Genomic DNA, 288,358 nt, shown 5'->3' with positions numbered 1-288,358 from the left:
CTGTAGTGGGTTTACGTGGCAAGGTTTTGGTAGCAGGGAGCCATAGGGGTGGTTTCTGTGAGAAAGATCTAGAAGCTGCCCCATGTTTGGGAAGGGCCCCATTGTTTTCCAGAACTGAGCCAATAAGTGATGTTGTTTTGCGCCTCTGTGAGAGCATATTTAAGACAGGGAAAAAAAAAACGCTGCACCACACAGCAGCTGGGAGGGAGAGAGCAGTGAGAAATGGCCTTGCAGGCACCAAGGTCAGTGTAGAAGGAGGGGGAGAGGTGCTCCAGGCGCCGGAGCAGAAGTCCCCTGCGGCCTGTGGTGAGGACCATGGTGAAGCAGGATGTCCCCCTGCAGCCCATGGAGTACCACGGTGGAGCAGGGTTCCACGCTGCAGCCCGTGGAGGAGACCATGGTGGAGCAGGTGGCCCTGCACCGACGGAGGCTGCCGCCTGTGGAAGACCCCTGCTGGAGCAGATTCTGGGCCGGACCTGTAGCCCGTGGAGAGGAGCCCACGCAGGAGCAGGTGACCTGGCAGGAGCTGCTGCCCGTAGGTGGTCCACCAAGTGAGAACACTTGTATTTTACTAATTGGCTCTATGAATTTGTACATTTATGCAAATAACATAAAACTTCCCTTGAACTATACACAATCAGTGGCAAAAACTTCAGCATTATTAAAAAAAAAAAAAAAAAAGAAAGAAAGAGAGAAAAAAAAAAAGAAAAAAAAAGTGATATTAAGTGGAAATGAATGACAGGTAGCTTTAATGAAACATTCTGTCATGGTTTTGGCTGGGATAGAGTCAGTTTTCTTTGTAGAGGCCCACACAATACCATATTTTGGATTTTTTTTTTTTTTTTGTGAAAATAGTGGTGATAACACACCAGTGCTTTTGGTTTTTGCACAACGTTTACATAGAGCCAAGGACTTTTTTGCTTCTTATTCAACCCTGCCATTGAGGAGGCTGGCAGTGCACAAGCTGGGAGAGGACACAGGCAGGACAGCTGAAGTAAATTGACCAAAGGGATATATCATACCATATGGTGCCAAGCTCACTACTAAAAGCTGGGATAAAGAAGGAGGAAGTGTGTGTGTGTAGGGGGGGACATTTGGAGTGATAGCATTTGTCTTCCCAAGAAACCGATAACACGTGATGCGCCCTGCTCTCCTGGAAGTGGCTGAACACCTGCCTGCTGATGGGAAGTATGAATTCCTATTTTTGTTTTGCTTGCACACATTATGTTTTCTTTACCTATTAAAGTACCTTAATTTCAGCCCATGAGTTCTCACATTTTTACATTTCCGATCCTCTTCCCTATCCCACCTGAGGAGAGTGAGCATATGGCTGCGTGGTGCTTACCTGCCTACCAGGTCTAAACCACAACACGTTCTCTTCTTTGTAACATATAACAAGAACCCTGTTCATTACTTCACTAATGTGGTCTTCTGGTTATCAGTAAAGCTATGACTATAGTGCTAGAAGATAAATGCTTTGTACAAATAACAACAGTGACAATGACTGATTAGTACAGTCAAAATGGATAATTTTCACTGTTATATGTGGCACACAGCGCATATATCCTATTTTTCCATTAAGTTTTAGGTGGAAATATGCCCCAAAATTCTGTTGCATGCTGAAGATTTTTACATTTATTTCTTCACTGTATATTATTTGCCTCTTGAGAATTGTTCTTCAGCTTATTATACCTGTGTATGGTCCAAAATTCTGATATTCTCAGTTCTGGATCTGCTTCAGAATTGAACTGTATCTTTTCCATGGAAGAGTTTAAGGATACAGGCCTTCTCCTGACAAGTGCAAGGACATTGCCAGAATCTACATCATGGCAGACATATAATACAAAATTAATTCTGACTTTGGAAAAATCTGTTTTGTTTGACACAAGCTACCACTTTTTCCAGCATCAGGCAAATCCTGTATAGAGGATTGTAAATAGTATATTTACAGATGAATTACTCACTGTAATAAGCTTCTACATGCTCTATTCTTCTTGCATCAAAACTAGGCAGTGTTTTATCTGTAAAACAATGCCAGGCCTTTCTTTATCTGCCTGATATTTAGTGTGTAAGAAATTGCTGTAGTAGTCAAGAGAAGCTAAGTGGTGAACAAAGATGGGGCACTAGTTGATAAACTTGGTGAAATTTTTGATTTGGCTGAGATGTCAAAAGACCAATCTGATGAAAAACTGTGAATAACCTTGGGTTAGCCACATAGTTCTGACTTGTTATATGTAATAATAACCTTATGGCTTGAATCTGTCACCATTACTTAGGAAAAAAAATTAATCAAAGAAGCAAATAGACAAATGCAAAGAAGAAAAATTCGTAAAAGGTTAATAAATACTCTAGTCTGATGCAACTTTTGATTTCCTCCAAGGCACTGATTGATGGATCTGGGAGGAGTTTATTCAAGCATAGTTTACATTTACCTTATTTCTTCTACTTTCCTTATGTCTTTATGATTTCTGTGAGGCATAAGCAGATGGTCCTTTGGCTGGATCAGCAGCATTTATCTTGAGTAATCCTCATGTACAGGTATTAACTTCAAGAGTAATAAAGTCCTATCCCATCCCCTAGATAAACAACTTTTTGTATGCGTATGGTAGGGACACATAGGCCATTGGTGGCCTAGATATTGGCTTGAAATTCAGCCTTTTGAAATATGATATGTGGTAGTAGAGTGCAGACAGTAGGGCATGGGGTTGGAGTCTTCGGGAAGTCTGGTGATGTAACACAAAGGTTGACTACCAAAGCTGGGCTTCTGGTTTGAGAAATTCAAAAGTTCAAGAGGAAACAGATGTTGCAGCCACTCTTACCAGTGGTATTACCAGAACAAAGTATGGTATGGTGTTCATCAGCAAGAACATTTAAAACATTTAAAAAGAAACATTTAAAAGAATTTGAATACAAAAGTTCTTTGCAAGAAGAATTTTTCTGAAGTCTTCCACTCACAATAATCCTGATATATTTTTGACAATTTCTAGATAGAAGGGATTTTAGCATATGACATGGCTGACTGCTGTGAATTGGTGTTCTCAGAGACTCCTCTTATGGCAAAAGATTTCTCTGAATCTGTCAAGACAACTGTACAGCAATTTTGGAAAAGATCAGTCCCATATTTGGATTTTGTTTTATTAAATGATTTACAAATATATTATTTGGTATGTCCAGTGGATATCATGCTAATAAAAAAATACTGCATTTCTTCCAAAGACCAGTAAGAAAACATTCCTGTAAAGGAATGGCTGTTTGTTGAATTAGTGTATGAATTTTCATGTGTGTGAGAGAAAAAGATAGGAATGAAGAGAAAAAGCAATGCAATCTTCTTTATTTTTTCAGTTGCTTTTTTTCATAAAAACCTCTTGCTGCACCACTGAAATCACTTCACACTGAGACATTTACTTCCCATCTGCAAACTATAATTTCCTATGGGATTTGTAATGGAAAAGCTGGATCCACATGTAATTTGACTGTTTCACTGTTCTCAGGGAGGTTATAGTATCTTTGGTTTGGAACCCATTCACTTTTGGAAAATGCTACAAAACAGCTGTCTTCTTTCTCAATTCATAGTTGAGCGGAAGTAGATGTAAAGCTAAGCTTTAAATCCTGTACTCAGACTGAGTTTGGGGATGGCAAAACTGCAGCATAGATCAGCTGTAATTCTGTCACAACATCTGCGAAGAACACATGCCTTATAAATATTACATTCTGGAAAGTTTTGTAGTGGCTGCTGATTATATGGATCCAAGCACAATGTATTGTTTTGAATTTTGTTCATTTTACATGGAACCGAAGAGCCCAAATAGACTCATAGCTTTTAGCAGCTACACAGGGAGAGGAAACATTGCATTTGATTTAAAAATCTCATCCTGAGTTTCCAGAAACAGGAAAAAATATCTTTACTCATAAAACTTGGTTAATTTTATTTTCAAATTTACTGTCAAAGGCTGTATGCAGGAATCAGAGTATTAGTTCAGGATAAGATCTGTCTTAAAATTAATTCTGTGAAGTGATGAGTTATCTCACTTTCATCTGGCTTCAGAATAACATTCTATTGTTTGGCATTTATTAAAATTATGAATAAAGTTTGCTAGGGAAATTTTGCTAGGGAAATAGCAACCTATAAGGAATTGGGAATGTTTGGTGGCATTCCAGGTGGATGGTTATAAGAGACAACCTTATTATAGTAATACATATGCAAAGAACACTGTCGGAAGTCCAGATCAAACTCATTACACTGTGGAGGTAATAAAGAACATGATACATGGGATATGAAAACACATGGCAACAAAATAAAAGCAATGGAAAAAGATACTAAAGAAGAAAGGGGAAATATTGCAATATATAGAAAATTACAATACAAGTGAAGTAACAGCTTGGCTCAGGGGTTTACAGGAAGACTATACAAAAATCTCACAATGACAGTGGACTCTATAATGAGACAATTTCTGCTTTATTTGTTCATTTATTTTTAGATTCCCCTAACCTAATGGACAAAAATATTCTTAAATTACCAAAGAGCTTTCTTGTAACAAAATATTTAGTCTTTACTGCATATACATTTATGGTTCTAAAGATGTAGAAGAAAAGGGGTTATCTCTGATCCCTCGGGACTTGAGTATATTTGAGTTGTTTATTTTTGTTCCAAGAAGGAAACACATTCATGTATTTGTCCTTTTTGGACCTTCCAGACTTTCCGAATACACTTAACTCCAGCACATGCACAGACAGTACTCTATGGTTATTCATTTTCTTTAGGGAATGTGGGGATTGCATAACAAATGTTTAAAGATGACTTATAAATCCCAGGAGGTTTAGAACAAAAGCACTGAACAGTTCTTAAGTATACAACAGAGATTTGCCACAATAAAATTTCCAATGAGTTTCATTAAAACAGAAAGGGTAGTTCTGTGGCTTTAAACAAACATGTAAAAATGAAAAGAAAATCAGTAAGGAACAACAAACTCATCTGTTTTCTTCAGCACAAAGTTAGAAATGAAATTCAGCCCCTATCTCAGTATAAAAAGTAAATCCAAAGGGATTAAACCTCCAGTAAACTGAATAATTTTGTCTTTACTTGGTCTTAATAGTAGTTCTACTTCAGATAAGGAAAACAACATTCCATTTGATGGAATCCTTATTTGAAATACTCAGTTTATCCATATATCTGATAATGTGGTCTCCACAAAAAGCCAGACCTGCAGTTGACGTTAGGCTACCCACATGTACCTATCTTAGTTTATCACAAGTTTGATAGATAGTGCATTACCTCCAAGACCACTTTTCTCCTGAACAAATACAAATACAAAGATAAGTAGTTCCCATGCTGTTCTTTAGTTTCATACATGCAAATGAGATCAAAGTCTTCTGAACTAAAACCACATTTAAATCATAGACTGGGTAAAATCATTCTTAATCAAGAATTACCTATATGGAATATTGAATATGTTCCTTTTGTAATGTGTAATGGTGAATTACGATTATTGTTTTTACTTCTGGAAGCAAAACAATGTCATGCAAATGTATTTTGCAGGTATGTCTCTTAAAATCAAGCAATCAAACAAAACAACAACAACAAACAACAACAACAAAACAACAACAACAACAACAAACAGAGGTTGTTGCAAGACAACGTGAAATTGTATTGGGGGAGACAGTGAAAGAAAGCACTAATTGAATACAAGAGGGCTTTTACTTTGTGTTGATTTTATTTTATAGGAGATGATCAGCAAAGAACACTATGCAAAAGACCAAATAAAATTCTGATAATTTGGCCAAGATCCTCAGAATAAACTGACTTTCCCTGAGTTGTGTGAGGAGCAGGCTGTAGAAGAAAACAATACATTCACTTTCTTACAGTAGAAAAGAATAAACTTGCTGCTGCATTTCTAGAGGTTTCAATTAAATCGTTTCTTCTCTGCTGGCCTGATTTTATGTAACTGTACTTAAAGCCCTTGTCCACTTTTCATTTTCCAAGTAGAATCATGATACCATAAAGTCACTTATGATTACTGTAGGTGAGAACTAAATTTACAAGAAATGTGGATGTTCCAGGTTATTGTTAAAAGTGTCTAGCAGCTTGAACCTAATGTAACTTGTGCTGTGGTGGAAATCTGATTTGCCTTCTTCTAGCAGTATATGAAGTCAGTTGGCTGTCTGAGATCATAAAACACATTCAAAACAAGATTATTCTGAGACCTTCTAATCTGAACTCTGTCTATATTGCTCTTTGAAGAGATTGAGAGATTATCTGCATATAATCATCATACTTAGTAATCATTAGTACTTAAGATTAACACAGAAGTGGCATTGGCATGTGAGGGATCCTTTTTATTGACTAGCACCTTCTATTTGATTCCATGTATTATGTCCTTTGTAAATTACTCTTCCTCCCCTATTCAGAGATTGGGCCAAATGTGTTGCATTTATTGCTTATAGCTCTGAATTTTCTGACTTTAAAATTAGATATAGTGTCCTCCTGATCCTCCATAGGGAACACACACCTGTGTTGAACTACTGTAATTATGTTTGCATGGTGAATTCTCATAGGTAGCTCTGTTTACAAGTAAAGAACTGATTTTCTTCTGCTATTGGCATAGCATGGCCATGTTAGAAGCTGATTTTAACATGATAGCCTAATTAAATTAAAATGGAAGGAATCTTGACCAATTAATTTGTGCTTCCTAATTACTAATGTTCTTGAACATTAATTATATGTATTTTGTTTAAGAACTATAAGGAAATATTCAAACTAAAATAAATTCCCATTTTCTGTACCTGTGTTTTAACCTCAGAAAAAACTTTTTAGAAAAGTACAAGATTTTTTTTTTTTTTTTTTTTTCTGTACATTCTGATGTGGTGTCAACCAGGACTTTCAAATAACTACATCTTAAACAGTTAAGTTTTCTAGCAATTGGATTACGTACTTGGTTCTGGGCAACCTGCTCTAGTTTATCCAGTTTTGAGCAAGAGGACTAGACCAGATGATATCTAGAGGTACCTTTCAGCCTCAGTGATTCTGTTTCTGTGATTATACTCCTCATTTCAAGTGTGAGCTTTCATTTTATTTCACAAAAGCATCACAAATGGTGAAGGTACTCCCAGATTAGATTTGTTTAGGAAACATCTTGGCAGAAATTGGTTAGTTAATTTATTTATCTTTTTTCAGGCTTGGTTTCTGGACTTCCACAGAAGAGGTCTTCAACTACACAGGAAGGAAGGGTTATATAAAAAAAAGAAAACAAATGTTGTCATTTGAAATTTGGTATTGATATTTTAGTATACCAAATGAAACTGTTTCATAGAATCATTGAATGGTTTGGGTTGGAAGAGACCTTAAAGACCATCTAGTTCCAACCCCCTTGCCATGGGCAGGGATACCTTTCACTAGAGCAGGTTGCTCAAAGCCCCACCGAACCTGGCCTCGAACACTTTCAGGGGTGGGGCATCCACAGTTTCTCTGGGCAGCCTGGTCCAGTGCTTCACCACCCTCTGAGTAAAGAATTTCTCCCAAATATCTAATCTAAATTTACTACTTTTTAGCTTAAAGCCATTACTCCTTGTCCTATCACTACACTCCCTGACAGAGTCTCTCCCCAGCTTTCCCGTAGGCCCCCTCTGGGTACTGGAAGGCTACAGTAAGGTTTCCCCAGAGCCTTCTCTTCTCCAGGCCAAACAACCCCAGTTCTTTCAGCCTGTCTTCATAAGAGTGATGCTCCAGCCTTTTAATCATCTTCGTGGCCCTCCTCTGGACTCATTCTAATACATCCATGTTCATTTCAGTTATAGTGTGTTCACATTATTCCTTAACATACCTCTTAATTAGTGATGTTTCAGAATTTTTTTAGTTCCAGCTTCATTCCTTTGTATTTTTCCTATAAATTAACTCATGGACTCTGGAAAGTGGACTTTTAATTTAATACATACCTCTCGTGTCACATCTATGTATGGTGCTCAAGGCACAATTTAATACATTTTGAAAATTCCCTGATTTTCTACGAGCAAAAATGACAGGATTAATTTAGGAAGTATTAGAGATGAGTGAAACATGCTCTGCAATAGCACACAAGCTAGAATTCAAATAATTAACAGAGAACATGTGCTTTTAAAATGTTTGAGAATTAGAACATTTACATCTGCACCACATATTTTTTATTTGAAATCCATATTTAACTTCATCTTTATGGTTTTTATCCATTAAATGTTTTTCCCTCAAAACTTGGATCCAAAGGTAACATTGTAGTTCTTTTCCCTGGAGTGTATTTGTCATCTGGCTTGGTTCAAATGCTTAAACTGCCCAAAGCTAAAATTTCAAAACAAAATATAAAAGGGAAGCACTGTTTCCATTTTGATACTTTAAGAAGATATTCACAGCAGACAGATTTTTCATAAAATCATTTTTCCTCCATTGATAATAAGTCTTCCTCAGGGATGGAGGGAACCTATATCAAAGGCTGCAGAACCTGGAAGTCTATTATGCCTGCATACATGTACTAGCATAAAAAGCATGTACTGCACCTACAGAAGTGGACATATTACAGAAAAAATGGAAGAAAGCTAGTAAGTTGAAATGCTGCTCAAAATTTCTCTGCAGTGCAAGAAAAAAAATATATATTTTTTTTTTTTCCTGAGTCAAGGATGTTAGACTACAGAGCAGCTCTGGCATGGTTGCCCTGGTTACACGAAGTGGTAACCACTGCTATTGAAGTAACAAGCACCAAAACCATAAGTACCTGTCCTTGCGTTTTTCCTGAATTTTGGAACTGGCTGAACTGGCAGAAGAGCCATGGTGTGATTTGTCCTACCATGTATAGAAGTTAGTTCTCAGTCTAGCTGTGTTTAAGAGCAATTCAGCTGAAGATAGACTGACCCTGTGTTGAATCCAGATCATTCTCATCAGATGAAATTTGTTCTTTAGAATTACAGATTAATGTAAAAAAAAATCCTCTCCCAAAAAGTCAAGGTTTCTGTAACCTTCATAGAAGCTATTCTGGGTTTTACATCAGCTGAAAAATTATCCATGCATATATTTTAAACAGAAACTGCTTGAAGAATTCATCTTAGTATTGTATAATGTATAGCATATATAACAAGGTAGAAGTCAGGGACACAATTTGCTAAGCAATGAACCTAAAGAGTCATAACTAGTGGTTCCTGTCCGGAAGATGTTACAGTCTTAAAACAAAGACAGTAAAGACACACAATTAAAGGACGAAAAGCGCCAGAGAAAGGAAATGAGAGAAAAGCTCTAAGTTAACAGTGTGACTGTTTCACACTGAAGGCTAGCTAAGCTTGTCCACAATGCTCTCTCAATCCCCTCCTCAGAACAGCAGGGGGAGAAAATATGATGAAAAAAAGCTCATGATCTGAAAAGATCAGATTAAGACAGGGAGATCACTCGCCAGTTACCATCACATGCAAAACAGGCTCAGCATAAAAGAGATTAATGAAATTTATTGCCTAATAATAACAGACTAGAGCAGTGAAAACAGCTGTGAGCAGCAAGCTAAACACATACATGTATTTCACCCATCCACCCTCCTCTACCTCCTCCCCTAAGGAGCACAGGAGTGGGGCCTGTGCTAAGTTCGTAATGATCCATCTCTGCTGCACTCTCTTACCCCGCATGGGGCCTGTCCAATGGGATGAAGTCCTTCCCAAACTGATCCTACGTAGGATTCCCAGAGACAGAAGCTCTTCAAGAAGTGCTCCAAGTGGAGCAGTCCACTGGAGTGCAGTCCTTCAGGAATGGACTGCTCCAGCATGGTACCCTATGGGTGGCAGCTCCCACCAGACCTCCTGCTCCATCCACCATGGACTCCTCTACATGGGTTGAAATTCTGGCCCTGAGTCTAGTCATGAGAGGGCTCTCCAAGGGCCACAGCCTTCTTCAGGCCACATGCACCTGCTCCAACATGGGCTGAAGCATGGAGAACTGCTCTGCTGTGGTACTCCATGGTCTGCAGCCTGCTCCACCAGGGGCTTCTCCACAGGCTACAGGGGGACTTCTGCTCTGGTGCTTGGAGCACCTCCTCCCTTGGTGTCTGCAGGGATGTTTCTTTCAACATTTTCTTACTCCTCTCTCCCAGTTACTGCACAGGATTTTTTTCCATTCTTAAATGTGCTATCAGAGAGGCACAACCAACACTGTTCTTTGGCTCAGCTTTGTCCAGCAGTGGGTTCCTTTGAAATTGGCTGGAACTGGCTCTTGTCTAATATGAAGCAGCTTTTGAAGTGCTCTTATAGAGATCAGCACTGAAGCACCTTCTGCTACCAAAACCTTGTCATGTAAGCCCATTACAAATATCAGTAGTGAAAACAGACTTTGACAATTTATTCAGTCTTGACATAAGACTTTACAGACAGTAAATTGCTTTACAGACAGAAAGCAGTTTGACACCAAGATGAAGTGGATCTTTTTTCAACCATTATCCAACCATTCAACCTTCTCCTGGTGAAACCTTCAATATGCACCTTGTTTGCAAATTCTATTTTCTGTTCATAAACTGGGTATCATTTACCACTATGAGTCCTGAGTATATCCAAACTGTGATTGACAAGTAAGGACTGAGCTTTGCATGAACATGTCTTGAGCTGTATTTCTGGATGGAAGCCAGTACGAGTCATTGATATCAGAGGCTTATAATGTGAAGAACAGTGTACTTTGCCACTTACAGTTTGTGCTTTGCTTTATAACATAAAGGCAAATAGAAAGGGTCTAAACACAAACTGGTCAATACTTCCAACCAGTGTCTAAGCTTATGGCAATAATTAACAAATGATGACCTGTACTAGCTCATGATGCTGAGCTTCAGACAGGTCATTTTGACTAGTGCTATGTTTGAGTGTGCTCAGCTGTCTAGAGCAGGCATTAGGACTGATGGTTTTCTCTGCTACTGCTAATGGTCTGTCTTGTTTTTTTTTTTTTTTTTTTTTTTTTTTTTTTTTTTTTTTTTCCTACATTCATGACATGGAAAACTGAAAAATACTTTGAAGACCAATTTTATCAAGAAGGGGTATAAGAAATTGAAGACCTAACAAGAGAGAGACAAAACAGATCATCCTTGTAATCTTCAGGTTACACTGAAATTCTGTAATTACATTTATAATTTTACGTAATTTGAAACATATGCAGTTCTGCCTAGAGGAATATACCTTTCAGTGATTCATAGAATAAAAATGAAAACTCAAAGACATGAAGCCTAGCAAATCCCAAAGCAAAACAAGAAGTTTAACCTCATACCTACTCTATTTTAATAAAGATTTCACTTTCATAATGGCCTTGGAGCACACTCAGAATATAACATCATATATCTCTATTAAGAAGTAAGAGGTCCCCTCAACAAGTACTGAGTTCCTTTCCAAAATACTATCAATGTTATATTAGTTATTCTTATTACAAAAAGAATAACAATTGTGCATGAGACATGATATACTTGTGAAGAGAATAATATCATTGCCTGGCTGAAGAGTATGAAATACAGTCCAAATTGGCAATGTTTCTGTAAGCAGATTCATAAATGTTAGATCTCATGGACATAAAACAGGTAAAAAGTAACATGCCTAGTAAGTACATTATTGATTTACACAGGAAGATTTCCAACCCTTCCAAAGTGTTTATAAGTTGCTTCCTGAAAAATTGAAGTCAAGAGACAAATATTATATGAAATTTCAAACAGATGAGTAGCCATTTCAAGCCTGATCCAAAATGTTTTCAGTTCAGTTCACTGATTCCTTTGGACTTCAGTCAGCTTTGACAATTAGTTTTACTATTTTATTTTATTTTATTTTACTTTATTTTATTTTATTTTATTTTATTTTATTTTATTTTATTTTATTTTATTTTATTTTATTATTTTATTTTATTTTATTTTATTTTATTTTATTTTATTTTATTTTATTTATTTTATTTTATTTTATTTTATTTTATTTTATTTATTTTATTATTTTATTTTTAACCTTATTTCAAGCCTGGAAAGATGCTGTAGCTCTGCTGGCCTTCTCCTCTAAAGCATGTCCTGCCAGGAGTTTTGTATAGGATTTCTGGAGATCTACCCTGTGCTCTCAGTGTTTTGAGGTGGGCAGATCTCAGGAAAATGCTCCCACCAATATTGATGCATTTTAATTCAACTACATCTTTGCCTGAAATGGCTAGCTTGCACAGTGAACACAATGCAGAACTCTATGCATTGGGTAAGTGGATATAATATGAATACACTAAGTAAATAAATTGTATCACACAACAGTATCACTGCTGTGCCATTAACAAATGAGTAACCTGAGATGTGTATACTGCCTGTTGATTGCATATATTATTGCATATATTTATTGGGTTTCTTTTTTTTTTCTCTCTCTCTCTCTTTTTTTTTTTTTTTTTTTTTTTTTTTTTTCGTTAATATAATGAGAAAATATTTGTAAGGAGTAATTTGCAAGTGATTAGGTCACAAGGGTCTCATTGGGTCTCTAATGCTAGGACCATTCAAATACTGTAGCTCTCCTGTTTCATCTGTTTCAATTGGTAAGCTGTTTGGGGAACAAAGGATTTGTTTGATTCATCTGACTGTGTTTAAATCATAATACTGAATCACTCTTATACATAAGGAAAACTGGCTTTTAAATGGAGAAAGAGGAAAATTAGTTATATATATTTTTTCCCTTTCCTGCTAATGGACTAAACAGAATGAGAAAATTAGATCTTATGGTACAGTCTTGTAAGATGATGAGACTTTCAATATCATGTTAAATTAAGTTATGAGTGGCTTACAGTTCCACAGCTGTTGACTTACCTAGTGTTGTAGTAGTGTGTGCCATTGCCTATGCAAAATTCCATTGCCTATGCAAAATTCATCTGCACGTTAACAAGGAGTTATAATTTAAACGTCTTCTTGCATCAGTATGCAGCAGGTACTACTGAAGAGGAGTGATGAGGTGGAAAAAGAGAGACAAAATATATCCTTTGCAATCTTTATGTAATTCTTTAAACCAGAACAGTTTGTACTTTGTGCTGCTGTATGATTCACTGAGCTGCTAGACTACCTCTGACATTTTGTGTTTTCAGAAAAGAAAGGATGGAACTGGTGAAAAATCTATGAGCTTCTTTATGCAGACTTTGTTCAGATTTTTCCAGCCCACAAGCTCTACACCATCCTAAGAGTGGAAACATGTGCTTCATTCCCATGTATTCAAAATGAGTTCCATGTGAGACTCATATAAGTGATCCTCTAAAATGGGCCAAAACTCCTATAAGCAAAATAATTTGTGCATGATGCAGTTTATGTAACAATTCTCTTAAAGCTTTTCCTTTCTATTTGTTTGGAAGTTTGGAACTTCTAAGGAAGTTTCCCTTCCTTCACAAAATTTAGTCAAATTTGCATTGTGACTGGCAACAACTGCATATACTCCTTGTACATATTCTTCGCTGCAATTAAGCTTTTTCCGTCTATTTACACATGGAGTCATTCATTGGTGGTATACTGCTCTGGGCAGTCTATGTTTTGTAACATCAATATTTCATACAGTTCTCATAGTTTGCGTTTTTACTGCCCTCTGTTATGCAATTTTTCTATTTGTGCTATCTTCTTAGTGGATGGGGAGAATTGGCCTTTGGCAAGAACAAGTAGCGAAATGAATATACATGCATTTGTAATCAATTGATTTTTATTTATTTGTTTCTTTTATGTAAACAAACAAAGATATCTGTAATTTGGGCTAAACAGTAACCAGGGTTAAGTGCTAAAGAAAGTTCAGTGTGGGTTTAGTTTATTTTAAATTTCACTAGGCTATAAAGTCTGGTATCTACTTTTTTATTAACTACCAATGATAAAAATATTACAGCTCTAATGGCTGAATTAAGCCATCATAAATCTTGAAAAATTATAGTTATGCCACTTACATAAGTAGCTGATGATTTCAAAAGAGTTACATGTGTTTTTTTGGAGAGAATAGTAGATGGCAACCTACTGCTGCCAAGAGATAAAATTGCTTTTTTTTTTTTTTTTTTTTTGACTACAACTGAGCAGTTTTGTATCAGTTATTCTTCTTCACAACTTCTCTTTGGTACAAAATCTGCAATTTAAGTTGGTATGGTCCATTGCTTTCTTTACCTCCTATGCTTACATCCAATGCACTGTGCAGCCCTCCACACATCTTTGTCTCTTGAACATCTGTTAAAATATCAAAGGATTAAAGTGGTAGTGTCAGCAACTCAACATGAAATAGATGTTAGCTTAGTGTGCCGTGACAACTCTAGTACTTGGTTTTTGGGAAGTATTAAATGTAGCTCCATATTTATCAGCTACTTTTATTAACCATGATGTTCTCTCTGTTTAGGATGTCACATACTTGGTTTTCCGCATTACTTGCTCTCAAATTATAAATACTCTATACAGATATTCAGGATCATAGAATCATACAACTATTTAGGTTGGAAAAATCAAGTCCAACCATCAACCTAATCTAACAAGTCCCATAACTGAACCATGTCCATTAGTGCCACATCTATAATATTCTCTTAAATACCTCCAGGAATGGGGACAATTTTGATTTTAGTTCAGATTTCCAGCTAAGAATTAGTGATAAACATACTCCATATTAGTCTTGCTTGAATTTGAATCATAAAGGGTAGAAATTAACCTTCATCCCCAAGTAAATAAAGCTGTGGCATTAAAAAATATAAATCTGTTTTCATTAAAAGACATATTTGATGTTGCACTTGTTCTTATTTATATCCTATGAAAACTGTGCAGTGTCTGCACCTTTAGTCTCTCCTTATATGGTGTCATTCTTGCTCTCTAATGATTTTTCTTGCCTGCCTCTGACTTCTCTTTTTCCACTATAAAATGTGTATTTATCATTGCAAAGCTGTTACCAGGTACCTACTGTACAACATGATACCAACTTGCACTATTCACTTATATATGAAATCAAGTGGTTTTTGTATTTACAAATTTAGCTATTCTCTTTAATCTGTTTTGTTATACATGATTTAAACTCTCATCTTCATGGTGTAATGAGAACTATGGAGCACTAGAAAACAACAGGAATCTTTGACTATAATTTGACATACATGTTCTCCTTCATCAGATAGTTAAACACTGCTACAGTGTGCCTCTCCATAGACTTTGCTTTAACTCTATACTGCATTCTGAGTGTCTCCCTGTGGTGGTTTTACTCAGCTGGGCAGCTGAGCTCCACCACAACCACTCTCTCTCCCCCTCCTCAAAGGGAAAAGGGGAGAAAATACAATGAAAACGGCTAAAGGGTTGAGATAAGGACAGGGCGATCACACAGCAATTATCATTATGGACAAAACAGACTCAGCATAGGGAGATTAATGAAATTTATTACCTCCTCCCCCCAAGCAGTGCAGGAGAAAAGGGAATGGGGGTTGTGGTCAGTCTCTAACACTTCCATCTCTGCCACTCCTTCACGGTCACTCTCTGCCCCTGCTCCACGTGGGGTCCCTCCCACAGGATGCCATCCTTCCCAAACTGAGCCTGCGTGGGCTGCCCACAGGCTGCAGCTCTTCAAGAACTGCTCCCACATGGCTCTGTACCATGGGGTCTATCCGTCAGGAGCAAACTGCTCCGGCACTGGTCCTCCACAGGCGGCAGCTCCCCCCAGGTTCCCTGCTCCTGTGTGGGCTCCTCTCCATGGGCTGCAGCTCTGGCCCAGGGCCCGCTCCTGTGGGAGACTGCTCCTGTGGCCTCCTCCAGGCCACATCCACCTGCTCCACTGGGGGCTCCTCCACAGATGGTGGCATGGAGATCTGCTACACCATGGTACACCACAGGCTGCAGGGGAACAGCCTGCTATGCTATGGTCCTCTCCATGAGCTGCAGGGGAACTTATGCTCTGGCACCTGGAGCACCTCCTACCCTCCTTCACAGACCTGGGGGCCTACAGGGCTGGTTTCACTCCTTGCTCTCCCAGATGCTGTTGCATAGAAGTTTTTTCCCTTTCTTAAATCTGCTTTCTGAGAGGCCCAGCTGACATCGCTCATCAGCTTGGCTCTGGCCAGTGGCAGGTCCCTTTTGGAGCTGGCTGGAGCCGGCTCTTATCTAATGTGAGGAAGTTGCTGGGCTCTTCTTACAGAGGCCACCCCTGCAGCCCCCGTGCTACCAAGCCCTTGCCATGTAAACCCAAGACACCTAGTCCTTACTCCTGGGAGATACCATTAGCTACAGGCCTCCAACTGGACTGCACTACTGAGCACAACCCTCTGTGCTCTGCCATCCAGCCAGGTCTCAGTTCACCTCAACTATCCCACCCTTCCTGAGCTTGCCTATGAGAATGTTATGGGAGACAGTGTCAAAAGCTTTGCTGAAGTCAAGGTAGAAAACATCCACTGCTCTCCCCTTATCTACCCAGACAGTCATCACATCATAGAAGGCTATTAGATTGGTTACAAAGGCCTGTACAAGACTGAAGGCGGTTTTGCAGGAGACACTGCCAACAATAAACTGCCCTGGTGCAGCCGAAAAGGTTACTGTGTTCTACAAAGATAAAAGAAGGGGTATTAGTGTGATACTTAGATTACTTGTTGCAGGCCACTACAATGCTTTTGTCAGATACTGACCACAAAATAATCAGTCCTTGCTGATAATGTTTTTAGGCTTGCTTTCTTTAACTGATAGAGAGTTATAGAGAATAGTTTTGTTTTGATTTAATTTCATGTATTCAACAAGTGTAAATTCTAATTCAAGATTCTGTAACACATATCAAAGGAAAAGCAAAATATCTTTTTTTTTTTTTTTTTTTTTTTTTTTTTATAAACAGACTAAAAAGTCAAGTAGATTAGTATTCTGTAATGTAGGTAGAATATCAAGAAGAGGATTCCTCCTGATCTTTCATAGGAAGATGCTGCAAAGCATGTAGTTCACATGGTTTTGATAAGAAATTTGTAAACACTGACTATGCTTCAAAGTTAGGCACATGAGCTATTCTTTTGTCTCTGGTTTCTCAGAATGCAGGGATAAGAATGACAAAGCTGCAAGGCTGAGAATAATGAGTTACATTTTGAGGTGGTGGAAGACCATGGCAGATTATATTACATTCCTCATAACAGGGGATGGTACTCAACACTGACAGAAAAGGCTTCACCTTTTATTACTGCAGTAGCAAAGAGAAAAATACTGAAAAAGCAGAAAAGATCCTTTTCCAGTAGATGTCATAATGCAGACAAACTTTTGGAAAAAATCAGGGGAAAAAAAAAAAAAAAGCTGCAATTTCTTTGCTGTACCATGTTCCCCTGGACTAGGGGAATTTGTTCCCTGGAGATTCATACTCCAGTAAGAATACTAACACATAACAATGGTAATGTGGCTCTCTCATTGTGTTTGGGAACTGGAGCTGTGGGGGTTCCCATGAAATTAAGGAAACAAAGCCTCTTTTTCCTCCAATAGTTTTTACTTTGTATGGGAGAGACTTTGTATGGAAGTTGACTTTGTTTGTCACAAAGTCAACTGAACTGTATAAAACAAAACACTAGAACATATTGACCTGAACAAAGAGATCTAAAACTAGTGTAAGCAACAGATAAGCTGTTATAAACTGATTTATAGTTCACAAGTTCCCTAGGGAAATCAGTTCCTTGACTTATACTAGGGCAAGATTTTGTCAATAAGCTGCAGAGCCTCAGTAATGATTGAGTATGAATGGAAAACAGTGTCCTAGCACATGTGAGACTTATTGGACCTTGATGTCCCAGATGAGGTGTGCACACCTCTGTACACCTGGGTGGCAATGGTTGGGGAACACTAGGTAGTGGGTCAGGTTGGCAAGTGAAAACATTCCAAACCTAAGTCTATTATAGAGGTCTTTTGGAAGAAAAGCAAAAGATGATGGAAAGACATGTTGAAACTTCTCCTGAGCAAAGGCGTTTTCTGACAAACTTTCTCAGGAATATCAATACCTGTTACACATAAAAAGCATGCTAGAATTCAAGGTTTCCCTTTGCTGAGGGATGTTAGTCAATGCCCCTTAGAGTTAATCATTAAACTTGTTATTTCTCAAAGCCTGAAAAAAAAATTCCTTCTCTCTAAGAAGTTGCCATAGGAAAGTTTAGGTGGAGTAGATACAAGAACAGAGCCAACACTGAGTAACAGATAATTCATGGTTTGTTTGTTAAGTGGATGGACAATGCAGGCAAACAGTGATTTCTATATTATAACACTTTTCTCGACCTCTCTGCTCCAGTTCAGCCTAACATCATGGACTCTGGGGAACAGGATGTTCACTTTAACCACCTGATGTGTTCTGTCTGGCAGGTTTGTGAGTAGCAATTCTACTTGGGATTCAGCCAACATTCAGCCAACGTGATGTTAGGTGCCTGTGCATGTGTTTCCCCTCTTTCCTCCTAACAGTAGCCAAGAGGCTGTTTAATTTATTTATAAATAAATATATACTTTTTATATATTTATTATTTATAATCTACATTAAATTGCTGTCAAAAACTGCCAGTTGCCTCAGTAACCACATAGTCCCAGGCCAATGTTTTTGACTTTCTCCATATCCAAAGCCAATTAGCAGATGTTACTAGTGTTTCTATCACATCCAGGTTTCCCACTCCAAATGTATCATGGAATTGTTATAGCTGTTGCTAACTTCACAAAGTTCACCTACAGTTTCCATTGTCTAGCTGCTAGAAAACTAAACTCATCTAGTTATAGAAGGCAGATGCAGTTAAATTCTCACTTATATGTGAAGTTCTTTCAGTTTGACTTCACACCAGGACAGAAGTAAATTAAATGCATATATTTCCCTGTCACTTCTCAGCTCTGGTATGTGCAGCTTAAACACTGCCTTATCAGACACTTTCTATCTGCAGCTCCAAACAACTTCTTTATGCCTTCTGCTCTTCCTGTTTGTTCTGGTTTAACCTGGAAGGCAGCGAAACATCATACAGCTGTTTGCTCACTGCCCCCTAAGTGGAATGGGGAGAGAATCAAAAAAGGTGAAAGTGTGAGAACTCATCAGTGGAGATAAGGACAATTTAATAAGAAAGAGGAAGAAAAACAAAGCAGATAATAAATTAAAGCAAAGAAACAAGCAACAAAAAGTGATGCATAATGCAATTGCTTGCGAAAAGCCAACCAATGCCCAGCCAGTCCCTGAGCAATGGTAGCCCTCCTGGCCAGCTCCCTCCAGTTTTGATGGTCAGCATGACACCATATGGTATAGGATATCCCTTTAATCAGTTTGGGTCAGCTGTCCTGGCTGTGTCCCCTCCCAGCCTCTTGTGAATCCCCAGCCTCCTCAATGGCAGGGCAGCATGAGAAGCTGAAAAGTCCTCAGCTCTGTGCAAGCACTACTTTAAAATGACTAAAACATTGGTGTATTATCACTACTACTTTCATCCAAAATTGAAAACACAGCACCATGTCAATTACTATGTAGAAAATTTAACTCTGTCCTAGGAAAAACCAGGATACCTGCTCTACCAAGTACGTGGTCTGGCTCCAAGTTCAGGATTAAAGCACCAGTTTGGTGATCAGAGCTGTGGTTAGATGATTTGTTGGTGGACTGTATTACACTGCATATGAAAAAAAAAACAACTAAGACATATCACTTCGGGCTGGTCTGAGTTTTTGTTACATTGAGATCTAAAAGAAAAGGTTTTTAAACTTCTGAAAGCTAAATTTATTAAATAAGATCTGTAATACTCCATGCACACTCTTTTATTGTAAGGAAGTGTTTGCTTCCTGCCAATTCAGTGTCTTTCTTAGACTTTTCCTAGTCGCCTTCAGTCTCAAGAAGGTACTCTTTGGTCTTTTCCAAGGATTGGCTGGGAATTTCCTGATCCTTTCAGCAGACTCTTGCTTTTTCTGCATGAATTGCAGCTTCCAACTCAGTGCTAGAGTCCCCTGGCCCTGTCACTTCTTTGACCTCACCAGCATATAGAGAACTGCCCAGAGGAAGGAGCATCTCTTCTCCTTTCTCTACTAATCTTTGTTTCAACCAAATTCCAGAATGAAATTTAAGAGTAGTGCACAAAACTAAATGGAACAAAATCAATACCAAGTACTTTCTGTCACATTTCTTCCATCTTCTTTCAAGCAATGTGTTTCTATCGAGGATATCAGTTTATTATCTGATTCCGTAGTGAAAATCACTACACATTCTGATAATCTAATCACATAGGATGAGAGGGATGAGAGCAAAACACTTGTGTGGCTCATCTCATTAGTAAGGTTATTTTCTTGCTGTTCTGCTTTGTTGGTCAGGTATCCTTGGCAGATCAGGAGGTAGACATGAAGTAGTTACTGTCTCTTGGTAACATCCTTATTGCTCTTCCAGATTCTGTAAGCCATTTTAGGTATCAAAATTTTTTTCCTTCACACTTTCAAAAATGAAGTCTTAAAGTACCAGAATGCCCAGTGTCTTAGTAATAAAATACTTGGTGTTGTTGCCAGATGACGTGGTTTATAAAAGTAATTTTGTTCTTGTCACAAAAGTGTAGGTGATAAAAGAACAATCCAGTGGGGGCTAATTTGTAATATTGCTTTTCTGGCAGAGATAAATGCTGCTTCAAATAGGTGTAGGCAGTTGTGTGTAGTTGGACATGTGGGAGCCCATTTAAGATTTCATCTGAGACTTCTTATGCCCTCTGGGCTTAGACCAGTAATTCATTGTAGGGGTAATAGTGCTGGAGACTAGAGTTTGGGGACAGTAAAGACACCATAATCAAAGCATCTAAGGACTTTTCTAACTTTTTAACAAAAATCTTATTGAAAAGATACACCAGCAGCTGAACATTAGAGTTGGTATTTAGCAGACTAGAAGATTGGATCCGGTAAGTCCTCTGATTTTTGTACTTGCTTGTATTAAGAAAATGGTTTAAATGTTAGATACCTACATTGAAGAAATAGTGTCCTGTGTGTTGGTGAGACACATATAGATGAGATGGCTAAAGTAATACCTGATGCTTTAGAGAAAAGAATGGAATCCGTTCAGGGATCACTTCTGAATCATTTCAAAACTACACAAAAAATAATATATATATATATTTAAGCATTTTCAGAAGTTCAAGGATGTCCAGAAAAAGCATAAGAAAAGTTTATTCTGTCATGAGCATAATGCTTGTGAATGAAACCAAGAAATGCAGAAGACTCTTGTGGGAAGACTCGGGCTTTCCTGTTATTACCAAGCCATTTCTGGAGCCAGAGGTTAGCTGGCTGATTTTAGACTTTCAACAAAGTGTGTGAACCTTTCAACTCCTCACACTTCTCATACTCACTTGAGTTCTATTTGCAGTATGTATTTAGGCCAAGTTTTTGAAAAGAACCCAAAGACATAAATAAGATTTGAACTAAAAAGTCCCTTGAGTTCACTAAAAATCACAAACTCAGGCTACAGTCCTCTAAGCAATTAAGTAATTAATTAAATGCGTTTGAATGATTTCCTTAAAACTCTGCATGCCAATGTAAAATTAAGGACACACAGTACATATTTGGAAGATTGGGGTGTAAGTTGCTAAGAATTTTTGCAGTCCAAATGAACATCTCCTTGTGAGTAACAAATATTTTCACATTTGTTCTTCGAGTCAGTTCTTCCCTGTAGGATTTCATCCTTAATTATGCTGCCATAGCATTAGCATCTTTCTTATATTCAATTATTTCTTTCCTGTTTGATTTTCTTTGAGACAAGATGTCAGTTCTGTGTAGTCAGTTTCTCTCAGGAGAAATGTATTGCTTTTCTGCTCAATACTAGTGTTTAACTGTTAGTGAAAGCATGGGTGATTCCATCCTGTGTTCCAACATAGCCAGACAATACAGTACTGAACCAGCAGTTCCCACCGACTCTCAAAAGGGTTAAGCCGGTTTGGTGGGGCTCTGCAGGGATCAAAATATTTCTGATGAACATTTTTTTCTGCTCAGAAGTATTCTGCCATTCCCCAGAAATAAATTTTCCATTTCAGTGTAAAAATATAGCATTTACCCAAAAAACAACAAAAATAAACAAACAAACAAACAAAAAACCATCAGCTTTCAGCTGTATGAAAAGGTTTTTATTTTTCTTTTGTATACTGAAAATACTTTTGCTCTCTATTTTTTCCTACTTACAAAAAAAAAAAAAAAAAAAAAAAAAAGGAAAAAACATCTTCCATAAAGCAGCAAATAAAACACCTTATCAAGTAGTTGACAACTTATTAGATACTCTTATTAGCCATCCAAACATTTCTGCAGATTACTTGAACTACCTACTGTGCTCTTCGCTTGGTCCCTTATACTTTAGGCTCTTGTGTAAGGTGGCTGTGCATAGACTGGATGTCTGGTAACCAAGCCCAGTTCTCTGTGTTGCATGGTTTCTCACACTTTAGTTAGTTATGCTCTGCCAAGGTCAAACATCTGTTTGACTATACATTAATATAGGAAGACTTCTATGTAATATATGTAGAAGTCATAAACTTAAGCAGTCTACCTATCAGTTTCTGGTAGGGTTTTCTGTTAGAGCTGCAAATCCCATGCTTATTACTGTAATCTATGCTATTAAATTCAAATTACTGTGTGTAGGTCTGCTTGGACAATAATCATATTGCAGAGTTTTGTATTTTTTGTTTGTTTGTTCATTTTTGTTTGTTTTCCAGAGTGATGTCATCTTAGGTATCAGGGGATATGTACCTCAGAGATCTTTCTTACCTGAGGTCTTTCATCCTTCTCCCTGTGTGCTCCAGGTATCTCTTTTCTCTTTCTCTCTTACTTAATTCCTGTTTCTTTCTTTCTGCCAACTCGTGAAGATGATGCTTTCATCCAAATGTTGCTGTCCTGTCTTTCAAGGGCTGGATTCCAGGATATTTAGGTATACTTGATCTTCTTCATGTTTGATTATTATATGTTATTTGCTGGTTTTGATTATCTGGTGGCCTATAGTCAATTTTGCAATTTAAAATTAATCAATTATATTTCTATTGCCTTTTAAACAGCATTGCATTTTGCCAGGCCTCAAGAAGAACATTTGAATCGTGATTAATTTCTGTTGACCTGGTTAGATAAAATATACAATATGCATATTTTTATTGTATTCACATTGTACATCTGCAAAGACCATCTTGAGTTCAGCTGAAAACAGTGCCTCTGGTCCATGTTGACATCTGAGTATTCACGCAAAGATGTTACAGCTCATTTCAGAGGCATTAAATGGATGGAAAATGTTGTACAACACACAATATTTGCTATTCTTCCTTGTGGTATAAACACAAAAGGATAATATGATACAGTGAAATATGTTCTAATTTTCCCAGGTAAACTCAGATATCCTAGCCAATATAATGCAATGCTATGCACAAATCGTAGCCGAGGTCATAAAAATTAAAGCACTCCTTAATTCAGCTGCAATGGTTTGAAAATACAACTATAGATCTTCTTGTTTTGATAAAATTTTCTTTACTGTTCCTGGGAGACATCAGCACCACAACAGATTGTGAGACATAGATGTATCTTAAGTAAGTTGCCATGAATAAGTTTCCATGAACAAGTGAGTTGACAGGAAGCTTCAGAGAAGCGTGGGTTTAATTCCAGTCTTCTAACTGAAATCTGCTTTCTCAGAGTGTTTATTGTCAGCCAAATATTGGCAGGCCATTTCTGCCTTAACACTCTAGCCTTGATGTTAAAAGTTGTTTTAGCATAGAATAAGCATCAGCAAATGTCAGGTATAACCATAATTTTGCCAAAATAGCTAGGAAACATTGTTCTTCCTAGATATGTAAGACAGGGACAGAATATTGCTGATTCATGAAATGGCCCATATGAGCCTCAGCAGCAAACTGAACGTGATAGTTTTGACATTTATCTCTCTAGTGGAAGATGGGGCTGTCATTTTTACAAAAGTAGGCCTTCTGTCAGGATTTGATTTGCAGCAGCAAGGTCTGGATTCAAATCTAAAAGTGTTTTTAGGGAAAACAGGTATCACACAGAAACCTGGGAAAGTGTAATAATCTTTCTGGAGCTCCACATGGTAATTTTTACCATATATGAATCAAAATGCTAACAAGTAATGTTTTTACAAAAGGTAGGAAAGAAAACTCTAAAGTAGATAAACCACTCATGCCAGGAAAAGTTTTTGGGCTTAACTTCATTCTCCACAGTGCTATTCAGTTCTAATAAATACACATACAAAACAACTGTTTCATTTAGTGTTTGATCATGAATTAATAGAGTTCTTGATTTTTGGAAAAGTAAGGAGGAGGTGTAGCAGAGCTGCCACCCTGGACTTCCAGAGGGCAGACTGTGGCCTGTTTAGGAGGGTGGTTGGCTGAGTCCCTTGGGAGGCAGCTGTGAAGGGTAAAGGAGTTTAGGAAGGTTGGACACTCTTCAAGAAGGAAAAATTATAGGTGCAGGAGCCGGCTGTCCTCACATGCTGAAAGACAATGTGGTGAGGAAGAAGACCAGCCTGGCTGAACTGGCGTAGCCTAGCTGTGGCTAGAGCTCAGGAAGAAAAAGAAAATCTATTACCTTTGGAAGAAAAAGCAGGACACTCAGGAGGACTACGAAGATGATGTGAGGCTATGCAGGAAGAAAACTAAAAGTGCCCAAAGCCCATCTGGAAGTTAATTTGGCTACTGCCATTAAAGACAATAAAAAATGTTTTTATAAATACATTATGAACAAAAGAAGGATGAAGGACAGTCTCCATTCTTTATTGGATGTGGGCAGAAACATAGTGACAAAGGAGGAGGAAAAGGCTGAGGTACTTAATGCCTTCTTTGCCTTAGTTTTTAGTAGTAAGACCAGTTTTCTGGGTACCTAGCACCCTGAGCTGGAAGATAGGGGCAGGGAGCAGAATGAAGCCCCAGTAATCCATGACGAAATGGCTACTGACCTGGCAAACTACCTGGATGCAAATATATGGGGCCAGATATGATCCACCCAAGGGCACTGAGGGAGCTGGCGGAAGGGCTTACCATGCTGCTTTCCATCATGTATCAGCAGTCCTGGCTATCTGGGGAGGTCCCAGTTGACTAGAGGCTAGCAAATGTGATGCCCATCTACAAGAAGGGCCGGAAAGGAGGACCAAGGCAACTACAGGCCTGTAAGTCTGACTTCAGTGCTGGGGAAGCTCATGGAGCAGATTATCTTGAGTGCCATCAAGCAGCACATACAAGACAACCAGGTGATTAGTCCCAGTCAGCATGGGTTTATGAAAGGCAGATCCTGCTTGACTAACCTGATCTCCTTCTATGACAAGCTGAAGGGCTCAGTGAATAAGGGAAAAGCTGTGGATGTTTTCTACCTAGACTTTAGTAAAGCTCTTGACACTGTTTCCCACAGCCTTCTCCTGAAGAAACTGGCTGCTTACAGCTTAGATGGGCATGCAGTTTGCTTGGTAATAAACTAATTGGGTGGCCAGGCCCAAAGAGTCGTGGTGAACAGAGTCAAATCTAGTTGGAGGCCAGTCACTAGTGGTATCCTCAGGGCTCATTACTGGGGCCAGTTCTCTTCAATATCTTTATCAATGATGTGGACAAGGGGATCAAGCGCACCCTCAGTAAATTTGCAGACAACACCAAGTTAGGAGTGAGTGTTGATCTGCTTTAGGGTAGGAGGGCTCTGCAGAGGGATCTGGATAAGCTGGACTGATGGGGTGAGGCCAACTGTATAAAGTTCAACAAGGCTAAGTGTCAGGTCCTACACCTGGGGCACAGCAACCCCATGCAATGCTACAAGTTGGGGGGAGAGCAGCTGGAAATCTGCCCAGCAGAAAGGAACCAGGTGGTATTGGTTGACACATTTGAATGTGAGCCAGCCATGTGCTCAGGTGACCAAGAAGGCCAACAGCATCCTGCCGTGTATCAGAAATAGTGTGGTCAGCAGGACTATAGAAGCACTTGTCCCCCTGTACTCGTTTCTGGTGAGGCTGTACCTGGAATATTGTGTTCAGTTTTGGGCCTCTCACTACAAGAAAAACATTGAGGTGCTGGAGGTTGTCCAAAGAAGGGCTGTGAAGATGGTGACGAGTCTGGAGAACAAGTTTTATGAGGATTGGCTGAAGCATTGTAAAAGGCTGTTCAGGAAAGTAGTTGAGTCACCATCTGTTGTGGTTTAACCCGGTCAGCAGCTAAACACCACACAGCCATTCACTCACCCTCCCCCCTCCCTCTCTGGGATGGGGGAAAGAAACAGGAAAGTGAAGCCTGTGGGCTGAGATAGAGACAGTTTATTAGGATAGGAAAAATATAATAATAATAATAATAATAATAATAATAATAATAATAATAATAATAATAATGTGTACGAAACAAGTGATGCACAATGCAATTGCTCACTGCCTGTTGACCGATGCTGATCCTATCGCTGAGCTGCCAGCCCTCCACTCCTGCTAGCCACCCCTATATATTGCTTAGCATGACCTCAGATGGTATGGAATACCCCTTTAGCCAATTTGGGTCAGCTGTCCTGGGTCTGTCCCCTCCCAGCTCCTGCTGCACCCCTAGCCTGCCCACTGGCAGAACAGAACAAGAAGCTGATAAGTCCTTGGTTTAGTGTAAGCACTGCTCTGCAACAATGAAAACATCAGGGTGTTATCAACACTCTTCTCATCCTAAATCCAAAACATAGCACCCTACCAGATACTAGGAGGAAAATTAACTCTATACTAACTGAAACCAGGGCACCATCCCTGGAGGTATTTAAAAGACATGTCAATGTGATGTTTAAGGATATGGTTTAGTGGTAGACTTGGTTGTGCTGTGCTAATGGTTGGATTTGATGATGTTAGAGGCCTTTTCCAACCATGATTCTATTTTTTTCCAAAATGATTCTATGATTCTATTTGTCCTTTCTGTTTCTTTCTCCTTTTCTCCATGACATTCTGAACTGTTTCACTTTCCTTGGGATCAGGTCAGAGTTTCACCGCATGGAAAGAAAATCAGTCCTTCAAATATGAGCAATTTGTCCTTCAAGAGATATATGCTTTCCACCGACCTGAGAGTAAAGACTGATCAGGTCTTGTTCTGCATCTGTCTAGTTTCATTAATATGGAGAGATTAGTGAAGGACAAGAACAAATTTAATCAAATGGCTGAGATGTCGGCAGATATCAGCAGTACATGGAAAGACATGAAAAGCCTGTTTGAAAAGTTGAGTCTCTAGTAAGCCACAACAACCTCCTTCAGAAAATACTACCTTTCCTTCTATGCACAGTGAATGTCTATGTGCCCTGTGTGGAAGCACAATAATTGTGGTTCTGGGAAGGTTAAAAAGGTAACTCAAGTACTGCAGAGCAGACAGGAAGAAAGGAATTGAAAGGTATTGAAAATCAGCTTGGAAAAATCAACTTCTTAGATATGAGAAGTTCACCTTTTATAATTTCAAGGAAACTGTAAGATTTCTTTGTCTGAGGAAAAAAGAACACTATAACACTGCAGCTGGGGGGGGGGGGGGGGGGGGGAGAGAGGGAGGGAGCAGGATGGGATTGCTCATGCATTCGAGTTGGCTAAATATAACTAAGATTAATGTTTTCCCTAGCATGATAAAAGTCACCTTTTGGTTTATTGGCTAGTTCACATACAAGTAGAAGAGAGGAAAAACGTGTACAGTAACAGGAAAGGGCAGAGTTCCAAATTCTTATTATTTTTCATACAGCTAAGTTAGTGATCTACTGATCTTATGGAAATGAATAAGAATCTAATAGTCCCTAGAAATAAACTTTCTGCTGCTTCATAGAAAACGCTTAGCTGTTTGGGATTATACTAGTTTATGAGCTCAGAAGCAGGCAAATGAGGACAGTTTGGAAAAAGGAGAGATTAACTGTATTTTTATATCTTACCTTCTAAGATTTTGCATGTGATGGTTTAAAAAAATGAAGTCAGCAATAGTTCAAGTGCCTATATAAAACACAGAATGGCTGTTATCATATAGGAATCTTTCCTTAAAGGAAACAAAACAAAAGCAAAAACAAAATCAATCAAAAAAAAACCAACACAACAACAACAACAAAACCACAAACCAGCCAAACAAACAAACAAAAAAACCCCACAACACTCAACAGCCTATTTTTAAAGTAATAATATTCATTGTACAGTACTAAATGAACAATCAAGCAGCCAGACTTTGCATACACTGCAAATGTTTTATGGTGGTGACAGAAACCTCAGTGAAAAAGGAAGTAGTGTAATAGTTACAAGACTCAAGATTACACTTACATTGCATGGTAAGCCTGTTTGAAGCCTTTGTCCATCTCATTTCTGTACTATAAAGACCTTAAACTAGACCACAAAAACCTAGGGCCCTGAAGCCACTGTCTCCCTACTTCTTGGGTCAGTATTGTGGGACTAGCCTCACTGAGGTTTGTGTAATAAGAACTGATCAGCATCTGAACTAAGATGAGTGCTTGTGTCCTGCTTTTCAGCTGGAATTTACAATTAGGCATTGATTCATTCATGAGTCAAAGGTCTTAACACATTATATCGTGTTAATATGACAATAAAAAACTAAGTGAGGAAGGAATTGTGGAAACAGAAATCATAAATTAAGAAATGCTTCCCAGATGAACCTGTGAGGATGACCTGGGAGAGATAAGGCAGAAAAGCAGTCAGTCACTGCACAAGGCTAATGCAGAGTTGCTCTCACCTGCAGGCAGTCTGCTCTGGAGAGTGTAAGATCACCCAATACCATTCTCACAGCCATGGAATTTTGCAGGGATAGTGGGAAATCTGCAGGGACAAGTGTCTGTGGGAAGCAAATGAAATGGAGTAAGTTGGGTAAGCAATGGCAAATGGGGCTATAATTGAAAGATACATGGAAAATACAGGGAAACAAGCTGGAAGGAGAAATAGAAATAAGGGAAGGGAGAAAGAACACTGTGTATACTAAGCAAAACTGTGTGCTTTGGAAAGGGGACATATGAGGAAAATGGAGCATGGCTTTGAGATTGCTTTTACAGAATGTCGGATCACTTTCCCTCCTTTCCCAGAATGTCAGATCACTTCCCTTAAACAGACATCAGTTCCTCCCTTCCTATTCCCCCACATCCCTAGTTTGGCCTTCAGTTGATGGGCTTGCTTGGTAACCTACCTCCCAGGCTGTGTTATAAGAATTGAGTTTTCCTATTCTCCTGTGTGCTCCAGGAATATTCCAGTCACCATCTTTACTGAACATGATTTTCTTTCCACATGCACAGACAGAAGGCATGATATTTAGAAAGGCATGTTCCTTATCCATAGACAAGGCAAAGGACAAAGTCCCAACACAATTATCAGTCCTTGTACTGAAAAGAAAGAAAGGTATCATTGCCTGTTTGAAGATGTCTCATCTGACTTTGTACAAAAGAGTGTAAAATCTGACTCACATGGCATTGCCAACTAAAATTTAATTTCCTTCCTTGAGTAGCAAGTATGAGCTGTTGATAACAGTCACAGGCTTTGGAAGAAAGTGACTCTGTATCAAACTCTGGGGGATTTAAAAACTGAATGTTGCTCATAACTGGCCAATTCACAGGATTAAACATGTCAGAACATGTATATTTGTAAAATGTTTTGTTCCTTTTGAATTAAAGGTGCTGTAAAGGGCTTTTGCAGTATGCTGTTTGATCCCAAACACCTCAGGGAAATGTGTAGTACTCCTGAAATAAATGTATGCTACATTATTTATTTAATTTTTCCAAAATGGAGGCTGAGAACTGCTTCTGTGGGAAACTAAGTACAGCAACATTAGGTTCTTCAGATAAGAATACAGAACAAAAGTTTGTATTCTTCCATACACAGACATAACAGAGCAACAGGCAAAACGCAGTGAACTGGAAAGGACATTGTTTTGGAGAGTGCTTCTTGAGATGCTTCTGACAAATGGAGTGTTAAACAGCAAACAAAAGGCTCTGTTCCCTTTAGCTGCATTTCCCTTTCCATTGCTTGGCTTCCTCAAAACTTCTGGGAATAAAAGCACTGCACTTGTGGTTGCTTTCTTTAAATCAAAATGAGGAAGGACCAAAGACAGGGTGAACTCTGCTGGTTTCGATTTGATAGCATTTCCTGAACAGAATTTTTTTCCTAGCTGTGCATTTCCATTAGGATTGCATGAACCTAGTTATGTTACAAGAGCTGTCTTGAGCAGAGAAAACCTTTGTTTCCCAGAAGGGATCCTTAAAAAGGGTGTGGTGTAGTTTTCTTACTGTTTTCTTACATCTCCACCAGGCTGGCTTATTAGGTGGGTTAGAAATAAAATAACAATCTACATAAATCACCTAAAAGTGGACCTCTTAAAGCAGGTCCAGAGGAGGGCCATGAAAATTATCAGAAAACTAGAACCCATCTCCTACAAAGAAAGGCTAAGAGAGCTGTTTTTTTTTTTTAGCCTAGAGATGAGAAGGCTCTGGGAAGACCTTGTAACAGCCTTTCAATACTTAAAGGGGGCTTATAAGAAAGATGATCAGAAGCTTTTTACAGGCCTGTAGTGATAGGACAGGGGATGATGGTTTTAACCTCAAAGAGGGTAAATTCAGGTTAGATATAAGGAAGAAACTCTTCAATATGACAGCAGTGATGCACTGGAACGTATTGCCCAGCGAAGTTGTGGTTCCCTGCAAGTGTTCAAGGCTAGGCTTGATGGTGCTTTGGAGAGACTGGTCTAGTGGAAGACATCCCTGGCCATGGCAGGGGTTTGAAACTAGATGATCTTTAAGGTCCCTTCTAACCGAAACCATTATGTGATTCTACAGTTCTATGTCACAGCAGTGAGCATGTGATCCAGCCTTCTATGTACCCAAAAGCTGTAGCTCAACCATACAGAACCTAATAACTTCACAAAAACTGTAGGCTGGATCACATTTCATCAGAATGGTATAACATGTCCAGAGCAATTGTAAAGCGAAAAAAAAAAAGTGGGGGGGGAGGGGGATTGTGAAGAGACACTGGGAAGTATAAATAGGATCACTAGTTGAATTATTGATTTCAGAGAAACCTACAGTTTCCTAATGATTGGTATGCAAAAAAGGCCCAGTGATAGGCTTCTTGTTAGTATATATGTATAATGCAGCTTTGTGAAATGATGTTGGAGCCTGCAATTTATCTGAAAGTTGCTTCTTTTCCAGTCACTTACTAAAAAATTCAGAGGGGATTAAAAAATAAAATAAAAATACAGCTATTCAGAATGCCTTTGGAGCATTAATGCTATTACTATTTCAGTTATGAGTAACTGTTCTTTATATTATAATTGAGAAGCATTTTAGCTGTTGGTAGGTATGTTTGGATGCCACTTTCATCATTCAGAAAGGCTCAGCAGGATTTTGTCATGCAATTTCTAGCTGAGAAAGCATCCAGGAATAAAGTAAATGCTCAACTGTCAGATAAATGGTCTGAGCAGGAATGGAGGAGGAAAATTTCAGTAGCTATAACACTAACCTATGATGTTAGAAACATGACTGCTGTACCCCAGATTTATGTGCAATTTGAAATGAATTTTTTAGACCTTAGTTTCTATGCAAACGGTATTTCAGTAACTTACATGACTATTGTTTATCTGGGAACACTTGGATGGTAAGGCACCCAAGCACTGCCGGTAGCAGCACTATAATGTTAATAGACAAGTATTTAAATCTCAGAGACTTCTGTTCTGTAACAGCAAATCAGCATACATGTCAGTGGCAACTTTTAATTAATGCTCTATAAAAGTTAGTGTGACTGCCCACTTGAGTATATCAGATTATAGCCAGAGGAGACCTCACCTATTCCTTGTTCTTGGAAAGCAAAGGGTTTCACTTCCAAATTGGAGCACAAAGTATGCAAGCCCTTGCAACATGTACAGCTGCAACTATGGTACTTATAATGCAACATACTTAACTACATTCACCAATTTTAGTAATAACTAAATCTGTATTTTTTCAAAAAAATTTATTTTAACCAAGTAAATTCAGATGCAGACGAAGGCTGTAAGATTATATTAGCAAATATGTGACAAAGTTAAGTGATGCTTTTAGATAGCATTATTATTATCATTATTAAGTTGCATTAAAGTTAGATGTAATTCTATCATTTAGAATAGATGTACCTGGATTACCTCCCAATATTTTGGCTACTTTTCTTTCACAGTGACAATGAAAATAAGCAACCACATACTTTACATGTCTCTTTTTTCAGCCACTTCTGTGGAAGCTCATTTTTCTCCAAACTACCTCCATGACTAACAGTCAGACCCAGCTATGAAACATACAATTAAAAAAAAAAAAATGCCCCCGATGTTCTGATGAGATGCAACTGTGCAGACATACCTTGATTATATTGTTCCATTACCCATTGTTACTGGGTAGCTCTGATTATTGAAATTAATCACCCAGCTTCAGTGAAGTGGTTCATGGTCCTGATGTCTGAGAGCCAGCATCTGCTTTGTAGCTGTCTCCATCTTTGCCAAGATTTATCATTGCCTCTAAGATACCCTGTACATGGATGGCAGCAAGAACAGAGAGCATCTGAACTCTAGCTTCTTGCTTCCAGGGCAGTCACATGCCTGTAAAGTCCCAGTGAGAGTGACCGTGAAGGAGCAGCAGAAATGAATCACTATGGACTTACCACTACTCACATTCTTGTGCTGTTTGTGGGGAAGAGGTAGAAAAGGATGGATGGGGGGAAAGGTGTTACTAGTTTGCCTTTAATATCTCATTGCTCTATTTTGTCATTAGTAGGCAATCAATTTCATTAGTCTCCACATGCTAAGTCTGTTCTGTTTGTGATGGTAACAGATAAGTGATCTCCCTGTCCTTATCTCAATCCTTTAGTCCTTTTTCATGGTATTTTCTCCTCCTGTTCTTTTGAGGAGAGAGAGTGAGAGAGTGATGTGGTGGAGTTTAGCTAACCATCAGTGTGAAACCATCACAGAAGGTTTGAGCCTGACGGGATTTTCTACAAAGGAAAAAAGGCTTTTTCTAGTACTCATATTTTTTGTATTTTTCTTTTATTTTTAATTTGCAATTTTTCCCCCACTGATCTTCCTTAGGTTATAGAATTTAGAGAGTTAATCTCTCCCCACTCCCCCATTTTCTTTTCAAGCCATAAAGCCTTTATTTAAAACAAACAACTAAACCAACCAACCAAACAAAACCAAACATTATTTTTAACATGCTCAGTGATGGACAACACAGAAGAGACCCTAGTAGACTGCTGTTTTTGTTAATTATACTCTTGGCAAAAATAAAAATACTGAACCTCTCAAGATTCCAACAACAGGGCTTTTGTCGGTGCTGCAGAGTTTTATACTATCAGACGTATGCTCTCTTTGCGTGGATATAGGTTGATTATACCATTTCTCAATATGTGTGGCTCATTAAGGAAAAGTGTTTTTAAGTCTCTGTCTAAGAGGCAAGTTTCCTTAACCTGTAAAGGTTCTCATCTCTCTTCAGAGCCACTTCCAGTAAATAAACATATTTTTCCAGTACGAATTATTTTTTTCTAGAGGTAATAAAGGGATCAAGAGCTCTTTGTCCTTACACAGTATTTTGCTGATGTGTATTCAAATATCACATTTTGCATGTTTGGCAACAATATAAAACTGGGAACTCATACTTAGATCATCAATAGCCGTCAAACATATTTTCTGATTCATGCTGCTAACGTAGAGTGCTTTTTTAAGCATACATTTCCTTTATTATTCATATGCATATATAACTTTTCATGTAGGTTTTTTAAAAACAAAACAAAACAAACTTTTACCTGCCAGCATCCAGTGTCCCAACTTACTGTAATTCTTTTGTACATGAAATCAGTCCTCCTTAAATTTTCTCTCCTTCTATTTGTATGTTAGTAGCAAACAACTTATATAATGATTTTATATATTCTTCTCACTTATGAATAATGATATTAAATCACAGAGTGTTAAAATTCACAATACAGAATCTTCTGGGAAGAGGTAATTGTGCATCACATCCCATAGCCAGATTGTTCACATTGTTTAGCCAAATAAGCTTTTCTGGCTTTTTAACCTCCTTTAGAACTACTTTACCTCCTAAAGTACTACTTCCCTCCATACCTCTCAAGCTTCCCTTATAACCAAATTATACTGAAAATCAGCAATGGCAATTCAGAGATTTTTTTAACATTTTAAAGTTCTTAGATACAAGGTATTTAATATTTAAAGAAGAATTACTTTAAATAGTCATGTAAAATTAGGGACTGTCGCAATAGAAATATTTCATTGTCATTGTACACTATGCTATGACTACATCCCTAACTCCATGTACATTTCTATCCTTTCATTAATATGATTGCTAATTCTGACACTTCCATCTAGTAGTGCACCAAGAATGCCTATTTTTCTGAACATACACAGACAAACCTAAATTTATTAAGTAGCATGACCTACTTCTCATTCACAGGATATTTGTGTAGCTAGAGAAATGATTGTAAATAATTTTCTATCATTATTCACATTTTTCCTTTAGAACTCTCTCTGCTGATTGTTATGGATCCTAGCTGCTCACCACTTTGTGCAGCTAGCCGTTTTAAGACATGAAGCATATTTATATACACATTCACATATACAGCTCATATGTACTGCTTTATTCTGTTTGCAACAATAAGAGTAAATTGCTAAAATCTTGCAATGTATGATCTGTGGAGCAGATTAAACCAGTATGTCATATTAGATAATCCTATGCATCAGAATGAATTTCAAAGCAAAGCTAACCACTATGTCCTATATGAATCACATATGCATACACTCATCTGGGTACTGACACAGCTCTAAAATTTCTCTAAATTCTTCTACAGCTCTAAATGTAAGTAAAACAAATGGGACAGTTGACATTCTGAAATGTACTTTAAACATCTCACTAAACAATGGGTCAGGCCAGCTGTGCAGTGACATGCAAGGAAGCAGACTTCTCAACCAACACTGAAACAGGATTTGCCAAAACTGGGGGAAAACAAAACAAAACAGGGAAGTTGTAACACAGTGTGTCAGATAGGAAAAAGGGCAGCTGTGGTGATTTCACCCTGATGGACAGCTAAACTACACCACAACCACTCTCTCACTCCCTCTACTCAGAGGGAGAGGGGGGGAAGAAAATACAGTGGGAAAGAAAAATATTCACTGGTTGAGATAAGGTTAATTTAATTAAAGAGAAAAGAAAGAGAAAAACAAACAAAAAAAATAAACAAATAAACAAGCAAAGAGCATGGGGAAGCAAAGAGAGAGAAGAACAATTATTCTTCACTTCCCATCAACAAGCAATGTTTGGCCATGTCTTGGGAAGCAGGACCTCAGTATGCATAGCAGTTGTTTGGGAAGACAGATTTTTCATAAGAAGAGCCCCCACATCCATCCCAGCCTCTTATTGCTGAGCGTGACATCATATTGTATGGAATATCCCTTTGGTTGCTTTAGGTCAGCTGTCCTTGTGGTGCCCCCTCCCCCCATCTTACCCACCCCCAGCCTGCTGGTTAGGTGGAGGGGTGTGGGTGTTGGACAGAGTCTTGATGCAGTGTCAGTATTGCTCAGCAAAAGACAAAACACTGGTGTGACACCAATGCTGTTCTGGTTACAAGTGCAGAGCACATTATATGGGCTGCCACAGGGAAAGTTAACTGCATCCCAACCAGACACAGTATAGCTATTCTCACATGGAAGTGGAGGAGGATGAAAAGGGATCAAATTTACTGGCAACATACAGAGCATCATTGGATGAAGATGGTGTATGATGGTCTATCAATACACAAGGTGATAACAGGCATTTTATTTTTAATATCCTTCACCATAACAGATCATTCTACAATTGCACAGGAAGATGCAGAGAGGAAATGTTAAACTCATGTCTGTTCACGGATGGCAGAACTTCTTGCAACATTTCCAGGAATCAGAAGCTGAGTTTTCTCCAGACTTTTAAACACATTTCAACATCAGTGTTTGAATCCTATGGTTACTTTCTACAGCTTTTGTATTTAGAGGGGTGATAATTTTTGAGGTTTGTTTTCATTAGCTGTGTGAGTGGAAGTTGTACTGGACATCTATGAGAAAAGTTACATCATTTATTTCGTGACAAATCCTATTTGAATTAATTCTGACTGCATTTCACTTATCTGCTAAAACTATCAGCTCAGATTTCACAGTCCGTGCAATACTAGTGGAAGCCATGTTGATAGCTTCCTGATGTTTTTTCATTACTGCTTTACTACATCATTGTTACACATATAACTGTTTTAAGAAATGAGGTTTCATTGTGACAGTTTCATTGTGAGGTTTCATTGTTGACCTTAGATAGACCTGGTAGAGATTTTTTTCATTGGCAACTACTGATTTCTTAAACTCAGTTTCCTGTACGAAACAGCTGGTTTCAAAAACTATTTGTTTAATGCTCAAACACAGGAAAAGACCATGCAGATAACTTTGAAATAAAGTTTTAGTTTAAATATTCTAATCTACTTATGCTGTTTATCTTTGCATAATAGAAACATGTCAAAACAATTAAGAAGCATATCACCATTCATATTTCTGCTGAGATTTTGATTTCCCTTTCCAAATTAGGTTGGGAAGATTTTCACATTCCTGGGGGATAGAAGAACAGTTTCTCTTCCCCCATTCTAGTTCCATGCAATAACTGAAGGTTGGAGAGATTGATAAAGCAAGGAAAGAGTCTATACTACTGACATAGTAATGACTAAGAGGAAATATAAAATCTATATGAAGGACGAGGGATAATTGCTGGAGGTGACTTATTGAGACTAAAGGTATGTCCACATCTTAAGAGAAGGTATAGTGTTGAGGAAACTTCCAGGGTGAAGCATGGCAGATATGCAAGGAATCTGTTCCATTATAGTCCTCTTGACAAGATAACCTGTAACCTGAGATATTGGCAACACCAAGGAAGCTTGATGTGGTGACTCTAAATAATACAGTCAGGCTCTGTAATATCACTACAGGGATGGGGAACTGGATGGTACTACAGAACCGATAGACTTGGCCTTCCCGGGGCCAAACTGATAACAAAATTATGTCTTCTGGGTTAAATTTGCTTTGGAGATTCAAACCCTCAGTTATACTGAGTGCTTCCTTGAGAAACCTAACATTCTCTATAGATTTGTTTCATTTGTTAACTCATTTGCAGTTGGTTGTGTTGGTATATACTTGATATCTGCAAGCGCTTTGTAGACAGTGTATTTACCACAGGCAATCCAAAAGAATCTGTACTCCTGTTGCTTCAGTAAACTGCACCAGTTATTAAACTACCAGACTGAAGGTTCATCATGCTATTTCTACATCCATGATCATGGTAATTCAATATATTGAATGTGACTGGATTTATTGTGCTGAATTGGGCATCACTCAGAATCTAAGTTCCCAGCCCCTCTGATATCTGAGGACAAAACTGGAACACAAGGGGGATTAATTCCTTACAAAATTATTTACCCTTTAACACAACAGAAGGATAAAAGCACAAATAAATGACTGAGGATACTTGGAGAATCTGTCACTTATAGCAGTGGTATGACATTAATAAATTAAAAATTAGTTTATCATAACACTAACATTCCTTATTGTGACACTTATTAATTTTAAAAATATTTTCACATGAATTATCTCACCTTTAACTGATTGTGAGCAGCCAAAGAGAGTGACTTAGTGGGGCTTTCACATTTCTGAATCTGTCACCTACAGGTTTCCTAGCTCTCATTCTGCTGCTTTCAACATTTAGGGTGTTCTTGAAATACAACTGCCCTTTCATCACTGCTAGGATTTTTCTTTCAAACTTAATATGTTTCATTTCATATTTATGGATTGGTATAGGATACATTTCTTGCTGGCATTGCTGTAGCCCGAAGTACTTTGAAAGTCTTTTTATAGACTTCATAATGAACTGCTGATTGTGATATATCAGTTGTCTAGTTAAGAGACTCTAGTAAGGAAATAAACAGAGATGATAGTTGGCACTTCCAACTGAAACTGCATTCTTTTGAAAATACATGTAATTAGCCTGATTAGTTGTTAACAGAAATGTGCAAACTAGTTCATTTGAGAAGACCTGTTCAGATGGAATAGACAAATAGTTGGCTGCTAAGCAAGTAAATAGAAAACAGAGGTTCTTTGCTCTTTGAATCAGGTAGAGGAAGACTGAGTCAAAGGCTGTTACAGCCATAGGGAATGATCTGGCCTCCTGAATGATGCTTATTCTTCTAATATTTCTGAAAAAGAGGGAATATATATATATATGTGTGTTTATATAATAAAAAATATAGCCCACCAACTCTGTTCATAGGTGACTCAGAGGACACAGTGCTCAGCACAGAGATGAAACCAAAACTGTGAGTGAAATATCAGCTGAAGGCATCATTTTCAACAGCACTGCCTGAGAGTACCAAGATATCTGATGTTATGGCCAATGCAACACAAAAATATGTGAAGATGAATCTGCAAAATAAGCTGCTAGCCTCTGAAGGGTGAAGGAAAGGTCTGATAATACTAAAAAAGTAAACCTGTCAAAACTACAGAAAAAAATCAAAAGCAATAAAAGCTACTCTTGTAGGAAGCTGTTTGGGAAACCCTCAGTATTTCTGCTGTTGGCCCTATGCAGCTCAGTCTCCAGAAAGCAATTATTGTCACTACAGAATAGTTTATATGACAGACATTTCTTGGGAGAAGCTTTCTTGGGAAAGGAGAGAACTTTGATTCTTATCTGAGCCTTTGGAAGATATTCATTAGTTAGCTGTTACATAAACAGAAAACAACAACAAACACATGAATAGGGCCTCAAATAACTTCACACAATGTTGAAGGCAAGAGATTGCACTGCTAGCTTCACATCAGTCAAGAAAACTAATGTCTTTGGAGGTTACCTTGGGATAATAGTGCCAGCAGGTAATAATGACTACCTAGTACTTCAGTATCCTTCTGTCTCCCATTGGGGATGGAGCACTCTGTTACACTTCTCTCAGCTTCCCAATGTGGTTCATTTTATGTATGCAGTTATGGAACATTGATGGGAAGCAGAAGCAGGGTTTCCAATCCCCTCATGCCACCGTTGGGATTTACAGCTTTACCTAAAAAGCAAAGACTTCATTTTAAGTCCACCCTGTAGGTACTCTTCATCTGGAGTAACATGGCTGCTTCCTACATCTCCCTCAGTCTATTTTAGAGTGGTTGGGTGGCTTTTCTTTTAATTCTTACTTTTAGTAGACCAGTAGACCTGTAGAGTGAAACAAAGAAAAATAAAAAAACACTCATTAAGATAAAGTCTACATAGCATAGTACAGTGATCATTGTGCATATCACACCAGATAGAGCAGTTCTCGACTAACATTGTTTCTTGTTGGTCCATTGAAAAAAATTCCAGCAGATTTTTTGCAGACTCTTTCTTCTGTCTGATCCATAAAAATATAGCCTTCACGTACTGAATCAGACCGGTAATAATTTTGCATAGTGCCTCTTGTCCAACAACCAGACCACTTCAGCAGATGGCAGAAATAGGCTGTAGTTTCTGCCTAATCTCAGACAGAGGTTTCTTTTTAAGAAATACCTTTCAGAGTTAAGTTTTCAAAGGGTGTTATGAGTCAGATGCATTTAAATGCTTCTGAAAATCTGATTAGACACTTGCTGTGCATCCCTAATCATTTAAATACTTTCAAAAATAACTTAAAAGCTTACAAAAGCTTTGAAAATAGCATTGGTGCAGTAGTTAAACTTTGTGATAGAATTTAGGTGATTAGCCAGATTTCAAAAGCATATGCTTACCTAATTAGGCTCTGAAGAGGTAAATCCATATTGATAAATTATATATGCTAATAGGGTAATAGTCTTTAGTCTACTGTTTTTTGCTTTAAATTCTTCCCCAATTTATGGAAAAATTCAGGCTGTTGTAACTCCAGATGTTCTCATCCATGTGAATCTCCAGGTTTTAATTTTCAATCAAGGATAACCAACTTTGTGTAGTGTTTCTACAGAAAGAGTCACTTAAAAGCTTTATGCATGTATTGTATTAAAACCCCGTTGTGGTTTAACCTCTCAGGCAGCTAAGCAACACACAGACATTTGCTCAGTCTCCCATAATAGGATGGATAAGAGAAAAGGGCAGGGCATGGAAGGGCAGGGCATGGAAGGGCAGGGCAGGGCAGGGCAGGGCAGGGCAGGGAAGGGCAGGGAAGGGAAGGGCAGGGAAGGGCAGGGAAGGGCAGGGAAGGGCAGGGAAGGGCAGGGCAGGGAAGGGCAGGGAAGGGCAGGGAAGGGAAGGGAAGGGAAGGGAAGGGAAGGGAAGGGAAGGGAAGGGAAGGGAAGGGAAGGGAAGGGAAGGGAAGGGAAGGGAAGGGAAGGGAAGGGAAGGGAAGGGAAGGGAAGGGAAGGGAAGGGAAGGGAAGATGGTGAGTGAGACCATGCTCAGCAAGTCCCCAGGCAACAGCAGCCCCCCTCCCCAGCCAACTGCCCCCAGTTTTATTGTTCAGTATGATGTTATACGGTATTGAATATCCTTTTGGTCTGTTAGGGTCTGCTATCCTGGCTGTGTCACCTCCCAGCTTCTTGTGCATCCCCAACTTCCTCACTGGTAGGGCAGTATGAAAAGCTGAAGTTCTTGATTCAGCAGAAGCACTGTTCAGCAGTAACTAAAACATCGGTGTGTTATCAACATTAACTCCTAAATCCATAATATGGCATCACGCCAACCACTATGAAGAAAATTATCTGAGTTGAAACTAGGAAAAAGTATATAATCAATATATTTTATAACACTACAATACATTTACAAATATTATATATAATAGCATTCAAAATATAACTGTAACTGAATTAATGAATAAAGCTAGGTACAATGGTATAAAAAAGTATGGGGATTAGATAAATACAAATGCAAACACAAATGCAAATTAAACGTAAACATAAATATAAACATACACACAAGCAGTTTGGTACACGGTTTTGATCAAATTGGTCAGAAGATCAAATAAACCTTATCATGACATGAACAGACAACATTGTACTTGGAATTGTTCTTGAAAACACAAATGATTACATTCCATTGTCTATATTTGTCTTTTCTTCATATTTTCAGTTTTGAGCCTACTGGGCTGTTTACATGATTTAATCATCTTTACAGTATGTAGTTTGAAATCCGTGATTACAAAACAAGTAAAATACAAACAACTCACTATTTTATTTGGAAAGGAATGAGACTCTTTCATACATAGAAAAAGCACACTCAAGACAGCTGTGCTAATGCAAGTTCTGGTTCTGAACTTTCCTTTCTTCCAAAATAGCTCCCTAGAACTTACCAGAGGTGCTTTTAGAACATACACTCAAAAAATGGGCTTTCCTTCCTTCCTTCCTTCCTTCCTTCCTTCCTTCCTTCCTTCCTTCCTTCCTTCCTTCCTTCCTTCCTTCCTTCCTTCCTTCCTTCCTTCCTTCCTTCCTTCCTTCCATTCCTCCCTCCCTCCCTCCCTCCCTCGCTTGCTTTCTTTCTTTCTTTCTTTCTTTCTTTCTTTCCTGCCTATCTAATAATTTATTAAGAACAGGGCACTGGTATCAATTTCCAGATGTTTTCTCCAAGTGATCATGTCAAATTAGCAAATTTGATCATCTCAAATTAGCTAAAGATTTGGATATTTGGATAGGGTTTTGAATGCTCCCAGTGTCCCTTTCATCTCTCCCACATGCTGGATGTTAAATATACAGAGATGCATGGGTATGCATCTCTATAGGAGATGCATACCCATCGGGATGCATGGGTATGCCTATGTCCTCCCAGAAGGTCTGTAAATTCCCTGCAAAATGGCATTGATTTACCTCTCTATTGCTGGGCAGTTTGAATGGGTCTGAATAAGCCTGAATGCAGACAGTGCTTATCACTGACAAATCTTGGAGGACACCACGCAGCTCTGTTGTCATCTCATGTATCTGAACAGTGAAATTTTATCTTTGTTTCTGGTGTTTCTCTAAAGTTTTGATTGATAGAGCGTCTGCAAGAGAAATTTTGGCATTCTGTACCTTTCTGTATCTCAGAAGCTTGACTGGAGGTGGAGTTCAGCCGGTAAATATTCTGCTTTCCAGAAGATCCTTCTGCTTGCCATTGGTCTTTCTCTTAAGAGTATCTTCCATCTCTGCCTGTCCCTGTGGACAGACCAGAGGGTGGATCGATGAATTCAGATCGTAAGTCCTTCCCTTGGGATGGACTAACCCCTACTAACCCAAACTAACCCCTTTCAATGCCACAGGCTCGAGACTGTTGGAGACTGCTTTTGTGGGGCGTAACTCTATGGAAAAAACCCTGATGTGTCTCAAGGATGTTCAGACCTGAAGCACTTGCCCTGTGAGAAGAAACTGAGGAACCAAGACTGGTTCAGTCTTGGAAAGACACTGCTTTGGGGGATCTGGCAGCAGCCCTCAAGGGGGTGTGTTCCCCATGTGAAGTTGTGAAGTAGATGGGACCAGGCTCTTCACAGTAGTGCAGGGCAGAAGAATGAGAGACAACAAGCATAAATGTAAAGAAGGGAACTTCAGGATGGATGTAAGGAAAAGCTTTTTCACCATGAGAAGAGCCAGGCAGTGGAGCAAATTTGCCAGAGAGACTCTGCTATTTCCATCATCAAAAGTTTTCCAGATGTGACTGGACAGAGTCTGGAGCAACACAGTATGATCTCAAAAGACTAGTCTGCTGTTAGCAGGAGGATAGACATGAGACCTTTCTGACCTGAAATACTCTGTGATCATATGATCAACTATTGCTGAATGTTTTGAGGCATCTGACACCTATAATCAGTGTTAATGGGAGAGAGAGAGGATAGTCATGACTCCAAAGGTTAAAAACCTGGAAAATTATGACAACTTTAGAAAGGAATTTGGATATTGAGAGATGGTTATGGGATTGGGGAATAAACAAACAAATAGATAATGAAGAGGGAAATGGACGCATAGGCAAGGAGAAAGTAATTAGAGATTAATAAAGGTGGGATGTGAAAATGACTGAAGGGGAACAACTCAGGAAGCAAATCAGTTCAGGCAGACAAACTTACAGTTAATGGGAACAGGCCAATGCTAGGTATTATGAACCAGTTCATATTTCAGAGGTGGGAGCTCAATTATATTTTGTTTTGGAGCTTTTTTTTCCCCCAACATGTCAGGTAAAACTACCCTGCCTGTGACAAAATACACACTGGCTTTGTATAACTTTTAAACATTATTCTATAAAAAGGAAAAAGTGCTGTATATGTTAAATATCACTGTTTATATGAATATATTTGCATTAAATCAGTGGGACTGGATAATGCTTTGTGAAAGTATCTGGCATTAATAATAGCTTGGGTTAATTTGTGTGACTGGATAACAGAACCTGGCCTACTAACCTTGTGGGAAGCAACCTGTTCAAGGACCAGTTTCAGGTTCTGTTACTCCTTTCTGGTGGTGCTTACTCACCTAATGAGTGAGGCTTAGTGTTGGAGTAAGGTACCATGCAGATTGGAATAACTGTGAGAAAAATCTGTTTTTTACTCAAATTATATTGACTTCTATTATAAATAACCCCAATTCAAAATCTAGCCTGAAACAAAAAATAGTTGGATTTAAAATTCTCGAGCTACTTATCTTTTGTTTCTCAAGAATGGTATCGCATTACTGTTTTCAATGGTCTTGGCATCTGCCATTCATATTATTTCATCATGATATACTGTTATTGTTAAGGAAATGAAACACTGAAAAAGAACAAGAGATAATCACAGAACCACACAAAATAGTTTGCACTGGAAAGGACCTTAAAGAGCACCTAATTCCAGGCCCCCATTGCCATGGGCAGGGACACCTTCCACTAGACCAGGTTGCCCAAAACCCCATCCAACCTGGCCCTGAACACATCCAGGGATGGGGCATCCACAACTTTCCTAGGCAACCTCTTCCAGTGCCTCGCTGGAAATCTACCCTCTTTCAGTTTGAAACCATTACCCCTAGTCCTATCTCTACACTCTTTGATGAAGAGTCCCTCCCCAGCTTTACTGTAGGCCCCCTTTAGGTATTGGAAAGCCACTATAACATCTCCCCAGAGCCTTCTCTTCTCCAGGCTGAACAACCCCAACTCCTTCAGCCTGTCTTTATAGGAAAGGTACTTCATCCCTCTGATCATTTTTGAGACTTTCCTCTGGACCCACTGTAATAGGTCTGTATCTCTCTTGTGACGGGGGCCCCAGAGCTAGATGAACATACTCGTGGCCCTCCTCTGGACTCATTCTAATAGGTTAATGTCCTTCTTATATTAGGGGCCCCAGAGCTGAACACAGTACTCGAGGTATAGCCTCACCAGGGCAGAGTACAGAGGGACAACAACTTTCTTAGTCCTGCTGACCACACTGTTTCTGACACAAGCCAGGATGCTGCTGGCCTTCTCAGTCACCTGAGCACATTGCCGGCTCATATTCAGCTCTTAACCAATATCCCCAGGTCACTTTCCTCTGAGCAGCTTACCAGCCACTCTTTCCCCAGCCTGTAGCTTTGTATGGGGTTGTTGCATCCTAAGTGCAGGATCTGGCACTTAGCCTTGTTGAATGTCATACAGTTGGCTTCAACCCTTCAGTCCAGACTTCTTGTATGAGAACTGTTAGCAACAGCTCCTGAAGCATACGGAAGAAGACACTTAAGGGTGTGACAATGTTTCTTTCAAAATTTAAAAAAAATACTCAACAAGTTGATAGCTGATACAAGAGATATCTTTCAGATATTTGAAAATAAGTTATATCATGGTAATTTGATTGGTTTTTATTCTGTTCTATGGGGAGAACAGAACTAGTTTGTTCTACTCATGACCTTTACTCCATTAATTAAACGGTAGCAGACAATGGCATTTTACTTTATTGAGTAGATCTGTGTGGCCTACTTTAATCTTGTTTAAAGTGCTGAAAATTCTATTTGTAGGAGAGCTAAGGCATCAACAACACATTATGATGATCTCCAGAAGTCCCTCCCAGCCTCAACCATTCTGGGATTCTTAAACACATTCTTAACCATGAGAATTTAAAAAGGAAGTTAAAACATTCTTTTTTTTTTTTAAATTTTGTACATTATAAATCTCCTAATATTAAGAATAATTATAAAGACACAAGGTGAATATTATAAGTTAAAGCAGTTTATTGTGTATAATTTTCCTAATTACATTTCTATGAAAATACGCTCTTGTACCTCCTCCTACACAACTGAGCAGGTGCCAGTATTTCTGTGACACAACACTAGACCTCTACACCATACTTTTCCCAACAACTTGGTATATGCTCCCCTTTTAACTTTTTATCCTCCACCACAAAAGAGCTGCACTCCCACACTCATTTCATAGGGGGATCTTGATGGATGTCTACATTTGAACAGCAAAGTTAGAGACCCAAATGATGAATTCTTCTGAAAATGATACTAATTCAGGAGTTAAAAAGAGAATAGGCATTTGAGGTGAAAAAAACAAAAACAAAAACAAACAACAAACAAACAAACACAAAAACAAACAAAAAAACTTGATTCAGCTTAATTCTTAATAGCATTATTATTATGATATCTAATCTATTTAATAAATCTGATCATTATTAAGAAAAAAATATTTACTTATTTATATTTATTTATTTTAATATTGATGCAGAATGACATATATAGATGCATATTGATTCTGCATATTGATGCAGAATGACATATATAGAAGTTACTTCATGTGCCTTAGACCTACATGTATAAACTAACAAATGTTGAATTCCTGATACAGCTTGACAGAAATATATTCCTGTTTCCTGTTAGTCTGTAGTTAAGATATTGAAATCTAAAGTTGAAATCCTCTTCTCCAGGCTAATCATAAGCAATTATGCCCTACCACATAACTGTTGTTTCTGGACGTTCTGTTACATAAACAATTCAATGTGGCCTATGGGAGAACATTTAAATTGTAACATACTAGTTTTGCTATGATCTGTTGAAGTCTCTGCACTCAGTTGGCCACTTCTTTGATGATGCTTGTAGGTTATGTGTCACTCTGTCCACATGATGGCATAGGCTCGTCTTGAACTTGAGATAAATGATTTAAAACAGTTACACATAATCACTCCCTTAAAATTTCAACCTTTGTGTGAGTTAAGGCTTTTAGAGCTTGTTAAAAACAGCACATAGTGTTTGAAGATACAAAGAGTAGCCACGACTTCAGTCCTGAGTATGAGAATCTCCAGTTCATCCTCATTTTATGTGAGATCAGTCAGGAAAATAGCTGCTGTCACTCTTTTTTGTAGGCATTAGAGTAAGCTTGTGAATGCCCTCTCCTCTCCCATATCCTGCATTCCTTCCCCGTCCACCAAGCCCAGGCATAGGATTCACATAGCCAGTGAAGACTTAAAAATAGTGTTTGCTCTTTGTTCATTGTTTGCTACTATCCATTACTATTTTCCCCTCTACAGTTATTGAATTGCTTACAAAAAAAGCACAATTTATATCCAACTGAACCCTTACTCTACAGCAACACTAAAAGCTCTACAATTTACCATAGACTTGATATACATGTAGTAAAATATTTGTATATAGCTTGAATGCTGGAGCCATAATCTTCTCTGATGTTGAGCTGTATAAGTTTCTTGCATGTCTCTAAGACTACATATGTAGAGCTTTTCCACCACTACCATTGTGTTAAATGAGTCTGCAGATTCCATCAGGTGTGTTCTGTCAAGCCAAGGAATTCTCAATGGTTTATTTAATAACTACAATAAAAATACTGCTTAACTTGAAACAGGTATACCTGAAGACATCAAAAGTCACTCCAAAACATTGAAACTCATTTGGAACAAATAAATAAAACAAGAAGTTTCTAATTCAAGTCATTTTTAAAGATCTGACTCTGTCCAGTGGAACAAGCACGTGGGTTTTCGGGGGGAGCTGGTGAGCAGAGTTGCTTGAATTACAATAGTGCTTTTTGAGCTGTGATTAACATGTCATCTTTTGGCTTTGATGAACCATGTCATTAACTCCTGTTAAAACAAAATTCAGTATTCACTTGTCAGTAATAATTGCTTAACAGAAACAAAATTACTTTTGCACTTTGAACAAGTAGTTGCAACTGTAATGTATCATGTCCTTTCATTTGTTTATCAACAAGTAAGGATTAAAGTTATATTTTGTTTTAACTTTTGACGTGGCTTTGTGCATGAATGATAATCAGACAAACTGTGAAATTAGTGTTGGTAACTTGAGTAGAAAAGTTAATGTGAGTCAAAGCTGGGGAGAAAAACAACAGAAGGATCCAGAGAAGTATTTTATTATGATAAAGACAAGGAAAATATGCAGTTAGATTTTTTTTTTTTTGAAAAATCAAAGAATATATACATGTATATGTATTTCTATGTATGTGTGTACATTTATGAAGAGCATTCAGGTTTCAAAGTTCAATATCTGACAGCTGTTGAGATGGGTTCATTCCATAGAAAGTATGCAGCTTGTTTTTATGGGCTAAATGCAATAAGATTTTTTGTGAAGCGGAAAATACTCTTAACAAGCCTAGGTAGATAGCAAGAACATACAAATATAATAAAATGACCTATTAATAAATCTGTTGTTAATAAATCTATTTATTATTATATATAATAATATATAATATTATACTAACGTTATATTAATTATATTATTAATACAATATATTAATATATAATTAATATATAAAATAATATATTATTAATAATTATCAATATATTATATTATATTATATTATATTATATTATATTATATTATATTATATTATATTATATTATATTATATTATATTATGATAATAAATTCCTTGGTTTTGATTAGCAAAAGAAACTCATAACTAGAGAATGCCTATTCCTTGCCTGTAGGACTGCAGGCTTTTAATAATGTTGTTAAGATCTTCCTCTCCCTCTCACAGAAACTTTCGCAGGGTCCTGCAGGGCATCTCCTGCTTTTCCCAATATATCAGGAGCTGTCCTGGCGCTTTCTTAAATATAGAAGAATCAGCTCAAGAATACACTGAAGAATTATGTGAAGAATTAGCTGGACTGTGGAGGAAGGGGATAAATGGAGGCATAAAATGAATATATATTCATAGGCTCTCTGGTTTGAAAGGATGACTTTATGACAGATGTGTGGGAGGGAAAGAGAAAAGCAGATAGAGCAAGGAAAGTGATGCCAGACTACAAAGAGTTGAGGGATAAGAGGAAATAAAAAAAAATACGAGCATAGAGGATCACATCAAATACTTCCTTACGGGTCACAGAATCTCCAAGGGCACTGCTTTGATTCCTTGACCTCTACAAAACCTACATGTGTTATATTCCCACAACAGAAGTTTTGATGAGGCCCTTCCCTGTTTCTTCTGTTTTGACATTGTAACACATTGGATTTCAAGTGCAATCACCATGTTTGCATACTTTTTTTTTGGAAGTGGCTTGCTATGGTTTATTCATTTTTAATGTAAATTAATAAGAATAAACTGGAGTTTTGCTCAGGTTATTTCCCCTTTTTACCCAATGTTTTTCCAGTTTTTAGGAATGGAGAACAGTGTTAACAGTTTGTAATAATTAAAGAAATGCACACCTCAGCCAGTATGCAATATCAATTCAGCAAATATTTGAAGTTACAACCTCCTCATCAGATTGATAGCCAGAAAACCCTACAGCACTCTTTCCAGAACATCCCTTGTCTATACAGTGTAGTAGGCTTTGCAGTGAGCTCTGATCATCAGAGAATATGGAATGACAAGCACCAAAGGTGAAGTCTAACAAGCAGAGGTGCAGGCAATATTGGGCTACTTGCTCTCTCTTTCACTGGCATTGATTTTCCATGCAAGTATTATAATGAATCATTTTTACAGTGGCTCAAGATCTTGTCACTTACCTTCATGGACTTAACTAGAACACCTACACTAAGAGCATAATTTTTTGATTCAAGTGCTTAGTTTGGGACTTAGATAACAAACCTCTGTGCAAAACCTCAAACAGATGAGTTTAATTTTGCTGCAGTTTGTGAGTGCCCTGTTACTGTGGTAGGGCTGAAGGCTCTGAGATGGTGTAAGACCTCAGGGTAATGAAAGGACTCCAGACATTCATATATGCATAACATAAAGAATGGGAAACATTCAGTCTGTAATTATGATACGAACACTAATTCTTAATGTGATTACCTGGATAATTTGAGCTCAAATACATTAGTGCTCAGAATAATCCAAGCAATAATTTATTACCTTTCCTGGTTTGTGTTTCTGTATAAATGTATTCTTCCTCCTTGTCACATTGGAGGGTGCTTACCAGAATCAAATATTTGCCTTTTTCAGAGCTCTGCCAAGGATTTTCACTAAGACATTTTAAGAACCTCCATCCACAAAGTTTGTATAAGATAGAAGAAGAAGTAACTGCTCTACTCCCCTCTTGTCCAGGAGCAGTGCTTATCAGCGCTTATCAGACTAATAAATCTGACTGTTCTCCACACTCCCCTCTTTGGTGTCATCCACCTGGGGACTCTCTTTGCCTGCAGCCATCCCTAACTGATGAAGGAGTACTAAGCAAAAATAACTGAAGAAAGAATCAATGTCTGTAGGGCACTAATATGTGTATAAGAGTATTCACGTGCTAAAAGGGCAAAGCTTCATTCAATCTACTCTATTTTATGTAGACAGATGAAAGCATTTTCTTGAATCCCGTGCTTCAGCATCACTTTTAAAAGTCACAGTCAATTTTAAACCACTATTTTAATATTACAGATATGTACCTCTATGATTTCATAGCATTGCATAGAGTAGTTTCAGAAAGTTTCATTATAAAAAGAATAATCAAGTTGATAGTGTGAAATATTTCTGTAAAATTGTATTAAAAGTCTGCATCACTTTATTCTACAGAAAATTTTAGAAGTAATTCTCTCAGTTAGCATGTTTGTTCCAGAATGTTATTAAACTGGGGCATGTAGTCATCAGATTTTACAGTGAATTTCACTTACTGAATGTCTGTCTCCCCTTCCTCAAGATTAAAGATATCTTAAGGTAGATAATTTAATTTAAAAGAAGATACAGTTTCAGTTTGTTTTCGTATAACATTATTTTGCTGTGTATCAGGCAGATATTAACATTTCTACATTGTTCCCCAAAACCACTAAAACCTTAAAAAAATAGCACTGCCACAGACCTAATGATACCTACTTCCACACTGTGATAGCCTAATTCCCCTGCCATGTTCTCTACCACAAATTTTTTTTCTCCCTCAGCCTAACAGTATTTTTATTTCCAACTTTATCTTCAGACTTTTATCTACCATTCCCTATATGCCCTATATAGTAATTGGACAGCAGCTTGCCTGGCCAGAGAAACGGGATTACTTTAATGTCATCTTTCAGGCACTGTTCTCTGTTTTTGTCCTAGACCTAACTACTAGATCTTCATCACATGATCTTCAACAACTCTTAGAGTTGTTACCTGTCTGTTAAATTGTTTGAAAATGGCCTACGTTTTCAAATGCTTTCAGTGAGGCTGACGGGAATTCAGAAGACTTGAAATATAATTTTCTTACATAATCAGAATGACAGAAGTATTTATGCATTTCAGAGATAAGAACAGTCCAGCACTGAGTTGTAATTTAGTAATTTTTTAACAACATATAGAGACACAAATGCCACATCTAATCACTATTGAATAGCAATGCTTCAATTGAGCTTTTTCTTGAAATAACCATTTGAGTATTGGAAAGGAAAATACATTTCATTAAAAATAAAGAAATAAATAAACTTTTAGCGATAAGTCCAAGACCTCATTATTATCAACAACAAAACTGAACAAAAGTTCACAGTGAATATAAAGGAAAATGCTAATGTTGATGGAAAATCTATCTTTTGTGCATGAACATCTGTCTTTCATATGGTTCCAGTTATCTCTTATGCGTCATTTTTATGCTACAGTGTGCTCACTATTTTACAGCTTTCTCAGAAGCCAGTTACCAGCATCCTGAAAAATTCTCAAAGTTTGATGCAAGAAAACACATTGACAAATTATTTTTCTTAAATTACTCCTGCCAGTGTTTGAGTATGAATCCCCAACATGTGTCTTGCATATGCGAAAGTACATTTTGGTAGCATAACAGATACCTGTGTATTTTGAACAACTGGATCTGATAGCAACCTTTAAATTTCAATCTTGGAGTAGTACCTAAACAAGACTGGGAAATTTTCCCAGATTCAATAACAAGAATAAATGTGGGAAAACAAATTAATGAAGACTAACCTGTAAGAACTGCCAGCTGTCTTCATTTTATGATAACGAAACTTCCCTAAATGTCTAAAATGCTAACAGTTTGGGGATTGTCTAGAAATCTCAAAAGATAAGACTTCTTTTTGAGATTTCCAGGAAGAAACACCACACGTTGTGTTGAAACTGAGGAGAAAAAAGCATGTGGTGGAAAATCAAAGAGCAGAATTTATAATAAAGATTTGACGTCAAGTTTCATTTTGTCTGGAAATGCAGGGAAATTCTGAGGAGTACAGGAGAATTCCACTCCACAGCTAAACCCTGATGTTTTGTGCCTTTGGCTGTCACTGCTGATATGTAAACCATGATCAGGTGCTAACGGAGCCAACTAGGAAAGGTGCCCTCCTAGACCTGTTGCTAGAAAACAGAGAGGGTCTGGTGGGAGATGTGGTGATTGGTGGCCGCCTCGGTCATAGCAACCATGAAGTGGTTGAGTTCAAAATTTATGGTGACAGAAGGAAAAGTGCCACCAAAACCTCATCCCTAGATATGGGGAAAGCAGACTTCAGGCTGCTCAGGGAACTAGTCAGTAAGGTCCCCTGGGAAACTGCTCTTGAAGGCCTCGATGTCCACCAGTGCTGGTCACTCTTTAAGCGATGCCTCCTAGAAGCACAAGATAAGGCAATTCCAAAATATCGCAAGTCAGGCAGGCGGGGCAGGAGGCTGGCGTGGCTGACCAGGAATGTTCTAATGGAGATTAGGCGGAAACAGAGAGTGTTTCACTACTGGAAGGAGGGCCAGGCGTCATGGAAAGAATACAGGGATGCTGTTCGTGTTTGTAGGGAGAAAGTTCGAGTGGCCAAAGCACACCTAGAGTTGAAGCTGGCTGTGTCTGTGAGAGAAAATAAAAAGGGTTTTTTTAGATATGTGAATGGAAAAAGGAGAACTAAAGAATACATAGGGCCGCTCCTTGATAGGGAAGGTCTCCTCACAGACGATGACATAGGCAAAGCAGAGACGCTTAACGCCTTCTTTGCCTCTGTCTTCAATGCCGATGATGGGCTTCGAGACCCAGGGTGCCCTGAGCTGGAGGACCGGGACGGTGGGGATGACAAACTCCCAACCGACCCTGAACGTGTGCGGGATTTGCTACTCCACCTGGATCCCTACAAGTCCATGGGTCCGGATGGGATTCATCCCCGGGTGCTGAAAGAGCTGGCGGATGTCATCGCGGAACCTCTCTCAATTATTTTTCAATGATCCTGGGAATTTGGAGAGGTCCCGGTAGACTGGAAGCTGGCAAATGTTGTGCCGATTTTCAAGAAGGGTCAGAAAGAAGACCCTAGCAATTACAGGCCTGTCAGTCTCACGTCAGTGCCTGGTAAAATCATGGAGAAGTTGGTTCTCGGACTTATTGAGGCGCACCTGGGGGACAAAGCAGTCATTGGTCCCAGCCAGCATGGGTTTGTGAAGGGTAGGTCCTGCCTAACTAACCTGATTTCCTTTTATGATAAAATCACCCGTATGGTGGACCAAGGGAAACCAGCTGATGTGATTTTTTTGGACTTCAGCAAGGCTTTTGACACGGTTTCCCATAGGATCCTACTGGACAAAATGTCCACCATACAGCTAAATAAAAACATCATACGATGGGTGAGCAATTGGCTAACGGGCAGGGCCCAAAGGGTTATGGTAAATGGGGCTGCGTCAGGCTGGCGGGCGGTCACCAGTGGTGTCCCTCAAGGCTCCATTTTAGGGCCGGTACTTTTCAATATTTTTATAAACGATCTGGATGTAGGAATAGAGGGTATTTTGAGCAAGTTTGCTGATGACACCAAACTTGGAGGAGTTGTGGACTCAAATGAAGGCGTAAAGGCCTTACAGAGGGATCTGGATAGGTTGGAGAGCTGGGCGATCACCAACCGCATGAAGTTCAATAAGAGCAAGTGCCGGGTCCTGCACCTGGGACAGGGAAACCCTGGCTGCATGTATAGACTGGGCGATGAGACGCTGGAGAGCAGCCTAGAAGAGAGGGATCTGGGGGTCGTGGTAGACAGCAAGTTGAATATGAGCCAGCAATGTGCCCTGGCAGCCAGGAGGGCCAATCATGTCCTGGGGTGCATCAAGCACGGCATCGCTAGTAGGTCAAGGGAGGTGATTGTCCCGCTCTACTCTGCGCTGGTGCGGCCTCACCTCGAGTACTGTGTGCAGTTCTGGGCACCACAGTATAAAAAGGACATGAAACTGTTGGAAAGTGTCCAGAGGAGGGCTACGAAGATGGTGAAAGGCCTTGAGGGGAAGACGTACGAGGAACAGCTGAGGTCACTGGGCCTGTTCAGCCTGGAGAAGAGGAGGCTGAGGGGAGACCTCATCACAGTCTACAACTTCCTCATAAGGGGTTGTCAAGAGGCAGGAGACCTTTTCTCCATTAACACCAGTGACAGGACCCGCGGGAACGGGGTTAAGCTGAGGCAGGGGAAATTTAGGCTGGACGTCAGGAGGGGGTTCTTCACAGAGAGGGTGGTTGCACACTGGAACAGGCTCCCCAGGGAAGTGGTCACTGCACCGAGCCTGTCTGAATTTAAGAAGAGATTGAACTGTGAACTTAGGCACATGGTCTGAACTTTTGTGTAGACCTGTGCGGTGTCAAGAGTTGGACTTGATGATCCTTAAGGGTCCCTTCCAACTCAGGATATTCTATGATTCTATGATCTAATATTTGAAATTGGGCCAAACTTTCACTAACAAGTCATGTTAAACTTTTCTGCATTTGGTTTTCTTGACAAATTTAACCATGAGTGTTAAAAGGAACATTTGGGTTCCCAAATGTTTTGAATAAACTTGGGCCTGATTTGCTGAAAATTTTGTGAAAGCTGTTATTTAAAAATTTTTGGTTGCAAAGCAAAAAATAAATAAAAAAGGATAAAAAAATTGAGCTTTGTATTTCTAGGCTGACTTTGCCCTGATTTTTTATTCGCTGGAGCGTGAATACATATGTGGAGACTGATATTGGTCCCAATCACAGACATAGCTCAAGAAAATCTGTGGAGTGAAAAAGCTAAAGTTACAACAGCTTTGGGTCTATGTACGATGTGTGTATGTCCACCATTGAAGAACTGGACAATAAAACGACCTATCTGAGTGTCTGTAGGGTTTAGGATTCAAGGAGGCATGGGTAAAATAAATTGAAGTTCAAGACAAATGCTTATTAGTTGTTAATTAAGCCCAGCTGATTTATATACTAAAAATTAAATAAGTGAAGGAGCAAATAACCCTTTTAAAGAAGATAAGTATCACAGAATCACAGAATCACAGAATTTCTAGGTTGGAAGAGACCTCTAGATCATCGAGTCCAACCTCTGACCTAACACTAACAAGTCCTCCACTAAATAAGTAGACTGAGTTGAATTTAAAAGTATTTTTCCAGAGCTATATTTCATTATGAAGAAGAAACTCTATTTTTAGAATTGTTTGCTTTGCTGAATTACTTCATAGAATCATAGAATATCCTCAGTTGGAAGGGTAATGACCCTATATGACCCCATAAGGATCATATGACCCCATAGTGACCATATAATGACCCCATAAGGATCATTGAATCCAACTCGTGGCACCACACAGGTCTACCCAAAAATTCAGACCATGTGACTAAGAGCACAGTCCAAACCCTTCTTAAACTCCAACAGGCTTGGTGCAGTGACTACTTCCCTGGGGAGCCTGTTCCAGTGCGCGATCACCCTCTCAGTGAAGACCCTCTTCCTGAGGTTCCTTCCTTACTTGAGAAACATTAAGCGTGTTATTCCAGTGATGTCATGGGTTGTTAACACAGGACAGGATGGTTGTCTGATAAAAAGACTGGGTGCCAATGCAGTCTTATTTTCTTTCCATCCCCTTTTCTATACTTTTTTCTAAGTTTAGAATCTGTTGCAACTTCTTGCACAATAAATAAATAAATAAATAAATTAGCAATTATTACCAACTGCAGTTCTTCATTTTCAGAAAGTGAAGTTGCCATTTCAGTGATATATTTATTTATTTTAGCTCAAAGGCAGTTAAAATGTTGGGAAAAAAAAAAAAAAAAAGAAAAGAAAGAAAAAGAAAAAAGAAAGGAGTAGCTGTACGTGCTGAGTAGCCCTCTCTTCTGGAAACCCACAATAATTTTCATAATGTTAGTCAGAGAAGAAGTTTCTTTGAAGGATGGGATGGTTAATATGCCAGCATCTGTAGGATGATGTATCATGGTTAGGATCGTAATTCTTTGACAGGATATGGAAATTACTGACTGTTGAATAAATGTTATAATTAAGATATGCTGCTTTTAATGATTTCTTTGAATCTTGTTAACATTTCTTGAGTTTATTGAGGAATATAAATTATCTAACAGTGATTTGAGATATTTTAACAAGCCTCAATCTGCCTATTAAACTCCTAATTATGCAGCACTCTATTTGTTGGTGAATATTTGTTTGTTTGTTTTAAATAGCTTATTTAGGAAAAAAATTGTTCAGACACTTGTTTTTAATATTTAAACTACTTTTATGTAAGTGTACTTTATTTTTTGACAGAATGTTGTAACTAAAAAAAGGTCTGATCATTTAGAGTTTAAAGAATCATAAGACATTTCCCCTTCCAGTCATGGGCTAGGTTTTTCTCAATTTTTCCCATTACTGTGACAAATGTAAAACATATTCAGTCGTGTTGTGGTGGAATATATTTCCATTTCCTTACTTTAAAACCTTTGTAGGGCAGTCAGGACTTTCAACTGTTCAAATAAAAATTTGAAGTATCCTTCTCTCTGTCATACACTCTAAAATCTGTCCTCCACCAAAAGAAACTGATAACACATGAGAAAATGATAGTATGACCCTAATAGATAAACCGATTTATTGTTTCCATCAGATTTTTCTTTTTGAGAATAAAGCTTTTTTCAAAATATTTACGTCAACTGAAGAGACTTTGGGACAGTAGAATAGAACAATTCTAAAGCAGATTGAGGCTACTCTCTTTATAAAGAATACAAAAGCTGTAAATATTTGGAAAACAAAACAAAATAAAACAAACAACCAAACAAAAAACTACATTTTAAATAAAGTTCCCTTTGCTAACTATACTTTTGGTGTTACCTTATAAGGTTGTACATATTTTCTCTTGCGCTTGCTCACTTCTATTTTCTCTCATCTATTTAGTAAAAATACATGTACTTGATTTTAACTAGTATTTAGTCTCTTGAGGCAGATCTGGATCTGCCACTCTGTTCAGATCAGAAGTAGAAGTTTTTCGTATTTGGAAAAGAACAGTCAAAGGAGAAACTATTGACTGTCAGATGAGATTTGTTTCAGTTCCAGAACTGTCACTTGTTCTCATCTTCAGAATAGGCATCTCTTTATTTACCATTTCCTTTCTAAAGGACAGCAATAACTATTATATAGTTTTTCTCTGTTTTTGTTTTTGTTTTTTGCAAGGACTGTATACTTCTTTAAGGCCACAGTATAAATTATATATTTGTCCACTGTTTTCCTTTAGCAATAAATTTTTGTTTCTGTGGAGTGAGCTAACATCACAGGTTTGAATTCCAAATTTCTCAGTTTGGACTTGTGAAAGCTTTGAAAGACACTGCAATGTTCTCTTCTGTCCTCTGTCCTGTGTTAAAGAGCTCATGACAAGTATGAGGGTTACTCAATCTCTGTGTCCAATGACTCCTTGCCTTTGGGATGAGGTTACCAAAGAGATGGAGGATTGATAGCTACTGTAGCTGTGGTCACAGATCAAGACCAGAACTATTTGCATGGTTGCCACAGGTGTTGGTCTTTGCACAGGAAGTAGAAGTTCCTGAATGGAATTCATATGCAGGTTGTGGTAACAGTTACGAAATGAGGTAGTCTCTGTGGGGGAAACTGTGAAAGCCTGTACTAATATCATATGAATAAAAATTTACAAACAAGCAAACAAACAAAAAGTATTATATTAATTGTGTAAAAACAAAACAGATGTGCTCCAGAAAGGCATCACCAGGTTGCTAAGACCAAGTTGCAGTGAGAATGGAGCTGAAAGTACCAACATGCTATGAGATTTAAAATCAATGCTGCCCTGGATTACACTGAGTCAACACTACTGATTTATAGAATCACAGAATTTCTAGGTTGGAAGAGACCTCAAGATCATCGAGTCCAACCTCTGACCTAATACTAACAGTCCCCACTAAACCATATCCCTAAGCTCTATATCTAAACGTCTTTTAAAGACCTCCAGGGATGGTGACTCCACCACTTCCCTGGGCAGCCCATTCCAATGTCTAACAACCCTTTCGGTAAAGAAGTTCTTCCTAACATCCAACCTAAAACTCCCCTGGCGCAACTTAAGCCCATTCCCCCTCATCCTGTCACCAGGCACGTGGGAGAACAGACCAACCCCCACCTCGCTACAGCCTCCCTTGAGGTACCTATAGAGAGCGATAAGGTCGCCCCTGAGCCTCCTCTTCTCCAGGCTGAACAAGCCCAGCTCCCTCAGCCGCTCCTCGTAGGACTTGTTCTCCAGGCCCCTCACCAGCTTCGTCGCCCTTCTCTGGACCCGCTCAAGCACCTCCATGTCCTTCTTGTAGCGAGGGGCCCAAAACTGAACACAGTACTCGAGGTGCGGCCTCACCAGAGCCGAGTACAGGGGGACGATCACCTGCCTAGCCCTGCTGGCCACACTGCTTCTTACACAAGCCAGGATGCTGTTGGCCTTCTTGGCCACCTGAGCACACTGCTGGCTCATATTCAGCCGACTATCCACCATCACTCCCAGGTCCTTCTCCACCAGGCAGCTTTCCAACCATTCCTCTCCCAGTCTGTAGCTCTGCTTGGGGTTATTGCGCCCCAGGTGCAGGACCCGGCACTTGGCCTTGTTGAACTTCATGCAGTTGACCTCAGCCCATCGGTGCAGCCTATCCAGATCTTCCTGCAGAGCCTTCCTACCCTCAAGCAGATCGACACATGCACCTAACTTGGTGTCATCTGCAAACTTACTGAGGGTGCACTCAATGCCCTCATCCAGATCATCGATGAAGATATTAAAGAGGACCGGCCCCAGCACCGAGCCCTGGGGGATGCCACTAGTGACTGGCCTCCAACTGGATTTGACTCCATTTACCACGACTCTTTGAGCCCAGCTATCCAGCCAGTTTCTAACCCAATGAAGCGTGCGCCAGTCCAAGTCAAGAGCAGCCAGTTTCTTGAGGAGAATGCTGTGGGAGACGGTGTCAAAAGCCTTGCTGAAGTCAAGGTAGACCACATCCACAGCCTTTCCCTCGTCCACCCAGCGCGTCACTTTGTCATAGAAGGAGATCAGGTTCGTCAAGCAGGACCTGCCTTTCATAAACCCATGCTGACTGGGCCTGATCGCCTGCTTGCCCTGCAAGTGCTGCGTGATGACTCTCAAGAGGATCTGCTCCATGAGATTCCCTGGCACTGAGGTCAAACTGACAGGCCTGTAGTTTCCCGGGTCAGTCCTCCGGCCCTTCTTGTAGATGGGCGTCACGTTTGCTAGCCGCCAGTCAACTGGGATGATTAAATGATTTAAAATCATTTATAGAATAATCCCTCAGCCATAAAAAAATACAACATTCCTATCATGATATAATTGAAATATAATTTTTAACTGTAGTTTAAAAATACAGTATTTGAATAACTGTTTTAAGCAATACAACAGATACATATATCAGAAACATTCTGTCACAGGAAATAGGTAACAGAAACAGCTGCTGACAAGGGATATGCTGTAATATGAATAAATACTTCTCATCATTCTCTTAAGTCTCTGAATGACCTTCCTGAGCAGAGAGTTAAATTCTGTAAAAATAAATAAATAAAATAAAATTCTTATCAGATCGTTGGTAGAATGAATGCATTTAAATGGACTTATAAGGCTGATTTACCTCGCTTATCTATGCTGATTTGCTTCCATGAAAATTCAGAATAAAAGAACATAAATGCAGACAAAAATAGACATGCATGAAATAATCAAAAGAAGAGAAAGATTGGAAAAATAAATGAAGATGTAAAATAAGAGAACCAGTCATTTCATCAAGCAAGTAATAAATCAAAATGGAATACAGTTCATCATACCTTTTACAAGTATTTTGTCATGATGATGGTGGCTTAGGATATACTGTGAAAGCATACTTGTAGGGCCAAATTCTGGTCTTTGCTGTGAGTTTTTTCTTTTTGTTCAACAGAACTATCATGTGGCCCTTAATAAAAAGCCTCTAGGCTTTTTTAATAGCTTGCAGTACTCAGTAAGACTTACAGTTAATGAAGAGAAATATATTTTTATGGTTTTTTTTTTTTTTTTTTTTTTTTTTTGGATGTGGTTATGAATTAAAGCCATGTTGAAATATATTTCCCATTTCTTTTATTTTAAAAGTGATTTATGTCACAATCCTTTGTTTCTTCTCAGGGGATTAGTTAATTTATTTATTCTTGTGACTAGTTTACCAAGAAATGATGACGGCAGAGTACTTGGAAATTGTACTAGAAGTGTTACTAATAATGGATTTCTTTAAAGTTTTGTTACCCCACCCCAGTCCCCAACTCTTTAATGTTTGAGAGTGAAGAGCACACTTGGATTGCCAGGAATAGGAGCCCAACACTTATGGATTGAATAATGTGCATCTCTTTGGCAAGCAAAGCTGGACAGAAACAACTTGGCTGTGTCAGCTTTGATTCTATTACTGTCTAATTTTGGTGAGCTTAGTAGCACCCAAAGAAAACACATGCTTCTTCCCAACTCTCACTTCTTGTGCCTGCAGCACCGCTTCTAAGAAATCTTAATGGTTGGGTAAGGTTATTTTCTGGAAGAACAACAAGCTGAAGCTGTACTTGAGCAAGATAATTTTGGAAAGGGAAAGCAGGCTAGAAAGCTGCAATATTACTCAGTGTGGTCCCTTCTGGCTGAAAGGACACCTTGCAATCATTACTTCAGCAGTTTGGGATTATTCCAGATTTCTTTCCTTCTTGCACATCCATTTGTCCAAAGAATAACTTCTGTCATCTGTGGCATATAGAGAGATACTGTCACTGCCAGGTGAATGATGCTCTTGGTTCCACAACAATATTTTACTGTAGAGCTTTTGAAAGGGTCTTCTAGCAGAGAATATGGCAGTCTCCTTTATGTGATGAGTGACTGCAGTCACTCCTCTGTAATTGCTTTGCAGATACACAAAATGGATCTGAAGGTCTTTGAAAGGACTTAAATAGTAACCAGCTTAGAGATTTATTTTTATTTTCTTCCCCAGAAGTAGCAGGTTTGTAATTTCTGTGGCATTTTAAGAAGCCTTAGTCTCTCCCTACATCGTCTGATATTTAGTTTCTGTTCCCTGCTGGAAGCTTTCTGCTTTCCTCACTTACAACACAGACACGTAAACAGTGTACCCTGTGGGGACAGATGAGCTGAAGGGGTGGAAAGTTTGGACACAAAGTGAGAGCAAGTGACTTACAGAAGACGCAGAATCTGATCTGCTGCTGATAGAAATTAAATTAAAATAAAATAAAATAAAAATAAAATCTCTTCATACCATACCACATCTGTTTTAGGAAGGGTGAACATCTCTGCTGGAGTATGTGCCAAACCACTGCCTACATGATCACAGTGACCACAGGAGATGGTCCCCTGGGGCTGAGTAAGGAGTGGAGGTCTGAAAAGTAGGATCAACAATTTTGTTTACATCCTACTTTCCTTGAAATTATAAACATATTTGGCAACCAAATCAACATTATCAGTCATACCTACTGTTATTACCTTAAGGGATAACATTTCTGACTCAAATTTTTTCTCAGTTTGGGTAAGTTGTCCTGGCTGTTTCCCCTCACAAACTCTTGCCCACACCCAGCCTACTGGCCTTTGAAGGGATGAAGAGGCAGTCTTGATGCTGTGCAAGCACTGCTCACCATTACCTAAAACACTGTTATTAACAACACTGTTCTAGCCACAAATGTACAGCATTACATGTGCTGCTATGAGGACAGTTAACTCTATCCCAGTGATACCCAGTATACTCATGTTGGCTTGGAAAAATAATATTTTGCTTTAGTTGCTAAGATCTATTTATCACAGGCAAGCATTCTTTGATGTTTACAGAGATGTTTATGTAGCCTGCAAAAACAGAGTATAGACTGGTCTTTCTACGGCATGACATCAAGCTAAATTAGATAGTCCTTCTCTGTAGGTCTACTGGTGGGGTTTGAGCAAAAGCTGTTCCTATGCAAAGGATTAAAAGAAAAAAAAAAAAAAAAGGGGGGGGGGGGGGAAAGGAAAAAAAGAAAAAGAAAAGAAAGAAAAAAAATGAAAAGGAAAAAGAAAAGGGAAAGATATATATATATATATATATATATTAAATAAATAAATAAATAAATTGATATGAAGTTCATGAGTTTTAAGATCACTTTGACTAAGTAAGAGGTGACCACTACTGCCAGGATCTCACACAAGTTTCAAAGTAATTAGATTGCACCAATCAGTGCCATTTAAAACAAGTTTCTGTGGGGGCTGCATTTCAATATATATGTAGTGAGAGACTGGGAGAGACTCACTTAGAGGGAATGACTGACAGATTGACTCATTTTAATAAGAAGGTAAGACTGTATTTTCCAAATTCCTTTCTGACAGCTGAACTTAAAAAATCATTAACAGTGAAGATCTACCATATTTTCATGTTGTAAAAGAGGATTTCTGGTCATTTCACTGATGACACAAGTATTAGTCAGTGGGAATAGCAAAAAATGGATGTATTGTAGGAAGTGCAAACTGGAGGAAAAGTATTATGCCGTGTATAACATCTATGTAGAATTCAGAAAGGGTTTAAGAAGGACTAGAGTTGGAAGCTGGTGTTCAGCTTCTTTAATAATTAATTGTGTGATTTGAGGCTAAAATGGGATGAAGGTCTAGGATTCTTTTGGAGAATAACTATTCTTACCCAAGACAGGACATGATAAAATGTAATGTGACCTACGAAACAAACTGTTTTCTCATGTTTTCTACCTTGTACACATGCTCTATTTTATAGCCCTTTTTTTTTCTTTTTTTTTTTCTTCCTTGGTTTTGTTTTGCAGTTTCTGTGAAGTGTAGTTATTCTATTATTATTTCAGATTGATTTTCATAACATGTCAAAAAGTCAGGATTGGAAGGAGATTGTTTTTCTAACTACTTTGTCAAATGCATGAAATACACTTGCTCTGAAGTGCAGACAGTAGTGAAGATGTCTCAGTTTAAAATAAATGTGATAATTTATTCTTAGCACTTTTGTGCTCTTTCACATTTTGTCTCTGCTGTGCTGACAAACTACAACTAGTGCTACAACTAGTGAAGCAACAGTTGCAGAAATATTCTAGGAATATTTATTCCCATGTATAAATTAATTTACATTCTCCATTTGTATGACTTTTATGCCCTAAAGTTAAGTGTTTAGGTTTATTTGATCTGTCTGTTCCAAACACAAGCCTACAAAGTAACCCATCTTAACCGTGCACCTTGAATGATTTTGTGACAGACATGCTCAATCTTTCTTTCATTATAACATCAGATAATTACCAAGTTTAAAATGAGAACCTAACATAAAATTGGGATTAAAGGCAAGTTCACCAATTCCAACAAATCAGTGAATAGACAGCATTGGCAGTTATAGACTTTAGCATCTAATTTATATGCAGTTATGCATAGTGGGTGTGGAGGGCCATGAGCAAGATGTTGTGCAGTAAAGCATTTTATTTTTCTAGTATATTCTGACAGCATGTGATAATGGATAGTAATACAATGGAATACAAAATACCATAAAGATAAGGTCATCGAAAAACTAAATATTCTTCTTCAGTTCTTTTTGTTCTTCATTTGGTAATTACTAAATGAATGGTAATTACTAAATAAATTGGTAATGACTGCAATACACATTTGAAATGGCAGTTCAGATGGAAAAAGGAACTCTTAATGAAGTTGCCTTTTTACACAAGGATGAAATTATCAACTTGTACAAAATTGTAACATTTGTAAAATTGCCTAAGATCCTCCAGTGAAATTGCATATGTAATATTATTGCTTAGAGATGTTGCAGAAAGTACCATGGATAATCAGATAGGGAAAAGAGAAAAATCTCTCATCTGTCTCTTTCCCAAAGTTTGGAACATTTTTATTATATTACAGCAAAACAAGTATTTATTCTCATGAAACATCTATGGTGAGAGCCTTTTCATGGTATTTTGAATTTAAACAAAGCAACTAGACTCTGGAATTTTTCCACAGTGTATTTGGAGATCCTGAGGTACCTTCTTCAGCTGCTTCAGTCACTACTTGATGCCACATTATTCATTTTGTACTCAGAGAGCAACAGAAAAGGCTTTGCAGTACAAGACATTAGCCTACATAGCTTTTAAAAGAGGTCCATTACATGGACTGACTACTCTCAAGCAAAAATACTTCTTTTCACACTGTGAGGAAATGTTTTCATTACAGTTTGACAGCAGAACTGAGCAAGCCAGTTGTCACCAAATTTTTAACACAGTTTTGATTATCTGATCTCTGTCAGGACAAAATCATTCCAGATGTACATTAATGACAGAGGGATCACAGTCAGAGCCTGGCAAAATCAAGAACTGATCAATGTTAACTTCCCTGCTAACTCTTATCTTCCAAGTCTCATCTGCCAATGAATTATTTTTTCCACTTTCCTTCCTGAAAACGGAGACAGTGTCTGCTTCTCTTCACCCCACCACCTTCAGGTTATGTTGCCAGATGATGCTTGACTATCTGATCTGTCACAGAGCCATGATCTGCCTCTGGGAAGTCTCATGGCACTTTCTAATGGTCAAATAGCACAGCAGAGACATCAACAGAAATAGTACTACTATCCAGGAAACATTCTTTTGTTTTGTTTGAACTCTGACTGTGGGAAGCCATTTACTTTGTACTTGACTTTGATCTCAAGGGACTTGCTTTTTGGCATGTGTTGGTAGAGTTCCCACAGTGATGTGACTTCCTACCATGCCATGTGGACCAGACACATGATGCCTGAAATGCACATCCTTACCTAATGACTTTAAGTTCTTCCAAATTAAGAAATGAAAAAAAGTACAGCACAGTAAGCAAAAATAAATAAATAAATAAAAATAATAATAGTCATGGAAGATAGCGAGGAGCTGGATCTTTGAGGGCTACCATTTTTTCTGGAGAACCAAAACAGTCATTTTGAATGGGTAGGTTCTCAAAAAGAATTACAAAGCACAAAGACAAATTGGATCACTCTTAAATTTTCAGTGTCCGGACAAATTATTATACCTTACCTCACTATGTAAAAATACTGTTATGATTGTTTAGCATATATATATGTTAAGCAAATAGAAGAATTTACATGGATAATCTTTCATTCTAGAAATCAAAACATATAAACAGGACACTTTAAATGTAATTTCTGCCAAAACAGGTAGTATATGTTTATATTGAATCAGTAATAACTTCTTGGAGGGCAAACACTGAGGACAATTTCTTGGGCTGTGCTATGATATCTTTGATTTAGTATAACATTTAGTAGCTTCCTTTGTATTTGGGATGTCAAGAATTGTTCAGGAAGAACCAAGGACTCAGAGTTTGGCCCAGCAATTTGAACTGTGTATTCTTTAAACATTCAAAAGAGTTACATTTAAGACGCTAAATAAAAGTGTTGTAAACAACACAAATATGAAACAAGTAGCTTGACAAATAACTTCCTTTCATGAGAGTGCTTTAGTAAGTGTTGTTTGCTTGATTTCTGAACACTTTTGGGAATAAATAATTAGATCTAATAATCTTATATTATGAAATATAAGAGCTAATTTTACAGCTGTATTCTGATCTCAGTCACTTTGACCTTGACATTCAGTGCAACAATTTCTGTTTGTTGTTGTTGTTGCCATTAAAATGAAATGTTCCAAAAATCACTGAGAAGGAAAGAGGGGCAGAGAGATGGACTTTCTGTCAAGATGAATCTTTTATCTCTTGTAAGCACCCTGCCAGAGGTTTTTGTTTATTCTACTGTCACAATGGTGCAAAGATCAAGAATTGTTTTAGAAAAGGGCATGCATCAATTAAGTGTGAAAAAGGATCAAAATTGAAGTAACCAGAAAAGCAGATCATCCAGGCTGAAGGTATAGTTTGAGTGAGAATTTGAAGATAAGTGGGGTGAGAATAAAAGTAAAACAAAAAGGGTCATGAGGGAAGACATAAAAGTGGGGAAAGAACACTAGAAGCGAGCAATAAGTAGAAGAGAAAATGATGGGGGAAATGCTCAGGAAGCTATGACCACTAAAATACATACATCAGGTCAATCTACCCACAGTCTCCTGGAAGTGGCTACCATCAGCTCAGCCCTAAAGGAAGCATGGATATTGGTTTTAATGCAGCAGGGGGCTGCTTAAGGGAGAAGCACAGAAAAGACTCTCAAATTCAGAGGCAGTAAGGAAATATCTGGGAGAGGGGGAAGGAGTGCAAGAGGGGTGTTAAATATTTTGTCATTAGAGAGTACCTCAACACACATAAACAGATTAAGTGCTTAAAATGTTGCATACTGTAACTTTATGCAAATGATGTGTGTGTGTGTTTGTTAGGGGATAGTGATCTGTGCAGCAAGGAAGAAGGGAGGACAAGGAGTTGGACTACTAAGAGTCTGGTCCCCAGCCAGTATCTTTCCTGTCATTGAAAACATGTAATGAGAAAAATCTGACCTCTGTGAATTGTACACAACAAGGAACATCTGTTCTAAGGAGGTGTTATTTGAGCAGACAGCTTGCTTATACCACTATGTTGTTGTTGCTTTCTGCAATTTTCCATCCTCCTTTTGCGATTCTTGAGCTCAGCGTATCAGCTTCTTTCTATCAAATGATTCTTGTCTTACCTTTGGCACAGCAGTCATTGGTAAAAACTCACTGAAGTTCTTGGAAACACATATTTAGTAACTACATTAAATACTTTATGAAGTGTTCTAATCAGTAACACTTCTGTACCATTCTTAAAACACGTGAATGGTGAGAAAAAGGCAGATAAATACTGCTAAGCATATAAATCTCTTCAATGGGATTCATAAGTTAAAAACTAAAACAAAACAAAAACAACCAACAACATAAAAAAATGCACACAAACAAAAACAAAAAACCTACCTCATTAACACAGCTTGCAATTGGAATAAAATCAACTTTAGATACTTTTCATAAACCTTGATTAGAGAGCCTTGGCCACTGCTTGTTCCTCTGAGAGTAATGTGAGCTGCTCCTTTCACCCAAGGGCAGATGTGCTGCCCTAGTAAATCTGCCTCAGATACAAGAGAACAAGTGGAGGATGAGAACACATCCCTTTCTATAGCAATCTCTGGCCAACTCAAACGTTGTTATTTCCTCTTTGCACTGACCTTGTGTCCTGCCTCCTGCCTGTGCAGTATTCTTCTGCAGTAACAAGATCAATTGAAGCGGCGGTTTATATTCCCAGCTGGTGCCTGCTGGGAACACTTCTCCCTTGCACTATATTCCCTTCACCAACCACTCAGCATGGGCTCCCTTCCTGTTAAGCTGACTTGAAGGTATAGGAGAGCTTAACCATGAGTCCATCTTCCCATTCCAAGTCCCACCCAGTAGCTGCAAGGTCTGTGAGAGAAATGCAAGGTTCACTGTCTGGCCACCTAGGCTGGGGAGAGTCTTACTCTCCCATGCATCCAGGGAACCTAATAGAACTCACTACATAGTCTTTTGAACAAGGTATTAAACACATGACAAGGTTCAACACATAAACTTAATGAAGAGTCTAGCGGTCTTCTATGGTCATGTGACTGTATTGGAAAAGAAACCTCTCATCTACACGGATTTCTGTAAGCCCTTAATATGGTACCCCACAACATTTTTGCCTCTTCATTGGAGAGATATGGATTTGATGGATGGACTATTGATGGATGGATGGCCACATCCAAAGAATAACAGTTAATGGCTCAATGTTTAATTGGAAACTAGTAACAAGTGGTGTTCCTCAAGGGTTGTAATGGGACTGATATTATTTAATATGTTCATTGATAACAGACAGCTGGACTGAGTGCACCCTTAGGAAGTTTGTGTTTAACACCAAGCTATGTGGTGCAGTTAATACAGTAGAGGACAGTTGCCATCTGGAGGGGCCTTGACAGACTTAAGAAGTGAAGTTCAACGAAGTGAAAGGCAATGAACCTGAGTCAGGGAAATCACCCAAATCAGTACAGACTGGGTGACACATTGATAGCAGCCCTGCAGAGAAGGACTTGGGATACTGGTGGACAAAAAATTGGATATGAGCTAGCAATATGTGCTTGCAGCCCAGAAAACCAATAATGTCCTGGGCGTAAAATCAAATGTGGCCAGCAGGTTAAGAGAACTGATTTTCCTTGTCTACTCTGCTCTTGTGGGGTCCCACCTTGGGTACCGCATCCATCTCTGGGGCCACCAGCACAAGACTGATACAGACCTATGATAGTGGGTACAAAGAAGGGCCACAAAAATGATCAGAAGACTGGAACACCTATGAAGAAGGCTAGAAGACTTGGGAGTCATTTAGCCTAAAAGAGTTGGGGTCATTTATCCTGGAGAAGACAAGGCTCTGGGGAGATGTTATTGTGGCCTTTCAATATATAAAGGGGGCTTATAAGAAACATAGAGAAAGACTTTATACCAAGGCCTGCAGGGACAGGACAAGGGGTAACAGTTCTAAGCTGAAGGAAGGGAAAGAAGGTTCATTTAGATTGTGTATAACAAATAAATTTTTCACAATAAGGATGATGAGACATTGCTGCCCAGGGATGGTGTGTAGGCCCCTTATTGGAATTGTTCAAAGTTGGGTTGGATGGGACTTTCAGCAACCTGATCTAGTGAGATGACCCTGCCCATGGCAAGGGGGTTGGACTAGATGATGGTATTGTGTTTAAGTAGTAAGGTTTTGGTACTGGGGTGGCTGTAGTGGTGGCCTCTGTGAGAAAAGTCCAGTAGCCGCCCTGTGTTAGATAAGAGCCTGTTCTGACTGCCTTGAAAAGGGACCTTTCCAGCTGATTTGAAAGGGACCCACTGCTGGTTAAAGCTGAGCCCATGAGTGACGTTGGTTGTTCCTCTGTAACAGCATATTTAAGAAAAGGTAAAAAACACCGTGCAAGAGCATATGTGAGAGAGAAGTGGAAAATGTTGAACGAAACAACCCTGCAGACATCAAGGTCAGTGAAGAAGGAGGGCAAGAGGTGCTCCAGGTGCCAGAGCAGAAGTTCCCCTGCAGCCCATGGAGAGGACCATGGCAGAGTAGGCTGCCCCCCTGTAGCCCATGGTGTAGCAGATCTCCATGCCACTGCCCATGGAGGAGCCCACTGTGGAGAAGGTGGATGTGGCCTGGAGGAGGCTGGAGCCCATGGAGAGCCCCCACAGAAGAAGACTCCAGGCTGGAGCTACCCTGGAGAGAAGCCTATGGTGGAGTTGGAGGTCTGGTGGGAACTGCCATTTATGAGGGACCCATGTTGGAGAAGTCTGTTTCTGGAGGATGGACCACATGATATGGACCCATATTGGAGCAGTTCTTGAAAAAATACGGTCTGTGTGAAGTCCATCAGTCTGGGAAAGACTGCACCATATGGTACAGACCCCACACTGGAGCAGAGAAAGAGGTCTTTTTAGCTTGCTTTTAGTCCTCACTGCCCTAGTCTGTCATTAGTAGGCAAAAAATCACATGAATCTCCCTTATGCTAAGTCTGTTTTGTGTATGACATTAACTGGTGAGTGATCTCCTTTGTCCTCATCTCAACACATCATTTTTTCCATATTTTCTCTCCCTGTTTTTCTGAGGGGTGGGAGTAAGAGAGGCATGGTGGTGTTTAGCTGCCCATTGGTGTGAAATTACCACAATTACACAATTACCTTTATGTGTCCTGTCCCTTCCAACCCAAACCTTTCTGTGATTCTATGATTCTATGAAGAAACATTTGAAAAAAGTGATTCTCCTGTTGGAGGAGGTAGGTTCCCCTCATTATATGCTCTGTTTGGCAACACACGATGTTCTGCATGCATGCTCATTTTTTCATTGAACAGAAGGACATGTAATCACACGTCAGAGTCAAATCAAACCACATGGCTTTAATTCTGGAGTGTGATGTTTTATTTTACTAACAAAGCCTATGGATATTTAATTACATTTCATTGCTTTGTAACAAATTAGAGTATTGTATTAGTTGGCAGTTTTGTTATAAAAAACGAAGCAGTAAAAAGGCAATTTGGGGAGGGATGATTCACATTTTCATTTATTTTTAAATATGAAAACAATTTAATTTTTCTTTAAAGTAGTTCATCAAGTCACCCACTCATAAATTCAGAAATGTGATCTAAATGAGGATGTGAAACAGGGAGGTATTTTCTGCTGATTTATTCAAGAATGTCATTGTGCTGTTCAGCACAGGAAAATTAATTATGAAGGTAAATGATAATTATGATAAAGCACAAAAGGAGCAACCTAATTTAGAGATTTCAAGTTTATACAAGTGTAGATCAAAGAGGGCACAAATGAAGCAGGAGAAAATCTGGTCTCTGGATGTAGAGAGAATTCTTACCAACTGGTGATATCAAGTGTACCTTCCCTGAGTACCCTTTCTTCAGCACTAGGAGACCTCTGCAGCTGAAATGTCAATGAGGATTAAGTGGTGGGTGCTAGGGAGCCTAAATTCCTACCTCACAAGATTTACTGCCAGCTGGGGCAGCACCAGGCCTTTGATTCAAATCAGCTCCATAAAATGGTGTCCACTCCTTTGGGGTGACAGCCCTCCTCCATGGTGGCGTTCACTGCTCTCCCTCTCCTCCTTCCCCTCATCTCCTACCTCTGCTTGCTCCTGAATGGGCATTTTCTGTAATGTCTTCCCCAGACATTTTAGCAAAGAGGTATGGTGGTTTTCTATGATGGAGTGACTGCATCCGAAGACAAAGGAAGACCAAGTTCTTTGCCTTAATCTTCAATGGAAGTCAGGCTTCCCATGTCCCTCGAGTCCCTGACCCTCTAGGCAAGGGTTGGTGGAGCAAAGTCCCTCCCACTGTAAGCAAAGAGCAGGTTTGAGACTACCTTATGAAACTGAACAGGTACAAGTCTATGGGGCCCAACGACATCCATTCCAGAGTCTTGATGGAATTGGCTGATGGAGTTGCTAAACTGTTGAGGGATTTTTGAAACAGCAAAGATCCCATGGCTTGCTGCAGCTGAGCAAACCAAGCTACCAGGACGACTATGAGAAGTTCCCATGACAGTGTTCCCACATCACCCAACTGAGGAATTAAAAAAAAATATTGTTGCCAGTAGTTGGCTTCAAGGACAAGGTCTACGTGACTGCTAATCACAAGGGAGTTGTTTTCTTGCAGGTGGGGTTATTTTCTTGTAGTTGTTTGTCTGAGTGCTTTTGACCAATAATCTTGTGTGAGACACTATCTGTCCCTGTTAAGTTCACTATAAAAGTCAGGCTATTCGGGTAATAAAATGGAGCATGATCTGACCATACTAGTGTCTGTCATGTTTTCAGCTGTTCTTCCAGCAACACCAAACCACTCTCTCCATCACAGTTGAAAAGTCATGGCAGTCAGGTGAAGTCCCCTGTGACTGGAAAAATCACTCCCATTTTTAAAAAGGGTTGAAAGGAGGACCTGGGCAACCACAGACTGGTGCGTCTCAACTCTGTGCCTGGAAAAATCATGGAACAGATACTCCTGGAAGCAATGTCAAGGCACATTCAGGACAAGGAGGTGATCCAAGAAAGCCAGCATGGCTTCACCAAGGGCAAATTGCACCTGACCAATATGGTGGCTTTCTATGATGGAGTGACTGCACTGGTTAGCAGGGGGAGACCAACTGACGACATCTACCTGGACTTCTGTAAGGCTTTTGACACAGTCCCATACAACAACCCTAAACTGGAGAGAGATGGTTTTAAAGGGTGGACTATTTGGTGGACAATTGGCTGGATGACCACACCCAGAAAGTGGTGCTCAAAGGCTCTATGTCCAGGTGGAGGGTGGTGATGAGTGGCGTCATCTTGGGACCAGTTCTGTTTAACATCTTTATCAATGACAGACAGTGGGATCAAGTACACCCTCAGCAAGTTTGCAGATGAGTGGTTCAGCTGATACAAAAAAGGGATGCCAGGGACAAACTTGAGTAGTGGGCCCCAGTGACCAAAGGGACCTGGACAAACTTGAGTCATGGACCCCAGTGAACCTACTAAGGTTCAACAAGTCAAAGTGCAAAGTGCTGCACCTGGGTTGGGGCAATCCTAGACATGAGTACAGGCTGGGCAGAGAACTCACTGAGAGCAGCCCTGCAGAGAAGGACTTGGGGGTTCTGTTGCCATTCAACTCAAACCATTCTATGTTTCTGTGATTTCTGTGAGAGGATCCCAGGAAGATGAGTAAAAGGGATGTAGCTTGGTCCTGGAGATTAGCAAGTCATTTGGGCAGTGGTCCCTCAAACTCTTCTGTTGTCTCAGGCTGTTCATGGTCCATTCTGTTGTCATATGGATAATTTAGGCAATGAAAAGAGTTTTTGTTCTCCTCTGGATATTCCCCTTCTGGCTGCTCAAGCTAATGAAAGAAATTGCCATTTCTTTTTCTGCAGACAATTTCGAAAGAATACATAAATACCTTCCAACATTTGCTTGGGTTCCTCAGTTCCTAAGAGTCCTCAGGGTTCCTAAGGGATTATTAGGACAAACCACTTGTTCACTGACAGAGAGGTAGGGCTTAGTTTCAAGTCTTTTATTCATAGTACATTCTCAAATCTTCAATTTGTCACAGGGTAAAACAGACCATCAAAACAGTTTAGTAGTTTCACCACAGATATTCCCAGCTTGAGAATTTAGGTAAATAAGCCATTTCCCAACCACTCTTGGCTTCAGACTTTGCTTTTGGCAAAACACGTTAAGTGGTGTTGAATGGTAATTGTCAGTGTTAGAAAGACTGTCTTCCAGCACAGAGCACTGTTTGAGATTCTGTGTAGCACTTAAATTTGTGTTAAAGTTATAAATGCCAGTATCATCACCTCTGTGGCTCTAGTTGTCAGGTTAAGATCTTTGAAGACATGTAAGTAATGAGCATATTGCTCATACATCTGGGAAGTAATTTCCTACCTATATTTTAAGCTATGGTTCTGGATTCATTGGTATCTATAAAAGATGTTTTTATATGGCTTTGTACCATTAGGATGGTAGAAAAATATACAAAAGTTTTATGAATTGCTTATATGTTAAAAAGATACCTTCATATAAGTATCTAAAATATGAAAGCTCCATCCTAGATAATTCAGTATGAGAGCATGCATCTGAGTTGGGTTCAAAATGTCAGGTGAATTTTCTCGATACCATGCCATTGGCTAGTCTAGGATTGATAAAATATTTATTTTTTATAGTTGACAAGCATTTTTCTGAAAACTAGAATCATTTTGAATGTAGAATAAAAAGAAAATCAGGAAGTCTTCAGGTTTCCCTAGACACAAGTGACAGATTCAAAACAATTGCATTGTATTTAAACCAGGGATGTCTATTTGCATTTCTTATATGGCCACAGTAATATTTTCAGAAAATTTATTTGATGCCCATTTGTCCACAAAAGAAGAGTACAGTAAACCTAATTTGCCATGACATAGTCACAGCACCAAGCCTGTTGGAGTTTAAGAAGCATTTGGACTGTGCTCTTAGTCATATGGTATGAATTTTTGGTAAGACCTGTGTGGAGACAGGAGCTGGACTCGATGATCCCTATGGGTCCCTCCCAACTCAGTATATTCTACGATTCTATGATAATTTTGGTATTTATATGTTTATTCATGTACTAGAAGTCCAATTGCAGAGGAAAATAATACACACATGAGTTAAAAGATTAGTATTTTGTCATTATAAAGTTTATAAAAGTTGATATCCACTATCTCATACTAGACTGTGTGCTAAAGAATGTGTAGCCACAGATTCACTTGTCACATGAATCTAGTGATCCATATTCTATAAACTATTATGGAAGAAAACATTTTAAATTGAATTCTTACAACCGTAGAATGTTCCATGAAAGCGTCTCCAAAGCCTAGTTGCAGTCTGAGCTTCAAGGCTCAATGTTTCCTTTTTCCCTCTCCTCTCCTCTCCTCTCCTATCCTCTCCTCTCCTCTCCTCTCCTCTCCTCTCCTCTCCTCTCCTCTCCTCTCCTCTCCTCTCCTCTCCTCTCCTCTCCTCTCCTCTCCTCTCCTCTCCTCTCCTCTCCTCTCCTCTCCTCTCCTCTCCTCTCCTCTCCTCTCCTCTCCTCTCCTCTCCTCTCCTCTCCTCTCCTCTCCTCTCCTCTCCTCTCCTCTCCTCTCCTCTCCCTTCCCTTCTCAGAACCACATATACTACTATGTTTTAATTTCCAACATCTAAGGTGACCTGTGCAGATATCCTCCTAGTTCGTCTGCTAGATAGAGATGTCATAAAAGTTAATCATTCTAAATACAGAAGTTATAAAATACATATTGGGAACAATTCCCTTTCAATTCATTTATGGACTTTTTCCTTGAATTGTTGGATGAGTTTTCAGCAATAGCAAAAATAAAACCCAATTTATTAACACAGTGGTGCAGAAGTGAATCCTGAAGCTACTTATACAACAACATTGCTCTAACTGATAGTACTGTTGTATAGTAAACAAGAATGCTGTGCTGGAGATAAAGCCTTTAAGTGACAGTGTCTCTGTTTGCACTACTTTCAAAGCCAAATATGCAAAATTTTGCTTCAGGGTAGGCTCTGTTGCACAGAAAAAAGGTCCTGCTCTGTTCCACCTGTTAATTCTGGCTGGAAAGAAAGGACACTTTCAGGTCATGTTGGCAAGCCTGTACAGAATGTCATTTATCATCTCTATCCTGTTGCCTGGGCAACAGGTTAAATAACTCCTCTACTAGCGGATAAGATAGTTCCAAAACAGATATTTTTCTTATGCTATGAAGCCATGTGCCAGATGTTACTTAGGATAAACTAAATTCCCAATGAGGATTATGGCTTATTTTAGTTATCCATAATTTCAGAATGAGGTCTTAATCTACCATGAGCTGCCGTGTCAGATGAACCTCTATGTGAATATGGTGAATATAGTTGTTGTAAATGAGGGCTAGATTGCAAAAATGAAATTAGTCTTTTCAGTCCTAAACTTACATGACATATTACTAGTAAATAAAGTAAAATAAATAAATAAATAAATAAACACACTTTATAGATGTGTATTCAAAGCTAAGAATATCACCAAATGGAACACTGAGTTGTGAGAAATGAGTATGAACTATGAACTAATGTTTCTTAATTAAAAAAATTAATAATAGCAGTGCACATTATGATTAGCAATTTTTGAGTAGTGTTTGATTAGTTTTAGCTTATTTTTCATTCATTTGTTGTTTATTTTCATGGGCTCTTCAGCCACAGCAGAACAGCAGGGATTTAAAAATGCAATGCTAATTTTGTGATCTTGTCAGAGTGGAACTGGACATATGTTTTTCTATTTAATGCAATACTAGCGTGGTACCCTGTAAGCTGTTCTGCAGCTACAGCACCCCTACAGCACAAACAAATGCAAGGTAGTAAAAGTGGTGCAGGTGGGAAACACTGCATATAGACAATGCAGATTAACTAGACTGACATAGGGAGAGGAAAAAAAGAAAGATTCATGGTCAAACATAACTGAAGTGAGATTGTGGTATGACTCCCCTTCAAGGCACCTTCAGAATGTATCTGCTTTCATGTAATATGACATCTGCTGCAATAGAAAGTGTTGCTACATCCCAGAATGACTTTGTGTCAGGGGACAAGGTTTTACGGCTTTCCTGTCTACTGTTGCATTCATTGCTAGTTGTATTAAATAAGAATAACAGTTTTTGTGCCAAAAATTGCTATTGTCCCAGTAATTTTAATGGATATTAACCATGAGACTACATTACACAATCAAAATATTTCATAAATTATTGTTGTCATGGTTCCTTTTGCGAAGCAGTAGACATTCTTAGTAACAGACACTTGATTAAAGGAAAATTTTCGGCAAGGATGAGATACAGAGCTGATGTCTGTCCATAAGTGCTTACATCTCCAGCCTTTCAAGTCTTGCAGCCTCATTTGAATTTTACGTTTGGAACCATCCTCTAGCGTAATCATTTTGCTTTTCTATAATTATGGTACATAAGAGATCAGGAGACAAACAACCAATGGTAATACCAATTATTTCATTTTAGTTACTCCTATTACTTCTATTTAAGAAGTCAAAAAAAAAATGTGTAGACACTATAAACTGGGCTTCTAATGTCTTATAAAAGTCAATTAAACAACCTTAGCAAAGTATTTGTTGGTTAATCACTTTTTAGTGTAGCTGTAGAATGCTGCACTAAGGACTTCAATCACTTCTGATGCAGTATAATCACTGAAAAAAAATAAAAATAAAAATAAAAATAAAAATAAAAATAAAAATAAAAATAAAAATAAAAATAAAAATAAAAATAAAAATAAAAATAAACAAAAACAAAAAAAAACCAAAAAAAAAAATAAATTAATCCACCATTTTACTAAAAAAGTATGCCTCATTGCTCATTGTGCAGGACTCTCCAGAAATTCTGGAGTCTGCTGTCATTCATTTCACAAGTCTTCTTTGTAACTGTGAAAGATGAAGGTCAAAAGCTCTGAATGAGAAATACTAGTAAAGTAAATAGAATAATCCTGATTTTTTTCCTAGCTGAGGATTAACCTCAGGTCTTTGTATAGCATTACTTCATTTGTATTGTAGGAAGGATAATATTTCTGTAATCTTCTTTATCTACATAAAATGCAAACTGATGATAGGTCATATGTCCTACTAACTGTTTATACAAAACCAAGCATAATAAAATCTTGACCTTAGCAATTTTATTATAATACAGCTAGTAGAAATTGCAGCTAGGAGGATTTCCCATTGTGTTGGTCTTACATGGCAAGGTTTTGGGGGGACTGCAGGAGTGGCCTATTTGAAAAAAAATCGAGAAATTTTAGAAAAGAGAGAGTTCCAGCTGAGTTGAAAAGGGATCCTCCACTAGTCAAAGATGAGCCAATGAGGAATGTTGGTTATGCCTCTGTGAAAGCGTACAAAAGAAAGGGGAAAAATCCTGTGAAACACCAGATGAGAAAATGGGAGAAAAACAAACCTGCAGACACAAAGGCCAGTGCAGAAGGAGGATAGGAGCTGGTCCAGGCATGTAGCAGATGTTCCCCTGTGGCCTGTGGAGAGGCCCCTGGTGGAGCAGGCTGTTCCCCTGAAGCCCATTGGTCCCACGTGGAGCAGATCTCCATGCTGCAGACTGTGGAGGAGCCCCTGGTGGAGCAGGTGGATGTGGCCTGGAGGAGGCTGTGGCCCATGGTGAGCCTCCACAGGAACAGACTCCAGGGTGGAACTTCAGCTCGTGGACAGGAGCCATGGTGGAGCAGGTGGTCTTGTACGAGCCATGCTGCAGCAGTCTGCTCCTGAAGGACTGGCCCTGAAGTATAGACCCATACTGGAGCAGGTCTTGAAGAAGAGCAGTCATTGGGAAGCCCATGTAGGATCACTTAGGGAAGGATGGAATTCTGTGGAAGGGAGCCCATGCTGGAGCAGGGGAAGAGAGTGAGGATTAAGGAGTGGCAAATGACGAAGTATATGGACTGCCCATAACTCCCATTCCCTGTACCTCTGCACTGCTGGGGTGGAGGAGGTAGAAGAGAGTGGATGGTGTTTCTAGATTTCTTCTATCTTTTAACTGCTCTACTCTGTCATTAGTAGGCAATTCATTTATTTATTCTCCCTATGCTGAGTCTATTTTGCCTGTGATGGTAATTGATGAGTGATTTCCCTGTACTTACCTTAATCCTCAAGCCCTCTTTCATTGTTATTTATTTATTTATTATTATTATTATTTTTATTCCCTCTGTTCTTCTAAGTGGGAGTGAGAGAGCAATGTTGTGGAGTTTAGCTAGCCATTGGTGTGAGACCAACACACCCATTCACAGGAATCATATGAAATTTCAAATATATTTTGTTCCATAAATCAGCCAAATATAGCTTTATTTTCCCTAGGAATAAGAAAGGCAATTTCAAAGTGAGATTTTTGTCTTGACTTAAAAATATATAAACACACATATTTAAGTGAGATGTCTAGAGCTCTGACAGTTTTGTGGATAGGAAAAAACCCGTCTCAGAAACAGAGACAGACATTTAAACATCATGTTGCATCCACTTGCCTTAATAGTATGTTTTCAATCCAAGCTACAAATATTACCAAGCAGGATGTGGCTTCAAGTTGTTAGTGGTATTCAGATCACTGTGCATCAGAATATCCTTGTGGTACATGAAGGTGACATAAAAGTGTTAGCTCAAGTATGTGTGACACTCCAGGCTCTCTGTCTGCTAATACGTTGTTCACAAGATTTCTACTCTAAGAAATACTTTTGCAGATACATAGAAGTGAAGTAGTACGCCAATTATCGTGACATTTTAGAGGAGTAAATATATTGAGGAATTATCTTAATTAAATGTAATTCAGTGAGCTCACAAACCAGCAATGAAAACTTGGAGCAAAAGTGCCTCATGGTATCCTGGGCTGCATTAGGAGAAGAGTTGCCAACAGGTTGAGGGAAGTAATCCTTCCACTCTACACAACACTGATGAGGCCACATTTGGTGTACTGGGTCCAGTTCTGGGCTCCACAGTACGAGAGAGACACGAACATACTGGAGAGAGTCCAATGAGCCACAAAAATGATGAAAGGACTGGAGCACCTCTCCTGTGAGGAAAGGCTGAGAAAGAAGGGACTGTTCAGCCTAGAAAAGAGAAGGGTCAGGGGGGATCTTTACAATGGGTATAAATACCTTAAGGGAGTGTGCAAAAATGTTGGAGCCAGGATTTTTTTAGTGGTGCCCAGTTGGCAGGAAAAGAGAAAACGGACTAAAACTGGAACATAGGAGGTTCCTTCTGAACACCAAGAAGCACTTCTTTACTGTGCATGTGACTAAGGGTGCCTGGAGAGGTTATGAAGTCTTCCTCCTTGAGAATCTTCAAAAGCTGTCTGGACATGGTCCTGGGCAACCTGCTCTAGATGTCCTTGCTTGCGCAGTGGGGTTGGACCAGATGACCTCCAGAGGTCCCTTCCAACCTAAACCTTACTGTGATTCTGCAAATATCTTGCACCTTTTTCAAAACCTCAAAATCCTTTATTAATAACATTTCAGAGTTTTGTTTGTTTGTTTGTTTGTTTGTTTGTTTGTTTTTGTTTTTTAAATAATGCTGCATCAAATCTGAGGAAGGGAAGGTACACTACTTTCTGAAAAAATAAAATTCTGAAGCACCTGTGAGGCACTTGCCATGAAAATACTGCTCTTCTAGCTAAAGCAAACACAATGTGATTTTTTGAATCATCTCACAAGTTTTTCTACTAAAAACTGGTGTGAGAATGTTTCAATGCAAAGAGTATGTTGGTTCACTATATTTGAATATTGTGATGTATGCATAAGCTCATGAACAAATACAAGGGAGAATAGCAGAAAATATTTAAACAGTCTCTCTTTCCTGAGCAAGAAGGTAGGAATAATTACAATATTGTCTTTGAAATGAATGCAATTTTATGATTACTGAAAGAGTGGAAGAGCCTTTTCCAAATGGTACATAAACCTGGAAAAACCATGGTTCTTCTGTGAATATGAACAGGTGGGGGGGCAGCATTATGAAAATAAGATTCAGTGTAACAGTGAAATAAAAACTGCCTCAGCAAAAGACACAATAAAAATATTCATAAAGAGCATTTTGTGTAATGTTCACAAATGTGACTACAGCTAAGAGACCATGATGGGAAAGGAATTACATCAAAAATGGGTGCTTAAGTGGAACAATAAAATGATTTAATTTCCAGGGAGATTTTCTTCCTGCTTTTTCTTTGTCTCTTTGTGAAGTAGTATGAAGTGATGTTATCTGAGTACTGGCTTAATGAATCTGCTGAAAGGCTGATACTTTCAGTAGATAGAGTATATTTTTGAATAATTATTTGCACTATTTCTGAATCTATATGTGTGGGGAGAGGAGGAGGGAGAGGAACAGCAGAAGAACAGTGTGTGGGAGAAGAGACAACAGTTTGTCTGCTTTCTGCATGACTGGCACAAATATTTTCATAGTCATAGAACCACTTTGGAAAAGACTTTCAAGATCAAGTCTAATCATCAACCTGAACTACTGAATTCCATTACTAAACCATGTCCCTTGTCTGTTTTGTCTTGTCCTCATAAAGGTACCTGTGGAGTGACTTCTGATTTTGATTTATTTTTTGTGTTAGTGTCCTCCCACATTACAATATGTTATCTTCTCAGTGTACAGCCCATCATTTGGATGGACATTTTCTGTCTCTAACTTCATTTATTCTGTGTAAATTAACTTGTACATTATTTGTAACTTCTTCATTAGCTTTGATTTTTATGACAGACATAAATGAGCTCATTCAAGGTCTTTGCTGAAAGGCACAAACTTCTTGTCAGCAATTTATGAAAAGAAATGTTTACTATTTTTATAGTAAGACAAAATTGGCCAAATACACTATAGGCATTATTCATCCTCTTCAAACACTGTAGTCTGAATGCTAGGTGTAGTCTGCAGAATGCTACAGGAAGATACTTCACTAAAAATGTAACAAACTGATTTTTCATGGATCTCCTTCCATTTGGTTAAATACTGTCTCTCTTTGTCTCTCTCTGTCTCTCTGTGAGAGACTCTCTCTGTCTCTCTTTTTTTTCTCTTTTTTTTTTTTTTGGGGGGGGGGGGGTGGGAGTGGGAGGGGTGCTTTCTGAACAACCTCTAAGGTTGTCAATCAATAAGTTTTAATTACTCTTACATCTAAGATTTGAAATGTGAATAAAACATATCAAACTCATAACAATTCAGCTCCAGCAGGATGCTAAAGAAATAACATTAAATAATTGTTTCTTAATAGTTATGTGTAAGTTTTTTTCTTTACAGAAGACTATTCTGTATTTTAGAAGAATCTGTTTTTATCCCTTTATTACACTAATAATCATCCCAAACTGAAATAACCATCTACATTAATAAATATGTGCCTCAGAACCACCATGTATATATTTGTCTATAGCAAGTTGTAGTAATCTAACACTGGAAAAACAGAGATTCTAGAAAAAAAAATAAAATCCTAATCAATAGGTTTCAATAGTTTGTTTTAAAGAGAGTAAGTCAGCATAAGCACTGAATTTACATCAGGTGGCAGCTAGAATTAAAGTCTTTTGTTTTCAGTAGAAAATGTTAACCTGTAAATACAGCTAAGTTTAAATGTGACACACCAACATTGCTTATAAGGAACCATATGAAGGGGAGTTTTTGCTTTTACATTTCTCCTTGAAAGCATAAACTTTTTTTCTATGTGCTTATGAAACTGAAAAGAACTGTTACTCTAATAGTAGTAATGGAAGAAAAGGCAGCTGAACTGACAGTTGGTGAACATGGTAAATATGATTCTGATGTGAATCTGATGTGAATTACTAATTAATAAATTGCTTTAACTTTTGATGGCTGCCCAATGTCATTTATACACTAAGATTGAAGTTATGGTCCTCCCTATCCATAAAACTAATGTAAAAATGTATGACGTCACTTTTGCTGGCAGTGTTCATGAATAGAAGACTGCTCCAAGTCCAAGAGACCAAGAGGTTACGCTGGGTGCTAAGATACTTGTAAGGAAGTGGCATTCCCAAACCTGGCAAACACATTCATAAATACTGCGAACAGGAAGATGTAGGATGCCGAGTATGGAATTCATCAGAGTTGACATACATATGGAGGGCAGGGAAAAAAGACACAGAACACACAGGCTGACCAAATGCAATCCTGGCAATAAGAAAGGATGTAAGCAAATAGTGTGTCTGAATCAAGGCTCCTTCCCTGACTGTAGTGGAAAAATAATAGGATGGGAATTGGAGTCCATATGAACTACAGTCTCTAGTCTGAGCTGTTTCCCTGGGCTTGGTTGCTTGGGTTGTCTTTTGGGGTATGTTTTCTTTCCTTTTTTTCTCTTAAAATATGCTTAGAAGAGATGATCTCCCCCACTTCTGATGTTGGCCTCAGGGCAGCAAACTTCCAGAACAGAAGAATATCTTCATGAAGGCAAACTTATCTCTCTGGTTGACATGATGTGAAAAATAATACAGAATTCATGATACCAGTAAGACTTGCTCCACTGAGATTAGCTAGTGGACTAAAACTAAAAAAAATGCATTTTCCCCATTGATCATGAATCTTATGATTAAGGAAAGACATGCAGCCACAATAATGAAGCAATTTTTTTTGAAACTGAAGGAAAAAGAACTTTCTAAACAAATCACATAGTAGAAAAAGTTCTGAATATTGAGACTCCACCAATTTTTAATGAATTTTAGTGTCTAATAACATGCACAGCTCATCAGGTATTTTTTTTTTTCCTAATTTATTACTGAAGCACAGTACTTTCTTCCTTGTTGTAAAGTGGTTGTGATTAAAGGGTATAGCTAGACTTTCTGTTCATGGGAAATGTATAGCTCCTAGAGAGTGGGAAACAACTCTGGAGACAAAATTTTGTCATTCATGGAACACAAACCATATGGTTAGTGGTAGTGTAAATAATCCTGCATTGCTAAACCAATGTGCACTAGAGTATTATGGGTATGCATCCAAGAAAATAGCTGACAAAGCATCGTCTTCATGCAATTAACAGAGTGAGAGTTAGTACAGACTTGGCTAACTTTGACATAATGATTAAAAAAGCACATTATTAAACTCCTAACTATAAACTAGCAATTTGTAAATGTAATTAAAAAGGTAAAGACAACCCCAAATATCTTTAAATGAATTATTTCCTCAGTAAAGTGCTTCAAGACTTTAGCTTGAATACTGAATATGTTTCATCTGCCACAGTCTGGAACTTGTGAGAGTGAGAAAGACTTGTCTTATGAGAAGAAACTAAAACAGTGCAGCTGGTTTCATCTAGAAGAGTAAACAGAGTGGAAGAAAGCTAAAAGACAAATGTGAATAAATTCAAATGTTTCCCAGTTGCCAGTGTGTGACTTGCACTGGTGTGACTTTAAAAATAATTAATAAAAGCACATAATATAATATGAAGTTGTTACTTATGACTGTGGAAAACCAGATCAAGACTCAAACTATCACTTCCAGACCTATCCTGAGATAGGGACTGAAAACAATTATTTGTCAAAACGTTTCTTCCAAGCTTTGAATTTAATATTATTGTAGTACAGATCTGTTTTTGGCTTAGTCTATAATGTGTAGTAATTCTGCTCAACGAAACTGTTATATTCAAGCAATTGAATGTGACAAGACCGTGTAAATAGCTCTGTATTCTGATTCTTGCCAAGGTGATCAGCTCAGGGCAGACATGTTCTGCAGCTGAGTGAGGGATCTCAGCATGCAGGGATTTCCTACACCAAGGCCCCTCAAGGAAGCTGATGGAGCCACCAGGGCCTGACAGCTCTCACAAGGGTGGCTGATGAGGAGTGATGAGGAGGGTGGCTGTCGTGAGACAGGAGCACATCCCCTTCTGTTGTACAAAGGCAGCCCCTAGGGAGCAGGGCAAAGAGAGTATGGTGCATCAGATTGTGCAGGCAGGGTGAGCAGGCAGGACAGAGTATCCCTCCCCATTCAGGAGACCAGCTCACCTATCGACTGCCTCCCAGACACCAAACCCATCTGTGACCTCCACCATGCAGAAAGGTCTCACCAAACAACTGTGGCAACCCAAACTGACACAAGAAAGCTTTAAACTAGGTATGAAGGGGGACAGGGATGAAATGAGGCTTGGCAGAGATGAGACTGGGGGAGCAGTCCCAGGGTTGGGGCTGAGGGCAATGGTGCAGATGAAGTGCATCTACAACAATGCATGCAGCATGGGCAATAAATAGGAGGAGCTGGAAGCCACTGTATGGCAGGCAAACTACAACCTTGTTGCCATCACTGAAATGTGGTGGTACCACTGCCATGACTGGAGTGCTGCAATGGATGGCCACAAGCTCTTCAGAAGGGACAGGTGACAAAGGAGGGGTGGTAGAGTGGCTCTCTATATTAAGAGTGTTTCAATGTTGATGTTTTTGATGTGTCTAAGGGAGAATATGAAGTAAGATTAGAATTACAGACTTGTAGAAAAGCATCTGTGCTGAACAGAAGTTTGGATACATGACATGTGGTATAAATAAGAGTGCAAAGCAAAGGATGCATAGAGAGGAAGAGATGATATAATAAAATAAATAAATAAATAATAGCTACATCATATGTAGCTGTATACAAGCCAGGACAAGATAGTCATTCACAAAACTGAAAGAACAGAAAATGCTGGAGTCTGGATAAGAGAGAAGATACCACCAGACTAGATTCTTTCCTAAATGCTGAATGAATAATGTATACTGGATTTTTATACAAAAATCAGAGTGAAAACAAGGTAGGGAAAACAAAATATGAATTTTCAGGGCTAACATACAGTTGATGTATTCTCATAGTAAGTCTTCCACTACTGATAGTGAATTATTTGGTCCAACTCAGCCAAAAATTCTGGCATATGGTGTATATGTGGAGTATGGATTTAATGATATATAGATTGTATATGTGAATTTTTTAAAATAAAAACCTGAAAACTTCCAACCTCTGTTCTGCATAAATTAACACAGAACCTTATTCCTTGGTGTAGCAGATATAATGCACTTCAGATTTCCACATGCATAGTACATATCCATTGCTGTTTTCCCAGGGAATACCTTTGTTTTTATTTTATTGTGATGTCATTATGAGGACTAGTCTCTAGGGACTTTGTAACAAAGGTCAAAGGAAAACTAATTTCTTGTCTCGGGGCTTCATTGTCAACTCTAAAGCAGAGGCACACCAGTCTGTGGAGGTCCTTAAAGCCATATTTATTCAGTACTACTCTTCTCTGTAATTCCAAATATTTACCTGTCTTTTATTTAGTTGCAATCAGACTGCAATGTTGCCAGCAGGTTGAGTGAAGCGAGCTGTCATGGCCTGCCATGACTTTGTTATAGAATGCTGCAAATGCATAAAATTAGTTGGAAGTCTTTCACAGATTTTATCATGATTTCTTACAAAAGACAGAAAGATATGGATTTGGGGGTTTGACTGTATTTTATTGTGTAACATACACATTCAAATCCTGAGTTGATGAATATGAAAACTGTAAAGCCAAATAGGGAATTTAAGGTGATGAAGCAATTTGGTTGAATAATACTAACAAACTTCAGAAACTTTGAGCTTCAGGATTGAAATAAACTCTTAAAAAATAGTTTTCAGTTATCTTTCATAGAAGAATTGTATATTGTATGCTGCTTTAGGAAGTAATTCCACAGTGTTAAAAACACACAAACAAACATAACATGTCCTGGGAAGAGCAGAGCAATATACAGCTAGTTGAAAGATATGGAAGGAAACATTTTTTGTAGGGACATTTAGGAGATAGTGCAGTATATGCTGCAAGCCTTAGTGTTGCAGCGGTGTTCAAATGTGAGCGGCTTAGAAGAGGGGACCTTGTTCCACAGAGATATAGTGGGTAAAAGATTTCTTTTTACAAATCTTAACACTTGTAGCTTGTCAGCTACTGTATTCTGAGCTCACATTAATTTTTGAGTAAGCCATGTATGCTATTTCATAGTTCAGTGCAACTTGGTAGACAGGGATAGGATGCTATGTAAAGTGGTAAACAACTACTTTAAGACTTTGAGGAAGGTGGGAAGAGGGAAAGAGGACAGCAATTTAATAGAAGGTTGAAATTATATGCTATTTCCCAACTGTCAGAGGAACTCAGAAAGGAACTCAGGAGATGTGTAGATATTATGAGAGGTGAGAGGTAACAGTAGTAAGAAAAAAGAGAGAAACTTGAACTTATCACACCATATGAAATGAAATAAGGGGAGAAAAAAAAAAAAAAAAAAAAAAAAAAAAGAGCAGAAGGGAGGCAAAGGCCTTTGTGGCTGTTTCCAATGGTGCCTTTGACGTTGCACTTAAAAAAAATAAGAAGGATACACATTTCACACTTTCCTGCTGTATTCACTGCCTGTTGAGGAATAAGTACTGCTTTTGTGAATACTAGTGGTAGAAATTGGGCCTCAGATGAGAAGAAATTTTGATGCCTACAGGTGTGTAGGAGCAAATTACAGTATTTTCTTAGATGTGGAAGCCACAGGACATGCTTCATATCATCAGGCTCAATACTTACTTCATCTAAACCCTCTGCAGCCTGACCCAGGGCTGGTCAGTAAGAGTTGAAATGTTTTTTTCATTACTTTCAGTGGCTTTTCTTCTCATTTGTACTACCCAGTGTAGTGTGTATAGTTTAGAAATTTTTACTTCTTGTGCCTGAGGCTTCTATGGAGCAAATTGTTAAAAACATGTTTCTTAAATTATTCTCTGCAATTCTCAGAACATCAATCAATGCCTATAGTCATGCAGAGAGGACTTATAATTCTTGTGGCTTTTTTTTTTTTTTTTTCTTCCACACACTGTTGCCTTCAAATATGGGAATGAAAGAATGATCTCTTGTGTTGGGAGTAGAGATATAATGGACTAGCTCCTGTCTGCCTCTCAAAATGCAGCATACCAGATTCACTGCAGGCTAAAGGCACATCTTTCTGGTCTAATCATCTCCTTTGGAGCAGGGTGGAGGAACTTTTGGGTTTTGCTGAAGGGCTCTTTAGGGTGGTCCTCTCCCAGAGAGTAGAGTTGCTGCTGGCACACCCTGTCCCCTCCCTCCCGCCCCCCCCCCCCCCCCCATGGAAGCAACTACTGCATGTACTACAACTATTTTTGCCTTAAGGGAATGGTCTTTTGAGGGTAACTTACAACTAAGCAAAAACTGTTTGTGTGGCATGTCAAAGCCCACATTTGACCCAAACTCATATTTTCTCACAGTAAAACCACAAAAGTGGAACTGTGGAACCCTCAGTTTAGGTCACAACCTCGGGAGCTCTATATTTAGTAGTGAATCCTAATTCATAATGGTAACTGTTTGACAGGAGTGAGTTGTGGCTGAGAAAACCTAGCTAAGGGAGAAGCGGCATTTCTCACAGTCCCAGGATCCTGCTTATTGCTTTTCAGCTAAGTTGAGCTGACTGCTCCCCCTCTTCACGCCTTCAACTCCTGGGAAACCATAGGCTTCAGCTGATGCAGGGTAGGGATGTTGTTCATTAATACCTCCCAGAAACAGGCTAGAAAGGGAATGTGTGCATCTGGGCTCAGAGTACACTTTTTTTCTGGAGTGTTCTTTTTCCAGCCCAGGAGGTGAGGCTCTGATTTCAGCTTTGAACAGCTGATAGCCCCACTACTGGGATAAGGCAACCTCCTCAGGAGGTAGAAGCAGCCTCTCTAGTCTCTGCTGGGCAACAGGACTGTTTGCTTAGGTGGGTTGTTAGCCGTAACAAGTGTCATAGGGGCCAAACTTAATACCAAATTATGATTTTCTGTAAGGTTAATGCTGTGTTTATATTGTCACACAAGACCAGACTGAAAAACAGGAAGCTATTGGGCACTGAGTAAGCATAATAGTGGCCACCTTGTCCTTCTTGTAGTAAAGAGACAGTGGAGTTCTTAGTTCTTCATACTCTCCTCTGTCTTCCTTGCTCTGCATTGAGTTGCTCAGTTCACTCATTTTCTTCACAGTACCTTAAAGCATGTAACCCCCTACCTCTGTTGCCGTTAGCTAAATACATACTTCTTTTTCTGCCCTCAAGTATATAGTTTCTTTGAGCTAGAAGGGTTTTCTAAACTGATTTATTTACTGTATATATGTCTGTCCTCAGCTGTTTTGCATTAAATTTTTAGTCTATATCATACAGCAGATAATGATACTTGAATTTGTGTTGTTTCTTAGGACTGCTTCCATGAGATGACTAATACAGGTGTTGGTAACAAATTTGATGATACTTTGGATAAATTCTTCATTTGCAATTCAGAGTATGATTTATCAGTCTGTTAAAATACTGGTGAGTCGTCTAGAGATTTTACAGTCTGTATAACAAATTACAGCCTATTTCTAGCTGAAGTTGATTTTTTCAGTAATGTATATTACAAGAAAAGTAAGAAAATCTTTATTCCTTTATAAGCAATTTCTATCTTTTGAAAATCTTTTTTTTATTTATTTATTTTTGTTCTACTTGTATTACATTTTGATCAAGAAATGTATTCCGTATTCAGCATTTCTTCTTAACGGCATTTTAGCTATTATTTTATTTTCAGTGTCAGATTTGTTGCAGCTGTATTATATCTGTTTAAAAGTTTTTGGTTTTTTTTTTTTTTTTTTTTTTCTTAATAATTTTACTACTGTTCTGAGCATTTGATTCTGCACTTGAAGGATGTTGATTGCCTGTATAGTTGGGTTTCTTATTTGTGGTTTTAGTCATAAAAAAGAATGGTCCTAGATTTTTTTCCAGTTCTTTAAACAATGTCTGGTTTTATTTTATTTTGATTGTTAATGAATTAGTTTTAATTCCACTATTCTGGCCCACTGAACAATGGCATACAGGGAATTTTGGCCTGTATTGTACCTTGGGCTAAAGTTAATAGGGCCACATTACGTTTTTATCAGACAAAGTTTAGCTTTTAATTGCCATAATATTTACAAGTTCTTTTCTAAATGCATTTCATGTAGAACCATTGAAATCTGAGTATCTCCAATGTATGTTTATCTGGTCTCTCTGATTTAATTCTGAACACCACATATTTGTGTTATTCTTCAATATAGTCTGAGGAAGATATAGAAGATTTATTTTCAGATGGAGCAAGAACACTGATATTAGTGGTTCTCCACTTAGTTTCAATTGATAGATCTCCCCTTTAAAAAAAAAAAAAAAAAAGACATCCACTAGGGTAAACTGTAACCTGTCCAACCAAGCTTCTTGGAACACAGTGAGAATAGTAATTAAATGATCATTTTGATCATTTTGTTGTATAAAATAATGATTGGTCAACATCGTGGTAGCTCAGTTGGGTTCTTTGAGCTTTTTTTTTAAGCAAACAAACAAGCAAACCATACTCTCCTCTTTCTCCCCCCCACCCCCCCCCAAAAAAAAAAAAAAAGGGCAACAAAAAAGACAACAGTAAAAAAGACCAAAGAGATGGGCAGTTTCCAGCAAGGGACTAAGAAGATGATGACAGTTTGAGCAGCAATGATGGGTGGAACAGCTTGTGTTCTTGTGCATTAAATGCTTATAAATTCAGGAGGAGAAATCAATGAGACAGAATGACACTTTTTGAAGACTGTTTATAGCAGAACTTTCCATTTCTGCTATAACTTTCCATCTTCTGCTATATTTCCATTTCCTTTGGCTCCTGATTTAAAGCTAAGATTTACACGTTTCATTTTATAACTAATGGTATAAGAAAGTGCCGCTTACTTTTTCATGTCTGTTTCCAGCTAGGAACTTGGGATTCTCTGTGGGAAAACCTCTATCAGCAATTTAGTGAATCTTTAGTAAATTTCAGTGACTTTTCATATTTTATTTATGTAGCTTTTTCATCTATAATATATTTATTCTCAGATCCTTTCAGTAGCATAATGTTCTTACTTTTCCTTCTCTGTAAACAGATGAAAATTGATTCCATAAGACATTTAATTAATGAAAGATGCAGAGGTGTCTGATAAAGTTTACAGGTTTACAGTCTTTTTTTTTTTTTTTTTTTTTTTTTTTTTTTTGAGACACTTATCCTAAGCAGCTGTTTTCAGTTCCTAGTATGGGTTAAACAGAAAAAAAATAAGCATCTATGTTATATGTGAATCCCAAAATGCAATAATGAAAATCCCACTTTACCACCAGAAACAATCTGTTCATATTTCAGGTTTTGGTGGTCTTATTGTCTGTAAACAAGAAGTTGATTTTCAGATTTTGTGCAGAGGCTTGATTGATACCGAAGGGAGCTGGTCCTTGCCTATTTCATGCTGAACTCTTATCTGGACTTAGAAACAGTGTTCCCCTGCAAAATGTCATTTGAGGGACACCGTCAAAAAGCATTCTCCTGGATAAGATGTAAACGCTTCCCTCTTCTCACTCCACCATTTTTAAAAAACAATAGGGGAGGAAGTAGAGTTCATATATTTTTATATTAAAAGAATATATTGTAAGGTAAAGGATGTGAGAGATCCTGGTTCAATTCTCTCTGTATCCTTCACACTTGCTGGGGAATGTGCTTTGTACCAAGACCACAAACTTGTTGGGTGGAAGTGCTTCTGCTCAGGGTTTCAGACTTGCTGGGGTAAGACTGGAAGGTTCATCAGGTTTCAGAGGGTAAGTGATTTGGTGCAGGTAGGGAGAATAAGTACTGTCAAGCCCTGGCCTAAATCCTGGATTTGGATAGTCTGTGTCCCTTACTGGTTAGGTACCAAAGTAAAGCATGACTGTTAACCCCCCACCAGAGGGTGACAACCCCTCCAAATTTATTTATTTATTTATTTATTTATTTATTTATTTATTTATTTATTCATTCATTCATTCATTCATTCATTCATTCATTCATTCATTTATTTTTCTTGAACCTGCATGGCTTCTGAGACAGAAACTATAGGCACTGATCTTCAGTGAAGCTTTATAGATTCTGTACACTTGAGATACATTTTCTGAGGCAGGTGCCAAGAAAGGAACATATTTAACACATGCTTATGTAGTGTATTGGCTCTGCCACATGGTTAGCTCAAGCCAGTTTTGTGCTCATAGATGATGTTACTGTTGTTCCCTGAGACATTTTTCCTTTTGTTTTTCAGGTAGAATCTCAGCAGAACCAGGCTGCAAAAATTCAGTCCTACTGCCTGAGATAACTCTGGGTGTGTGGGATGATCTAGGGAGTGTTAAAAAGCACTGAGTGTCTATAGAATAGGCAAACAATCTCCCCCATGACTCTTCAAAGCAGTGCGTTCTGTCTTTGAACATAGTTGTATAGAAAAAGTCTGCTGCAGTGCAAAACGTTACTTTGCTGTTCCCCCCTCCCTCCCAGATTCTGTTACCTCGCTGTTGCATTATGTTTTTTCACTTGAGAGAGTGACAAAAGTGGATGATTCTCTTGGGATGTAGAGGTCTCAGTCCTGCAAGAAGCTCCAGTTGCATAAGCAAGTCAGTGGGAAGTACAAAAATATGAAATAGGATGCCCCAGCTCAGCTGAACAAATGTCTGTGTTTATTTCTTGAGCATGTTCTCAAATGAAAAAAGAGAGAGAGAGAGAGAGAGAGAGAGAGATGTTACAAGTTGGAATTCCTTAACTTGCAACAGTGTTCTTCAATAGCACTTCGTTTTCTATATTCTGATGAGATGTCTTGGCATCTCACCATCTCGGTGAATGGAGCCAAGTCCAGTTGGAGGCCAGTCACTAGTGGCGTCCCCCAGGGCTCGGTGCTGGGGCCGGTCCTCTTTAATATCTTCATCGATGATCTGGACGAGGGCATCGAGTGCACCCTCAGTAAGTTTGCAGATGACACCAAGTTAGGTGTGTGTGTCGATCTGCTTGAGGGTAGGAAAGCTCTGCAGGAGTATCTGGATAGGCTGCACCGATGGGCTGAGGTCAACTGCATGAAGTTTAACAAGGCCAAGTGCCGGGTCCTGCACCTGGGGCGCAATAACCCCAAGCAGAGCTACAGACTGGGAGAGGAATGGTTGGAAAGCTGCCAGGCAGAGAAGGACCTGGGAGTGATGGTTGATAGTCGGCTGAATATGAGCCAGCAGTGTGCTCAGGTGGACAAGAAGGCCAACGGCATCCTGGCTTGTATTAGGAACAGCGTGACCAGCAGGGCTAGGGAGGTGATCGTCCCCCTGTACTCAGCTCTGGTGAGGCCGCACCTCGAGTACTGTGTTCAGTTTTGGGCCCCTCGCTACAAGAAGGACATCGAGGTGCTTGAGCGGGTCCAGAGAAGGGCGACGAAGCTGGTGAGGGCCCTGGAGAACAAGTCCTATGAGGAGCGGCTGAGGGAGCTGGGCTTGTTCAGCCTGGAGAAGAGGAGGCTCAGGGGTGACCTTATCGCTCTTTTTAGGTACCTCAAGGGAGGCTGTAGCGAGGTGGGGGTTGGCCTGTTCTCCCACGTGCCTGGTGACAGGACGAGGGGGAATGGGTTTAAGTTGAGCCAGGGGAGTTTTAGGTTGGATGTTAGGAAGAACTTCTTCACTGAAAGGGTTGTGAGGCACTGGAACAGGCTGCCCAGGGAAGTGGTGGAGTCACCATCCCTGGAAGTCTTCAAAAGACGTTTAGATGTAGAGCTTAGGGATATGGTTTAGTGGAGGGCTGTTAGCGTTAGGTTAGAGGTTGGACTCGATGACCTTGAGGTCTCTTCCAACCTAGGAAAATTCTGTGATTCTGTGAATTCTGTGACTTCTGCCTATCAAAAGCTGGGTATAGCACATAGGCAGTGATTGTATTTTGTTTTTAAAGTGGCTGCATACAAACAGTAGACAAAACATTGGTCTTATTTTTGCTCTTTCCTGCTAGAACAGGTATAATGTAGAGCAAATGCTATAGTGTCACAACAAACCTTTTTATGTTTTCTGCCTAAAGACAAAGCTAAGATTTTTTTACACCACTCTAGTGACTTATTGATGTACCTGTGTGAGAGAATGAAAACATTCCTTCAAGGGGAGGAAACTGAAAGGGAAGAAACCACGATGGCTAAAATTGTTATTATGATGTTTCCCATATAGTCTGTGGACTTACTTGAAGAAGGAGAAAATAAAAATTTGTGGATTTCAATTACTTAGTTTTATTTGTGTAAATCTTCCTTAGTCAGCTGGAGACATAATGTGAAGATATAATATACATTTAAATGTGGTACAAAAAAATGCAGTATTCTTAGTGGAGAAGACATTTTCATCTAGATGTATTAGATATCTGTATGCTTCAAAAATCAACACATACACCAATGCTTTTTTGGGACCCACTATAGACATGGGCTAAGATGCAACTGTAAACTGCTGTTAAGACTGTGAGTTTTGATCAAATGAAGCCAAGGCTTTTTAACCACTTACAAGTTTCACAATTACTGAAGTATAGCATGTCATCCTTGCTTTAATGTAAACTCAGATATCAGTGTGTAATAGTTTAGTATACAGATAACAGTTTGTTATACTATAGTTTATCACAATATTATCATGAAACAGCACAATGCTGCTTAAAACTGTATGAATGTTTCCATGACTGTAACCTCTTGAGGTCTTGATTTTTCATAAAAATTGTTAAATATGAGGGGGTTTTGCAGGATTTTTTTTGGTATAGTGTTTTATTTGTGTTCTTAAAAACATCAGATTATAACTTTTTGGTCATAGGCAAAACTAGCAATCATACTGAATTTCTGCTGTGTTTCGTTGTCCTGGTTTCAGTTAGGACAGAGTTAATTTTCTTCCTAGTAGCTGGTAGGGTGCTATGTTTTGTCTTAGCATGAGAAGAATACTGATAACATGCAGATGTTTTAATTGTTGCAGAGCAGTGCTTACACCAAGCCAAGGACATTTCAGCTTCTCACTCTGTCCTGCCAAAGGGCAGGCTGGGGTGCAGCAGGAGCTGGGAGGGGACAGATCCAGAACAGCTGACCCAAACTAGCCAAAGGGGTATTCCATACCATCTGATGTCATGCTGAACAATATATAGGGGTGGCTAGCTGGGGGGGGGGGGGGGCGGCTGCTCGGGGTTAGGCTGGGTCAGTGGGTGGTGAGCAATTGCATTGTACATCACTTGTTTCATACACATTAGTAGTAGTAGTACTATTGTTATTATTATTGTTGTTGGTATTATTTTTCTGTCTTAATAAACTGTCTTTATCTCAACTCATAGGCTTCACTTTCCTGTTCTCTCCCCCATCTCAGAGAGGGAGGGGGGAGGATGAGCGAACGGCTATGTGGTGTTTAGCTGCTGGCCGGTTAAGCCACAACATTCGTATATGTGGTTATGTACTCATTTGATTTGATTACAAGGGAACAAATGTAAACAGAGCTCTTTCAGCATCACCTGTCAATATCTGTTTGTTTTTTTTTTTCTCTCTTTTTCTCCACTTTTTTTTTCCTTCCTTCCTTCTTTCTTTCTTCCTTCCTTCCTTCCTTCCTTCCTTCCTTCCTTCCTTCCTTCCTTCCTTCCTTCCTTTCTTCCTTTCTTCCTTTCTTCTTTTCCTTCCTCCCTCCCTCCCTCCCTTCCTTCCTCCCTTCCATCATTCCTTCCTTCCTTCCTTCCTTCCTTCCTTCCTTCCTTCCCTCCTCTCTTTCTCTCTTTCTCTCTTTCTCTCTTTCCTTCCTTTCCCTAGAACAGATAAAATCTGTTGACTGCCTTCCATTCAAGGAATAATATGCCTTTAGATTAACTTTGAGATTCAATTCAACTGTACATGTACTGTGTTACCAAGCTGTGCACTTCTGCTGATGCTTCAGATAGGCTTCATTTGCAAGTTTTCTGCACTTAAAACATTTAATTATTTAGTTTGTTTTAGGTTGCATCTAAATATCTTATATCATTTTGTTGTTATTCTGTCTGCGATGTTGAAAGCACGAAGTTGCATGTACGCCTTGATACACTTGATTCAAAATACATATTTACTAATAATTGTTTTGAGGAAATCTAAGAGGTTAACTTTAGTCCCTAATAAGTTGCTTGCTGTTCTTGTTTTTAAGGATAACTGCTGAGCTTTCTAGATACCTCTAGATCACCTGCTTTTGTCCTTATGGGAGGCTTCAACTTGCCAGATGTTAACTAGGAATGTCACACGGGTGATGCAAACAGGTCCAGGAGATTCCTAAAACATCTTGATGATAACTTCTTGGTACAGACACTAAGGGAGCAAACTAGGAAAGGTCCCCTTCTAGATCTGTTGCTTGTAAACACAGAGGGTCTTGTGGGTGAAGTGGCAATTGGTGGCCATCTTGGCCATAGTGACCATGAGGTAGCTGAATTTGAAATCTTTGGTGACAAGAGGAAAACAGACAGCAAAAACTTCAACTGTGGATATGGGGAAAGCAGACTTCAGGATGCTTTGGGAACTAGTTAGTAAGGCTCCCTATGAAACTGCTTTTAAAGACATAGGGGCCCATCAGTGATGGTCAGTTTTCAATTATCACCTTCAAAGAACACAGGAACAAGTTAATGTTAGAAGTCAAGCAGGAAGGGCAGAAGGTCAGCTTGGCTGAGCATGGATCTTCTAGAGCTTAAGTGGAAAAAAAATTATTGCCACTGGATGTGAGGTTGTGTGACAACAGGGATGCTGTCTGTAGAGAGAAAATTGGGGTTGCCAAAGCTCAATAGAGCTGAAGCTGTCCAGCACTATGGGGGACAATAAAAAGTTTTTGTTTGTTTGTTTTGTTTTGTTTGTTTGTTTGTTTGTTTTTAATATATTAATAACAAAAGGAGGACCAGAGAAAACATTGGTCCATTACTCGATGAGGTTGGTCACCTCACAAACAGGTACATACACAAAGCAGAGACATTTAGTGCCTTCTTTGCCTCTGCCTTCAACACTGATGATGGGCTCTGGGACCCAAGGTGCCCAGGGTTGGAGGACCATGACTGATGTGGCAATATACTCCCAGCTAACCCTGAAGTTATGTGGGATTTGCTATTCCACCTGGATGCCTTAAGTCTATGGGGCCTTATGGGATTCATCCCAAGGTACTCAGAGAGCTGGTTGATGTCATCGCAGGATCTCTCTCAATTATTGTTCAACGATCTTGGGAATCTGAAGAGGTCACAGACATATGGAAGCTGGCAAATGTCATTCCAGTTTTCAAGATGGGCAAGGAAGAAGGCCCTGGTAAATAACAACCAAGATAATGCCCAAACATCTGTAACACATAAATTACACTAACTGGACCTATTAGATGAAAAACATACCGATCATTTGTAATTTCCACAAAGAGAAAAAGATAAAAAAATCTCAAATAGAAACAGAATAAACCTAAATATAGATTTAGATTTTCTGTTGCTGTACAACTTCATTCATTACCCCATACACTTTAGCACGTTTTTGGCACTAAACTTGTTTCTCTGTTTTTAGTAGCATTCAACAGATTTATCTTTGGAGAATGTGTCTGGTATCTTTTCAGTCCAGGTGAACTGGATGAGTCTGGGACTCATCCAGTGGGATCCATGGGATATTGAATCCATGGGATTCAATAGGTCTGCTAGCCTTGACATGGAGAAATACTGTATGTGTGTGTGTAAGCATCTCAGTTCCATTCATTCTTTTATTTGTTATTTTATTTTATTTCATTTTTGTTGTTGTTGTTTTTTAAATGTTTGAAAAGCTCTTAGTTTCACAGATGGAATGGTGAAAGATTTCAAAATATTGTTTTACTGCCCCACATAAGTGGTTCCCTGTCAGACATTAATTAACATTATATTGCAAAATGAGGAAAATAAAGGAATCAGAAGTTTACTTCATACAATTAGACAAAGGTTAATACTCACAACTGTTAGCTCTGCTTCTTAGTTTAGAAAGACCACCAAAAATATACAGTTTATGATTTTGCTTAGAACAAATGCTTGAACAATATAAATCATTAAGATGAATGTATGCATAGTGGTCAAAGCATTGTAACATTTTTATACAAAACAGCAGGATGTCTATTATTCAAAATGTACACTGGGTGTTTGGTGTTTTCAAAACATAGGGTTGGAGGCATGCATATTGACAAGTTCATGCTTTTGTATGCTTGAAAAATTGTGATTTCAATAACTAAAGCTACTGCTGAATCCTGTTCCAAAATGAATTGAAGAAAATATGTGAATTATCCAAGGTGTTCTAATGCTGCAATAAAAATGATAACAGTAGTTAGAGGCTTACAGACAGCAGTGCTGAGAATGGTTGTAATACTCAGAAATTTCTCTGTATTAGCATGACATGGAATTGGAATTTTTCAGTCACCCAAATTAGGTTGGACTCAAATGGACTGAGCTGTAAATAAAGCTGGCTTACTTTTTGAACACAGTTTGAAATATACCTCCGTAAGACTGCATTACCACTTGCAAAATGTAGTTTTAGTTCAGCTGTCATTGTCAGCTCCCTTCTAAATGCTGGCCAGGCTCAAACTACCATCTAATCTTGCTGTAGATGATGTTTGGGTTGCTCTAAGCAAAAACCTTGACACCTACATGCTGCTATGGGTTATTAAGAATAAATAGCCTTAAATATTTTGAACATATAGATAAAGGTAGCAATTCTCTGTTGCTGAACAGAAGTACACATATAGCTGATACTTGGTGTGTGAAGTCCCCAGATTTTAGTATGTATCATGTCAAAGATGTAGCATGGTTCTTGGGGTAGTTTCATGTTGGCCACTAGGGCAGAATTGCATATCAAGTATGAGGAGTGGTACTTCAAACAAACAAACCAAAACCAAACCAAACCAAACCAAACCAAAACCAAAACCAAAACCAAAACCAAAAATAAAAACAAAAACAAGGAGCAGAAAACATGTTAGGAAAATAGAATTTGTTAAAAGTTAGCTGTGTAAACACCTTGTTTTTCCATGGGCTTTATGTGGGGAATGTAGCCTATTCCTGTACGGACTTGATGCACGTTCAGCTATATTTTATGTTACTGAACCTTCACTAACAAAACATGATTTCTTCTAAGGGTTTTATTGTCTGGAAATATGTGCTAAATACTTTTGAATATTAACTTCAGACTAGTTTGTTTACATACTGTTATTGATCTCCCAAGTCACATATTACAAGATCCGTTATATGCAAGGTTTGCAGTCAGGATGTTAAAGAAAGCCATTACCCATGTTCTAAAGAAATCAGGCAACATATTTATTAATTGAATATGAGTGATTGCTCGGTTTCACCTGTGAATAACTTTGATTTGCTTGTGCCTTGCAGTATATTTTTGAACATTGGTTTCACTTAAAACAGAACCTGACACTTGGTACCAGAGTACGGTTATGAATCTCAGGCAACAGTCATCCAGAATCAGTTCCACATGCATTTCAGTGGGTAGTGTGAGCCAGAAGAACATCGGCTCTACTTTAGGTGGGTCCCTTTTGGATCTGGCTGAAACTGGCTGTTATCTGACACGCGGCAGCTTCTGGACAGCTCCTCACAGAGGCCACCCCTGCAGCCCCTTGCTACCAAGCCCTTGCCATGTACCCAATGCAGAGACTAAAGTATAACTACCGATGTGTTCTTACCTATGTCAAAGAAAAAGATTTTAATTTGAATGAAAAATATATAAATTTTAGCTTAAACTTCTATGCTTTTAAAGGAAGTTTATAGCAAACCTCTAACAGAAGTGTCCTGAGATATCTGAACTTATGATCTGGCCTTTTTTTTCTTTTTTTTTTTTTTTTTTTTTTTCCTGATTTTTCTTCACTGTGGAAATTACTCTGATTTCCTTGTCATGTTCAGTGGGTGCCACTGAAATGATCTCTGTCAAAACAAGTCACCATGTTCACCTAAGATTGTGCTGACATTTCTTTTATACAACCAGTAAAATATTCATTTTAGAACTGATGATTTTAAGCACAGTATCGTGAACTTTTACAGCATTTTCTCCCCACAGGACTATTTATCATTCTAAATAACAAAATATTATGTGAAAAAAAAAAAAAAAAAAAAAAAGAGCAGGCTCTTTAGATGAATGAAGATCTTTATGGAAGTGAAAGGATCAGGCATTTGCCTAACCATCTGTGAATAGCTTTAGCCCAAAGAAAAGTAATTCTTCTTCTCTAAGTACCTTGAAATGATACCCTATTTTAATGTGCATATAAAGGATTATACAGTATCTGACAACCCATTAAATAGTACTGGTGCACTTACACTAATTGTGAATTGAGTAGACCTAGGTTTTCTGAAATGACAGTGTGGACTGCCATGGCAAAAACATTTGAAAAGTTGAAGTAACATAGAGTCCACATGGAAAGGATATTTTTATCATGTTTATATGACCTTGCTTATATTGGGAAATCTTTGTTCACTTATATAGACTTTGTTTAGAGGGATTTCAATGAGTTTCCTATCTTGATATTAAAATTATTTTTAAGCAAAAGTATAGATTGCTTTTTACAAAACACAAGTTATTCAAAATATTCAAATGTTTTGAGTAAAATCTTCCATTGTATTCCATTATTGGCAGATAACATTTGCTTGAAAGTTCAATAGAGTCAGACAGTGAATCACAGAATCAGAATCACAGAATCACAGAATCACAGAATTTCTACGTTGGAAGAGACCTCAAGATCATCGAGTCCAACCTCTGACCTAACACTAACAGTCCTCCACTAAACCATATCGCTAAGCTCTACATCTAAATGTCTTTTAAAGACCTCCAAGGATGGTGACTCCACTACTTCCCCGGGCGGTGTAATTAAGGTGTAAGAAAATATGATCCTTTAATTAGTCTTTATACATTTTTAAAGTAATTAATAATGGATGGGAAGTAGGAATAAAGATTCACTTGCAACAGAACTCAATTAAAATTCATTTTTATTCACTGTGATCTACCAACAAGATAATATAGTACTACACATGCACCATTTGTGATATGGAAGTACCAATGATTAAGAAGTGCGTATTTTTGGGTGCAGGGTAACAAATTACAAATAACTCACTAATAGCCCTCATATTTCTTGAGTGGAGGGGGGGAAAAAGGCATGATTTATCTTTTAATAGATAATATGAAAAACTTGATTTCTGTTTTCAAGACTCATACATGTAGAAGAAAAACAAACAAACAAACAAAAACACCTCTGTCTTAAGCTCCCATGCCTAAATCCAAGCTTCTGTTCATGGAATCCTTCTGCCACATAGTGGAAAGAGACAGGTTTAAATTTTACTGGACACTAATAAACTTTCAATCCACAGAAGTTGGAAAAACATAACTAAACTCTCCAGTCCTTACACCTGCAAAACTATGGTGATTTGCAAATGTTAAAGTGGCTGAAGGTGTTTCACTGAAGAAAGAAAGCAAAAGAATAAAATATAAAAGATAAAAAGGCTAAACTGCAATAACTGATTGCTTCATTTCAAAGTTATTTAAAATTGCTCCACTAATGATATAAATTGTTTTTTATTGCTGTGGAGTTTTTGTTTGTTTGATTGATTGATGTGTTTTGGCTTTTGCCTTTGCCATGGGTTTAAGAGCTAAGCTAGCCAGCTGCTTCAGCCTTTTCAGGTTGAATCACTCAAACTTTGTAATTATGAGGCATGAGGACTTAATTTTCTGCAGGGCAGTGGGATGAGGCCTGATGACAGACTGCATACCTTAATACATGCAGGCATCATCTGCCCATAGGTATGAGAAAATTGCAACCAGTCTGCATTGGTAGTGAGTGAGGTAGTGTCAGTCTGGCACTTAGGCTTTAGGGTCTGTTAAATCAGGAGTGAGAAACTCTGGTACCTGTACAATCATAGGTGTCTGCCCCTTTCCTTCTTAGAGCTACTACCAGACAGCTTCCCAGTGTTTATTGTGCAGAGCTAGCCCGTGAGCAGGATCAGACCTTATTTTCCTCCCACCAACTAGCCCTAAAATGATGTGGGCTGTAATCTTGTCACAAACAGTGTGTGGACAAACTTTATTGAATAGGGTTTTTTCTTAAAAAGATGTAAAGAGGTCAGCAGGTGATTCTAAATCAAGTGAACATCCTGAGTACTGCAGTTGCTTTTGGAAAAGGATGATAATCACAGTGTGAGCAGAGAGCTGCAAAGTCATATCTTAACAGAGCACAAGTAATGCTGGTAAAGCAGGGTGGAGACCGGAGATAGAATGAAATATGCTTCTGCTAGCACAAATACTCAGACCGTGCCATTTCTGGAACTTTATTAATTTTCTAAATGGGAAACAAGCTGCGTAGCATGATTCTTTTATCTTGCACAATAATTCCTGAGCAGATTTTGCCAAGTATACTGAACAACTAGGAAATACTTGATATGCCTGTTTCCACTTGGAAAATCTTAGTGGTCTGTGGAAGTTTCCCTGCATCTCTTGGCTATGCACTTGGTCTTCCCTAACAGAAAGTCCCAGCACTAGAGATTGCAATTAGCATGGTGTTTGTTGGTATCTTCTTCAGTACCTTCCATGTTTATGACAGATCCTGATGACTATGTAGTGGGACTGCAGAAAATCTTCAGATCTACTATGCATGAATGTGATGACCATAGCAACTGTTTTTGTCATGGACTGGGGCATTACCTAACTACTGGTAGGACATAGAGCACACCTGTAGTGTGATTGTCCTGACAAAGACTTTGAGCAATGCAACCTGGGGAGCATTGACAAGTGTCCTGAAATCTTTAAATCTGTCTTCTAAACTTAGACTATAGTTGAACTCTCCTACATACTGTATTGTACAGCAGTAGAGACATAAAAGTTGCTCTCTTCTGATACTATATCACAGCTTGCTAGGGTAGTTTCCTTCATTATATAATTCCTGGAGGTGACATTTCTTTTTCTCACACTTATGAGTAGGTGATTATTGCTGACACTGGAGTCCCATATTGTTAAGTGGTAACAGCACTTCTGAGATTATCTTGGCTAATTAAGAAGTGGGAGAGAGATAAAGGTTATTTTTCTAGGTCAACGGTAAATACAGTTTCTGGGACAAATGGATGTTCAATTGCAAAACACTGGAGCTTTGCAGCTGTTTCTGGCAGTTGATGGAGCATATGCTTTTCAGTATAACTCAGTGTTCTTTTTGGATACATCCTTGCTCAGAACTAAGTGCCCTTTGTTTATGGCATCATGCTATACTTGGTGTTACTCACTCTGTGTGATAGTTACCTCTGCTGTGCTGTAACAAACTTGCTGAATAAAAGCTACTTATCAGGAGTAAGTTAGGTTTCCATAGTTTAAATTATGTTATTTACCACACAGCCAATTTTTATATCTGCACTTCGAATTATGAAAACATCTATATTAGCATATTTTAAAACACTTTATTAAATAATTTTCACATGTCTTAATGAGAAAATTTGTCTGTTCTTCATGATTGAATACATTATTGAATTCTGGTAGTAAAGTGGATAATAAGCTGTAAATGACACAGAACAAAATGCAACTTGAGGGATGTAAGCAACTGCTGCCCTTCTGTGGGAGTTCTTAGGAAGAACTGCTGCTGGCTTTCATTCAGCAAAGAGAATCATTTGGTGTTAATCACAACTAGTGAAAATTAAGCATGTGAATCTTGTAATGAAAAATGTTAGTGAAATAAAATTAGAGAGGAAGTAATCATTCATATTTTGTCTAGTTGTACTAATATTCTTAGTAGTACTAAAGCATTTTTTATTTTCAAACACATATTTTTATTTTTTTTAAACATATACTTGCTTATAATTACAATGATATACTCTTGTCTTTCAGCTAATGAAGAGACTTAGCTGAGAATCTGAATTTTCTAAAGGATTCTCTTTTTGCAGATGGAAGCAGGTGTGCAGGCACACTTTTGTTTTTTGTTTTTTTTTTTCCTTTCAAAATCTTGAATGAGGGAGGAAACTTTTCATTTTTGATAAATACCAGATTTTGATAAAATAGTTTAGCTTGGAATAATGCATGTTGTTTAGTTTATCAGAAAACTGATAGACATTATCCTGCTTAGAAATAATTAAATTTACTTAATAGAAGAGTTGGCCTATCATGGAATTCTCAATTCTTTGGCTATAAGCCTAAGATAGTCTGGACAGATGGAAGAGTTTAAATAGGAGACTGTAACTGCTCTTTGGTAAGCTGTTCAACCCACGTATTGGTGTTGAACATTAAAACTGAATGTTTTCTTAGATTACTTCCAAGGATCCACAAATGATCTATTTGTTTATATTAGTCTTATAGGACTCTAATCTTCTGACTGCAGATAACTATAATTGCGTTTTAAATGTGTGTTATATAAATATTTTACTTGCAAATGTTGCAAATAATATGCTTATTGAAAATGCCAAGAGTATTAAACAATTATTGAGAAATGTATGAGCCATGCATGTCTTTAATTGGGCTACAGGATTACAGATGGATGATACTGAATAGAGATTATTAAATGTAGGATAAAACTTCAAAGTCATCTGGACATAATCTGGGTTTGAGAAGAATCATTGAAGGCTTTATTAAGGCTTTATTTTGCTTTTGATCAAAAATTGATGAAGCTGTGGAAGTGGAAAATGTGAGGGAGGACAGATGGCACAAGTTTCTCAAAGGTTGATTGAGAAAGATCTCAAGGTTGGTCTCAAAAAAGATTGATTTCTATCATGCTTTGATAAAATCACTGTGTTGTTTTTCTTTCAGACTAGAAAATGTAATAGACCTAATATCTCCAGAATTCACTACAGCATGAGCAGTATAATGCCATTGGCACATCACCTGCTGAGCTGGTGACAGTGGAGTTACCTACTAGAACTTTGACACTACTAACTTGAGTGTATTTCTCGATGCTTCAGATGTTTGAGGACTGTCAGTACCACGCCTTTCATGTGGATTTGATATTTAGCCTGTCAGCTCTGCACCTTTGAGAACCAATGTATATTCAGCTGTCTAAAAAGAGACATGAATGAAAGGTCACTTTATTAATGATGCTGTCTTGTTAAAGACAAACGCTACTATTTGGGAATGTCTCTGTCTGCAGTCTGAATGCCTTGTGAAACCAAAACCTTGCAAATTAAGCTGTAAGTAAGCTTTCAGCTCCCTGGACTCTTGCTGAGTGAATCTGTCTTAAAAAGGCATGTGAGGCAATTTTCAGAGTCCTGCTTCTCATCTAATGCATTTTTCTTTTGAATTGTGAAAAATAGAAATATTTTCTTCGAGGCTCCTCAAAAAACAAAGCACTATTTTAAAGTGGATTTTTCTTTTGAATGTAGCTGAACTATGTTTTTGTGCATTCTGCAAGAAAATATTCAGGTTCAATCAATGACTTGAAAAACTTAATGCAATTTTTTTTTTTTAATCTTGCTTTATTTTGATAATATTTTGTACTTCTCATGTATTGGGCATGTGGCTCTGGGCTGTCCTAAAATGCTGTTGTATGCATTGCATTGATTCCTATTTCTGTTGACTGATAGCAGCAGTGAATCTTTAACTTTCTGTGATCTATTAAAAGTTGCAGATATAGGCTGCTTCTGAAAATATTTTTCTGCTGTTCTTCTGGCTTTTTAATATTTGTGCAGTGAGTGCATCACATTTTATGTGGTACTGCTTTTAAAAATGTTAAATGTATAAGAAACATAAGAAACAGAAATGTATAAGAAACATAAGAAACAGAAATGTATAAGGCACCTATTCGATTTGAAAAGCGTTTCTTGAACTAAGTAACCCAGAAGAACATTCTCATCCTTTTCATATATGGATGATCAGAAATAAGCAGTTAAGTAGCTGTGCCAGTTGTGTTTTTTTGTTTGTTTGTTTGCTTGATTTCTTGTTTGCTTGTTTGTTTTCTTGCTTTTTTTATTTCTTAAGTAAAAATTATAGTCAATCTGTTCTGTTGCAGAATGTTGTTAAAAGTCACTAAAAGCCTCTTTAATGTTTATAACTTTGTATGCTAGTACATAAAAGATTGTATAGCATGAGCACATCTCAGTAGCCAAGTTGTTCAGGGAGGTAGAGTGAGTTACCATTTGGGGAGGAGCATAAGAAAGAAGTGATGGTCTAGGCATTGTAAACAAACAATGGCCACAGACTCTGGGTGTATGGAGTGCAAACAAGTAGGGTAGAGGCCAGTGAGGTACAAGTGTTGTGAGTGAGGAAAGGGCATCATCATCAGTGTTAGGATTTACTGCACAAAGTTGTATTGTGGCCCCTATAAATTAAATTATGTCAAGATCCTGAGCTGTCATTTAGCACAAGATGAATTTAGGATTGCAATGAAACATGTAAATATTGGATAGAGAGATGGTATTTCAGACATGTTTTTCCTTGGCTATATCACATTACGTAGCTCAAAGGACTGCAACATTTAATAATGTTAAGTGGGAGAATATAATTTTAACCAAGATGTTTACAGGTTAGGATCAGTGATTTTTATAGAAAAATTGGAGTCATTGTTTATAAAATCTGTAAGTTAAGAATCTGTTTATAAAAGCTGTATCTTTAGCTAAGCCTCTGACATGGTTTGAAGGTAAAAATAGGCTTTGAAGCTAGTTCAAACTTGGCTCTCTAAATACAAGTCAGGCTGAAATGACATGGCTGAAAAGTGTTTGCTCAGAGCAAATGCTGTACTGCGTCTTTCTATTGTGTCATGTGTCATGGCCCCATAGACTTCTGTATGTGTATGCGGTTTACCAGGTTGTTGACCGTTTCCTCATGGATTATGAGGGCTTTATTCTGCTCCCTGTCCCTGTCTACTTGCTCAGGGAGCTGAGTTCCTGGAGAACAACTAGTCTTGCTGCTAAAGAGTGAGGCAAAGAAGGCATCAAGTACCCTATGTTTTCCTCATCTCTTTCGTCATCTGCACAGCATGGGGTCTTAGTAAAACTGAAAACTAGGAGGATGACAAAAGAGATTCTACAAATAAATAATAAATGCATTATGAATAAATAATGCATAAGAGAGTTATCTAAGGAAGAGGTATTGAAAGGAAAACTGTTCAACTGAAGGAAATTAATAGGTTAAAGGGCTGGAAGGCATGTCCTATGAGGAGTAACTGAGGATAGTGGGTTTATAAGGCCTGAAATATGCAAGAGACAGCAATAAGCAAAAATAGTCCTTAGCCAATCACCTCATTCTTCACAGGATGGCCTATGCAAATGTGCCATACAGCTGGATAATACTGCTTATTCCCCCTGCCTTCCTATTCAGTAAATAGGAAGAACAGAGAGAGGCCATATTCTCACTGCCTGCTATGTTGACTGTTGTCCCCTTATGCAGACTGCAATGCTAGGCTATCCTGTCTTGTCATGAGACCCAGTTCACTGCTGTCTTTTTATGCACTACAGAGAAAATCCACCACAAAGGTTCATCTTGGCTTAGAAAAAATAGTCTTGGGCAGCAGATTTGTCCTGTTAAAGGAGAATAAGAGAATTATGCAGTCTAGTATTATTTCAGAACTGAAATGATTTAGCCTTAGACTTTTGCGTGGTCAATTCACTCCTGTCTTTAACAAGCTGAAAAGGAAAAAAGCCTTCGTGTAATTTATGGTCACACTGTATACTGACTGTGTAATCTCTCTTCACTCTATGAGATGTATCATAGGTGAGATTAAAACTCAATTTGAATTATTGGTATATTTGGAAATAGTTTTATTGAGTGTAAATTTACTGTTAACTCTTTGTCTACCATTTACAGTATTGACTTCAGCATTGAAGAAAAGCTCAAAGGTAGCATTGCAGAAAGGGATCTGTGAGTCGTGTTGGAAAACAAGTTAAGCATTGGTCTGCAATGTGTTCTTGCTGCAAAGGCTTCAAAGAAGGTATCCTGGGCTGCGTTAAGAGGTCTGTTGCCAGGAGATCAAGGGAGCTGATCCTTCTCAGCAGCCTGAAAACCAATGTGAATAGTCATCCTCTTAGAATGCCTTCTTTGCATTATTTTGAATTTAATATCATAGCAAGTGATCTTTTTGATAACAATGTTGTGAGTGTGGAATGAAAAGTGCCTGTGATACACAATAAACCTCAGTGTCAACATAAATGTGAATTACTGTTTATGTGTGCTTATGCATTTTGAGTGTGGAAACGTCATTAAGTTGCTTTTATAGAGTCCTTACAAAATGAGACTTTCATAACAGATAGATAAGCCTTACTCAATATAATTCCTTTCTGTTGCTTTTTAGATTCCTAAAATGGAAGGAGTCCCTAATGGATACCTTAAAATTAACTGCTACAACTTTATTTTGAATAAAATGCTTATATGCAATTCCATTATCCACTTTGATGGTAATTTTAATAAAATTTGTATTTGAATAGTAATATGTTTAATATATTTCTTAATCAAAACATGAGATAAATGGATGAGGTTTTCAGTTGAAAGTAAGAAAAATTTTGGCCAAATATCTTGGTTAGAGTAATCAAAGCTTAACATACCTATCCAATACCTATGAAGAAAAGAAACTCCAGATCTTCTTGAATCCAAAAAGCTGTGCTTTTTCTTACTCTGAGATTACTGGAAGAAAATAGGATGGCATGAATGTATTTTAATGCACTATGATAAAACTCCAGATATATTCACTCTGACTTCACTGTAGTAAAAGAGCTTAGAGGAATGCAGATGCCTCTCTGGATTACAGTGTGTGAGTAATGTGAGCAAGAAAGGCTTGTCTTTATGCTGCCAGAGCTTTATTTAAGAAAGTATGTTGATTAGCTCATTAATTAGGAATAAAATAATGAGCTGTATCAAAAGAGGGGTGAGAGGAATACTAAATGAACAAATTAAACACGTCATTAAGAGTTGTTCTAGAAACAAACAAACCAATTATAATTTCCCAGATAAAAGAGGAGTTGTTTCTGCAGGACTTCGGATGTACTCTCTGAATCTTACATTGCAAAGTAGAACCTTTTTTTTTTCTTTTTTTTTTTTTTCTTTTTTTTTTTTTTTCTTTCTGTTTCTCTAGTATCTGAGGAATCCTTGACAATCTTAGGAAATCTTAGATTTATAGGGTAACAATTCATGTGAAATTGGTTGGAAGGAACCTTCAGAAACCACATACTCCTACACCCCTGCTCAAGCAGCATCACCTGCATGTTACACAGGATCATATCCAGGCTGGTTTTGAATATCTCCAAAGAAGGAGTCTCTACAACCTCTCTGGGCAGCCTATTCCAGTGCTCTGTCACCAGAACTGTTCTTCCCCATATGGTGATGAAACCTCCTGTGGTTCAATTTATATCCATTACCCCTTGTCCTATCACTGGCCACCACTGAGATGAGTTTGGTCCCATCCTCTTTACATCGTCCCCTCGGTTATTTGTAGAAGTTGATAAGATCCCCTCTCGGTCTCCTCTTTCTAGGCTAAACAGGCTCAGCTCACTTAGTCTTCCCTCATAAGACAGATGCTCCAATCCCTTAATCATCTTTGTGTCTCTCCACTGGAGCCTCTCTAGAAGTACTATGACCCTTTTATACTGGGGAGCCCAGAACCGGACACAGTATTCCAGGTGTGGCCTCACCAGAGCTGAGTAGAGGGGGAGGATCACCTCTTTCAACCTGCTGTCCACACTCCTTCTGATGCAGGTTAGGATCCCATTGGCCTTCTTGGCAACAAGGGCACCCTGCTGGCTCATGGTTAGCTTGTTGTCCATCACAACCCCCAAGTTTCTCCACACAGAGCTGCTCACCAAAGGTCAACCCCCAACCTGTACTGGTCCTTAGGATTGTTCCTCCCCAGGTGAAGGACCCTGCACTTGCTCTTGATGAACCTCATGAAGCTCTGTCCAGCTCCAGCCAAAAAGGAAGGTTCTTCTTTGCCCCAAAATGAAAGTTTTGTTTTGTTTTGTTTTAATGTAGGCTTTTATTTTTTTTTATATATTGTATGTATATTGTAAAGTATTTTGTATTCTACAAAAGCATACATTATTTTACCAAAAATTATAATTACATATTATTACATACTGATTGGAATTACTATATACTTCCAGCATTTCCAGGATATGTAAGGCATTATGATTTCTTTGTAGAACTTCATACATTTTTAAATTTCTTTGATTCTGCCGTGAAATGCAAGGATATAATTGAAATTGCTTTCTAGGAAAAAAAAAATATATTTTTTGTATTCTTTTGTTTCTTTTGCATATAAAAACTTATTATTATTATTATTATTATTATTATTATTATTATTATTATTATTATTTATGATTGGCATTTCAGCACAGTTTAGCACAGTACTATTTCTGTGTGTAAAGAAGAATTCACGGTTTTATATTCCTGTCAGTCATCATCATTCAGCTGACTCAGAAATGACACATATCAAAAGCAGGTGTACATACAGAAGGCTTTCAAATTTAATATAGAACACAAAAATGTATTGTTTATATACAAATTTTGGAAGCAAGTAATGATGACTTTATGACAAAGTATACACTTTATAAGAACTAATTTTTCTCTGGTTTGCTTTGAACTCTCTGAACTTACAGCAATCTAAAACTAATAGAAGATTCTTTTCCTATTGTTGTACTACATGTTTATTTTTCATGCAGAGTTTTTTTGTACTAAACTTATTTCTCTTCCTTGTTATTCAACGTTTAGAAATATACTGCTACCATTAGACTTTCTCATCTGGAATCCAAAGAGGAGTGCAACCTCAAGCACATCTTTAACTCTTCTATTTGAATTGCTGTACATACTTATGGGAAAAGGACAGTATGTAATTACAAGTCTTTAATTTTTTTTTTTAAGAATACCTCTTTATTTTTTTTAAGAAAGCTGCATTCATGAACTCTTTTTTTTTTTTTCTTCCATAAATTTGATGCACCGAGTCACACATCAAATGAAAGCCTATTAAGTGAATGTGCTGGTAGCACTGCTGTGTGGAAGTTAGGAACGAACTGATAATTTTTGTGGTGGCTGTGATATGAGAAATGCATCTAAATTATTGATTTAGTGTGCTGAGATTCTTTCTCTTGTCAGTTTGCCTTGCATCCTTACCTGTTGTCTTTTTTATACACTTGAGCTTGTTATTCATGTACTTTCAGTGTTTTGTCTCCTGCTGAGACTAAACCATGCTTCATGGCACCATCTGAATCTTCAGTGTGTCTACATTCAGTGTGGACAGACCATCCTCCAGTAGCGTGCTTCTGAGGCCAGTGTAGTACATGATTAGAACCAGTAATTTATGCACCAGTATGGTGCTAGGACCAGCGGTTTATGCTCCATGCACCAGTACATGCTGGCGGCCACCCATCTGGAAAGCACTTTTGCAGAAAAGGCACTGAGTCCTGGTAGACTCAGAGTTGAATATGAGCCAACAACGTGCCCTTGTAGTAAAGAAGGCTAATGGTATCCAGAAATGTGTAAGGCAAAATATTAACAGCAGGCTCAGGGAGGTGATCCTTTCCCTAGGCATTGGAAAGGCCACACCTGGAGTACTGTGTCCCAGTATAAGATGGACATGGACATAGTGGAGAGAGTACAACGGAGGGCCACAAAGATGATTAAGGGACTAGAGCACCTCTCCTATGAGGAGATACTGAGAGAACTGGGACTGTTTAACCTGGAGGGAAAAAAAAAAAAAAAAAAAAAAAAAAAAGATTGGGGGAATAGAATATTATCACTATCTATAAAAACCTGAACAGAGTGTGCAGAGGATGCAGCAGATACTTTCCTCCTTGTCCCATGCCAGTTAATAATGTAGTTATACCCTTAGAAAATTTGATCCTCACTGGTTTTCTAGAGCCTGCACACTTCTGGTCCAACAGTTTCTTCAGCTGTGCAATAACTATAATGAATAGTAATTAGCGACAATATGTGGAAAGTGGATAAATAAAATAAACACTTACAGACTGTAGCAAAGAATAATGCTGTCACAATTCATAGCACAATACATTTAATGCCATTGGAGAATAAGAAACTATGTCTCTGATTCACTGAAATAACGTGTGGGTCTGATTTTTATGGTCAGGATTATATGCCTGATGGGGGACTGATATATAAGATGTATGCAAAGCTTTAGCTGTTCTGCAGTAAGTAGTAGAACATTTGGCCTTATACTAAAGAATATTTTATGAATAGAAGTACATTATTATTATTTTTTCAGGGTACTTCAGGTTTTCAATTCATAATGTAAGTTAGAATAAATGTAGTAGTGAGATACTACAAAACACTGAGATAATTTTTGGAACACTCAGACGCCCTGGTTACCCTTTGCAAGCTTAGTTACCCATAATGCAAGACACAAGTACGGACTGGGGGACAAGTGGCAGAAGAACAGCTCAGCAGAAAAGAGTCTCAGGGTGCTGGTAGTCAGTAAGCTCAATGTGATCCAGTAGTGTGTTCTGGTAGCCAAGAGGACAAACTGCATTTTGGGGTACATTACACATGACATAGCCAGTCAGTCAAAAGACGCAATTCTCCCACAATATTTAGTGCTTGTGCGGCCTCAGCTTGAATATTGTGTGCAGTTCAGGGCTCCACAATAAAAAAAGTGTGTTAAGATCCTTGAATGCATCCAGATGAGGCCAACAAAGCTGGTAAAAAGTCTAAAAAGCATGTCCTCTGAGGAGAGGCTGAGGACACCTGGGTTGTGTAGTCTGGAGAAAAAAATGATAATAAATAATGAGATTTTTTCTTCTCCTTCCCAAGACATGTTTTCAAACACTTTTTTTTTTTTTTTTTTTCCTTTTTTTAATCATCCTTTCCTTTTTAAGAGTTCCTCTGTGTAAGTGAATTTTCTACAATTATACTATAGTCAACCACAGGGCTTTTGTGTATCATAAAATTGAATGTTTTCTGAATGTTCCAACCATCTGTAATTCAGTTAATATAACTGTTTAAAGCCTATTTTTATAAAAGAAGAAGGGAAAAGAGATTTTAAAAATATAAAGTACTTGTTTATGAAAAGCAATGTTTTTTTTTTTTTTTTCACAAAAATCAGAATTTCACATTCTGGACAAATTACAAAAGACTTGAATAAATATTCTATATTTTCTTTCTTTTTTCTCCAAAACTAGATTTTCAGATATGACCCTAGAGATATTTAAATCATTTGATATGGCTTTTACTCACATAGTTCAAGAGTAATGGGTAATTTACAACCTAGTTGAGCTAAATTATTTGAGGATTATTATTTGAGACATACACTGTATACAAGGAGAGTTGTTATTTATTTGTTGCTCATAACAATATTTTTTTTGCATTTATTTTGGCTGCATTTAGCTCTTCTTCCCACAACAAAAAAAAATCTTTTTATATAAACTCAAAGATAAGTAGACTTCAGGAACTTTTTAGTCAAGTTCTACTGACCTTTTAAATTAATTCTGTAATGAATTTTGCAGCTTTTAAAACATTATATACCCTACTTTTTATATTAAATTTCAGTGTCTGAAAATAGCGCCCTTTTAGATTCCAAAGATTCTGATTTTGTTGACTCAATAAAGGAAATACAACTTAATGCAAGTTTTGAAAAGTAAGTGTTTGAATTAAACCGATGCATAATTTCCTTCAGGTCTGTCAAAACTTCTTCTGAACAAGTTGCTGTGGAAAATATATCAGAAATAACAGTTATTAGATAATGTTTCACTCATTGCAAAGTATGGTGGTACTCTGCAAGCCATGGATGGGGTTGGAAAGTTGGATGTGTTAAGTAATGAACTCTCTGATTTGGTATATCTTTTTCTGATAGCCACTTATATTTCAGATTTGCTGTGCAGCATGATCAAGGAACTAAAAATTCTCCAAATACTTACTTCATTTACATCAATACCAAAACCAAATGATTTCAATTGGATTTATTCCCTTCCTAATTTTCCTTATGCATAACTGTGTGAAGTACTTCAGCTCCTGTGAGCAATATTTTTTGATCATGATAGAACTCTGACATACGTTCTACCTGCTGATTCTCTTTCTCGGAAAATTAGCAGCATTTGAGTTGTAATGCTAGGAGGCAGGGTTGTAACTTACTGCCTTTGACACATCTAGAGCCATAGCAGAAACATTTCAGGCCCAAATCTTCCAAATTTGTTATAGTGCTTTGTGTTATCGTGTTGTTGATGTTTACCTGCCCTCCTTTTTTAATGTATAATGATAGGAACGAGTCTTCAGATGAAGTAGTTTGTACTTGCTTGATCAATAAATGTTTTAGGAAGAATGTTCTAAATTTGCTCAGGAAATTATGTCCAAATCCTGACCAAAGAAATTGTAGAACTGAATCTCTTCTAAATGAGCTTGAAATATGCTATTCAATGTCTTTATTAATGACTTGGACAGTGAGTGTCTGACTCATCTATTTGGAAGGCAGAGTTGCTATTCCAAGGAGACTCTACATGGGAGACTACTTCACTGGGGAGCCTGTTCTAGTGTGCGACCACCCTCTCGGTGAAGAACCTCTTCCTGATGTCCAGCCCAAACTTCCACTGCCTCAGCTTAACACCATTCCCGTGGGTCCTTGTCGTGGTTCCGCTCGAGTGGGCAGCCGAGCTCCACCACAGCTGCTCTCTCACTCCCCCTCCTCAAAGAGGAATGGGGAGAAAATATGTGAAAAGGGCCCAAAGGTTGAGATGAGGATGAGAAAATCACACAGTAATTATTTTAATGGGCAAAACAGACTCGGCATAAGGAGATAGTAAGATTTATTGCTTATTACTAACAAGCTACAGAAGTGAGAAACAAAGGAAAGAAACCAAAAGCATCTTCCCCTCCCCATCCACCCTCTTCCACCTCCTCCCCCCAAGTGGCGCAGGGGAATGGGGGAATGGGGGTTATGGTCAGTCTACAGCGCTTCTCTGCCGCTCCTTTTCGGTCACTCTTGTCCCCTGTGCTGTGGGGTCCCACCCACGGGATGCAGTCCTTGATGAACTGATCCGGCGTGGGCTTCCCACAGGCAGCAGCCCATCCAGAACTGCTCCAGATATGGGTCCATACCACGGGGTCCATCCCTCAGGAGAAAACTGCTCCAACCTGGCTCCCCTACGGGCAGCAGCTCCTGCCGGGTCACCTGCTCCTGTGTGGGCTCCTCTCCACGGGCTACAGGTCCGGCCCGGAATCTGCTCTGGCAGGGGTCTTCCACAGGCGGCAGCCTCCGTCGGTGGAGGGCCACCTGCTCCACTGGAGTCTCCTCCACGGGCTGCAGCGTGGAACCCTGCTCCACCGTGGTACTCCATGGGCTGCAGGGGGACATCCTGCTTCACCATGGTCAGGTTCCACAGGCCGCAGGGGACTTCTGTTCCGGCGCCTGGAGCACCTCTCCACCTCCTTCTTTGCTGACCTTGGCGCCTGCAAGGCTGTTCCTCACTCCTCTCACTCTCCCACCTGCTGTGTGGCGCAGCGCTTTTTTTCCCTGTCTTAAATATACTCTCACAGAAGCGCAAAACAACATCACTTATTGGCTCGGCTCGGGTCAACAATGGGGCCCCTACCAAACATGGGGCAGCTTCTAGATCCTTCTCACAGAAACCACCCCTATGGCCCCCTGTTACCAAAACCTTGCCACATAAACCCACTACAGAGAGGGACTGGACTAGATCACACTACACTGTAGTGTGATGTTATAGAATATTCTACGGGCTCTTTATAAAACTCTTTTTTTTTTTTTTTTAATTAGTTTTCCAATTCATGAGCTGGAAACTGCAATCTAAATCAGGAAAAGCAGTTTGATATTGATGAACCATACTTTGCTTCATGTCCATAACTATTCATCAGTAATGCATTTTCCAACTTAAGGATAACTTAGGGTCATGTTTAAGATTATCTGGTTGAAAGAGTCCATGAATGTCAGTGTACAATATATGTGCACAAAATATGTATTTATATATTATATACTATAGTATTGTATACAGTATATAGCATATATTAATTATATTCATTTATTTTTTTAGTCTGGAAGTTTAAGAATAGCCAAATATCAGACACTTCATCTGGGGAAAAATACGTTTTGACTTAGTTCCTTTCTAGTACTTCAGAATTAGAATGATGATATGCAAACAACTGTGATAATCAGTTCTGAAGATGTTTGCAGCAGCTTTTCTTTCTCTCCAAGATTTTGAAATGAGATAAAAAGATGCTGATGAAACTTTTAAATTTCTAGGTGTTTGCAATTGCCTTAGCTCAAAGCAACTACTGAATGGCTTTGTTTTCTACTGTAGTGTAACTGAAACTTGCAGTTGTAAAATACAGTGTCCTTTTAAAAGAAAGACCAGCATAAGATGAAGTAATAAAATGCAACGTAAATTTTAAAGTATACACACAGAGCCATTAAAGTCAACATCTATCACACTGTGTTTTGTTCAGGTTTTCATGATTATATTCATTGAACTTAAAATAACTTTGTTTATATTCTGAACAAAGATCTCTAAGGGCATCTGCTTTAAACAATAGATAGGATATCCTCTGGATACATCCTTCTCAAACATCCTCTATGATCAGATTAATTTTCAAGAAAAAATAATATATTTCAATGGTTTTGTGTCTATAGTGACTGTTGGTACACAGTATAAAAAACAGAATTTTAAAAGTATTATGCCTTGAAATGTCTTTCAGTTGTTAAACAATTTTGGTGTCTCCAAAAAAAACCTGAAGTTTTTCTTTAATTTTTTTAGGTTCACAGAAATGGATGCATGGTTTTGTATGTTAAGGTCTGATATGCTTAAAAGTTGCAATGTAATTTTAGGTATCTTTAATATCATCCCCCCCCAGACAAACAAAAACCAGCTTTTTTTTTTTTTTTTTTTTTTTTTTAATCCAGTTTGTTTTCAAATTGCATTTTTCTAACCTCTAATCCATTCAAGGTGGTTACAAAATAGATTGGTGGATTAATTCTCTTTAAAAATACAAAATTATGTTATGAGATCCTTCACAGTATATGCTATATCTGTCCTTGCTGACAGATGCAGGAATCAGCTACAAAATCTTGTTAAATTGTAAAGCTGTACAGTTTCTTCCAGACCAATGCTGAAGCTATGGTGGGGCTAGGCTCCAGACCATGCTAATAATGCTCTGCATGATGGTTCAGACTGCAGGTGAAATGGGTAAATGTGTCTGCAGCCTATCAAGGCTGATGACTGCGAAGTCATAAGATACATCTGAACTTATGCAAAATTCTTGAACCTAAATTGTAGTCAAAACGAAAATACCAACCAGCTGTGTAGTGTCTACTGAACAATTACATCATCTTTAATTTAACTTATTTTTCATCTGTGGAATCAGGAGCTTGATTCAAAAGTTACAGAAAGCAGCAGAGATTTCTTCATAAATGATGTCCAAGTGGAGACTTGGCAACAAGCCATGTCCCTCAGGGGTCTGTATTGGAACAGGCACAATTTAACATCTTTGTCAGTGACAGAGCTCAATGTAAGCCAGCAATGAGGGCTTACAGCCCCAGAAAGCCAAATGTATCCCGGACTGCATCAAAAAAAAGTGCAGCTAGCAGACTGAAAGAGATGATTTTCCACCTCTATTCCAATCTTGTGAGATCCTACCTGGAATACTATGTTCAGCTGTAGGGCCCCTAGCACAAGAAAGACGTGGACATGTTTGAATGAGTCCAGAGGAGGGCCAGGAAAATGATCACAAGTATGGAGCACCTCTCATTTGATGACAGGATGAGAAAGTTGGGGTTATTTAGCTTGAGCATGCTTTGAGGAGCATAGCAGTCTTCCATTACTTAACGGAGGCTTATAGGAAAGATGGGGAGGGATGCTTTACCAGGAACAAAAGGTAATGTGACGGGACAATGAGTACTGTTTTTAAGCTAAAAGAGGGTTGATTTAGAATAGATATTAGGAAGAACTTATTTACTCGTTACAGGAAGGACATCAAGGTGCTTGAGCGGGTCCAGAGAAGGGCGACGAAGCTGGTGAGGGGCCTGGAGAACAAGTCCTACAAGGAGCAGCTGAAGGAGCTGGGCTTGTTCAACCTGGAAAAAAGGAGGCTCAGGGGTGACCTTATTGCTCTTTACAGATACCTTAGAGGAGGCTGTAGCGAGGTGGGGGTTGGTCTGTTCTCCCACGTGCCTGGTGACAGGACGAGGGGGAATGGGCTTAAGTTGTGCCAGGGGAGTTTTAGGTTGGATGTTAGGAAGAACTTCTTTACTGAAAGGGTTGTTAGACATTGGAATGGGCTGTCCAGGGAAGTGGTGGAGTCACCATCCCTGGAAGTCTTTAAAAGACGTTTAGATGTAGAGCTTAGGGATATGGTTTAGTGGGGACTGTTAGTGTTAGGTCAGAGGTTGGACTCGATGATCTTGAGGTCTCTTCCAACCTATAAATTCTGTGATTCTGTGTGATTCTGTGACTATGAGGTTGGTGAGGCACTGGAACAGGTTGCTCAGAGGAGCTGTGGATTCCCTATCCCTGAAAGTGCTCAAGGCCAGGAAAAATGTGTCTTTGGGCAACCTGATCTAATTTGTGGCATCCCTGCACATGGCAGGGGATTGGAACTAGATAATCTTCAAGTTCCCTTTCAACCCAAACTGTTCTATGATTCTATAGGGTTAGACTGTTTTGATTATTGGGTGTGTTCTCTGACCAAGACTTTAGTTTCCTCTTTTCAAATTTAATAAAAATATGGTGTCAAATGATCATATTGATTTTTCTTCATAGAAACAGTATAGAAACTTTTTTTTTCATTGAAATTGCAGGAAAATCTGTTGTACAACTAGATTAGTGTCTGGCAACTTGATTTCTCAATGCATCTCAGATATACCATGGTATGAGAGTTAGAACTGACAACACATATTAAATGTGCCTTTATTTTGGTCCATCTCTTCTCCTTCCCCCCACCCCTTCCAAGGATGAAGTATAGTCATAGTATTAATTAATAGTTTCAAATTAAATACTTCTCATTTATTAATTCTCTTTTTACTACTGAATTTACTTTAACCACAGGATTTTTAAAAAGCAAGATCCTGCTTAGCTTCAGCTTTCTATTTGTTTAAACTTTCATGATGGCAATAGGTGTCTTTTATTGTATTCAAACACCATTTTTCAAGCATTCAGCAGTAATGGAACTAAAATAACCATACTTTGATTTGTTGCTGTAGACTTGCACACAAGAACTCTTCTACAGAACTAGTTTCAGCTTTAAAGTCTTGGCAGAAGGAATCATTACGTGCAATAAAAGAAGTCCTAAAGATATATTTATGACTGATGTTTGTAGGAATCTGTCAGCTGTGCCTTAAGGAAAGAATGTGCTTATATGCACATTGAGTACTGTTTATGGAAGGCGTATTTTTCTCAAACACCATGAGTGTTGTGGTTAGCACCTCAAATATTTCACTAGAAACCTTGGGTTTGACAGTCTTGAAGTAACACAGACCTTTAGAATAGGAGGGCATAAGATAGGTCTCCAAATATCTGTGTATTGACACCAAACGTGTGAGTAAAAGTACATAGTGTGTCTTCAATATTTTGTTTCTGTGCTTGATATCCCATATTATTTTAATGTTGACTGTTTTTTTTTGTTGTTGTTGTTGTGGTGGTGGTGGTTGTTTTTTGTTTTGTTTTGTTTTGTTTTATTATTTTTGTTCTTGGTTGGGGAAAAAATAAAATGTGAGATGTATTTCTCAGTTGATATTCCTCAAGTAGTATGAGTGTGAAACCATCTTACAGGCCAGCCATACCTAGGTAAAAAAATTTGCGAGCAGTAGGTGAACCTGATGCTATTGAGCAAATATTATTCGGCTTGTTGATAATGTTTAAAAGGTTTGAAACCATAATAAGGCAAATAGAAAGACAAAATACAAAGAGAAATAGAAGACAAATGGGAAATCAGAATTCAATCCTTAACTTGGATCTGATGTCTTATAAATACTACTCAGTTGATATACCTTACCAATTTAGAATAATGGAAAGTTTGAAGAATGTTTTAACATATTTTTAATGCTTAAAGTCTTGCAAAAGCCAAATTTAATTAATACAGTCCTACAGGATAATAGTATAAGCTTTAAATACTCTATGAAGATATGCCATGACAATCAAATATGATTTAAAAATAAATAAATAAATACAAAGCATAAGTAAATTATTATAATGTGACTGGAAGAGTGAAAAAATTAATTCCTATCCTTAGTCCTTAGTATCACACATTTATTGAAATAGTACTACGTTCAGTTGATTCAGAACATGTTAAATGGATTTACAGTTAATCTGCTATGTCAGATAAGTGGAATCAACTTGTCTGCAAATGTTTTGATATTTTAGTGTCAAACACACCAATAGATAGGGGAAGGAACACAGTCATTATAATTAAGGGAGTAATGAGTAGGAATATGAAGGTATGCTGTCTCATGTTATTATTGCTTTGTCTCTATGGATATCAAAAAGACAAAAAGTCAAAAAAGTGTTCCAGAAAGAATGTGAAGAGAAACTGGAGATCTGAAAAAGATGTCTTATAGCCCGACTTATTTTAATTGAGAAAAACTTAAAAAGCGTACTGTCACCTGCATGTATAAGAGTTCATAGAATCATAAAATGGTTTTGGTTGGAAGGGATCTTAAAGATCATCCAGTTCCAAAGCCCCTGCCATAGGCAGGGTTGCCACCCACTAGATCAGTTTGCCCAGGGCCTCATCCAACCTGGTCTTGAACACCTCCAGGGATGGAGCATCCACAGCCTTTCTGGGCAACCTGTTCCAGTGCCTCACCACCCTCTGAGTGAAGAATTTCCTCCTAACCTCTAGTCTAAATCTCCCCTCTTTCAGTTTAAAATCGTTCCCCCTTGTCCTATCATTATCTGATTGAGCAAAAAGTTGCTTTCCATCTGTTTTATAAGCCCCCTTTAAGTGTTGAAAAGCTGCAATGGGGTCACCCTGGAGCCTTCTCTTCTTTAGGCTCTCAGCCTTTCTTCATAAGAGAGGTGCTCCAGCCTTCTGATCATCTTTGTGGTCTTCCTCCAAACCCACTCTAACAGCTCCACATCCTTCTTGTGCTGTGGGCACCAGACCTGGATGTAACACTCCAAGTGGGGCCTCTCAAGGGCAGAGCAGAGGAGAACAATCACTTCCCTCAACCTGCTGACCACTTCTCTGTTGATGCAGCCCAGGATGCAGTTGGCCTTCTGGGATGAGATTTTTAATTTAAATCATCTTTAGAATAACACTAAAGGCCTGACAGGGTCCAGCATTCCCAAAGCTGAAAAAATAAACAAACTAATAAACTAATCCAGACTGGTAAGAGAATGGCAACATTTGATTGTGAAGGAGCTGAATAACTGCTTAATATACCAGTAAGTCTAAGGCATTTGAGAGTCTACTATATCCTTTTATTGTGTTTATTTTTTTTCAGTCGAGACTGGATTAAAATATATATATATACTATAATTTGATCAATTAAAAAAAAAAAAAAAGAAAAAAGATATTATGGTTTATGTTACAAAGGAGATAATACAGGGATGGTTACTTTTCCTGTTTCTGGCCAAAATTATGACATGTGTGTAGACAAAAATCTCATGATAATTTATTATTTTTATTATTTTTTATTTTTTAATGTTCACCCAGCACCTTCATTTGTCCACAATTCTTTTTTTGAAGTAGTAGATTAGTGCACAGACCTAAGGACTGGATTTAATTAACTTTGGTTTTAGGTTTTGGAAAATATTTGACATCATAAAATATGCTGGAGAATATTGCTACTTTTAATTCTCATTGTCCCCTAGTTCAGCAGACCATAATTTTCTTATTTGAAAATTCTTATACTGTTTCCAAAAAGTAAAAATTGAGGGAAGGTCACATTGTTTTAGTAAATTAGTACCAGAAAGTATTTCTTGAAAATAAATTGTTTTTAAAGTAAAACATATCCATCCTTCTGTTTTATTTTCATGGATATTTTATGATTAAGTTGGATAAATTTTCTTCAACTAAAAAATAGGTCAAGAATATTCATATGTTCTGTGTATATTAAGGACTAGAGATGACCAGTATGTGGCTTTTGAGTTTCATGTTGCTTATGAGCATCTTTAGTAGTACCCCAAATCAAGGCTCTTCTAACTGAGAAAATCTTATATATACTTGTATATAAATACTTATATATACTTATAAATACTTGTGAGGCAGACTGAACCATCAATGCCATTTCTGAGTTCATTCAAATACCCTTGCTGTACGCTTGCTTGAGTTCTTTGACTCCAAACAAGTTTCCCTGGGCTATTTGATTTTTCCACCTTAGCTCACAAACCATATCCACAAACTCAGGTTTGTGGAATTCCTAACCATGATGTTTAGGAGGAAAGAAAGCCCTCACATTGAACATTGGGGATGGGGATAATCTGCTACCACACAGAGATTACAAATCCACAGTTATAGAGTAAAGGAGCTTTACAGTGTTTCAGAAGAACAATATTAAGAATGAACATGTTTTTTCAACACATATTTACTGAGCTGTTGAGTTCCTGTTCAGGGAATAGGAACATCCAAATTGTCTCTGCAGACAAATGGCTATATAAAAATACCATCTGGTACACATACACACACACACACACATATATATATATATAAAATAAAAATATAAGGTTTATAGAATGAGATCCTTAAACACTAAAGACATGGTACAATTATTATTATTTTTATATTAACATAAATATATCACAAAATAATGTTGAAATGAAAGAAGAAATGTTATGAAGGCCTATATTGCTTAGTGTTATCTGAGATCGTCCCAGAAATTGTCTGTTGTTGTGAATAAATAAGTTATAAATCTATTCCTCATAGTAAACATTACTTTGAGTAGTTTGTTTACAGGGTTAAGGTCTAAGTCATATACCTTGTCAAACAAGCAATAACAACAAAATCTAAACTGAAATGTAATTACTGCTACTGCAAATAAAAATTATTATTATTATTATTATTATTATTATTAATAAATAATAATAATGAATATATTAAATAATAGTAATAGTAATAGTAATAGTAATAGTAATAGTAATAGTAATAGTAATAGTAATAGTAATAGTAATAGTAATAGTAATAGTAATAGTAATAGTAATAGTAATAGTAATAAAATAAAGTCTAGTCATGTTCCATGAACTACTGTAGCTACTCTTGAAGAGTCTGGTTGCATTCAATGAGAACTACCTGATTTTATGAACTACCTAGATATAATGAGCAGTGCAATTTATTACAGCAATAGGTACGCAAGTTCTTTGGATTGTCAGTGATAAATTCACGGTCTGCAAAGTATATACAAATACCAGAAGTATGAGTAATTCAGCCTGGCTATAAACATGTTAAAAGGTATAAAGGAACTCTATAGAGATTTCTAAGTTCCCTGGGGAGGCACTTAGCATAACCAAGTGATGAAATCTTACACAAAGGCATCCCAAGGCAGGGGGGGGGGAGGGAGGTGAAGGGTCAGAGAGGGGGGAAGAGAGGCTCAGCCTATTGACTGATCCCAGAAGTCAGAAAGTATCTTTCCTTACTTGATGGTATCTTCCCTAACATCCTCTCTCTCTTAAGTCAGTTTATATTATTTTCTATCTTTTAGGTGGAGCTTGAGTAACTCTACCCATGCATATCTTGGTTACAATTGGTGAAAATTTTTCTCACTTTGCTTTAAAGATATAGACTAGAAAAAAATTAAAGTGCAGGCTCAATGAGATGTGGTTACACCTTGGAGGTGGGTAGCCTTTAGGATGGAGGTATGTTTTGGTATTATAATGATATTATAATGGGAAAATTTCACCAAAGGACAACATTTTGTCAAAAACATGACAGGTCATTGGCTCAGGGTAGCAAATCTGCAGCTTATCAGTTTCAGTGTGCACAAGAACAATCAAGTTCCCATCTTATCACAGAGCCTGGCCACAGTGTCTCCACTCCACACTCCGTACAGTTCCTCCTAAAGTCAGCACACTAAGTTCCCCTTAGTGTGATCAATATATAAGGTTGGAGGCCTAGGGGACTTCTATGCAGTGCAGCTACATTCCACCCTGGAAGCTTCTTCAATGCTGTAACTTTTCTTTAGAATGTGAATATAAGTTTAATTTCTAAGTCACCTCAGGCAATTATTCTACACCAATGTCATTTAACTGGACTTCTGCAAGGCCTTTAACGTGGTCCCACGTAACATCTTGGTCTACAAATTGGAGAGATATACATGTAGATTTGATGTGTGGACCATTCAGTGGATAAGGAATTGTTTTGAAGGCTGCACACAGAGTGGTATGTGCATAGTGGCTCTATGTCCAGGTGGACACTGGTGAAGTGTCGTGTCCCTCAGACATCTGTCCTAGGACCAGTACCATTTAATATCTCAATGCACTAGACAGTGCAATCGAGTGCCCCACAGTAAGTTTGCAGATGACACCGGGGTGAGTGGTGCAGTTGATACAATAGAAGCAAGGGATGCCATCCAAGCAACCTTGGATGGACAACCTTGAGAAGTGGTCACACATGAACCTAATAAGGTTCAACAAGTAGAAGTGCAAGGTGCTGCACCATGGTCAGGGCAATCCCAGACATGAGTACATACTCTTTTTTTTTTTTTTTTTTTTTTTTTTTTTGCTGAGGCGATCGGCTCCGGGGCAGACGTGTTCTGCAGCGGAGCAGGGGACCGAGGCGGACAGGGCTTTTTGTCCGGCATCGAGGCCACTCGGGGGAGCCGCCGGGACCCGGCTGTCCTCACGAGGGAGGCTGACGAGGCGAGGGCGGAGCCAGCAGCGCCCCCTCCCAGGCTGTTTAAAAGCTGCCCCTAGGGAGCGCGAGCGACCAGGAGCGCGGCGACCAGGACGGGCAAACAGGGCGTGGCAAGTCGAAGGGCGTGGCAGTTTGCGCGGCAGTTCGCGCGGGCAGGGCGCGCGGGGGGCTCATCGTCGCTCTTTTGCATCTGCCTCTCCCTTCGGTGCTTTTAACCTGCTTGCCTAGAACCTGACCATGGTATCGACCAGGCAGAAAACCGTGGCCTCCGCATCTCGTGAGGCATCTCCAGCCACGGTCGCCAGTGTGGCTACTCAGACGGAGGGCTCGGGGAAACACGCAGCTGTCCAGGTCCTGGGCTGCAGAGTGTGCCCCAGCCTTCTGTCGGTCTCCGACAGCAGTGGCGGGTATGCCTGTGGGAGGTGTGCCCAGGTTGAAGAACTGCTCAGCCAGGTAGCGGAGCTCCGGGAGGAGGTGAACAGGCTCAGGAGCATCAGGGAATCAGAGAGGGAAATTGACTGGTGGAGGTGCGCTCTACCCTCTCTGAGGCAGGCTCACGAGACTGCCACGGCACAGGCGTCTCCTGTTACGCAGAAGACGGAGGTTCGCTCCTCCAGCCAGGCAGCGGGAGGAGACCTAGATCAAGGGGGGGAATGGAGGCAGGTGCCTATTCGGGGTGGTAGGCGAGCCCTCTCTCTGCCCACCTCACCTTCTCATCTACCCTTAAATAATCGATATGAAGGACTAGAGCAAGACAATCTAAATGACAAAGTAGACAAACACCCGTCCCAGTTGGAGGGGGCGCCTAAGACAATGCGACCTACACGTCGCATTGCCACATCATCCTTCAAAAAAGAAAGAAGGGCTATTGTTATGGGGGGCTCCCTTCTGAAAGGGACAGAGGGACCGATATGCCGACCGGACCCAACCCGCAGAGAAGTCTGTTGCCTCCCTGGGGCTCGGGTGAGAGACTTTGCCAAGAAAGTCAAGCGCCTGGTACGGCCCACTGACTACTACCCGCTACTGGTCTTTCAGGCTGGTAGCGATGAAGTAGCAACGAGAAGTCCGAAGGCGATCAAAAGAGACTTTAGGGATTTGGGGCGACTACTTAGAGGATCAGGGGCGCAGGTGGTGTTTGCCTCTGTCCTTCCGATAGGGGGGATCGAAGCTGAAAGACGTACTGTTCACATAAACTCGTGGCTTCGAGACTAGTGTGACCGGCAGAATTTCGGTTTCTTTGATCATGGGAAGGTCTACGCTACACCGGGCCTGATGGCATCGGATGGGATGCGCCTCTCTCGGAGAGGGGTAAGGATCTTAGGTCAGGAGTTGGCAGGGCTGATAGATAGGGCTTTAAACTAGAGTCGAAGGGGGAAGGGGCTAAAACCAGGCACGCCGGTGAAGACCTAAGGGATGGTACGTTAGAATCAGAGGGGCTGTGTGCCAGTGGGGCCCTTTGGTCAGATCCACAAGGTGCTGAGTGTAAGGAGACGCACCTGAAGTGCTTTTACACAAACGCACGCAGTATGAGGAATAAAATTGAAGAGCTAGAAGTCCTGACCCAGTCCCGCAACTACGACATCATCGGCATAAGCGAAACCTGGTGGGATGAGTCCTGTGACTGGGGTGTTGCGATAGATGGTTACAGGCTCTTCAGGAGTTACAGGCAGGGTAGGCGAGGTGGTGGGGTGGAGATGTATGTGAAGCAGGGGCTGGACTGTGTGGAACTTCAGGTCGGCGATGGCAAAGTTGAGAGCCTCTGGGTAAGGATCAAGGGACGAACGAATAAAGGGGATGTCGTTGTGGGAGTCTATTACAGACCGCCTGGCCAGGATGATAGCGCCGATAAATTATTCTATACAGAACTAAGAGAGGCCTCGAGATTAACTCCCCTTGTCCTTATGGGGGACTTCAACTTGCCGGACGTTAACTGGGAGTGCCACACGGCTGACACGAGCAAGTCTAGGAGGTTCATGAAGCACCTAGATGATAACTTCTTGGTACAGGTGCTAACAGAGCCAACTAGGAAAGGTGCCCTCCTAGACCTGTTGCTAGAAAACAGAGAGGGTCTGGTGGGAGATGTGGTGATTGATGGCCGCCTCGGTCATAGCGACCATGAAGTGGTTGAGTTCAAAATTTATGGTGACAGAAGGAAAAGTGCCACCAAAACCTCATCCCTAGATATGGGGAAAGCAGACTTCAGGCTGCTCAGGGAACTAGTCAGTAAGGTCCCCTGGGAAACTGCTCTTGAAGGCCTCGATGTCCACCAGTGCTGGTCACTCTTTAAGCGATGCCTCCTAGAAGCACAAGATCAGGCAATTCCAAAATATCGCAAGTCAGGCAGGCGGGGCAGGAGGCCGGCGTGGCTAACCAGGAATGTTCTAATGGAGATTAGGCAGAAACAGAGAGTGTTTTGCTACTGGAAGGAGGGCCAGGTGTCATGGAAAGAATACAGGGATGCTGTTCGTGTTTGTAGGGAGAAAGTTCGAGTGGCCAAAGCACAGCTAGAGTTGAAGCTGGCTGTGTCTGTGAGAGAAAATAAAAAGGGTTTTTTTAGATATGTGAATGGAAAAAGGAGAACTAAAGAATACATAGGGCCGCTCCTTGATAGGGAAGGTCTCCTCACAGACGATGACGTAGGCAAAGCAGAGACGCTTAACGCCTTCTTTGCCTCTGTCTTCAATGCCGATGATGGGCTTCGGGACCCAGGGTGCCCTGAGCTGGAGGACCGGGACGGTGGGGATGACAAACTCCCAACTGACCCTGAACGTGTGCGGGATTTGCTACTCCACCTGGATCCCTACAAGTCCATGGGTCCGGATGGGATTCATCCCCGGGTGCTGAAAGAGCTGGCGGATGTCATCGCGGAACCTCTATCAATTATTTTTCAATGATCCTGGGAATTTGGAGAGGTCCCGGTAGACTGGAAGCTGGCAAATGTTGTGCCGATTTTCAAGAAGGGTCAGAAAGAAGACCCTAGCAATTACAGGCCTGTCAGTCTCACGTCAGTGCCTGGTAAAATCATGGAGAAGTTGGTTCTCGGACTTATTGAGGCGCACCTGGGGGACAAAGCAGTCATTGGTCCCAGCCAGCATGGGTTTGTGAAGGGTAGGTCCTGCCTAACTAACCTGATTTCCTTTTATGATAAGATCACCCGTATGGTGGACCAAGGGAAACCAGCTGATGTGATTTTTTTTGGACTTCAGCAAGGCTTTTGACACGGTTTCCCATAGGATCCTACTGGACAAAATGTCTACCATACAGCTAAATAAAAACATCATACGATGGGTGAGCAATTGGCTAACGGGCAGGGCCCAAAGGGTTATGGTAAATGGAGCTGCGTCAGGCTGGCGGGCGGTCACCAGTGGGGTCCCTCAAGGCTCCATTTTAGGGCCGGTACTTTTCAATATTTTTATAAACGATCTGGATGTAGGAATAGAGGGTATTTTGAGCAAGTTTGCTGATGACACCAAACTTGGAGGAGTTGTGGACTCAAATGAGGGCGTAAAGGCCTTGCAGAGGGATCTGGACAGGTTGGAGAGCTGGGCGATCACCAACCGCATGAAGTTCAATAAGAGCAAGTGCCGGGTCCTACACGTGGGACGGGGAAACCCTGGCTGCATGTACAGACTGGGCGATGAGACGCTGGAGAGCAGCCTAGAAGAGAGGGATCTGGGGGTCGTGGTAGACAGCAAGTTGAATATGAGCCAGCAGTGTGCCCTGGCAGCCAGGAGGGCCAATCGTGTCCTGGGGTGCATCAAGCACGGCATCGCTAGTAGGTCAAGGGAGGTGATTGTCCCGCTCTACTCTGCGCTGGTGCGGCCTCACCTCGAGTACTGTGTGCAGTTCTGGGCACCACAGTATAAAAAGGACATGAAACTGTTGGAAAGTGTCCAGAGGAGGGCTACGAAGATGGTGAAAGGCCTTGAGGGGAAGACGTACGAGGAACGGCTGAGGTCACTGGGCCTGTTCAGCCTGGAGAAGAGGAGGCTGAGGGGGGACCTCATCACAGTCTACAACTTCCTCGTAAGGGGGTGTCAAGAGGCAGGAGACCTTTTCTCCATTAACACTAGTGACAGAACCCGCGGGAACGGGGTTAAGCTGAGGCAGGGGAAATTTAGGCTGGACGTCAGGAGGGGGTTCTTCACAGAGAGGGTGGTTGCACACTGGAACAGGCTCCCCAGGGAAGTGGTCACTGCACCGAGCCTGTCTGAATTTAAGAAGAGATTGGACTGTGAACTTAGGCACATGGTCTGAACTTTTGGGTAGACCTGTGCGGTGTCAAAGAGTTGGACTTGATGATCCTTAAGGGTCCCTTCCAACTCAGGATATTCTATGATTCTATGATTCTACTGGGAGGACTCACTGAGAGCAGCCTTGCAGAGAAGGACTTGGGGATTCTGCTGGATGAAAAGCTCAACATGAGCCAGAGTGCATGCTTGCAGCCCTGTAGGCCAACTGCATCCTGGGCTGCATCAACAGAGAAGTGGTCAGCAGGTTGAGGGAAGTGATTGTTCTCCTCTGCTCTGCCCTTGAGAGGCCCCACTTGGAGTGTTACATCCAGGTCTGGTGCCCACAGCACAAGAAGGATGTGGAGCTGTTAGAGTGGGTTTGGAGGAAGACCACAAAGATGATCAGAAGGCTGGAGCACCTCTCTTATGAAGAAAGGCTGAGAGCCTAAAGAAGAGAAGGCTCCAGGGTGACCCCATTGCAGCTTTTCAACACTTAAAGGGGGCTTATAAAACAGATGGAAAGCAACTTTTTGCTCAATCAGATAATGATAGGACAAGGGGGAACGATTTTAAACTGAAAGAGGGGAGATTTAGACTAGAGGTTAGGAGGAAATTCTTCACTCAGAGGGTGGTGAGGCACTGGAACAGGTTGCCCAGAAAGGCTGTGGATGCTCCATCCCTGGAGGTGTTCAAGACCAGGTTGGATGAGGCCCTGGGCAAACTGATCTAGTGGGTGGCAACCCTGCCTATGGCAGGGGCTTTGGAACTGGATGATCTTTAAGATCCCTTCCAACCAAAACCATTCTATGATTCTATATTTTATTTTATTTTGGTCTGTCACATTCTGCCTGAATAACTTGTATGTTTCTGGGTATGTAAGAAAAATTTGAGTGCCAGTTGTCTTTATAATAGAGTCTGAGTAGTTTCTATTGTAATAGAGTAATTATTGTGGCATCCTACAGCTGCAGGTGACTACTTACCCTTGGAGTACTCAGCTTCCCAACCTGGAAGTATGGGATGAGGAGCAGAAGAAAACCCCCACAGTTCATGTGGAAACAGAGACTTGGACTGTCACAAGTCCATGGGGTCAGATGGAATCCACCCAAGGGTGCTGAGGGAGTTGGCGGATGTGATATCTGGGCCGCTTTCCATCATCTATCAGTGGTCATGGTCACCTGGAGAGGTCCCAGATGACTGGAGACTTGCCAATGTGACACCCATCTATAAGAAGGGTCATAAGGAGTACCTGAAGAACTACAGGCCTGTCAGCCTGACCTCAGTGCCAAGAAAGATGATGGAAGAGGACATCTTGAATGCAATCATGCAGCATACACAGGACAACTAGGGGATCAGGCCCAGCCAGCATGGTTTTATGAAAGGCAAGTCCTGTCTGACCAACCTCATCTGCTTCTATGACCAGGTGACTGGCCTGGTGGATGAGGGAAGGGCTGATGACGTAGTGTACCTAGACTTCAGCAAGGCCTTTGACACAGTCTCCCACACTATTCTCCTGGAAAAGCTTGCTGCCTATGGCTTGGACAGGTACATGCTTTGCTGGGCTAAAAAACAGCTGGACAACTGGGCCCAGAGAGTGGTGGTGAACAGAGTGAAATCCATCTGGTTACTGGCCACCAGTGTTACACCTCAGGGGTTGGTGTTGGGGCCCATTCTCTTTAATATCTTTATTGCTGACTTGTGAGTGCACCCTCAGTAAGTTTGCTGATGACATCTAGCTGGGGGTAAATGTTGATCTGCTGGAGGGTAGGAAGGACTTGCAGAGGGACCTGAACAGGTTGGATCAATGGGCAGAGGCCAATTGGAAAAGGTTCAACATTGCCTTTTCACCAGGATGTTTTATGTTAGGGTTATACACAGTTATTATAAGATTACAAATGAGATTTTAGAACCTTTTGTTTGGGATGCCTACCGTGAGTTCTATTTCCAATTATATTTTTCTTCCACCTCAGATTTTTTATAAGAATATAAGTGAAATGAATTCTTTTATCTCTTATTAAAGGTAATTGGGGAACTGTTGGATATTTTTAATAATTCTTCAAATCCTGATAGGTATTTCTCATCAGTTAGATGAAGTTGGCACGATACTACAGAACAACTGCACACTTGCTGTCACTGAAACCAAATATTTAGACTTGCTGTGCAGTTAAGCCTGACAGTATGTCTTCATTGCACAGTGCTGATAGTGATTACCCTGAAATGCAATGACCCTGAGTCTTGACTTGCTCATCTTTCTGCTTAGTATCACTTAATAAGAATTACATAACCCATACAAACTAGCTAATGCATGTGAAGAGTTCACCACCAGTAGCAGAGTTCCTTTTTTCTTTACTCATCAAGCACTATGACTCTATTTTTTTAGCAAAACATAACAGCAGCAGGGTTTCTGAACAATTCCAAAAATTCTCAGATGAAAGTCTAGCCTGACTTAGAGAGAGGGAGAGATGCATGGAATAAAGCACTCTTGTGATAGTGTCTTGTTTCTTCTAAGTACTGAGAGCAGTTAGGTGAGTTGATCTCTGAAAGTCAGTATTATTCTAGGGAAATTACCTTTTACAATTTTGTTTTGCTGTTTGTATGTATGTCACTGGGTGCTGATGTCCCTTCTGACTAGCTTGTTGTTTCCCCAGAATACATGGGTGTCTTGGCCAGCTAAGATCCTCAAGTGCACCAATTCAAAATCACAGTTGGGAGTATGAACCGGTACCTAAAGTACTGTATCTAGTATTATAGATGGGAAGCATCTCAAAAGCTTGGTGGCAGAGGACTGGAGTCCACTGCAACTGGCAGAGCTTTGGTGATTAATGTCAGCTGATATTCAGCTCCATGGACTTAAGTGTTACAGTTTGTATATCTCTAACTAGTAACACTTACAATGTGTGTGTTTCCATTATGTGCACTAATATAATTTGTTTCCCACATGTGCAGATATTTGGATGAAATTCTATTCTTATGTCTTGGACACAATTTTATTATTATTATTATTATTATTATCCTTCAGAAATAACATTGTGGGGTTTTGTTATTGTTGTTGTTGTTTGCTTGCTTTGTTCTCCTCAGGAGGATGGGAGGATAGAAGAAAAAGAGCTAGAGCGGGAGATGTTTTTTTCATGTCTGGAACTGAATGCTAATACGTTTATGTTGAACAGCCTTTGCTCAGAAATACATTTTGCTGTAATGCTTTCTGCCTTCTGTTTGTGTGGTCCGAGTTCAGAGAGATGATTTGCTTCTGTTTCCCACAAGGCTAAGGACTAGCTGAAGATATTATGGAAAATGTCACAGGAAGAAACATGCTGAGAGGAAGAAAGAACATAAGGCATTGTTAGCAGTTGTGCTGGAGATCTTAACAGGAATAACTCCAGCTAGGCCAGAAAACAGACTTGGCCAATGAAACTCAATGGAAGACACCCAAAATGCATTACACCACTGTTTATACTCAGTGTAAGCTCTGTCCTACAAGGTACAGAGAAAGGTGTGCAGAGAAGCTTAGCACAATCAGATTTAATGAAGTAAGTAGACTTAATAGATACGTTAGACTAAGCAGAGCCTGGTCCGAGCCCACTCTGTACATATATTATGGGAATAGACCTGGCATGCCTTTTGCTCATACCAGTTAATGTACTTCCAGAAAACTCCAAGGCAGTCTAGCAAGGCTAGGATCACTTCTAGCACCCTGTCTGATGCGATTCTCTCAGTTCTCTATTTGCTCTTTGTGGTGGTTTCACATTGATGGCTAGCTGAGCTCTACCACAATGCTCTCTCACTCTCCCTCCTCACAGAACAGGAAGAGAAAAAATTACCTGCTGCTTACACCTATTTATCAAGGGTTCATGTAGGCACAGTTTTTACCACCATGCTGTGATCCTCATTGTGCTTCTTTAACCTTTTCTTTACCAAGGGCAGGAGCTCAAGCACATCTGACAGGGCACCTGTGAGTCTACCAAACATGTCATGATAAGCTACTTGCCAAACACACAGAGCAGAAACAGCAATAGGTAAAATTTATGTGCTTTTCTACCTTACTACTCCCCAGACTTTATGCTTTCCCAGCTGCAAGGTCACTTGAGTGTATTTACAATCCCATTTTTGATCCCATCCTCCCTGACAATCTTCCACTTTTAACCCATTCCTCACAACAGAAGGTACCTTCAAAGACCATTTAGTCCAACTGCCTGACCACTTCAGGAATAACCAAAAATTAAAGCATATTCATATGGACATTGTCCAAATGCCTCTTGAACACTGACAAGAATGGAGCATCAATAACCTGCCTAGGAAGCCTATTCCACTGTTTGACCACCCTCACAATAAAGAATTGTTTTTCCTTATATCTAGTCTGAACCTCTCCTGGTACAGCTTAGTGCCATTCCCACGTTTGATCATTGGTTACCAGAGAGAAGAGAACGGCACCTCCCTCTCTGTTTACCCTCCCCAGGAAGATGTAGAGAGCTATGAGGTTGCCTCTCAGCCTTCTTTTCTCCAGACTACACAACCCAGGTGTCCTCAGCCTCTCCTCAGAGGACATGCTTTTTAGACTTTTTACCAGCTTTGTTGGCCTCATCTGGATGCATTCAAGGATCTTAACACACTTTTTTTATTGTGGAGCCCTGAACTGCACACAGTATTCAAGCTGAGGCTGCACGAGCACTAAATATTGTGGGAGAATTGCGTCTTTTGACTGACTGGCTATGTCATGTGTAATGTACCCCAAAATGCAGTTTGTCCTCTTGGCTGCCAGAACACACTACTGGATCACATTGAGCTTACTGACTACCAGCACCCTGAGACTCTTTTCTGCTGAGCTGTTCTTCAGCCATTCATCTCCAGGCTGTACCCATTTGTGGCATTAATCCACACCAGGAGTAGAACCCAACATCTACCTTTGTTGAATTTCATGCTGTTACTGATTGTCCAGTCCTCCAATCTGTGTATATCCCTCTGTAAGGCCTCCAGAGAATCAACAGAACCTTCCAGTTTAGTATCACCAGCAAACTTGCTGAGGATACATTTCAGTTGTGCATCCAGATCATTGATAAAAATGTTGAACAGGACTGGACCTAGAATTGAGTCCTTGAGAACACTGCTAGTGACTGTCTGCTAACCATATGTAGCCCCGTTCACTACAGTGATATCACTCACCAGTTAACATGACAGGCAAAACAAACTCAGCATAGGGAGATTAATGTAATTTATTGCTTACTAGTTAGAGGCTGAAGTGGTGAGAAACTAAAAGCAAACTAAAAATACCTTCTCCCCCCATACATTCTTTTCTCCCTCCTCCCCACAAGCAGTGCAGGGGAATGAGGAATGAGGGATGTGGTCAGTCCATAATTATTCATCTCAGCTGCTCTTTCCCTGTTCCAGAGTGGGATCCCTCACACAGGATGCTGTCCTTCCAGAATTGATTCTGCATGGGCTTCCCACTGACTGAAGTAGCAGACAGCTACCAAAACCTTGACATATAAGCACAATACAGACTTGTACCCACAGAGGACCTCTCACAGATCACGGTAGGACACACTGCACACCAGCTTGAACATGCTAGGAAAAAAAAAAAAAAAAAAAAAAAAAAAAAAAAAAAAAAAGCAAATGCTGAGAAGAGCTGCAGAGTGGATGAGAGGAATAAGAGGATACATTTTTTTTTTTTTTTTTTAATCATTATCTCATTGAGTCAATGAGTACTGATCTTTTAGCAGAGAGGCATAGAAGGGCCATTATGGGCCAGAGAGGAAAACAGTTCATTTAGAGATAGAAATGATAGAAATGCTTATTGGAGCTCTGGAGATTATCTAGACCAATTTACGTCTCAAAGCAGGACTGTTTCCAGCATTAGATCAGGTCAGATATGTCTTCACCTTTCTTTAAAAACTTTAAAATGGAGAGAGTTGGGGCACAGGGAAGAAGAAGGCATGGTGGCAATGGCAACACCTGTGCAATTTATAGCAAGGTGCCCCAGCCATATGAGAATCTACAATGATATGGCCAATGGCCACTTACAGTTGGAACCAATGCTAACCAGTGCTGGTTAGTATATCACATCAAAACCACTTTTAATACTATCTGGTCCAGTGCTGGGACAGACCCTGAGCTTGTCTCTCTTGATTGAAAATTAGCTTTTATACTTGCTGATAGGGAAGTTAGTATGAGTTGAGGAAATCAGGATTTGTTTTCTGAGATTGAGACATTTGGTGTAAATTAACATTATGAATAGACAGGAAAACACATATTTCATACTTACCACATCAGTTGTGCCATGGTTTAGGATGAAGCCCTGAGAGTATGCTTTAATTTCACTGCACTGTATTAAAAAAACTCCTCCTATTTAAATTAAAGCTAAAGTATTTCTGAGTGCAAACTGTTAAATATTGGTAGGAGTCCTTTGGCGAATAAAGGTCTTCTGGGATGTGGACACCTCTGATATCCTTGGCCTTTTGGAGTACCACACTGAACTGACCATGTATTGGCACTGTCAGACACAGACAAGTTAATTTAGCTGTTGACATTTACCTCAAATGCTACAGAAACAGGAAGAGAACCTGGACTCTGTTTTTCTTTCTTTCCCTTCAACAACTGTGGAGGAGATACATTTCTTTTGAAAGTAGATGATTAATTCTATTTCCTCTGTGTACTGCATCATCATATAAGTGTATTCACATGGCATAAAACATAGTAAGTGCAATGTATTCAGGTGTTGTTTTCAAGGAATGTCTGTTACTTTTGGAGCCTTATACTCATGTGGTTATAACAGGGTCCAAATAAGGAGGAAGCAAAATGCGGACTTTCAGAAATGGACTGTTCCAATGATCAAGTGAAAGATGACAGGAAGATAAAGGAACTTGTGTTGTTTAGCCTGGCAAGTGTATGTAAAGGGGATGTGATTGTTCTTTATAAATATGCCTGGAAAGTAACCAACAGGAAGAGAAAAAATAATTCAAATAAGAGTTGGCATAAGGAAAAATGGTTTAAAACTCAGTACTGATAATTATAGGCTGAGAACAGGAAGGTTTTTAACCACCAGAATAGTGAGATTCTCAGTTTCCCAGAGGGGCAGTATAGGCAAGAAATTAAATACCTTTTAAGAATTGAGTTTTGCAGGAGATTAAATGATGTGTTTTCTTACAGTAACAGAGTATGGATCTTTGGACTATCTTATTGTTTATGAGATAAAATTTCAAGACTGCCTCCAACCTTAAACAAACAAACAAATTTTAAAAAATAGTAGTATGTTGTGCTCATGTTATATAACAATAGCTTTGATGGCTATATCAAAATAGGGAGATATGCTGAACATTTCCTGTAAAGGAGCAATGTGTGTGAGGAACTTTTTATCTTTTGCAATTTTTGATTTAGGGATTAAAAACAAACAAACAAACAAACAAAACAAAAACAAAAACAAACAAAAAATCACTGAGTGAGTATTTGCTAAATCATGGAATTATCAGCACACCTGCCTACTCTCAGATGGGTAGATGCAACATATTCAAATGTAAATGATTGCTTCAGTGAATATTCTGAAAATGATAAAGAACAATATTAGTTTTTGTCTAATCATAGAATCATTTAGGTTGGAAAAAGACCGCTAAGATCATCAAGTCTAACCATTAACGTAGCACTGCCAAATCTACCACTAAACTATATCCTTAAGCACCACATTTAGACACCTTTTAATTATGATCCTCTTTTTCTCCAGACTAAACAACCTCAGGTCCCTCAGCCAATCCTTGCAAGACTTGTTCTCTAGACCCTTCACCAGCTTCATTGCCCTTCCTTGGACATGCTCCAGCACCTCAAGTTCTTTCTTGTAGTGAGGGACCCAAAACTAACACAATATTTGAGGTGCAGCCTCACCAGACCTGAGTACCGGGGGACAATTACTTCCCTAGTCCTGCTGGCCGCAGTACTTCTGATACAAGCCAGGATGCTGTTGGCCTTCTTGGCCCCCTGAGCACACTACTTGCTCATAGTCAGCTGGTAATTGACCAATACCCTACATCACTTTCTACTAGACAGCTTTCCAGCCACACTTTCCCCAGCCTGTAGCATTGCATGGAGTTGTTGTTACCCAGGTGAAGGACCTGGCACTTAACCTTGTTGCGTCTCATACGGTTGGCCTCAGCCCATCTGTCCAGCCTTTCCAGATTCCTCTGTAGAGCCTTTCTACCCTGCCATCCAGATCACTGATATTAAAGAGTTCTGGCTCCAATTCTGAGTCCTGTGGGACACCACCTGTGACTAGCTGGATTGTCAGCACAGTGGGTGGATTAACTGTATTTATCTCCATTCAATACAACTCTTTGGGCCCTTAGGAAAGGCACAGAAACCTTAGGAAAGGCATGTAAAGTCCCCTCTCTAACCAGATATATTCTTGCCAGTAGAAGTGAAAAATGTAGTGCCATCATGTTTAACATTGTTTCTGAGATTATGTACTGAATTTCTTTTAAACACAGAACAAGCTGAAAGATCTGCTGGAGTTACTGATTATTTTTACTTGGCAATATGCTGGAAATTTTCCTGGTGCCAAATCAGCATTTCTGAAGAGGAAAAGCATTCCTCCTTGACTGTCAATTCTGTTATACTGAACTGATCAAAGTGAAATCTTTTCCATGAAATTTCAATGAGTATCTTGCTTTCCTACCAGTTCAGCTGGAATTGAGTTGTGAACTCCACAGTTCTCACAGTTCTTTGGAATTTTTTTTTTTTTTTTTAATGAAAAATTTCTTCACTGAAAGGGTAGTGAAATATTGGAACAGGCTGTCCAGGGAAGTAGTTGAGTCATCATCCCTGGAGATATTCAAAAGATGTGTAAATGTGGTGCTTAGGGACATGATTTAGTAGTAGACTTGGCAGTACTACGTTAACAGTTGGCCTTGATGAACTTAGAGGTCTTTTCCAACCTAAATGATTCTATGATTCTATGTAGTGGATAGTGGTTTCAGTAGAATGAACTACAGAGGGATTCCATTCTCACCAACATGGACATATCATACTTCATCTTTGGATTCTCATTTTGACAAAAATGGAAATCTCACTTGTTATTCCATTGAATTTTCTGTTTTGTTTTGGAGGAAAACTCCACAGTAGTACAGAGTATCCAGCACAGAAGTTTATGCAGCACTTAGGATTGTAACGCAGATCTTAATTTGAGGTTAAAGAGGTTCCTGGACTCTATATGAGATCACAATAGTAACATACTTCTTCCAAGTAATGTTTAGAGACCTACACTATGAATTGGACAGAGCAGAAATGTTCTTTCTCTGCTTGTATCTTCTTGCTTGTGCAAATATTTATATTATTAATTTAAGAGTAAAAGAAAACACAATTAGAGGTAATCTGTATTGTTTATTTAGGAAGGAGTTAAGATCATCAAAAGGAAAACACTTGCTTTACTGTGTTGCAACATCGTGTTGCTTTCTCATACTCCAGAGCTCTCCTAACTGAAGTTAGGTTGCTTTATTTCTTCAATTGTATCTTCATTTACCAGAGATAGACATCCTACTGGACTATAATTGACATAATCACTGTCTCTCTCTCTCTCTATATATATATAAAATAAAATAAAATTAATCCATCATAGGTAATTTATCAAATTAATTGTTTTAGTTGTTTTCTCCTCTGTGGTCTGTGATCAGCTCACTTTCTGAGCCTATTCATGATTAAGAATTAGCCGAGGAAAATCTATTAAAATGAGTTTTGATGTGTTGTCCATGGCTAATGATCAGTTTTCAAAGTTAATGTTGATTTGCTCACAGTGTCTTCTCCTTCAGTGAGTGGATTTGCATAATATTAATATGAGAAATGTGACTCTAACCATACTATTGGAAGTGTGGAACTGATAATTAACATTCTGCAAAATTTTCTTAAGCTTCACTCTTTGCTTGAATGTCCTTCAATAGACATGCAAATTAAATTGATAAGGACATAATCTAAATAATGTTTTTTTTTTTCCACATTATCTAAATATTCCTAAGAGTTCTCCTTTCTGCCCCAGAAAGTGATCTATCCCTTCATCTGAATCCTATTAATTCAACAATTAATCAGGAGTGTTTTATCGTAATGAAGCTCACCCACACTGTGATTTTCCGCTCACACAGTTCTCATGTTAAACTCAGTAATTCGTACAACAATATGAGTTTGTGTTTGTTTCTTTGCAAGATGTTTGCTCAAGGATCTTCTAGTGAATGTGCACCTATGGTCACAGGATTTTCTACAGAGTAAATAAACTGTTAAAATCATAGAATGTTACTCAAATATATGGTTTCTGAATCATGAACAGAATGTAGGGTATGGAATAAGAAACAGAAATATAAAGGGAATGTCTCCTCAGCAACAACGGGAAAGGATAAGCAAAATATATGTAAAACCTAAGGGCATGTAAATGCAAACTAATCTTGATATGAACATAAGGAACTGATGGCAGCTGCTAAATTTCATCAAAATGACATAGTATCTGAGTATCTACAAACTTTCATTGTGTATAAAAAGGAGAAAATGACACTGCTCAAGTGGTCAACCAAAACCAGTGTGGCATGGGAAGAAATTAAACACAAGGATTCCTGCTTGTCAGGCAAGATTATTGGATAAAGAATAGAGTTCAGGTGACATACCCAGAGAGCCCCTGAGGGTGGTTACTGGAGGGATTAAATGTTCATGGAACAAAAAGAACTAAGCTTCCTCATGGCATAGAAAGAGAAGAAATTTAAATGAAGCAATGGTATTCTTGTTTTCTTCTTGCCTGCTAAAAAGCTGTTCAGTACAGCCAAGCTCCTAGGTGAAAAACAGCCTGTGCTGAATTTATCAGTGTTATTCAATGGTATTTAATATATATGTATTAAATGTGTATATAATGTATATACACGTATATAATGTATGTATGTGTGTTTATATATATATCTTCCTTCTTACTGTCATGAATAGTAACCACTTAGGTAAACTGGCAGAATTTAAGAGGTGGCAAAAGACTTGGAGAGATGAATTCTAGCTTTGGTGAATTTAGGTGTTATATTCTCTAGCTTTGGACTTCACTTCTTTGCCGAAGGTTGATACAAAAAAGGGCTGTGGGAAAGAGTTTTTTATTCCATCTGAACACTCCAGTTTTCAACTGCTGAATAAAATGTGCATGAAGTTAAAGAAATGTCTGTATCATGACAGGGCAGAGCCTTGGTCATGTTCTCTCTCCTGTCTGCCAGTAATGATAACCTCATACAGCATGGCCCTGTGAACAGCAGCAGTATCTTGACCTTTACCAGAGCCACATTTGATCATTTTGTTTACCCAGAGTCCTGATACAACTGCTGGTAATTGTCACCCTTAAACAGCTTAAGTTGTCACTTGTGATACTTCTGTTGACTTGCTTGTTCTTCAGAGGGGAAGGTGATGACAGATACCCACAGGAGTCCCATTCTGGACTTGGAATAAATGCAGAGTGAAATGTTCTGTGGAGACTTTGTCTTGTGTTATATTGTTCTTTTATTATGGTAATTGTCATAGTAATTGAGAATGTGTCTTGGATGCTCTAGCTAAACTGTGCAAAACCAATTTAACACAATGATTAGCAGAAGAATACACAGAGTAAAAATGTAGGTGCTTATGACAGTTGTATCAATAAAACATTTGATGCATGTTTACGATAGACACTAAAGACTAAAACTTGCAAGTTATGAACTTCAGTTGTGGTTTGTTTGTTTTTTTTTTGTCCAAAATGAGAAAATCATCCATTTTACTCAGCTGCTGGATATCGCTTTAAAGACAAATAAATGGAAATGTGGTTTACTACTGATGGTTTTACATCACACCAAGCTCTAATTTCAGTATGACAACACTTTTAGTTGTGCACACAAATTCTGCCAGCATTGGGACAATTTAATGTCCAAGCCAGTCTTTCTGATCCATTTATGCAAATTTATGTAAATATACCCCATAAGTATCATGAGTTCAAAAGTAAAAATGAGACACCCATACATCTGTATGTAAGTGTGTACAGAGATGGTATGGTGAAATGAGACTGTATACCATACAGCAAAAATAATGCCTGGATACCATCAAAATGCTGGGACTAATGTTAAATAGTGCACAATAGTTACATTTCTGGATAAAATAAGTATAATGTGTATGTGAATAATTCTTCAGCACTGTACAATGTACATTTGTGACCCGCCACAAATATTAGAAAATATGGAACATTCAACTAAGTGAAAAAAAAAATAAAAAAATCCATGTTCCTCTTACTTGTACAAAAGGCACACTATAAAAACTTCTTTGAAAAGTCAGGGTAAGATCCTGGCAGTGATTGTTTCCAGAGGTCTTAAGTTTTTTCCGCTTATATGTATGGAAACACAGATTATTGATGTGTATACAGAAATTTCTTGTCCATTTTAAACAGAAGCAAAATCTTTTCTTTTTTCTTTTTTTTTTTTTTTTTTCCTTTTGGGCATAGCATTCCTAGCCCCTAAGGAGATTTTCAGTTTGAGAGATTTATGAATTTACAAACAAAAATTATATTAATCTTGGCTTGAATATTAAGAATACTCCTTGAGAAATACAATGGTCTTGTCCAATATTTTAGTTACCTCTTAGATAGGCATACACAAATTTAGCTTCTTAACTCTTCCTTATGATGTGTCCTTAAAACTGAAAAAAGGTTGTATTTGCCATTTGCACAGGAAGAGGAGACTTCTCCTTATGATGAGCTAATAAGAATACTGGCATAAAATCTGGGACAACTGATGGAGCAAGAACTAAAATAGTTCTGGGGCAGTAGTACCTAAAATATGAACAGCTTGGTTTATCGAACAGAGTTGCAATAACTTTACTTGTTTGTAACCTGCTCTTAGAACATTTACCAGTTTGTTGGGGAAATATGTATCTTAATCATAATTTAGAATATTGGTAATTTTGGTACTGTAAGTTATATCTGAAAAAAAAAAAAAAAGAGTATCCATTCCTGTTGGCAAGCACAAGAATCAGAGAATCATAGAAAAATGAGCAAGAAAATAAATCCTAAGAAGGATGTTTTTCCCCACATTATAATCCCTACTGACAGTCACAGCGGCTATAGAATATATTTATCTCAACCAACACATGAATATAAGGACAAACTGAAATGGTCTGTTTTTAATGAAAGCAGCACATTAAAAACCCTGAAAGTCCCTCAAGCCTCTAACTGTCTTTTCCTATCAACTTTCCAGGAACTCAAAGATATGGACATGGAAGCCACTGTCTATTTGAATATAATGACGCTCCTAGTGGATACATGGGAGTTTTATCTACAATTTAAGCTAAACAAGTATTCAACCCAAATGTTTAGTGCTCTCACTAGTTGCAGTGGCAACAGGCACATAACAAATTTCCTTCCATAGTCAAACAAGAATTAAGATCTCTTTCATCTATTCCATTCTGATCAATTAGCATGTGTGGAAGACATACAGTCAGAAAATAGCTATAAATTTATAAAGTATAAGCTTGAAAAGTCTGTCTGGCTTTGGAGAAATGTTTATTCTGGCTTGAGATAAATTAATCACTTGCTGCTAGGCAAGTATTTAAACAGGAGATTTCCAAACGCAAAACCAAATACAACTATTTTTTTTTTTCTAAATGGATTAAAGGAACCTGTGTCTCTGAAAAAAATAAATACATATATATATCTTTTCCCCTTCACCCCCTACTTCTCTTCCTCACATTGTGTTTGGAATGAGTTCCTAGCCATCTTGGCAACATGGAAAAAAATAAAAATAAAAAACCACCATGCTGCGCACTACTTGCTTTTACATTGTTCTACTAAAAGTAGTATTTCTACCACATTAGTTGGTTGGTCTTGAAAGATGGCCCTGGAATAAATGCTGCCGCTTCAAAGAGCTACTGATCCCAGTCCTCTGCTCAAAAATTGCCAAAATGTTTACTACCTCTGGAGAGCCTTGGGAAGCCCAGTAAGTAGAATACTCCTCTTAGCATATATTTGTTTATTTATTTATTTATCTTTGTTTTGTTTTTCTATTTTTTATCATCAGAACAATTTGTTTAATGTGTTACATAGTATGGAAAAAGCACAGCTAATGGACAAGACAGCGGACTGCTACAATGCATTTTACAGTTCCAGCTTGTCACCAGTGATAGCAGTGTCAGATCTGTTTGCTCAACAGATACGTCACCATGTGCTATTTTAATTTGTATAATATACTAATTAATTTCTCAATTGAAAGAACAAGTTTTTTGTTTTTTTTTTTTTTTTTTTCATTTTGCAAGCACCTGATACAAGTTTTCAATTGGCAAAATGACATTTTGTAATAGATATCAAAGAAAGCAATATTATTTTCAATAGAATTACATTTTATTTATATCTGTAAAATGATTATCTGCTTCTTATCTGTTCTTTTGACACAATAAATGTGATTCTCAAAGACAAAACAGATATTTCACAGCTGTTAGAAAGCATCTGTTGATCTTGCATGCATCTTGGGACTTGCACCAGGAATGCTTTCATCAGGTTCTGTTCTAGGCCCATTTAAATAAAACAAACTAATGAACAAACAAAAGCAAAACACTATTCATTTTCACTGTAGGAGAAGCACAGATTACTTGTCATTGGAAAGAAGAGAAGATATAAAGGTGAATGAGTAAATCAACACAGCTACAGCAACATGACAACACCTTTTTATTGTCAACACCTTATTATATGCCTTTTTATTCTTTTCCAGCTGAATACTCAGCTGTGACCTCTTGTAATAGCTTCTCTTCCCTTGAGACAACAGGACCACCATCGTGAAAAGGGATACTTTCTTGGTGATTTACCAAGGACCTGGAATTTTAGTCATGAAAGACCAAGTGAGCCTGAATTTCCTACATCAGGAAAAGAAAAATCAGTCATATTTTGTTTTGTCATGTCATTGTTCGAAAACTATCACTGAGCTGAATTAACCTTCTTGAATTTTGTAATTTTTTGTAACTTACTCAAAATTATAATAGAGCTGAGTTAATCTTGCTGAAAGAAAGAGAGAAGAAATATATATTCGTTTATATGAGAGGTAGTTGTCTCAAGAATATTTTGATTTGTTTATACACTGTCTACTATAATGGTGTCCTTTCCTTTTAAACACTCACACACACAACACATGAGGTATTTTCCAGAGCTAAACCAGTCCAAAACTAAATTATACTGGGTTTGAGAGACTCTCAAAACAAGTTAGTTTTTGATGCAACCTAAAGTAGTTTGGCTAGGCTCAGACAGGAGTGTGCATGTAGTGTGGTTTCAACTAGCTCTATCCTAGCTGAAACCAGGACACTGTATCATGATGGTCCACCTTAGACTCGCTCCTTTCATTTCATTCTACATTCTACAAAAAGGGAAAAGATGATAATTACATAATTTTTGAGAGAAATCCATGTATAGATATATATTTACACACATTAAATTTTCTTGTCATGTGAACATTTTTTGAGGTTTGTAATTTCTTGTAGCTTGGCTCATTCATGTTCCCATATTCATTTAAGAGTTGTAATTCCTGGAGAACAAGAATAGAAAATAAACCAAGTCCTTCCTCATGCTGAGTAATGGCTGTGCATCAGGGCAGCTGAAAGACTTTTTTTTTTTTTTCTTTTTTTTTTTCCCCATAAGAATGAGCTGTAAACGCAGCTGTTGGAGATGAGTGGGTGATCCTCTCTCCTTTATCAGCTCTTGGCTTCTACATTTGAACAGTGATCAGTGTATTGCAGCAATCAGTGCTAGCTGAATCCACATTTTTACATCTGAGTACATAGAGATGTTTGGAAGAGAAGGTAATATTTATGTAAGACAGGGTTTTGACAGGAAAAATTCTCTCTCAGAAGTAATTTTGTGTGTGCAATTAGAACAGTTTTGACAGAATATTTTTTCCTTCACCATAGAATCTTGTCGCCTATGTGGAAAAAATATTTTTACTTCTGAAAAGAGCTAAGTAATATGTGAAATTCACACAACTGAAAGCACATCTATTTATGTTCATACATTTGCACCTAATAGACAATGCCATACAATCTTTTTAGTTCCCTTTTCTCTGACTACAAATAACACAATACAGACAAGAGAAAAGTAGAGTATTTATGTATTGTTTTGTTTGTTTTAAATTTACTTTTATTTCAATATACTTCAACAGTTGTTGTTCTACCTGTTTTTTCATAGATCCGTTTAAAGATTTGATTTCTGGCAGGTACATGAATGCACGTGTCACGTTCAAGTAGAGGAGGGTTCATTATTGTGGTTATGTGAATATAGTTGTAAAATTATTTATTACCAATAATTTTATTTAAAATTGCAAAATTTGAGGTTGTGAGGAAAAAATCTCAATTTTCTTCAGACAGGATCTTCAATTTTATTTGTAATTGCAATGGCAGGTGTCCTGCAAGCAGGAGCACGCAATAAAAATTTATCATAACTTTATATTCCCTATCACCTGACACCTGATTTCTCCCCTGTTTCCTCATTGGCTGAGTACTACAGGTTCACAACCTACTCGATGCACTTCTCTACCATATATGTACAATTTTATTTGACCAACCGTTAATTTCTCCTTTTCCTTTTTTTTTTTTTTCCTCCTTCTTCTCTCATGACTGGAGGGCCCATGATTTTTGTTTTTACTGATTTCATACTGCTCATCCCGTTTTTCTTAGCTATCCTATTTTGAGACAGTGGGACCTTCTCCTTATCTCCTTAACATACTCCCTACTGCTATACCAAACAAATCTGAATATGTAAGGTTAATGGAATTTTCCACTGCAAAAACACCTTCTATGGCAAAAACACAACTTTGTTTCTCACAAGCTCATTGTTAGCAGGAATTTTTATATTTTTTGTAATAATAGTAATAGGATTTTTCTGGATATTTTTATAGGTGGTATCTGAAAGCCTCACTTTTCTAATGGAAACTTGTTACATAACAATAATGCATTGAAATTAGACAGGCAATAGACTTGTTTATATTAATGTAAATTTATTATTTATACAGAGAATTTCAAATCTGTCAGTAATGTATGTGCTATATACTTAACACCATCAAAAAGAGAACTGGCACGTTGTTATATGCTGCTCCTGGTAGGCTTGTCATTAAAACGAAAACAAACAAATAAAAAACACTCTTGTCTTAATTAGTCATTCTGCTATTTTACAAAACAAGGTAACAGAAAATACAATCTGCAGTTGTGAAAATGTTTGGGCAGTTATTTGGGAGATGCTTAATATCTTATTTGAGAAAAAGATTGTTCAGAAGAACAAAACAAATCAGGGACTTTTCTGTCCCTTCCCAAGAAAAATTGCCCATAGATTTCAAGGTGAGGTGAATTAGTATACCTTGCAGCAGCGTATGGTATTCATCAACTGTACAATTTGCTCTTAGATCACTAGAAAGGCTTAGGACTTTCCATGAAGTGTTTGGGAAATTAGCCAAAGACAAATGAATAATTCTCTATTTACCAAGAATATATACAAAACCAATCCTTTACCTTGCACATACAGAATGATATCCAAACTGCATATGCATGTGCATTTACATGTTAGAGCTTTTCAAAAAAAAAAAAAAGTTTTGAATTTGAGCTAAGAGCTATTGCCTTTTTTAATAAGCCATCAGATTTGTGCCACAGTTTTAATCATGTCAGAGTGTTATGTGTATTGCTAAGTTTCCACAGATGGGCTTCACGTGCATATCATATGTTCTTTGGTGCAACTTTGCTGAAGTTGGAGTGCTTTTGTATTTTTTATTTTATTTTTTTTTTATTTAAACAAAGCAACTTTATATCAATGCCAGGGAACTGAATTGGAATGTGAAGCCATAGATATGTTCAAAGAACAGAAACATAAGGCAACAGCACACCGTTTTTTTTCCTACAGAGTTTCACTAAATCATTTCAATTCTGACATAAAGGGATCACTAGAAAAGTAAGAGTGGTATTTAAGTCTCTCTACCTATTTAGTCTGGAAGTATGGACTTATGTGCTGATATTGCTCTACAGTAATAGCAGGTGATGGTTCATGGACTGTGGACATCTTTCTATAACAAAGAGCCTGCAGTTTCCTTCCTGGATGGTAGCATGTGAGCAGACCTCACTTTGAAACTTCCTGTCTGTGTGTGAGAATTAAGGTGCTGATATTTCAGTAAGGAAAGAACATGCTACCAGCTGGCATGCAGGGAGCTTGCCCATGAATGAAGCATCTATAAAAGAGGTCTCTTAGTGACACCTCTTCAGCTTGGTGACTCCCAGCTAAACTCACAGTTCAGGGGACCTGCATCATACTCTAATAATGAGATCGCATCTCACTCACATGGGATGGGATTCTGGGGTCTTCTACCTGTTTTGGGGCTCCTCACTCTAAGACAAGGTCAGCTTGACCCCACTGTCTCTGGCATGAAGGTGAAAAAGAGACCTGAGGCTGCATTAGAGTTATAATCCTGTAGGATTAGCTCTTGGAAAAGTGGTGGTGATGCTAGAGAATTTAAAGTCCTTTGACATCACTGGGGGTGATCTATACTGACTAAAGGGAGATCAGAGCTGAAACCTTGGCTTTAAAATTGCATATATATCATGAAAACAAGCTTTAGAAATAAGCAAATAGCTGTGTGTAAAACAGATGTATATGGGTGCCAAACCCTTGTTAAATGGTGCATATTTACATCATAAGTTATGCACACACTATATGTATGCATGTAAGATATCTGCATGCACATCCAGTGCTGTTATCTCAGGTTTTCATGAGATGCTGGGGAGTGTTACATGACTTGCTACTACTCTAGGAAAGAGGAGAGGAGAGGAGAGGTCCATAGCCTATGGTATGCCAAAGCATGAGGACCTTCACTGAGTCTCGAGTAGCAGTTGCCACACTATGGATTTTGGAATTCAGCTGCTGCAATATTATTTGTCTTGCCCTTGTGCCTCTTTAACATTTCTGATCCTCAGTCTACTGAGCTATAAAATGGAGATGACATTTGCATATCCCCTAGAAAGCAGGGTTTACTTATCTGCAGATTACCATTTAAAGTAGGAAAATAGCTTTAAGGAATGAAGAGTACTCTAGTCAAACTAATAATAATAGGTAATTGTTGCTGATGTTGAAAGTGCAGGAGTTCAAAATCCTGAAATAGAAATGCTACTGCAGAATAAACTGCCATGTAGCAAACATAGCCTGCAAAACAACCCTATGGCTTTCCAGACAAATACAGCAAGAATAGTACAAGAAAAGAACGTTCAAGTATATCAAATGAGATACACAGAGAGCTCACAGCTTTCTCTATATAACTCAAATGTAAGAAGATGTGGTTTAACCCATCTGGCAGCTAAGCTCCACACAGCTGTTCGTTCACACTCCCCCACTCCCCAGTGGGAAGAATCAGGAAGAAAACAAAAAAAGTGAAAGCTTGTGGGTTGAGATAAAGACAGCTTATTAGGATAGTAAGGAAAATAATAACAATAATGATAATAGTACTACTACTAATAATGTGTACAACACAAATGATGCACAATGCAATTGCTTACTACCTGCTGACCAATGCCTGAACAGTGGTCCTCCTAACCCCGGCCAGCCAGCTCATATTAATTGCTCAGCATGAAATCATACAGTAAGGGATATCTCTTTGGTCAGTCTGGGTCAGCTGTCCTGGTTCTGTCTCCTCCCAGCTCCCACTGTACCCTCAACCTCCTTGATGGCAGGACAAGGAAAAAAAAGTCCTTTGCTTAGTGTAAGCACTACTCTGCAACAACTAAAACATCAGTGTGGTAACAACACTCTTCTCATCCCAAATCCAAAACACAGCACCATACCAGCTACTAGGAGGAAAATTAACTCTACCCTAGCCAAAACCAGGACAGAAGAGAGTTTTTTTATTATTTGCCAAGGCAGCCTTCAGAGGTAATGGAATGGAATTTTTCATATTGTGGCTCTGCAGGTTATGGAGTATTTATATATGAGAGAGAGAGGATATCTGGGATATCCCTTCATCTGTTTAACTTCACACAAACTCTATATATTTTTAAATCCTCTACGGTAACTTAAAGAACAAATAAACAATCAGACAAAATAATCCACCATCATCAATAACAATAAAACCAACAGGAAGTAAAGACTCTTCATATGATTTTTGAGTAAATAAGTATCAATAATAGTTGTGATTTATCACAGTAACTCACCTGTAGTTAATTCACATTAGGAGTGAAGCTTGGAGACAGCTTTTGTGGACATCTCTTAGCCTAGGTAGTAGGCATAGAAATATCTCAGACTCCAGGAGGATCATTGAAGAATTCTACAGATTCATGCACTATATAGAGGATTTATTCTGAATGTTGAAGAGTAAATTATTTTTTCTTTTCACTGTATTCTATTATGGGAAAATTATTTTAAAGGTTTCTGCTGTCTTTGGGGAAATGCATTAATTTTAGATCCTGAATGTTTTTCCCTTGAACTGTGTGCAACTGGCCTTGAGTGGCACAGGAAATGGTAAAGGGCAGCAGCCATTGCTGCTAGAAAATAGCTGATGTCAGTTTTCTGAGCAAAAGCACAGCTGCAAAACAATTAAAATTAACAATGTTTAGCAGAGTGATTTGAGCCAGCTCCTCTACTGATGTAAATCACTCTGTATCTGCTACTGCAGTAGTGCACCTCTGACTTAGACCATTGTAAACTGTCTAGGAAAGCAATAGTCAAAACAACTTTTCTCAATTGCTTTCCTTCAGCTGAAAATCAAGATGCTGAGTCTTCTTTGGTTTTATATATAACTAGCTCTGTTTCATTGGCATTAAGCTCAACTCTCACTGTTGTGATTATGAAAAGAATCAGACCTGTTCATATTGTGTCATTTTAAATGATCTTCCTTGATTATTTGGCACTAGTATGATATCCCCAACCAGTACAGCTGCTGCTGAAAAAAAGTTGGATAATCTACTAGTAGTTCTCTTCTTTACAGCTTACAGGTTCCATGGATTTTTATACATTAAAAGAAAAACAAACTAACAAAAATCTCCAAAACTACAACAACAAAAAGAAAAATAAATGTGGTCTGGATGTAAAAGTTTAGATTGATTTTATAAAGTAGTATAAAGAACACTTTACATACACATTCCACTGTATAGCTGAAAAGTTCTAAAAATAAGCAGAGAAAAGGAAGGTGTGTATAAAATTATCTGAAGACCTAAATTGTCCTCTGTTTAGAGTTTAACTGTTGAAGTTACAGCTACCAGGGATGCTAATACCTGGATCATTTTAACGGGTAGTACCGAGAAACACAGGCTTTTACTAAAGGACAGAGAATCAGTGATGCAGTAAGTGCCATGTGCATATTCAAGAATAGAATTTAGCCAATGCATAGCTTCTATATTATTAGATGTTCTAGAAAGAACCAGACAGAGAAGTTTCTCATGAGATGCTTTCATACTAGAACATAATCTGAGTTAGAAGTGAACTACTTCAGAAGCAATTTCCCAGCTTTTAATCAAACATTTTTCAGAAAAAAAAATCTTCAGCTCCAGAATAGAAACTGCTCAAAACCGGAGAAGAGGATCCTGAGATTATCTCGTTTGATTGTGTTTGTCTCCTTTCCCTGTTTTGAAAATTGTCTTATGTTGATCTTTCCATGCTGAGCAATCAGTATTTCAGTCCTTTCTGTGTTTTCAAGCATATATTAAAGTATCAATAAGAAGCTTTATAAAGTGCTTTTAGTGTTGAATATCATGTTTGAAACAAGCTTCTTTTTTTTTTTTTTTAAGTGGCATCTAGTCCTTTTTTTTTTTTCCTTTTCCCCTAGAATAGTGTTGAAACAATCTTTGTTTGTTCTTTTTCTCCGTATTTTAAGAGGCAGAGTCACAAACGTATGTACCTATTTGACATGCATACAAAACAGGGATAAAGTGTTATTTTAAGGAACAGTAGAGGGAGATGATTACCAATTCCCTTAGCAAATAACAACAACATAGCATGTTTAGGAAAATCATTCTATTCTATCTATACAGGAAAAACAGTATTAATATGTGTTTGAATTATTAATGAATATAATATACTCAATTGAGTGCACCCTCCATAAGTTTGAAGATGACAGCACATTAGACACAAATGTTGGTCTGCTACAGGGTGGGAAGGCTCTACAGAAGGATGTGGATAGGTTAGATAAATGGTCTGAGGCCAACTGTATGAGGTTTAACAAGGCTAAGTGCTGGGTCCTGCTCTTGGGGCACAACAACCCCATGCAACACTACAGGACTGGGGGAAGAGTGGCTGGAAAGCTGCCCAGTGGAAAGGGACATGGGTGTATTGGTCAATAGCCATTTGAATGTGAGCTCAGGTGGCCAAGAAGGCCAATAGCATCCTGGATTGTATCAGAAACAGCATGGTCAGCAGGACTAGGGAAATGATTTTCCCCCTGTATTCAGTTCTGGTGAGGCTGCACCTGGAAAACTGTGTTCTGTTTTGGGCCCCTCACTACAAGAAGGGCATTGAGGTGCCAGAGCATGTCCAAGGAAGGGCAACAAAGCTGGTGAAAGGTCTAGAGAACAAGTCGTATGAGAATCCACTGAGAGAGCTGGGGTTGTTTAGGCTGGAGAAGAGGAGCTCAGAGGAGATCTTATTGTACTTTGCAATTACCTTAAAGGAGATTGTAGGGAGATAGGGATCGCTCTCTTCTCACATATACCAAGTGATAAGATGAGGGGAAATGGCCTTAAGTTGTGCCAGGGAAGGTTTATGTTGGATATTAGGAGAAATTTCTTTACTGGAAGGGTTGTGCAACATTGGAATAGGTTTCTGAGTGAAGTAGTTGAGTCACCATTCCTGGAGGTCTTCGAGAAACTTGTAGATGTAGAACTTAGTAGCATGGTTTATTGGTGGATGTATTAATACTAGGTTAAAGATTGGACTAGATGAGCTTAGAGGTCTTTTCCAACCTGAATGATTCTATGATTATACTGCAACAATCTGAAGAACAGTAATCTGAATGCAACTAGGAAAAGGAAATATAAAAGTTTTTCTAACACAATTAGAACAAGCACACAGTTTCTACTGAATATTTTAACCTGAGGTTTATCACTGCTTGGAAAGCTGATGTAAACTTAAAAATTAACAGTAGGAATCAAATCAGATGAATGTTAATTTCTTTTCTGAAATTAAAAAAAAAAAAAAAAAGGGACCGGGTGGGATTTCTGCTATTTGAGAGGTAAAGCATAACACAGTAAAATTCCTTCCTCTTTTCCTTTTTTTTTTTTTTTTTAATAGTTTTCCACAATGTGATTTAGGTAATTCTATTCATGGCAAATCATTTTTCAACATTTTCTTGCAAATTTTTCAAAGAATTAAGCCCTTGGGCTGTGGCAAGGTGCCTTTTTTTTTTTTTTTTTTTTTTTTTTTTTTTTTTTCCTACAGCTGCCAGCTTATCTATGTCTTTTTACTTTTCTTGGCAACAAAATGCATTTCAAGCTTTCTCAAACCAAAAAGTTATGAGGTTATGCTAGAATGATTTTAATGATCTGCTTTGTTTACATTTGACATTTGTTAAAACCACATCCAAGTTTTTTCCACAAACTTTAATGTATGTTGACTTTTTTATCTGCAGCACTAGTTTATTTAACTCAACTTTTCCAGGTGATTTTATATCTAAACTGTTTTTTCTATAGGTCTCTGTATGACCCCACCTTTTTGGCACATCTGACAAGTACAGATAACTGTCTGGGGGAGAAGGGGCTGCATAAGCTACTTCTGTTGCCAAGAATTTGTACATCAGAGAGTGAACTGAAAAAAAGGCTTCTGCATAGACGACAGTAAGCATTGCAACAGTTATTGATCTACTTCAAAATTTTGTCCCCTCCCATCCCAGGAAATGCAAAGTGTTTTCCATATAGGATGTATCTTGGCTCATTGATAGTATTTTATCATTGCAGTGACTGTTGTGCTGATCATCTGAGCAGGGATTTAATCTAAACCAAATAATTAGCTCAGTTCTCAGCATCACCTCTGTTTCAGGCCATTGCACCTCAGACACTAGGAAGCACCTATAAAAATATAAGAATATACATAAACCTGAAATATAAACCTAATAAATACAAGAAAAATAAATCTTTAAATTCCAAAATGTTTGTGTTATGCTGGTTATCCTACCTGCAGGCATATACTCTTGTATACTAAAACTACTCTGGTATCCTAGTATTACCCTCATATATTCTCGTATCACTCTTGTATACCAAAGTAATCATGTTTCACATGTATTTTTTAATGCTGACGGTGCTTTATGTTATTTCTGTAAGATGTGTGTGGAGAAATCCAAGATCCATTGCTTTAAATGTGTTGGACCAATGTAGTCTAGTGTGCATGTAGACTTAAATTTCAAAGGGAAAGGGCTTTGGGAGATTCAGGATGCAAGATGACATACCGTACTTCTTACGGTTGTTCTAGAACTTTATTCAGCTCACCAGGTTTTTCCATCTTCAAGTGTAAGATTTAGCATGTTTAGCATAGGATCAGGCAGAGTCATGATTTTTTCTGAAGACAAGTTTAGGCTGTGCTTTTTCCTGAATTTTCCACTTAGGCATTTCCCAAAGGTGAGTCCTTCTACTTCCAGTTCTCCCATGCAGATCTGGTATATTAACTTCTGTGACTTCCCCATCAGATGGACATCAGCAACGGGGGAAAAAAAGGTCCTGTGATATAGATGGCTTGCTTGAGCTTGTACACAACATATTCAGAGGAATAGGGGAAAGCACAGAAATATAAACTTCCAGACACCGCTGCAAGGAGCTGGCCTGCTACCACATTCTAAAACTCTTCTCTAAACACTCTTTGAACCCTATAAGTAGTAGAATTCTTCTTACACATCCATTAACGTAGATTTCAAGTTTGCTTTCTTCCAAGTCACTTCCTTCTTCAAGATACAAGTGTAAGAACAGTGGCTTGAGACAATACTGTTTTTAGGAAGAAAAAGCCTCACACATCAGTAATAGGTAATAGAGTCTCAGTAGAAGGAAAGAACTCTTCTTAATATTTTGTGGGGAGTTGCTATTGGAAGAATACATTTCTTAAAACTATTTTCTCTATTTAGGACAGGCTTTCACGGACAGCTACACTATTTTGTGTTGTCTTCAACAGTTCTATTTAATTTCTTCCTTTGTATGTGGAATGAATGGGATAGAGGCTGTATATTGGAAAAAAAAAAAAAAAAAAGAGGAAAATATTTCACTTTTACCATCCCAGACTAAGTATGAATGCAGAGTAAGTAAAAATCTCATGGAAGTTTGACGTCAGTTCCAGCCCATTCTTTACATACAGTATGACCTAGATTATTAGTGGCAAAAGTAAATTTTGGAACCAATAATTGTATTTTGTCCTCCATCTCCACCTAGTGTCTGTTATTGTTATTAACAAAATCATCCATCTCTTATTATCCCATTCTGATTACTTTCCTTTCCCCTACCTCCAGTACGCAGCAGAAAATAAAATAAATCCGCTTTTTATATAGCACTGACTTTCTTCTCCTGGTAAAAGACATTCATTTTTAATAAACTGCAGTCTTTTGGATTCTTGTGGCTAATATATGAATGTTCCTTTCTCCCTACTCTCCAGGAATTAACAGATCTAGCTACTGAATTATTAGTGAACCTCTCACACTGACACTAGCTAAGGTTAGACCACATTTGTCCTCAGATTCTTGCAGCTTCTACTACCATGACTTTATTTGTGTCATGACTTTTTTGAGTCATACATCAGTAACTTATATTTGTACTAGTACTAGTGAAAGAACTGGCATCAAATTATCTTCATGTCCTAGTATTTTTCCTTTTGATTCTTTGATCTACATGAAAGCTGTAATTGAAATTTTAATAAAAATCTTAATGTAATCAAAATTTAAAGACAAGATCAAAAATAAAAATATAATAAAAAAAAAACTTGTAAATGGGCTCATATTTGAAAAGTTTTATGCCAAGAAAGGTAAAAGCAAATTTGTATATCTGAGAGTCTCGAAATACAGTGAAATCCATTCATTTTTAAAGTAGTGTTAGGTCACCAAAACATGAAAGGTACAGTTCAAGTTATTCCAAAGGAAAGAAAGACAAAATAAATGCCCAAAAAATTATCACCATTTGTGATTCTCTTTGATGGATATTTAATGTAAAAACAGAAAAGAAAAAAAAAAAAACAAAAAAACAAACAAAAAAAAAAAAAAACCACTGCATCTTCTTACAGGAATCTAATTTACTTTATAAAATTGCAATATCGGAACTAGTTTGCTATATTGGAAATAAAGTAACAGTAAAATAATTAAGTAGTAGTAACTGTTTATTTTGTTTGTTTTTTTGTTTGTTTGTTTGTTTAAAAGTTCTTCTTTAGAAAAAAATACTCTCTCTTTTGCAAAGGCTTTTAATTTTATTTGTCTTTTAGAAAAACAAAACCACCACCAACAACAACATATTTTTTTAAAAAATACATCACTCTATTACTTTTTATAGAATCATATTGGTTGTGGATAGTAGCTCCTGTATGTTGCGAGAGTATTAACATTTAGAAAATTCAGAAAAACATGTCTCAACTTACAGAAAAAAAAACACCTCTGATGCATCAAATTTTCCTAAAATGTGAATACTCTTTATCCTTCATAGGAATTTTTGGATTGTTTCCATAAAAGAGAGTCCATAACAAAGATTCATCTTTGAGAGGACTTAAGGAAACCTTACAGTACTGAGATTTTTTGTATTTTCTAATAGTATATTTGTCCTTTGTTTCAATATAATGCTCTTCATACAAGCTCCACAAGTAAGAATAAATATTTACTGTAGAATTTAGGTGGATGTCATAGCAATAAACTTTATGTCTGCTCTCTGGTTTTCAATGAAATAATCACTATGTATTCCAGTTATGACTTTTGAGGCTTGACAAAAGTACTCTAAAATTCACCTGTCAATGCTAATTTATCATAATTTCTCTATATATCCATTCTGCAGTTATTCATGTTCTCATAAGATCTGCTTTCAGGCATTTTTAAGTATTGTTATGAGATAAGTGAAAATTGAATTAAATTTTAAATGAAATGTGTTAACTTGGTATTTCGGTAGAGGGCAATTACTGCACCTCTTTGGCAATGTGGCCCCAAAATAATCTTGCATATCTACAAAATGTATCAAAAATCTATACTGTGGGAGTGAATGTGGAAAAAAAATAATCTAGGCAAATGAAATATTTGCATGAAAAGATGTTGGAAATTATTGTGCTTAATTCAGTCTGGGTAAATAGGAACTACTGAGAGAGAATAATTATGAATTTTATTCCTTAGTTATGTCTTAATCCAAACACAAATAACAGTGGACTTCATAGCTCAACAAGTTTTTTGTTTGTTTGCTTTTTGTTGTTTTAATTTTATTTTTTAATGGATTGGTTGTCTTGCTGTCCAAAAGCTTAGGGGAGTTTTCATGGAAAAACTGACCAAAAAATGAAATCTAAAATTCTTTTGCTGGCTTTATAGATTCAGTACTGACCAAAACAGACTGGGAGAATTAGATTGCCATACAAATGCTTGATTTTCTCAAATCCATTAGGCATGGTAGACAAATCTTCAGGAGGTTTTGATTTTATTTACTTTTTAATAAAAACGGTCTATTAATACCTTAATTGTTTATGAGATTCTATTTTCCAACTGAATGGATTTTACCTCTCCCCTCCCACTCCCACCAATTTAATAGAATCATAGAATCATTATGGCTGGAAAAGACCATAAAGATGATCTGGTCCAAATATCACCCTACCACCAGTGTTGTCCAGTAAACCATGTCCCTAAGCGCCAGGTCCAACCTTTCCTTGAACAACCTTAGGGGTAGAGACTCCACCATTTCCGTGGGCAACCCATTGCAATGCCTGACTGTTCTTTCTGAGAAGAAATGTCTCCCAGATTCCAACCCAAACCTCCCCTGGCACAACTTGAGGCCATTCCCTCTAGTCCTATCACTAGTTAACTACAAGAGGAGGGAAAGTGTCAACCAAGAGGAAAACTGCACCAGGGAAAGTGTCAATCTGCCAGAGGGTAGGAAAGACCTTCAGAGGGACCGAGACAGGTTTGATCAATGGGAAGAGGCCAATGGTATGAAGTTCAACATGGCTAAGTGCCATCTCCTGCACTTTGGCCACAAAAACCCCATGCAATACTACAGGCTTGGGGCACAGTGGCTGCAAAGCTGTGCAGAGGAAAAGGATATGGGGTTGCTGATTGATGCTCATCTGAAAATGAACTGGCAGTGTGCCCAGGTGGCCAAGAAGGCCAACAGCATCCTGGCTTGTATCAGGAATAGTGCAGCCAGCAGGACCACAGCAGTGAATGTCCTCCTGTCCCTCTGGTGAGGCCACACCTCAAAAGTACTGTATTCAGTTTTGGGCCTCTCACTACAAGAAGGACATCGAAGCCCTGGTGTGTGTCCAGAGAAGGGCTGAGAAACTGGTGAAGGGCCTGGAACACAAGTCCTATAAGGAGTGGCTGAGGGAACTCATGTTGTTTAGTCTGGAGAAGGGGAAGCTCAGGAGACCTTATTGCTCTCTACAGCTACCTGAAAGGAAGTTGTGTGTGGACCTGGGAGTTGGCCTCTTCTTGCAGATAGCTAGATGCTTGTCTTCTGAGCAGCTTGTGACTTTTTGTTTGTAAATTTGGTACTAGCTGAGCACAGAAAATAAAGGGAGAATGGGCTATGCAATATTTCTGAAACATTTCTTATAATAGACCTCACATTTAGATGAAATATAGAGCTTATTATTAAGCAGTATTTACAAAGGTAAAACATTCACGCTATTTGTAATCTACACAGAAAGAGAAAACCTAGAAACTTTACTGCTTTCAGAGGAGGGTTTGATTTTTCTTCTTTTTTGAAATGTTGGAAATCTGGGTCTCCAATTTTCTTCCTCTCCCCTCTAGTCACTGAGCTTTCAGTAATATTTTAGATATGATCTAACCTCTAACATGACTCTGCAAGATCTCCTTTTTGCATTTTGTTTTTGTTTTTGTTTTAAAGAACGTTATTATTCATAACATAGCAATGAAGTTCATATTAACAAGATTAAAACCTAGGTATCTTGGGAAGCCTCTTAGGTTTCATAATGATGGCATTCTGCAGAGATTCTCTTTATACTCCTTGAAGGACAAGCAAAGAAGGTTATGTTTTCATAGCAAACTGCAAGCTTCTGGAGCAGCCTTCCTCAGGTTGGAAGTCAGGAGAAGTTTCTTCTCAGAAAGAGTGGTTAGGTATTGGAAAAGGTTGCCCAGGGAGGTGGCGGTGTCACTGTTCCTGGAGGTGTTTAAGGAAAGGTTGGATATGGTGCTTAGAGACATGGGTAATACTGGTCGTATGGGGATGGCTGTACTAGATGATCTTGGAGGTCTTTTCCAACCTTAATGATTCTATGATTCAGGATACCTTACTATTGAATAACAAAATTTGTGCCTTTAAAATAGCATGGAGGTTGATTTCGTATTTGTGGTCTTTTACAGAGATCAGCTATATACATTGTACTTCAATGTGATCATTCAGTTTTGACGTAAGGAACAAAATGACCTGAGGAATTAGTAAAATACAACAGTATTTCAAAGATTTCAGACCATATCCTGCCAAGACATAAACACATGCTTACTTTGCTTGTAGTAGTTTGTAAAAGCATGTTTGAGCCTGTGATGGACCACAGTATGGGCAAATATGTTTAGTAGTTTAAAATATGCCGTTTCTTGTTAATACTGCTTTCCTTCTCACTTGGCCTGTTCAGCCTGGGAAAGAGGAGGCTGAGGAGAGACCTCATCATTGTCTACAGCTTCCTCATGAGGGGGAGTGGAGAGTAAGGCGCCAATCTATTCTCTTTAGTCACCAGTGATAGGACCTGTGCGAGTGGTGTCAAGCTGAGGCAGGGGAGGTTTAGGCTGGACATCAGGAAGTGGTTCGTCACTGAGAGGTTTGTTGCACACTGGAACAGGCTCCCCAGGGAAGTAGTCACTGCACCAAGCCTGTTGGAGTTTAAGAAGGGTTTGGACTACGTTCTTAGTCATGTGGTCTGCACTTTTGGGTAGACCTGTGTGGACTTGATGATCCTTATGGGTCCCTTCCAACTCGGGATATGCTGTGATTCTATGATTCTATGCTCTGAATTTGAGCTATTCAACTTGTCAAGGCTCACTAAGGAGCAAATAATTAGCACTCACAGTCATTAAGACAATTAAAACATAAAAACAATTTCTGTTTTTATTTTAAATGTTTGCTTTAAATAATTGCATTGAGGTGCTGCTTGCTTTAAGTAATTGCGTTAAGATATTGCTTTTTATTGTATTTTTCCAATCTTCTAATAAGTTATCCTCAATAATTCACACATAGACATAGTTAAAGATTTGTTTTGGAAGCTTATTTGTTTTAGGAAGCTTTTTGCCTTTGTTTTGCCTGCACCTCAAGTAAAATTATTTGAGACAAACCTATTTTATTTTATTTTGTTTTGTTTTGTCTTGTTTTGTTTTATTTTGTTTTATTTTGTTTGTTATTTTATTTAAAAACTGTTTAAAAAAATAAAGAGGAATAAACTGAATAACATTAATAACAAATATAACTGAGGAATGAAGGGAAAGCAAAGAAAAAGTATTGGGCTTCTATTAGCAACTGAAACAGTAGAAGGAAAGCACTGACTGCTGTAAAATTCAAATAGGAGATGTGTATATATTAGTATAAAAGAAGGAAGTGCTCTGGTTTGAGTTATTTCTGTCAGGAATTCAGTAGTATATCTGCAGTGCTTTGGAATGCTCTTCTTGTCTCTGTTTAGCATTGGAAAAGACCACAAACCTGTCAGTGTTGACATTTAAAGAGGTTATGATAGAGATGATGACCAATTCACTTGGTAATGAAGCTCATTGGCAGCCTCAGCAGTGATTTTCCTTGAACCAACTGTGATTGAAAAGACTGTCACAAACTTTGGGTAAAATCTCAGCAGAATTTTTCGATCACAGAGACAAAATTTTGAAAAAAAAAAAAGTTATTACTCATCCTCTTTTGACTTGTTCAGTTCTCATCAGACAATGAATAGGTGACATGAGACCTGTGGTTCTTCCTAGACATGCAACTTATCCAATATGGAGAACAAAGGTTTAGATTAGTATTTAAAAAGCCCCATGGCAGCTATAACAGATTTTTTTTTTTTTCCTGTGATAGCACCATTGCAGTTGGAACCTCTTCAAGCTCAACTCAACTCCAGGTGGTTCCAGAAAAGAGGTTAGGATTCCCCACTTGTCTTTTTAAGGTCTTGTGGGTCGTGTGTGACCAGGGGAGCAGTTATTTCTGTTAAACTGAGGAGCACAGCAAATGAGTCACTTCTTCAGAACTTCAGACATAATAAAGGCCTCAAATGAAACCTTATTGATATCCTTATTGAAGATGTAGATAAATTATTATTATGGACAAAATATAGGAATACGTAAAATCTCTTTAAATTATGCACACAGTGACATATGGGAAAACCCAAATGCCTTCAATTGCACAGGCCTAACTTTAAAAATTAGGACTACGGAAGAGAGGTTGTGGAGTCTCCTTTGGAGAAATTCAAAACCTGCCCAGATGCCACCCTGTACAATGTGCAGTAGGTGACCCTGCCTGGCAGGGGGTTGGGCCAGATGAACTCCAGAGGTGCCTTCCGATCTCAACCATTCCCTAATTCTATGATTCGTTGATCAACAAATACTTGGACTGTCTTCTCTTCTTAATGTTTCTGCTAGACCATATTCTAAAACCTTATCTGTAGCATTTTAATAACTTAAGGGAATAAAATTGAGAAAAGTGATAGATGGAAAAGGTATTTCAACAAACCAAAGGAAATGAAAAGCTAAGGGAAGCGCTTTGGAGAAATCGGGGACCATGTTAAATTGGGAAAACATGCTAACAAACATGCAGTATGTTTGTAATGCACATATGGTTTGGTCTCAGTCCTCAAAGGAAGATCTGCTGACACAGGCAAATTCTGTCTACAGAAACATTTCAGGCTTGATTTATGTTCAAGCAGAGGTATCACAAATAATTGACTTTGGATATCTACAAAATAGTTTGCATTCATTTGAAAATTACTGCCAGTATTTTGCTACAAGTTCCTCTGTTTAACATACCTGCTGCTCCATGTGCTTGACTGATGCCTGAGTTTGAAATGCCAATGTGCAGCAAACCACAGGGATTTAAATTTTGAATAGAAATTATAGACTTAACAGCTGGTCAACTGAGATAAAATTATAAAGTTCCCCAACTTTGAGATAAAACAACATAGTTAATAATTAAATTCTTTGATACATATACTGTTTTCTTTTTCCTTGTTCTCTGATTCATTCATTTTTTTCACTTTTTTTTTTTTTTTTTTTCAATACAAGGCCTAGATTGTGCAAAACGCTCTTTTCATTTTCTTATTCCTGTAACTGTTGGCTTGTCTGCATATCAACTCTATTTCTCATTTAATTTTATTACATTTTGACTTCCATGTTCCTAGGGTTAATTTAAAAGAAAGAATTTTTATTTTGGGATCTAATGCCTAAAGATTACTTTCAGAACCTGAAGCTTAGAAGTAAAAAGGTGAGAGTATCCTGGTTTTGGTTGCATAATTTTATTCCTAGTAGCTGGTATACTGCTGTGTTTTAGATTTAAGGTGAGAATAATTATGATAACACACCAATGTTTTAGTTGTTGCTGAGCAGTGCTTACACTAAGCCAAGGACTTTTCAGCTTCTTGCACTGTCCTACAAGCTGGCAAGCTGTGGGTTCACTGGGAGCCGGGAGGGTACAGAGCCAGGACAGCTGACCCAAACTGGCCAAATGGATATTCCAAACCATCTGATGTCATGCTGAACAATAAAACTGGGGAAGGGATTGGCTGGGGGAGGATGCCGCTTTTTGGGGTCTGGCTAGGCACTGGTCAGTGTGTGGTGAGCAGTTACATTGTGCATCACTTGATGTTTTAAATTCTTTTGATGATGATGATTATTATTGTTGTTATTATCATTATTCCTTCCTTTTCTGTCCTAATTACACTGTCTTTATCTCAAGCCATGAGATGTTTCTTCGTTTGTTTTGTTTTGCTTTGTTTTCCTTTTCATTTAGCTCCCTGTTCCACTGTGGGGCTGAGGGAGTGAGCACATTGCTGTGTTGTACTTAGCTGCCAGACAAGTTAAACCACAAGTATTGCCGTTTTCTGCTTCTCCCAAGTTATTATTTAGATTGAATACTGAGTTATTATATAGATTTAATTCAGCCCAGCAGGGGCTGCAGGACACCTCAGGCTGCCCCAAAGAGGGCTCCTTGCCTTTCAGGTGCAGCTTTCCAGGAGTGACCCACTCTCAAGGCCAACCTGGCAGTGGACTGTCATGCCAGCAAGGACATGGTGCTGTGCTCCACGGGACTCCAGGAGGCTCAGGGCAGGCCCTGGTGTCTCCCCAGCAGGGAGCAGCTTCCCCATGTCCCCAGTGTATTGAATGGGTGTCAGCAAAAACGTGCTCAGAAAAGTAGGAATATATCAGAGAGCTCAGAACTCAGTGGTCTCACATAAGATATCCCAAAGGCAAAACTACCTATTAAAAGGATGTTACAGTTTGGCAGAGAAGCAAGGAACATATATAACCTGCTTCCTTGTGGCATTCTTGAGTGGTGTGGTGGTTTTACTTGGGTGGGCAGCCAAGTTCCACCTCAGCCGCTCTCTCACTCCCCCTCCTCAAAGGGAAAGGGAGAGAAAATATGATGCAAAGGGCTCCAGGGTTGAGATAAGGATGTGGAGATTGCTCAACAGTTATTTTGATGGGCAAAACAGAGTCAGAGTAGGTTTATTGCCTGTTACTAACAAGCTACTGAAATGAGGGGCCTGAAGGCCTTACCAGAATTTATGAACTTCTCAATTGCTGGAGGTAAGCAAGGTGCTGAGAAGAGGTATTTGGCCATCTCAGTTCCACCCCTGCTGCAGGTTAACAAATGTAGCGGGTGGGTGGCAGATTGTGATCTTGCTTTCTTCAAGACAGTTCCTCCTCTCTGCTCTCCTCCTCTTCCTCAGCCCTTCAGCCCTCATCCCCAGCACTCTCCTGCTGCCTCTCTCACCACCTTCTCCTCACTGCAGAACAGCTCCTCCGAAGCAGAGCAGTGGCAAGAGCAACTCCCTGGAGAGTGCCTCGAGTCCCCTCAGCCTCTCAGAGACAAGTGGGAGGACATGTGGCGACCCCAGGTTGAAAGGTGGCAGTCACCATTGTGAGGTAGGAATGTCGCACTGTGACCTCAGACTGTGTCACAGAGGGGCTGCAGCGACCCTGCCTGGGCACTGCCCAGGGGGGACTCCGTAGCAGGTAGCGGCTGCAGGGGGCATTTGGGGGAGCTGCCCTCACCTCACTGTCTCCTGACCATGATGGATTTCCCCAGGCCTTAACAGCTCATTGTCTGTAATTGCTGGTGGGTTTCTCTACCCAAAACCAAAAACCAGAAAGCAGACTAGACCAACACACAGACATGACAAGAGAGACATGGAGACAATGAGAAGAAAGAAGCCTCCCAGGCACACTACTCGATGGCCTATGGAGAAACTACAGGCACCACAGGTGGAGCTCTGCTTTCTGTCCTGCAGCCATTAAGGCTGCCTGGGCCCAGGAAGCCCCACCAGATGAACATCCCACCTTTTGAGCACAGACATTGCCTGTTTCAGCCATGGATCTGATATTGTAAAAGCTCATGAAAGAAACTCTCTAAGAGCCAATTTTGAGTTTTAGAAAGAAGGCATTCTTTAATTTTTGGACCAAATGCATGGGGATCACTCCACCTCGTCTGCATACCAAATTATTCAAGCTATGGGGCTTATATACTGTTGCAGGAAGAATGGCCGAAAACACGACAGACAGTAGTATGGTCAGATCACGCTCTCTCTTTATTACCCGAATAGCCTGACTTTTATAGCAAACATAACAGGGGCGGATATTGTCTCATAAAAGATTATTGGTCATAAGCACTCAGACAAACAACTGCAAGAAAACAACCCCGCCTGCAAGAAAACAACCCCCTTGTGATTAGCAGTCACATATATCCCATCCTTGAAGCCAGCTGCTGGCAACAATATTTTTTTAAATTCCTCAATTGGGTAATGTGAGAACACTGTCATGGGAACTTCTCATAGTCGTCCTGGTAGCTTGGTTTGCTCAGCTGCAGCAAGTCATGGCCTCCTTACTGTTTCAAAAATCCCTCAACAATATACAATCAAAACATACATATTCGTTATATTTCTGAGAAATACTTAACATATACCATTTCCTGGAATTTAATAAAATATGTAGAAGTTCCCAATGAATGTGCATGTCTTTCTCTTGTTGGTCTTCTGGGGCCTTCTGATGGTCATCAGTATTCTTCCTCATCATATGCACTTTTTGAACCCTATTCTCAAGCATGCTCAGCCGTATGCAGTTATCCCCCACCGAGCAAATGCCTACCACAAGTTTCATGTCCTGCTGGACTTGGGATATCCTGTCCTTGTCCTAATATATGAGTTCCTTTGTTCTTACAGTTGACTTATTATTAGTGGGTTTTATACTTCCCTTTTTGTCTCAGTATCAATCCCTCCTTTTTTTTTTTTTTTTTTTTTTTTTTTTTGATGGTTTGTAGTGATCAAGCTACAATACTCATCGTGTTAGCTTATTATATTCCCAGTAAAGGTTGGAGCAGCAGTTACAACACTGTGTCATTATGCAAGCAATTATACTATAGTTATAACAAAATGGTTAATAACAATTCACAACTGCAGATACATTGTGCCAGTGTATATTATTTATTTTCATATTGCTTTTAATATAGCAGCTTTAACACACCCCATTATCATCAAGGTGATCGTTATGATTAAAAGAATCAATATAATGTTTTGTATTAGATTTGTCCACCACCCAGATAAATAAATTTCTAATTTACCAAATATTGTCCTAACCCAATCTGTCTCAAAACTTTCTGTTTTCTGTACTGGCTAATGTGATTTTTTTGATCCTTTCTAATTGAGCTTTAAGGGGTTCCGTCACGTTTGGAATGTGGATACAACAATTTTCAGGACTTTCTTGTAAGTATCCACATAAGCCATGTTTTCTGGCTAAAAGTAGATCCAATGCTTGCCAATTCTGTAGAGTCACTTTACCAGTACTTTGGGCTTGTTGATTTAAGTCCTGTAGGCTATTTTGTGTAGCATTTGCCAAGAACTGCACCTGCCCTCTTAAATTGTCTATAGCAAGCCTATTAAGTAGACTCATAGACTGGGAACTATAGATAGATTCAAGCACCCATCCATCAACTGTTCCAGTTTCAGGCTTTTGCCACTTATCTGAGTTTATTGTACTTTTAGCCAATGCACTAACAGGAGGAGTAATAGAGTTTTTTCTCCATAGTGGACATAAGGTTAACAACCTTAAGGTTGGACTCTAATTCTTAGCAAAGCTGAAGGTAAAGCCTGTGGCCAGTTCATTGAGGTTTCTTGACACAGCTTGCCTAACTGAGTTTTGAGAGTATGACTCATTCTTTCTACTCTGACACTAGACTGGAGCCTGTAGAGTGTATGTAGATCTCAGTTAATACCTTATAGTCTACTTAATTCAGTAACTACCTTGGCTATATGTGGACCTTTATATGATGGCATTCCTAAAGATACTTCCCCTTCCCACTTCCTCTCCTCTTTCCTCTTCCCTCTTCCTTTTCCCTGAACAGTGCCTTCCTAATCAGGGATGTACAGCCAAAGCAGCTAATGCAGCCAAGCACCAGACAGCAGCAAGAACCGTGCTGGCCAGCAAGAGCAGAGCTGCAGGTGAGCAGGTACACCTTTGGCCTAGGGAGCAAGCTGCCCTGGGAGCCGGACTGACAGTCAAGCCGTCCCTCCCACGCTGGCATTTTCCTGCTCTATCAAAGTTCATCCACTGCAAAGTGTAGAGTGGACAGCCACCAAAGAAAGGCCCAGAGAACTTTGGAGACAGGGTATTATTGAATGGAAGGAAATTTTGGCATTAATAGCCTGGATGGGCAACGCTCGTCCCATTCGTGCAGAAAGGAGGGCCCTTGCTGGATGTCTCCATCTGGACCCTTCTGTGTGCTGGATGGCCTCTCTGGTCCCCTGCTGACATGCATTGGCACTGCTCTTCGCACCTGCAGAGTTCAACACAAACCTCTGTAGTTGTGCATACACAGAGACATGCAGAGCAACACTGCAACTCTGTTCACAACAGAAATGAGGGGATCTGACGCAAGCTGGAGACAGCAGGCCCACGGTCCCTGTGATGCGGTCCCAGACCTTGTGTTCAATCCCATTCCTGAATACCGTGTTGCGGTGCTAATAGGCCTGGCGCTGAGGCAGGCAGGGTCTGGGACCTCGGGCTGAGCAGGTATCGACCCCGAGGGCAAGGCTTCTGAGGGTCCATATTCTGGGAGGGGAAGGATGGACTCTGGCTTGAGAAGGGAGAGCCAAACACAGGATGAACGCGGCTGCCGACCCTTCAGTTTGCAGCTGCTTGAGTCCCACTGGGAAACGTTCTCCCCAGTGCCCTGCGGCTGGAAGGGGCGTCTGTTGTGAGGCCTCCCGCTCCACAGCTGGCTGCTCTCCATGCCACGAGGTCCATCAGGAAAATGCTTTTCTGCACAGTCACTACAGGAGCCCAAGGCACTTACCCAGCTTGACTTCCTCTGCCTTGGCCCAGCAGGGGGTGCAGGCTGGTGACCCATTTGCCAAAGCTGTTGGCAGCTCGGCGCCTCTTCTGCTGACCGATTCCACTGCAGCACTGCCAGCTCACTGCAAGCACACAGCAGGACAAGGTGGTGTGAGCACCTGGAGAGCACTCCCAGACGGGGCTCCCAAGCAGGCCGCCTGCTGGGGCTGCAGAAGGCCGGTGCCAGGAAAACCCCTTCTTTCCAGCAGGGCTGGGGGAGTGGGAGGAAGGGCACTGCATGGGAGGAAATACTGCCCGCGTCCGGAGAAATTTACCACTTCAGCTGCTCCTGTAGGTCCCTCTCCGCATCTTTCTCTCCCTGTTGCTTACGGGCCACCTGCCCTACGATGCACGTCGCCACCTCCCTTAGGGTCCCACATGTCCGTGGAGAAAGATTCCTGCAGCAGCAAGGACAAAGTTGCTCTCACCATTCAGCTGCGAAACTCCTACCTCTTCCCTCAACCAGCCACCCTTTCCTGGCAAGGCCCCATTTGGCTGCCCTGGGCTGTGGAGAGGGCCCTGGCATTGGGCTCTAAGCCAGGTCAGACTTCCTTCGACTTCCCAGGGCTCTGTAAACAACCCCATAGCTCAGGGGCTGGCTTCCTTGACCCACAGGTGCCTCAGCACCACTCCACTACCCCAGGCCTTAGCTGCAGCTGCTGCACACTTACCGCTTAGGGGGAACAGGGCTGTCCTCCTGGGTTCTGGGTGGCTCTTCTTCATCCTCGTCCCACTCCCCCATCATTCTCTCTATGAGGTCAAGGCTCGACTGCTCTGATTCGCTCTCAGACAGAGAGCTGGAAGTTTCCTCCTCGGAGGAAGAGGATTCCTGCACAGGAATTACACTCATTACAAAAGCCCCACAGCGCTGTGCTGGTACTTCCCAGCATGCAGCTCCCTCCCACCGTCCCAGGCACCCTCCAGACCACTTCTGCCAGGGACCCCAGGGGGACTGGGAAAACAACCAGCACAAGGCCATCGGTGCGCTCCCAGGATCATGTCCCAGCACTACCGGGGTTTTCTTAAAACTCCCTGTTGGTCTCTCTTGCTCAGCAAAGGCAGCAGTCCCCCACACTGCAGTGCTGCAGCAATAGTGCTACTATGGTTGAGTGCTAGAATCACAGAACTGTCTAGGTTGGAAGAGACCTCCAGATCATCGAGTCCAACCTCTGACCTAACACTAACACCTTGCAGTCTCAGTTTCCCGGTGGGAAAGTGCTCCTTTAGTGCACAAATTCAAAGTACCTCGGTTGTTGGCGTCTCTACTTCTCTCTTGATTTTCGATTTGCTTAGTTCTGGGCTACGTGGCTTGGGTTGTTTCTTTTTACCTTCCTGCAGCTCTTTGTTCTTATTTTCCTCATCAGCCAAGAAATTCTGAATGTGTTTTGGAAGCGTCTCCTCAATCTTAAAGCACTTTTTCTGGAGTATAAGCAAAATGCAAACACAGGCAGTTAGTAATGCTGTAGAGGGAGGGCTGGGGTGTCTCCCCCCTTCCTGCACTCTCTTCCACCCTCACTCAGTCTTCTGCCCTTCTGTCAGCTCAGGGTTGCTCCCATGCTCCTGCAGGCTCAACCAAAGAGTCACCTGAAGAGCCCTTCAAAAATGTCCATGCAAGCTAAGCGATCATGGGGCTGGAAGCAACCTGACAGCTGGCTATCCCACCCGGGCAAGCCATGCAGTGATATTCCCATCGGAAGCATCCCTGGGTAAGCTCTTTGGGTGTGTTTCAGGAAGATCATGGGAGCAAAAAGCATCTTCTCAAATGACACAGTAAAGGGCTTCTCTTCAATTAAGCACCCAAAGAAACAACTCAGTGGTCACATGAAGGCACAAGTCAAGAATGTTCTGTGAATCAGTGTCCACTGAGTGATGCTGTTCTACAGTTCAGTAAGACATACTTTCTGCAGCAGTCCATGCCACGTACCTCTTTCCTCTGCAAAATAGTTTTGGAAATAAAGTCTACCATCCTGGGAGTCACTTGAGGAATTACTTTCTTTTCCTCATCCTCTTTCTTTTCCTTCACAGAACTCCCCTGGATGGCCGGAAGCTTACTGCAAAGACACAAGGGGACAAGGTGACAAGAGTGTGGGAGGAGCTGGTTTTGCATTGTCTGCTTCCAAGTGGTGCATCTGCTTCTACTGCAAAAGGCTGAAGAGCCCCTGAATGCTTGATCTGGTCTCTGTCACGTCTCTCCGAGAGCTTGAAACAGCCTGGGTGGTTGAGAACCAGCCCAAACCAACACTCGATAGTGTCCAAAAGATGCTAGGAGAACACCTGCACTCTTCCACCATCGCTCCTGGGGAAGTCTCTTCAGACTCGAGACACTGTGCTCATTGCAGTCTGAGGGAAGGCAAAACCTCCCAGTCCTGCAAGGAGCTGTTTCCATTAGTTACCCAGCTAAGAAATGATGCTGCAAGATGCTTGCCATGCAGCAAGAAATCACAAGGTAGTGGGAGATGGGATAGCTGCACTTTGAGCTCGTACAGCTTCTGCATCCAGGAGAAACTGCGCTCCTACATGGGCAAGAGCAGGGCAGCACCCTCATTTGTCTCTCCAGGAGTCTCACCTGGCATGACGCTCTGTCTTCTGAGCTTTCTGTCTGCTCCCTGACTTTACTGTCAGGGCAGGTAACCTCTCTGGAGAAAGCGTTGCTCGACGAAGGAGGCGCTTCTTGGGAAGATCCTCTGGAAAGAAGAAAGGAGACAACTTCAGTAAACCAACTCTGTTGTTGTGGTAATAGTGTGCCAATTCTGCCCCAGTTCCAGCAAGAATGACATGCAGATCAGCTCAAGCCTGTGGCAACACCATTGGCAGGGGCCATTTTTGTCGCTGCGGAGCCATGTTTCCTGAGATTTCGTAGGCCTTTTCGGACACTCTCTTTCTCCATCTCTTTCTTCCTGGCTATAGTGCACCGTTGTTCCCTGGGGAATACCGTTTTGATGCCCTAATCTCCACCATGTGCTGAAATGGGGGACTGTCTGGGAGATGCCCATGCCCTCAAACAGTCATTCTGGGGTGGGGAATCGCTTAGGACCAGAGGAGACAGCTCTTGCATCTGTTGATCGGTCCCACGCACACGCATTTACTACAGAGGCACGCTCACAACAGAGGCAGTGTTTGTGAGGCATCTGAGAGCATGGAAGGAAGCTGAGTCAGAGTTTTCTGGGGTTTGCAGCACAGGCCGGGTAGTGGAGGCTACAGGAAAGTTGTCCTTCAGCACTCGCAGTGGACATTTGTGGTGCAGGGCTGTCCCGCAACCTTGTTCCACAATGGCTTGCTCGAGCTTTCCCACCATGGGATGGAATCACAGGAGGTGTCTCAGGCTTTTTCAGGCACTCTGTGGTAACCTCTGCTCTAATCACCTCCAGACAAGAAGGAAGGCATCCTACACTCCCTACAAGTAACCCATGGGTAACTTACCTTTCTTGCCTCTCTCTCCTCCTTTTGTCTGGTCTTCTTCTTTGCTGGGCTTCACTTGTCCTCCCAGACTCACTGTCCTGTCTTCTTTGATGGGCTTCACTTGCCCTCTCAGACTCACTGTCCTTTGTTCTTTGCTGGGCTTCACTTCCCCTCCCAGACTCTCTGTCGTTTGTTCTTTGCTGGGCTTCACTTGTCCTCCCAGACTCACTGTCCTGTCTTCTTTGCTGGGCTTCACTTGCCCTCTCAGACTCTCTGTCGTTTGTTCTTTGATGGGCTTCACTTGCCCTCCCAGACTCACTGTCCTTTGTTCTTTGCTGGGCTTCACTTGCCCTCTCAGACTCACTGTCCTAGTTGGCTTCTTAAACACTGTCTCGTGCTTGTACCTGGAAGGAAGAGGGAGGAACCATGCTGAAGATAGGGCACTGTGCCAATGTTCTCCTGTCCTTGTTGTGAGCACGGCTGACCTCGCAATAATCCTGCCTGCTGCTTCAGGGGAAAAACTTATTCCTCTCTAACTCATACCACTATCCAACACATAGCTACCTCTAACTCATAGCTCACAAAGCAACGTGGAACCCCACCAGACTCAAGCTCCCTTTTGGACATGGAACTGTTCCTCCTCTAGCCCGTGGGCCCAAGCGGAAGGCAATCTCGCTCACAGGAGAAAAGAAACAGTGGGAGAATGCTGATGGAGAACGAGCTCAAAAAACTCTCTTTGTCTATAGCAGCACTGTCATCTAAAGCACTTCTGCTGTCCCACGTTTCTCCACAGAGCTCCCTGCAAAGCAGTCCTCCCAGCACTGAAGAGTACCATCACAAGCACAATCCACAGGGCTCAGCAAGGCAGCCCTCCCCCCAGGCATGAGCTGAGAAGCCAATCTCTTTCTCTGCTGAGAGCAGCAGGAACAAGCATACTCACATTGGAAAGACAATGACATGTCCAGAAGTGGTCTGAGAAGCAGCAGTGTCCAGGTGAGAGATGACAGAATTGTTCATCTCTGGCATCTGCAATAGAGACAAACAAGTAATGGGCGATGGGGACACTGGCAAGGGCTGGCTGCTTGGTCCACCTTAGCCCCACCGAGAGCTACCTAAGGGCTCCAGCCTCAGCAAGCCTCGCTCTGCCTGCACCTCCACTCCCTGCCCAAGCACTGGGCTGCGCGGTGATCCCCACTGACATGCTGGCCTTTTGCCAGAAAGCAAGGCCTCTCTCGGGGAGATCTCTTGCAGAGCCAGGCCACTGCCTGCAAAGGAAGTGCTCTACATGGCCTGCTTTCCTGCAGACCACGAGGAGCCCAAATGGCTGAAGAAGCACGACAGGCCAGGAGAAAGCAGCCACACAGTCCCTGGAAGGCATTTCAGAAGAACCATGGGTAGAGCTGGGAAAATGAAAATCCTACCATGAGAAGAGCTTCCAAGGTATTTGTTGTCCCATTCAGCTTTTTCAGAAAGTCTTCATAGAATTTCATTTTAACATCCTTGCCCTCGATGATCAGCATGCCAATGTCTCTCCAAAGGAAGGCAATGTTCTGCCTGTCCTCTATGCAGACACGGAAGAGACGTGTGCTCCTTTCTATGCAAAGCCGCACTAAGCTCTCAGAAATATTGTTTTCTGAGGCGACCTGAGCATACGGCAGTTCCTCAAAATGCATGTGGCCTGGAAAACAAGGGAAGAGGAACACGCGCTCTTAGAGAGATGCTAAGCTGGTTAAAATCAAAGGTCAGAACTGGCAGGAAGATCCTTGTCCGCAGGTTTTGGTGAGGAAAAAGGTGCTAGGACCCACAGCAAGCTGAATGGTGCCAGGCCACGGTAGCCTTGTCCACATGCAGTGTGCTCCTAATCATTAGACAGGAACACTCCCAACCACAGACCCAAGTTCCTGGTGCCACGGAGGGTCCTCGGGTAGCAGTGGCAGTGGAAGCAGCAACTGGAAGTTACAGGCCTTGTGGACAGGGGGTTTTGGAACGAGCTGCATTTTGCAAGCTTTTTCTGCTTGCAAAGAGGTGTTGAGAGCCAAGAAGAGCTCTGGCATTTGCCTGTACGAGGCCTACTACAGCAGAAGGTGGGAGGAAGAGTTGAAACACCATGGGGCAAGAAGACACGTTTCCAGTAAAACTGGAATAAAACCTGTTGTTGAAGCAGGTCAAAGAGAGTGAACTGTTATGCTGCACTGTCATCTGGGGATTATTTAAAACACTCAGAGAGACTGGTTCTGTTCCACACCAGGCACGCTTTGACAAGCTTTTCCCTGGTTGCGCCAGGAGTTTGGTACTTGGCTGCGTCACCAATGGACAGCAGAGCACAGCTCTCATATTCTGCTGCAAGGGCAAACACCACTTTCAGTCCTCAGTCTTCCTACCTGGAACGTCTATGTAGTCGTATCGAAGGTCATTGTTGTACACAATAGCCTTAGCCAGATGAAACACGGGTCTCTCAACAGTCACGATGTCCTTTTCCTGGTTGGCCACTTGCTCTGTGACAACTGTGAATGTTCCAAGACCAGGAATGCGGACAGCCTGAAACAGAAGAGGGTGGATGAGAAGAAGCTTTGCAGGGACAAAGAGATGACTTGCCAGAGAGCGGGGTAGGCGCTTTGTTCCCTATCCACACCTGAGATACAACTGAGCAAGACGGGTTCCTTGGAGAGCTGGGAGAAGATGTGGACGGCCTGGACTTTTCCCTCTCACCCCCTGTCCCCAAGGAGGAACCAGGAAGTGCAGGAAAAGCCGACACACGTCCTTTGGCTCACTAAGATACCAGGGGGCTTCCCACACTTGGAACTCCCCTTGGAGTAGTACCCCGGCCCAGTTCGGTAATCAGCTCTGGCAATGGGGGACTCAGGAAGCCCCAGGAAAAGTCCATCCCTTTTTCTGAAATCTGGGCCTGGACCTCACAGTGCATCTGAATTGACAGCGGAGCTAGTCCGTGGCCCAGCAGTGCATTACTGAGGCCTTCTGGGGCATTGGTCCTGCTTCCAAAGGAGGGAAGAATAACTGCTCTTGAAGACAAAGTGCTCTCATTGCTTCATGGAACATCAGGGTGTGAGGGAAGAAGAGGCAAGTCTCACCTGGTGGAGAGCCAGCTGTTGACTCAGGTAATGGGATGTGCTGGCCCAAATCTTAGCAATCTCTGGAAAACCAAGGAAAACACACGTCAAGCTCTCCGACAGCAACATCAAAGCCACTCAGCACACTGCTATCCAAGGACTGATGCATTTCTAATGTACACTCTACAGGTGTCTTCTCTAGAGCCCAGCAGAGGCAGCAGGACTCCTCAGGCTGCCCCAAAGAGGGCTCCTTGCCTTTCAGGTGCAGCTTTCCAGGAGTGACCCATCCCTAAGGCCAACCTGGCAGTGGACTGTCACACCACTGAGGGCACGGTGCTGTGTACTCTAGGAGGCTCAGGGCAGGCCCTGGTGTCTCCCCAGCAGGGAGCAGCTTCCCCATGTCCCCTGTGTATTGACAGGTGTCAGCAAAAACATGCTCAAAAAAGGAGGGACATATCAGAGAGCGCAAAACTCAATGGTCTAACATAAGATGTCCCAAAGGCAAAACTGCCTGTTAATAGGATGTTACAGTTATGGCAGAGGAGAGAATTGGGGAACATATGTAGCCTGCTTCCTCCCGGAATTTTTGGGTGCCTTTGTGTGTGCTCAAGAGAGCTGTATTTGCTGTCATTTCTCTGTCGCGTGCTCTTAGACTGAAGTGAATGGGGCAAATTTATCCTCTGTCAGCACATTCTACATTTGCCACTGCTCTTTTCAAGTATACTGCTTTGTAGAAATAATATTCTTTTAGTCAGCTTGTGGCAGTGACAAGCGGCAGGAAATCTGCCATTTCTTTGGCGCAAAAACTATTTCATCAGAGAGTTTGATATGCTGCGGATGTTGTGGTAATAAAAGTCTAGTAAGTAACGATTCACGGAATCACAGAATCATCTAGGTTGAAAGAGACCTCCAATATCACCTAGTCCAACATCTGGCTTAACACTAACAAGTCCTCCACTAAGCCATATCACTAAACTCTAAATCTAAATGTCTTTTAAAGACCTCCAAGGATGGTGATTCACCACTTTCCTCAGAAGCCTAGTCCACTGCCTAACAATCCTTTCAGTAAAGATGTTCTTCCTACTATCCAACTTAAACCTCCCCTGGTGCGACTTTAGTCCATTCCCCCTCGTCCTGTCACCAGACACGATACTCTCAATAGAAATAGGTGTATCTTTTATATTTAAGATTCTACTCTATCAACTGAATCTTCTGCAGTTGCATACAATTGTCCTGCTCTAGCGTATCTCCCCGTCTTTTCCTTCTAGTCATGGAAGTGGACAGAGGAGCTTTAACACATGAGTATATGCAGATATATGTGCAGCTTCCCCACGTCGCACCTCCCAGCACAGTGATGCTGCACAGCCCACAGACCCCTCCAATTCTTCCAGCCAGCCAGGAGCTCAGGATGGGCAGTGCCCACTGCCAGGCAAGGAGCAACCCTCAGGACTGGCAACTTCTGTCTGGGGTGCCGTAGGGAACACAGGGGCTGGGTCAGTAAAAAAGCCCCGGAGCCACAGCTGCCAAGTGGGTCCCTCAGCCCTACGGCATGGTCAAGCAGGCCCTTTCCTGCAGACACCAGGCCTTCACAGCCACCCCCACTGGCCTCAGGGGCTCCACACCAGTTTTCAGAGATGTCATTGACCCTGACAGCCCTCGTGAAATTGGGTCTTACCAGAATTTATGAGATTCTCAATTGTTGGAGGCATGCAAGGCACAGGGAAGTATTTTGCCATCTTAGTTCTATCCCTGCTGTGGCCTCTCACACCACCTTCTCCTGACTGCAAAACAGCTCCTCCAAAGCAGAGCAGTGGCAAGAGCAACTCTCTGGAGAGTGCCTCGAGTCCCCTCAGCCTCTCAGAGACAAGTGGGAGGACATGTGGCGACCCCAGGTTGAAAGGTGGCAGTCACCATTGTGAGGTAGGAATGTCGCACTATGACGTCACACCGTGTCACGGAGGGGCTGCAGTGACCCTGGCTGGCCACTGCCCAGGGTGACTCCATAGCAGGTAGGGGCTGCAGGGGGCATATGGGGGAGCTGCCTCCACCTCACTGTCTCCTGACCATGAGGGCTTTCCCCAGGCCATAACTGCTCATGGCCTGTAATTGCTGGTGGGTTTCTTTACCCAAAACCAAAAACCAGAAAGCAGGCTAGACCCACACAGACGTGACAAGAGAGACATGGAGACAATGAGAAGAAAGAAGCCTCCCAGGCACACTACTCGATGGCCTATGGAGAAACTACAGGCACCACAGGTGGAGCTCTGCTTTCTGTCCTGCAGCCATTTATTCTGCCTGGGCCCAGGAAGCCCCACCAGCTGAACATCTCACCTTTTGAGCACAGACATTGCCTGGTTCAGCCATGGATCTGCTAGCAACATTAAGGGGGATGTTGTGGAAGGGGCCACCTCTCTTTTAACCTGTTCACTGTGACAGTGTCAGGGAGCCCAAGGACCCCTCAGCTGGGACATGCAGGATGAGCAGTGCCACTACCAGCACTGCGGCAGCCCCTGTGCAGCCAGAGCCCCTCCAGACCATGGGGGCAGTGTCTTCCTGCTGCCTGTGGGGGTCCGAGTCCCGCTGCAGCTGCAGCCACTGCCACTGCTGGCCTGGAGCATCTGCAGAGCCCAAGCAGGGTGTGGGTGCCCAGCAGCTTTGGGGTACCTTCCCTCCTGTTGCACAGCCCGCTCTCAAGCCCACTGCTGAGAGCATTGTCCTGACCCAGGTGTCTGGAGAGGAGCTTTTGGAGGTCTGCTCAGCTCCCCTGCGCTCCTCCCGGCCTTTCTGACCAGGACGTATGGAACAAAAGGCCCCTCAGGGACAAGTGGGAGTGAAACTATCTACCTGACTGAAAAAGCCGCCCCCGCAGCACAGCACGGTGCCTGCACAGCTCTGGGTAGCCCTCGCAGCACTGGCCTGGGCACCCCAGAGCACCCTGGCTTTGCAAGCCTCTGGACAGTTTTGACCTGTGAGGGGACTGGTGCCCAGAGCTGCCCCAGGCAAAAGCCTGCTTCTCTTCGTCTTCCTCCTGTTCCCTGCAGTGTCCCTTCCAAAGAGGGATTTGCAGCCACAGCAGGGTATGCGGCCATAGACCAGTGTGTGGAAGTGTGTTGGCCAGCAAGAGCAGAGCTGCAGGCGAGCAGGTACAGCTTTGGCCTCAGGAGAGAGCTGCCCTGGGAGCTAGACTGACAGTCAAGCCCTCCCTCCTCACTGGCCTTTCCCTGCTCTATCAAAGTTCATCCGCTGCAAAGTGCAGGGTGGACAGCCTCCAAGGAATGACCCAGAGTGCTTTGGAAACAAAGCTTTATGAACGGAAGGAAGTGCAACCATTACCAGTCTGGATGGCCTTGTGATCAGTGGTTTCTAGTCATGGAAATAAAAGAGTTTTACCATGGGAATATATCCAAGGAGTGGTCTTTTTAATCTAGCTCACAACTCAGTGGTTTAGCTTTTTCATGGGGCTGTGATGCTAAAAATGTTTCCATGGACAGCAGAGAATTGCATTTTGACATCTTTTCCCTGGATGATCAGCCTGGCAATCTCCCTCCAAAGGAAGACAGTGTTCTGCATGTCCTCTGTGCAGGCACGGAAGAAATGCGTGGTTCTTTCCACGCAAAGCCACACTGTGCTCCCAGAGACACGGATTTCTGAGGTGATCTGAGCATATGGCAGTTACTCCAAATGGCAGTGGCTTGGAAAACAAGGCAGGAGGAACACATGCACTTAGAGAACTGCTAAGCTGGCTGAAATCATATATCAAAATTGGCAAGAAGAATATCCATAACTGCAGGACCAGGCAGTGAAAAAGGTGCCAGGGTATGGCATTCATGTCCACACATCGTTTGCTCCTAATCATGAAAAAAAAAGCATCCCACCACAGACCCAAGCTCCTGGTGCCACATGTGGCCCTCGGACAGCTGTGCTAATGGAATAAGCAATTGGAAATCACAGTCTTGTGGTGAGTGGTCAAGAGCTTTAACATGGTTATATATATCCAAGGAGTAGTCTATTTTCTCTACTTTACAACTCAGTGCTTTAACATTTTCATGGGGCTGTGGTGTCTCATAACAGCTGTCATGAAGTAAGCTTCATGCTCTTCCAGTAACATTTTAAAATAGAGAACTCTTAACAGTGAGCTTCACTTACAGTCAGGAATGGCACGTTGGAAGGACACAAGCATTTCCCTGGATAACCCTGGAGAGCTGGACAGAAGGCAGATTGTTCACTGACCTTGCTGAATATTCCTCGTCTTTTTCCCAGTTAAAAGTTCTTTTGAGTGGCAGTGACATCTGGGACATTTGTTCTCAAAAGATTATCTCAAAGGAAAGGAAACGTACAGCATCCCAGTCTTCTGTATTAGTCAAACTGGTCTTTCCATCTTCCCGGTCAGAAGACTCAAGTATGTCATTGCCCTAACCACAATCACTCAGGCTATCAGATTTCAAGAAGCAATGGGAGATGCAAGAAGAGATTTTCCACATCTTCCTGCAGTTTGGCTTTGCCTAAAGCTTTCCACACTTTCCCTACAAGTTTGTTCTAAAATTGGTATTTCATTGGTCACCAACTTGGAGTTGCCGCTGAGCTTTCTGCACTACTGCTAGAGGTTTTGGTACTGCTGTGCAAAAGTGACATTGCTAATGTTGTATCTTACTCAGCTGCTGTAGTACACTTATTCACGTAGAATCACAGAATATTAGGAATTGGAAGGTACCTTGAAAGATCATCTAGTCCAATGCCCCTGCTGGAGCAGGAACACCTAAGTCATGTCACACAGGAACACGTCCAGGCAGGTTTAGAAAGTCTCCAGAGACGGAGACTCCACAACCCCTCTGAGCAGCCTGGTCAAGTGTTCTGTCACTTTCACTATAAAAAAGTTTTGTCTCATATTTAAGCGGAACCTCCTATGCTCCAGCTTGCACCTATTGCCCCTTGTCCTACCATTGGATGTCACCGAGAAGAGCCTGGCTCCGTCGTCCTGACATTCGCCCTTTACATATTTATAAACATTAATAAGATCACCTCTCAGTCTCCTCTTCTCCAAGCTAAAGAGACCTAGCTCCCTCAGCCTTTCCTCATAAAGAAGATGCTCCACTCCCTTAATCATCCTTGTGGCTCTGTGCTGGACTCTCTCAAGCAGTTCACACAGATCACATAGATTGTCTCTTTCTTCAGTTTCATTTAAATATCAGCATTACTGGAAGCAATCTGGTAACTAAATATCCAGCAACTATTTTGAAGAAGTATTTCAGAAGATCATGAAGACAGGCTAATATCCAATTGCCTGACAAGACTCTTAAAGACATGATCTCCAAGTCGATTGATGCTTCTCCTGAAGATACTTCTCTTCGCCAGTAGAATGCCTTCGTTCTGCAGCAGCTGGGAGAAAGAAGACAGCTTGCCTAGAATCCTTTCTCTTCTTTATGTACTTTTGATTCTAGAACTGCTCAGAGTTAGTTCTAAAGGAGACAGATTTTTTTGCTCAGTCAGCTGACATCCGTCGCTTAGATTTGCTTTCCTAACCTGTGTCAAGGACACCTTTGTAAGGCAACGAAGACCTTTATAGTTTTCCAAGGTTTATCAATGGTGATTTCCTCTCTCCTTTCTCCATTAAGCAAAAACCAATTAATTTCCTCAATAATTTAAACAACAGGAATGTCTTTTCCTTTTCTTCCTCTTCCTCTTCTTCTGACTCTGACTCTGACTCTGATTCTGACTCTTCCCCTTCCTCTTCCGCTTCCTCACCAAAACTCAACTACTGCAAAGTGCAGAGTGGGCAGCCACCAAGGAAAGACCCATTTGCCATTTACCTCGCCATTTGCTGAGGCGATCGGCTCCAGGGCAGACACGTTCTGCAGCGGAGCAGGGGATCGGGCCAGGCATGGCTAATTTTTCCGGCGTCGAGCCTACTTGAGGGAGCCACCAGGACCCAGCAGCCCTCGTGAGGGAGGCTGACAAGGCATAGGCGGAGCCAGCAGCGTCAGCGGTGTGTATTTAAATCGGGCGCCACCGCCATTTCACTGCCATTTGCCGAGGTGATTGGCTCCGGGGCAGACGCGGGGCAGTTAGTTAGCTGAGCAGTTAGTTAGCACGACAGTTAGTTAGCTCGGCAGCTAGTTAGCTCAGCAGCTAGTTAGCTTGGCAGCTAGTTAGTGCGGCAGTTAGGGCGGCAGTGCGAGCAGGCAGGGCAGAGAGCTCTCCCCCGCCCATACGAACACCTCCTGTAACGACAGCCGTTAGCTAGGCGATAATGGTCTCCACCAGGCACGGTGCACTCTCCAGAAAGTCGGTACTCACCCAGACCTACTTCCCGTTAAAAAATGCAGCAGTTCAGGTCACCGGATGCAGGGAGTGCCTGAGCCTGTTCCTGCCATCGGTGGGAGGCAGAGAAACTGTGTGCGTGAGGTGGGAGCAGGTGGATGACCTGGTCCGCATGGTGGCGGAGCTCAAGGAGGAGGTGGACAGGTTGCGGGATATCAGGGAGTGTGAGCGGGAGATAGACTGGTGGAGCGACTCCCTGCAGGGCCTCAAGGAGAGGTACCGAGGTGAGACACCCCAAATGGGGGTGAACCCCCTGCCCTGTTGCCATCGGGCAGAGGGAGGGGATCTGGGAGTTGAGGAGGAATGGAAACAAGTCCATGCTCGACATCACATGATGAATTAGGATTAAGCCCATTCATCTGCTTGCCCAATGAATGGGCTTAAGTTGCACCAGGGGAGTTTTAGGTTGGATGTTAGGAAGAACTTCTTTACCAAAAGGGTTGTTAGACATTGCAATAGGCTGCCCAGGGAAGTGGTGGAGTCACCATCCCTGAAAGTCTTTACAAGACATTTAGATGTAGAGCTTAGGGATATGGTTTAGTGGGGACTGTTAGCGTTAGGTCAGAGGTTGAACTCGATGATCTTGAGGTCTCTTCCAACCTAGAAATTCTGTGATTCTGTGACCCATAGAACTTTGGAGACAGGATTTTATTGAATGGAAGGAAATTTTGGCATTAATAGCCTGGATGGGCAACGCTCATCCCATTCGTGCAGAAAGGAGGGCCCTTGCTGGATGTCTCCATCTGGACCCTTCTGTGTGCTGGATGGCCTCTCTGGTCCCCTGCTGACATGCATTGGCACTGCTCTTCGCACCTGCAGAGTTCAACACAAACCTCTGTAGTTGTGCATACACAGAGACATGCAGAGCAACACTGCAACTCTGTTCACAACAGAAATGAGGGGATCTGACGCAAGCTGGAGACAGCAGGCCCACGGTCCCTGTGATGCGGTCCCAGACCTTGTGTTCAATCCCATTCCTGAATACCGTGTTGCGGTGCTAATAGGCCTGGCGCTGAGGCAGGCAGGGTCTGGGACCTCGGGCTGAGCAGGTATCGACCCCGAGGGCAAGGCTTCTGAGGGTCCATATTCTGAGAGGGGAAGGATGGACTCTGGCTTGAGAAGGGAGAGCCAAACACGGGATGAATGCGGCTGCCGACCCTTCAGTTTGCAGCTGCTTGAGTCCCACTGGGAAACGTTCTCCCCAGTGCCCTGCGGCTGGAAGGGGCGTCTGTTGTGAGGCCTCCCGCTCCACAGCTGGCTGCTCTCCATGCCACGAGGTCCATCAGGAAAATGCTTTTCTGCACAGTCACTACAGGAGCCCAAGGCACTTACCCAGCTTGACTTCCTCTGCCTTGGCCCAGCAGGGGGTGCAGGCTGGTGACCCATTTGCCAAAGCTGTTGGCAGCTCGGCGCCTCTTCTGCTGACCGATTCCACTGCAGCACTGCCAGCTCACTGCAAGCACACAGCAGGACAAGGTGGTGTGAGCACCTGGAGAGCACTCCCAGACGGGGCTCCCAAGCAGGCCGCCTGCTGGGGCTGCAGAAGGCCGGTGCCAGGAAAACCCCTTCTTTCCAGCAGGGCTGGGGGAGTGGGAGGAAGGGCACTGCATGGGAGGAAATACTGCCCGCGTCCGGAGAAATTTACCACTTCAGCTGCTCCTGTAGGTCCCTCTCCGCATCTTTCTCTCCCTGTTGCTTACGGGCCACCTGCCCTACGATGCACGTCGCCACCTCCCTTAGGGTCCCACATGTCCGTGGAGAAAGATTCCTGCAGCAGCAAGGACAAAGTTGCTCTCACCATTCAGCTGCGAAACTCCTACCTCTTCCCTCAACCAGCCACCCTTTCCTGGCAAGGCCCCATTTGGCTGCCCTGGGCTGTGGAGAGGGCCCTGGCATTGGGCTCTAAGCCAGGTCAGACTTCCTTCGACTTCCCAGGGCTCTGTAAACAACCCCATAGCTCAGGGGCTGGCTTCCTTGACCCACAGGTGCCTCAGCACCACTCCACTACCCCAGGCCTTAGCTGCAGCTGCTGCACACTTACCGCTTAGGGGGAACAGGGCTGTCCTCCTGGGTTCTGGGTGGCTCTTCTTCATCCTCGTCCCACTCCCCCATCATTCTCTCTATGAGGTCAAGGCTCGACTGCTCTGATTCGCTCTCAGACAGAGAGCTGGAAGTTTCCTCCTCGGAGGAAGAGGATTCCTGCACAGGAATTACACTCATTACAAAAGCCCCACAGCGCTGTGCTGGTACTTCCCAGCATGCAGCTCCCTCCCACCGTCCCAGGCACCCTCCAGACCACTTCTGCCAGGGACCCCAGGGGGACTGGGAAAACAACCAGCACAAGGCCATCGGTGCGCTCCCAGGATCATGTCCCAGCACTACCGGGGTTTTCTTAAAACTCCCTGTTGGTCTCTCTTGCTCAGCAAAGGCAGCAGTCCCCCACACTGCAGTGCTGCAGCAATAGTGCTACTATGGTTGAGTGCTAGAATCACAGAACTGTCTAGGTTGGAAGAGACCTCCAGATCATCGAGTCCAACCTCTGACCTAACACTAACACCTTGCAGTCTCAGTTTCCCGGTGGGAAAGTGCTCCTTTAGTGCACAAATTCAAAGTACCTCGGTTGTTGGCGTCTCTACTTCTCTATTGATTTCCGATTTGCTTAGTTCTGGGCTACATGGCTTGGGTTGTTTCTGTTTCTCCTCCTGCAGCTCTTTGTTCTTATTTTCCTCATCAGCCAAGAAATTCTGAATGTGTTTTGGAAGCGTCTCCTCAATCTTAAAGCACTTTTTCTGGAGTATAAGCAAAATGCAAACACAGGCAGTTAGTAATGCTGTAGAGGGAGGGTTGGGGTGTCTCCCCCCTTCCTGCACTCTCTTCCACCCTCACTCAGTCTTCTGCCCTTCTGTCAGCTCAGGGTTGCTCCCATGCTCCTGCAGGCTCAACCAAAGAGTCACCTGAAGAGCCCTTCAAAAATGTCCATGCAAGCTAAGCGATCATGGGGCTGGAAGCAACCTGACAGCTGGCTATCCCACCCGGGCAAGCCATGCAGTGATATTCCCATCGGAAGCATCCCTGGGTAAGCTCTTTGGGTGTGTTTCAGGAAGATCATGGGAGCAAAAAGCATCTTCTCAAATGACACAGTAAAGGGCTTCTCTTCAATTAAGCACCCAAAGAAACAACTCAGTGGTCACATGAAGGCACAAGTCAAGAATGTTCTGTGAATCAGTGTCCACTGAGTGATGCTGTTCTACAGTTCAGTAAGACATACTTTCTGCAGCAGTCCATGCCACGTACCTCTTTCCTCTGCAAAATAGTTTTGGAAATAAAGTCTACCATCCTGGGAGTCACTTGAGGAATTACTTTCTTTTCCTCATCCTCTTTCTTTTCCTTCACAGAACTCCCCTGGATGGCCGGAAGCTTACTGCAAAGACACAAGGGGACAAGGTGACAAGAGTGTGGGAGGAGCTGGTTTTGCATTGTCTGCTTCCAAGTGGTGCATCTGCTTCTACTGCAAAAGGCTGAAGAGCCCCTGAATGCTTGATCTGGTCTCTGTCACGTCTCTCCGAGAGCTTGAAACAGCCTGGGTGGTTGAGAACCAGCCCAAACCAACACTCGATAGTGTCCAAAAGATGCTAGGAGAACACCTGCACTCTTCCACCATCGCTCCTGGGGAAGTCTCTTCAGACTCGAGACACTGTGCTCATTGCAGTCTGAGGGAAGGCAAAACCTCCCAGTCCTGCAAGGAGCTGTTTCCATTAGTTACCCAGCTAAGAAATGATGCTGCAAGATGCTTGCCATGCAGCAAGAAATCACAAGGTAGTGGGAGATGGGATAGCTGCACTTTGAGCTCGTACAGCTTCTGCATCCAGGAGAAACTGCGCTCCTACATGGGCAAGAGCAGGGCAGCACCCTCATTTGTCTCTCCAGGAGTCTCACCTGGCATGACGCTCTGTCTTCTGAGCTTTCTGTCTGCTCCCTGACTTTACTGTCAGGGCAGGTAACCTCTCTGGAGAAAGCGTTGCTCGACGAAGGAGGCGCTTCTTGGGAAGATCCTCTGGAAAGAAGAAAGGAGACAACTTCAGTAAACCAACTCTGTTGTTGTGGTAATAGTGTGCCAATTCTGCCCCAGTTCCAGCAAGAATGACATGCAGATCAGCTCAAGCCTGTGGCAACACCATTGGCAGGGGCCATTTTTGTCGCTGCGGAGCCATGTTTCCTGAGATTTCGTAGGCCTTTTCGGACACTCTCTTTCTCCATCTCTTTCTTCCTGGCTATAGTGCACCGTTGTTCCCTGGGGAATACCGTTTTGATGCCCTAATCTCCACCATGTGCTGAAATGGGGGACTGTCTGGGAGATGCCCATGCCCTCAAACAGTCGTTCTGGGGTGGGGAATCGCTTAGGACCAGAGGAGACAGCTCTTGCATCTGTTGATCGGTCCCACGCACACGCATTTACTACAGAGGCACGCTCACAACAGAGGCAGTGTTTGTGAGGCATCTGAGAGCATGGAAGGAAGCTGAGTCAGAGTTTTCTGGGGTTTGCAGCACAGGCCGGGTAGTGGAGGCTACAGGAAAGTTGTCCTTCAGCACTCGCAGTGGACATTTGTGGTGCAGGGCTGTCCCGCAACCTTGTTCCACAATGGCTTGCTCGAGCTTTCCCACCATGGGATGGAATCACAGGAGGTGTCTCAGGCTTTTTCAGGCACTCTGTGGTAACCTCTGCTCTAATCACCTCCAGACAAGAAGGAAGGCATCCTACACTCCCTACAAGTAACCCATGGGTAACTTACCTTTCTTGCCTCTCTCTCCTCCTTTTGTCTGGTCTTCTTCTTTGCTGGGCTTCACTTGCCCTCTCAGACTCACTGTCGTTTGTTCTTTGCTGGGCTTCACTTCCCCTCCCAGACTCACCGTCCTTTGTTCTTTGCTGGGCTTCACTTGACCTCCCAGACTCACTGTCCTTTGTTCTTTGATGGGCTTCACTTGACCTCCCAGACTCACCGTCCTTTGTTCTTTGCTGGGCTTCACTTTCCCTCCCAGACTCACTGTCATATGTTCTTTGCTGGGCTTCTCTTGCCCTCTCAGACTCACTGTCCTTTGTTCTTTGCTGGGCTTCACTTGACCTCCCAGACTCACTTTCCTGTCTTCTTTGATGGGCTTCACTTGCCCTCTCAGACTCACTGTCCTTTGTTCTTTGCTGGGCTTCACTTGCCCTCCCAGACTCACTGTCCTGTCTTCTTTGCTGGGCTTCACTTTCCCTCTCAGAATCTCTGTCGTTTGTTCTTTGCTGGGCTTCACTTGCCCTCTCAGACTCACTGTCCTGTCTTCTTTGCTGGGCTTCACTTTCCCTCTCAGACTCTCTGTCATTTGTTCTTTGCTGGGCTTCACTTGCCCTCCCAGACTCACTGTCCTGTCTTCTTTGATGGGCTTCACTTGCCCTCTCAGACTCACTGTCCTTTGTTCTTTGATGGGCTTCACTTGCCCTCTCAGACTCACTGTCCTAGTTGGCTTCTTAAACACTGTCTCGTGCTTGTACCTGGAAGGAAGAGGGAGGAACCATGCTGAAGATAGGGCACTGTGCCAATGTTCTCCTGTCCTTGTTGTGAGCACGGCTGACCTCGCAATAATCCTGCCTGCTGCTTCAGGGGAAAAACTTATTCCTCTCTAACTCATACCACTATCCAACACATAGCTACCTCTAACTCATAGCTCACAAAGCAACGTGGAACCCCACCAGACTCAAGCTCCCTTTTGGACATGGAACTGTTCCTCCTCTAGCCCGTGGGCCCAAGCGGAAGGCAATCTCGCTCACAGGAGAAAAGAAACAGTGGGAGAATGCTGATGGAGAACGAGCTCAAAAAACTCTCTTTGTCTATAGCAGCACTGTCATCTAAAGCACTTCTGCTGTCCCACGTTTCTCCACAGAGCTCCCTGCAAAGCAGTCCTCCCAGCACTGAAGAGTACCATCACAAGCACAATCCACAGGGCCCAGCAAGGCAGCCCTCCCCCCAGGCATGAGCTGAGAAGCCAATCTCTTTCTCTGCTGAGAGCAGCAGGAACAAGCATACTCACATTGGAAAGACAATGACATGTCCAGAAGTGGTCTGAGAAGCAGCAGTGTCCAGGTGAGAGATGACAGAATTGTTCATCTCTGGCATCTGCAATAGAGACAAACAAGTAATGGGCGATGGGGACACTGGCAAGGGCTGGCTGCTTGGTCCACCTTAGCCCCACCGAGAGCTGCCTAAGGGCTCCAGCCTCAGCAAGCCTCGCTCTGCCTGCACCTCCACTCCCTGCCCAAGCACTGGGCTGCGCGGTGATCCCCACTGACATGCTGGCCTTTTGCCAGAAAGCAAGGCCTCTCTCGGGGAGATCTCTTGCAGAGCCAGGCCACTGCCTGCAAAGGAAGTGCTCTACAGGGCCTGCTTTCCTGCAGACCACGAGGAGCCCAAATGGCTGAAGAAGCACGACAGGCCAGGAGAAAGCAGCCACACAGTCCCTGGAAGGCATTTCAGAAGAACCATGGGTAGAGCTGGGAAAATGAAAATCCTACCATGAGAAGAGCTTCCAAGGTATTTGTTGTCCCATTCAGCTTTTTCAGAAAGTCTTCATAGAATTTCATTTTAACATCCTTGCCCTCGATGATCAGCATGCCAATGTCTCTCCAAAGGAAGGCAATGTTCTGCCTGTCCTCTATGCAGACACGGAAGAGACGTGTGCTCCTTTCTATGCAAAGCCGCACTAAGCTCTCAGAAATATTGTTTTCTGAGGCGACCTGAGCATACGGCAGTTCCTCAAAATGCATGTGGCCTGGAAAACAAGGGAAGAGGAACACGCGCTCTTAGAGAGATGCTAAGCTGGTTAAAATCAAAGGTCAGAACTGGCAGGAAGATCCTTGTCCGCAGGTTTTGGTGAGGAAAAAGGTGCTAGGACCCACAGCAAGCTGAATGGTGCCAGGCCACGGTAGCCTTGTCCACATGCAGTGTGCTCCTAATCATTAGACAGGAACACTCCCAACCACAGACCCAAGTTCCTGGTGCCACGGAGGGTCCTCGGGTAGCAGTGGCAGTGGAAGCAGCAACTGGAAGTTACAGGCCTTGTGGACAGGGGGTTTTGGAACGAGCTGCATTTTGCAAGCTTTTTCTGCTTGCAAAGAGGTGTTGAGAGCCAAGAAGAGCTCTGGCATTTGCCTGTACGAGGCCTACTACAGCAGAAGGTGGGAGGAAGAGTTGAAACACCATGGGGCAAGAAGACACGTTTCCAGTAAAACTGGAATAAAACCTGTTGTTGAAGCAGGTCAAAGAGAGTGAACTGTTATGCTGCACTGTCATCTGGGGATTATTTAAAACACTCAGAGAGACTGGTTCTGTTCCACACCAGGCACGCTTTGACAAGCTTTTCCCTGGTTGCGCCAGGAGTTTGGTACTTGGCTGCGTCACCAATGGACAGCAGAGCACAGCTCTCATATTCTGCTGCAAGGGCAAACACCACTTTCAGTCCTCAGTCTTCCTACCTGGAACGTCTATGTAGTCGTATCGAAGGTCATTGTTGTACACAATAGCCTTAGCCAGATGAAACACGGGTCTCTCAACAGTCACGATGTCCTTTTCCTGGTTGGCCACTTGCTCTGTGACAACTGTGAATGTTCCAAGACCAGGAATGTGGACAGCCTGAAACAGAAGAGGGTGGATGAGAAGAAGCTTTGCAGGGACAAAGAGATGACTTGCCAGAGAGCGGGGTAGGCGCTTTGTTCCCTATCCACACCTGAGATACAACTGAGCAAGACGGGTTCCTTGGAGAGCTGGGAGAAGATGTGGACGGCCTGGACTTTTCCCTCTCACCCCCTGTCCCCAAGGAGGAACCAGGAAGTGCAGGAAAAGCCGACACACGTCCTTTGGCTCACTAAGATACCAGGGGGCTTCCCACACTTGGAACTCCCCTTGGAGTAGTACCCCGGCCCAGTTCGGTAATCAGCTCTGGCAATGGGGGACTCAGGAAGCCCCAGGAAAAGTCCATCCCTTTTTCTGAAATCTGGGCCTGGACCTCACAGTGCATCTGAATTGACAGCGGAGCTAGTCCGTGGCCCAGCAGTGCATTACTGAGGCCTTCTGGGGCATTGGTCCTGCTTCCAAAGGAGGGAAGAATAACTGCTCTTGAAGACAAAGTGCTCTCATTGCTTCATGGAACATCAGGGTGTGAGGGAAGAAGAGGCAAGTCTCACCTGGTGGAGAGCCAGCTGTTGACTCAGGTAATGGGATGTGCTGGCCCAAATCTTAGCAATCTCTGGAAAACCAAGGAAAACACACGTCAAGCTCTCCGACAGCAACATCAAAGCCACTCAGCACACTGCTATCCAAGGACTGATGCATTTCTAATGTACACTCTACAGGTGTCTTCTCTAGAGCCCAGCAGAGGCAGCAGGACTCCTCAGGCTGCCCCAAAGAGGGCTCCTTGCCTTTCAGGTGCAGCTTTCCAGGAGTGACCCATCCCCAAGGCCAACCTGGCAGTGGACTGTCACACCACTGAGGGCACGGTGCTGTGTACTCTAGGAGGCTCAGGGCAGGCCCTGGTGTCTCCCCAGCAGGGAGCAGCTTCCCCATGTCCCCTGTGTATTGACAGGTGTCAGCAAAAATATGCTCAAAAAAGGAGGGACATATCAGAGAGCACAGAACTCAATTGTCTCACATAAGGTGTCCCAAACGCAAAGCTTAAAAGGATGTTACAATTTGGCAGAGGAGAGAATTGGGGAACATATGTAGGCTGCTTCCTCGAGGCATTCCTGTGTGATATGGTGGTTTTACTCAGGTGGGAAGCCAAGCTCCACTCTCTCACTCCCCCTCCTCAAAAGGATAGTGGTAGTAAATATGATGCAAAATGCTCTAGAATTGAGATAAGGATGGGGAGATTGCTCAACAATTATTGTGATGGGCAAAACAGAGTCAGAGCAGGGAGATAAGTTTTATTGCCTGTTACTAACAAGTTACTGAACTGAGAAATAAAGGAAAGAAACCAAAAACGCCTTCCACCCGTTCACTCTTTTCTACCTCCTCCCCATGAATGGTGCAGGGAAACAGAGAAATGGTGGTTGTGGTCAGTCTGTAGCACTTTGTCTCTGATGCTCCTTCTCAGTCACTCTCTTCCCCTACTCCAATGTGGGGTCAGTCCCATGGGAGGCAGTCCTTCCCAAACTGATCCTATGTGGGCTTCCCACAGGCAGAATCTCTTCAAGAACTGCTCCAGATATGGCTCAGTACCACAGGGTCCATCCATCAGGAGAACACTGCTCCAACCTGGGTCCCCTACAAGCTACATCTCCCCCCAGACTCCCTTATCCTGTGTGAACCCCTCTCCACTGGCTGCGGCTCGGGCCCGGAATCTGTTCCGGCGGTGGTCCTCTACAGGCCGCAGCTTACAGGAGGCAGCTTCTGGAGTCTTCTCACATAAGCCACCACTAGGGCCCCCTGCTAACAAAACCTTGACATGGATACCCACTACATGTGGCTTTGAGGCTGCTCAAGAGATCTGTATTTGCTGTAATTTCTCTATTGTGTGCTCTTTAACTGAAGTGAATGGGGCAAAATTATCCTCAGTCAGGGCATTCTACTTTTGCCACTGCTCTTTTCAAGTTAACTGTTTTGTACAAGTACTACTCTTTTGATCTGCTTGTGGCAGTGACAAGTGGCAGAAAATTTCTCATTTCTTTGGGGCAAAAACAATTTAATTAGAGAGTTTGATATGCTGTGGATGTTGTGGCAATAAAACTTTCATAAGGAATGATTATCTCAATAAAAATAGGTATATCTTTTATATTTAAGATTCTACTCTATCAACTGAATCTTCTGCAGTTGCATACAATTGTCCTGCTCTAGTGTATCTCCCCCAGTCTTTTACTTCTAGTCATGGAAGTGGACAGAGGAGCTTTAACACACGAGTATATGCAGATATATGTGCAGCTTCCCCACGTCGCACCTCCCAGCACAGTGATGCTGCACAGCCCACAGACCCCTCCAATTCTTCCAGCCAGCCAGGAGCTCAGGGTGGGCAGTGCCCACTGCCAGGCAAGGAGCAACCCTCAGGACTGGCAACTTCTGTCTGGGGTGCCGTAGGGAACACAGGGGCTGGGTCAGTAAAAAAGCCCCGGAGCCACAGCTGCCAAGTGGGTCCCTCAGCCCTACGGCATGGTCAAGCAGGCCCTTTCCTGCAGACACCAGGCCTTCACAGCCACCCCCACTGGCCTCAGGGGCTCCACACCAGTTTTCAGAGATGTCATTGACCCTGACAGCCCTCGTGAAATGGGGTCTTACCAGAATTTATGAGATTCTCAATTGTTGGAGGCATGCAAGGCGCAGGGAAGTATTTTGCCATCTTAGTTCTATCCCTGCTGTAGCCTCTCACACCACCTTCTCCTCACTGCAAAACAGCTCCTCTGAAGCAGAGCAGTGGCAAGAGCAACTCTCTGGAGAGTGCCTCGAGTCCCCTCAGCCTCTCAGAGACAAGTGGGAGGACATGTGGCGACCCCAGGTTGAAAGGTGGCAGTCACCATTGTGAGGTAGGAATGTCGCACTATGACGTCACACTGTGTCACGGAGGGGCTGCAGCGACCCTGGCCAGGCACTGCCCAGGGGGGACTCCGTAGCAGGTAGGGGCTGCAGGGGGCATATGGGGGAGCTGCCTCCACCTCACTGTCTCCTGACCATGATGGATTTCCCCAGGCCTTAACAGCTCATTGTCTGTAATTGCTGGTGGGTTTCTCTACCCAAAACCAAAAACCAGAAAGCAGGCTAGACCCACACAGACGTGACAAGAGAGACATGGAGACAATGAGAAGAAAGAAGCCTCCCAGGCACACTACTCGATGGCCTATGGAGAAACTACAGGCACCACAGGTGGAGCTCTGCTTTCTGTCCTGCAGCCATTTATTCTGCCTGGGCCCAGGAAGCCCCACCAGCTGAACATCTCACCTTTTGAGCACAGACATTGCCTGGTTCAGCCATGGATCTGCTAGCAACATTAAGGGGGATGTTGTGGAAGGGGCCACCTCTCTTTTAACCTGTTCACTGTGACAGTGTCAGGGAGCCCAAGGACCCCTCAGCTGGGACATGCAGGATGAGCAGTGCCACTACCAGCACTGCAGCAGCCCCTGTGCAGCCAGAGCCCCTCCAGACCATGGGGGCAGTGTCTTCCTGCTGCCTGTGGGGGTCCGAGTCCCGCTGCAGCTGCAGCCACTGCCACTGCTGGCCTGGAGCATCTGCAGAGCCCAAGCAGGGTGTGGGTGCCCAGCAGCTTTGGGGTACCTTCCCTCCTGTTGCACAGCCTGCTCTCAAGCCCACTGCTGAGAGCATTGTCCTGACCCAGGTGTCTGGAGAGGAGCTTTTGGAGGTCTGCTCAGCTCCCCTGCGCTCCTCCCGGCCTTTCTGACCAGGACGTATGGAACAAAAGGCCCCTCAGGGACAAGTGGGAGTGAAACTATCTACCTGACTGAAAAAGCCGCCCCCGCAGCACAGCACGGTGCCTGCACAGCTCTGGGTAGCCCTCGTAGAGCTGGCCTGGGCACCCCGGAGCACCCTGGCTTTGCAGGCCTCTGGACAGTTTTGACCTGTGAGGGGACTGGTGCCCAGAGCTGCCCCAGGCAAAAGCCTGCTTCTCTTCGTCTTCCTCCTGTTCCCTGCAGTGTCCCTTCCAAAGAGGGATTTGCAGCCACAGCAGGGTATGCGGCCATAGACCAGTGTGTGGAAGTGTGCTGGCCAGCAAGAGCAGAGCTGCAGGCGAGTAGGTACAGCTTTGGCCTCAGGAGAGAGCTGCCCTGGGAGCCGGACTGACAGTCAAGCCCTCCCTCCTCGCTGGCCTTTCCCTGCTCTATCAAAGTTCATCCGCTGCAAAGTGCAGGGTGGACAGCCTCCAAGGAATGACCCAGAGTGCTTTGGAAACAAAGCTTTATGAACGGAAGGAAGTGCAACCATTACCAGTCTGGATGGCCTTGTGATCAGTGGTTTCTAGTCATGGAAATAAAAGAGTTTTACCATGGGAATATATCCAAGGAGTGGTCTTTTTAATCTAGCTCACAACTCAGTGGTTTAGCTTTTTCGTGGGGCTGTGATGCTAAAAATGTTTCCATGGACAGCAGAGAATTGCATTTTGACATCTTTTCCCTGGATGATCAGCGTGGCAATCTCCCTCCAAAGGAGGACAGCGTTCTGCATGTCCTTTGTGCAGGCACGGAAGAAATGCGTGGTCCTTTCCACGCAAAGCCACACTGAGCTCTCAGAGACATGGATTCTTGAGGTGATCTAAGCATATGGCAGTTGCTCCAAATGGCGGTAGCCTGAAAAAACAAGGGTAGGAGTGTAATAGAATTGAAAAGCATCTTCTAAATGACACAGTAATGGGCTTCTCCGAAGAAACGACTCAGCTGTCACATGAAGGCACAGTGAAAAATGTGGTACGAACTTTCGTCAGAGCAAGGCATGATCCTTGCAGCTCTCCATGGCACATACCTCCTTCTTCATCTCAACAGTTTCAGCAATAAAGTCTAATTTGAACATCTTTTCCCTGCATAATCAGCATGGCAATGTATCTCTAAAGGGAGGCAATGTTCTACATGTCCTCTGTGCAGGCACAGAAGAGATGCCTGGTCCTTTCCATGCAAAGCTGCAATTAACTCTCAGAGACACGGATTCCTGAGGTGATCTGAGCATATGGCAGTTGCTCCAAATGGTGGTGATCTGGAAACAAGGGAAGAGAAACTCGTGCCCTTAGAGAGCTGCTAAGCTGGCTGAAATCAAAAGTCAGAATTGGCAGGAAGAAGATCCATAACTGCAGGACCAGGCAGTGAAAAAGGTGCCAGGGTATGGCATTCATGTCCACACGAAGTGTGGCTTTCATCATTAGAAAGGAAGGCACCCACCCACAGACCCAAGCTCCTGGTGCCACATGTGGCCCTCGGACAGCTGTGCTAATGGAATAAGCAATTGGAAATCACAGTCTTGTGGTGAGTGGTCAAGAGCTTTAACACGGTTATATGTCCAAGGAGTAGTCTATTTTCTCTACCTTACAACTCAGTGCTTTAGCATTTTCATGGGGCTGTGATGTCTCATAACAGCTGTCATGAAGTAAGCTTCATGCTCTTCCAATTACATTTTAAAACAGAGAACTCTTACAGTGAGCTTCACTTACAGTCAGGAATAGCACATTGGAAGGACACATGCATTTCCCTGGATAATCCTGGAGAGCTTGACAGAAGGCAGATTGTTCACTGACCTTGCTGAATATTCCTCGTCTTTTTCCCAGTTAAAAGTTCTTTTGAGCGGCAGTGACATCTGGGACATTTGTTCTCAAAAGATTATCTGAAAGGAAAGGAAACATACGGCATCCCAGTCTTCTGTATTAGTCAAAATGGTCTTTCCATCTTCAAGGTCAGAAGACTCATGCAGCAACTATGTCACTGCCCTAACCACAGTCACTCGGGCTATCAGATTTCAAGAAGCAATGGGAGATGTAAGAAGTGATTTTCCTCATTTTCCTGGAGTTTGGCTTTGCCTAAAGCTTTCTGCGCTTTCCCTACACGTGACCTCAAGTTGGTATCTCATTGGCCACTATGACACACTATGCTTGGTGAAGCTAATGCCGGCTGTCTCGCATCACCTCCTTGACTTGCACGTGCTTTGACACTGCTTCCAGGAGGATCTGTTTTGTGATCTTTCCTGGCACAGAGGGGAGGTTCACCACTCTGTCGTTCTCCAGGTCCTCCTTTCAGCCCTTTTTAAAAATGACAGTGATGTTTCTTAGTGATATGGTTTAGTGGAGGACTTGTTAGTGTTAGGTCAGAGGTTGGACTCGATGATCTTGAGGTCTCTTCCAACCTTGAAATTCTGTGATTCTGTGATTCTGTTATTCTTTCCCTTTTTTCAGTCACCAGGAACTTCACCTGATTTCCAGGACTTTTCAAAAATTAAGGGGAGACAGCCTTGGCAACTCCATCAGCCAGCTCCCTCACAACCCTGCAATGCATGTCACTGAGCCCCATAGACTAGTACCTGCAGGCCCTCTGCAGCCAGAGCTCCTCTGGACCATCTGGGAAGCGCGTTGCTGCTGCCTGAGGGAGTTAGGGTGCTGCTGCATCTGCGGCAGCTGCCACTGCTGGCATACAGCACTCACAGAGCACAGGCAGGGTGTGGCTGCCCAGCAGCCAGCAGCTTTGGGGTGCCTTCATTCCTGTGTCACAGTGCCCATTCTCAAGCTTGATGCTGAGCACATTGTCCCAAGTTCAACACAGACCTCTGTAGTTTTGCATACACAGAGACATGCAGAGCAACACTGCAACTCTGTTCAGGAAAGAAAAGAGGGGAGCTGATGCTGGCTGGAGACAGCAGACCCACGGTCCCTGTGATGCAGTCCCAGACCTTGTGTTCAATCCCATTCCTGAATACCGTGTTGCGGTGCTAATAGGCCTGGCGCTGAGGCAGGCAGGGTCTGGGACCTCGGGCTGAGCAGATATCGACCCCGAGGGCAAGGCTTCTGAGGGTCCATATTCTGGGAGGGGAAGGATGGACTCTGGCTTGAGAAGGGAGAGCCAAACATGGGATGAACGCGGCTGCCGACCCTTCAGTTTGCAGCTGCTTGAGTCCCACTGGGAAACGTTCTCCCCAGTGCCCTGCGGCTGGAAGGGGCGTCTGTTGTGAGGCCTCCCGCTCCACAGCTGGCTGCTCTCCATGCCACGAGGTCCATCAGGAAAATGCTTTTCTGCACAGTCACTACAGGAGCCCAAGGCACTTACCCAGCTTGACTTCCTCTGCCTTGGCCCAGCAGGGGGTGCAGGCTGGTGACCCATTTGCCAAAGCTGTTGGCAGCTCGGCGCCTCTTCTGCTGACCGATTCCACTGCAGCACTGCCAGCTCACTGCAAGCACACAGCAGGACAAGGTGGTGTGAGCACCTGGAGAGCACTCCCAGACGGGGCTCCCAAGCAGGCCGCCTGCTGGGGCTGCAGAAGGCTGGTGCCAGGAAAACCCCTTCTTTCCAGCAGGGCTGGGGGAGTGGGAGGAAGGGCACTGCATGGGAGGAAATACTGCCCGCGTCCGGAGAAATTTACCACTTCAGCTGCTCCTGCAGGTCCCTCTCCGCATCTTTCTCTCCCTGTCGCTTACGGGCCACCTGCCCGATGATGGACGTCACCACCTCCCTTAGGGTCCCACATGTCCGTGAAGAAAGACTCCTGCAGCAGCAAGGACAAAGTTGCTCTCACCATTCAGCTGCGAAACTCCTACCTCTTCCCTCAACCAGCCACCCTTTCCTGGCAAGGCCCCATTTGGCTGCCCTGGGCTGTGGAGAGGGCCCTGGCATTGGGCTCTAAGCTAGGTCAGACTTCCTTCGACTTCCCAGGGCTCTGTAAACAACCTCATAGCTCAGGGGCTGGCTTCCTTGACCCACAGGTGCCTCAGCACCACCCCACTGTCCCAGACAGACCGTGGCTGCAGCTGCTGCACACTTACTGCTTAGGGGGAACGGGGCGGTCATGCTGGTTTCTGGGTGGCTCTTCTTCATCCTTGTCCCTTGGCCCCACCAAGAGCTGCCCAAGGGCTCTGGCCTCAGCATGCCTTGCTCTGCCTGCACATAAGCTCCTTGCCCTTACAGTGGGCTGTGGAATGACCTCCACTGGCTTGCTGGCCTTTTGCCAAAAAGCAAGGCCTCTCTCGGGGAGATCTCTCGCAGAGCCAGGCCACTGCCTGCAAGGGAAGTGCTCTACAGGGCCTGCTTTCCTGCAGACCATGAGGAGCCAAACTGGCTGAAGAAGCACAACAGGCCAGGAGAAAGCAGCCACGCAGTCCCTGGAAGGCACTTCAGAAGAACCATGGGTAGTGCTGGGAAAATGAAAATCCTACCATGAGAAGAGCTTCCAAAGTATTTGTTGTCCCATTCAGCTTTCTCAGAAAGTCTGCACGGAATCACATTTTGACCTCTTTCCCATGTGTGATCAGCATGCCAATCTCCCTCCAAAGGAAGGCACCGTTCTGCATGTCCTCTGTGCAGGCATGGAAGAGATGTGTGGTCCTTTCCACACAAAGCCGTACTGCGCTCTCAGAGACGTGGATTCCTGAGGCGATCTGAGCATATGGCAATTGCTCCAAATGGTGGTGGCCTGGAAAACAAGGGAAGAGGAACTCTTGCCCTTAGAGAACTTCTATGCTGGCTGAAATCAGAGGTCAGAATTGGCAGGAAGGAGATCCCCAATGGCAGGATGAAGCATGGAAAAAGGTGCCAGGCCACGGCAGTCATGTCTCCACGCAGTGTGCTCCTATTCATTAGAGAGGAACGCACTGAACCACAAATCCAAGCTCCTGGTGCCACACGTGGCCCTCGGACAGCTGTGCCAATGGAAGCAGCAACCTTAAATCACAGGTCTGGTGCTCTGTGGTTTGTAGTCATTGAAATGGATACGCTTTAACATGGAAATATATCCAACAAGTAGAATCTGTTCTCTAACTTGCAAAATCAGCTAAGCCTCTGATAGATCTGCTGTCATAAATCCTCTCTCTTGCTGTTTGTGATCTCCACAGGAAAGCCCTTTCACACCTGCCAGTATTCTAAAAATTATATGTCACAGGAGGATCGTAAGGGGGTTCTGGAGGGAACCCTGTGGTGATGCTGAGCCTTTGTGACTCCTTGGAACTTTATCCATCATAAAGTGGTTAGTTCTGAATTCTTCTGCACCTACAGTTATCAAATAAGCCAGTTCTTATTAAGCTGAGCTCCATTAGTGGGCTTCTTGGATTCAGTATTTCTCATCCTCACTTAAAAATCATCTTGGAGGCATGTTCTCTATCAATGCGTGTTTCTCCCTGACCACAGCTTCATTCCAGTGTCTGTGTTCATGACTATCTGAGGCAATTCTCTCAGTGCATGTCCTGCAAAAAGGAGTGCTTAAGCTTCCTTCTAACCTTTGCAGTCTGTATGCCTCATCTAAAATGAGCTGCATAGAAAAGTGCAGGAAGAAACAGGCAGAATTGTCACTGCTTTTCTGTAAGGCTGAGATTGAAAACATTTTCCTTTCTCTTGTTCCTTCCAATGGTAGGAAGATATTTTTCTCTGTGGTCTGTGGAAAAGTTCCTGTGAATATTAATTTAAATAAAATATCTAATTCTGATTTCTGCTCATAAGATTTTTTTATTTTTTTTTTAACAGATCTCAGCAAATCATCCCTCTTTCTCTGTACTGTTCAAGTTTACTTTTTGGTTAATGTACTGGGTCTGGCTGGAATGTTAACTTTCCCGGCAGCAGCCCATACAGTGCCGTACTCTGCAGTTGTAGCTGGAACAGCAGTGTTATCACAGCAGCATTGTGTCTACTGCTGAGCAGCAGTGGCACAGCATCGGACCTTTCTCTAACCCTCCTAGGGGGTGGGCAAAAAGTGAGGAGAGAAACATCACTAGGGCAGCTGACCTAAACCAACCAAAGGGACATTCCATACCATGTGATGTCACGCTCAGCAATAAAAGGTGGAAACAGGAAGAAGAGGGGAGGGGTGGGCTCTCGTTGGGAAAACATCGGTCCTCCTCTCAAACACCGGCTACGTGCCTTGAGGCCCTGTTTCAAGGACATGGTCAATCATCGCTCATTTGTGGGAAGTCGAGAGTAATTTATTTCCTCTGCACTTCCATATAGCCTTCATTTATATTATTTGTTTGTTTTCCTCCCTTCTTTTTATTTTTTCCCTTTCCCCCTCCCTTTTCCCCTTTCCCTCTTTATTTCCCTTTAGTTAATTTGTTTAGTTCATAATAATCTTTATTTAATTATTATTATTATTTCCCTTTAATTAAATTATCCTTATCTCAACCCATGGGTTGTTATTTGCTTTACTTCTCCCCCTCCTCATCTAAAGGAGGGGGAGTGAGAGAGCGGTTGTGGGGTTTAGCTGCCCAGCACGGTAAAACCACCGCAGTTAAACACACAACACAGTTTAAATGCTTAGAAATTCTTTGCCAGCTTTCTCCACAAGATGTCAGTGTGGGTTCTTAATTCAATTGTACTGCCCCTCTCCTCTATCTTATCACATTGCTGAAAAAAAATGGAGACAGGCTTGGGCAACTCCTTCTGCATACATTTGTTTTGAAGCTGAATTTGGTTTGCATCATGTACAAATACCGTTATTAACCTGGATTTTACTTTTGCCATTTAAACGGACTTTGGGATCAGGCTGTTGTTTCTAGTCCTTCCTTATAGGAGGAGTGCTACATGTCAGACGTATCTATTGAACAGCAGATACCAGTGAAGCTGGCCTGACAGCTGACACTAACAGAGCTGATGGGTTTGTTGCTGTGTCATTCTGGAGCAGAAACAGGATGCTAATGGCATGGGGTAGTAAGCTAAGACTGCTCAGAAACAAGGCTTGTTAGGCTAGGATCATTGCAGTATAAATTACAGCATAATATATTTTTTAGCCTGAGTTAATAGTTCTGCATTGCCTTGCCTTGCACCATGTGGGTGTAGCATGCAGTCGTGTTTCTCAGCATGTAGTCGATTATCTCAGCCTAAGCTTAGCATTCTTAGCATGTAGTCGATTATCTCAGCCTAAGGCATGTTGTTTGGCAATAGGTGCGGTGTGTTCATGTCCCTCTGAAACTGTTCAAGGCCTATTTAGGGTTGTTGATTTTGTTTAGGTCATTTACTGTCTCTTGCTGCATACTCATCCCAAAGTGGGGGGGGGGGGGGAAAGCTGGCAGAATTTGGTAACCTTTGAGTGCCCAAATGGTTCTTGCTTACATCCCATTGGATTTCATCTGAGTTGTCAGCTTTCACTGAGAAGAATGCAACCAAGCTTAATGCTATGGAAAGGTAGCATTCCATTTTAAGCAAAGTCAGACATAACCTTTTCCAGGGGAAAACACATTTTCATTAGATTGATGTTACTTTCAACTGAATGGCTTCAGCATCATTGGTTGATTACGAGGTGGCTAAAGCATCTCGAAGAACTCAGAAGAATATGATGTATTTCATGAGGTTTGGTAAGATTAAGCTAGAATGAAGGTGAAAATGAAGAATGAGTGAAGATGGATGTTCTTACTGACAATTATTTCCTTATTCAATAAGAAAGATCACTTCAACATACCATTTTTTTTCCTGAATGCCTCATTTGATAACTTTCCCTAACTGTTCTCCAATTTCTCTAATTCTCTCATTTGTTATTGAATGGAGTGTAAACTGAAAAGTAGCATGCTTGGCCCATGGTTTCCAAGAGATATGCGTAAAAGAGATGTAGAAATTTCTGACCCCTTCGGCCATTTCTTGCCAATGGCTTTTCTGCCTCTGTCCAATGTCTGCTCTCCTAATCTAGTTTACTTTCCAGAGTACACTTTGTGGGCCTGCCACATCATATCAGTCTTCTTAATTTATTGTTGCTTGTGGCCTTGTTCATTCTCCTTCTCTTTCAGAACCTCAGATCCTTGTTACTGGCATCTGCCATTCTCTGGCATCTTGCCTTATCACTCTATGGGTTTTTCCACAGGTAGCTTCTTCCTGCCTATTGTCATACCTAATAGCCTTCACTCCATCAATTCCCAACATTTAGCCCCATATTGTCTTTCTCCTACCACCAGTCTTTCTGTACAACACCCTTATTTCTCTCCTAGGATCTGAAATATTTATCTTCCTTTTGTGGACCTGTCTGGGTACCAACACAGGTGTCTAATTACTTTGCAGTTAGAAACAGCTAGCTGTAGTTTTTTTCTAAAGAAGAGCCCAGATTTCTCTCAGTGGTATGACTGTCTGTTATCTTTTCTTATCCCCAGCACAGTCTTTGCTCCCCTGTCTTCCCGCTAATCTTTTCTTATCTCCTGATTTAGTTGTTCCTCTTACTGCTTCAGAATGTAAATTCTGATAGCATACTCTTCTGCCATTCTTCTGCCAGTGTGAAACATCTGTCACGCTGCAGAAATTACGGAGACTTGTTCTAAGGTGTGTTACGAGCAGTAGGCCAAGGAGGAATCCTAAAATCATTTTTTTTTCCTTGAGCAGCACTGTAAGTAGTAGATGAACCACAGTACCATTAGAGGTGGTAAGAAAGACAGACTAGAGGAACTACAACTTTTAAGAAATCTTATAAAGTCCCATTTCTAATCCATCATAAACAGCTTGATGAATATTTTTCTCATTGATGATAAATGACATTGAAAATGCTCTTCCACCCTGAGAAAAGTACTCTATTTTAGGACAGAAGAGAATCCCACCTGCCACAACAGAATCTTAGTACAGAATGAGAAATCACAGCCGAAAAAAATGGGGGCAAGAATTGGAACTGGAGATCTTTTGGTTCAGAAGGTATTAAAATCCTAGAAAGAAAAGAGCTAACTTTAAAATTCTTTGCACTGAGTTTCCAGAGGAATAGTGTTATATTTATAGTTTTATGCTTTACTTATGCAATTGCATATTTTACAAAAGTGAACAGCTGGATGCTATTGCTTTTGGTTTCTGACAGATGCCAAATGAGGTCAGTTACAGAGTCTGAGCTGATTCGTGTGGGGTGAATGCTAGAACTAAGACCTCTCTACAGAGCACTTAGATTAAAAGGCCATATGCAACTTAAAGAGGATTTTATCCTCTTTGCAGTAGGAGCTGCTGTCTTCATTGTCCATAGTTCAGGCTAGCAGTGCCTAATGTGGAAAGAAAAATGTGCAAATGGTGTCCTGGTGGTATTGTACATGGGTTTTTTTTTTTGTTTGTTTGTTTGTTTGTTTTTGTGGTGGTTCTTGTTTGTTTGTTTTTTAGTGGTTGGTTGGTTTTTTGTTTGTACTGTTTTGTTTTTTTTTTTACCTATATGTGCAGAATTGACTGAGTTCAGATTTTGGGAGTTACTGAAATCAAACTTGTGACAGAGAAATCTCCAGTAAGACATTTGCAAGCATTCATACAAATGCAAATTTTGTCCTTCTAGTACTTATTTTTTAGTCCCAGAATCTCTTTCATTCTGAAGAGGAGGGGAAAGTTTAAGAGAGGAGAGATTATTTTGGTTTATGGTCTTTTTCTGTCAGTGTCTATATATTATTAAAAGAAACATTTCCTATAAAAACTCTTTTGTTTTGCTGGATGACTCCAGCTAAAATGAGATATCCAATAATAAACGCTGGAAGCTGAGCCCTTGGGGTCCATACCAGCAATGACTGAAAATCTTTTTCTTCTCTCTGGAGAGCTGTGGCCAATATTCCCCTTTTATACAGAAATGTTTTGGGAGAGAGACTCAAGTGATGTCTTATTAGTTTTTCTTTCTCTAACAGGAGAAATGGAAGAAAGTGCTCGAGGTGTGGTTACCAGTTAATCCACAGCATTAACTGGAGAAAGAATTGTTTTTGTTGTTGCACTTAAGGTCTTCTTCCCTGTGGTAGACTCCAGACTGTACTGAGTAGCACAGAGTCAAAGGTGTCAGATCAAATGCTATTTTCTGTAATCTTGAACCTTAACAGTGTTTTTCAATATGCGAACTCAGGAAGGAGGACCATGGAAGATACCTGTCTCCTCTACTGAAAGGTATGACCTGGGTCAGTTCCACTGAATGACTATGCTTAAATTATTCGTGGGTTGCTGAACAAACTGCACCACAGGCTCTAAACCAAAGACATGTAGGGATAGAAAACACATAGCAATGTCTAATGGCATGTCTGTTTCATTCTTCTCTACTTCTGTTCATAGCTCCTCTTCACTGAATGCACATTGGAATCTGAAGCATAGACTGTGACCATCAAACTCGTGTCTGTACCATTCATCTGCTGGCCAATAATGTCTTTATGCCTCAGTCTGTAAACAAATACAACAGTTCTGTCTTTCCCTTGTTTTGGGCAAAGAGAGAAGAAACAACAGTACAACAGATGCTGCCGTTGCTGTTATCCTGGTAAGAACAACGTGCACCATTTGTTACGCAGAAGAATCTTCTTGCTGTCTAAGATGGTTTATATAATCTGCCCTGTTAATCTTTATAACATTACAGTTTCTCCTGATCTAACATGGCTCAAGATGTCTTTCAGAGCCTGAAAAAGTTGGTGAACAGTGATAATGTTGGCGGTGAGAGCTGGGGAAATCCTGCTTCAGTAGTCCACTATAATTTATTTGAAAACAACCACATCTGAATGTCTAAAAATGTGCCAGCTGAACCAGGCTCTCAACAGCTGTAGATGCTTGTAATTCTACTTACAGCAAGCTATCCCATAGGGTCCTTAACTGTCTTACTGAATAAGCAAGATATAAAGCTGGATGCAGGGAGTGAAGTGTCCTGCTTATATTTAAGGTTATATTTCTTATTGCATTCTCTGATAAAATACTGGTGTTCTTGAAGTGTACATAGTGTGGTCCTGAGAAAGTCTGCCACAGTGGCTGTGTCTGTATAGGCAGTCTTTAGGTTTTCAAATTTTCTCTTAATTTCTTATTCTAACACTTATTCATATTAATGAATCATTAATTTATTCTCTGGAATAATCCAGTAGCAACTTCTGAGGAGTTATTATAGGAAAAGTAGCTGTCTGAATGAAACAAATATGAAGAGAACAAATTGTTACAGAAAATGTGTTTATTTGTGTTTGTTGGTGGCAAATATGACCAAAATTTCAATTTTTATCGTCTGCTTATTCCTGTAAATGTTGCTGTGAAAGTACATCTATTTGAGGTTCAGCACAAAATCAGAACATCTTTTCTTGATTGGTATAGGCCATTAATTGTTAGCAGAGAAGTTTGAGAAATTGATTAGGCAGTAGTTCCAAGAGAGTTTGGTTTGCTTTTGAATACTATTTGGCTAAATATGACATTCATTTTATAAGGCTTGTGGGCAAAGCTTGTCTATTCTTATCATTGTCTTTACTCAAGTTTTGCTTTCTCATGCTATTTTTGTTTTGTTCCTCTCATTTAATGCCATTCTGCTGCATCACCTAATGACATAGACTAGCAATATGGCAAAAGAACTTTTTTATCTAATTTAATCAAGCTGCATTAGGATTCTGGTTACAAATATCTTAATGGTTGTGGAGAAAGAGGTCTGAGAAATCCTCATAGGGGCTGAGTAATCAAACGTAATTATTAATTAGTGGAAGTCTGCCTTTGTAGCATAAATCTTTGTGTGTCTAATTTCAAAGTACATTGCACATAATCATGTTCAGGGTTATGTCCATTTCAGTGAATTTTCTTTTTTAATATACAGATAAGAAAGACAGGAAGCTCTTTCAATAAGAACATAAAATACAAGGCAGCTGCTCTACCAAAATATATTTCATTGAAACAGAGCTATTTTCTGTGAACTGGATGCAGGCGGAAGTCTATAGAGATAACTAGACATATTGTCATTGCCGTGAATGCATATCTGCAATTGCCTTTTCCCTGCTCTATATATTTTTCACGTTTCAAAGGAGATTATACAGTCAAGGGCAGATAATGTCCAAAATTCATTCGCGGTGTGACTCTATTGCTTATGAAGACTTCAGGCTGGGAATAAGTTTGATGAAAACTGTAGCTGAAATGGAAGACAGGGGACCATGTTAGATTAGATATGCTGTTCAACTTTCCAGGCTTTCAGAAAGCCTGACTTCCCCCAAGCAAGTTATTTTACTTCACCAGGGAAATACTAGCCTATTTTTCCCTCGTTTCAACAAGTTTTTATGTCATGCTATGTTTGATGTTTCTGATGACTAAATTAATTTTTGCAACCTTTAAACAAACAGCAGAGTTAATTTTTGCAACCTTTAAACAAGCAGCAGGGTATGAAAAGTGCACAGAGAGGGTAATAACCTAATACTTAATAGCTTCCACAGTCACTGGTGGGGAGGGAGGCGGGGGGAGGGGATAGGAGTTGGCCTTGTTCCAGCCTTTACAGTAAAAAATTTCCAAGTTGTATACAAGCATTTTTGGAATTTAAAAGAACACAACTGCAATCTGTTTACATCACCTGTTGACCAATTAACCAATGCAAAGAAAAAAGAAATACCTTTTAATGAGATCTATTTGGTCTTGTTAAGTAAATTCTTTTTAAACTCATCTGATTATGGAAACTTTGGTAACATTAGATTTTGTTTTCTGATGTGGCCCCAAAATTTCTTAGAGATGAAAACAGCTGATTGATTTAAATACAGTATAAACTGGGAAAGTCTTGTCTTCTGTAGATTTTTTTTTACTTGTTTAGATTTTTTTTAATTGATTTATTTTACCGGAAGATATTCTGCTTACTGAAAAAGTTCCTGGGGAAAAAGCAAACAAACAAACAACAAAAAAAAACCCTCTCCCTTTTTACGCATTTTTGGGAGGAATGTTCCATATTTTGTAAAAAGCAGCTTCTGTCATTATTGTCTGCACTCACACATTTGCAGAGCGCTAGATGAGTTTCTTCTTAGTATTAAGAAAGTGTACACTAACAAATTTATGCCAGCTAGCATAGGAGAAGGTACAGAATATGCTGATAAGAGCGTTTTGGGAGCTAGGGGCTTGTAAGCATGTATGTAGAGCTGGACATTGACCAGAGAAGCACAAGGGAGATCTGGGTCAAGGAACTGAGGAATATGGGACTTGGCCTACTAGCCCAGGAAACACTAGAATGGGAATTTTAGAGCTGGGTGCAGTCGTTCCTTCTTCACTCTTTAAGGAAGGGCAGAGAAAGTGGAGGAACATGCCTGCTGCTGAACTCAGTATGTGTGGTCTTCCACTGTAAGCATGGGAAAGGAGAAACAGAAATGTACAGCGCTTTTCAGAAAGCATGCATGAGTATAGCTTTAAGATAAAACTTCCATTCAACACAACTGCAAATAATTAACTTGATGAAAACTTTGATGCAGTGCAATGTTTTCACAATTATATGATGTGGAAATGAGTGGATCCTACTTCAAAATTCATGATCAGATTTGAAAAATAAGCAAGAGATTGGATTTGGCTTGCGAAAATAAATAAATAAATAAATAAAAAGGTATATTTATCATGTTATTGAAAACACAAGATCAGTTAAAATATTTGCAGTGGAAGCTGGCTTGCTTACACTTTGCTGGATCTGTTATTGAACCTCTAGTTTGTCCTTATGTTCATGTTAAAGAGATTTATGTCAAGACAAGGAAATTATGAAACTGAGACAGGAAGAACAGGAGTTTGTTTGTATGTGTGAGTATATAAATACTATGCAAAGTATATTCCTGCCTTAAGACTGTGAGGAGAAAAAAAGAACAGGAAATATATTTTAGGGTAGTTAATATGAATATTTCAGTAATCTTTAACTAATGCTATTAAAACCATTATTTCAAAACCTGTAATAGCCCATAAGATCTTCTACATAGACTTCAGACATTTTGTATTACAGTATGATAATTTTTATAGGGGAAAACAACAACAACAACAAAACTATGAGGTTTGTATTGGCTTTCTGAAGTGACTTTGGTTTCTTGTATTGACTGGTTTGGAAACACTTGAAAAATTAAGGTTAATTTTGTGTTATGCTGGTGCTCTTGAGCTGGAAAGGAGAATGTAAGTGTTATTGATGTCTGGAAAAGCTCTTGAGATGGAAAGGAGAAGGTAAGAGCATTTCTGGTGAAGCATTTCTGTGCTTCTGCAGTGTTTTACTCTTTTCAGTTCTTTATAAAACTCTTGAAGAGGTTGAGTTCACATGTGTAGTTCACCGAGCCTTGACCTCCATGCTCCTTTGTCCTGGGGGTGACTGATCAGAGGTAAGTGAATGGTGTAACTACATTTGAATTAGAGACTAAAGACAGCAATATCATGCCATTTCCATGCAGTTTTGTCTTGTAACTAAGATACTAATCTAGAAGAAAGAAGCCAATCTGAAGCCAATACCTCATTTCTTCTATACACTAGCATGAGAGTAGTGTCTTCTAAGAGTTCAAAAAATAGCTACTGTATTCCTCAAAATCAAGAGCAGCTGCTATTGAGAGATATGAAGTGGGACTACAGAACTGTGCACACTGTTACATTTTATCCTGTTCTTTATTTGAAAATACTGGATTATGATAAATATGCTCAATGTTGATGTAAATTGCAATGCTATTATCTCTCACTTAATCTTTCATGCTTTTATAAAAATATTGTTGTATACCAATCAACTGATTAAGAAATCAAGTAAGTTTTGTGATGAAGGAAAAATGTATTAAAGGATTTCTAATGCTTTTGTGGTAATGCCTCATTTACTAGAAAATATGTGATTTCCACCGTACTTAAATTGGGAACTGGGTCCAAAATGTATGTCTGTGTATTTAGTTCTACTAGGTTACCCTGTTCATCCGGTTCCTTTAGTTCTATTTAGTTTCATTATATAATTTTATTGCAGATAGTACAGATCTAATCTTAAAAATGACACACACACACACACACACAAAAAAAAAAAAAAAAAAAAAAAAAGATACCTTGCTGTGGCACTTGATGTTCAGGTGTATTCTTTGAGAGATTTATTCCTGCTCTATACATTTGTGAGAAACACTCCGTAGCCAATAACTTAGGCTCAGGCGAGGATCTCAGTGAAGTAGTAATTTATTCGCGATTGCAATGGCGGGCGCCCCACAAGCAGGAGAGAGCGCATCTACTAGTTCCAAAACACAGTTTATATACCTTTTGATGGCAGGACCCTCCCCTGTTTCCCCACTGAGTGGGTAATCCAGATTCACAATCTATCTGATGCTTCACAAACAATGCATGGCCTTCAGTTGCCGGCCTGTTAAATTTCAAATTTCTTTTGACATTTTTACTGCTTGAAGTGGTAATGTTTCTTCACTTATCTGACTTGACTTGACACTGTGATTTTCACCTAATTGTCCTAAGGAGTCTGATTGCCTGCATTTTACAAGGTCGCCTGCTAAACTTTCTTATCACTGTAAGCATATCTCAGTACCACATTCCCTCCTTCTAAACAATGTAACTCTGCAAAAACAACATTTCTATTCCCACACATTCTAGCAATCTGAGCTAAAAATATGGATAGTAGTTCAATATAATCTTTTATCATTATTGCTAGAGCATAAGCCATTTTTCTGTCACTTCTGGGTGGCACTTCAGTCAACTTACTTAATCTCATAGCAGCTTTCTGAAGTTTTTTTTCGGCAACTGCTAGAAAAGATCAGATAGAGAAGTGATAAACTAATGCAATAAAATTTCTCTCAGATGTTGGCAAGCTTGCAGCAAGAATAGTGAATATAAAGCATCCATGTCTTGAAGGACTATGCCATATAAATACGAATATCAGCAACTTTTTTTCTATATGTAGAAAGAGAGATTTTTAAAAGCTTAACATGAAGTCCAAACTGTGAAGTTTCTGTTCTGTTCTGAAAAATAACTATTACAGAACTAGGCAGATGTATGGATTTTAATGGCAGTAATTCATGCTAGGAGATCATATGGATTTTAATGGTAGTAATTCATGCTAGGAGATCGAATTATTTTCCTGTTTGGGGATGTAAAGATCAAAATCATATTATCCCACGTTATTCATATAACAGTTATTAGTAGATATTAGTGTGCTCCAAAGAGCACAATAACAGGGCTCTGAGCCAGCTGTTAAGCTGTCCAACTACTCAGTCTGAGGGTTCTCTCATATTAAAACCGTCTAAAGAGTAAACTGAGAGGAGCATTTTTCGACCACCGACATCTTTTCTATTTTTGTCCCTTTTAAGCTCTTTAACCTGCTTCTGCTTTAATTCCAACCAATAAAAATAAGCTTGAGTGACGTGACCAACTTTAAATCCAACTTTAAATTGGCAGCAGGGGTGGGGGACAGAGAAAGGGAGCAATTTCTAGGTAATCTGCAAACTCACTGTAATAAATTGGCAGTTACAGTGGCAAATGGTGTTAACAAAAAAAGTATTGCAGTGTGATCTCAGTCAAGGCATTTTTTAAGCTTTCTCCAGAGGAAAAAAAAAATGTTGAGGGTAATAAAGTAACCTTTTCTTACTCAGTTGGGTAGGCTACCTGGCATACCCCTGGCTATAAATGTATTTATTACATTTACAATACAATTACATTACAATATTATTATTTATATCTGGAAATTAGCAGCACAGTCACCAGTTTCAAATATTGGGAAAACAAACAAACAAGCATACAAACAAAAAAAAAAAACAACACAGGAGGATGCTGAGGTTAATAACTGTAATTTAAATAATATTTCTCTACACTTGGATAGCACTTATTTTAATTTATTCCATTCAGATCATTAAACTTTTAACTGATCAAGAATCTACTAGCCTCTACTTAATGTGGGCTAGTGATTTCGATTTCCTTATAGTTGATTTATACTAAATCTTATTTAAAAACATAATCCTATTTTGAAATTAAAACAAAATCAGAAAAGCTCTGACATGTTTTCAAAAGCTTTTCTTTGTGTTGTGGTTTAAACTTCAATTCTATTTTGGAAATAATTAAATAATTAATTAATTAATTAATTAAATAAATAAATAAATAAATAAGAGTGAAAAGGAATCACCAATATCTTTTAGTTTTTTTCCAGTCAGCTTTTAATCTTTATTGACATACCCAAAGATGATAACATGATAAAGGTTTATATGCTTTTGAGTTGAGAAAAAATTTGACTGAAAATGAAATCTAAAGAAATTGAGAGTATACTTGCATATATACATAGGTATACTGTATTGGAGATGTAAGATATGTAAGCATGCATAACATCAATTTTAAAAGTGTTTAAAGTACTCTTTACTCCAGAGAATTAACATTCCCCTAGTTTTCTATCTATCTAGATTATTTTTGAAAAAAATAATAAATGAATGAGCTGAAGTGATGCAGAAGTCGTGAAAAGGGAGGGTTTTGTTGTTGTTGTTGTTGTTTGTTTGTTTTCATAGAATAATTCAGGTTGGAAAAGGTACTTAAGATCATATGATCAGCAACTCCCCCCGTCACCTAACTCTACCAAGTCCATAAGCACTACAACCACACCTTGCTCTAAGGATTGCAACTCCACTAGTTCCCTGGACAGCCTGTTGCAATGCCTATGGAACAGGTTGACCAACGTTTCTTTTATTTTCTCATTCTCTCCCTGCTTTCTACTGATCTCTTGAACTTCCCTTTTTCCCAATTATTTATACTCACAGATGCAGTTCCCTCTTTTTCTTTCACTATGTCACTGCTGTCCCTTTATTTCACTCTCAGTCTCTCTCCTGTCCCTCATTACGTATTTCATGTATCGTCCAACTTCACATACTTCATTCTATTACTCAATAGCACACATGGATTTTTATTTTACCGCTCTTTTCATAGAGTAGCAATAATATTGCTACTCTATGATTGGTGTGACTGTTGTCTGCATTGAAATTGGGCTTTGGAGTCTCAGTCATGGAGCAGGATCCAGTAGCCACTGTACACATATTTTTTATTACCAGAGAGCTTATTTTACCTCATTATCTCCAGTGGAAGCCAATGGAAGCACACCAGGTAAAAAACTAGTTCCACACAGCGCCAAAGATGTATGTGTTCATTTCGTTATTATTTACTACCTTCATTTTCCCAGTCTGATGCTTGATGTTCTTCAGCACTTGCTGGTCCAGTCACAGCTCATTAGCTATTATTCAGAGGATAGGTAATAGTAGGTTGTAAACTTCTTGAATGCCACCAAGAATTGCAATATATTTTTGAAAATTATTTGAATAAAGAGATCAAAAGACTTAAATCGGAGATGTAAATTTTCAGCATATGCAAGATGTTGATAATTTTTTGTTGTGGATTTCTTGATCAAAGTAATTGTACTTTACACATCACATATATAACTGGGCTGTTTCTCAAGTGTACAATTTTCAAGTTAATATAATAAGTTCTTATAGCTGTTATTTTAAAAAATAGTTTCGTCTTATCTCTTAGCTTAGCATCTCCCTTGAGATGGAAGAGTAAGATTTGAAGGAGGAATATGTAATATATATTTGTGGTGAATAAACCACTCAGCTAGAAAACAGGAAATGAATTTCTGTCTTTATGAAAATCAATTTCCAAAAAATTAATGTATGGGAGAAAATCATCTAATTTCCCCTTTCTCTGAAGTGTTGAATAAAACTAATTCTTTCCTCTGTACCAAGCACAGTGTTTTTATTACACCTAAGGGGCATTTGCATTTTCTGAAAACAATATAATTACAGCTTAAGTATTGCGTGATAGAGCTATAAAAATAATAATTAATAATTTAAAAAGTGCAGTTACATAGCTGAACCAGAACTGATAGATTTGGCTGGATAATGAAGACTGTCTGTATTCAAAAGGCTAATGATTGGTTGTAACTTCGTATGTAACTTCGTATGTAACTTCGTTGTCTAGAAGACAAGGTATTCCCTTTTATATGTGCTTAAATACTCTGACTCTTCTTTATTGTCTGCTTCCATTCAAAAGCATCTCTTCTGCTAGTTTCATGCATTGGCTGGTTAGTCAGAGCTTAAACAAGATGTCTTTACCCAGGTTGTTACCAGCCCTCTTAGCTATGTATGTAAATAAATGCAGTAGAAAACAGGAAAGTTTCTTCAGAGAATCAAAGGATTCATGCTAAATATAAAGCATAATTTCTTAATGGAAATACCTTGTCTTGCAGTTTGATGTCACCTACCAAAAGGACAATTAATGTAAATCTTGCAATTATCACTGATATTTGAAAGATTAATAGGGAGGATATATCTTTCAGGATACCAATAAAACCACAAAGATGAAGAGAACATCATGGTGGCATTTTGGTGACTTGCAAATGCCAGAGTAGGTGCTGAGCAGAGAAAGGAAGGAAGGAAAAATGGGAAAATGTCAAACTGAAGATCAGATTTATACCATTGAAACTATTCTCAAATGCAGAATTTTCCAAAATGTATCTGACTAAAGAATTGGCAGAACAAAGATCTTGGAAAGAACTGAAGGTTTAGTTTTGCAATGTAAAAAAGTCTTTTTTTTTTGTTTTAATTTTGATTGTAAACTTTTAAAAAAGGAAATTGTCATCTGGTATTCACAATAAGATTGTTTTAAAATGTAATAAGATTCAATTAGATTCATTTTGAATGGGTAACCACTTTTATAAAGATGCCACAAAATGTTTAATCTCATGGAGGGAGGCAGAATTCAAGCAAAAATTTCATATTATTCTAATGAATTTTCCAAAGACTCTAATAATACAGACCAGCCTGTCTATCTCTAATTATAGGCCTTCATATACTGTGACTGTTCCCACTCAGCAGTTCAATTGGTACCTTGATGGAATACATTCAGTCTCGCTATTTTTTTTCCTCAGGAAGGTGGACAGTGAAATCCATGCAGCAAGGGCAAATAGGTAGAATTTACTTCAAGCCATGAACAAAGCAGTAGACTTTTTCACTTAATGTGTGACTTTCTTATCAACAGCTGCAAGATTTATCAATTAAGACAGCTACGATAAGTGAAGCCAGTGTTAAGCAAGACCTCCTGGTAGGCCCTTGATTCTATTTTTTTTCCTGCTGCTGCATGATGTTATACCAGCATATTGTTACGATGTCATCAGGCAATAATACAGCAAATGGAACTTTTAGGACCTCTTGTTATTAAAGTTGTCTGACATTTCCTGTTCTAATTACTAAACATTATAAAACTAATTTTAACTCTTTTGGAGACTGAATTTGCCTATTAGGGAACAATCTACCTTAGGAAGATTTAATCTGGAAAGTTTACAAATGCAGTGAGCATTACTGATAACTAGTTTGCTAGCATGTTCACTGTAAAGAAACAGAAGAAACTGCATGATGAGCAGTGAGGGAAAAGAGGGACAAAACATTATTATTTGTGTGGTAGACATGCTTCTGTCCCTTTAATCCAGGCTTGTGTTCTTTCTTAGTATTAAAGGTAAAATTTGAAGTATTCAATAAACATCTAATTATGGAGTTGTCTCATTTCATAATTAGTTCCAATTTTATTTATTTATTTGGTAGAACTCTATATAAGATAAGGGGCTATTTCCTATAAATAAATATTTCATAAACTCATCACAGGAATGGAGAACACTGTATGCTACTTTACCACAGTGGAAGAATTATAGATTAAAATCATATAGGCATTAAGGTTGGAAAAGACTTCCAAGATCATCTAGTCCAACTGTCCCCCTACCACCAATATCACCCACTAATCCTTGTCCCTAAGTACCATGTCCAACCTTTCCTTAAACACCCCCTGCAATGGGGACTCCACTACCTGCCTGGGCAACCCATTCCAATGCCTAACCACTCTTTCCAAGAATAATTTTTTCCTAATTTCCAACTTGAATCTCCGCTGACACAACTTGAGGCCATTCCTTCTTGTTCTATTGCTAGTTATCTGTGAGAAGAAGCCAAACCCCAGCTCACCACAGCTTCCTACATTAGAAGGAATAAGGAGTTACAATTAAGAAGATACAATATCTTGAATATGCAGCAAATTTCTACCTTTTTCCCACTGTGATAATGTAGAAAATTTACGGATATTCATTAAACATTTAGCTGGACAATTCATTAGAGAATGTCATGTAGGAGGGAAATGAATGCACAATGTAACAATCTATTTCTACCTTCAACTTCTCTAAGTCCTTGTAGTGGGTTTACGTGGCAAGGTTTTGGTAGCAGGGAGCCATAGGGGTGGTTTCTGTGAGAAAGATCTAGAAGCTGTCCCATGTTTGGGAAGGGCCCCATTGTTTTCCAGAACTGAGCCAATAAGCGATGTTGTTTTGCGCCTCTGTGAGAGCATATTTAAGACAGGGAAAAAACGCTGCGCCAGACAGCAGCTGGGAGTGAGAGAACAACCTTGCAGGTGCCAAGGTCAGTGTAGAGGGAGGGGGAGAGGTGCTCCAGGCACCGGAGCAGAAGTCCCCTGCGGCCTGTGGTGAGGACCTTGGTGAAGCAGGATGTCCCCCTGCAGCCCATGGAGTACCACGGTGGAGCAGGGTTCCATGCTGCAGCCCGTGGAGGAGACCACGGTGGAGCAGGTGGCCCTGCACCGACGGAGGCTGCCGCCTGTGGAAGACCCCTGTCGGAGCAGATTCCGGGCCGGACCTATGGCCCGTGGAGAGGAGCCCACGCAGGAGCAGGTGACCTGGCAGGAGCTGCTGCCCGTAGGGGAGCCAGGTTGGATCAGTTTTCTAGAGGGATGGACCCCATGGTACAGACCCATATCTGGAGCAGTTCTGGATGAGCTGCTGCCTGTGGGAAGCCCACGCCGGATCAGTTCATCAAGGACTGCATCCCGTGGGTGGGACCCCACAGCACAGGGGACGAGAGTGACCGAGAAGGAGCGGCAGAGAAGAAGTGCTGTAGACTGACCATAACCCCCATTCCCCCGTTCCCCTGCGCCGCTCGGGGGGAGGAGGTGGAAGAGGGTGGATGGGGGGAAGGTGCTTTTGGTTTGCTTTTTCCTTTGTTTTCTCACTTCTCTCGCTTGTTAGTAATAGGCAATAAATCTTACTATCTCTTTATGCCGAGTCTGTTTTGCCCGTTACAATAATTATTGCGTGATTTTTGCGTCCTTATCTCAACCCTTGAGCCCCTTTTCACATATTTTCTCCCCATTCCTCTTTGAGGAGGGGCAGTGAGAGAGCGGCTGTGGTGGAGCTCGACGGCCCACTCGAGCGGAACCACGACAGTCCTTCATGCTATGTTAAGGAATTTTAAATTAATCTCTTTTTGCCTTCCAATTACCCTTTTTTTTTTTTCCTTTCATATTTCTTATGCTAATGTGTCTTCATCTATTACAGGATCTTAGTGGGGAAAAGTATTTCTGATGGACGGCTACAAACTCTATAGGTGACACTGTTAGTAACATTTAAGTTAACATGTGTATTGGGTTTATGTGGCAAGGTTTTAGTAGCGGGGGGCTGCAGGGCTGGCTTCTGTGTGAAGAATCCAGAAGCTGCCCCATGTTAGATAGGAGCTGGTTTCAGCTGGGTCCAAAGGGACCCACCACTGGCTACAGCCAAGCCAGTGAATGATGTTGTTTGTGCCTCTGTGTGAGCAGATTTAAGAAAGGAAACAAACAAACAAACAAACAAACAACAACAACAACAACAAAAAACTGCTGCACAACAGCAGCTGGAAGAGTGAGGAGTGAGAAACAGCCTTGCAGACCCCAAGATCAGTGCAGCAGGAGGACAGGAGGTGCTCCAGGCATGCAGCAGCAGTTCCACTGCGGTCTGTGGAGAGGCCCCTGGTGGAGCAGGCTGTTCCCCTGCAGCCCATGGGTCCCACATGGAGCAGATCTCCACGCTACAGCCCATGGAGGAGCCCCCGGTGGAGCAGGTGGATGCGGCCTGGAGGAGGCTGTGGCCCATGGAGAGCCCCCACAGGAGCAGCCCCAGGCTGGAGCTGCAGCCCATGGAGAGGAGCCCACGTAGGAGCAGGGGGTCTGGGGGGAGCTGCTGCCCACCCGTGGGAGACTCATGCTGGAGCAGTTTGCTCCTGATGGATGGGCCCCATGGTATCGAGCCATATTGGAGCAGTTCTTGAAGAGCTGCTGCCTGTGGGAAGCCTGTGCAGGATCATTTTGGGAAGGACAGCATCCTGTGAGAGGGACCCAATGTGGAGCAGGGGCCTAGTGACTATGAAGGAGCTGCAGAGACAAAGCATTAGGGACTGACCATAGTTCCTATTCCCCATTCCTCTGTGCTGCTTGGGGGGAGGAGGTAAAAGAGGGAGGATATGGAAGAAAGGTGTTTTTTAGTTTGCTTTTTTGGTTTAGTTTCTCACTGCTCTAGCTTGTTAGTAACAGGTTATCAGTTTCTCTAATCTCCATGTGCTGAGTCTGTTTTGCCATGACAATAATTGTTGAGTGATCTCCCTGGCCTTATCTCAACTCTTGAGCCCTTTGTATTGTATTTTCTCCCCCTTTCCCTTCAGGAAGTGACAGAGCAGTTGTGGCAGAGCTTAGCTACTCAGCTGTGTAAAACCACCACAGCATTTTACAATTTATGACCATAGCACACAAGAACAGAGATTTTTAGGGTCTCAGAGAAGGTGAAGTGGCAGAACTCTTGTCCAGTTAAGCTTTGTTATTTCCAGTATCTCCTCGGTGAACTGAAAGTCTCTGGCTGAGCTATAATGCTAGGTTTCACTAGATGGAATCTTGACCACTGTGATACAAATGAAAACATCTTACATTGAAAACAGAGCACCGGATTATTTCTGGTTGAACAAAATAATCTGTGAAGCTGTTGTGATGCTTGATGTCAATGTAGAACTCCAGGAGTTTAAAAGGGTCCGTCTCATAATGGCCATGAATTATTCAGATCCTGGGATTAGTCAGGCATGTAACACAGTATGCCATAAAATTACTTTTCCGAGCTAAAATGGATATTAGTGATGAATTTGCCTCTAGGATATGTGTTTTCATCAAGAGTTACTGAGAAAGCTGTCTGAATAATCAATCCAGAATTACCACAGCCAAACATACATACACTTAACTTTTATGTCAGTGTCCCTAGACAAATAACAAGGCAAAACAAACAAACAAAACAAACAAACAACAACAACAAAAAGCTTTATTGTTTACAAGCAAGGCTTTGAAAGATGTTTGTTCTTTTTGCTTCTCTGCTGACTGTCATAAGGTGAGAAGGTGAGTTTTTCCTTCTCTCTTCCATCATATACAAATGAATCATTTCACTGGCTTTACACAAGAGTTTCTTACCTGCTTGTTTATTTTCTGCTTACCTCCTCCAACTCTCAAGAACATCACCATCTCTATAGCCTTCCCCTATTTGTAGACTTGTCACCATTTTGTCTTCTCACATCAGTTGAAGTGTTTATAGATATTCATCATATTCATTGCAGTGTGTGTATCTGAATGAAGAAGTGAGAAGATAGCTGTGAAAGCATATAGATATGTTGCTGAAGTAAGAAATCCTTAAAAGAATAACCTTTGGGGACCTAAGATTGAATCCTTCCCAATCCAGGCATGATTTATGGCCCATCAGAAGTTTCCATCAAAGTGTGACCTGGGGTTTCTTAATACAATGTTGCTTGACTGTGATTAATATTCCCAAACTGAATAATGACTGCAGAACAGAAATTGTATTGCAAATCTGTTAGGACACACTTTCTTACTAGATTCTCTACCTGTCTGTGTTAAGTGATTGATTTGATGGACAATTAACAGCATCTGTTTTTACCATTTCTGTCTCAGGCTGTGGGTAAAGTTATGCAAAATTAATCTAATAAAAATTAAAAAGATATGTTATTTGAATTGCGAGAAAGAATTAGTTTGTGTCTTGGGAGGTTCACATATACTAGCATTTGTTATGCCATGGGTTTATATATCCTGTAAGGTAACTTATTATGTTTCCTCAGCTTTACGTGCAAAATGAGATCAAGATCAGCACTTGATTGGAAGAAGTGCTATGGCTGTCTGATTTTCTATAACATTGTGTAGATTGTATGCTTAAAAATTTGTAAAGGTATTTTTAAAAATAACATTTTTAATAAGATTTTTTTTTTTTAAGGTAGAAAATATATGCACTGCAAAAGCCACTATTCTAGTTGATAGAAATGATATTCAGTGAATGTACAGAAAATATGTTACTAGTTATTGTAGTAGTACAAATGTGTAGAGGATGATAACACTTTACCAAATATTTCTTTAGTTCTGATACAGAAATGTCTGTCTAATTGGTTTCTTTATTGATAGAGGTGGGATTAAAAACAAACAAACAAACAAACTTGGAAACTTTTTCCACTGTGGCATCAAGGATGACATAATACAAATTCTTGACAATATTAAGCATATGCTCTAGGGAGGTTATTTTCAGTAACAGAACACGTAAAGTTTTTTGGTTTTGTTTTTTTTTGTTTGTTTTTTTTAATTATAGTTCATGATGAGTTCTTCACAAAAGCTGGATAATGGGCTTGTAAATCTAGGCATGACAATTATTTCTTTTAATTGTGGCATTAGTGTTTATAGACTGGTGCAAGAGAATTAGAATAAGCTATTTTATCCTCTGGTAACTTCTGCAAGGCATGCAAAAGATCAAGAAATGCTCTGACCTAGAACATTCATGGGAATATATTATAATTATCTAAGGATTTAATTTAATTTTTTTCTGAAACTATAGAAATTTTCTTGCAGCTGAGGTAGGTATGAGCAGCAATTGTTACTTTTGTTTAAAATAATTGCTCAACTCTCTTTACCCTCAATCACTGAAATGGTAAAATGCTCTGATTTCTCATCTCATAAGAACATGAATATAGATCCAAAGCTGTACAGCTCCACAGATATTGATGACTAATGTAACAATGCAGTGTAGAGAAATACAGGTATGATAGCTGATGCCTTGAAATATGATGACATAAGATAAGGAGGAGTACAGATGTGGCATGGAAAGAAATGAGACACAGGCGGGCACTGAGAACCCTGTGGGTATAATCAACTCACCAGTAGTCAATGGAGGAAATGCAGGCCTGAAGCTGGACAAAAACAGTTTCAGGGGTACCAAAGAAATAAAGTGCAAGCATCTAACATATATAAAATGCATAATAAATAGTAAATTCCTATGTGATGTGAACTTGTGGACCAATAGAGTAAGAGAAAGGAACAGTATTGTGTTACCAAACATTTTAAAGCAACTCTAAGCAGACTCCACAGTGAGGAAGAAAAAGCCATCACAATCCAACCATCAGCATCCTCAGCAAAGCAGTTGACATGCTGTCAACTTGTCATGCTCTCCACCTGCTTAGAAGCTATTCTCCAAAGACTTATGCTCTTGTGCAGGAGGCAGGGAAGGATGGGTTCTGTTATGTTCAGATGGCAGATTTAAGTGACACTAAATAAAAGGGAAAATACTGGGAAGTGTGTGTATAAAAAGTTGATTATTATTGAGACTTTTTGTGTAACAGCTGTATTGTTTGTTATCTTTTGTATTCATTTTCTCTAATAGTAGCTAGACCTGCAATAATAATAATAATAATAACAACAACAACAATAATAAAAACTTTTATTAGACTGATAAGATTTCAATTACACTAACAATAAATTATTCTCCTTAAATATGAAATGTTTATTTTTTTGCACATGGAAAGATTTTAGATTTTGAGTGTAACGAAATCACACATCATAATGTTTCAATCATATCATTTCCTTTGCCATACCAGTTACTCCTGGTCTTTTTGATTCTGCAGTGAGTGTATACCTCATAGAAAAAATCTGTTTTGAGTCTTAAACCCATTGTTCTTCCTAAAATGTTAATCATGTGTCTCATATTGTATGACTAATTTTGCAGATGGATAACCAGCTATACAGAACAATCTTCCTTGGGGGAGGCAAAGAAACCATTATATATTGACTTCCTGGTAGCTATCTTTATTATACCAAGACAAAATGTGTATGGACTGTTTAAATTCAGAAATAACCTTTATCTGCACTTTGAGATAATAAGAGTTTTCTAAGACCTCTGTTTATCTAATAAGCCAGAAAATTCAAAAAAAGTGAGCCAGATCCATCTATTGTACAGGACTCCCTTAATGCAGTGTTTCCTCTTCCTTCAAGCAATACTATGCATCAGAGGATCTTTTATGTGCTGTGGTACTTTTTCTCAGATCGAGAGGAGAGGAGTACCAAGGAACAAACATACTCCTCTGGTGTCTTAAGACTTTCACTTAGCAGTCTCCTTGGTCATTAGGTAAGATACTGAATGGGAATGGACTAAGCATAGATCATAGAATCATAGAATCATAGAATATCCTCAGCTGGAAGGGACCCTTAAGGATCATCAAGTCCAACTCTTGACACCGCACAGGTCTACCCAAAAGTTCAGACCATGTGCCTAAGTGCACAGTCCAATCTCTTCTTAAATTCAGACAGGCTCGGTGCAGCGACCACTTCCCTGGGGAGCCTGTTCCATTGTGCAACCACCCTCTCTGTGAAGAACCCCCTCCTGATGTCAAGCCTAAATTTCCCCTGCCTCAGCTTAACCCCGTTCCCGCGGGTCCTGTCACTGGTGTTAATGGAGAAAAGGTCTCCTGCCTCTCGACACCCCCTTACGAGGAAGTTGTAGACTGTGATGAGGTCTCCCCTCAGCCTCCTCTTCTCCAGGCTGAACAGGCCCAGTGACCTCAGCCATTCTTCGTACGTCTTCCCCTCCAGGCCTTTCACCATCTTCGTAGCCCTCCTCTGGACACTCTGCAACAGTTTCATGTCCTTTTAATACTGTGGTGCCCAGAACTGCACACAGTACTCGAGGTGAGGCCGCACCAGCGCAGAGTAGAGCGGGACAATCACCTCCCTTGACCTACTAGCGATGCCGTGCTTGATGCACCCCAGGACACGGTTGGCCCTCCTGGCTGCCAGGGCACACTGCTGGCTCATATTCAACTTGCTGTCTACCACGACCCCCAGATCCCTCTCTTCTAGGCTGCTCTCCAGCGTCTCATCGCCCAGTCTGTACATGCAGCCAGGGTTTCCCCGTCCCAGGTGCAGGACCCGGCACTTGCTCTTATTGAACTTCATGCGGTTGGTGATCGCCCAGCTCTCCAACCTATCCAGATCCCTCTGCAAGGCCTTTCTGCCCTCATTCAAGTCCACAACTCCTCCAAGTTTGGTGTCATCAGCAAGCTTGCTCAAAATACCTTCTATTCCTACATCCAGATCGTTTATAAAAATATTGAAAAGTACCGGCCCTAAAATGGAGCCTTGAGGGACCCCACTGGTGACCGCCCGCCAGCCTCACGCAGCCCCATTTACCATAACCCTTTGAGGCCTGCCCATTAGCCAATTGCTCACCCATCGTATGATGTTTTTGTTTAGCTGTATGGTGGACATTTTGTCCAGTAGGATCCTATGGGAAACCGTGTCAAAAGCCTTGCTGAAGTCCAAAAAAATCACATCAGCTGGTTTCCCTTGGTCCACCATACGGGTGATCTTATCATAAAAGGAAATCAGGTTAGTTAGGCAGGACCTACCCTTCACAAACCCATGCTGGCTGGGACCAATGACTGCTTTGTCCCCCAGGTGCACCTCAATAAGTTCGAGAACCATCTTCTCCATGATTTTACCAGGCACTGACGTGAGACTGACAGGCCTGTAATTGCTAGGGTCTTCTTTCTGACCCTTCTTGAAAATCAGCACAACATTTGCCAGCTTCCAGTCTACCGGGACCTCTCCAAATTCCCAGGATCATTGAAAAATAATTGAGAGAGGTTCCATGATGACATCTGCCAGCTCTTTCAGCACTCGGGGATGAATCCCATCCGGACCCATGGACTTGTAGGGATCCAGGTGGAGTAGCAAATCCCGCACACGTTCAGGGTCGGTTGGGAGTTTGTCATCCCCACCGTCCCGGTCCTCCAGCTCAGGGCACCCTGGGTCCCGAAGCCCGTCATTGGCATTGAAGACAGAGGCAAAGAAGGCATTAAGCGTCTCTGCTATGCCTATGTCATTGTCTGTGAGGAGACCTTCCCTATCAAGGAGCGGCCCTATGTATTCTTTAGTTCTCCTTTTTCCATTCACATATCTAAAAAAACCCTTTTTATTTTCTCTCACAGACACAGCCAGCTTCAACTCTAGGTGTGCTTTGGCCACACGAATTTTCTCCCTACAAACACGAACAGCATCCCTGTATTCTTTCCATGACACCTGGCCCTCCTTCCAGTAGCAAAACACTCTCTGTTTCTGCCTAATCTCCATTAGAATGTTCCTGGTCAGCCACGCCGGCCTCCTGCCCTGCCTGCCTGACTTGCGATATTTAGGAATTGCCTGATCTTGTGCTTCTAGGAGGCATCGCTTAAAGAATGACCAGCACTGGTGGACATCGAGGCCTTCAAGAACAGTTTCCCAGGGGACCTTGCTGACTAGTTCCCTGAGCAACCTGAAGTCCACTTTCCCCATATCTAGGGATGAGGTTTTGGTGGCACTTTTCCTTCTGTCACCGTAAATTTTGAACTCAACCACTTCATGGTCGCTATGACCAAGGTGGCCACCAATCACCACATCTCCCACCAGACCCTCTCTGTTTTCTAGCAACAGGTCTAGGAGGGCACCTTTCCTAGTTGGCTCTGTTAGCACCTGTACCAAGAAGTTATCATCTAGGTGCTTCATGAACCTCCTGGACTTGCTCGTGTCAGCCGTGTGGCACTCCCAGTTAACGTCTGGCAAGTTGAAGTCCCCCATAAGGACAAGGGGCGTTAATCTCGAGGCCTCTCTTAGTTCTGTAAAGAATAATTTATCGGCGCTATCATCCTGGCCAGGCGGTCTGTAATAGACTCTCACAACGACATCCCCTTTATTCATTCGTCCCTTGATCCTTACCCAGAGGCTCTCAACTTTGCCATCGCCGACCTGAAGTTCCACACAGTTCAGCCCCTGCCTCACATACATCACCACCCCGCCACCTCGCCTACCCTGCCTGTCCCTCCTGAAGAGCCTGTAACCATCTATCGCAACACCCCGGTCACAGGACTCATCCCACCAGGTTTCACTTATGCCGATGATGTCGTAGTTGCGGGACTGGGCCAGGACTTCTAGCTCATCCATTTTATTCCTCATACAGCGTGCATTCGTGTAGAAGCACTTCAGGTGCGTCTCCTTACACTCAGCACCTTGTGGATCTGACCGAAGGACCTCACTGGCACACAGCCCCTCTGATTCTAGCGTACCATCCCTTAGGTCTTCACCGGCATGCCTGGTTTTAGCCCCTTCCCCCTTCGACTCTAGTTTAAAGCCCTATCTATCAGCCCTGCCAACTCCTGACCAAAGATCCTTACCCCTCTCCGAGAGAGGCGCATCCCATCCAGTGCCATCAGGCCCGGTGTAGCATAGACCTTCCCGTGATCAAAGAACCCAAAGTTCTGCTGGTCACACCAGTCTCGAAGCCACGAGTTTATGTGAACAGCACGCCTTTCAGCTTCGATCCCCCCTATCGGAAGGACAGAGGCAAACACCACCTGCGCCCCTGATCCTCTAAGTAGTCGCCCCAAATCCCTAAAGTCTCTTTTGATTGCCTTCGGACTTCTCGTTGCTACTTCATTGCTACCAGCCTGAAAGACCAGTAGCGGGTAGTAGTCAGTGGGCCGTACCAGGTGCTTGACTTTCTTGGCAAAGTCTCTCACCCGAGCCCCAGGGAGGCAACAGACTTCTCTGCGGGTTGGGTCCGGTCGGCATATCGGTCCCTCTGTCCCTTTCAGAAGGGAGCCCCCCATAACAATAGCCCTTCTTTCTTTTTTGAAGGATGATGTGGCAATGCGACGTGTAGGTCGCATTGTCTTAGGCGCCCCCTCCAACTGGGACGGGTTTTTATCTAAAAAAATGTCCCGGCAGCTCCCCCGAGTGGCCTCGATGCCGGACAAAAAGCCCTGCCCGCCTCGGTCCCCTGCTCCGCTGCAGAACACGCCTGCCCCAGAGCCGATCGCCTCAGCAAAATAGATGCAAGAATGTTCATTTAAAGTGGAGCTTTATATTCAATCAGTGGCATTAAAGCTGCTGTTTTAGAACACTGAATTCTCAAAAAAAAAAAAAAAAAAAAAAAAAAAAAAAAAAAAGTTAGGATAAAAACAGAAGCAGAGACTCATTTATAACCTCACTTATGACCAGTGAATTAGATGTTGGCTCTAGACACCTCTTCATTTCATCACATATTTATTGTTCCATCTTCTTTACAAATTGATGAATCTAAAGTAGGTCAGGTGGCTGAGAAAGCTAGCTGCAATACTCTGTACACTCTGATTTACTTAAATTAATCATCTGAACATAGCAAATACACTCAGGCACTCTTGCATGAAGCAGTTAAAAAAAAGTTATCAGACTAGAGGAGAGGTTATCAGAGGACATACAGAGCAGGAACTCTAAATAAGTCCACTTTGCAGTGCTTTCTGTCAGGGCTGTTATAGTTGTGAAGATATTCTTTACAAAGCTCCTTTATTTAGCATTTAATTTATGGTCTCTGCTGTGTTTACAGCCACAGTCCCCTCAGTAGCCGTGTTTCCTCCTATTTATGTTGAATAAGTCCTTGCCAACTTCTTTATATTTACTCTTGTGCTAAATATAACCTTGGCTAATGGTACTCTTCCTATATAATTTTGAATCATAGAGTTTTCTAGTCTACAAAACCATCAGTGAAGATTTAGATGCATTCAGGTCTCCTGCTTGGGAATTGTCTGGGGGTGGTTTGAGAAAAACTGTGATTGATTAGTTTCACTGATATCTTGGTTGACTTTGCAACCTATGAGATTCAGGTTTCAGGTATCTTATTAACTTCATCACTGGTCATATTCAGGGATGTATACCTGTTTCATTGTGGCACATATCTAATTTTTCCTCTGGGAAAGCGTGTTTCCAAGATTTTCTCCAGTGATCAAAAACTGTGCCAAAATTCTGCCCACAGACAGCTTATTCGAGTTCTTCATTGTCCTTACTGTTTTAAACTGTCTTCATAATATCAGAACATCCAGCATTTTAAACTCACCATTTATTATCTACATAGGTATAGAAAAATGGTTGTTTTCTTTGTTGCTGTGGAGAAGAATGATAGAAGAAAAAATCAACTGTTAAAGCTATGTAAAAATGAATAAAGGTTGTTGAATACTAGTATGACTGATATGATAATTTTAGCATGATTAATTCATTTTAATAGTCCTCACTTTCACTGTTGTGCCATGTCCAAACCAATAACGAGCCACTGCCAAGCCCAAAGACTCAGATCAACAAAGCACAACTCCCTCTATTTAAAGAGCCTCTCTTAAGGCTGTACCTTCTCTTTTGTGCTGCATTTTCTGGCCTGGTCAAGTGGGGCAACAGTCTGAATTCGATTATTCTGCGACCCTTTTTCATGTTCTTCAGTGATCCGATAGTTCCACAAATCTCTACTGACCACTCAAAAAGAAAGCAATTTGTAGTACTTTGTGTAATGAAAGAGATGAGGTTCTGAGAACATTATTGGGAATACTTTTACGGTGTGCTGACACTAGAATGAATTTGCTGGCCTAGGAAGAAAATAATAATAATAATAAAAAAAAAAAGGACAGCTGATTATATTTTAGTTCAGCCGTACATATTTTAAATTACATTACAATACTGGTATGAACAAAGTTGGTGAGGTGGTGTTTAGTCCTTCAGATATTTTTGGTGTTTGTAACTATCACAGCAAGATGTGTACTGTTTGTGGTGACTCAAATACCCCTGTAAGAATACCACTTCAGCCTTATGCTTCCTTGCCTTTAGATAATTTCTGCATTTTCTTGCTCAATATATAGCTACAAAATACATGTTAATGAATATGAATATGAATATGAATCATGAATATGGATAATATCAGGAAGTGTTTGATTACTGCTTCTTCACTGCTGACATGAGGGAAATCTTTGTACTATGCAGAAGCACATACATTTTTCTAGATGAAATCCAGCATGGCTGCTGGAGCTCTGTAGGTTTCCAATAAACAAACCAAATTACATTTAAAATCACCTAGCACGTATTGAGGTTCACAAAAACAAAGAGAAAGAGATGAGGTTTTGACCTGATTGCCACCAACACAACAACTTGCACAAGCTGTGCAGTTAGCAAGCCATCTGTTGACATTACTGTACTGAACATGAGCAGCTAAAAATGTAATTATAAGGGGGAGTGATGACAGCTTTTTATTCAATGTATATCCACCAAATGTGTAATTGTGAGGCTAACATATTTCACTTTTTTTTCTCCACAATGGAGACCAACTAACCCTTTTGCTTTCTGGAAAGGCAAGCTGTCATTTCAAGAAATAGCCACAAGTTGCTTAGCTGCAGCTCAATGGGATCCCATGGGAAAAGAGCAGACCTTGCTGTGGCCTCCCCACAGAGATGCCCAGCAGTGAGCCATGGGTCATCATCAGGGCCACCCTCATCTCCATCCTCTCAGCCTTGGCCCTGAGTTCTGGGATCCACATGACCAGGAGCAGGGAAGATGCTGCCTGTGGCCTGACACAATGGTTGAGGGATAGGAAATGGTATACCAGCACTTGGAGTCAGTTTGCACAAGAGAAATTAGTTACTAGTGGACTCCCACATGGGTAATCATCTCTGGGACTTGTGATGGATGATCAGTCTAAAAGGAGGTGAACAGCTGGGTATCAATTTTTGCTGATGTTGCCAATATTTAGTCACAGGTGAAACCAAGCATGGGAAGCAGCAGCAGGATTGCTGCTTTGGAAGCCCTTCTGCTAGCTCCCTCAATGCCCTCAGGTAGATCCTATCTGTCCCATAGACTTGTGTAAATCTAAGTGGAGTAGCAGGTCTCTATCCATTTCTTCATGAATTATAAGGGCTTCTTTCTGCTCCTCATCCATGTCTACCAGCTCAGGGGGCTGAGTAGCTGCAGAACAACTGGTCTTGATGCTAAAGATTGAGGCAAAGAAGGCATTAAGTACCTCAGCCTTTTCCTCATTTCTTGTCACTATGTTCCCCCCACATCAATGATCTCCCACAAAGGATGGTGATACTCCTTAGTATTCTTTTTCTTGTTTATGTACTTATAAAAACATTTTTATCAACTTTGACAGTAATAGCCAGATTGAGATCCAGTTGGGCTTTGGCCCTTCTAATTTTGTCCCTGCACAGCCTCATAACACCTTTGTAGTCTTTCTGAGTGGCGCACCCCTTCTTCCAAAAGTCATAAACCCTCTTTTTCTTCCTGAGTTCTATCCACAGCTCTCTGTTTAGCCAGGCTGGTCTTCCACAATGGCTCATCTTTTGTCATGTGGGGACAGCCTGCTCCTTTAGGATTTATTTATTGAAGAGTATCCAGCTTTTCTAGATTCCTTTGCCCTCCAGGACTTTCTCCCAAGGGGCTCCGCCAACCAGTCTCCTTAGCAGGACAAAGTCTGCTCTCCCAAAGTCCAGGGTAGCGAGCCTGCTACCAGGATGTGAGTGCAGTTTGAAGTTTGCTGCAAATGCATACAATCACTTGGCCTTCATGCACACCACAGTTGCTAGTCCTTCTGGGTGTACCAGCACAGATCCACTGCCTAACCAATATCCCAGTCCAGACTTGAGGCCCCTGCCACTTGCTAGCTGCTCCAACTTAAAGTTTGCTACCAAATATACACACACAGCCCACATACACCAGGCTGGGGAAGATACAACTGGAGCACACAGCCAGCACCAGGCACACAACCTGTGACCCACAGCCCTGCTCCAGCTGCTGGGGCAGAGTGCCACAATCACCTCACTCACACCAGCCCCCACCCAGTAGCTAGTTTGGGAACAAACACCACTCCTGTCCCTGTGGCTGAAACAGGGCTATCATCAGTAGGGCAGAAGAGCCCCTACTCCCTCCAGTAGCTGATGCTAGGACCCCACTCACTCCAGTAGCTTGCACAGGCTGGCACCACCTACACACTCCCAGCCTGACCCCAGGAGATGGAGTCTCCTACTACTGATGCCGGGGCCCTCACTCTCTCCACTAGATGGCACCACACTCCGTGGGCCTACCTGCCTGGCTCAACTTTAGTAGCTGGCACCAATTCCATTTGCAAATACAAGGTCCACTAGTGACTGGTGCTGAGACCCCTCACACTTGTTATAAGTTGCCCCCTTAATTAATTTTCAGAGAGAATTGCATTAATAATAGAAAGGAATTTATTGAGTAAGCAACAGCAAGCAAAACAGCGCTGGGCGGCCGGGGAGTCTCAGCTCCGCCAACGGCGCGCACCTCACCCCTGCCAGGGTCCCTTTTTATATCTTGGTAATTCCGGGATTACGCAGCACATCCTGGTATATTCTGCGACTGCGCGCACTGTTGCTAGGGGGTTGTCTCTGTCCCTCTGGTGGTCGTGAAGATGAAGGCTGTAGTCTTCCTCAGCGTTGTGGTTCAACTTCTTTTTTTTTATTTGGTCATGTTGGCCCAGCGTGAGACAGGAAGGCAGGATGTTGATACACTAGGTTAGCAACTTATCAGGAAATGGTTACATGAACTTTGCAGCAGTGTCTTTGAACAAAAGAGGCAACTGAGATGCAGAAGGAGAGAAGGGGAGGGGGTTATCTTTATTGTTACATTAAGCAAAAGAATTTTCATAGTGTCTAGCCAAGTATTATACATCTCCTTACTTCAGCAGGAAGCTTTTGCAACTCCTGCTCCTCAAACGGAACTCCTTGTTTTATAATACAAAAGACAATGAACAAACATTTATTGTGTATTACAACACTCACTCCATTATAAAGCACCACAGACTGGGATGTCTGTTCCTCAGCCTGACTCCAGGAACTGGCATTGAGGTTCACTCATCCACACCCAGGTCTCACCAGTTGATTGCACAATCCTTGAAGTGTACAGAAACATGGGAGAGAGAGTGTGGATACACAGAGAGATAGTTATGAAAAGTTTTAACAAGAGAAGAATATAAAGATAGGACAGACTGCAATGATCAGCCATAGGGCTCAGCCAGAGAAGCATAGTGACCAGCTGTGTGTAACAAGCAACTGCTGCTTTTATGCCCCTTTCTACCTATCCCCCTCCTTGTTCCTTCTGCACTCTGCATAACTGCCATGGGTTTGTAGAGCTCTGCAGTTTCTACACCCCCGAGACTGCCATCTGCCTCCTCTCAGCACCCCTTCCCCCCCCCCCCCCCCCTTCTCCCCCTTCCCCCCTTCTTTTGCCAGCTGGTTTGCAATCTTATCAGCAGTAAAGCCTGAGTTGATCTTCATGGAAGTGGCACCTGAAGCTTGATAGCTTATCAACTAGTGTGTCTGTGATTTTTTGTTTCTTGTTATCAGCTAATTTTTTGCTTTGTTAGGTCTGTGTATCAGAATTTTGCGTATGGTTTCTCTTTCTTTACTTCTTATCATCCAGATCCAGGGATCCTCACTCAGACAACCTTGCCTGAATCAACATCCCCACATTCCATTTCTTTCCTTATCAGTTAGAACACCTGACTAGGCTTCTCTGATCATTGTCTCTCAATTTAGAAGTCCTCAATCAGATAACCCAACTGGAATGAAACTGGAATGAACTTCACCACATTCTTATGTATCCTCATCAATTACTGTGAACAACCAGACTTGTTTACCATCATTTCTATGTTTTCTTATTAATCCTTGTTTCATTGAAAAATCTCCTTGACCAGATATCCTTAAAGGAGCAGATACTCTCTTTACACATAGCCTTATGCTATGCACCTACACTTTAGCAACTAACATTAAAGTTCTATAGAATACATAGAAAAAGCACTGGCAGCCTAAATTGGAAACAATTTATTTATTAGTTACTACCTCTCTGCAGAGAGATTTTGAAATCATAGCAAATAAACTCTAAAATTTCTTCCGATTAAATTACCAAATTATTTGGTAAGTAATTGATAAAGAAAAATTATCCTACTCAGTAGATTTATGATCACAGAATCACTAAATTTGGAAAAGTCCCTTCAGATCATTGAGTCCAACCATCCACTGCAAGTCCACCACTAGAACATGTGCTTAAGCACGACATCCACACATCTCTTAAATATCTCCAGGGACTGGCAACTGCACCACCTTCCTGGGCAGCCTGTTCAAATGCCTAACTACCCTTTCCATTAAGAAATTCTTCCTGATATCCAATATAAATTTCCCCTGGTGTAACTCGAGGCCATTGCCTTGCATCGTATCACTTGTCACTTGAGAAAATAGACTGACACCTTCCTTGCTACAACCTCCTTTCAGGTTGTTACAGAGAGTGATGAGGTGCCCCCTCAGCCTCCCTTTCTTCAGACTAACAGCAACAGTTCCCTCAGCTGCTCCTCATATGTCTTCTTTTCTAGCCCCTTCACTGGCTTCGTTGGTCTTCTCAGAACACATTCCAGTAACTCAATATCCTTTCTGTAGTGAGGGGCTCAAAACTGAACACGCTAGTCAAAGTGTGGTCTTACCAGTGCTGACTAAAGAGCTGAGTCAGTCTTGCTGGCCACACGGTCTCTGGTACAAAAAAAATTATGACACTCTACTTCTTAAATACATTGTGTCATATTGTTCAGTTGTCTCAAACCAAATATGTTAGCTGAAGGAAAAAATAATAATAATAATAAAGAAAAAGGAAAAACAAGCAAACAAACAAACAAACAAAACCAGAGCAGGCTGGTCAGGACAAACAAAGATTGGAAATAGTGGAGATGAAATAAATTAGGACTCTGGTTTTGGCAAAGAAACAGCTGAAGGAAGACAGAGGTTCAGAACAGCACTGAAAAAGTAATCAGGAAATGATTGTCTACACTTTACTACATATTACAAGAACTGGGATTTTTCCAGGGGATTCTCATGAGTTTTGAGACAGGCAAAAGGAAGCAACCCATATAACTTATATGATAATTTATTTCTGGAAGTTATTGATCATAAAATTATAATATATTCAAAAAGAAGTTCTCAGAAGATGAAATTCTTCATATTGTTCTCCATGAGAATCAATGGTCACCCTTGCTCAGGAACTTCCAATCCATTGATTAATGAATGTTGGGAAGGTGTACAAAAAAAAAAAAAAAAAAAAAAAAAAAAAAGTTGCTCTATGCTGGTTGTTTTCACATTTTTTCCCCTTCTAAGAGTCTCATATATACCACCACACATAGAGTGTCTGAAAGAGATATACCCTTAGTGTGATCCAGAATACCCATTTTTATGTTCAAATGAAGAAATTCTTGCGTAAAGGTAATTATGATCTCATCTGCATTCAAATATGTTGCTGTTTTCTATTTTGTGTGCTGTAGGAGTGCAGCGACATAATACATGTAGTTCCCCCATGCAGTTGACAGAGCCTGGCTGGGGTAGAGGCCAAAACCAAGAAATGATTTCCACCTAGGAACTGACAGTCACCATTATATGTTGCTCTGAAAGCAAAGCTGGTAGATCTAATTTTATGTCTTGTAACATGAATATACATTTAGAAGTGCAAACACACAGTAATTTTGCATGCGTACAAATCTTTGCATATCGACTAGGGAGAAGCAAAGAAAAATATCCAAATGCCATGTGATAAATGTTATTTATATTGATTATCAATTCATTTAGTATGGTGAGTAAGAAGATGATACAATAATCTACCAAAAAAAAAAAAAAAAAAAAAAAAAAAGTAGACAGTGTTGGCAGAGACCAGGTTCTGGTTTGCAACAGGCTTCTAGTCAACTCTCTTTTTTTCAGAGGGAGGGAATAAATTCATCATCACTGACTGCAAAAGCCTAGCATGGCTGCTGTTATTCTTACTAGAACAGAAATAGTGACAGTGAAAAACATTGGTTCCTGCTGAGGTAGTTACTTCAAATTTGATCTGAGTCCTTACTCCCCTCTAACTCACCTTACCTGGCACTATGTTAACCTTCCAGCAGGCTTAGGAGGGTGAGTTCTGCTGCTGCTGCTGTGTAGGAAAAAAAGGGAGTGACTACACTGAGTGTGGCTGGGGTAGGACTGAGCTGCTGCTGTCAGCTGCTGTGCTGGAGATGAAGGGAAAGTCTGCACCATTGAAAGAAAGGAGGGATTTGGATGTTGGTGAAGAATGAAGAGCAATGGTGAGATTTGGATGAGAGCAAGGATCCTAAACACCATACTTGTACCTGGGAGCTGCTGAGTTTGGGTCACATTTCCCTGAACAGAGAATGCAAGTTTCGGTTTTCTTTCAGCTGTGCATCTGAAACTCTACTGTGCTGGTTTCTAGCATGGGCAACTAGGTTGAAATGGATGCGATTGGATTTGTGTAAAGAATTTATCCATTCTTTCAAATGACAGAATTTCCAATATATCTAACTTAAACTGAAAACTAAATATGTACTGCTCTTATTTGTACTTTAAAGGAAAAAGAAAAATCTAGTAAGTATCATAGAGAATTAGAACATGATTCAACAACTGTCCCTACCCTACCCCAAATTTGGCACAGGGTAGTCTTATGTAGTGATGGTTAAATGAACTCAATGACAAAGAACTAAGAAGCATTTTTATCATATAATAGAGGAAAAAAATAACAAAGGTGCTTCAGAGTAGAAAAGGTTATATCTTCATAAATATTGTCTGACTTCTCTGATGATTTGAGAATGTTCCTGATTTGTAATGGGACTCTTACACTTTAGTCTAGAATCTGGTTTGCTCAAGTGTAACTAACCCTAATGCCAGTTGTTCATGTTTTTTGTTTGTTTGTTTTTGAGGTAAATCTTGCTCTTTATACAATTCTTCTCATATTTTCTTTGAGCCAAGTATGATCTAGCCTTTAATCATAAGCATGCTAGCTTTTCAGCTACAAAAAAAAGTCATAGTGACTTAATATAAATTTTGTTTTTCTGAATTTCATACATATTGGTGAATCATACAAGCAATTAAACAGCACCTGACTGCTTCTAAGCAAAAATGCTCTATTGCAGATGAAAGCAAATTTCACATTTCTTTATGTTTAATTTTTACCCTTGAAAAAAAAAAAAAAAAAGGACAACTGCAAGGTTAAAAGGTTTAACACATTTTCTTTCACAAATTTATCAAACTGTTAGCTTTAATTACCCATAAAAATAGCAAAATCTGTACCAAAATCAGACTACAGTACATTTGCATAAATTAGCAATTAGAAGTTCCTTTTTTTTTTTTTTTTTTTTTTTTTTATAATTGAGACAAGCTTAAAACATGCCTTGTAGCAGGGATTAACAAAAGGACTTTTAACTGTGAAGACCAAATTTAGCTTTCTGTCAATGACCTAAAATAGTTTCTCATAATTTAAATAATTCCTACAAAACAAAAAAGGCAGAGAAAAAAAAAGAGAAATTACATTGACTTTAATTTCCTTGAGTCTCTAAGGACCCAGATCTAGTTTAGGTTACTAGAGAAATTAATTAGACTATCTTAGCATACTCCCCAGTGGAGAGTAACACTCCTGTACCACTTAGAAAATACTTAGTTCAAAGAAAGGCAGGTATGAATGCTTTCTGAAGCTGAATCACTTCTCAAATTTCCCAGGAGAGTTAACCTCAAAACTGGCCTGATTGGTAGCTCTAAAGAGTAAATTTATTTTCATCCTTTTACAACCTTCCAATTTTGAATAATTGCAGTTGAAAATTATTTTGTGTCATGTTCTATTTGGACTAAGATCTCATTAAAATTATACTTCTGCCTTTTGGGAGGGCAACACATTTCATGCTGAAGCTCAACAGGTGCTTTTTGTATTTCTCAGAGGAAAGTTTGCATATATCCCCTGAACTCTGTACTGAACTATGTAGAGTCAAAATCGTTTAAGCTGCATGTCTCTGCATACACTGTGGGAAATGCATTAACAAAAATTCATGAGATACTTAAACCCAGGACATGCTGTAAATCTAATGAAGTCAATGCATTACCAGCCTGGCTTCTGGATCAGAAAAGTTTGAAGCAATGAATCTGAATTTACCTGAATGAAGTCTCTAGCATAATTGATATTCATCCATAATAAACGTCATACAACATTACAGTACAACTGTAGTGTGTTACAACTGTAATATGTGCACCAACCTGGGATGGTTGCCAGGGATGGCAAACATAAGAATGCTTTCTGAATTTCAGAAACTGTGTATTTACTACATTGTCAAAGAAAGAAGGACCCTAAAAATTTCTGTGAAAATTTCTTCTTCTTTTGAAAGAATTATAGAATGGCTTGGGTTGAAAGGGACCTCAGAGATCACCCAGTTCCAACCCCCTTGCCATGGGCAGAGATGCCACACACTAGATCAGGCTGCTCAGGGCCCCATCCAAACTGGCCTTGAACACCTCCAGGGATGGGGCATCCACAGCCTCTCTGGGCAACCAGTTCCAGTGCCTCTGAGTGAAGAATTTCCTCCTAATCTTTAATCTAAATCTCCACTCTTTTAGTTTAAAACCGTTCTCCCTTGCCCTAGAATTATCTCATTGAGCAAAGAGTCCTCCATCTTTTTTTAAGTCCCCTTTAAGTACTGAAAGGCCACAGTGAGTTCACCCCAGAACCTTCTCTTCATTAGCCTGAACAGTCCCAGATCTCTCAGCCTTTCTTTGTAGAGAATTTCCTAAAACTTCCCAAAAGTAGGGGGGTAAACCAAAACCCAACATACCAACATACTATAGTGACTGCTTTCTACCTACCTTTCTGCTGTAGCAAGATTTGGTTTGTTTGGTTTGATATGTTGAGGATTTTTTTAATGTTTGTTCGTTGTAGTTTTTTTTTTTTTTTTCAAGAAGTTTCCAAGAGAAACTAGATTTTTCATCCAAAAGTCTTAACAATAAAACTTTTGCATTGAAAAAGTATTCATTTCCATGTGGGAAAGAAAATCCAGAGAATCTTCAATGTCTTTTATGGTTTTCTTTTTTGCTCTCGATATGACCTGATAAAGCTGAAACAAGAACATACAAAAGGAAAGATATATTAATTTAATTTCATAGAATCGTTAAAGTTGGAAAAGACCTCCAAGACAATCTGGTCCAACAATCCCCGTATCACCAATATCACCCACTAAACCATGTCCCTAAGCACCACATCCTACATTTCCTAAAAACACCCCCAGAGTGACTCTACCACCTCCCTTGGCAACCCGTTCCAATGCCTAACTGTTCTTTCTGAGAAGAAATGTCTCCTAATTTCAAACCTAAACATCCCCTGGTGCAACTTGAGGCCATTCCCTCTAGTCTTATTGCTAGTCATCTGTAAGAAGAGGCTGACCCCCAGCTCCCCACAACTTCCTTTCAGGTGGTTGTAGAGAGCAGTAAAGTCTCCCCTGAGCCTCCTCTTCTCCAGACTAAACAACCCCAGTTTCCTCAGGCGCTCCTCACAGGACTTGTGATCCAGGCCCTTCACAAGCCTTGTAGTCTTTCTCTGGATATGCTCCAGGGCCTCGATGTCTTTCTTGTAATGAGGGGCCCAAAGCTGAACACAGTACTTGAGGTGTGGCCTCACCAGAGCAGAGTACAAGGGGATGATCACCCCCCTGATCCTGCTGACTACACTATTCCTGATACAAGCCAGGATGCTGTCAGTCTTTTTGGCCACCTGGGCACACTGCTGGCTCATGTTCAGGCAAGTGTCAACCAACACTCATATCCTTTTCCTCTGCACAGCTTTCCAGCCACTCTGCCCCAAGCCTGTAGCATTGCATGGGGTTGTTGTGGCCAAAGTGCAGGAACTGGCAATTAGCCTCATCCTACCAGCCTCTTCCCATTGATCACATGTCCAGATCCCTCTGCAGGACCTTCCTACCCTCCGGCAGATTGACGCTTCCCCTCAACTTGGTGTCATCTGCAAACTTACTGAGGGTGCACTTAATTCCCTCATCCAAATCATCAATAAAGATATGAAAGAGGATGGCCCCAACACCGACCCCTGGGGAGTTCCACTTGTGACTGGTCGCCAGCTGGATTTCACTCTGTTCACCATCAGTCTCTGGACCCGGTCATCCAGCCAGTTTTTAACCCAGTAAAATGTGTAATTGTCCAAGCCATGGGCTGCTAGCTTCTCCAGGAGAATGCTGTGGGAGACTGTGTCAAAAACCTTGCTGAAGCCTAGGTAGACTACATCAACAGCCTTTCCCTCATACACCTGGCAGGATACCTGGTCATAGAAGCAGATGAGGTTGGTGAGGCAGGACTTTCATGAACACACGCTGGCTGGACCTGATTCCCAGGCTGTTCTGCACATCTGGTGTGATTGCATTCAAGATGACCTCTTCCATCACCTTTCCTGGCACTGAGGTCAGGATGACTGGCCCGTAGCTCCCCAGGTACTCCTTATTACCCTTCTTATAGATGGCCATCACATTAACAAGTCTCCAGTCATCTGGGACCTCTCTGGGTGACCATAACTGCTGATAGATGATGGACAGCAGCTATGATTGGAACCCTAATTGAAGTTCTTATCCTCAAATTGGAGGTTTCTAAATGTCAGATTTATACTTCTGGTGAGGTGGGACTATGTCATTTATTGTGTGCTAACTGACTGTCAACAAGGCTTGTTGCTTTGTTTGTCAAGAAAAGAGGTGGAGGGGTGGGGCCAAAGTTCAGTACATGGCTTCACTTGAACAACTCTGAACTGTGAGTCTTCCACCTCATTTCAAACATCACTTAATTTCTATAGTTGCTGGGCCTCATACATGCTGAGTGTTCAACTGCAAACATCCAACATCTATCCTGTGTTTTATTTGCAAGACAAACATGTCAATAAACTACATGTTAATTAACTCACATTCCTGAATGTCAGTTAATTCATGTTTCTGCTGAAGCCCGGTCCCAGCAACGTTCTACTGACTTACAGTAACTCAGTATTTCAGTGGCTCCATTAGGCAATGTATCACCAGCAGGTGAAGAGATGTGATCCTGCTGCTCTTCTCAGCAGGATCTGAGGTGATCCTGCTGAGGCCGGTGAGGCCACACCTGGAGTACTGTGTTCAGTTCTTGTCTCCCAGTACAAGAGATCTGGACATGTTGGAAAGAAACCAATGGAGAGTCATGAAGATGATGAAGGGACTGGAGCATCTCTCCTATGAAGAGAGGCTGGGAGAGCTGGGACAGTTCCACTTGGAGAAGAAGAGGCTTAGGGAGGATCTTATCAATGTTTAGGGATTGAAGGTAAGGTGCAAAGAAAACAGAGCCAGGCTATTTTCAGTGGTGCCCAGGGACAGAACAAAAGGCAATGGGCATGAACTAGAACACAAGAGGTTCCTTCTAAATATCAGGGATTACTTTGATGTGAGGGTGACAAGGCACTAAATAGGTTGCCCAGAGAGGATTTGGAGTCTCCGCCTTTGGAGATGCTCCGTAGCTAGCTGGATATGGCCCTGGGCAACTTGTTTTCCTTTAAGGAATTAAAAGAAAATTCTTCCAAGCACAAGGACAGGGACAAGATTGAGGGGATTATCTATCAGTGTCTAGAATGAATATAATGTGTATCATTTGAGACAGTTTATTTAAACATTGTGTGCAGGGGATTATAGTTACTATAGCAACCAAAAGTGTGCTGATTAATTAAATATTATGTAGTATAAATCTCAAATAGGAATTCTCTTATTACAAGACCTACCCATGCTATATTTCAGTGAGGTAAAATGGAGAGGATAGGTGCAATCATGAGCTTTTAGACATTCTGCCCTGAGTGCCTTTCTCTACCTTCATGATCATGCTATACATTACCTAAAGAAGAATATATATAATCCAAAGCCACTGAACTGTAAATATTTAAAAGAGTTGGAAACAAAACAAAACAAAACAAACATAACCTGATTTTTACAGATACAGAGAATAATTGATCTGTTAATAACATCTCCCTCTTTTTTAAACTCTCATTGTGTTAATGATTTTGGTTTAGCATGTTTTTTTTGAACAGCATCAGAATCAAAGTATGAGTGATTCAAATACACAATTATATGTTCTTCATACAAAGTATATGTTGCGTACAAATTGTTATACTATAAAACAGATCATAATCATATAGAAATCAACAATTTTGTTGTCTTACATAGGTCTATGTTCTCTGTACATCATTGTCTAATTTTTCTTTCTGCATCCATTTCGGATATTGAAATCAGGTCAAACTCTCTTCTAAGTTAGAAAAAAAAAAAAAATTCAATTTCAATATCAGTTATTTCTGCTGTAATAGGGAATTTGGTCAGCTTTCAGAGCCCATAGAGCTCTAATCTAATGCGTGTGAAGACTGCATGAACATACAGTTGTGATATGGTCAATTTTCCTTGTAGGGAACAGGAACTTCAGGGACTGCCTAAAAAGGTAACAAAAGCTTTTCATCCCACACAAATCTGTGTGTCTTTATATGCTAAAATCTGTAACACACTGCCAAATTTATAATGCCAAATTCCAAACTATATCAGTATGAGAATTTCTGCATTTGCAGTTGCTGATTTTTTAATGTTTTAATTAAATGCAAAACAGTATATGCACTGGTTTTATAATCTGTACTATAGAGACAAATATTTCAACATGTGATTATGCATTTGCATGAACTAAGAAACAAAGGAAACAATTTAAATTCTATTTTATAACTTGGATGATTCAAGAGGTTAAACAATCCCCCCACAATCACTGAGAGCTCTCTTCACATCAGTATTGCAACAGATGTATTGCTTGTCCTGTAGATAATCTGTGCCTAACAGTTCACAGCTTCAAAGTTGCCTTATCTATCATAGCTGTGATGTTTCTACAAGGCTGGCATGTATCAGATAAGCCTGCAATGAGGGACAAGCCTAAAGGAAGTGTTAAAAGGTGGAGTTCCTTGAATGAGTGGAAAGATTCACATTTTAGAAAAAAGATTCTACAGTGCTAACAAAATGAAATGTCACTTTTAGGCTAAATTCACTCTATCATGAATGTGAACTTGAACATTGATGAACGGGAAGGGAAATGGGTAAAAGCATACAAGACATTCATAGACAGGATGAGGAAAGGCAGAAAGGATGAATGAAGTGTTTATGAAGTCTTTCATTCCTAAAGTGATTTAGGCATGCTTGATCTTTTTACCTATGTGGAAATTATGATTTTGACTTGACCCTGATGCTTTTGCATTGTGGATGTGACTTGGCTTGGAAATTCAAATGCACCGAGGTGCTACCAAATACTGTTTAAATACAGATTTTTGAGGTTTTTAATGGTGGCAGACTGGAACATACCTTGTGCTCCCTAGTTTGCATGGAGCACAGGAGATTCATTTCATATGATTCTGCTTCTCCTTGTCTGACCTTATGATCTATTTGTTTGTTTTTGAAATTTTCTCTCCTGTTTCCCTACTCTGCCAAACTACAGTTATTGCGGTGTGTCAATCCATCAGTGCAGCAGTTCTGTGGAGGCAGTTCTTCCCATAAGTTAGCAACAAACACATGAAGAAAAATATTGCCAATTGTTTGGATTTGACAGAATGAGCTTCTTCACTTGTAAGACCGATACACTGTTGTCAAAATTTTTTTTGGATCACTCATCAAATACCTGTTTGATGTCCTGATATTTACCTGACATGTTCATCTCTGAATTACTATGAAATAGTATACATAAAAATGCACACAAACATACACACTCATAAACAAGCATACAGATGTAAAAAGCAAGAAAAGACCTTCCACAGTCTGATGCAATAACTGGCACCAATTTATTGTTATTTGTTTTACAAAAGCACGATTCTCATAGCTTCTAAACTTATAGACAAAGGTGGGCAGTAGGTTAGGAAAAGAGGAGGAAAACAGAGAAAAGAAAAGGAAAGGAAAGGAAAGGAAAGGAAAGGAAAGGAAAGGAAAGGAAAGGAAAGGAAAGGAAAGGAAAGGAAAGGAAAGGAAAGGAAAGGAAAGGAAAGGAAAGGAAAGGAAAGGAAAGGAAAGGAAAGGAAAGGAAAGGAAAGGAAAGGAAAGGAAAGGAAAGGAAAGGAAAGGAAAGGAAAGGAAAGGAAAAAGAAAAGAAAAGAAAAGAAAAGAAAAGAAAAGAAAAGAAAAGAAAAGAAAAGAAAAGAAAAGAAAAGAAAAGAAAAGAAAAGAAAAGAAAAGAAAAAGTATGTAATATTTGAGACCTTGACTTCTTACTACCATTACTGCATCAGTGTCCTCTTTCCTCGTGACTATTTATTTTTCAAAATAGAATAAATGAATTAAACTTACCATGCAAAATGAAGGACATCAAATCAGTTTGGGGGATGTTGTGGAGAGAGTTCCTCAGCTAAAGGTTCTTTAGCTATTATTCTCTAATGGACACATCTCTTCTCAAAAATGGACAAAGTAGTTTATTAAATACTTCATAAGAATCAGACTTACTAAAGAGACTCTTAGATGGTTGCAGAACAGCTTTTGAAAGTTTGCAGCACTTCCTTTATAAGCAGATCCCTACTGCCTGGTTTTCAGTTATGCTGCCTAATCATGTTAGCAGCAAATACTTTAATCTTCCTTGAAGGGCTGTAAACAAATTGCCTTTCTAACAGACATAGCCACAATTGAGATCCACTTAAATGCTCTACAGAAACATATTTTGTTTTGAAGTAGTTGACACCGTGACAATCCTGGTCACTCGGAGATAGAGAAGGACATCTTTGCATTCTCAGCCTGAAGTTCAGTATCTGTCTTAGCTCTGTCTCCTGCTGATCACACTATTCTGTCATGATGGTTTTAAAATATGCTTTCCATCTCCAGAGAGCCTTCAATCTGCTGGACACATTGTTAGTGAATGCTGCACTTCAAGAGAAAGCACTAAGAACTAGTGGCAGCATGTGGTAGGTGTGGAGATTTCAATGGTAACAGCATGCACTAAATACAGGAAGCTAATTCTAAAAGGCAGCATGATCCACTTTTCCTTTGAAAGTTATTCTGAAATATTTCAGAAAGACTCTAAAAATGTAAAGGCTAACTTCCTTAATATTGGTAAGATATAATTTATAATAGATGCTGCAAACACTTCAGAAATTGAAAAGTGTAATGCTTTTGTTTCTCTGCAGAGTACTTATTTCAGATTACTCCTTGGTAAGAACTTGGCCTTTTAACTGACAACTTTATTCAAAGAGATTTTCTTATTTAAAATGAGAGCAACTACCAATTTTTATGTTCCATCACAAAGAAAGAAGACAATGAGTAGTAATGACTAATCACGTAACTTAATAGATGTCTAACACTTAGGTCTAAACTTAAGAGAAACTAGTTTTTTGGCCCATTGTAGCTTTTATCATAGTCTATTGGAGAGAGAAAGACATTTCTAGTGGCTAGTTTTCAATAATCATGTGTGGCTCCTGCACTAAGCACACTTTTGGAAGAATCTCTCTCTGACTGCATGCTCTGAAATGGCAACGCTGAAGAACCAGCTTGCAAATTATGGCCAATAGATGGGTAATACTGTCTTAGCTTATAAAAAATACTCCAGGCAGAGTTCACAGGCAAGGAAACAAGCAGTACTGTATGTTCACTGGAACACATATCTACTGTGCTCCCTTCAATCAATTCCATACTTCAGCTCACTCCCAAATTTCCTGGAATTAACCCTTCCACACTCCAGAGTGGCCGGCACTCTTTGTGCATGGGCACTAAACAGTTTGCTGTGGGTCTCAGTTAGATAACATCGTGCCACGACATTACATTTATTACAGATTTGTATATGAGGGTTCATCCAGCATTTTATTCTGTGCATATAAAACCAAAGAAAAGCAAAAGATGGAAATCCTATGGTCGTTTGTGTAATGCACAGTAAATGCACACTGTTGAGTTCATTATTGTACACTGTATAATAAGTACACAAACCTAGAATCCTAGAATCCTAGAAACATAGAATAGTTTGGGTTGGAAGGGACCTTAAAGATCAGCTAATTTCTTCCCCCGCTGTCTCCCCTTCCCTCTCTCCCCCTCCTGATGGACACTGCTGATGCACACTCAGAATGACACTTTCACTTTACACCACATACATGGTAATCAAGAGCCCTTATGAAGAATTTGCCTTATTGAGGAAACCATTTTCATTGCTAACATTTTATTGCTTTCGTATGTCTAAATACAATTATTATGTGATCTTCTAGATCATCTACAGATAACCAGCCTTCTTTACTGCATGTTGGTAGAGACATTCAAATACAAAAAACTAAACCCCTTCCAAATAACAAGCATCTTGTTTTGTGAATATCATCCTTAAATCAGAGTTATAGTTGCCTAAATCAGGGAAATGTCTGTAGTATGTTGTCATTTTCCCCTTTTCTCTTTTCTCTGTTAATCTATAAGCAGGTGCTTTGTATACTACAGTAGAAGAGTTCAATAAAATGAGATTCAATCCTTATGGTAGTTCAAGACATGCTAGCACCAAGTTGCAAAAAAACTTCTGCAGGAATGCATACATATCCACGTGAGGTGTATTAAATATAAATTCTATTTATTATAAAAATAAATGATTAAAAATAAATATGTTTGGGTGCAATATATTCTGATTGCACCCAAAATCCATTGGCAGTGAAGAACAGGTAGAATAGGCAAATCAAAATTAAACTTTCAAATAAATAGGATGAAGTATCTTAAGTCTCTGAAAAAGTTCCTGGATTTTTTTCTCCTTGTGGACTTTCATACAGTATATAAGACCCCTTTAAGCATCTAATTGGATGTTTTTTAACAGAAATGTTAATAAAATACGTAGAAAACACCAAAACACCAGAAACCACATGCTAAAACCTGTGTTTTTTTTTTTAACTTTGCTTGTGACATATTTGCAGGAAGAAAAAAGATTTTATTACAAATATGCATCTGTAATAAGTAGCATGAAGAGAAGTCGCCTTTAACCTGTCAACAGATGAAGGCTTCCTTTTGGGAGTGAAAAGTAAGCAATATGCCTGGCATCTTGATTTTGCTAATAAATCAGTGGAATAAAATAGTTTTGCACATGTACCTTGTGCAAGCATGTGTGATTCTCTCCTGGTAGCAACACTACTCAGTCTTCCACACCCACTGATTTCAACTGAACTGTGAACAGAAGCAAGAGATAAAATCAATGGAGGAGATGACAATATAAGCCAGCAGTTCTACCCCAGTGCATAGGTTGTAGAATGAGTTGAGTCTGCCGAACAACCAGTGTACAAGGAGCAGTCTCATGGGGTGATGTGAAGAGGAAGAATAACCTGGAAGTCAACTTCTTTAGATACCTCTCTTTGTTGTGATTAACCTTTAGTCATTATTTGTATAGCTATTTTGTTTTAAACCGATGCAGCATTCAGCAAAGCTATATATCACACTGTTGGATCGGGCACATAGTTTTTAAATTTACATGGGAAAATTGTGTAAGGGAGAGAAAAAGAGAAAGTATCTAGTTGTGTAAAGTAATACAGAGGACGTAGGCATGAAACTGGACACCAGCTGCTTTATTCCTGGTGCCATGAGGTGAGTAGTGTCATGGTTTCTGGCCACGCTAAAATTTCAGGCTACAGGGAATAGCTATTGTCCAATGAAAACACGAAAAGCAGCCCTAAACTGGTATCGGGAAATTGTTTCTATAGCATTTGGATTTATTTTGTTGATCTTGTTAGTTTGTGATAAGCAATACTTTTGACCTTCTGAATGTCATCTTTCCTGCTATCATTTTATTTTTGGCACAGGAGTAGGACAGTAAGTTCTAATAGCACAGGGATTTAGGCTATTCTTGTGAAATGGCTCTGCATATATGCTTAGAATACCTGACAATCAACTAGTTCAGGCATTAAGAGTATAATTAATTTAGGCACCTTTCCACAGCGTCTTGAAGATAGAAATTCCAGAGTAAAGCAAAGATAACAGAGATGTTAGAAACAATGCATATCTGTAATTCAACCTGTTGATATTTCCTAAATTAAATACAAAGAGCTTCAAAGAAGCCCCTCTCTCTCACTTCCGTATCTGTCTCAGGCTCTACATCACCTTACTAAACTATCCCTTATTTTCTTGACATGTTTTAATATCCCCTTTGTTTGTTTTTGTTTTTGTTTTTGTTTTTGTTTTTTGACAGTAAATAACCAATTCTTTCCACTTCCATTTCCGGAGCAAATTTCAGATTTCAGATCTTTTATATATAACTTTTTATATATAACTTTTTTTTTTTTTTTTTTTTTTTTAAATCAGATCTTAATTCCTGGACCTTTACCTCTCAAAAGCAACTACCTCTCTGAAACCCCACTTCTGTACAGCCAGATTCTGGCATTTAGTGGTTCCTTTGTTGAATGTATCTTTGTGGTAGTTTCACACTGAAAGACAGCTAAGCTCCACCATGCTGCTCTCTCACTCCCCTTTCTCAAAAGAACAGGGGGAGAAAATATGATGAAAAAAGGCTCATCAGTTGAGGTGAGGACAAGGAGATCACTCACCAATTACTGTCATGGAAGCACAAACTCACCAGAAGGGAGATTTCATGCAATTTATTTCCTAGCGATAACACATTAGAGCAGCAAGAACTAAAAGCAAACAGAAAACACTTTTCCTCTCATCTATCCACTTCTACTACCTCCCCCTGAGTGGCACAGGGGAATGGGGATGGGGGCTGCAGTCAGTCAAAAATGCTTCATCTCTGCTGCTCCTTCCTCATCACTCTCTTCCCCTCCTCCAGCACAGGATCCCTCCCATGGGATGCAGTCCTTCCCAAAATGATCCTACATAGGCTTTCCACAGACTGCAGTTCTACAAGAATTGTTCCAGTATGGCTCCACACCACAGGGTGCAGCCTTTCAGGAATGGACTGCTCCAGTATGCATGCCCCACTGGTGGCAGCTCCCTCCAGAGCACCTACGCCACCATAGGCTCCTCTCCATGGGCTGCAGTTGTGGTCCAGAGTCTGCTCCTGTACAGGCTCACCATGGGCTGCAGCTCCTTTAGGCCACATCCACCTGCTCCACCAGGGGCCTCTCCACAGGCTGCAGGGGAACTGCTGCTGCATGCCTGGAGCACCTACTCCACTTCTGACCTTGGTGTCTGCAGGGTTGTTTTTCTCCCATTTTCTCATCTCTCCCAGCTGCTATGGCACAGCATTTTTTTCCTTTCTTAAATGCGCTCTCATAGAAGCACAACTAGCATCGCTCTTTTGCTTCGCTCTGGCCAGTGATGTGTCCCTTTTGAAGTCATCTGGAACTGGCTTTTATCTGACACGGGGCAGCTTCTGGATTCTTCTCACAGAATGCCTCCCCTGCAGTCCCCAGCTACCAAAACCTTGCCACAAAAACCTAATACAGCCTTTTCAATTAAGGTAAGTAAGCAGACATTTCATATGCACACCAACTTTATTTCCTTTCTCTCTGTTCCAAAATCTGAACCATATTCCACCTGCATGCTCCAATATAAAATAATCTCTACTTCATTTTCATAACCAATGGGAACCACTCTTCCAGTCTTCTGTGGGAGATTTTGCACCCGTATTTGAGAAAAAATTCAATGTATACTTGCACTTCCTTTCTCATTTATGCTGTAACTTCCCTTAAAGTGCTCTTGGGGGAGTAGGCTCCATTTTACAGCCTTTAAAATTGTGTGCATTATAAATTCTGTTCCTACATTTAGCTTTAAGTCATTGCATTGCATTATGAAGTGTTACATTTAAATCCTGAATTTACTCTATTAAAAAAGTAAAATTAATGAAATGACATAAAAATTCAAATATGTTTTATAAAAAAATAAATACACATTGCTCAGAATCTGAAAATCCTCTCTGGAAAATACTTTTTCCTGTCATTTTGTCCATTGATAAAACACTAACAGTGTTTCTTAAGACAAAGAGAAGACATTCCTTCTGTCAGACTTCAACACTTACTGCAAATAACAGAATAGAATTAATAATAGAACAAAAAAAATCAAGTTGGAAGCTTCCTGTATGTGGTTAAAAATATGATCAGCTTTACTTATGTTTCAAAACCCCTTTTTTTCCTCTCTTACTACCATGATCCTAGATCTTGCAATGTATTCTTTTTTTGTGTGTGTGTATTGTATAGCATATGCTAACAGTAGCATACAGTACACGCAAACATATGCACAAATGTGCTACATATACTGCATGCACTATATATGTATGTAATACATAGCATGACCCAATATTATTTTATAGTGCTGACTTTGACTTATGCATTCGGTTCTGCTCAGTGGCTAGATAACAAACAGCTGCACATACTATACGCATCTACATGAAAACTGCATGAGAACTGTTATTCTGAAGCAAGGATAAGGAAATATTTAGGACAAACACTCTTTGTGGTCCTAATGCACAGTAGCTATTGTTGAAATGGTCTTAAGTGCCACAGAAGAACTTGTGCATTCTGTAACCACATTTTCACAGCTTGGTTCTTGCATTTAGTAGCTGTTACTCACCCTGCCTTTTCAGCTTTCAGGAGAAAGACATGAAAGTATGTGTTGTGACAATAAATATTGGCAGACCAGAAAATGGTTTCCTTCATCAGGATTAGAACTTCTGGGGCAGGATTTTATAGTGTCTGAGCTGTTGAAGGAAAATGGGGAACAGAAAATTATTGTCAGATGAGAAAAAGGCAGCTGTTAACTGCCTGAGAAACTAGATAGGATCTGGTAACTATCTCAGATATTGGCATGTCACAGTATGTGTGTATCTATCTATGTAGGCAATCATTACCCTCATATGAGTTCAGTTCTCTGCAAAACCAGAGGCACTAGCAGTTGAAAGTAAGCAACCTGAAATAAGCTGGCAAGTTTCTGCAACAGCAAAGAAGTAATCCCCTTCAGATATAAGCTGCAATCAGATTTAGGAAGACATTGAACTAATACCAGGCATAAATGAAGAGAAAGAATACTTGAACCTGGAGTTCAGTTAGGATTTTGGTCTAAATCTCAGGTTCCTGACACACTGGCATGACAGCAATGCTTTGCATACAAGATAATGTTTCTTGTAGTCTCGCTCTTGAATTGCCAGATTGATTCTGCCCAACATTTATTTGGTCTATTCTCTTGATAAACTTCTGGTTAGACACATTCCGCCAGACTGGTCTTGTAGGGGATGCTCTCCAGCTCCTTGAAGGCTGGTTCAGCAGGTTCAGCAGCTGATTAAAGATGGCAGTATGATCGCATCCAGACAAAGGTGAACAGCACCTGGCGCATTGAACCCAGGTGAAGAGGTGCAGCATGACATTCAGAGGATCTGGTTGCCCTTTAATATTAGTTCACTGGTGATGATTGCTAAGACATAATCAGCATGATAATGCATGGGACTTGGAAGGTACCTACAATAAGAATCTTATGTTCAGTTGCAATAAATAATTTATTTTTTCCCTACCATTTTTTTCAGTAAATGCATACAAATAATTAAAAAATGAAGAGAAACTTGAATGAAAAAAAAAATAAATACACTTTGTGTGCAGGGGGAAGTGATGACAGTTTTCATATTAAGTTGCCTCTTACTTCCCATAATTAAAGCATCATGCAAAATCTTCTTTGAAAACCTCTCATTTACATATATACACAGTACAACACATTTCTAATGAGGAACAGGAAGCTCTCTCTAGTGCTGAACTGAAAAAATTGGCTTTGATTTTCAAAACCACTTAAGGGATTCAGATGCATAACTAAAATGAATAAGAATAAAACATCTGATTCAAAGTGCAGCTCTAAAAACAAAACAGAGCGCACACACACACACACAGAAGTAAACACCTATTTGAGTTTATCCTCTAAAAATCCCCAAATTCGCTAGTTCAGAACATGACCTAATTCAAGAGCAGTTCATTGATTCTCTAGGCAATTTGTAAGACTCAAATCTAAAAGGCTGTGCCTACACTTAAAAACTAGAGCAAGCCACAACAGATTTTTGAACACAGGTACACAGTTGCCCAATACTGTTAAATTGCTGGCATACTCCCCAGCATGGTTCTGATCCAGTCTAGCTATAGTCTCCAAAGCAATTCCCAGGGAAAGTTTTGGGGATGCCATGAGACCTGTTAGTAAGAACGAGGTTTTGTCCATTTAGTGGGCTTCCTGTGGCTCAGTCATCCAGCTTTATTCCATTAAGCTTTTGGTCTGCATATGCACATGCAAGCCATGCTGAAGACCAACTCTTCCTTATCCATACGGTTAAAATCTTACCTTGTCTTTTGTGAGGGTTGATGGGGAAGGTTCATATTAAAAGGTTTGTAAATGATTCATGTCATAAATAGTTGTATGCTGTGGCAGCATGCTTATTTTATATCCTACTAACCCCAAAGTAAAGGTGGCTTCAGAGGTTGGTCAAAGGCCAATACACCAATACAAGTAGTGGAAGCAAGAGTTGAAGATGTGCTGGGAGCCTCTGAATTTGGGACTGTGCAGCAGCTACAGGTGGTGTGTAGGGGCATCACTTGCTCCATGAAGCCTGAAGGACTTGGGCAGGTGTGATAGGAGGCAGTGACTCCTTTTGTAGTAGGTATGTATTGTAGTGCTCATGGAAAAGAGGTGAGGGGAGGGTGACATAATTGTTGGGTTATTAAAGTGGTTAATAGAAAGTCGCAAAGGCTTCCAGGATATGATCTGAGCCAGTGCCTTGCCCAATGCCCTGTGTTCAATGTATTGCCACTGTGTTTTGGAGGAAAGAGAATTCAACTGTATAAACATAAGCTGTGTGGCCTTAGGATAAAGAATATTCCTGAATGTGACACTGTAAAACCCAGGTATGAAAAGAGAGTCATAGAATCATTGAATGGCTTGAGTTAGAAGGTACGTCAAAGATCATCTAGTTCCAACACCCCTGCCATGGGCAGGGGCACCACTCACTAATGAGGTTGCTCAGGGCCTCATCAAACCCGGTCTTGAACACCTCCAGGGATGGGGCATCCACAACCTCTCTGGGCAACCAGTTCCAGTGAACAAAAAGAGGGAACAAATACAAAAGAAAAATGAAGAGAGAGAAAGATAGAACAAAAAAGTGAAGGGAGAGAGGTAGAAGAAGGAAGGAAATAGAGAAGAAAATGCAAGGCAAGTGCATACTTTCAGGTTAATCAAATCTATTTTATTTATTCATATGCATACATTATATTGTATTTCCTTGGTACATGGCCCACATTCTTATCTAGAAGTGAGTGACAGAACAATGAGCAGCAGGGATTTGCACATTACTTCATCATCCATTACTGGGCAAGTTATTGTTTTTCAGAGGTTTATGCATTTTTTAAAATAGCATGCCCCAGCAGCAGGAAATTCAGTGTTTAATTTTTAAACAGAGGATTTCAATGAACTTAGGCCTGCAGTCTAGACATTTTCATTTTATTCTCAGTATACAAGCTCAGTCTCCTGTGGTTGGATCACTAACTGGACAGGGGAGTTCTAGAAAATTATCTGGGAAGAGCAAAGATATTAAAGGATATTGTCATGCTGTTGAAGCATATTTGCATGCTTTCCAGACCTGCCTGCAGCACCTTAACTTACTATCAATGATCATTTTGCTGCCATTAGGGTTAAAAACACTTGAGTATAATTACCTCATAGAAGCAGTATCTGGCTGTAATTCAGGAGAGTGGATTTCTACTCTAGCTTCCCTGTGTGACCATTAAAAATGAGTTAATCTCTGCAGCTCAGAACCAATGGGTATGAATCAATGCATACATTTGCAAGATATATCAATATACACTTATAACAGGTGCTTTAGACACGTCTAGTATTATTGCTATAGGAAAATAATTATCTTCAGAACTTCCTAAGCACTTTTGGCAGGAAATAAACCACAGTCATAAGACAAATATTGTCTGCATATCTGCCTTCCATTAAAACTTGAATTGTGTATCATTTTAAACTTTAGTTCTGTTTTAAAATGTGTTTTATGGCACAGGGATCAAATATAATTCCAAAAATAAACATATTTCAGAGATAAGTGAAGTTATCTGTGGCATACAGTGGTTTCTGAAGTCCTTCAGAATTAGAGTGAGTTGACAGCACATTTTATTTAACAGCATTTGACACAAATTTTAGAGTCTTTAGGATGATACCTAAAGTTATCAGGTGAATCCTAATAAATGAATCAAATTACCAGTTAGCAAGTTTAGAAGTAAAGAAAATGACAGTTTTCACAGTATATAACTAAACAGTAGAAATTTTTGACACAAGGAATTGTGAATACTAAAAATTTCCAGTGATTAATGGATTCAAGGAAGAAAAAAACATGGTTCTGTGAAGCAACCTGAGATGAGCTGAAGAACTTTTTTCTAGGTAGCTATTCAGTCTCTGATTTTGGGATATCTTTGTGTGACACTGAGTCAGAAAGAAATATCTTTTTTTAAGTATGAGGTTCGTTTTCATTCCCTGACATATTCTTTGCTGCCCCAAAAGAAGCATAAGATGATGCCATATGGTTAAGACTAGAAATTCCCTAAATTTAGTGAACTTTTTATTCCTGAGGAGTATTTCATAGAATATCCAGAGTTGGAAGCAACCCACGAGGATCACTGAGTCTTGGCTCCATACAGGTCTACCCAAAAAAAACAGACCATATGACTGAGCATAGTCCAAAGCCTTCTTAAACTCCAGCTTCAGACCTGGCTTCAGATCTGTCTGTTTCCTTCAAACAAATAGGTATTGCAAAAAAGAGGCCTTTTTTTTTGTGGGTGGGGTTAAGCCAAGTAGTGGATCATTTGATAAGATTCGAGGAAAAGAATGAGGAATAATGGAATTGTAGGATATAAAAGAAACAGTCTCTCACTATCTACTACTTTTCTTACTAATTTAGCAAAAGGTTTCCTCTGTGCTGCATGTGAGGAGAGATGCCATATTCCAGAAAAAATGTTCTGCAAGGAAATGTAGGGGAAAAGGTACTTTGAATTTACTGTTCTAAGCCCTCTGACTGCAAGAAAATAATTAATATACTTTTCTCTTTCTCTATCTTTTTTTTTCTTAAAAATAAACAAAGAAAACTTCTGAGTATCCTTAAAAAAAAAAAAAAAAAAAAAAAAAGTAATTTTCACTGCAATTTCACCAAGGGATGCAAGGGGTGAAATTTAGCAAAAATCTGATATTACTAGAAATAGTACTATAGACAGTTCAGACCAAGAGGTGCTTTTGCCATATGCATCTAACATTTTGTTGCTTTAAAATAATAGGAAGTTAAGAAAGGTAGTCATCTGGGGACCCAGGAGTTTATGATCCTTGTGAGTCCCTTCTAACTCAGGATATTGTATGCTTCTGTGATGAATCATAGAATATGAAATAGGTGAAGAGAGCTTTAACAAGTCTGTGACTTTGAAGCTTTTCCCACTCAGCAAACATTTACAGAGCTCACTTGGCTTCCCACTGAGCTTGTTGGAATGCAGTTAACCAGGAGTTTGTAAATGGGAGATCTGAGTAAAGGGACATAAACTATAATAAAATAACATGAATTTGCATTTGGTATTTGTACAGCAAACATATACTATCTGAGTTATATATAACAAAAAGTATAACAAAAATATTTGTGTGAGGATGAAAGTAGAGATAAGAAAAACTTTTCTGTGGGTGGTACCGTGCTTTTGGATCAGTATAGGTGAATCTGAGTGAATGCAGAAAAATAGTTTAAAAATCACAGAATCACAGAATTTCTAGGTTGGAAGAGACCTCAAGATCATCGAGTCCAACCTCTGACCTAACGCTAACAATCCCCACTAAACCATATCCCTAAGCTCTACATCTAAACATCTTTTAAAGACTTCCAGGGATGGTGACTCCACCACTTCCCTGGGCAGCCCATTCCAATGTCTAACAACCCTTTCAGTAAAGAAGTTCTTCCTAAGATCCAACCTAAAACTCCCCTGGCACAACTTAAGCCCATTCCCCCTCGTCCTGTCACCAGGCACGTGGGAGAACAGACCAACCCTCACCTCGCTACAGCCTCCTCTAAGGTATCTGTAAAGAGCAATAAGGTCGCCCCTGAGCCTCCTCTTCTCCAGGCTGAACAAGCCCAGCTCCCTCAGCCGCTCCTCATAGGACTTGTTCTCCAGGCCCCTCACCAGCTTCGTCGCCCTTCTCTGGACCCGCTCAAGCACCTCGATGTCCTTCTTGTAGCGAGGGGCCCAAAACTGAACACAGTACTCGAGGTGCGGCCTCACCAGAGCCGAGTACAGGGGGACGATCACCTCCCTAGCCCTGCTGGTCACACTGTTTCTGATACAAGCCAGGATGCTGTTGGCCTTCTTGGCTACCTGAGCACACTGCTGGCTCATATTCAGCCGACTATCCACCATCACTCCCAGGTCCTTCTCTGCCTGGCAGCTCTCCAACCACTCATCTCCCAGCCTGTAGCTCTGCTTGGGGTTATTGCGCCCCAGGTGCAGGAACAGGCACTTGGCCTTGTTGAACTTCATGCAGTTGACCTCAGCCCATCAGTCCAGCCTATGCAGATCCTCCTGCAGAGCTTTCCTACCCTCAAGCAGATCGACACATGCACCTAACTTGGTGTCATCTGCGAACTTACTGAGGGTGCACTCAATGCCCTCATCCAGATCATCGATGAAGATATTAAAGAGGACCGGCCCCAGCACCGAGCCCTGGGGGATGCCACTAGTGACTGGCCTCCAACTGGACTTGACTCCATTCACCATGACTCTTTGGGCCCAGCTATCCAGCCAGTTTCTAACCCAACGAAGCGTGCGCCAGTCCAAACCAAGAGCAGCCAGTTTCTTGAGGAGAATGCTGTGGGAGACAGTGTCAAAAGCCTTGCTGAAGTCAAGGTAGACCACATCCACAGCCTTTCCCTCGTCCACCCAGCGCGTCACTTTGTCATCAGGTTCGTCAAGCAGGATCTGCCTTTCATAAACCCATGCTGACTGGGCCTGATCGCCTGCTTGCCCTGCAAGTGCTGCATGATGACTCTCAGGAGGATCTGCTCCATGAGCTTCCCTGGTACTGAGGTCAAACTGACAGGCCTGTAGTTTCCCGGGTCTGCCCTCCGGCCCTTCTTGTAGATGGGCGTCACATTTGCTAGCCGCCAGTCAACTGGGACCTCCCCCGATAGCCAAGACTGCTGATAAATGATGGATAGTGGCTTGGCCAGCTCTTCTGCCAGTTCCCTCAGTACCCTTGGGTGGATCCCATCCAGCCCCATCGACTTGTGCACATCCAAGTGCCGTAGCAGGTCACCAACCAGTTCTTTGTGGATAGTGAGGGCCACGTCCTGCTCCCCATCCCCTTCCACCAGCTCAGGGTACTGGTTATCCAGAGAACAACCGGTATTGCCGCTAAAGACTGAGGCAAAGAAGGCATTGAGCACCTCCGCCTTTTCCTCATCTCTTGTAATTAAGTTTCCCCCCGCATCCAGTAAAGGCTGGAGATTCTCCTTAGTCCTCCTTTTTGTGTTGATGTATTTATAGAAACGTTTTTTGTTATCTTTAACGGCAGTAGCCAGATTGAGCTCCAGATGAGCTTTGGCCTCCCTAATTTCACAGACAATGACAAATAAATTCACAGACAATGACATAGGAAAAGCAGAGACGCTTAACGCCTTCTTTGCCTCTGTCTTCAATGCCAATGATGGGCTTCGGGACCCAGGGTGCCCTGAGCTGGAGGACCGGGACGATGGGGATGACAAACTCCCAACCGACCCTGAACGTGTGTGGGATTTGCTACTCCACCTGGATCCCTACAAGTCCATGGGTCCGGATGGGATTCATCCCCGGGTGCTGAAAGAGCTGGCGGACGTCATCGCGGAACCTCTCTCAATTATTTTTCAACGATCCTGGGAATTTGGAGAGGTCCCGGTAGACTGGAAGCTGGCAAATGTTGTGCCGATTTTCAAGAAGGGTCAGAAGGAAGACCCTAGCAATTACAGGCCTGTCAGTCTCACGTCAGTGCCTGGTAAAATCATGGAGAAGATGGTTCTCGAACTTATTGAGGCGCACCTGGGGGACAAAGCAGTCATTGGTCCCAGCCAGCATGGGTTTGTGAAGGGTAGGTCCTGCCTAACTAACCTGATTTCCTTTTATGATAAGATCACCCGTACGGTGGACCAAGGGAAACCAGCTGATGTGATTTTTTTGGACTTCAGCAAGGCTTTTGACACGGTTTCCCATAGGATCCTACTGGACAAAATGTCCACCATACAGCTAAATAAAAACATCATACAATGGGTGAGCAATTGGCTAATGGGCAGGCCTCAAAGGGTTATGGTAAATGGGGCTGCGTCAGGCTGGCGGGCGGTCACCAGTGGGGTCCCTCAAGGCTCCATTTTAGGGCCGGTACTTTTCAATATTTTTATAAACGATCTGGATGTAGGAATAGAAGGTATTTTGAGCAAGTTTGCTGATGACACCAAACTTGGAGGAGTTGTGGACTTGAATGAGGGCGGAAAGGCCTTGCAGAGGGATCTGGATAGGTTGGAGAGCTGGGCGATCACCAACCGCATGAAGTTCAATAAGAGCAAGTGCCGGGTCCTGCACGTGGGATGGGGAAACCCTGGCTGCACGTACAGACTGGGCGATGAAACGCTGGAGAGCAGCCTAGAAGAGAGGGATCTGGGGGTCGTGGTAGACAGCAAGTTGAATATGAGCCAGCAGTGTGCCCTGGCAGCCAGGAGGGCCAACCGTGTCCTGGGGTGCGTCAAGCACGGCATCGCTAGTAGGTCAAGGGAGGTGATTGTCCCGCTCTACTCTGCGCTGGTGCAGCCTCACCTCGAGTACTGTGTGCAGTTCTGGGCACCACAGTATTAAAAGGACATGAAACTGTTGCAGAGTGTCCAGAGGAGGGCTACGAAGATGGTGAAAGGCCTGGAGGGGAAGACGTACGAAGAACGGCTGAGGTCACTGGGCCTGTTCAGCCTGGAGAAGAGGAGGCTGAGGGGAGACCTCATCACAGTCTACAACTTCCTCGTAAGGGGGTGTCAAGAGGCAGGAGACCTTTTCTCCATTAACACCAGTGACAGGACCCGCGGGAACAGGGTTAAGCTGAGGCAGGGGAAATTTAGGCTTGACATCAGGAGGGGGTTCTTCACAGAGAGGGTGGTTGCACACTGGAACAGGCTCCCCAGGGAAGTGGTCACTGCACCGAGCCTGTCTGAATTTAAGAAGAGATTGGACTGTGCACTTAGTCATATGGTCTGAACTTTTGGGTAGACCTGTGTGGTGTCAAGAGTTGGACTTGATGATCCTTAAGGGTCCCTTCCAACTGAGGATATTCTATGATTCTATGATTCTATGATTCTAATTTTTTCCCTGCACAGCCTCTCTACATCCTTATAGTCCTCCCTAGTGGCCTGCCCACTTTTCCAAAGATTATAAACCCTCTTTTTTCTCCTAAGATCAAGCCACAATTCTCTGTTCAGCCAGGCTGGTCTTCCCTGCAAGCTTGTCTTTGGGCACATGGGGACAGACCATTCCTGCGCCATTAAGATTTCCCTCTTGAAGAGCACCCAGCCTTCCTGGACTCCTCTGCCCTTCAGAACCGCCTCCAAAGGGACTCCACCAACTAGTGTCCTGAGCAGCTCAAAGTCAGCCCTCTGAAAGTCCAAGACTGCAGTTTTACTGGTCCCCTTCCTGGCCTCGCCAAGAATAGTGAACTCCACCATTTCGTGGTCACTCTGCCCAAGACAGCTCCCGACAATCACATCCTCCACCAGTCCTTCTCTGTTTGTGAAGAGAAGGTCTAGCGGGGCGCCACCCCTGGTAGGTTCACTAACCAGCTGCGTCAGGAAGCTATCTTCCACGCTCTCCAGAAACCTCCTAGACTGCTTTCTCAGGGCTGTGTTGTGCTTCCAGGGTATGTCAGGGTAGTTGAAGTCCCCCATGAGTACAAGCGCTGAAGATTTTGCAACTTCTGTCAGCTGCCTGTAGAACTCCTCATCCGTCTCCTCATCCTGGTTCGGCGGTCTATAACAGACCCTGACCAGGACACTAGCCTTGTTGTCCCTGCTGATCCTAACCCAAAGGGACTCGACCTTGTCATTCCCAGCCTCGAGTTCTACAACATCGAAAGACTCTCTAATATAGAGAGCCACACCACCACCCCTTCTGTGCTGCCTGTCCCTTCTAAAGAGCTTATAGCCAGGCATTGCAGCACTCCAGTCATGAGACTGGTCCCACCATGTCTCCGTGATGGCAACCAAGTCGTAGCCTGCCTGCTGCACAATGGCTTCCAGCTCCTCCTGTTTGTTACCCATGCTGCATGCATTGGTGTAGATGCACTTCAGCTGGGCCATTACCTTATCCTCCGGCCTTGCCATTGTTCCCCCTGGCACAGCCCCAACAATCCTTGGTTCAGCCCCATCCCCCTTCCTACCTAGTTTAAAGTCCCCTTAATGAGCCCTGCCAGCTCCTGGCCCAGGATCCTTTTTCCCCTAAAAGATAGGGACCCATCTGCGGCCATCAGGCCAGGTGCTGAGTAAAGTGCCCCATGATCAAAAAACCCAAGATTTCTGCATTGGCACCAGCCCCGGAGCCACGTGTTTAACAGGTGGGCTTTCCGTGTCCTCTCTGTACCCCTCCCTGCCACCGTAGGGATGGACGAAAACACCACCTGCACTCCCGCTCCATCCACTAACCGTCCCAGCCCCCTAAAGTCTCGTTTGATAGCCTTCAGGCTTCTCTCTTCAATGTTGTCACTGCCAGCCTGGACTATCAAAAGAGGATAATAATCAGAGGGGCGTACCAGGTTGGGAAGCTTCCTGGCAACGTCCCTGACCCTGGCCCCAGGGAGGCAGCAGACTTCCCTACGGGTAGGGTCAGGCCGACAAATAGGGCCCTCTGTTCCCCTAAGAATAGAGTCTCCAACAACAACAACCCTCCTGTCTTTCTTGATGGAGGCAGTCCTGAGGCGTGGAGTCGACCTCCTCGCCCTAGGCATCCTCCTGGGAACACTTGCTACCTCTTCCTCAGCTACTGGTCTGTCGAGCTCCAGGGCCTCAAACCTGTTGCGTAAAAAACATGAAAGCACAAAATAAAAGTGCTTTCTAATAAAAATATTTCAATTTTTCCTCCACATTGTCTTTCTGTAGGAGATCGCAGAATGGTTTAAGAAGGAAGGGACATCCGGAGGTCATCTGGTCCAACCACCCTGCTCAAGCAGGGACAACTCCAAAAAGTTGCCCGGGGCCATGTCCAGTTAGCTACTGAGTTACCTACTCCCTTGTTGCCGTTTGTCCTCAGGTGAGCTTGTTCCTTGAGGAGTCTTACCTGAGATACACTTCCTCTCAGGGATACCCTGAGAGGCGTCCCAGCTCGGAAGGAGGCTGAGGGTGCAGCCTGCTGTGGTTCCTGGAAAGCTCAAAGAGTTCTTGCTTGGGATTTTGTTTTCTAAGATTGCAAAGCCATTGTCTTTTGGTTAGTAATTTTCCAGGATTCAAGTCTTTTTCCAGTTTGTTTAGTAATCAGGTTGTGCAATTGCCCTCCCCTTAGCACTTAGTTGTGCCCTTGTCAATTAGTTATACCACAGGGACCAGATAGGAGCAGAGGGGAAGCCTGATCATCCAGGGCCTGTGTTGCATAGATAACAGTGAAGTGAGGCAGTGTCAGGCTTCACTACATTCTGTAGATAACAAAGGAATGATGCCATGATGTCTTTTCCTTTAATAATAGACAGGAAAGAGGCACTATATTTATTAGATAAAGCAATGGACTTCTAGCCAAGCTCAGATTCTTTATCACATTGTTCCGTGGACTCTGGTGTGCTTTATGAGCTCTGCTTGGGGCTCTGTTGCTAGTGATCTGTTCAGTTTGAGTGATTATATTGAGGCCTACTGTGGCTCATAAGCCTGAGCAAGACTTAAGTACAGGAGCAGAGTGCACCCACCACACTGTACAGGAGCAGAGTGTACCTGCCATACCAATTTGAACTTCCCTGATGCCATTCATTCCATTCTCCTCAGGTCCTATCACTTGATCACCACAGAGAAAAGATCAGCACCTCCTTCTCTGGTCCCCTGCAAGAGGAAGCTGTAGACTGCAATGAGGTTGCCCCTCGGTCTCCTCTTCTCCAAGCTGAACAAACCAAGTGATTTCAGCTGTTCCTCATACACTTTGCCCTCTGCACCGTTCACCTTCTTTGTTGCCCTCCTTTGGACACTCTCTAACAGCCTTATATCCTTATATTGCGGCACCCAAAACTGTACACAGTGGTAGAGGTGAGGTGCACCAGTGCAGAGTAGAGTCAGATAATCACTTCTCTTTACTGGATAGCTATGCTGTGAGTGATGCCAACCAGGATATGTTTGGCCCTCTTGTCTGCTGGGGAATGTTGTTGACTCATATTCAGTTACTTCATATTCTCCAAAGAAAAATGAAGCAAACTTTGACCAGAAGAGGGGAAATCTATTTTGGGACAACTTCGGGGTTTTGCCCAGCACTGAGATTAAAAGCAAACCTTTAGAGTTCCTTTATTTGCAGCTTAGAACTGCTGTGCTAAAGTCCATCTTCTAAGAGTTTTCTGATTGAAAAGTTATGTTTTCCATTTAGATCTCTCCATTGCTGGTTCTGGGCAACTTACAATAGTCAGTAGTTAAGGTCAATGCTCTCCCAGAAATGGCAAAATGGTCTTGGCCCAGTGAACTCTTTTGTTCAGCAGAGCCTCATAAAGCCAGATTTGTTGTTGCGGTAGTTGTTGGTAGAGTCACTTGAAGTACTGGGGAAGTTGCCAGCAGGACTAATTGTGTCTCCCATCTTAGTAGCAGGAACAGCAGTATTGTAGCTATCCAACCCTTCTGCTCATTCCTGGAGCAACAGTTAAAATGTGCCAGCTTTAGTGATCTCTACCGTGACACGAGAATGTAGCACGGGATTCAGAAGTGGTTCCCCTAAAAATAGTGTCCTAGTGAAATTTGAATAAAACATTTTGGCTCATTGCAGCCTTCCAGTACTTAAAGGGGGCTTATTAAAAAAGATAGAGTGGCCTTTTTCTCTGGCAGATAATAATAGGACAAGGGGGAATGGTTTTAGGGGAGATTTAGATTAGAGGTTAGAAGGAAATCCTTCACTGAGAGGATGGTGAGGCCCAGAGAAGTTGTGGATGTCCCATCCCTGAAGGAGTTCAAGACCAGATTGGACGGATGTAGTGTGTGGCATGGCTGCCAATGGCAAGGAGGTTGGAGTTAGATGATAATTAAGGTTCTTTAAGGTCCCTTCCAACCTAAGCCATTCTATGATTCTATGGTTCTAAGATTCTATGATTCTATGATAAAGGGTGTTCTTCTTACTTGGAATACTCAGGTATTTGAACTAAGATTGTATCTATATCAGCTCCACAATACTCTCAAAGCCTATTGCAGATAAATGCATTTCTCAAGCACTGTCATAGTTGTCATTGATGAAAATGGATTATTGGGTTGCTTAGGACTGTGTATTTCAGTGCTCATGGATATAATTTATTTTGGTGAAGAATTTCATGATGTCTTGATCTCTCTCTTTCTTTCTTTCTTTCTTCCTTCCTTCCTTCCTTCCTTCCTTCCTTCCTTCCTTCCTTCCTTCCTTCCTTCCTTCCTTCCTTCCTTCCTTTCCTTCCTTCCTTCCCTTCCTTTCCTTTCCCTTCCTTTCCTTTCCCTTCCTTTCCTTTCCTTTCCTTTCCTTTCCTTTCCTTTCCTTTCCTTTCCTTTCCTTTCCTTTCCTTTCCTTTCCTTTCCTTTCCTTTCCTTTCCTTTCCTTTCCTTTCCTTTCCTTTCCTTTCCTTTCCTTTCCTTTCCTTTCCTTTCCTTTCCTTTCCTTTCCTTTCCTTTCCTTTCCTTTCCTTTCCTTTCCTTTCCTTTCCTTTCCTTTCCTTTCCTTTCCTTTCCTTTCCTTTCCTTTCCTTTCCTTTTCCTTTCCTTTCCTTTCCTTTCCTTTCCTTTCCTTTCCTTTCCTTTCCTTTCCTTTCCTTTCCTTTCCTTTCCTTTCCTTTCCTTTCCTTTCCTTTCCTTTCCTTTCCTTTCCTTTCCTTTCCTTTCCTTTCCTTTCCTTTCCTTTCCTTCTTTCCTTCTTTCTTTCTTTCCTTCTTTCCTTCTTTCCTCTTTCCTTCTTTCCTTCTTTCCTTCCTTCTTTCTTTCCTTCTTTCCTTCTTTCCTCTTTCCTTCTTTCCTTCTTTCCTTCTTTCTTTCCTTCTTCCTTTCTTCCTTTCTTTCTTATGTAGTAATCTTACCCAGCCAAAGACAATTTATACTAGTTTAAAACAAGAACGCATTGAGAGGCAAATAATGTTATATCTGTCAGGAAGTATTTTTAATAGAGAATTGTCATGTAAACTCAAAGCCAAGTCAGTTAACAGTCTCTTCTCATTACATCACTACCTTCATCAATTCTTCGTGGCACAGACACAACTGGAATGAGATCTGGCAATCTGATCCAAATCAAAATTCATTTGCTTTCACTGATATGGGATACAAGCTTAAGTGCTCACAGGTTACTGCATATACAGCAACTGAGAGGCAAAATACATCTGATTAGGAAAGTAAGAGAATGGTTATTTGATTATTTTTATTACTGAAAACTTCTATTTCTGTAATCATTCATGTTTTCATTCACTTTATTACATCTTTTTTTTCATTTTTTTTTAATCAATGGAAATCATCTGAAATACTGTGTTGGCACTCTTGTGACTTCATCATGAGTTTTGCAGTATTTGTTGTTTTTTTTTTTAAAGCCTCAGCTCCTGAAAATTTCCTAGCAATCTTAGCTATCACTGTGAAAAATGTTAACACTTAGATTTCATAGTTTTAGAGAAAGAGACTGAAAGTGAGAAGCCTAAGGCTTACAAATTATAATAATAAGAAAAAAATCCGAATTTATTATGCTTTTAAATGCCATAATTTTTAAATGAGTTCCATTATACCAGCTAGAAGTGTAGGGGGAGGAAGAAGGAAGTATGACTCATGGTTTTGAATGCAATTTTATAATACTGAAAATATAAACACAATTCTAAAATACCGTATTATTCTCAGTTTTCTTCCCTGATGTTATAATACACTGCTGTACTCATCTTGTTTAAACTGAACTTCACCAGTGAAATGTGGGTAATGTGGGTAATGTGGGTAAATGCATGGTGTGCTCTTCAACAAACAAAGCTAAACTGCTAAAGAATCTCTTTCTAAAATATTTCTAATGTTCTAAAAAAAAATAAGCTTTCTGCGTGAATTGTCAAGCACATCCGCGCATTATCTAGGTGTCTGGAAAAGATTCTGCATATGGTCTTCTGGCTACAAAATCTGTTAGCTGGTAAATGTAAATAGTAATATCTCTAGCTGTTGCTTTTAGAAGTATTACTCAAAGCTGACATGAAAAGGCAGCACCTATTTCAGTATCATAATCAAGGGAATTCTGCCTGCATATATACAGTGTTGAATAACAGGAAATGCATGTTACTCTTATTACAATTAGAGCATATTATTTTGCAGCAAGAACATATTTTGCATTCACGCCCATTAGATATGTGCCTTGATAGTCTATATTCATCCAGAAAACAAAAATACATGGGAGGGAGAGCTGTTACATGGCACAGGATGTACCTTTTATGGAGCTATTAAGTAGAAGTCTAACTGTCTATAGGTGAATGTAATTTGCAAACCCTCTAGCTTTATGCATACTGTTTTTGGATGGCACTTTGTGTAGCTTCCAATTACAGACTCCCAGGTTGGTGAAAGCTATTAACTGAGGAACTGTTACTGGTTTGATAGTGACTTCAAAGGAAGCCCTCTGAGGGATTAGACACAAAAAGTGGCAGTTGTATAGAAATGATCCTGCAACTTTTCTGTAAAATACTCATGCTGGTAAGCTTGTTGTGTGACGAGTCCTATGGTCTTCAAGAGATTATAGACACTCTTCTGCCTTTGCTTCTGTTGTTACGCATTAGATACCAGACTATTTTAGATTTCATTACAAAAAGCTTTTCAATTCTTCAGTCACAGAATACACTTAGGAAGCGTTTTAATTTCAAAGGAAATATTATCATGAGAAGTTTTTTAGGATGTAAAATGAAAAAAAAAGTTTGTCTTTTCCGTTACAATTATTGTAAAATCAATTCCAAGCCTACCTTAGAATAGAAAAGAGGTTGCAAGGACCTTAAGTGGCCAGGGCCATACACAAAGGACTGATTACAGGGACAGCTGTTTTTCTTAGATAGTTGTTTTATCATACTCCGTGTGGTGGTCATGAAGGTGTCCGATTAATACACCACAAGTTCACGTCTTTCTACTTATTAAGCTCCAATCCTGGAAAGCTCAGAGCAGTGGTAGCTAAAGTTGTTCAGCAGGCATTGCTCAGTACCTTGCAGATTTAAGTGGTAAGGTAATGTGGTGGTTTTACTCAGGTAGACAACCGAGCTCCACCACAGCTGCTCTCTCACTCCCCCTCCTCAAAGGTAAATGGGGAGAAAATATGATGCAAAGGGCTCAGGGGTTCAGATAAGGATATGGAGAATGCTCAACAATTATCATGATGGGCAAAACAGAGTCAGAGTAGGGAGATAAAAAGTTTTATTGCCCATTACTAACAAGCTAGTGAAGTGAGAAACAAAGGAAAGAAACCAAAAACACCTTACCCGATCCACCCCCTTCCACCTCCTCCCCCGAAGCAGCGCAGGGGAATCGGGGCTACAGTCAGTCTATAGCACTTTGTCTCTGCTGCTTCTTCTCATTCACTCTCTTCCCCTTCTCCAGTGTGGGTTCTCTCCCACAGGATGCCGTCCTTCTAGAACTGATCCTGTGGGGGCTTCCCACAGGCAGCAGCTCTTCAAGAACTGCTCCCACATGGCTCCATACCACCGGGTCCATCCCCCAGAAGCAAACTGCTCCAGCATGGGTCCCCCATGGGCAGCAGCTCCCCCCAGACCCCCTGCTCCTGCATGGGCTCCTCTCCACAGGCTGCATCTCCAGCCCGGGGCCTGCTCCTGCGGGGGCTCTCCATGGGCCGCAGCCTCCTCCAGGCCACATCCACCTGCTCCACCGGGGGCTCCTCCATGGGCTGCAGCATGGAGATCTGCTCCATGTGGGACCCATGGGCTGCAGGGGTACAGCCTGCTCCACCAGGGGCCTCTCCACAGGCTGCAGGGAAACTGCTGCTGCCTGCCTGGAGCACCTCCTGCCTTCCTTCTGCACAGACCTTGGTGTCTGCAAGGCTGATTCTCACTCCTCTCTCTCCCAGATGTTGTTGTGCAGCATTTTTTCCCCCCTGTTTTTTTAATATGCTCTCACAGAGGTGCAAACGACATTGATTATTGGCTCATCTCTGGCCAGTAGCAAGGCTCTTATGTAACATGAGGCAGCTTCTGGATTCTTTTCGCAGAAGTCACCCCTATGGCCCCCCATATATGTATGTGTACATTTTGCGTATGTACAAAGTGGATCCCTCCAGCAGCTGGGCTCAGACATTTGGTCTCCCCAGTAGCTTCCCCTGGATCCTAGTCCCCAGTTGCTGGCACGTGGACACAGGGGCATAATTCTGACATTATTCTAAAGGTTGTATAACAGGAGATGTATGTATTATGGGCTTTTTGAAACTGGGGGAAATTAATCAGTTGCAGGCTAGTCATAATGAGTATCTCTAATTAATATCCAGGTGATCAACATGGGACAGAACAAAAGGCTATGGGCACAAACTGGAACACAAGAAGTTCCTTCTAAATATCAGGAATTACTTTGCTGTGAGGGTGACAAAGCACTGAAATAGGTTGCCCAGAGAGGTTTTGAAGTCTCCACCTTTGGAGATCTTCAAAAGCTGTTTGAACATGGTGCTCCTGCTTGAGCAGGGGTATTGGACCAGGTGATGTCCAGAGGTCCCTTCCAACCTTAAGCATTCTATGATACCTTCAGTGAACCAAGATTTTGTCTGGGAGAGTATGAGGGGGAAGCACGTAATTCCCTGCTTTTAATCATGTTGCATTTGTCTGTTGTGGTACATGGTACTGGACCAGATGGACTTGTGATCTGATCCGATATTGCCATTTCTATGTCCCAGGAACATTAATTTCCTTCAATGACCTTGTTCATTTACTTAAAATTTAGTGTGTTTAAGCATTTTTGTGACTGGAGTCATATACCATTTCTCTTTTGGAAAGACAACTTCATTTTGTATGCTACAGTTTACCGATGTATTACTATGTAGACTGATGGATTAATATAAATAAAGTGGCACAGTGGAGCCAAGGGATACCTTGCTTATTTATGTAAATGAAAAACAAACTCACAGAGAAAATATCCTTGCTTTTTTTTTCCTGAGTAGGCTCATGATTGATTCACTGAATACAGACAGCTGTGGGGAAAAGAGGATCATGAGGATCTGACCAGTGTCTTCACCTGTCATATAAGAATTAAACAGTGAGAAGAAATTTCTGATGTTTTCACAGCTAAGCACAGAGTATCTTGGTTCTGCATGCTGAAACTATATTTATTTTAACCTTTATTTTTAATGTAATTATAAATATGTGTGTGTATGCATAGAGAGGACAAACCCAGAAGCTGTGATTTTGGGAGAGAAATTCTGCTCTTGATTTCATGCCCATGCTGTATGTATTATGGTGAAAGCCATAAAGATATTTGTGCATTTGCAGGCAGCTGTATGTTGCCAGACAATCCCAAAAGAATGTGCTTAATCTTTTAAGAATTTTATTTTTCCATATGAAAGATTCTATGCATTCAAACTTTGCTATTTTATGTGTGCAAAACCCAGCTGTTTGCAACTTTGTGGAGCCTGCCTTATATGGTGTTCCCTTCCTCCTTTTTGCAGATGTAATTGCCTCCTCAATTTTGTGACTTTCTTAACCACAGTCTGGCAGGTGCCCATACTGGAAATGGACTAGATGCCAATTCAGATTGGGTTGTATTTTCACTCTTATGTCTGGATTGGGCCTCAACTCCAGCAGCTCTACCAGGATAGCCCCCTTTACCAATCCAATTAAATATTTTTATTGTTTTTTGTTTTGTCTCTGTATAGAAGCTATATAGTTGATTTTTAAAAGACGCTAGCTGTGTTAATAGAGAACTATTAAACTATTAATAACTGTATTCAGAAATTGAGGGCTTTTGGAAGGTATGTAGCATTGGTCTCCTGAGGGATTTCAGATTATTGATTGAAAGAACCAGAAAACTGGAGCTAGAACAATTTTACTTTTGTTGTTCATTAGAAATAATATTGTAGGGCACAAAGGCCCAAACAGACTATTTCAGTATTTATTTATTTATTATTCTTGTTCTTTATTAACTCTGCAGTGGTAGTGCTTGACAGCACCTGTCATAGACCAAGTTGCTTGAAGGCACTTTCAAACTGAAACAAAAGGTGACTCCTGCTGTACAAGAATGCAAGGCATATAAGTTTGGAGGTCCATCCTCCAGGAAGCTGCACTTTCACACACGAAGCATTTGCTGTCTCAGAAGTCAGAAAGTGGAACAGATGGGAAACTGAATCACACAGTGTCTCATTGATTTAGCTACATATCTTAGGAAAAGTATCTGCCAGAAACTAACCTAGTAGTCTCTTGAAACTAATCCAGTATCACAGACTCTAGAGCTTGTGAAATCTTCAAGAAAATTCCAACCTCAATTCCACCAGATTTCATGCCATGAAAAGCATCAGTTAAGATGGAAGGGTAATTGTCTAAAATTTGTTAGAAGTAATTTCTGTGTAGAAATGTTCAAAAGATAGGTGGCAAAACAACTTTTCTTTGTGAAATTACTTTTAAATATCACTGCTAGCTGATTTGCACTTCTCGAGGTGATATAAGCTAAGTTTTAAGTAAATCTCAGATGAGTGTAGCTGAGCAAAAGGAATGTTTTTACTTATGTTTTACTATAAAAACACAAATATAATGCTATACCACATTCTTTTCTGAGGAAGTTTCTATTAATTTTCCACAGCTTAGGAAAAACACAGGGTTCAGAAAATCAGCTGACTTTTAATCAGGCATTTCCACTTACTTTCCCTGTAATTAAGCTTAAATAAAATAACCACTTATACTTGAATCACATTACTACCTAAATATATCTTTTCTTTTTCTTTTTCTTTTTCTTCCCACCCCCAACTTGAAGTACATTTACAGGAAATTATCTTAATAAGGATGGAAACTATATCTATATGTAAATATTTATCATCATGGTAATAAAAAATATATTTTTAAGTATATTGTGGATGAAATAGAGTCTCCATATTGGGACTCATTTTCATACTGAAAATATATATGCTGAAGACAAATTGAGTACGTATGAACATAGAACTAAAAGCCCACTACTTGGGGTCATATCATAGAATCACAGACTCATTAAGATTGGAAAAGACCTTCAAGATCATCTGGTCCAACCATCAAATATGATGTGTGTTGTAGTTAACCTCTCTTGTGGGTAATGAAATGAATTTTAAGTCCACTACTTATGAAATGGAAATTCAAAAAGGACTGATATAAAAGTTTGTGATAATACAGAACTTATGCTGGGTCAAAACAGAGGTTTCAGTATGCTCTGGTTTTATTTGGTGTCACCTAAATGAATAGTACTTTGGCTGCATGAAGTAGGGGGTAGGGTGAGGGAGGAAACCTTTACACTGTACTTCACTGATAGCAGTTTGATTGGAGACAGGAATACATGAGAACAAGCTGCCTCGTTATTAATCCTCCCTGAGGGAAAGTAGTCCTAATGAGGAATCATTATTCTTTAGATTTCTTGCTACTGATTATCCAAAGCACTGCAAATAGTGCTTTGACAGAAAGGGGATAACAACAAATAACAAAACTGTTTTTTAGCACCAGGATTGGTATTCAGTATAGATATGTCTGGTCAGGGAGCAGTGTGGTCACACATATCAGAAAACTTGCAAAATCTAGGTACACTGGTGGTTTTTGGGACCTAGATCAGATATCAAAAATATGACTTGGAAATTAAAATGATATTCACAGTTTAAAGAAAATGTATAGCATTTAGCAGAGGACTTGTTAGTGTTAGGTCAGAGGTTGAACATGGAGGTCTCTTCCAAACTAGATTATTCTGTGATTCTGTGAAGAAGCTTTCAAGGTGAAATGTAGCTGCACTACTTAAACATCACCTAGGCCTCCAACCTTAGATGCTATCACACTGGGGGAACCTGGTGTGCTGACTCTAAGAAACAGTATGGAATGTAGAGTGGAGTGGAGACACGATGGCTAGGTTCTGTGACAAGATGGGGACTTGATTGTTCTTGTGCACACTGAGACCAATAAGCTGTGCATTTGCTACCCTGAGCCATTGACCTGTCATGTTTTTGACAAAATGCAGTACTCTAGTGAACTTTTCTCATTATAATATCATTATAATACCAAAACACACCTCCATCCTAAATGGTCCCTGCCTCTCAGGTGCATTCACCCTTCACTGAGCATGTGCTCTGAGCTTCTAGGAGGCTACACCTTTAAATGAAACCAAGAAAGCTTTTGGTGGTAAGTTTGGTGAGGAACTCTTTGTTTACTCATGCAGGCCTTCTGGCTTTTTTACCCAATTTCCTCTTTGTCGGGATACATCACTCCTGAGTTTGAAGGCGGCGATCATTGAATATTAACCACCTTTCTTGGACCTCTCCATGGTCCATGGGACAAAGTCCAGAGGAGACTGGTCTTTGTCCCATGGTATTCTACCAAGTAGATGCTTGAAGAGGGCAAAGTCCACTCTCCCAAAGTCCAGTGTAGCGAGCATGCTGTGTTCCCTCCTTCCTGCCCTCTGGATCCTAAACTACACCATTACATGATCACTGCAGCCAAGGCTGCCCTTGATTTTCACATCCCTCACCAGGCCCTTCTTGTTGGTGAGAATGAGATCCAGTAAAGCACCTCTCCTCATTGGCTCCTCTATCATTTAGAGAAGGAAGTTGTCATTAATGCATTCCAGGAACCTCCAGGACTGTCTATGCCCTGCTGCACTGTCCCTCCAACAGGTATCAGCATGGTTGAAGTACCCCATGAGAACCAGGGCTTGTAAATGTGAGGCTGCTTCTGTCTGTCTACAGAGGGCCTCATCTGCTTGGTCTTCCTGATCAGGTGGCCTGTAGCAGACTCCCACTATAATCTTATCTGTCCCTGCCCTCCCTGTAATCATGACCCATAAGCTCTCTGTCAGTTCCTCACCCATCCCCAGGCATAGATCTGCAGGTTTGTGTACCTCTCTAACTCCTCGTTTACTTCCCATGCTATGTGCATTAGCATAGAGGCATTTGAGTTGTGCCCCTGACAAAGCTGCCTTACTGTCTGGAGTGGCTGGAATTCCTCTGTGCTGCACTTCAGGTGCTCTCCTGATGACTTGTGACCCTTCTTCAGGCTCTGAGCATCTATCACTGACACTAAACTGGCATTAAAATGAAGGAGCAGGATAGACTGAGGTTCCCTTTCCCTGGCAAGAAACAGGACACCTTCCTCTCTAGGAAGGGTCTGATGGAAAATTGAGTCTTTGTTGGGCCCCTTCTTTCCAGGGACAGTCAGTCTAATTCTTCTGTAGGTGCCCCAGACTTCCTTACCAAGAGTATCCCTCAAGGACTAGGACTAGTCTTGTGAGTACAAAGCTGAGCACAAAGATGTGCCTCACTAAACCAGCCATTCCCTCGCATACAATTAGAACTGATAGATGCAATTATCTCACAATAAGGTAACACCTTTTTTGAGTATAATTTACAGAGGTAGAAATCATGACATCCAAATGAGAGGCTTTTAGCTTGTACTTGAGAAGGAAGTCACTTATGACGTACAGCATAAATAAACTTTGCTATTACCTCTTTGGGGTTTATTATCCAGAGCCTAGGTCTCTTTTACAAGAGCAAAACATGAAAGTTACATCCGTCTAGGTAATGTGGTTATATCAGAAAGAGTATGACATACAGGTGGGGAGGCACACTGGATCATAAACTGCTGGTGAGAACTCTGTGGGAAAGAGTAGTTGGGGTGCACAAAGCGACAATTGGAAACAAGATCTTTAATATCCTGCAATAGGTTTAGCAAGACTTGCTGTACCATAGCTCCTCTCAGACTGCAGCTGGAGGGAAGGATTAACAGTGAGAAGATGACAGCAGTTGTGATGAGTGTGTATGTGAACAGACCTTAAAAACATTGCAACAGTGAGCCAGAAAATTTCATTTTTAGAATTACTTCAGAGGAAGACAAGTAAGATGGGTGATTTTATTTGTTATGAAATGTGTTCTTACTGCAATTAGCTCAAATGACCAGCTTGAAGAAGAAAAATAAATTGTGTGTCTGAAAACAGAAAATATCCTTTTTTGTTTGTCCCTATTTTAGCAAATTTATGATGATTTGTCATACACTGAGGAGCTAGAGTTACCATGGCAAAACAGAGAGGTATGCTGTTAAATTAAAGTGAGATATTTGGTTGGAAGAGAATGAGTGATATTCAAGCTATAGATAGAGTTTTGAACTATGTTTGTACTGGTCATTATGTATATGTTTTTAATACATATATATATATATAAAATGCATATTCTGGTCTCATTGCTGCATCCAAAATATTATCTTAATGTGAACTTAAAATTTTAATCTCATGGTCTCTCCCATATTATGTACTGTGATTAAACACTAGGAAATAAATGATGTGGCCTATCATTAGGGTAGAATAACATTTTCTTTTTTGAAGGAAACAAGCTCTCCATAACTTAAAAAAAAAAAAAAAAAAAAAAAAAAAAAAAAAAGACTTGCTTTCTAAGTGTTACAAATAATCATTAATAAGTGAACCTTTCCGTGTTGTGTTTCAATTATTCATTGCAAGGTACAGTTGTGAATCCATCTGTGATCTGTGATTTGTAAAGATGCAGTACACACAAAACTTTCCTTCTGTTTCTTCAGTCAAGAAAGGGAAAAGCAACACATTTGTCATATGGTGTTTAAAAAAGCACCAAGAGTTATGCCTACAAGTACATGGCTGGATTTCAATTTTGCTTTCTCTTGTGAGAGTACAGATATAAAATATAGATATGCATTTAAGAAAAGAAGTCCTCACAAGTAGCACTTCAATTTTTGAGACAATATCAGCAATATATCTTATGTGAGATAATTTAAGAACTTTAGAACTCTTTAACTACTTTGTGGCTTTTTCTGCCTTCTATTTGTGACTGATTTTCATCCATCAAAAAATATATATACATATTCTCTTCTCTTAGAAGCTCTGTGGAAGCCAGTGATGACTGCTCAACATTCAACCCATGAGGATAATGAAGATAAAGTCAACCTCAAAATACATAATCTCCAGATAGATTTATTTTCATTGCACGTATAGGTTGATTATGTAGCTTTCTTCAAACACAACCTAATATCTGCTTTCTGTGGAGAAAAAAAAAATAAATAAAATATTGCCATGTAATAAAATGACTACTGCTGATAATTAATGCCAGTCAAATTAAGAGCAACATAGATTGAGGGTTGGGTCTTCATTGGCCTGATTCAGAGTTACCTTAAAAGCTGAAAACAATGATTACTGCATTTTTGCTTAATTTTATTTAAAAGTAGATCGTTAAGGATGTATGGAGGAGATAACCACGATGACATCTGTGCTTTATTTTCAGCAATACTCTGACAGTATTTTCCAAAATGGACCTAAGATTGTTAGCAGTCTCCTGTTTTAAGAAATATGGATTACTGACACAGATGTCAGTAGTCTTTTCAATCTCTTCCAGTTTTATAGGTTTACTACTTTTTGCCTGCAGGCTCAGCCTGACAGAAATATATTTTGATTTTCCAGTAACATATTCCACTTTGTGAGTCCCCATCTGCAGTTTCAAGAGCTGTAGGAAGCCAACTTTTGCTGAAAGGAACAGGTCAGCATTGAAAGCTAAAGATATTAGTATCCAGAAAACTTGCCCTTGCAAGGCAAGCACAGAAAGAACTTATGGATCTTTTTACTTGAAAAAAAAAAAAAAATAATAAATATCTGAAATGTTTTTTTTTTTTTGACCAATTATGGGAAAATAAAACAAATACCCTTTTCCCCCGTCTTCCTAATAAGGAAATCCTCAAATATTTCCCATCAAATACTCTGGGTACCAGAGTGTTCACCTTCAGAGTTCACCTTCAGATAGCCTTTTCCTCAAATCCCAGTCTCACCTTCTGCTTCGTTATTTTTTGTCTTGGTGTCCTCAATGAATCTTGTGGGAATTATGAATCATCAATCTATGTTTCCCATCTGTGAACCTGTGTGATGGCAGGGAAGCTTTTATGTCTTTTGTATTGTAAATACCATGCTAGCCTATTTGCAGGTACAATAATAATGAAGAAACTGTGCTATCATCCACTGTGATCATGAATTGAGTTTCACTGGTTATGAAGCCAAATGTAGTTTTTACCATTTCTTCCTGTTGTACTGGGTCTGGCTGGGATGCAGTTAACTTTCCCTGCAGCAGTCCATACAGTGCTGTGCTTTGCACTTGTAACAAGAACAACATTGGTGTCACACCAATGTTTTGTATATTGTTGAGCAATGCTGGCACAGCATCAAGACCCTCTCCAATGCCCCCACAAAGCCAGCAGGCTGGGAGTGGGCAACAGGTGGGGAGGGGACATCACCAGGGCAGCTGACCTAAACCAACCAAAGGGATATTCCATACAATATGATGTCACACTCAGCAATAAAACCTGGTCTGGCAGGGTGTGCTCCCAGACAACCGCTATGTGTATTGAGGCCCTGCTTCCCAGGATGCTGAAGATCTCTCATTGATGGGAAGTAAAGAATTTTTTTTCCCTCTCTTTTTACTTCCGTGTGGCCTTTGCTTGTTTTTTTTTTTTTTTTTTTTTTTTTTCTCTTCCTTTTCCCTTTAATTAAATTATCCTTATCTCAACCCATTAGCTTTTTATTAGCATTTATATATTTTTTATTTTTATTTTTTAATTTTTTATTTATAAAATCTGAACCAGATTTTAGGCACATGTAAATTACTCCTTCTATTATATTGTAGTATATGTAATGTCTATGACACTGAAATATTTATCTGAAAATGCTATGTAATCACATTTTTTAAAAAAGAAACTACAACTATGGAATACCATATGCAGAAGTAAAGTCTAATATGGATGCGGATAGAAGAATGGCAACAAACTTCAACATAAATAATTAATCTGCGTATTTTAAGTGCATTGGTTACATGCATGCAAATACATTCTAAGAGCCCTACAGTTTAAATTTATTGTCCTGGATTGCTAATGAATATATTAGTCCTTTCCTTTCTATTGCATAATGGAGCAATTCAGGCATTTAATTCGTGCTTCTAGTTAAATCAGTAATTTTAATTGCAAAGTAATTAATTGAACAGTGTAAGTACTTTTCAGTTCTAATTAATGTGGATGTGTGGATTATGTGGTATATTGTACCAATACATCTTTTTTAATGTTTTTTTTTTTTTAGGTTCTCATCCTCTATTCAGTGCTATGAATGGGAGCTTCTGGATGCTGTTTTGTTTCTTCAACATCAGGTTAGAGCTCTAGGAAGTGATACTATAGCAAATTTATCAAAGGATACATTTGAACATGCTTAACAAGATAAGGTTGTTTTTACTAAAAGAGACCTGACATTGTATATTTCTGCAAACAGCTGTTAAAATTTCAGATAAAATGGAGTGTAATAATCAGGCTGGTTTTGACTAATACATTATGCTATACTCTCCAATACATATTAGATAGTCATAGTATTTTTATTGGATGAACTACTCTACTCTCCTCTTGGGCTGAGGGATTTTTTTTTTCTCAGTTTACTATTTAAATAAGGATTATTAACATGTCTTCTGCTAGTCTTGGTGGTTATGTGAAAAAGGCCATATTTAAGATTAATAACTGGTGTCTGCCCCTATTGCCAGTAGTCTATAAACTTTTTAATATTCCTCCATTCTAACTCTACTGGAAATATTTGTGCTTGCATGTGCCAATCATTATACACTGGCCTCTATGTATGAGTAGGGAGAAGGTGAGCAGCAATGTCTGGTGCTTACATTTCCCCCCTTAAGTAATCTTGCTGTCTCCAAACTTCTCCCCACTTGGAAGGTGTTGGTACCACACTCTTTCTAGCATTACCTTTTACCAACAGGAAAGACATCTGATTCAGAGATGCTTATACCAAAGAAAAGGGAGGCTGCTGTCAATAAAAATAGAGAATCCATAGACCAATGAGATTGCTTACTGTCTCAACAGAGCTCCATTGTATTTTTTTACAGGGCATAAGTCTGCCTGCTTTTTTATTATTGTCTTTATATACTGAGGTATGTCAGTGTTTTAACACTAATTTACGGAGGATAGGACTTGAGGTGGGCTTTGATCATTTGTTCCTATGTTTGCTGATATCAAGGATGCTATGACCCTGACTGTGGCTTTTGGATGCTACATTTGTGTAGATAACTGAGCTTGTTACTATCTCATCACCATCTCTGTTGGGCACACCTTCATAAAATAATAGTTACAAAACTAGATCTGCAAGAAAACATGTAGGTATCTTGCAAAGGCTGTGATGACATTGTTTCCTATGAGGGGAGAAACCAAAGTAATTTTGAGTAGATGGCAAATACCTCTGTCTCCTTTTAATCATTTATACGCAGTGGAGAGCTGTTCAGATTGTGCTTATTAGTAATGCTGAAATTTGTAGTTCAGAAACTTTCTTACAGTATGTAGATAACTGCAGATACTTTTCAGCATAATTTCTTTTCCAAAAAGAAATGGAGAAACCAAAAGAGAAGTTTACCAGAGGAAAAAAAAAAAAAAAAAAAAAGTAGTAATAAAAAAATCCACCTGGTTATTTTCTTTAAAAGTGAATCCTGGTGTATTTAAGTCTCTTTCACTGTGCTTAAAGTGAGTTGCTTTCAGATTTTCTGTGGTGGGCACATAACATAGGCTTCTGTAAACCAAAGCCCTGAGTCATAAACTGTGTATTAATGGAGAAATTTCTGTGGCTTCACAGGAGCTTATTCACTTTTCTTGGTAAGAATGAGGTCAAGTTTTACACTAATGAATTCAGATGGTCCAGGGAAAGAACATATTTCCAGAATATTTTTTTTTTTCCTGCACTCCCAATCCCAATTTCTTAAGGACATAGCTATTCTTATCCTCTTATGCTACTTTTGATGCTGTATTTACTGATTCATCTGGCCTTGTTTCTGTACTTAACATCATGTTCTTGATACAAGACATATGTAACAAGGAGGTGGAAATAAGTATTAGTCTACCAAACTGTGAACACAGGTGTTCAGAAGTCTTCCTCTCTTGATTAGAATTTCAGGCCAGCTAAGCCATTTGTTCCCCATTTTCTTAATTTTTAAATTGTTGTCTTTTTCTAGATTATTAGCCTCAATATTATTATTATTATTTTAAATATAAATAATAACTGATATTATTTTTAATTTACTATCAGTGTCAAACTGAATTTATTATAACCTAGTCAGTGGTTTTTGAGGTTGATTAGAAACTTCGATATTTCCTGTACAGAATATTGAAAATTATTCTTTACTTCAATTCAAAAGTACCACTTTATGTCCTTTTCTTTCTTCATTGAATGCAAAACAATGACAGGCTATAAAATCTTGGAAAAAGAATTATCCTGAAACTCTATAAAAATGTATATTCACCAGCAGTTATTTTTCAGGAATAAGAACACAGAATAACATGCATTTTAGAATGCTATAAAACCAAACCAACCAAAAAAACAACCCCCCCCTCCAAACCAACGTTTTATAAATCTGTGTTAATGTGTAAGTGTGTTCACCTATTTTCCTGTAGTGTTGTACTAATACATTGTAAATTATAGAATCATAAAGGTTGGAAAAGACCTCCAAGACAATCTGGTCCAACCATCACCCTACTACCAATGTAACCTATTAAACCATGTCCCTAAGCACCAGGTCCAACCTCCTTAAACACCCAGAGACAGTGGCACCACCATGTCCCAGGGCAACCTGTTCCAATGCCTGACTACTCTTTCTGAGCAGAAACGTCTCCTAATTTTCAACCTAAACATCCCCTGTTGCATCTCAAGGCCATACCCTCTACTCCTATCACTAGCTGTCTGTGAGAAGAGGCCGACTCTAAGCTGCCCACAACTTGTTTTCAGGTAGAGAGCAATAAGGTCTCCCCTGAGCCTCCTCTTCTCCAGACTAAACAACCCCAGTTCCCTCAGGTGCTACTCAAAAGACCTGTCTTCCAGACCCCTCACCAGTTCCTTAGACCTTCTCTGGATAGGTTCCAGGGCCTCAATGTCCTTCTTGCAGTGAGGGGCCCAAAACTGAACATAGTACTTGAGGTGTGGCCTCGCCAGAGCACAATACAAGGGGATGATCACCCCCCTGATCCTGCTGACTACACTATTCCTGATACAAGCCAGGATGCTGTCAGCCTTTCTGGCCACCTGGGCACACTGCTGGCTCATGTTCAGGCAAGCGTCAACCAACACTCTCATATCCTTTTCCTCTGCACAGCTTTCCAGCCACTCTGACACAATGCTGTAGCGTTGCATGGGGTTGTTGTGGCCAAAGTGCAGGACCTCATCCCATTGGCCTCTTCCCATTGATCCAACCTGTCCAGGTCGCTCTGCAGGGTGTTCCTACCCTCCGGCAGATTGACATGTCCCCTCAACTTGGTGTCATCTGCAAACTTACTGAGGGTGCACTCAATTCCCTCATCCAAGTCATCAGTAAAGATAAGAAAGAGGATGGGCTCCAGCACCAACCCCTGGGGAATTCCACTTGTGACTGGTCGCCAGTTGGATTTCACTCTGTTCACCACCAGTCTCTGGGTCTGGTCATCCAGAGGACTATAAGGATGTTGCAAGGCTGTGCAGGGACAAAATTAGAAAGGTCAAAGCTCATCTGGAGCTCAAACTGGCTACTGCTGTTACAGATAACAAAAAATGTTTTTATAAATACATTTGTAAATGTATTTTAGCACACTGAGCCAGCAGTGTGCTCAGGTGGCCAAGAAGGCCAACAGCATCCTGGCTTGTATAAGAAGCACTGTGGCCAGCAGATCTAGGGAAGTGATTGTCCCCCTGTACTCGGCTCTGGTGAGGCTGCACCTCAAGTACTGTGTTCAGTTTTGGGCCCCTTACTACAAGAAGGACATGGAGGTGCTCAAGAGAGTCCAGAGAAGGGCAATGAAGCTGGTGAGGGGTCTGGAGAACAAGGCTTACGAGGAGTTTCTGAGAGAGCTGTGATTGTTCATCCTGGAAAAGAGAGGGCTCAGGGGCAACCTTATTGCTTTGTATAGGTACCCTAAAGAAGGCTGTAGCGAGGTGGGGATTGGTCTATTCTCCCACGTGCCTGGTGACAGGACGAGGGGGAATGGGCTAAAGTTGTGCCAGGGAGGTTTAGGTTGGATATTAGGAAGAACTTCTTTACCGAAAGGGTTGTTAGGCCTTGGAATGGGCTGCCCAGGAAAGTGGTTGGGTCACCATCCCTGGGTGTCTTTAAAAGACGTTTAGATGTAGAGCTTAGGGATATGGTTTAGTGGAGGACTGGTTAGTGTTAGGTCAGAGGTTGGACTAGATGATCTTGGAGGTCTGTTCCAACCTAGAAGATTCTGTGATTCTGTGTGACCATGTCAAAGACTTTATAGAATCATAGAATCATAGAATCATAGAATATCCTGAGTTGGAAGGGACCCTTAAGGATCATCAAGTCCAACTCTTGACACCGCACAGGTCTACCCAAAAGTTCAGACCATGTGCCTAAGTGCACAGTCCAATCTCTTCTTAAATTCAGACAGGCTCGGTGCAGCGACCACTTCCCTGGGGAGCCTGTTCCAGTGTGCAACCACCCTCTCTGTGAAGAACCCCCTCCTGAAGTCCAGCCTAAATTTCCCCTGCCTCAGCTTAACCCCGTTCCCGCGGGTCCTGTCACTAGTGTTAATGGAGAAAAGGTCTCCTGCCTCTTGACAACCCCTTACGAGGAAGTTGTAGACTGTGATGAGGTCTCCCCTCAGCCTCCTCTTCTCCAGGCTGAACAGGCCCAGTGACCTCAGCCGTTCCTCGTACGTCTTCCCCTCAAGGCCTTTCACCATCTTCGTAGCCCTCCTCTGGACACTTTCCAACAGTTTCATGTCCTTTTTATACTGTGGTGCCCAGAACTGCACACAGTACGAGAGGTGAGGCCGCACCAGCGCAGAGTAGAGCGGAAGCCTACTGAAGCCTAGGTAGAATACATCAACAGCCTTTCCCTTATCCACCAGGCAGGTTACCTGGTCATAGAAGGAGATGAGGTTGGTCAGGCAGAACTTTTATAAGCACATACTGGCTGGGCCTGATCCCCTGGTTGTCCCACATATGCTGCTTGATTGCATTTAAGATGTCCTTTTCCACCACCCTTCCTGGCACTGAGGTCAGACTGACAGGCCTGTAGTTCCCCGGGTCCTGCTTATGACCCTTCTTATAGATGGCCATCACATTAACAAATCTCCAGTTATGTGGGACCTCTCTGGATTACCATGACTGCTAATAGATGATGGAAAGTGGCCCAGCAATCCCATCCGTCAACTCCCTCAGCACCCTTGGGTGGATCCTGTCTGGCCCGATGGACTTGTGATGGCCCAGGTGGAGCAGAAGGTCCCTAACTGTTTCCACCTGAATTGTGTGGGGGTTCTTCTGCTCCCCATCCCAGACTTCCAGGTCGGGAGACTGTGTAGTCCAAGGATAAGTGGTCTGGCTAGTAAAAATAGACGTAAAGAAGGCATTTAGAACCTCAGCCTTTTCCTTATCCTCAGTAGTCATGTTCCTCCCCTGCATCCTGTAAAGGATGGAGATTCTCCTTGGTCCTCCTCTTGCCATTAGTATCTTTATAAAAACATTTTTTTTGGTATCCTTAACCATAGTGACCAGACCGAGTTTGTACTGGGTTTTGGTCTTCCTGATTTTCTTTCTGTATATGCTAGCAACTTGTACTCTCCCCAAGTTGCCTGCCCCTTCTTCCACTGGACATAAACTCTCTTTTTCTCCCAGATGCTCAGCAAAAGTTCCCTGTTCAGCCATGTTGGTCTTCTTCCCCACCAACTCATCATATTTCCAGCATATGTCCACGAAGGTAAAGTCCCCCATGAGATCAGGTACTGGCAATTGAACGAAATTCCTCTGATAGAACCAGCCTCTTAGCCATGTATTGATCAGTTGGGCTTTCCAGGTTCGTTCAGTATCCCTTCCCTCTACTGAAAGGATAGAGGAAAACACCACCCGCATTCTCACTCCATCCACTAACCACCCCAATCCCCTGAAGTCCCTTTTGATAGCCTTCAGGCTTCTCTCAGCAATTCCATTGCTTCCAGCCTTGAATTATCACTAAGAGGTAACAATCAGAGGGGTGAATAAGGCCGGGAAGTTTTCTGGTAATGTCCCTAACCCTGGCCCCAGGGAGGCAGCAGACTTCCCTACATGTAGGGTCTGTCCGACATATGGGGCCCTCTGTTCCCCTGAGAAGGGAGTCACCTGCAACCATTACACTTCTTTCCTTCTTGGTGGAGGAAGACTTGAGGTGTGAGGTCGACTTCCTTGCCGTAGGCAACCTTCTGTTTGGACTTTCCCCTTCATCCTTACCACCCTGTCCCTCAAACTCCAGTGCCTCAAATCTATCGTGTAAGGGCACCTGAGGAGGTGAGGTGGGTAGGGAGGGGGCTCACTTGTGATGCCAAGCAGGGACCTGTTTCTATTCCTCTCCATCTCTCAGGATGCCCAGCAGGGGGTCCACCACTATTTGGAGTATATCGCTCCATTGCCTTTCTCTCAGGTGTGGCAGGGAGTTACTCCTTTAGTCTAACTCCTGCTCACACTCCTTGATAGTCCTTAATTTCTCCATCTTCTCCTTCAGCTCTGCCACCAGGCTTATCAGATCCTCCACCTGCTCGCACCTCATGCAGGTGGTATCTCTGCCACCCTCCATTGGCAGCAATAGGCTCAGGCACTCCCTGCAGCCAGAGACCTGAACAGCCGCATCTTTGGGCAGGCAGTCAGTCTGGGTTACCACAATATTTTTAGCAAGCGCTCTACCACATGGAGGAGATCATGGCTGAGTGTGCTGTCTGGGAGGTAGCCAGTAGGAGATACAGTCTCCTGAGTCAGGAGGGATACTCTGCCTTCCCTGCTCGAACTGCCACCCCATGCCCTGTTTGCCCACCCTGATCGCTGCACTCCTGGTCACTCACGCTCCCCAGGGGCTGCCTTTGTATGGTAGAGGGGAGGCTTCTGGCTTCACCAATGCCTCATCAGCCGCCCTTGTGAGGGCTGTGAGGGCTGTGAGGGCTTGTGACGGCTCCCTCGTCGGCCTTGAGTAGCCTCAAGGCAGAAAACTGCCTGTCCACTACAATTCCCCGCTCTGCTGCAGAACACGTCTTCCCTGAAGCCGATCAGACCAGAGTCTGTGAAATATGACTATTGTGTTTTCATTTGATTTAATATCATCTACAGCATTATTTTGGTACTACTCCACAAAGTTCACCATTGAGAAGCCTCAGCAAAGTGGTTGTGCCCTGATTTGATGTCAAGTGCTATTGAAAGAATAATGAGAAATGATCTGCTGGTGACATCTGTTTTCTGTCTGTGGCAACCTAATGCTGTTGTTTAACAGCAGTCTGGATTGCAGTTTAAAAGTATGCCAGAGCATCTACAAAGGTCTGAAGCTCTGTAGTGAAGGGGGGCTTCACAGTGAATTTTATGATACTCAGTTCACAAAGTGAAAGACATTATTTTTCCTTTCTCTTTCCTGCTCCCCTTGCACACACTCTTTTCCCAGCTCTGGCAGTATACATGCTTGTAATTTGCTTTTCCACTGAAGATGGCATATACCCGCTTGATACAGGTGGTAGAAACTGCCTCCACAATTATATAATGTGACAGTGACAATGAATTGAAAATAAGGTTATTAATATTCAGAGAGTAAAAATTGCTGCCCTTCTATTTCCTTAAACTGGTGTAATTCCTTAGAACAATACAAACCTTTGTATTTATAGTAAAGAAATCATTTTTCTGTAAATTACAAGACTAAAAAGCCCCTCCCTCCAAAAAAATATAGCTGGAATTGTCTCATGCGACCTTTCTATTTAATACCTGATATGAGACTGAAGTTTTGTAATCATATCTCACTTAACAGTATAAGAGAAAGAGAAAGAGAAAGAGAAAGAGAAAGAGAAAGAGAAAGAGAAAGAGAAAGAGAAAGAGAAAGAGAAAGAGAAAGAGAAAGAGAAAGAGAAAGAGAAAGAGAAGAAAGAGAAAGAGAAAGAGAAAGAGAAAGAGAAAGAGAAAGAGAAAGAGAAAGAGAAAGAGAAAGAGAAAGAGAAAGAGAAAGAGAAAGAGAAAGAGAGAGAGAAAGAGAGAGAGAAAGAGAGAGAGAAAGAGAGAGAGAGAGAGAGAGAGAGAAAGAGAGAGAGAAAGAGAAAGAAAGAGAAAGAGAAAGAGAAAGAGAAAGAGAAAGAGAAAGAGAAAGAGAAAGAGAAAGAGAAAGAGAAAGAGAAAGAGAAAGAGAAAAAGAGAACATAAAATACTTTCTTTAAATATCTATTAAGAGAAATACAAAAGAAAAACAGATAGAAGGTCATGTATCTATTTGTGAAGGTGAAAATAGAAAAAAATATAAAAAGCATTGTGCTATATTTCTGTGATTTCTTTTCCAATCACAGTAGTAAATTTACTATGTGCCAACTTCTGAAATTGTTTGTGATAAGTAGCACAGCTTACTTTAAAAAACAGCCCAGCTATGCAGCCCCAGTTTCTCATTGAACTATAGCCTGCTGAAAACTCTGAAAATCAGGGCAATGCTGTCAGTGCATGGCTTCTTGGATCTAACCTTTATTCTTAGGCTTTTATAATTTTATTTTTATTTTTTTTAGGGGGGGTGGGGAGGAAGGGAAGGGGAATGAGGATAAGGGAGCTGCTCTAAAACCTTTGGTATTTTGTTTACTGTATCTGTGAAAGCAAGCTTGGACAGAATACAAGAGAAATTAGATTTTTATTTATAAAAATATGCAAAGAGAGAACAGCCTTAATTCTTGGGATCCATTCTTGTCCAGAACTGGTTAAAGCTGAAGACTTATGCTGTTGCAAACATGGGCATTCTATACATCATTTGTGTCTCTTGTAGAACTAGTGATACAAAAGAATCACCTTATCATGAGTTGTTAACTGGGGCACATTACAAATCAATACAAAGTGAAGAGCGTGGAATAAGTATGCACAGAGGAATATGTACATATATGGGCTCTGCTGAAGAGGAAAAAAGGTCATGAATGGAAATAAGAAAGTAGAAATATGGGATGGAAAATATAGCACTGGCAAAAATGAACTTCATGAATTACAATTAGCCAATAAAAGGCAGTACAGGGCACACCTGTGAAGCCAGTGAAAAGTGAAACTTCATTGATTTCACAAATGCAGCTTCAAGCTCAGAGAACATAAATTAATCATGTGTTGCACCGCAACCAATTTAGTAGAAAACTGGGTTTGCATTACCCTTATGAAGTTATGTGAGAACTCCGTAGTATTGGAATGGATATCAGAAAAAAATGAGCACATCAACTCTTTCTGAGAAGAACACAAGATATGTTGATCAAAGCATAAGTATCGTGGAAGCTAAAGTCAATATTTTTCTCTGTATTTGTGGAGTTAAGAAAGATGCAATATTCTTAAATAACAGCACAATGTATCATAGTATATAGACAATGTATCATTGTTTTAGTAACTTTTGATACTTCTGATTTTTTTTCCTGTTGCTCAGGATATTAAACAGAAGGCAAATTATTTGTAAAATATTAGTGTTTGACCATTGTGTATCACCACCCTCTGAGTGAAGAATTTCCTCCTAACATCTCTCTCTCCATCTAATCTCAGCCTCTAAGAAAGGCTGAAAGAGCTAGGGAAGTTCAGCCTGAAGAAGCGAAGGCCCAAGGGAGACCTCATTTCAGTCTTTCAGTACTCAAAGACGGCTTATGAAAAAGGTGGGGAGTGACTTTTTACTCAGGCAGATGATGATAGGACAAGGGGGAGTGGTTTTAAACTAAAAGAGGGGAGATTTAGATTAGATTTTAGGAGGAAATTCTTCAGTCGTAAGTGCCTCCAGTGATGTTCCAGTGTATCCAGTGGTGAGGCACTGTAACAGGTTGCCCAGAGAAGTTGTAGATGCCCATTCCTGGAGGTGTTCCAGACCAGATTGGATGACGCCCTGGGAAACCTGATCTAGTGAGTGGCATCCCTGCCCATGGCAGGGGGGTTGAAATTAGATGATCTTTAATGGCCCTTCCAACCTATTTTATAATTCTATGATCTTTAATAAAAGATTGATGATGTGGTACATCCAAAGGGTTTTCACTAACGATCTTATTTAGATTGTTCATTCAAATATTATTGTAAGATTTACTTTGTCCATCTGTTTACTTCTCTGAGATATTTTTGTTTTTGTCTTTTTTATTACTTTCATGTTTTGAAATTGTAAGATGATTCAGCCTTGGAATCCGATTTTAAATCTGTATATGAAAATAGTAACATTCTGAGGAATTTTAGCATTTCCTAATATTTCTGAAGTTTAATGTCTGGTTGCTTAGTGACTATATATGTCATATAATATGTGAATATTGATATTATTGTGTATCACTGTAAACTTCATGATATTTTGTCCCTCCCCTCCCCTCCTCTCCCCTCCCTTCCCCTCTCTTCCTTCCCTGTACAGACAGAAAAAGGACAATTTTAAGATCTGGCATTTTGTTATTGTTATTGTTATTGTTTTTTTGTTTGTTTTTTTTCCCAACTGGGAAAGTGCATGTAGAACTTGTATTATCTCATTTTTCTTACCAAATAGGCTGAATGATGTGTCCACTAGTTTTCTGTGGTTCAGGAGTCCGTAAAGAGTAATAGCATAGTAAATGTACAGGTTTCAGTATCAAATTCCATTGCTATAGGATAGATATTGCAGTGAGACATCTCTAATCACAGTACCTGTAGATATAAAAAAATATTATTTTGTATTCAGGTTGAGAGGTATTTATTTATTTATTTATTTATGGTTGCACAGAAAACCTCCACTGCTGTTTACAGGACCTGAAGCATTCTTTTAAATTAGAGTAACTGACATAAAGGAACTTACTTCAGCTGTAGGCACGTAAATTGAATGGGAAAGAAACAAGCATTCTTGGCAAGAATCACACTTCGTGTAGAATTTCCTCATTACTTTGTCTTGTAGTATATCCTGACTCTGTCATCTCAGTAGAACAAAAAGAAAGAAAAAGAGCATTTCTCTTGCTATGAGTTAATTTTGTAGCACAGAGATTCAACAGGGTTTTTGTTTGTTTGTTTGTTTTTCTTAAGCCTAGGTTTATCCAAACTGAATGTTCTCCTCAAATGTAATTTCTAGACTAGTAAGATTTTAAAAAATCATACAAAGGTTTCAAGAAGTCTACTATTTGTGTTTCAAAATATCATTGCTGGATCAAGGTAACAGTAGCTTATGGTAGATACATCACTTTGGTTTTGTTTTACTGCTCTTTTAGGGTCTTCTAATATTATAAGCTTTATTATAGTTCAGTTACTAGTGTTTGCATTGCAAATTGAATATAGTCAAACTAATATAAGAATCCAGTACTCTCTGACCATTTTTTTCCATATATTCTACATGGGGGTGTGGGGGTATAATGTTTAATATCATATTTCTTTATTGGAAGATATTTGATATTATACAAGATTTTGGTTTGAAAAGTGATACAGCAATGTACTGACCTCAGTATACAAGCACAGTATAGTGACTGCAATGTACATTTGGATCATAGCACAAATATATTCCTATTACTAGTCTTTGTACGATCACCGTTGTGAGCTTACATTTTCTTTTTCTCACTTTTCAATCACAGAATGGCTGAGGTTGGAAGAGACCTCTGAAGATCTTCTAGTCCCCTGCCAAGAAGGATTATCATTGCACATGATGGCATTCAGGTGGGTTTTGAATAGCTCCACAGAAGGTGACTCCATAGCGCCTCTGTTCCAGTGCTCTGTCACCCTCACAGGAAAGAAGTGCCCCCTCATTTTCAGTCAGAACTTCCTGTGCTTCAGTTTGTGCCCATTGCTTCTCGTTGTCTCGCTGGGCACAACTGAAAAGAGGCTGTCTCCATCCTCTTAACAACTTCCCCTCACATATTTATACACACTAATGAGATCTCCCCTCAGCCTTCTCTTTTCCAGGCTAAACAGGCCCAGTCCTCTCAGCCTGTCCTCATACGACAGGAGCTGCATTCCTCTCATCATCTTCGTAGCTCTCCTCTGAACTTGCTCCAGTAGCTCCATGTTCCACTTGTACTGCAAAGCCCAGAACTGGACGCAATACTCCAGGTGTGGCCTGAGTAAAGAGGGAGGATCACCTCTGTTGGCAACATTCTTCTGAATGCAATAGTGTTTTTTGTTGTTGTTTGATTTGTTGTTGTTGTTGTTGTTGTTGTTGTTTGTTGGTGTTGGTGGTTTTTGTCACTAGAATAATTTCCTTATGTATTTCCCATTTAGGCTTGATCTGATTAGAAATGTCTTAGAAGATTAAGTGTGAAAAGGCAAATGAAGTGTGTTTTGGAGTATGACTGCACAGTGTTTTGCCTATGAAAGAATAACATATATAGAGATGTGAATAAATGGGTAACATTGTGTTCACTGCATACAAATTCCACTGAACAGTTAATGAACATCACTAGCTCCTGCTATAGCTGAGGGAATTAAAGAATGCACAGTAAAATGATGGGGCACTCAGCACCTGTCTGGCATGCACAGGAAGTGAAGTAGCAAACAAAGCACATTTTGCCACTTTGAAATCATATGTCACATACATGCTTGCCTGAGCAGAGGAAACTTTTTATAGGTATGTGTGTCTTACTAATTATTTATGTCCTTCATCAAACATTTAGTGCATTTAGCTATGGTGAATGTACAGTTCAGCACATTTGACCACTGATTTTCTTCTTATATTTATTTAATAATCTTTTCAACAAAAGTAGCTGAATTCTGTAAATGAAATCATCACTCCAAAGAAGTCAGTGGAGTTGAGAATTTACTGCTGGCTTCTTGAATTGCTGCCCTGTGTTTTGAGTAAGTGTAGTTCAGAATAAAGCTATGGGATACTGCTAGTTTATATCTTCCAGGTACTAAACAGAAAAACAAACATACGTAATATAATTGTTTGCATCCTAAGCATGGTACTTGATACTTAGTCTAAACATTTTAAAATGTGAAGTTCAAGTGAGGATGGGAGGCTTTTTCTTCATTCCTTCCAATCCTTCTGAAGAAATTACAAAAACTTTTTCTAACATAAAAGTTGGGTGATAATTCTTATTTTACCTGTAATAATTTCATTTGTGACTGTCTCTTCGTTGCATTATCAGGCTGCTCTTTTCAATATGTGCTTTCACAGCAATCACCAACTTTTGAATTCTACTCTTCTGAGCAATGCTGTTGGAAACACAATGAAATACATTGTACAAGAGGAAGGAATTTGCTTTGGAAGAGATGCAAACATATATGTGGACTATTCTTCAAACAGCAATCATTAAAGTAAATAATTAAAAGTGAAAAAATAATTATTAAAATTATTAAAAATTATTATTCTCCACTGTTGTGGTTTAACCCTGGTAGGCAGCAAAGTACCACACAGCTGCGCACTCACTCTTATCCTAGGTGGGATGGGGGAGAGAATCAGAAAGGTAAAAGTACAAGAATTCATGGATTGAGATAAAGAATTTTACTAGGTAAAGCAAAAGCTGCATGCACAAGCAGAGCAAAACTGGATTCATTCACTACCTCCCATCAGCAGGCAGGTGTTCAGCCACTTACAGGAAAGCAGAGCTTAACACATAACTTTATTGGGAAGACAAAATTCCATCACTCCAAACATCTACCCCTTCATCTTTTTTTACCCCAGCTTTTCTTGCTGAGCATGACGTCATATGATATGTCTTTAGTCAGTGTGTGTCAGCTGTCCTGGCTGTGTCCTCCTTGCGCACCCCCATCATGACAGATGGGCCCTATGGAACAGTCCCATATTGAAGTAGTTCCTGTAGAACTGCAGACTGTGAGAAGCCTGTGTAGGATCAGTTTGGGAAGGATGGCATCTCATGGGAGGAACCTCATATTGGAGAAGGGGCAGAGAGTGACCATGAAGAAGCTGCAGATAATAAAGTGTTATGGAATGACTGCAACCCCTATTCCTCCTTCCCCTGTGCTGTCTGGAGGGAGGACAGAAAAGGGTGGATGGCGGGGAAAGGTGTTTTCAGTTTGCTTTTAATTTCTCACTGCTCTAGTCTGCAAGTGATACACAATAATTTATATTAATAACCCTATGCTGAGACTGTTTTGCCTGTGATGGTAACTGGTGAGTGATCTCCCTGTCCTTATATTTACCCTTTATCCCTCTTTCATCATGTTTGTTCCCCTTCTTCCTTTGAGGAGATGGAGTGAGAGGGCAGTTGTGGTGTTCAGCTGCCCATCAGGGTGAAACCACCACATAATTTATCTTGGTGGACTTCATGATACCTAAAACAAATTACCTTAAAAATTCTGCAAGAGCTATGTGATGTTTAAAAAACTTTAGGTCTTAGTGGAGAATTCTGTACTCTCAGAAAACACCCTCAACAATAGATACCTTGAATGTTGCATATAGATGTAAATACACTGAAGCATTTTTTCACTTGTTGAGATCTAAAATTTTGGATTTGATGAAACCACACACACACAGTGGGAATCTTGAAAAAAAAAAAAATTAAACTCAAGGTTTGAGATATTGACAGTTTAATAAGACAGAAAAGGAAGGGGAAATAACAACAACAATAATAAAAATGCATGTATATAAACAAAACAAGTGTTGCACAATGCAGTTACCACTCCTCTGACTGATGCCCAGCCACTCCCTGAGCAGAAGCCACTCCCCCACCCTTGCCCAACTCCCTTCAGTTTTATTGCTTAGCAAGACGCCATAGGGTATGGAATATCCCTTTGGCCAATTTGGGTCAGCTGTTCTTGTTCTGTCCCCTCCCAGATTCTTGCGTACCCTCACCCTTCTCACTGGTAGGGCAGTATGACAAGCTAAAAAGTCCTTGACTTAATGAAAGCACTGCTCAGCAACAACTAGAACATTAGTGTGTTATCAACATTATTTTTCTGATAAATCCAAAAACATGGCACATACCAGCCCCTATGAATTAAAACCAGGACACCTTCGTACCATACTACTTTTCTCTTACTTGAGGCTTAAAGAGTGGTAGAAATCTTTTGAGGTTTTATCAGCAGATACACATTATCGCATTAGTGAATCAGGTGAGATGTGATTCTCTCTTTGGAAAATCATGAATTCTGTATGGCTTAATGAAAAGATTTAATTGCAACAATTATTTCAGAAGTATATTAATAGATTCAGTATTTTTATTTGACTATTCTTTATCCATGTAATTTCACTCTGGAGATGCCTAGCTTTCTTATGTGTAATGTGAATATACCAATGCTAGTTGTGAAGTTGCTCAGTTTGCTGCCTAATGAATTCATATGTTACTGCAGTATAGCTTGACCTGTAGGATTACATAAACAGGATCTTTTTTAGAAGTGAGACGCCATATGTGAGGTGAAATGCCACTGTAGTGCTATATAATAGCTGACTGAAAAAAAAGATTGTGCTGTTTGAGGACACTACCCCATGTCATAATGGATACCTCGTAACGATTGACAGTTAACTATTATTTTGGAACTAGCCATCACAAGAAGGGCTCTTGCAGTCTGTGGCTGGATCTGCATTACAGCTAAGGAAGGACAGAAGAAGCATCAATAAAGGATTGCATACAGAAATTAAAAGAGTCACAAGGGAAATTTCAGTTCCATTGCATAATAATGAAGGTGAGCACAAAGCAAAGAGTTGTAAGAAGCCGAAATATTAAAACCTTTCCTGCTTCCCCTTTAACATAACATATAGCTATAATTAGACACAAAATAATCATGCTGTGCCAGTATATCAGTTAGGTCTGCTAGGATCCATCCAGCCTATATTTTATCTCCTTCTGGCCTGTGAGGGAAAAAAAAAAAAAAAAAAAAAAAAGAAGAAGAACAGGGCAAACCCATCCCACACTTTCTTCACTGCATTCACCAGCTTCCAGATTGTTTTGAAGCCTCAAGAAGTTTACAGAGTAGGGAGAATTTCCTGTTGTTTTTTGTCTAATAAATGATAACAGGGCTGTTTTCCATGTTCAGTTGCTCATGTCTAGTAGTCCTTTGAACTCTATAAACTTCTCTCATTCAGTGTTGTGTTTTTACTCAGCTGGGCAGCTGAGCGACACCATTCTCACACTCCACCACCTCAAAGGAAAAGGGGGAGAAAATATGATGGGCTCAGGGGTTGAGATAAGGACAGGAAGATCACTCAGCAATTATCGTCATGGGCAAAACAGACTCAGCATGGGGAGATTAATGTAATTTATTACCTATTACTAACAAGCCAGAGCAGGGAGAAACTCAAAAGAAACTAAAAACATCTTATCCCCATCCACCCTCTCCTATGTCCCTGCAAGTGGTGCAAAAAAAAAATGAAGAATAGGGGCGGTGGTCAGTCCCTAATGCTTTGTCTCGTCTGCTCCTTCACAGTCACTCTCTGCCCCTGCTCCACATGGGGTCCCTCCCATGGGATGCCATCCTTCCTGAACTGAGCCTGTGGGGGCTGCCCACAGGAAGCAGCTCTTCAAGAACTGCTCCAATATAGATCTGTACCACAAAAAACTGTGGCTCTAGCTGGGGCATCTGAATCATCTAACTCATCAGTGGATGACACTTTCCCCCAGAAAGATCTGGTGAAGGGAGAGGCTGCAGTGCAGACCTCAGACTGCAGGAAGTGCCTATAACTTTTTTCTGTGGCAGGAACAGGCAGCAGACCTGTGTGCCAAAGGTGTGCCCAGGTGGAGGACCTCCAGCACCAGGCGGCTGAGCTACAGGAGGTGGTGAGAAGGCTGCATGATGTCAGGGAGGCTAGGAAGGAGTTAGATAGCTGGTTCCAAGCACAGTCTGCATTGCACAGCCAAACAGCCAAAACCTCCCCCACCAGTACACACAGAAGAGAGGGAAGCCAACAACACAGAAGGATGGAAGCTTGCAATGGCAAGAACCAGCACAAGGAAGAGACTTCTTCAAAAGCCTGGGGTGCCATTGTGGAACAGCTTCACTGCTCTGCAGACTGAGGAGGAAAGATCAGAAAAGACACCGAAGGCAGCCCAATTCATACCCTGTATTGAAACCAGCATAACCAAGAAAAGGTGAAGGGTGATAGTAGTAGCTGATTCTCTTCTGAAAGGTACAGAGGCACACATTTGCTGACCTCTCAAGAGAGGTATGTTGCTTATGGGGGGGTTCATATCAAGGATGTCACTGATAGACTACCAGACCTCATCCTGTCCACTGATAATTATCCGCTGCTGTTGTTCCACATGGGCAGCAGTGATACAGACAGGAGCAGACTGAAAAGTATCAAAAAGGACTACAGAGCCCTGGAAAGAGCAGTACAGGATTCTGGAGTGTGAGTTGTTTTTTTCATCAGTCGTTTCAGTCAAGTGGAAGGGATTTGAAAGGTCCAGTCGAATGTGACAACTCAACAAATGGTTACAGAGCTTATACTACAACCAGGGATTCAGCTACATAGACCATGGGACTTGCTTTGAGAAACCTGGGGTCAGATGGGGTCCATCTGTCCAAGGAGGGAAAGATTATCTTTAGTTACAGACCTGTCAAGCTGGTGAAGAAAGATTTAAACTAAAGCTGCCAGGGGAGGAGAACAATGATGCCAGTGTTAGCAGTGGCTCTCCAGAGGTAGGAAAAGGAACAAGGTCTGTGGGAGAGCAGCTGAACAGCACTGCAAAGAAAAGCCAGCCAGCAATTCAGTTTCAGTAAGAGTCTACCTTAAATGCCTCTACACAAATGTGTGTAGCATGGGAAATAAGCAGGGTGAACTGGAATTTTTAGCCCAGTCTCAAGACTATGTTATCATAGGCCTCAGTGAGATGTGGTGGGATGGCTCACATGACTGGAGCATTGAAATGGATAGCTACAGGCTCTTAAGGAGAGGTATACAGGGAAAAAAGAGGACGTGGGGTAGCCCTCTATGTTAGGGAAAGTCTGAACTGTGTGAAGTTTAGGTATGGTAATGAAAGGTTCAAGTGTCTCTGGGTAAGAGTCAGGGGAAAGGCCAACAAGGGAGACACTGTGGTAGGAGTATGTCATATACCACCCAACAAGGATGAAGAAGCAGACATAATATTCTATTAGCATCTAGGAGAAGTGCCGCGCTTACCAGCACTTGTTCTTACAGGAGACTTCAACTTCCCAGATGTATGCTGAAAATGTAATACATAGAAGAAGAAAAAAAATAGAAGATTCCTGGAAAGTATGGAGGATAAATTCCTGATACAGGTGGTGAAGGAATTGACTGTGGAAGTGTCCCACTCGTTTGTTAACAGGGGAGGTCTTGTGGGTGATGTGTTAGTTGGAGGCCATCTCTGGAACGGTGATCAAGAGATGATAAAGTTCTTGATCCTTGCGGTCAGCAGAACAGACACATTGCACATTCAGAGTGCAAATTTTGGCCTATTTATGGACCTGGTTGACAGAGTACCTTGGGAGACCGTTCTAAAGGGCTAAGGAGTCCAGGAAGGCTGGATATCTTCAAGAATGAATTCTTGAAGATACAGGAGCAGGACACCCTATGTGTTGAAAGGTGTCCTGGTGCGGAAGAAGAGCAGCCTGGCTGACCAGAGAGCTTCTTCTGGAGTTCAGGAAGAAAAAGAAAGATTATGAACTTTGGAAGAAGGGACAGGCAACTCAGGAGGATTACAAAGATGTTGTGAGGTTACACTGGGAGGAAATTAGAAGTGCTAAACCCCAGCTAGAGCGTAACTTGCCCACTACAGTAAAAAGATAATTTAAAAAAATATGTTTTTATAAATACAAGAACAGATGAATAAGGAGTATATCCATCTTTTATTGCACATGGGGAGAAATAGTGATGATAGAGATGAGGAAAAGACTAAGGTACATAATGCCTTCTTTGCCTCAGTCTTTATTAGTATGATTAATTCTTCTCAGTGTACCCAGAAGACAGAGGCAGGGAGGAGAATGAAGCCCTTAAAACTCAAGGGGAAATGATTAGCAACATGCTACACCACCTGAACACCCACAAAGTGAACTCTCTGCAAGGCCAGAATAATCTTCTCCATAATTTAACCAGGCAATGAGACTGACAGGCTGTATGATCCAGTCATATAGTGTCATGAAATCTTTTCCTTAAGCAGCTCTCCATTTTTTATTTACTGGCCTGAATAGCTTTGTATAGTAAAGAAATTTTACAGAGCACAGAACATGGTAAACTGTAACCAGTAACCTCATTCCTCTCTGAAACATGCCAATTTACTTCTGCCCTTTATTTACTCTCAAAGTTTTATATAACCATTTCGAAATATTTTATTTCATTCCTCAGCTGCTTAGACTTAATTAACAGACTTTATGGAAGAATTCATCAATAATCTTTCGGAAATTTGCGTAGAATACATCAGTTGGATCATGATGTAGTTTGTGTCATTAAGTCCTTTGAAGAAATCCGAGGCTGGCCTCCTTCAGCAATATCCACTTTAACTCTCTCCAAATAGATCCCATGTATTTGTATCCCAATTCTACAAGCTATAAAGCAATTAGGTAAGGAAGAATTTGAACAACTTAGGTGTACCAGAAATACATAAGTATGTGAAGAGACTACTACTACTACTACTACTACTACTACTACTACTACTACTAATAATAATAATGAAGAGAGAGTTGAGAAATATAGATGCACACAGTAGTTCCTTGAAAACAAACCATGAAGTAAATGAGGGAGAACAATACAGATCTTTTAGTTTGGTTTCTGGAAAGATGAAAAGACAAATTATGAATACATATGAAAATAAAAGTGTGGTTTTGTTTTTGTAGTAGTTTGTTTGCTTTTTTGTTTTAATTTAGTGATATCATAGGCTTGACACCTTTTATTCTATTTCGTTGTTTTCTTTGTCAGGATAATAGTGATAAGAATAAGTGGTCTTAGGATATGAGAATATAATCTAAAATTTACCTTTAAACTAGAGAAAATATAGTATATGCAAAACTGAGATAATGTGAGTATATTGTCAGTTGAAAAACTACTCTTTGACAGAAGTTTTCAATAGCTTACAGGTCAAACAGAGAATATTTCAAAAGGAGTTCCTGAGGGTACTGTCTTGAGGGCCTGCTATTTTATTTAATATTTTTGTGAAATTTTGGGTGAGACATGTTTACAGCCTGTGTGATTAACACTGAACCAGAAGAGTCTGCAAATACTTGGTTTATCACTCTTTTAATGACTTTTTAAGATTTTAGTATGAATATTTGAACTTCTTAAAGACAAATACAATTATTTTTTCTGAAATTTTGTGCAATTGTTCAAGATATGTACCAAAAAAGTTTGATTTATTCCATTACATTCATTGATTTCTTAAATTTAAGAATATCCTGTAATATCAGTCTACTTGAACTGCATTTATCTTGACAAAACGAAAAATTCAAATGGCATTGATTTCTACTTGTTCCTGAGAATAACTTGAAATGGTGGAAGAGAACTCTTTGTTACATTCTCTCTATATTTGCAAATCAACTTGCAAATTAAATTTGCAGGATTTCAGTAGTCATCAATATGAAAAAAAAAAAAATCCTGTCATTTCACACTGCAAACTTTACCCTTTGCCTTATGTGTCAATAATTGCCTTATAAGGAAACATGACATGTCTTATAGGTGTGGAACAAATTCACTGAGGCTTTTTACAATATAGGTCAGCTACAGGGATAGTACCTCAGTTGTGTTCTCAGTAGTAGCCTAGTTATTCCACTTGATGTATTAAATCTATGCTTATAGTGCATAGTTTTAAATTAACATTTAAAAATGAAAAAGAAGGAAGGTTATTTTATTTTTCTTATGGGACACACTGGGGAACTCTAAGACTGTGGGGAGTATTTTAATTATCTTGAAATTAAAAATAGCAAGTCACAAAACTCCTTCCATGCTTGAACCTACTGAGGGTCTAGGAGAGCTATTGTTTTCTCCAATTAGCCTGGTACAGTTCTGTAACACATTCAGAGGGAAAGACTGCCTCTGTGACTGTCCATTCATTAACATCACAGTTGAATTCACCCCTGCTTCTGACAACAGATAAATGGTGGTCTGATGTGAATTTGGGAAGGGAGGAGGCTGGGGACTGCTTGTTCCCCAAGTCTCATTCTGCCATATGATAGGAGGGCACATACAAAAATCAACATTTCTGTTGCTCACAAAGACTG

Source organism: Aythya marila, assembly GCF_965140915.1.
Source record: "Aythya marila genome assembly, chromosome: 2".
NCBI lineage: Eukaryota > Metazoa > Chordata > Aves > Anseriformes > Anatidae > Aythya > Aythya marila.
The sequence above is the reverse complement of the archived record's forward strand: the minus strand, read 5'-3'. Positions refer to the sequence as shown.